Source organism: Arvicola amphibius, chromosome X (genome assembly GCF_903992535.2).
Source record: "Arvicola amphibius chromosome X, mArvAmp1.2, whole genome shotgun sequence".
NCBI classification, from domain to species: domain Eukaryota; kingdom Metazoa; phylum Chordata; class Mammalia; order Rodentia; family Cricetidae; genus Arvicola; species Arvicola amphibius.
The window spans coordinates 20,638,942-20,927,299 of record NC_052065.1 but is presented as its reverse complement, the minus strand read 5'-3'; the positions used below and the strand labels follow the sequence as shown (position 1 = coordinate 20,927,299).

The 288,358-nt window shown below is 41.1% G+C and overlaps 4 protein-coding genes, 1 long non-coding RNA gene, 1 other non-coding gene and 2 pseudogenes across 21 annotated transcripts; 4 read left to right on the top strand and 4 right to left on the bottom strand.

The window, feature by feature from the left end:
- Positions 1 to 29,457: 29,457 nt before the first annotated feature.
- Positions 29,458 to 30,581, bottom strand: LOC119805181 (annotated as a pseudogene).
- A 27,389-nt stretch (positions 30,582 to 57,970) lies between these two features.
- On the top strand, positions 57,971 to 67,318 carry Tro (trophinin). The gene is made up of 11 exons (XM_038316783.2): positions 57,971 to 58,015; positions 58,302 to 59,453; positions 60,066 to 60,170; positions 60,279 to 60,342; positions 60,539 to 60,618; positions 61,078 to 61,169; positions 61,854 to 61,933; positions 62,025 to 62,067; positions 62,471 to 62,533; positions 62,983 to 63,097; positions 63,869 to 67,318. The coding sequence occupies exons 1-11, from the start codon at positions 57,971 to 57,973 to the stop codon at positions 67,316 to 67,318; spliced, it is 5,289 nt and encodes a 1,762-aa protein (XP_038172711.2).
- LOC119805647 lies at positions 62,699 to 62,824 on the top strand. The gene has a single exon (XR_005283961.1). It is a non-coding gene; the product is annotated as a small nucleolar RNA SNORA11 (small nucleolar RNA).
- A 399-nt stretch (positions 67,319 to 67,717) lies between the features above and the next one.
- Positions 67,718 to 132,870, bottom strand: Pfkfb1 (6-phosphofructo-2-kinase/fructose-2,6-biphosphatase 1). Of its 3 annotated transcripts, none has more exons than XM_038316039.2 (14): positions 132,449 to 132,870; positions 106,443 to 106,568; positions 100,660 to 100,753; positions 99,611 to 99,677; positions 98,585 to 98,659; positions 98,086 to 98,142; positions 95,478 to 95,599; positions 92,669 to 92,876; positions 80,659 to 80,805; positions 78,401 to 78,505; positions 73,837 to 73,966; positions 70,805 to 70,867; positions 69,636 to 69,700; positions 67,718 to 68,995 (listed from the first exon to the last, which is right to left on the bottom strand). In XM_038316039.2, exons 1-14 carry the CDS (start codon positions 132,570 to 132,572, stop codon positions 68,978 to 68,980), a joined length of 1,401 nt encoding a protein of 466 aa, XP_038171967.1. In that variant the 5' UTR covers positions 132,573 to 132,870; the 3' UTR covers positions 67,718 to 68,977. The 3 variants fall into 3 exon arrangements, 2 of the variants coding, with proteins under 2 accessions (XP_038171967.1, XP_038171966.1); XM_038316038.1 differs by lacking the exon at positions 67,718 to 68,995 and adding an exon at positions 69,033 to 69,304 and having other exon boundaries at positions 132,449 to 132,868; XR_005283824.1 differs by lacking the exon at positions 67,718 to 68,995 and adding an exon at positions 69,235 to 69,304 and having other exon boundaries at positions 69,636 to 69,693.
- Apex2 (apurinic/apyrimidinic endodeoxyribonuclease 2) lies at positions 130,765 to 155,763 on the top strand. 9 transcript variants are annotated; one of them, XM_038316033.1, is made up of 12 exons: positions 130,765 to 131,040; positions 132,451 to 132,575; positions 134,180 to 134,401; positions 135,546 to 135,647; positions 137,186 to 137,385; positions 138,264 to 138,381; positions 138,967 to 139,327; positions 140,307 to 140,390; positions 141,236 to 141,416; positions 141,924 to 142,070; positions 142,757 to 142,826; positions 154,620 to 155,763. In XM_038316033.1, exons 7-12 carry the CDS (start codon positions 139,174 to 139,176, stop codon positions 155,535 to 155,537), a joined length of 1,554 nt encoding a protein of 517 aa, XP_038171961.1. In that variant the 5' UTR covers positions 130,765 to 131,040; positions 132,451 to 132,575; positions 134,180 to 134,401; positions 135,546 to 135,647; positions 137,186 to 137,385; positions 138,264 to 138,381; positions 138,967 to 139,173; the 3' UTR covers positions 155,538 to 155,763. The 9 variants fall into 9 exon arrangements, with proteins under 9 accessions (XP_038171961.1, XP_038171962.1, XP_038171958.1 ...); XM_038316034.1 differs by having other exon boundaries at positions 138,848 to 139,327; XM_038316030.1 differs by having other exon boundaries at positions 138,580 to 139,327.
- An 838-nt stretch (positions 155,764 to 156,601) lies between these two features.
- Alas2 (5'-aminolevulinate synthase 2) lies at positions 156,602 to 180,573 on the bottom strand. The gene is made up of 11 exons (XM_038315985.1): positions 180,488 to 180,573; positions 175,504 to 175,699; positions 174,200 to 174,322; positions 173,063 to 173,173; positions 169,735 to 169,957; positions 168,769 to 168,953; positions 166,254 to 166,433; positions 162,890 to 163,054; positions 161,635 to 161,903; positions 160,216 to 160,378; positions 156,602 to 156,896 (listed from the first exon to the last, which is right to left on the bottom strand). Exons 2-11 carry the CDS (start codon positions 175,682 to 175,684, stop codon positions 156,733 to 156,735), a joined length of 1,764 nt encoding a protein of 587 aa, XP_038171913.1. The 5' UTR covers positions 175,685 to 175,699; positions 180,488 to 180,573; the 3' UTR covers positions 156,602 to 156,732.
- Positions 175,290 to 240,534, top strand: LOC119804589. Of its 6 annotated transcripts, XR_005283821.1 has the most exons (8): positions 175,290 to 175,749; positions 182,037 to 182,149; positions 183,458 to 183,590; positions 201,810 to 201,907; positions 202,180 to 202,293; positions 206,327 to 206,434; positions 237,516 to 237,651; positions 239,729 to 240,534. It is a non-coding gene; the product is annotated as an uncharacterized LOC119804589 (long non-coding RNA). The 6 variants fall into 6 exon arrangements; XR_005283819.1 differs by having other exon boundaries at positions 201,810 to 202,293; XR_005283822.1 differs by lacking the exons at positions 175,290 to 175,749; positions 182,037 to 182,149; positions 183,458 to 183,590 and adding an exon at positions 203,437 to 203,697 and having other exon boundaries at positions 199,157 to 201,907.
- An 11,930-nt stretch (positions 240,535 to 252,464) lies between these two features.
- LOC119805002 lies at positions 252,465 to 260,272 on the bottom strand (annotated as a pseudogene).
- Between the last annotated feature and the right edge of the window lie 28,086 nt (positions 260,273 to 288,358).

Here is a 288,358-nt window from a genome sequence, read left to right as displayed (position 1 = left end):
ACATGGTGCCAGTTGTGCTCAGGTCTCAGGGCAAGAAGGCAAATTCTGGAAAACAGTTCCTCCTTCTATCATGTGGGTCCTGGGGATCAAACTCATGTCATCAAACTTGGTGCCAGGCTTTACCAACTCAAGACATGTGGTTTCTATTCACACTTGAATCTCAGATCTGTTTGGGATTTATTTTTGTGCCAGTTAGTTTTCCACTTGACACAAACTAGGGTCACCTGAGAAGAAGGAATCTCAATTAAGGAATTGCCTCCATCAGACTGTTCTATGGGCATAACTGAACAGCTCTCTCTCTCACTGGGTGTTGTTTTAACTTTGGCACAGTGGTTGTGCCTTCATCTACTGCTTTCTGTTCCTGCAGGCACTGGTGCTTCTGCTGCTGCTAAAGGTAGCTTTAACTAAATCTCTATTGTTCTATTTACAAATAAAACTCGAGATTCAAAGACTGGGCTGAAAATTTGCTAGCTCAGAGAGTTTGAGTAGAACCTAGCTAATCCTCTCTTCTTACTGGCATCTCCCCAAGAGACCATCTTTCCATTCTACCAAACAAAAAATAATCCTCGTCACTCCAAATCCCTCCCTTGTGATGTGTCTCTCTCTCTGTCCCTTCCAAATGCCCTATGAGGTTCATGGTTACTTTCTGAAACTAGTTGTTAACCTCCTGAGTCAAGGTTAATTTTATTTAATTAATGCAATGCAAATTCAGGGTTCACAGTGTGATCAAATATCATCCAACAATTGGGGGCTGAGGAGGTGATGACCTAAGGTAGTCATCAGTCCACAAGATGGGATGCCACAGTAGTACCAATCTGCTGCCAGGAACCTGGGAAGTTCCTGGAAAGTTGCTGGTCCCTATTTCATGATGAAAGCTTGAAATCAACGATTCTGTTGTCATTGATGGAATCAGCAGTGGCAGCAACCAGACACATCAACTCAGAGGCAAGACAGAGTGCCAAACGAGCAAAAGATGGGCATAAACTTCCATCAGAATAACCTTTTTATCTGGCCTCCTGCCAGAAGGTGCTGCCCTTAATCTGGGTTATCCATATAATCAGGACAGTTCTTCAGGTGCAGTTCCCAACTCAGGTGATGCTAATTTGTGGCAAGCTGACATTAAAACCAACCATAATACTAGGTCAATCCTTCTGCATGGTGTGGAAAATGGATCTAGCTTTGTTTTTCCCCCAACACATTCAGTCTGAATATTATTTACAAAAACAGTTGTTACAAAAACAGTTGAAATGGTTTGTATGTGCACTAAATTTCTATATGTGCTTGCATCTTTCTCTGAACTTGCTAGTCTATGTTTTGCTTTTTGTCTCATGTGTCAGTAGCACACGGTTTTATTTTCTTAAGTAGTATATGACTCAATTTGAAGAGTTTTATACTATTTTAAGATGTCTTGTATGATTCTTTCTCTCTCCCTTCTCTTTTCTGACCAAAAGTATCTTCTGAATGCATATCACTTTTCACCAATTGCAAGCAGAAAAGTCGAATGTTTAGCCACATTAAGTCAGGTATGATCTGTGTTTTTATATACATCTATTAATTTATTTAAATAACTCCTTTCATTTATTTTACATACCAACTGTGGTTTCCCATCCCTCCTCTCCTCCCACTCCCTCCTCTTCTCCTGTCCCATAATCTGTATTTTAATTTGAGTGGAGGTGATTTACATCTTTTTAAACTTTATTCTCAACAACAGGTAATGGGACCAATGGCTTATTCATTATCACAAAGCACCTGGAAATTCTGAGGATCCAGCTCAAAATGAAAACTGGAAGATTCCTTCTTTAAAATCATTGATAATGTCAAGGCCTCCAACGATAATGCTGTAAACCACCATGAGGCATTTGACCTGTGCAAATGTGTGGCTCATACACCCAGGAAACTGCCCTGGTTATCTGTGATTGGAAGAAATCATTCCTTTTCTTTGTCTTCTGACTAATGGATTTACATCTTTACAGTGTTTGGTTGTCCAATATAGGAAAAGAGAGTCATTGATGAGTTCATTGCATTAATATTAAGGATGATGTATGATAAACAACAGAATTTAATTTCTCACACTTTTGGAGTCTCAAAAGTTCAAGATCAAAATTCTGATGAATTTTGTACCAGATGGGAGCTCAGTTTCTGGCTCACTGTGACTTCTTGTGTTGGAAGTGTAAAGGAAAACTTCTAGACTATGTAAAGACAGAATCCCAAACACCCACTACTATGCTCATTGATCAAAGACCTTTCCACAGGCCCCAGCTCCTAAGAACATCACCCTTAAGGGGAAATATTTCTTTTTTTTTCTGGTTGAAAAAGATTTTTTATACACTATATTTTGATCGCGGTTTTCCCTCTTCAATCTCCTCCCAGATCTTTTGCACATCCCTATTCACCAAACTTCACACCCCTTCTTTCTCTTTCTTTAGAAAACAGAGGCAAGTAAAAAAGAAGACGAATAAAATACATAAAGAGAAAGCACAAGAAACACACACACACACACAGAGTCCACAAGAATACAAAATAGGAAACTGTAATATACAAGCAAATGATCAGTAAGATAAAATTGCCCAAACAAAGAAATATGAAACAAAAAGTCTATAAAAATACCTTCGGGTTCGTTTAGTATTGGCCATCTGCTACTAGATATGGAGCCTGCCTTAAGTGTGATTTATGTGCCCAGTGAGACTCCACTGGAGAAAACTAATTTTTCCTTTGCAAGTGATGTCAACTTGAGAAAACTTCCCATCTTAGAGTAGGAGCCCGTGTTCACTTCTTCCTGTCAGTTCTGAGACTTGTGAGAAACTATTTCAACAGATAAATTTTGGAAGGACACAGACACCAAGACAACAGTAGTGTTTCGACTATTCTATTGTGTACCTTGAACAGGAAATATAAGATTTGGGTTCTATCATGAGAAATCAAGATTTATAATACACAATGTGAATAGGGCATTAAAATGCTTAAATTACTCCAGGTAATGAAGATTTACCAATTTTAAAATTTTTAGGTAAAATTTATCCCAGCCTAATATTGGAACCATACATGACATTATGCATTTACTTGGAAGACAATATAAGTGCTTCATAGAAGTTATGCTGGCACAATTTGAGATTCAAGGCTATCTGTATGTTGGCGCCATGGATCATGGCATATTGGAAAGAGACAACACAGAATGGGATGCAGATTTTGCCTTTGTTATTAATTTTTTGTTCTTAGACAGAGCTGATGTAAATTGCATTTCTGTCTACAAAGAAAAGAGATCCGAAAGGATCACTGGGAAAACAAGCAACAATATCTGCAAAGCATTTGGCTGTAGCAAAAGAAAGACAGCAGAACACAATCCCAGCATCTACTTAGCATGTGCTTTCTGTGAACTATGTCCTGGGCAAATGCTTTACACAGATGGTCTCATTAAAACCCTGTAATTGCTTTCCTGTATGAATATGTCTAGTTTCCCCAGATATAAAATTCTGAATCCTTTCTTTGTGTAGTACATGTATTGAATATAATTTGCATGTTCTCTTTATCTGTTTCAGTTTATAAATATTTCTACACTCAACAAAAGGAAAGTAGACCAGTTGAAAAGTGGGTGCGTGTCCCACCTGCCAGCTGGACTGTCACCACCCTCTGGGTTTTGTCCCCCCCAAGACCCAGTCTGCCACCTAGACTCATCATCATCCTCTCTGTGGCCATCTCTTCCTCACAGCTCTGGCAAACTCCAAAGGCCCAGGTAGACTTCATACCATTTGGAAGAACAGGTGAGTGACCTGCCTCCCAGATGAGCTGTGCTACTCCCCAGATTCTGATCTCCAGGGCATTTCCTGAGGTCGTTCCTTTCATCCACAGCCCTGGAAGCTTTCCTAGAGACCAGGCTGTTCCTAGGCACCCCAGGTAAGACACAGCACACTGCCCTCTAACACTCCTTAAAGTCCATCCCCAAACCCCAGACTGTACCTTCTCCCCTGGGCTCCATATTCCTGCCTACAATGTTAGAAGACTGGCCACACTGGATGCCACATCAGATCTAGGGACCCAAGGTAAGACACCACCTACCATCTGCTAACACTCCTTAAAGGCTGCCCAACATCTTAAACAGCACCCCCTCTCCTAGCCTCCATACCCTAGCTTACAACCCAAGCAGCTGTAGAGTCCCAGAGGCCAGGCTAGGGACCTCAGGGACCTAGGGACCTCAGGTAAAACACTGCCCACTACCATTCATTAAAGCCTGCCCAATAACTCAACCCAACACTGTACCCCCTCCCCTGGGCTCCATATTCTCGTCTACAACTTCAGAAAAAGACTTTGGCTTTACCAGAGGCCAGGTTATATCTAGGGACTCAAGGATCCCAAAACCCCAGCAGAGAAATTCTACTGGACCTGAAGACTTGCCAGACACTAGAACCTTTGGCCACTTATGCCAGAAGACCAGAGAGGAAATGGAAAGCAAGAAACAAAATATGCCATGCAGGAAAAGCAAATGTAGGAACCAACACCTAGACCTATAATCATCCCAAATCCAGATGCTAAATGCCATTGTAAGAACACAATAACAGAGAGGGCAATATGGCATCATCAGAAACCAGCTATCAGAGCTCACAGGGGCTCACAGAGACTGTACCAATAACCAGGGACCCTGTATCGTCCTCTGAGCTAAGTCTTCTGCATATATTTCATTATGTGTAACTTGGAGTTCTTGTGAGACTGCTAACAGAGGGAGCAAAGGCTGTCTTTGACTCTTTTGCCTGGTTTTGGGACCCCTTTCCTTCTACTGTGTTGATTCTGTGGGTTTTCTTGTGGTGTCCTTGACCCTTCTGGTGCCTACAATCCTTCCTTCCCCTCTTCCTCTACCCCTGAGCTCCACATAATATTCGGCTGTGAGTCTCTGCATCTGTTCCCATCAGCTGCTGGATGAAGCCTCTCTGATGAAGATTGCGCTAGGTTCCAGTCTATGAGTGTGGCAGAATATCATTAGGAATCCTTTCATTGACGTCATTCTCTTTTTTGCTTTGCCAGTCATGTTTGGTTCTATGTCTCTGGGCTATCCTTCCTCTGGTTTCTAGCCCTCTAGGCAATGCCAGGCATAGGCTCCTTATCATGGCACGGACCTCAATCTGCATCAGTCATTGGATGGCGACTCCCACCATTCTGTGTCACCTTTACCCCATCCCATCTTGCAAGCAGGATGAATTATAGGACAAAGGTTTTGTGGCTGAGTTGGTATGGTAACTTGAATATAATTGACCCCCATAATCTCATAAGGACAGGTACTAGTAAGAGGTGTGGCTTTGTTGGAATGGGTATGGCCATGTTGGAGGAAGAGTGTCACTGTGGGGGCAGACTTTGAGGTTTCCTATGCTCAGGATACCACCCAGCGTCTCAGTCAACTTCCTGTCCCCTGTGAGATGGAGGACTCTCCCTCAAGCCAGACCATTGACTCTCTGCACATAAAGATATATGGACAAAAGAGTTTACTGCATGACTCGCTGTGTCACACTACAGCTTCCATGATGAGATTTTTTTTCTCTTAAATTTTACTTTATTTTATTTTGGGGGAGGTTGCAATAGCAGAGGGCAGATTTGAAGGGACAGAAAATAAATAGGATAGAGATGATAAGCACAAAGAATAAATAAAAAGAAAGTTTATTTTAAAAAAAGAAACCAGCTATCCTACTACAGCAAGACCTGAACAGCTGAGTACAAGAAAATGACCTTTAGAATAACTTTATGAAGAAGATAAAGGTACTTAAAGGAAAAATAAAAAAATTCATTAAAGAAGTTGAGAAAAAGACAAAATAATTGAAGGAAGTCAATAAATCTATTAAAGAATGTCAAGAAAACAAACAAACAGGTGAAGGAAATGGTTCAAAACCTGAAAATGGAAATAGAAGCAATAAAGAAAACACAGACTGGTCGGGCGGTGGTGGCACACGCCTTTAATCCCAGGACTTGGCAGGCAGAGGCAGGCAGATCTCTGTGAGTTCAAGACCAGCCTGGTCTACAAGAGCTAGTTGCAGGACAGGCTCCAAAGCTATAGAGAAACCCCGTCTTGAAAAAACAAAAAAACAAAAAACAAACAAAAAAAACAAAAAAAGAAAGAAAGAAAAGAAAACACGGACTGAGGGTATTCTGGAAATGGAAAATGTAGGTAAGCAAACAGGAACTACAAATGCTAACATCTCATCCAATAGAATACAAGATATGGAAGAGATAATCTTGGGCACTGAAGATACGATAGAGGAAATAGATTCACTGCTAAAAGAAAATGTTAAATCTAAAAATTTTTTTAATGCAAAACATCCAGGAAATCTGGAACACCATGAAAGGACCAAATGTATGAAAAGTAGGAATAGAAGAAGAAGAATCCCAGCTCAAAGACCCAGAAAATATATTCAGCAAAATCATAAAAGAGGTTTTTCCCAACCTAAAGAAGGACATGCTTATAAAGGTACAAGAAGCTTACAGAACACCAAGTAGACTGACCAGAAAACAGTTCCCTCACCACATAATAACTAAAGCACTAAGCAAACAGAATAAATAAAGAATATTAAAAGCTGCAAAGGAAAATGTCCAAGTAACAGAAAGACAGACATATCAGAATTACATTTGACTTTCCAATGGGGACTCTAAAAGTCAGATGGTCCTGGACAGACAACTGGCAGACTCTTAAGAGACCACAGATACCAACCTAGATTACTATGCATGGCAAAACTGTCAATCACCATAAATGGAGAAAACAAGATATTTCATGAGAAAGTCAAATTTAAATGACATCTATCCAGCCCTACAGAAGGTACTAGAAGGAAAACTTCAATCTAAGGAAGTTAGCTATACCCATGAAAACACAGGAAATAAATAATTCCATACCAGCAAAACTCAAAGGAAAATACACAGAAACACACATATAAACACTCTACTACCAAGTAATCACTTGTCATTAGTATCTCTCAATATCAAAAAGATTTCCAATCAAGTACACCTAAGAAGCAAGCTGGTGTCGCTATCCTAATAGCTAACAAAATAGACTTCAAACTAAAATTAAACAAAAGAGATGGAGACAGATATTTGATACTCACAAAGGAAAAAAATCCATCAAGATGATGTCTCAATTCTGAACATTTATGCTCCCCAGACAAGGGTACCCACATTTGCAAAAGAAACATTACTAAAGACTGAATTATACATTAACTTCACACATTAATAGTGTGAGACTTCAACACCACAAAAGACAGGTCAGCAAGACAGAAACTAAACAGAGAAATTAAGGAACTAACAGTTGTTATGACTCAAATGAACTTAACAGATAGCTACAGAACATTCCACCCAAACAAAAAAGAATATATCTTCTTCTCAGCACTTCATGGAACCTTCTTCAAAATTGACCACAGACTTGGTCACAAAACTCAACAGATACAAAAAAAAAGTGGAATAACCGCTTGTATGATGTGGGATGTCCTTCTGTATATGCTTTGCTTTTATTGGTTGATAAATAAAGCTGTTTTGGCCAAAGGCTTAGCAGAGCAAAGTCAGGTGGGAAAGCCAAACAGAGATATATAGAAAGAGTAGGCAGAGATGAGGAGACACCATGTAACTGCTGAAGGAGAAAGATGCCAGACCCTTGCCTGTAAAGCCACAGATTCGTGGCAATATACAGATTAATAGAAATGGGTTGAATTAAGATATAAGTGTGTGTGGGAGGGCAGGGAGAAACTTTTGCTTACAAATGGCACCCAAACGTTTGGCAAGAATTTCCACATAAAGCCTGAGAAAAATTAAAAAACAACAACAAAAAAGATTTTAAATAGACAAGAACAGAGTCAAGTGCAGCTTCTTGGTAACCATCTTTTATTTGTTAGGCTCTGTTTGCTAGTGGTGAGCAGAGGCATATCTTCTTAAGAGAGGCTTCCTGACTCAGCTTTAGTGGTAAAAACCTAACAGCTCTTTTAAGAGGCTTTGCCACCAAACACATACATGATGATTATAAGCAGCTAGCAACATGTTTCTTGGTGTTGGCAAAAAGAAACTAGAAACTCCACAGAGTTGTGGAAATATACGTGGTTCCCACAGTACCTTCACCATGAAGCTTGACTCTCAAAAAGCTAAGGAATAGGGTGGAGGCAGCCACCAAAGCCACAGCCTTAATCCTAGTCATGCTGTTTAGCAGATTTAAGACTCATGTGCTCAGAAAAAGATAGAAATATACAGTAAAGGCCCTGCCCCCACCTTTGCCCCCTTGTCCCTGCGGCATCCCTGGGCTACCAGGAATCCCTGATTCAATGCTGTGGAGTTCCATCTAGACGGGTGAGTGTGTGCTATCCTGGGGCGACCTGCCCTGGAAGAGAGCACAGCCCAGCTCCTCCAGCTCCTGGTGCAGGGGTGTCTTTGGTACTCACATCCCTGCCTCTCCCAAGCCTTCCCTAGTGTATTCTAGTGTCCTGCTCCTGTACCAAGGCCATCCACCCAAAGGGGTGAGAGGCTGCCTTCCAGGCAGGTCTGAGGATTCCAGCAAGGGAGTGTGGGCTCCTTCAGATTGTGCTGCAAGGAATAGCTCCTGCTCCTGCACTGAGGAGATCCAACCAGATTCAGTCACAACAAAGATTGGACTAAGACACCAAGTCTCTCCTGGCTCCAACTGAAGGAAGAGATGGGCAGGCGCCAATGCAGGAGCTCCTCCAACAACATAAAAGGCAACATGACATCACCACAATCCAGACATCCCGAAACAACAAGAATTGAACACCCTACTCCAGAAGAAATAGAAGAAATCGACCTTAAACAGTACTTTATGAAAATAATAGAGGACCTTAAACAGGAGGTAAAAAACTGCCATAAAGAAATGGAGATGACAAACAAAAAGGTAGAAGAAATGAATAAATCTCTCAAAGATACCCAAGAAAAACAAGAAAAGCAAGAAAAAGCAATCAAAAAGATAAGGGAAACAGTACAAGACCTGATAAATGAAATGGAGGTAATGAAGAAAATACAAACCGAGGGAAGACTGGAAATGGAAATTCTGAGTAAACGAACAGAAACTACAGAGACAAGTATTACCAACAGAATACAAGAGATAGAAGAAAGAATCTCGGACTCTGAAGATACTATAGAGGAAATAAACTCACAGATTAAAGAACAAAACAAATCCAACAAATTCTTAGCACAAAACATCCAGGAAATCTGGCACACCATAAAAAGACCAAACCTAAGAATAATTGGGGTAGAAGAAGGAGAAGAAACACAACTCAAAGGCCCAGAAAATATATTCAACAAAATTATAGAAGAAAACTTCCCCAACCTAAAGAAGGATATTCCTATGAAGGTACAAGAAGCCTACAGAACACCAAATAGACTGGATCAAAAGAAAGCTTGACTGGGTATAATAGTCTGGGCTTGCATCCATGATCTCTTAGTTTCTGCAGTACATCTATCCAGGACCTTCTGGCTTTCATGGTTTCCATAGAGAAGTCAGGTGTAATTCTGATAGGTTTACCTTTATAAGTTACTGGCCTTTTTCCTTTGAAACTCTTAATATTCTTTCTTTATTCTGCATGTTTTGTGTTTTGATTATTATATGGCGAGGGGATTTTTTTTTTTTTGATCCAGTCTCCATTCGGTGTTCTGTATGGTTCTTGAACCTTCATAGGAATATCTTCCTTTAGGTTGGGAAAGTTTTCTTCTACAATTTTATTAAATATATTTTCTGGACCGTTGAGCTGGACTTCTTCTCCTTCTTCTACCTCTATTATTCTTAGGTTTGGTCTTTTTATGGTGTGCCAGATTTCCTGAATGTTTTGTGATGAGAATTTGTTGGATTTGCTGTTTTCTTTGATCAGTATGTTTATTTTCTCTATGGTGTCTTCAGAATCTGAGATTCTTTCTTCTATTTCTTGTATTCTGTTGGTTATGCTTGTTACTGTAGTCTCTATTTGTTTACCTAGATTTTTCCATATCCAGCCAGCCCTCGGTTTGTGTTTTCTCCTTGCCTCCATTTCAGTTTTCAAGTCTTGAACTGTTTCCATTATCTGTTTAATTGTTTTTCCCTGGTTTCCTTGGATATCATTTATGGATTTACTCAATTCTTTTAACTTTTTGTTATTCTTCTCATCCATTTCTTTAAGGGAGTTTTTCACCCCCTGTTTAAGGGTCTCTATCACTTTCAAAAAGTCAATGTTTTCTACTTCTTCTTGATTGAGGTGTTCAAATCGTCATGTTGTAAGATTGCTGGGTTCTGGTGATTTCATGTTGTTTTTCAGATTGTTGGAGGAATTCTTGCATTGGCGCCTGCCCATCTCTTCTTCCGAATGCTCCTCTATAGATCTTCTTTTACAGGATCAGGTGTCCTTGCTGGCCAAGGCGCTCACAGACAAAGGGTCTACCTTGCTGCAGGCAGGCTATTGAAACAAAGAAACTCTCGCCAGCCCAGTTGCACTCCCTACCTGGTCCCAGTGCTGAGCTGGAGATGTTATGAACCCGAAGAGGGGAGGAAGAAGGGAGGGTTTTTCTGGCTGCAAGCTGGGTCAGGTAGGAAGAGAGAGGCAGTAGCCAGGGAGAATAGCCCCAGCTGGAAGACCAGGAAGTGTAGGGGGTTGAGGAGTGGCTGTGCTCAGTCTCCAGGGCTGCTGCCGAGGGGTCAGGAACTCACTCACCTCCCGGATGTATCTTCTGGTACACTGTACTTTTTTAAAAATTAATTTCAAACTTTACTTTGGTTATCTGTTCCTATCTACTTTGGGGAGCATTGTTTTCTCTTATTTTTCCAAGGCCTCAGGTGCATTATTTATTTATTTATTTGAGATCCTTGAATCGTTTTGAAGCAGGCACTTAGTCATATAAGAAAAGTTTATACCAGTGTTTTCATTGAGATTTTGGTATGTTGAATTTTTATTCTCTTTCAATTCTTAATAAAATTCTTGATTTGATTATTGACCCAGTTATTATCCAGTAGTGTATTTTTTAGTTTGTATAAGTTTGTCTTCTTTCTGTAGATCTCATTGCTGTTAAAATTCAGCTCTATTCAATTGTGATCAGTTAGAATGTAAGATGTGATTACAATTTTCCTATATTCGTTGCTTTATGTTCTAATAATTGGCCTATTTTGGAGAAAGGTCCATGGGCTAGTAAGAAGCACTTCAATACTTGGGTGAAATTTTCTATATATAACTGTTAAGTCCCCTTGATTTGTGATGCATTTTAATTCTAGGGTGTCTGCATATTTCTGGATTACCTATATAGTTGAGACAGGATTACTGAAATCACTATCACTGTGGTGGGATAAATCTTAGATTGACTTCCTTATTTTATTCATCTCTTTGTCTTTTTTGTTTGATTATGGTTATGTTCACACTTTTGAATTCATTAAGATTAGGGGTCATTACCATGGGATTTGCATTTTTGGAAGATGATATATTTCTTTGGTTGTGTGTGTGTGTGTGTGTTAAACTTATGTATTGGAATTTGTGCTTTCAAGTTAATTTTCTGTTAAACTTTTTATTTCCTTTCCATTAAAGTCATCTTTGTTCTTTCGGCAGAGGTGTTTAGGATAAGACTAATAAATAGTATTGTTGAAAATTGGACTTCTTCTGTCTGGTAATTGGGGATACAGCCGCTATTCTGACCTGTTTCTCTGCTACAGCCTGATGCCATCAGTAATTTGATCAAGAAGTCCCGGAATAAGTTTCTCCTGGCATTGTGGACTGATTCTGGGTCTCAACGCTGGATAGGGAACTAGAGAGTTCCATCTGAGCAACTAGGAGAGCACTAGGACGCTGGGTCACATGTGACGGCTGGAGGGTCCATGGTGGCGATGAGGCTGTGATGAGGTGAGTCCTGAGGGAGGAAGAAAAGCCCAGAGGTGGGTGTCCCTGGATAGCAGTCAAGGGACTTGGCCACCCAAATGAAGGGTTGCAGAGAATGAGAGTACTGGAGCCTACCTAGGTCTACAACATGTGTGGTGATGATAGAACCCCTGATAGCAAGTGAGTCTGGTATAAGGAGAGTTCTAGAAGGAGGGAGACTAGCTGAGATTCTATGTGTGTCTGGCAAATAGCAAAGGACTTGGGTAACCTAAATGGAGGGTGCCATGGAAGGGGAGTGCTGGGAATCAGGATTAAGCTCTCAGTTACTGCCACCTCGGTCTCTGCCACATGTGGTGGCCGCTCTGACTAATTTAACTGAGCACAAATAGTCGTAGTATTTCCCCTACGTTGGTACATATCTCCCTTTAGTTGTTAATACTTTTCTGCTTGCTGTGAAAGTATAGTTGTCCAAAGCAACTTAAGGGATGAAGGGTTTCTTTTGACTTACAGGAGATCGGGGCTATGAAAGGAGCTCTAGATGGCGGCAGGAGTGTGAGGGGCTTGTCACACTGTGTATACAGTGAGGAAATGTTGTAAGGAACTGCTTGTTCATTCCAGCCACTCAGAACAAAAATAATCACACAGAAACTGTATTAATTAAAACACTGCTTGGTCCATTAGCTCTAGCTTCTTATTGGCTAACTAACCAATTAACTTACATCTCAATTTAACCCATTTATATTAATCGGTATATCTGTATATCACCATGAGGTCGTGGCCTACCAGCAAAGTTTTAGCAAGTCTATCCACACTGGCAGCTCCATGACTCTCTCTGACTCAGCCCTTCTTTCTCCCAGGATTCAGTCCAGCCCTCCCTACCTAAATTCTACCCTATCAGGCCAAGACAGTTTCTTTTTTTCCCAAGACAGTTTCTTTATTCATTAACCAATAAAAGCAACATATAGACAGAAGGAATTCCCATACCAAGAAAACAAAGAGGAGAATTCCACACAATTTTGTATCCCCACCAAAAAGGGTACAACTAGGATTCCAGTTTCTGAAGGTCTGCAGCAATTTGGGGTAATGGCTATCCCAACAAATACGAGGCAATATTTCATTGTGGTTTTGATTTGCATTTTTCTGTGGCGATTTTGAGCATCTCTTCACATATTTTGGGGTCATTTCTATGTCTCTCTGACATAGAAATCCCTAGCCCATTAAGATTTACAGTATTACATTGTTTTGCTTCTGAATTATAGGAGGTATACTTGGGTGTTAAATATACTATGTCAGTTCTGGTTCAGTTATCACTGACTGATACTTCTCTTCATTATCTGTCAAGTACTCTTTTTTTTGGATTAGCTGACATTTGGGTGCTGATACCATTTATTCTTGTAAATAGAATTTATCTTTATCCTGGAACAAAGTTAATGAAGAAATAAATGCTTAATTATTTGAACTGTAGAACTTAACTCATTTGTTGCTTATTTTTGAGGATCCTTTTTTTTCTGCTGCCTAATAACCGAGATCTTCAAACCTATTGCTCCATTCATTGTGACCTCTGGGGGCTTCGTTCAAGAGGAAGAATATGTCAAATTATTGCTCTTTCATCTTGTCCAGAAGCAATACCATGAACAAATATTCTTAAGCCCTGAGATATAAATCCAACACCTTGGACCCTTCTTTTTAAAATGTAAAAGCTAAGGGTAGATACTATTCTATAAGGATAAAACAAAAAAAGAGCCCTGGAAGGAAGGAAGCCCAGGAAATGTATGTGAGCAAGCTTCTCAGAGCATGGAGGCTCAGTTTGCCCCTAAGCTTCCTGATGGCTGTAGCAGGAAGGAAGGGGAGCAGAAGTCCCAGGTCTCCATTTTCTGGAGAAAAGGAGACATTTCTAAATGAACACTTGTCTTGAAAGAAAATTCCAGAGGAGTTGATCTTGCAGTTGATTCAGCGAACATCTAGAAGCAAGAGGCATGAGTGGTTTCAGGAGACCCTACAAGGCTCACTCACATGGGGATTCTGGGTGGCAGGGGCAGAGGGAGAAGAAGAGCCAGGCCATTGTGTCCCAGAGGAGATCCCTGCTAGCCTACCCTGTCTCACAGCAGGAAGGACAGGAGAGGAGCCCAGCCCTGCCACTGTGTCTGTCTCTGTCCTCCCCACCCACTACACTGTCCCTCTAGAGGAGGACACTGAGCTCCTGGTGGAGCTGGGAACAAGAGAGTCCTCCAGAGACAGGCCTTGGGTTGGGTGAGAAGTGAGGCAGGGGAGTTATGAGTGAAGGACAGACCCTCCACCTCCGGTGCTGGAGCTGGGGGAGGGCTGGGTCTGACGGGCAGGGTGTGATGAGGGAGAAGGGCAGGAGCTGGCCACAGGGCTTGTGACAGAGTGGCAATGGGGCAGCTGGAAGGGCACGCTAGGGAAGTGGAGCAGCTGCGGGAGCAAGGGATGGCCTCCCCACCCTCCCCAGACATTGTCCCTCTCACTGTCCCCATCCATGGCTTTTCTCTCCACTGAGCCCTCCATGCCACCTCAATGCCCATACAGGTGAGGGTGACTTGCCCCCATCTACCAGGATACAGAGGGCAGAGACCTGTGTCCACATCACCTTCGCCCCAACACTGCAAGACCAGTCTGCCTTCTCCAGCTCAGGCATCATGGCTGACTTCACCGTCCACTATGATGTGATCATGGAGGACATCATTGGAGACGTGCAGGTACCTGGACCCGGGACATGCAGAGTTCTTTCGTAAACAGTCACTCGGGTCAGGGTCATGCTCTGGACTACAGGAAATGTCCCTCTGAGCTTTACAAGGTATCTGTGAGAGCCAGTCATCAGGGACAAGGTGAGTGACTTCATTCCTTGGGAATCCTGTAAGCAGGCCACAGGGACACAGAACTGGAGGACTTGAAGCAGGGCCCGAATGGACGCCCCTAGCTGTGTCCTTCATTAGCCAGCTCTGAAGCAGGCAAGGCATTGCTGAGTGTTGGCTTTACATGCTTTCTGTAGCTCTCAGACTGTCCTGTTGTCCTTGGCTTTCTTGCTGTGGTTGGCTTCTGAACACTTGTTCCCCATCATGAGGCCCTTTCCTGCACAGGAAGTGTGTCAACTCTGAGCCTGAACACCCCTGGAGAGAGGGGAGCTCTGGTGTTACAGCTGAGCAGGGCAGGTCTGACCCAAGACTTCATCCTTTCCCCACCCCAGGCTTGCTGGTAAGGTTGGCCAATGACTGGGAAGTCAGTTCCCGAGGCCTTTCCTGCCTTTCCTCCTTCCAAGCACAACCCCACCCTGCTGAAAGGTTCCAGGGCACCAAGCACCTTTCTCTACCACTACATGAGCTAGTCCTGCAGAGCACAGGACCAATGATTTGTTCAGGCTCACTGCTGCCCTGGGTGGGATTCCTCTACATTCTCCACTGCTCAGCATCTGCTTCTCCACCCTGATTCCCTGGTAAACTCCTTCCTATCTATATCCACTCCAGATCTCAGCATCTCCATCCCCTCCTCATCTCAGCATCTCCATCCCCTCCTCATCTCAGCATCTCCATCCCCTCCTCATCTCAGCATCTCCATCCCCTTCTCATCTCACCTTCTCCCTAACACTGCAAGACCAGTCTGCCTTCTCCAGCTTAGTCATCATGGCTGACTTCACGGTCCACTATGTAGGAGGCAACAAGCAGTGGTCAGGGTTCAACTTCTCACCATCTCACACACTACTCCTTTTGCCATCTCTATCTCTGGCTTTATAAAAACCTAGACATCAAAACAAAATAGCTGTACTTCTTAACAGGATATCACCTATTGTTTCAGTATGCACACATCCTATAATACTTAATATTTATGTCATTCATTTGTCATTTCTTCATGATGAAAATTTCAAAATTGTCTTTCCTTTTTAGAAATGTCTAGTGTATTGTTATTTCTGTCACCCACCATGCTCCCTGCTCTAGTCTACCTATGTGTTAAGACTCCCTGTGCCCCACACTCCCTTTCCGTGTCTTTTTGTTTTGTTTTGTTTTTTATCAAATCAGGGTTTCTCTGTAGCTTTAGAGCCTAACGTGGATCTCACTCTGTAGACCAGGCTGGCCTTGAACCCACGGAGATCTGCCTGCCTCTGCCTCCTGAGTGCTGGGATTAAAGGTGTGCGCCACCACCGTCCAGCTTCCTTTCCTTGTCGTTTGTGCTTATTGAGTCCTCCTTTCTTATTCACTCGAAGTACCGCTGCATAGAGGTGAAGGTGACTGGCTCCCATCTAGGAGGACTTGGGGAGGAGTGACGAAGCCTATATTTATATCACCTACCACTTACCACTTCAAGCCTAGTGGTTTTCACCAAATGAGGCATTTTGGGAAACTTAAGGTCCATCATTGGAGTTGTGCAGTTGAGGAGACCTGGAGAAATAGTGAGGGAATGGGCTATGGAATTGATATTTCTTCTCTGTTCCCTAGTTACTTAAGTGTAGCCAAGTCCCATAGTCTGCTAAGGTCTCTAAATTCACAGGTGATTAGAATATTTAACATGAAAAGCCAAAATATCAAGTCACATTTGTACTAAACAAAATGTAATTTAAGCTTCATGTTACTGAAGGGGATGAAGAATATTGTCAATGATGACAGCATGTTCTACTTTGGGAGAAATTAAAGAAACATAAGGGCGAAATTACTGCCACAAGAAACATTAGAACAGGAAGTAGAAACATGCATTTACTGTAGACATTTACATTCTGTTAAATCAAAACAGAGCACATCTAGCAGGAAAAAATTTAAAAAGTTGAATTAACCTTGATGGATGAAGTATAAATATATAATTACATCTTTATTTAATAAAGACATTGATTTTTCTTTACATAACCCTAAAAACATGTTCTTGAACAATCCCCGCGCTTTCACAATCTGCCTGGCCTCTGCTTTCTAATTTGGAAACCTCAGGATTAGTTGAACTTAGGTTCTTGCTCTTGATGAGCTAACCGTATTTGAGAAGGCAGATATGAAAGAAGTGAAGGAAATATTTGATGTGGCTGACACTAAGACATCAATATTAATGAAATACAAGGGAGAAATTCTACATATGCTAAAGGTGAGATACCATAGACAGGAAAACAAAAAGTGCCTCACTTTCATTTGGTGGACATGATTCTTCAAGGATGGTTCTAGTCAGAGAGGACAGGATATGGAGAAGCACCCACACACAGAGGACCATGAAACAACATGGCAAATGGACAGAAACCTTACACCCCTCAACACTGAACAGAGTATACTGCCACCAGGTGGCTGGAAGAGTCTTAGTTTACTCTTGGGCAAATGTGATTATTCAACTTAGAAATACTTGGGCTTCACCCCTGACACTGCCTGGAATGTCAGGACCCAGAGGCTGGATGGCATGGAGACCTAGGGTAGAACCAAACACAATTGAAAAAATATCAATGCAGTGATGCCTAACAATACTCTCCTATACTCATGGAGTGGTGCGTAGCCCAATTGTCATCAGAGAGGCATCACACAGCAACTGACAGAAACAGATGCAGAGACTCACAGCCAAACATTAGGCTGAATTCAAGAAAACCTGTGGAAGAGGGAGAGGAAGGATTGTATGAGCCAGAGGGGTCAAGGACATTACAAGAAAACCCACAGAAATAACTAACCTGGCTCATAGGAACTTTCAGAGTCTGAGCCAACAACCAGTGGGCAAGCATAGGCCCAATTGAAGCCCTTTACTTATATGTGACAGTTATGTAGCTTGGTGTTTTTGTGGGACTTCTAACATGGGAGCAGGGGCTGTCACTGACCCCTTTTCTGGTTGTTTTTGGGGGGAGACCTATTCCTCATACTGAGTTGCCTTGCCCAGTCTTAATACTAGAGGAGGTGCTTAGTCCTACTCCAACTTTTACATGCCATGTTTTGTTGATACTCATGGGAGGCCTTTTCTGAACAGAAACAGAGGAAAAAGAGTGGATGGGGGACAGAGGGGAAGTGGGGAAGAAGGAGGGAGGAAAAACTGTGATTGAGATCTAAAATAAATATTTTTTTAAAAAAAGAAAATAGAAATGTTTGGGCTTTTCCATTTACAACCATTTCTAAACTTACCTATATCAACACCATTTCTAAACTTACCTGTATTAACAGTACAGAATCAGACCCACCACTTTAAAGGTATATGATGCACTTTGTCTGTTTCTAATGCTGATCCTTTCTTTCACTATCACATTGGGTGGTAGACACTTAATTTTATTTACTTGATAACCCCTACCCCTTTTGACCCTCTGCTGTTCATATTTAAAATCAGGAGCAGAAGTGTGGAGTTGGGGATCTAATATTTCAAGTTCTTTATCTACCAATACTGCGTCATTGAGATATGTTCTTCTTCTGTGGCTTTTGGTCACATTTTATGCTAGTGTCTCCTATATCTTTGTTTTCCAATCACAGACCAGTTTCCTTTCCTAGGAAATATGCCATTGTCTATGTGGTGCTCTCAACTACAGGAAATACGAATAGGTTTATTTGCCTAAATCCTACACAGACAATTCTTTACTCTTGTAAAATATGATGTAACAGGATTTTGGAACCTTGCCAGATACTTAGGGGGGTGGGCAAAGTGGGGAGAGGCTGTATTTTGTTCTATTTTCTGATTTTCAGACCAATATGTGAGCTGGACATCTCAGCCTAGGTTTTACCAAGGTTACCGTTTCTCTCTTCAGAATCCATAGTGACACATAAACATTCTTTGTAGTTAAGACTTCCTGGTCTCTCTCTCTTTCTCTGTCTCTCTCTCTCTTTCTCTGTTTCTCTCTCCATATATATATGTGTGTGTGCAGTTTTGATATGCTGAAAATTAGTAAAGATTAAATTATTTTAGTTTATGTTTCTACTTCCTATCATTTTTCTAAATCTAACTGGTTCTTGGCTTCTTTGCTAAAATATGGTTTAAACGTATATCTCCCTTCTTAAACTGAAGAAAGTTAGTTAATCCAATCTTAGAGGAAAAATGTCTGACTGTATGGGGGAATGGCTCAGTAGTCAAGAATTTGCTTAGCTATTTTCTTCCTTTATCTTCAGCAACCTGGCTGAGATATAGAAAAGGCAGGATACATTCCGAACAGGGATGCATCCGATAGAGCTGTGCATCAGAGTGGGCCAGAAAGAAAGCAAAAGAGAGGTGTGGATGTGGAGTGTGAGGAGCTGCTGAGCACGGAATTACTACTAGATTCCAGGCCATGCACGCGAGGTCTCAGGAGAGGCTGGGACAACGGACGGGCACTGAGTCCTTCCAGGGAAGTGAGTGGTTCCAGACAAAAGATCTGGAGGGGAACTAGCTGAGGGACTAGTTTGTGACTGGGCTGTTTCGGGGGGCATTTCTAAGGTCTATGAAGAATACTGCTAAAGTTACTGTGCTGAAGACAGAACACAATAATATATGTTTATCTTCAGAACAATAAGCCATTTCAGATTCAAGCTGTTTATTATTTATATGGACAATAAATGGCAGCATAATAAAACATGCCAATTCCCCACAGCTCTTGTCTTATACATTACGAAGAATGACGTCACCACAAAGGAGGTCGCATTGTGACAACACAAACTGTGGCATACCCCAGTACTGAGAAGGCAATTTCATCCTTCAGCTGCCCAGTTTTCTTCATTACAGTTCTGACGAAGGTAATGCCAGACACTCCACACCTTATCGGAAGCAGGAGAGAAACAAGTATCTCCTGCACAGCCTCTTGGAACAGTCAGGAAAGCGAGGGGAAATGGTTTTGTTCCGTGCACCTCATAGGCCTCCCACCAGTTCATATTTAGGAAGGATGCTATTCAACCACGACTTGGATTAAGTAAAGTTAGATAGATATGTGGTGTACAGGTCTGAGGCCAGTCTGAGTTTCATAAAGAGCCCCCACTTCAAACACCTACAGTTTAAGACTCTGCTTATATGAAAGGATGTCAGAGTGCCACGGCAGAGACTCCTGCCTACTGTCCTTCCATCTCCGAAGAAGGAAAAAGTAGGATCTAGCACTGGAGTCACAGAGTGACCGAGGGCAGGGAAGAAGATGGAGTACTCTCCCAAGGTAGGATTTCAGGCCTCAGACTCAACACTACCTGGAAGCCTCAGCCCTCAGTCAGCCATGGACTCCCTGGCTGAGTAGGTAGTGGCCCTCAAAGGCAGCAGGGGTGGTAGTGCTGCTGGCCCTTTCCCTTCCCTCCGCTGACCTAACCCTCTGGCTCTGCTCAGGGAGAGATGCAGGGGGACAAGGGACCAGCAACCAGCCACATCAGGACAGCCCAAGGCATCCACACTTGATACAACCAATCCCCTCAGCACAGACAGCTCATCTGCCTTTGCTGCCTCCCCAACCCCTGGGCTGCCCAGGAACTGCAGGAAGTGGAAGAGGGGATCTCTGCAGGCTAAAGAAGGGAGCTGTACTCAAGGCTTATATTTTTCTTTTCGGTAAGTCTTGCTGTGTAATCCAGCCTGTTCTTCAACTCACAATCTTCAGCCTTAGTTTCCTGAGTAGAATTGCAGGCATGTGCCACTATGCATGGCTTCCAAACTCATTGCTTGACAGAAAGAACATAGTTGCATAGTGCTCAGAGCCCAAGATCACTGTGGTTACATATTCATGGAGACACTCATGCGTTCTTAACTCTAATATCTTGTAGGAGGGACTAAAGAGTAGTGGGGAGAGTGAAGTATAAAGGAGCATTTATTCAAGGTCCATTAGCCTCAACTTAGCTGGAGAGACAGGAGTCTAAAATTGGAGAGGACCACATTTTCCATGTATAGTCCCTGCCTTGCCTCAGAGGATGACGATCCCTCTCCCCACCACTGTGGTGACCCTACTCTCATTTCACCATTATAGATCCAGCCTGGGTTTGTAATAGAGAACATGTGGCATCAAAGGACAAGAAAAGCCAGGAGGTGGTGGCGCACGCCTTTAATCTCAGCAATCAAGGGGCAGAGGCAGGAGGATCTCTGAGTTTGAGGCCAGCCTGGGCTACAGAGTGAGTTCCACGACAGCCAGGGCTACACAGAGAAACCCTGTTTTAAAACAACAAACAAGAAGGACAAGACAGCCATACAGGGCCTGATACAATGGGTTTTTTTAGTTGGCACCACCAGACTAGAAGGGATGTGACCTGGAGATGGTCCCTAGAAAAGTACTTAGCTTTGGGGAAACAAACTTTCTAGTCCTAAACTAGGAAAAAGTACCTTGGGATAAGGAAGAAAATGACACTACTTAAAGGTTCTGTGGACTTGGCTACTGTGCAGGAGGGATCCATAGATATAGTGAAATTTTTTATATGATAAAAAGCCTGTCTTGTTGTCAGGCCACAAAAGGGCTAAAATATGGAGAGATTCTGTAGAGGAATCCCTGGCAAGCCTTTGGATACACTGTGTACAAATGGGAGAAGAACTGAGAAGAAGCAGAACCTCTCCCTGAGGTCTGTGATAACAGCACTGAGACTTACTCACTGATTTCAGTGCGGACTGGACCTAGATCCTCCCCTGCAAGAGAAAGCAAGATCGGAACACTCAGAGATTGCTGGGGATTTTATAACCACATTGTCAAAACTACTCATCTCTGGGGCTAGAGGCTCAGCAGTTAAGAAAACTTGTTCTTGTAGAGGACCTGGGTTCAGTTCCCAGCATTCACATACTTCTCACAACTGTCAAAAGCTCCAATTCCAGGGTGCTTGCTCCCCTGACTTCCATGGGCACCAGGCACCCACGTGGTGGTGCACAGACATACATTTGAGCAAAATACTCATACACACAGAACAAATAAATCTAACAGCAACAACAACAGCAACAACAACATCAACAAAACCTTCTCAGCTCTTCTGGAAACTGAGAAACAAGTTAATGTGGTGTTGAGCTAAACCCATGTGCACGTTGGGAAAATGGCTTTAACTAGATTTGGAACTGACTCAGATCATACAAGGGAATGATATCATTTTGGCGTAGGTCATCTGGGGCCAATGAATGTTCGAGTGCTGCTAAATGAATTACAGGAAGAGATGTGTTAAGTACATGTTAACACTTCTCTTGCTTCTCGATGATATTTCATATGGGGGGAATTCACAATTATAATAGCACTAGATGGATAAGTGCACCACAGAGAGCCTGCCTTGCTCCTCCAGCCCAGTCACATGACATCAGTAAAACAGGTTAGGAAAGCCAAGAAATGGAAGATAACAGGGAGGCATATCTCAGTCCACGAGAAAGCGCTAGCAGAGGTAGTAATTTCTAATTCCAACTGTGTTCTGTCTTCCTCACAGAATAATGGACTCAATAACAGAATTGAGAGTCACACTGAAGAGAATGCTATTCTTGTACAGAGAATAAGGAGAAACTAGGAGTATTGGCTCACAGATCAGCTTCTAGTCTGAACAAAGAATGGAAGTCCTTTTAAGAGCTAGGGGTTGGAAGGAAACACCCAGAAATTTACAAGGATGACCCCCGCTAAGACTTCTAGAAATAGTGGATACATAGCCTGAACTGGCCATCTCCTGTGACCAGGCAAGACTTCCAGTGGAGGGACTGGGACACCAAACCAGTCACACAACCTTTGGCCTACACTCTATACTACCAATGGGATGTGCTGGGGTAAAGGTGGTGCAGAGATTGTGGGAGTGGCCAACCAATGACTGGCACAGCTTGAGACCCATGCCACAAAAGTAAGTCCATCCCCTACACTGCCTGAATTACTGGGACCCAGAGACTGGATGGATAGAACCAAACACAATTGGAGAAAAAAATGTCAGTGTAATGATGCCAAACAATAGTCTGCTATACTCATAGATTAGTGACTACCCAGTTGTCATCAGAGAGCCTTCATCCAGCAACTGGTGGAAACAGATGCAGAGACCCATAGCCAAACATTAGGCCGAGCTTAATAGAGGGAGGAAGGATTGTAGAAGCCAGAGGGGGTCAAGTATATCACAAGAAAACGCACAGAAACAACTAATCTGGGGTCCTAGGAGCTCACAGAGTCTGAACTGACAACCAGGGAATCTGCACAGGACTGAGGTAGACCCTCTACTTATATGTGACAGTCGTGTAGCTTGTTCTACTGTAAGACTCCTAACAGTGGAAGCAGGGACTGTCCCTAATGCTTTGGCTGGCTTTTGGGACCCTATTCCTCATACTGGGTCGCCTTGCCTAGCCTTAAATCAAAGAGAGGTACTTAGTCTTATTGCAACTTGATATGCCATGTTTTGTTGATATCCATGGGAGGCCTGCCCTTTTCTGAATAGAAATAGAGGAGGAGTGGATGGAGGGAGATAGGGGAGGAAATGGGAGAAGAGGAAGGTGCGGTTGAGATGTAAAACAAATAAATTTAATAAAAATGAGTTATAAAACAGAGCAAGGGGTTGGTAATAAGGGAGAAGGTTATACATGACTTCTTCATGGAAGAAGTGAATAGATGGTCAATTTGGCATTTTTCATGTCTCAAGTTCATTTTGTCTGGTTCAATCCAGCATCTGGTTTGCAGTAGCAGCAGCAGCAGCAGCAGCAGCAGCGGCAGCAGCAGCAGCAGCAGCAGCAGCAGCAGCCACAGCCCCAAATGTCTGTTTGGCTGGCTAAGCATTGTCAGAAATGAAAGACTGGTTAGTAAAAGGAATTGTCTCTCAGGGTTTGAGAGGATGTTTTTCTAGTGATAACAGAGACAAACAAACTTAAGAAAATGATTCTACAGACTGCATGAACTACCTTTCCAGTTGTATCAGTCATTCTCAATGAGCCATTCAAGCTCCCAGTGTCAGTGACTAACAAGTATACAGATTAAGTGGTGACAATACCATGTGGCCAATAGCCTATAGTGCTTCCTGGGGTACTGGACGCAGAACTTGTTATACATGACCACATTATATACTACATTTAGCATTGCACAAGATACAGTAATTGATCTGCAATTCAAAACCGGGCCCCCAAACCAAGATGCAGTCATTCCAGAACACAAAGCCTGAAAGTCTGACAAATGTTAGACTAACAGAACAACGCCAAGTGAGAAAGGGGGGTGGGGACACATATGCAAAGGTACAAGACCTAGCCATTTATGGAAATGGGGTAGCTATTCACAGCCTACTCTTAGGTTTTGTGGTGCTGGAGATGGAACCCATGGCCTCAAATATGCTCAGCAAATGCTTTATGTTGAGCCACACCCCATCCTCCCTGCCTCTTGAAGATACTATTGGCTTCTACGCCGACTTCTGCAGCTAACATGTAATGATATGTTGCTGCCATCTCTGTGGACTAGGGTTTCTATCTCACCAGGTCCCTCAGTCATTCATTCCCAAAGAAACAAACAGAGGTCTACATTAATTATAAACTGATTGGCCTAGTAACTCAGGCTTCTTATTAACGCTTATAATTTATATTAGCCCATAATTCTTGTCTGTGTTAGCCACGTGGCTTGGTACCTTTTTTGGCGAGGCAGTCACATCTTGCTTCCTCTGTGTCTGGGTGACGGCTGCAGACTGAATCTTTTCTCTTCCTGGAATTCTTCTGTTCTGCTTGCCTCACCTCTACTTTCTGCCTGGTCACCAGGCCTATATTTTCTGCCTGGCTAGGGGACAATCAGCATTTATTAAAAATAATACAAGTAACAGGATAAAAGACCATTGTCCCACAGCAGTTCTTCCCCCCCTTTAAAAAACAAGAAGAACTCTGAATCTAATATCCTTTGTTTAGCTTTTCTCCTGACCATTATCCATAACAACTTGTAACCAACATTCTAAACAAAGGCAAACATCCATAATCCATTTTTTGGGAACATGGGCATAGTTTTCCAGGATACTTCCTGATTATTGGGGGTGCTAATAATCTTATGGAGACCTAAAGAAAATTTTGAATTATGGTCAAGTACTGAATGGAATATTCTGTGAGGCTTGATCATCTCAGTCAGAAGTCTTCAAACTGTTCTGAATGCAGAACTCAGAGGGAACTCCAACAGAGGTCCTCTGAAATCTTGGATCATCTGGACCAACTTCTCCTATTGGAGATTCTTCAGGGGGACTTCCTTGGTTAACCCTGATTTTTCTTAACCCGGAATGAATCCACAGCCTCTCATTTCCTGTGGAAACAAAAGCAAAACCTCTTCTCCAAAGAAACATATCTTTTGACTTAAATTTTGAAGTGAAGGCATTTTCAAAATACATATGTTGGATTAATCCAGAAGCATTTGTAATCAAATGTCTTTTAGCAGCTGTTGCTTCTTCCTCAGCATTCAAACAATTCAAAGACAACACAATAACATACAGTATCCAGACTCTCTCTGTATATTCCATCTTTATGTGACTTTATTTTAAACTCAATTTCTTTTGTTTTTATTTTTAATTTTTGGCTTTTTGAGACAGGGTTTCTCTGTTTATCTTTGGCTTTTCTGGAACTCACTCTGTAGACCAGGCTGTCCTTGAACTCACAGAGATCTGCCTGCCTCTGCCTCCCAAGTGCTGGGATTAAAGGTGTGTGCCACCACACCTTGAACTCACAGAGATCTGCCTGCTTCTGCCTCCCAGCTGTTGGGATTAAGTAGTGTGCCACCACACCCAACTACTCTCTTTCTTTCTTTTTCATTTTAAGGACTTTATCCTTTTTCTTTTCTCTCCCAAGTCCACGTATATTTTTAAACACACTGTAAACCATTTAGAGGTTTTCTTCATCTTTGAATCTATTTTTACTGTATATCTCTCTTTTTCTGACCACATGAGTCTTTAATTTCCTAAGGGCGATATGGCTAGGAATAAAGCCGTGGTTTTGATGGCTGAATTCAACTTATTTCTTAGCTTTCTGAGAGTATAGCCTCATGGCAGAGGTATTGACCAGAGCCATATTTATTGCCACACTCTATGGAGTTTCAAGGTCCCTGCCACCACCAAGAAGCATGCTATCATCTAGTTATAAACACCATTTAAGTGTATGGTGGTAAGGCTTCTTAAAAGAGCTGCAAGGTTTTTGCTTCTAATGCTGAGTCAGGAAGTCTCTCTTAAATGAGATGTACTTGCCTCTAGCAAACAGAGCAAACCTGAGAAATTGCTGCTACCAAGAAGCCATGCTTAACGCTGTTATTTTGTGTCTAGAATTACTTCCCAAGCTCTCTCAAGTTTTCTGTGGATGCATTTGTCCACACATTGGGCACCACTTGTGGACAGAGGTTTCTGTCCTGCCTGATCACGCAGCCATTTAGTCCCAAAGAAACACACAGAGGTCTACATTAATTATAGACTGGTTGGCCTAGTAGCTCAGGCTTCTTATTAACTAATTCTCACATCCTACATCTTAACCCATTATTTGTGTCTATGTTAGCCAGGTGGTTTGATACCTCTCATCAGCGAGTCATAGTCATCTGCATCCTCTGCATCTGGGTGACAACTGCAGACTGACTTTTTCCTCTTCCCAGAATTGTCCTATTCTCATTGTCCTGACTCTGCTTCCTGCCTGGCTGCCCCACCTATACTTCCTGCCTGGCTACTGACCAATCAGCATTTTATTAAGCAAGTACAAGAAACAAATCTTTACATGGTAAAACCACCGTCCTACAGCACATCTCCATCTGATTGACAAATGTATATGATAGTATCTGATGAGTCTTAAATTATGTTACATATTTGAAATGTTCTAAACATAAGACCAGACATTGGCACTGCCTTTATAGCAAAAAACTGTTCAAAAGAAAGAAGGACCATAGATATATTTTTTATTGCTTTTATTGAGCTATATATTTTTCTCCACTCCCCTCCCTTCCTACCCCTCCCCTTCTGCCCTCTCCCATGATCCCCACATTCCCAATTTACTTAGGAGACCTTGTATTTTTCTATTTCCCATGTATAATAGATAAAAAATTATATATATGTATATATGTATATATATATATAGTGTGTGTGTGTGTGTGTGTGTGTGTGTGTGTGTACATGAGTGCAGTGCACTCTGAGGCCAGAAGAGGATAATGGCTTCCCTGGATATGGAGTTAAACACAGTTGCAAGATATCTGACATGGATGCTGGGAACTGCACTATGGTTCTATATAAGGGCAACAAAAGTCTTAACCACTGACCCATTTCTTCTAGATCCAAGGTAAAATCTTAAAGTAGAAAAATCAAATCTTGAGGATGACCATGGCATATCAGTGGAACATACACTCAATACAAGCAGTTTGGTTTGTGACCCAATAGGGTGCATACACTTAAACTGAATGTTTAATCATGAGGTTGGGCAGAGTGAAAAGGTCCTGACTACTTTTAGGTAATGAATTCCTTTTCTAGGTTTTCCCCTGCCATATCTGCCCGTGTGTAAAACAGCCATTGGAATTTGCAAACAGGCACAAGTTATGAACAGGTAGGTGATTTTTCTAATTTCAACACATATTAATATTATATATTAATAGGGGTTCTATGTGATATTTGACACATTCACATAATGCACACTTATCAAATCTGGTGTTTATCAACCATCTGCCTACCTTCCTAATCTCTACTGAGGGCCATTCTACAGTAGGATATTTGTCTTCTTGTTTCTGATTTGTTTAAAAAAACTTAATGTTTTCCAGTTTCATTCTTTTACAGATAATGTATCTATATTATATCTATATGATCATATTTTTCTTTACTCATCCATCCAGACATGATCACATTTCTCTTTATCCATTTGTCCAAACACCTAGATTGATGCCATTATCTTAGTTATTGTGAATAGTGCTGGAATAAACATACAGATATCACCTTATAGGATCATTTGGAGAATACTTATTAGTTCTTATAATGAAAACAAAGTAGATAATACATTGTATATTTATTCCAGTGTATTATTCATTTATAAATAGAAAAAATAAGCTTAACATTTCTAAACAAAAATGGCCATTAACTTTTATACAATACCAACTCCATACAAGAAACTAAGATATTTTTCTAAAGTTGATGGCATAGCTAAATTTTTCCCCAAATAAAACTATATACATATACACAATTTGTATGCATATAAATAAATTTTAATGTTTTTATTTATTCTTCAATAATTTCACATAATATATTTTTATCATAGTCCATTCTCTCCCCAGCTCCTCCCAGATCCTGCACTATGCATTAGTCAAGATTTTCTAGAGGAACAGAATTACTGAGGCACACAGGGTTAGCATCAGAGAATTGGGAAGATTACAAAAAGCAATGAAGTGATTACTATAGGGTCTAGCCATATTGCTCATGTGAATGTAGAAAGATAAAAACATCCATGAATAACAATAAGAGAAAGTTTCTTTAAATTGGGGTGATGGAGGGTCCATTTATAAGTTCATAAATGTTTGTACCATTAGGAAGTATGACCTAGTTAGAGAAGTATTTTTTTTGTCTGACCCTGTGTCATTTACTTTAGGCACACTTTAAGCACAGCACAATTTGGTGAAAAAAATTCCTGGTGATAAACTTAATCCCCTGAGCACAATAAAGCTTAAGACATGACTACATCAAAACTCTTTGTAAAATACATGTGGCATCTTCCCTAAACATGGGCTCTAAAGATTGACAAGCTCATGATAAGGGTCTGGTTGAGGCTCTGGTATGGTCTTTGATACACAGATAGCTCAAAGGTCACCAGGCTGTTAACTACGTTGGTTCCCAGGCTCCTGGGTGGGAAACAGTTCGTGTTGCCCTCTCTTTGAAGGGACAACCCTGTGTGTTTAGCATTTCTGGTTCCTCGGTGCTTATCTGTGAGCATAAGGGCCTCTGTGCCTCCCACAGCTGGGGGAGGGGCTGGACTTGTGTGCACGATGTGCATCCTGGCCTGAGCTGGAGGCTGATGACAGTGTAAGTGGAGCTCACCAGAGTACACCAGGACAATGGTGTGGAGCCCAGGCTAGATCTGAGGAAGAGGGAGGGTATGCAGAGAGTAGGATTAGGAAGACCCTCCAGGCTAGACCTCAACAGAAGATGTGCAGGACAGGACTGGGCCTGGATATGTAATGTTGCATGGAAAGGATGAAGTCATGGGATTCCAGTGGCAAGGACAGAATATTGTTCTGCATTATTTGAGACAGGGCATCACTATTCTGTATCTCTGACTATCCTAGAATTCACTATGTAGACCAGGCTGGCCTCAAACTCACAGAGATCAACCTAGCTCTGCCTTCCAAGTGCTGGGATTAAAGTCGTGTGTCACCGCACCTGGTTGAAGATAGAAAAATATTTCAAAGATATTTTCTGTTATTGTTATTTTGTTTGAATATGTATTTTCCCTCTCTTTTATTGTTACTATTAAAATATTTTAAATTGTTATTTTATGTGTTGAGGTGTTTTGCCTACAGGTATGTATGTGTATCATGGGTGTCCAGTGACCACAGAGGTCAGAGAACATCAGGTTCTTTGGAGCTGGGGTTACAGATAGTCATGAGGTGTCATGTAGATGCTGGGCCCTATCCTGGGTCTTCTGCAAGAGCAACAGTGGGTATTGCCTCTGAGCCAGCTCTCTAGATTTGCTCTCATTATTTTAAATTTTGTCTTCTCTTTTCTTCATTATTTTTTCTTTTTTTAAAATTTGTTTCACTAGCTACCTACTGCCTGTCCACCAAACTTGCAGTCTTTTAAAAAAAATCCCCATTTTTCTTTTCATTTTTTTCCACTTGAAAATTAATTTTACTTTAAAAAAATTGGTTTATTCTACACTGATGTTAGTTACTCCTTTTCTTTAGCTAGTGTTTCTTTTATTTAGTTTTTTCCTTTGTTTTTACAAGTTTTGTTTTTATTTGTAGTGATGATTGTTTGCTGACCTCTTCAAATGTGATGCACACAATCCCAGTGCAGTAATTGATCACATGAGATACACACACCATTTGTTCATCCTTATTATCTCACAACAGCCAGGACCCACACTTGCTTCTCGTTTTTGCAAAACATCAAAGACTGGTATCTATGGCCTCCGCCAATTCAGCTTTACTTAATCTTGAAAGCCTTCTTTGCTTTTTCAATTATTTTCTCATCATAGCGAGGCTTTCTCTGGCTGCCAGGGTGTAGGATCTTCTTCCCACTGGACAGGCTGCTGATTCTGCTCTTCAGGGCCTTCAGCATGGAGAAAGGGGTCAGAAGGTTGGAGTCAAGCTCTACAATATAGAGAAGAAGTTCCAGCAGGTAAATGTCTACCCTGGTCAGCCTGTTGCCAACAAGGTCCGTGGCTCTTCAAGACTTTTTCATAGGCATGCAAGTACCGTGTTTTGGTCCTGTCTTTTGCCAAGGAAATGTTGGCTTCTTTTTCATCTGGTGGACATAGTGCCAGCTGAATGGTCATTTCAGTAAGATCTAAAATACCCTCAACCAGGGCTCTCTCCTTTGCATCCGTCCCATAGAGGTTGTATTTATTTGGTGGCAATGTAGTTAAGAATTGCTCTGCTCTGTACCATTATCATCCCATCAGTCTCCACCATGGGCAGTTGCTAAAACATCAAACACCCATCTTTAATTAACTCTTTCAAATCTTCTGAAGTTTCCAGACACTTCTATTCAAACTCCACCCCTGCGGTAGCCAGGAGTCACCTTACGCACTCCATTCTGCCCCTGGCATTGAAGCAGTAAAGCATGGGCCTCCCAGCCATGGCTGCAACTGTGGTTTCACTAACTGTGATAGTACAGTCTTCCTCTCTACTCAGAGCCCCAACTCCTGCTCCCGAGGAGCATGTTACTAGGTACATCTGGCTCTTTGTTCTCTCCACCTCCAGTCATCCATAAGGACTACATATTCTCATCATCGCCTCAAGTCTAAAAGAAATGGAGCCATCTGACAATGGAATAAAGCCACTGAAAACACAAGTAAAAATAGATGTTTTTGCCATTGAGTTGCTTTTCTCCAGTGTTTTGGCACAAATGAGACAGAAAGATTTTAAAAGCCAGAGGAGGGCAGGACTGGAGTGAAATAGTGTCTTCATTGTGCTCGGGAACTCACAGCGGCTAAGGTGGTCTGCACAAGACCTGTACAAGATCAAGGCAGTCAACATTTTAGCATGGGGAGGGAAGGGAGCCTCCTCTCACAGCTGAAGGGCTATTGATAGTTACTGGCCTCTGGGGAAGGGAGAGTATGTTCTCTTTGAGGGAATGGCCCCTATTAGGTAGACTAAACTCCAGGAGATGGGCCTACACCTGTGAATAGGTGCACAAATTGGACTTAATTTTCTTAAGAAGAGTGTGAGAAATCAGGAGCAGATAGATGAGGAGCTGTGGGGAGGAGAAAGAGGTAAATACGATCAAAATATATTCTGTGAAATTCTCAAAGAATTAATAAAACATTATATTACACAGTCCTTTAACCCCAGCACTCAAGAGGCAAAGGCAGATGGATCTCTGTGAGGTCAAGACTAACCTGATCTATATTTAGAGAGCTTCAGGCCAGCTAGGACAATATAGTGGAACTCTGTTTCAAAAATAAATAGTAACCATCTCATTAATACAGTTAGTTATCCACAGGTTAGCATCTGTCAAAGAAAACAATAACAATACTAACTTACAAAAAGGATTAACCTCTATATAAAACAACAGAACACTGAATTTCAAAACATTGATATAGTATCTTTAGCCTTATGCTGTTGTCAGATACTTTTGTTTGTTTGCATAACATTTATTGTAAAGTCTTTAGAATAATAACAAAAATTATATTGCTAAGGAGGGCTTTGATCAAGATAGGAAGTATGCAATTTATAATACTTCTTGCTGTGCCTAGGTGACATATGCAGCAATCTTGGCTCTGATTTAAGAGCTTACCTCTGCTATTGGCCAAGTAGACCTGTGTGTCCTAAGGAGGGATCTAAGGGATCTAATCTAGTTACCGTGTGTGTGTGTGTGTGTGTGTGTGTGTGTGTGTGTGTGTGTGTGCATAAGAACAATGGAAGAAAAAGAGGCCATGAATTTGAAGGAGAGTAAGGGGGTTGGTACATGATAGGGGTTGGAAGAAGGAAAGGGAAGGGGGAAATGATGTAATCACATTATAATCTCAAAAATATACTTAAAGTTAGGAAAATAACACATAGTGGTGTTTTTTTTTTAAATGTATCCGAATGATTAAGAACACAGGCCTGTGGGGATAGAGAAATGTACCATTTTTGTAGAGGACCTGAGTTTAGTTTCCAGCAGCCATGTCAGGCAGCTCACAACCACCTATAATTCTGAGTGCAAGGGATCTGACACACTCTTCCGGCCTCCAAAGGCACTATATTCATATATGTGTGAATGCATGCAGTCACGCACATGTGTGCACATGTATACACACAATTTCAAATAAAATCTTTAAAAATGTGGTTAGGACTTACTTAAAAGCTGGACCTTCTGATTGTTGAATGTATAATTTTAGGCTAATCAAATTTAAAATCATCTTTAAGTTGCAACAAAAGTATATTTTATAAGATTGAATTTCAAAGTGATAATCTATGTGAAAAGTGAACTTACTTTACCTGAAACAAATTTGTATCAATATTTAGTTCAGTATTATAATTTTTCATGGTACAAATTTGTCAGTTGTGGTGGTTTATGCCTTTAGTTTAGCACTCAGGAGGCAGAGACAGGTAGATTTCTATAAGTTCAAGGCCTACCTGATCTACATGGTAATTTCTAGGACTACACAGTGAAGATTTTGTCTCAAAACAAACAAACAACTCAAAACACAATCTTAAAGTGATTGTGCTAGCAAAGGTTAGTTTGGAGGACCGTGCTAAAATGGTTAAGAGTGAATAAATTTATCATAATATTTGGGTGAACAATATTCCAGTTTCCCAGAAGCTTGCCTGATTTTGAGTACTAAGAACCATATATCCCAGGAGTCTGTCTAGATAGAATGGGATGGAGACGGCAATCATACCTATAATGCACATTTCTAGCTGGAACTGTTGTTTGCTAATATTATTTCCATGTCTATAATTTTTATTTGTGATTTCTTCCTTTTCTTTTATTGAAAAAAATTCATACAATATATCCTGACCACAGTTTTCTCTCCTCTATTTCCAGTTCTACCTCAACTCCCTACCCAAACAACTCCATGCCCTTTCTTTCTTGATGTCTATAATTTTTAATGGAGCAACTCCTGAATCAATTTTCAAAACACATAAAACTCTCAATGTGTTTACTTCAAGAATATAAGTATTTATCTTGTTGGGATGAGATAATGAAGTGTCTCAGGCTGAATATTTTTCTTACCAACCTCATTTAATTCTGAGTATCTTGTATGAGTCACACAAGAAAACACTTTTGCCTATAGCTTAGTCTAGGTTGAATGTCTCTTAGAATACAAGATGAAGCAAGATCTATAAAGACTTTCATAAGGTCATATCACATGCCACAGAAGTCAGGCTTATAAACTGATCAGCTGAACTCTCAAGTTGGTTTCTCAACAATGGTGTGTCTCATAGTTTGTGATAGAATTATCTGCCCTCTTTTTGTTTTGATATTCTTTTTAGTATATAGGACCATGTGTATACTGAGTTGGTACCTTTAGGCCTCCTTCCTACCACTGTCTATGTATTTAATAAATCATAAATCTAAAAGTAGTTAATCCAATATGTTGGTCAAATAAGTCAGGACTTTGCTTTGGCTCTTGTCTTATGTCTGCTTGAGAAGATATCTTTAAGAAGCCTTCTGTTTTCTTTATCATTTTTCTGACAGTATTAAAGGATTAGGGGCAGCTGGCTCTTTATCACATTACATTCTAGCACAAAACTGCAGATGGCTCTTTTATGTTCTGGCCCTGAACTGCTAGGAATGCATGTTTATGTTTTAGTAAAATGTAACACATTTGAAGCCTTTTAGTGCCTCCAGAACTACTGATCTCCTTGTGAGAAAGTCAGGTAACAGAGAAACCCATTCATCTCACAAGGACCCTGTGAGATAATATTCAGTGACTGAAAAAATTTCATAGTAAAATTATAATAAAAATATTTGTATAATTTACAAACTAGGAGCAGTTCTATGCTTAATTCCATGATAGAAATTTGTTTTTATGCATCCAACATAACAAGAACATTATAGCAGTATTATTTTAGAATAGCAGAAAGAAATGCAAACGTCCACTAACAGAATGCACATAAAGTATGTAGTGTCTCCATATAATATGAATTTTAATTCTTATTGCTGATTTCAGTATTTGAATCCCTATGAGTATTAACTCTATTTTCTATGGAGTAACGTAAGTAAAATTGTAATAATATGTATATAAATATTTCGTTTTTAAAATGAAGAACATATATGTGAGGGAAGATTACCCTGAGCTTGAAATTTCTGTAATTTTAGAAATACTTTGTATTTTGGAAGGAGTTCAGATTTACAAGAAAGTTGCAAAGATAGTACAGATAATTCCTGCACACACTTCATTAAGTTGTGACTAATGTTACTACTTTGTATCAGCAGGGCACATTTATGAAAACTAAGACACCAACATGTGTATATATTCTATGATGGTATGAAAGAAAATTATTCCCAAAGGAAGTAACACTAATAGGAGGTGGGCCTTGTTGAAGTAGGTGTGGTCTTGTTGGAGGAAGTGTGTCATTGTGGGAGTGGGCTTTGAGATCTCATATATGCTCAAGCCACATCCAGTGAGACAAACCAGTTCTTGCTGCTTGTGAGTCAAGATGTAAGAACTCTCAGCTCCTTCCCCAGCACTATGTCTGCTTTGTCTCCCACCATAATAATGAACTGTAAGCAAGCCACCACAGTTGAGTGTTTTCCTTTATAGGAGCTACCATGGTCCTGGTGTCTCTTCACAGCAATGGAAACCCTAAGACAAAGCCCTAATTAAATTCTAGCCTTTTGTTTTTGCCTACTAGTGTATTTTTCATGTTTTAGAATCTAAACCAGGAAGCCATATTGTATTTATTAGATGTGTCTCCCAGTTTCCTTATGTCTGTAACTGTCTTTCCTTGTTGCTCATGATACTGACAATTAGGAAGAGTACTAGACTTATAACTAGAGTTATGAGGAGTTTGTTGACTGTCCTTCAACTTGCGTTTATTTGATTTCTTTCTTGGTTAATTAAACTATGGTTAAGAGGCACATCATATTGGAAGTGAATGGATATTAGTGGTGTTCGCCTTGTTCACTAGCTTGTGGTAGCATTTGTTTAGCTTATGCAATGGAAAGCTATTATTTTCCTCTTTGGGTGCATTTTTTTTAGAATGATCTCACTACATGCAACCCAAATTGAAAATGTGGAGGGGGGATTAGCACAATCTCCTGTAAGAGGAAATCTGCATATTTTACTCAAAATTCTTTACCAAGAAGGGCTTCTACATTTAGGCATTCAATTATTCCTATTGGTAAGGACATGTGGCTGTTTAAAACTTTGTGTTTTATATTGTTTTATAATCTAATACTGTATCATTTACTTTCTCACTGAGCAATCTTGTAGATAGACTGTAGTGTTATTTTGAAATAACCCTTTCTGCATTTATAGTTTGGGTGGTAGAGGAAAGCATTTTTAAATAGTTTTATTGAGATTTAAGTCACATTTCATTTGATTCGCAATTTGAGGCATATAAATGAGCCCATGGTTTACAGTATATTCACCAAGTTGTACAAATATCACTACTATCAATTTTAGAACATTTTCATCACCCAAGAAATACACTTTGTAACCATTAGTAGTCATTTCCAATTTTTCTCCCTCTTCTTATCTATTTTTCCCTCCTTACCCCTGACAAAAATAATCACTTATTTACATTTTGTCTATTCAGATGCATTGTTTATATATATTTCCCTGATCTGAATTTTTCATTTTTTTCTATAACTGTAATGTATATTCTTAGATCAACATATCTTTCCCAATCATATAACTCTTTAAAAACCATCATTCTGTACTATCCTAATAGAATTGCTAATTTAGTTTCCACATGAGTGACATTATGTAGTAGTTACCTTTTTATACTTGGCTAATTTCATCTAATATAATAACTTCCATGTTCACCTATGTTGTCTCAAATGACAGAATTTTGTTTTATTTCATGTTAATATATGTATGTATGTATGTATGTATGTATGCATGTGTACACACATATACATATCCCCTTATCTATTCATCTGTTGTTAAATACTTAAATTAATTCTCTGCCTTGGCTATCATGAATTGTACTGTAAAGCACATGGGAGTATGGGTATCTCTTCACCATGCTGACTTCATTTTCTTTGGAAATACAAACAGTAGTAGAAGTAATAGGTTATACAGTAGTTCTATTTTTAATTATGTGAGGAACCTCCATACTTGTTGCTCATGATACTATGCAGAGTTACAATCCTATTAACTGACTATGAGAGTTCTTTTACTCCACATCATTGCTAGAATTTTTTTAAAGTTCCATTGTAATAAGTATGGGGTGAAAACTAATTCTGGTTTAATTTCCCTGACGATGAGTGATATTCAACATTTTATTATATTCCTGTTTGCCATTTGTGTGTTTTCATTTCAGAAATGTCTATTCAGATCTATTGGCCAATTTAAAATAGCTGTTTGGTTTCTTGCTATTGAGTTGTTTGAGTTCATTAGATATTGATGAAATTAACCCCTAATCAGACGTAGAGTTGGGAAATTCTGTCTTCCATTTCTAAGGTTGTGTCTTCACTCTGTTAATCACTTCCTTTGCTGAACAGAACTTTTTCTGTTTCAAGTATTTACACCTGTCTATTTGTCTTGTATATTCTTTAGAGGCAATTTCCCCTCTCCAAAGTCATTATTCAGACAAACAGCATAGGCCATTCTATCATCTTTTCTTCTAGTAATTTCAGCCTTTAACTCATTTTGAGTTGTTTTCTCTATATGATAGTAAATGTGTCTAATTTCACTATTCTCTGTGTAGATGTCCAGCTTTATAATATCATTTATTAATGAGAATATTCTTTCCCTGATGTGTGTTCCTGTCATTATGGTAAAAAAAAAAACAGTTTTCTGAATGTTGTTTATGTATGACATGAAAGCAGAAGGAAGAAAGAAGTAGTCTAAAAGGAGGGGTAAGAAGAGAGTTATAGAGGTAAGAAAGACAAATACTACATTTGTTTTTATGCTGAATCTGACTCTATACTACTATCTATCTATGACATGAAAGTAGAGGAGGGATATTTAATGAAGGAAGGGGTCTAACAGGAGGTGGGAAAACAGAAGAGGAAAATAAGGGGTGAATATCAGCCAAGTACAGTGATACATGTGTATGGAAATGCTGGCACCAAACCCATTATTTTGCATAACAAGCAAAAGTCAAATATAAAACATTTGGTTGTAGAGGTGTGGATTTATTTACAAGCTTTTTATGTTGTTTAAACTTTGTTCTGTTTTATACCAACACCATGCTGTCTTGTTCTTTACAACTTTGCAGTATATTTTAAAATCAGGTAAAATAATGTCTACAATTTTATTAAACTATGTTTAAATATTTAGGGCATTTTATGGTTTCAAACAACTTTGGTTTTCTTTATTCTATTTTTTGAAAACACATTTGGTACTTTAATTGGGGTTATATTGAATATGTAGATTACTTTGATTAGTATGAACAGTTTAGTAATCTTGGCTCTTCCAAATGTTGAACATTATACATTCCATTTATTTATTTTCTACAATTTTGTTAATTCATGTTTGAGAGTTTTCAGTTCTTCTATATAGTGTGATATATAGTTTCTGATCTTACATGTCTTTGGTCAGCTTTATCCCTAATTATTTTATTTTTGTGGTTATTGTGAATGGAATTTTATCTATCTATCTATCTATCTATCTATCTATCTATCTATCTATCTATCTATCTATCTATTTTAGTTTTCTGAGACAGGGTTTCTCTGTGTAGCTTTAGTGTCTGTTCTGGAACTAGCTCTTGTAGACCAGGCTGGCCTCAAACTCACAGATATCTGTCTGCCTCTGACTGCCAAGTCCTGGGATTAAAGGCGTGTGCCACAAACACTCATCTGTGAATAGAATTTTAAATTTTCTTTTTCATTAATTCACTATAGATGCATATAAATACTGTTGACTTTTGCTTGTTGACCTTGTAGCCTACAGCCCTCTCTATCTATTAGGTCTAGCCATTTTGGCAGATTCTTATTTTTTTCAATAAGATCATGCTATCTGCAAGCATGAAAATTTTCATTTTGAAAAGTCTTTTATTTTTCTCTCTTGCTTAATTACTCTGGCGAGCACATCCAGTAGTACTGTGTTGTCTAAAGTCACAAAAATGATCACGGCTGTGTTATTCCTCATAGGAAAGAAAAACATCTCCCCATTCAGCTTCCCCCACTGGTAAATGTGGGCTGGTTTTGTCACACATGGCCTTTATTTGGTTGAAGTATATCTCTTCTGTCATGTTTTGAATATGGTTTGTTCCCCTAAAGTTTGTGCTCTGGAAGTTTAGTTCCAAAGTAATGGTACTGAGAGGTCTTCAGGGGTGTGGTCTAGTGGAAAGTTCTCGTGGGGACATCACTTTTTGAATAAATTAATATAGTCCTTATAATACTGTTACTTTCAACAAGAGCAGGGTGCTATAAAGTGAGATTATTCCTTATGTATGTCCTCTTCTGCTTATCTTCAGGTCCCTTTCGGCTTCCACGCTACATTGTTACATAGTCATTAGAGTCATCATGATGATAGCACCATACTACTTAGGCTCTCCAGCGTTCATAATCATGAGCCAAATAAATCTCTCTACTTTACAAGTTACTCAGATTAGGGTATTTGGCTCAAAGAATGCAAAGCCAACTAAAATGGAAAATTGGTATTGAGGAGTGGAATGATGGTATAAAACCTGAAATTATAAAGACAGCTTGGGAACTGGATAATGAGCAGGGACTGGAAGAATTTAGATGCAAGGGCTTCAAATGGTACCTATTGCTTTATATGGAGAATTATGAACGATTATGATGAAAACTCAGAAAATGAGAAAATTAATAGCTAGAATTTCTTTTTTTTTTTTAGAGACTAGCTAAGTCACTGTTATCAGAGAACAGAATGTGGACAGCAAGAGACATACTGATAACGTCTCGGGTAAAAATGGGGATCATGCTGTCAGAAATTGGAGGTAAAGCTATTTTTAGCACATCTCTGTAAAGAACACAGTGCATGTATTATTCCATGTCCTGGGGCTTCGTGGAAGACTGAATTTTAAAATGATGAAAGGAGTTCTGAGCACCAAAGCACTCAGGCTGTTACTTGGTTACCTTTAGGTATCACTAGTTATACATCTTAATGTCATTTCCTTGGTGCATTTTTGTTATTATTTTGTTCTCTTATTATTTTATTCTTCTTTTTAAAAGGCTTATAAAGCAAGATGGCTCAGCCAGTAAAAGTGCTTGCTGCCAACCCTGATCACCTGAGTTTGAGCCTACATTGTGGGAGGAAAGAACCAAGAACCAACTGTCACAAGTTGTTCTCCAACATCTATATACACGCAAGCTGTGGCACACACACACACACACACACACACACACACACACACACACACCACAAATTAAAAATTCTTACATTAATTATCAAAGTAACAGTTTCCTATGACATTTTTATACATTTGTAGGCTTGTTAATTCCCCTGCTAGTTTCCCACCACTTTGCTGGCCCCTTCCTTTCTCACATGTATCCATCTGGCCCCAATCATCCTCCCTGCACCTTCCTATTTTATGTGCCCTATGATCCGTCCCATCACATCCTCTTACAGTTTCTTTTTCCAGCCACATGATGCCCTTCCTAGATTCCTAGTCTTTACTTATATTTTCCCACCTAGAAACACATATTTAATAATTAGAAACTAGGATCCCCATGTGAGAGATAACATGGAGAAGCTTTACTTCTTTCTGAGCCTGAGTTGCCTCGCATAATAAAATGTTTTTTCAGTTTCGTTGATTTCTTTTGAAAATTTCATTTTTTTCTAGATAAATAAAATTCCATTATGTATATGTAGCACATTTTCATTGTTCACTCTGCGGGAGACCAGCTTCGACAAGCACACCACTTACCAGGGTAGGAGCATGGGGATTAGAAAAATAAATAAAGAGAACCAAGACGTGAGTGCAAAGAATAAAACAGAAGCATAGGATAGTATGGGGAGGGAGTTCCAGTGAACGCTGAATTCCACCCACATCTATTTTCCATACATTTCTATACCCTGATACAAAAGGGGAAGAAGGCAAAAGACTTCTTTGACATGATAGAAAGGACAACCAGAACAGTTACTTGCTTCAATACTTGAGACCTCAAGTCATTAATTCATGAGAAAATCCTGTTGTTTAGGCAGTGAACCCATCCTAGACCACACATCCTGAAGGCAGCTGCTCCCTAGGTCAAACCACCTATTTCAAAAGAAGGAGCAGAAGTATGCTTGAATTCTCTGACCTTTGGTCAGGGTAGAAAGGATACACCTCCATGGGGCATCTTAATGTCCAAAATACCAAGGAACCACACCTAGGTCATGGTATGTAGCCACACTTATTGTTAACAACTTTGAGCAAGCTGAAACTCTGTGACCTTCAGACAAGGTGGAAAAGGCTCACATTTTTGGGCCTCCACACTCATCTGTTTATGGACACCTAAATTTAATTGCATTTCCTTGTAACTAGGAAAACAGTAGCAACAACTATGGATGTGCAAGTATCTCTGTGCTAAGACATAGAGTTCTTTGGGTCGAGAAACTGTTAACTGAATGAACAGCAGCCTACAGAATGGTAGAAAAATTATGCCACCTTCCCCTCAGATAAGGGGTTAATATCTAGACTACATAAAGAACTTTAAAAGTTAAACATATACACACAAACAACCGCCAGTTAATAAAAAGGGGCCGATGTGTTGAACAGTTATCAAAAGAAGAAATACAAATGGCTAGTAGATATTTTTAAGTGTTCAACATCTTTAGCCATTAAAAAATGAAAATTAAAACGACTTTGAGATTTCATCTCACCCTGGTCAGAATGACTATAGTCAAGAAATTGACAACAAATGCTGAAGGGTGTGAGAAAAGGAGAATCCTTATATATTGTTACTGGGAGCATAAGCTGTTATAGTCACTACAAAAATCAGGGTGAAAACACCTTAAAAATGTAAAACTATTGCCTTCCCAATCAATACTTCCTCCCACACCATACCTAACCTCTCCACCAAGCCAGATCCTGCACTTCCTTCTCCAGGGTCTATCCTAGTGATTCTGCCTGACCTATCCATGTACCCTCCAACCTGCCAGATCTAGGCCAGGTCTCATATTTAGTGCCCTGGCGTCATTGGGTCACCCCTGCCTTCACCGTAGCCAATATTTAGGCTTTGGCCATGATTCACCCTACTTATTCCCCCAACTCACAGGCCCCTATCATGCACATACAACTTATCAACCCACATTTATTATCACCAGCCCAGTCCCCTCTGTCCACCCAACTTCATTCTACTTAAGCCATTTCCAACCTAGAGGCCCAACATGCCCACAAATTCTCTCTTCTACAATAACCTGCTCCGTGAATATCAGATAGAGAACTAACAACAGAAGTCCACATGCCCAGATCTCATCACAAAAATACAAGCAACATGAAATGCCAAGCCAGTATCACCTTTCTAAAACCTACCAAACCCTTAGAAATTTTTTGGTCAATGGGAACTATCTAGACTAATATCAGGACAACAGAATTTAAAAGAACAATCATAAAGTTCATCAAATAATTTGGGAGTTTAAAGAAGAGGTAAAGAAACATCACAATAAAATCAAGGAGAAAGAGCTGAAGGAGACCAAACATAAGGCGGAGGGACATGATGAAGATAATCCAGGACTTAAGAAAAGAATTCAATAAAAAGATACAAACATTGACGAGGACTCAAGCTGAAATTGAAAAACCCAATAACATAACTAGAAAATGCAAAGAAAGCCTTAGAAGTAGAATGCATCAAGGACAAAGGCGCTGGGCTCTGATTCTTCTGCATGGATGGGCTCTGTGGGAGCCTTCTCAGCTTGATCGATCACCTTCCTGGACCTGGGGGGAGTTGGGAGGACCTTGGACTTAGCATAGAGTGGGGAACCCTGATGGCTCCTTGGCCTTAAGAGGGAGGGAGGGGAGGTATGGGTGGAGGGGAGGGGAGGGAAGGGGGAGAAGGAGAGAAGGGAAGGGGGAGGAGGAGGGGAAGGAGGGGAGAGGAGGAGGGAAGGAGATGGAAACTTTTAAATATAAAAAAATAAACTATGAAAAAAAAATCTAGACCAAGTAAACAAGCAACATGAAAAACTTTAGGAAACACAGGAAAGTAACATATAGGAAATGTAGGAAACCATAAAAAGACCAAACCATCAAATTAAAGGCATATACGAGGCAGGAGAATCACAAGTCGATGGAATAGACCAAATCTTCAACAAGATCTTAGAAAAAAAACTTTCTAATTTTGGATAAACATATTCATACAGATATGAGGAACATAAAGCACAAAATAGACAAGACTAAAAAAAATTCCCATTGCATATCATAGGTAAAACAGTAAGTATACAAAACAAAGAAACTGTATCGAAGGCTGCAAGAGAAAAATCACAAGTTACATATAAAAGAAACCCATCAGACTAACAGTTGCCTTCTGAAAGGAAACTTTGAAAGCTTCAAGAGCATGGGAAAATAGATTACAAGTCCTAAAAGATCATGACAGTTGGCCTAGACTGATATACCTAACAAAATAATCTACTATAACTGGAGAAAGGAAAACTTTCTATGAAATAAACAGTCCAAGAAATATATATCCAACAAACAAAACCTAAAAAAATACAGGAAGCAATATTTTGTGCTAAAGAGAGGAATGAGCATAACCAAGAGAAAGATATTCAAAGCCATAACTACTAAAACACAAAGTACCACTGAAAATACAACACTACCAAAAATCAACATGATAACCAAAATTAACACAGACATATAAATAATAACTTTAAATATCAACAGCCTCAATTCTCCAATAAAAAGACACAGACTGACTGAATGGATGAAGAAATAAAATCTATCACTCTGTTGTCTACAAAAAAACCAAGGGTAAACTTTAAAGATAGGCACTGCCTTAGAGTGAAAGGAAATAGAAAAAATTACTCTAATCAAATGGGATCAAGAAGGAAGCTCAGACATTGAAATCCTATATCTATTAAAATAGACTTCAAACTAAAACTAATCAGAAGATATAAAGAAGAACACTACATTGTAATCAAGGGAACAGTTAACCAAAAAGATACCACTATTCTAAGCATTTAAGCATTTACACAAACACAAAAGAGCACACATTCTACTCAGCAGCACATGGAGGCATCTCTAAAATAGGCCACATCCTGGGAAACAACAAATCTTTACACATTCAAAAAGATTGAAATAACTGTGTATCTTATCTGACTACGATGCAATCAAACTTAAAACTGACAGCAAAGAAATCCCACGACATCTGCAGCCACCGGAGCCTTGGTTCTAACTGCACCTGGAGAACTGAGTGACTGTTCCTGACTGAAGGGGCCTGCTCTATAGGCTCTAAGCCTCAGAGACACATCTTCAGTTTCCCACTACCAAACAAAGCCCCAGAAACCTGGGAACAGCTTTCCAATGCCCCCGACCATCCCACACTGCATCTTTGACCACCTGAGCCTTGGCCCCACCTACATCTGAGGAGTGACCACAAGAGCATTGGCCCTGCCTGCACCTGGAGGATCCTTAGAAAGACAGCAGCGACAACCAGAAGGCATGGCCCTGCCTGCATGCAGAGGATGAATGACCACCTAACCCACAGGCCTTACCTGAACCAATTTGAAGAAGAGGGACCCCCCTGAAGCACAGACACTACCTTTACTCATTGGAGGAAGAGAAGAGTAGACAGCAGTGTAAGAAGACATTCGACAACATAAAGGGCACTATGGCACCACTAGAAACTAGTGGTTCTACAACAGCAAGGTCTGAATATTCCGATGTAGATGAAGCAGAAGAAAACAACCTTAAAAATAACTTCATGAACATGATAGAGGGCCTCAAAGAGGAAATGAAAAATTCTCTTAAAGAATTGGAGGAAAAGACAAACAAAAATGAAAGAAATCAACACGTCCCTTAAAGAAAGCAAAGAAAGCCAAGAAAAAACAATGAAACAGGTGAAGGAAATGGTTCAGGACTTGAAAACCGAAACAGAGGCAATAAAGAAAACACAGAGAGAATTCTGGAAATGGAAAATCCGGGTAATGATCAGGAACTAGAGATGCAAGCATAACCAACTGAATACAAGAAATGGAAGAAAGAATCTCAGACATTGAAGATATGTTAGAGGAAATAGATTCATCAGTCAAAGAAAATGTCAAATCCAAAAGGTTCTTAATACATAATATTCAGAAAATCTGGGACACCATGAAAAGACCAAACCTAAGAATAATAGGGATAGAGAAAGAGAAGAATTTCAGCTCAAAGGCCCAGAAAATACATTCAACAAAACCATAGAAGGAAACTTCCCCAACCTAAAAGAGGACATGCCTATGAAAGTACAAGAAACTTACAGAAATACCAAATAATTTAGCCCCCCCCCCCAAATTCCCTTGCCACATAATAATCAACACACTAAACATACATATTAAAGAAAGAATATTAAGAGCTGCAAAGGAAAAAAATCCAAGTAATATATAAAGGCAGACCTATCAGGATTACACCTGGCTTCTCAATGGAAACTTCAAAAGTCAGAAAATCCCAGATAGATATTTTGTAGACTCTAAGAGAGGATGGATGCCAGTCCAGACTACTATACCCAGCAAAGTTTTTGATTACCATAGATGGAGAAAATAAGATACTCCATGACAAAACCAGATTTAAACAATACCTATCCACAAATCCAGCCCTACAAAAAGTATTAGAAGGAAAACTCAAACCCAAGAAAGTAAGCAACAACTACAGAAACACAGGCAATAGGCAATCCTACACCAGCAAAACCAGAAGGCAAACACACACACAATACTACCATGACTAACCAAACCAAAAATAACAGCAGGAGCTAAAAATCAATCACTGGACATTAATATCTCTTAATATCAATGGTTTCAATTCACCTGTAAAAAAAAAATCACAGGCTAACAGAATGGATACGAATACAGGATCCATCTTTCTGCTTCACACAAGAAACATACCTCAACTTCAAAGATAGATATTACCTCAGAATAAAAGTTTGGGAACAGATTTTCCAATCAAATGGACCTAAGAAACAAGCTGGGGTAGCTTTCCTAATATCTAACAAAAATAGACTTCAAGGCTGTGGGATTTTGTGGCCCCAAAGACGGGAGGATGAGGCGGGGGGGCTGGAGGGGAGGATTCTGGGTGCAAGCTGGGAAGGGACAGGAAGAGAGAGGCAGTATCCGGGGAGAATAACCCCTGCAGGAAGAGCAGGGGAGGGGAGGGAAGGGGGAGGAGGAGGGGAGGAGATGGCAATTTTTAATAAAAAATAAATAAACTGGAAAAAAATAGACTTCAAACTAAAATTAACCAAAAGAGATGAAGAAGGACATTTCATATTTGTCACAGAGGATCATCAGGTCATATTTTGAAAACCTGTACTCCACAAAATGGGAAAACTTAAAGGAAATGGACAACTTTCTGAGCAAATATTTACCAAAATTAAATCAAGACCAGATAAGCAAATTAAACAGACCTATAGCTGCTGAAGAAATAGAAACAGTCATCAAAAGTCTCCCAACCAAACAAAAAGCTCAGGACCAGATGGTTTCAGCTCAGAATTCTACAAGATTTTCAGAGAAGAACTAATACCAATACTCCTCAAATTATTCCACACAATAGAAACAGAGGGAACATTGCCAAACTCTTTTTATGAGGCTACAATTACCCTGATACCCAAACCACAGAAAGACATTACTAAGAAAGAGAATTACAGACCAATCTTACTCATGAACATTGATGGAAGAACTACAAGCAACTAAGGAACATTAAAAGTGGGAAAATTGTTCTCCCCAGGGAAGAACACAGGGACTGATTATCCAATACTAAATGGTCAGTTCTGAAAACATACATACAAGTAACATTATACAGACTGAGAAGCTTATATTTAATAATGTCTATTCATATATATGCATATAGCAACAATACAAGAATAAAGAGGCCATGCATTTGAAGGAGAACAAAGGATGGCTGGTGGGAGGAAAAGAAAGGGGAAAATGATATAATTATAAAGTAAAAAATAAAAGCAACATTTTAAAATATAAAACTAGAACTAGCATATATCCCAGTTATACCACTCCCTTTGCCTTCTGAGCAGTTCCTTATTTTCTAGTACTCTAAGTTGCTTCAGATTCACACTATGTTTTTCTCGGACGATCCCTAGAATTAGTGATTTCTCCCTAGTTTTGGCTCTTTTATTGGAGTTTTTATTTAGGAAGCAAGATCTAGATATTAGGGTTGTTCATTATTATGGAGTTACCTTGAGAAAAAGATCTAGAAAATGCATTTTATGAACTGACTTGTGTACACACATATCATTGTTTTTATTTGTCCATCTCTGTATGAAGTAAGCTAAACATGATTTCCTATCAAAGTTCCCGAACTCCAATTCAAGTGCACATTTACACCCAGCTTTCTTGATTATCTGTGATTTCCCTTTTTGATGGCTTTCAGAAAGTTTGGCTATCATCCACCACTCATTTACTCATTTGCTTCATCCTAGTATGTTTGTAGAGGGGCTTCAGAACTGCTATCCCATGTTGTGATAATAAAGAAATGTACACTCTCTGTTCCCTCCAGACCCAATACCACAGTTTTCTCTCTAGCACGGCAACAGAACAACAGCTGTAGCCTTCCTTTGTCACTGCCTGCATCTCCTGTGGATCCCACAAATCGTTCCCTCCTAACCTCCTTCCCCCACTCCAGCAGCATCTCTGCTAACCCAAGGGCAGCTCTTCCCAGGGCAACAAGCTGGCAGAAGTGAGACCCAGATCTCTCCTACTGCTCCTGAGATTCCAGCTAGCCAGTCCCATCCTCTGTTCTGTAGCTGGAAACCTGCTGTGGCCTCCCTTTCATCTCTGACCTCATCCTCAATGGATCACAAAGACCTCGTCCTCCAATCTTCCTTCCCCCAACTCATTGTAGTATCCCAGCCTCCAACACCAGCCGGGTATCAGTATGAACACACCAGCTGAACAGGCCAGAAACACAGGTAACACACAGCAATCACACCCTCAGAAAATCCAGAGAGGAAACAGAAACAAAGGAACAAAACACCAACCCAACAAAGACAAACACAGAAATCACCTAGACCTTCAATCATCCCAAGGCCAGACGCTGAGATGCCAGTGTAAAAACAATCAACAATAGCCAGGGCAATACATCTCCATTAGAGCCCAGATAGACTATAAGAGCAGGACTTTAATACAAAAACACAGATGAAGCACAAGAAAAGAACCTTAAAACAAACTATATGAAGATGATAGACACTTAAAGAGGAAATTAATAAACCCCTTAAAGAAATCCAGGAAAATACAAATAATTGGAGGAAACGAATCCCCCTTTTTTAAAAAAAGCCAAGGAAACAGTTGAAGAAAATAAATAAAACTCTGCAAAACATGAAAATGGAAATAGAAGCAATAAAGAAAACTCAAACTGAGATAAAACTGGAAATGAAAAATTTAGAAGCTCAAACACATAAGCAAGCTTCACCTACGAAATACAAGAGATGGAAGAGAGAATCTCAAGCATTGAAGACACATAAGAAGAAATTGATACATTGTTAAAAATGTTAAATCTAAAAATATCCCAACACAAATCTGAGTCATTATTAAAAGACCAGGCTTAAGAATAATACATATAGGAGAGGGAGAAGAAATCCAGCTCAAAGGCCCAGAAAATGTTTTCAACAAAACCACAGAAGAAATTTTTTCTAAGCCAAGGAAGGAGATGCCTATAAAGGTATAAGAAGCATTCAAAACACCATACAGACTGTAAGCAGAAAAGAAATAGGAAAGAAAGTCCATTCATCACATAATAATTAACACTAAAATTACAGAACAAAGAAAGCATATTAAAAGTTGCAAGGGAAAGAGACCAAGTAACATACAAAAGCAGGCCTTTCAGAATTACACCTGACTTCTCAAGGGAGATTCTAAAAGCCAGAAGGTCCTGGACAGATGGGCTGCAGACTCTAAGAGACCACAGATGCCAGTCCAGACTACTATACCCAGCAAAAATTTTAGTAACTATTGATGAAGAAAATGAGATATTCCATAATAAAGTAAAATTTAAACACTACTACAGCTTAAATCACATATTGGCCCTCACACACTGATACTGGGGGACTTCAGTACCCCACTCTCACTGATGGACAGTTCATGGAGAAAAAAACAAAAGAAATACTGGATCTCACAAATGTTATAAAACAAGTGGACTTAACACATATTTACAGGACTTTTCACCCAAACACAAAAGAATATATCTTCTCAGCACCACATGGAACTCTCTCCAAATTGACCACATATTCAGACATAAAACTAGTCTTAACAGATATAAGAAAATTAAAATAACTTTCTGTATTCTGTCTGGCCACCACAGATTAAATCTGGAAATCAACAACAGAAATAACAAAGCTTAAAAACTTGCGGAAACTGAGCAACTCTACTTAATGAAAAATGAGTCAAGACAGAACGAAAGAAATAACTGTTGAGAATTCAATGAAAATGAGTATACAACATACCCAAACTTATGGAACACAATGAAAATGATGCAAAGAAGAAAGTTCATAGCACTAAGTGGGTACATTTTTTTTCATGGTTTATTTTTTTATATTTAAAAATTTCTATCTCCTCTCCTCCTCCTCCCCCTTCCCTCCCCTCCTCCTCCCCCTTCCCTCGCCTCCCCTCCACCCATACCTCCCCTCCCTCCCTCTCCAGGCCAAGGAGCCATCAGGGTTCCCTACTCTATGTTAAGACCAAGGTCCTCCCAACTCCCCCCAGGTCCAGGAAGGTGATCGACCAAGCTGAGAAGGCTCCCACAGAGCCCGTCCATGCAGAAGAATCAGAGCCCAGCGCCATTGTCCTTTGCTTCTCAGTCAGCCCCCACTGTTGGCCACATTCAGAGAGACGGGTTTGGTCGCATGATCCATCAGTCCCATTCCAACTGGAGTTGGTGATCTCCCATTAGTTCTGTCCCACTGTCTCCATGAGTGAACTCACCCCTCACTTTCCTGACTTTCTTTCTCATGTTCTCTCTCCTTCTGCTCCTCATCAGGTCCTTGGGAGCTCAGTCCAGTGCTCCAATGTGGGGCTCAGTCATTTTCTTCATCTATCGCCAGGTGGAGGTTCCCTCACGGTCCTGACTTTCTTTCTCATGTTCTCTCTCCTTCTGCTCCTCATCAGGACCTTGGGAGCTCAGTCCGGTGCTCCAATGTGGGGCTCTGTCATTTTCTTCATCTATCGCCAGGTGGAGGTTCTAGAACAAAAAGAAGAAGTCGCACCCAAGTAGAGTAGATAGGAAGATATGATCAGACTCAAAGCTGAAATCAATGAAATAAAAACAAAGAGAAAAATCAATGAAACAAAGAGTTGATTCTTTGGGAAATCAACAAGATAAATAAACTCTTATCCAAACTAACTAAAAGGCAGAGAGAATATCCAATTTAACAAAACCAGTAATGAAAAGGGGGGCATGTCAACAGATACTGAGGAAATCCAAAGAATCAGAAGGACACACTTGGAAAACCTGTACTCTAATAAGTTGGAAAATCTAAAAATATATATGGATAATTTTCTCAATACATGCCACTTACAAAGTTAAGTCAAGATTAGACAAGCAATTTAAAGAAACTTATAATCCCTAGTGAAATACAAGCAGTCATTAAAAGTCTCCTAACCAAAAGAGCCCTGGGCCAGATGGCTTTATGGCAAAATTCTACCAGAAGTTAACAGAAGACTTAAGGTCAATACTCCACAAATTACTCCACAAAATAGAAACAGAAGGAAATTGCTCAATTTATTTTATGAGGCCACATTCATACTGATACCCAAACCACATAAAGATTTAATAAAGAAAGAAAATTACAGACCAATTTCCCTTATGAATACAGATGCAAAAATACTCAATACAATACTTGCAATCCAAATCCAAGAACTCATCCAATAGATCATCCAACATGATCAAGTAGGCTTCATCCTAGAGATGCAGGGATGGTTCAATATAAAGAAAATCAGTTAATGAAATCCACCATATAATCAGACTGAAGTAAAAAAAAAAACTCATTTGATGCTGAAAAAGTCTTTGACAACATTCAACACCCCTTCATGATAAAAGTCCTGGAGAGAATAGGGATACAAGGGACATACCTCAATTTAGTAAAGGCTATTTACAGCAAACCAATGACCAACATCAAATTAAAATGAGAGAAACACAAAGTATTTCCACTAAAATCAGTGACAAGACAAGGTTGTCTACTCATTCCAAAACAAATTCAATATATTACTTGAAGTTTTAGCTAGAGCAATAAGACAACTGAAGGAGATACAGGGGAAACCAACTGAAAAGAAAAAAATCAAAGTATTGTATTTTGCAGATAATATACATAAGTGACCTTAAAATTCCACCAGGGAATTCCTACAGCTGATAAACACTTTCAGAAAGGAGGTTGGATACAAGATTAACTCAAAATATCAGTAACCCTCGCATATACAAATGAGAAGCAGACTCAGAATGAAATCAGAGAAACAACACCTTTCACAAAAGTCCCCTATAATATAAAGTATCCCAGAGTAATTCTAACCAAGCAAGTGAATGACTTTTATGATCAAAAACTTCAAGTCTTTGAAGAAAGAAATTGAAGAAGATCTCAGGAGATGGAAAGATCTCCGATCCTCATGAATTGGTAGGATTAGCACAGTAAAAATGGCCATCACACCAAAAGCAATCTACAGATTCAATGCAGTCCCTGTCAAAATTACAACACAATTCTTCACAGACCTTGAAAGGACAATTCTCAGTTTTATATGGAAAAACAAACAAAAACAAAAAACAGGATAGCTAAAACAATCCTGAATAATAAAAATAATTTCCAGATTTATCACTACCCCTAATTGGAAGTTGTACTATAGAGCTATAGTAATAAAAACAGGATGATATTGGTATAAAAAACAGACATGCTGATCAATGGAATCGAATTGAAGACCCAGCCAAAAATCCACATATATATGGGCACCAGGTTTTTGGTAAATAATACAGAAATACACACTGGAAAAACACAACAGTCAAACTGGATGTCTGAATATAGAAGAATGCAAATGAATCCATATTTATCACCCTGCACGTAACTCAAGTCCAACTGGGTCAGAGACCTCTACATAAGAACAGATACACTGAACCTGATAGAAGAGAAAGTGGGGAATAGCCTTGTACTCTTTGACACAGAAGAAGACTTTCTGAACAGAACACCGTTAGCACAGGCACTAAGATCAACAATTAATAAATGGGACCTCATGAAACTGAAAAGCTTCTGCATGGCAAAGGTAAATGTTATTTGTGTAGGGTAAAAGAGCCAGCCAAAAAAACCTACCCTGGCCCTGAAACCAGAAGTAGTGAAAGAAATCCACCCTGGCCTCGAAACCAGAACCAGTGAAAAAAACCTACTCTGACCCTGGAATCAGAGTTGGTGAAAGAAACACACTTTAGCCTTGAAACCAGAACCAAAGAAACACTTTGGCTATGGAACCAGAGTCAGTGAAAGTAACATACCCTGACCCTAAAACTAGAGCCAAAAGGCTAAAAAGGGGCAGTGAAGGAAACACCAGAGCCAAAATCTGCCCCTGACCAACTGAACATGAAATCACCGAATCCCTGAGCATGAAATCTAGCCAATCTGAGCTTGTCCAAGATCAAGGTGATTGAAATTCTACCAATTCCCACCCTGAAAACCTCCACTCTGGAAAAACTCTGCCCCTTAAGAAGCCCTATAAAAGCCCTGTGCCTGTTCTGTTTGCTGCTCTGCCTTTTTCCACCCTGGCAGAGGCAGGTCCCCCCTCTTGGATTCTTCCCTCCTAAATCTCTTGAATGAGGTTTGGGTGAAGACCTTCTTTCGCTGGAATGGAGCGGAGCAGAGAAGTAACTTCTCCCTGGAGCAGGAGTGGAGCAGAGCACAGCAGAGCAGGATGTATGTAACAGTTTTCCGAGAGGAAACCTCTGGGGGAACTGAGCAGAATTATAACAACTTTACTGGGGAAACTCTCCGCTGCAGGATAAGCCTTTGTTACATTGAGGAAACCTTTTCCTGGAGCAGAACTGTAAATTGTGGAGCCACTTTGTGGTATTTTTTGGCTCCTGATTGCCAGGATCCCTTTCCATCTGAGCTGTAATGTTTACAATTTGGACAAAACAGCAGTCTATAGAATGGGAAAAGATTTTTAGCAACTCCACTTCCAATAGAAGACTAATATCCAAAAAAACATAAAGAACTCAATAAACTACATATAAAAAACACAAATAATCCAATTTAAAAATGGGGAACAGAGAACCCAAGTAAAAAGTGCTGTATAGATCTAAACAGAGAATTTTAATAGAGGAATCTCAAATGGGTGAAAAGCACTTAAAGAAATGTTCAACGTCCTTAGCCATCAGGGAAATGCAAATCAAAAAGACTCTGAGATTTCATTTGTCAGACTGTCTAAGATCACCATAACACATAACTTATGCTGGTGAGGGTGTGGAGTAAGGGAAACACTTCTCCATTGCCGGTGAGAGTAAAAACTTGTATAGCTACTATGGAAATTAATATAGTGGTTCCTGAGAAAGTTGGAAATTGATCTACCTCAAGACACAGCTATACCATTCCTGGGTATATACTCCAAAGAGACTCCATCTTACCACAAGGACACTTATTCAACCATGTTCATTCTGGCTTTATTCATAATATCCAGAAACTGGAAACAACTTAAGATATCCTTCAACTGAAGAATAAATAAAAAAATGTGGTACATTTACATAATGAAGTATTACTTAGCTATTAAAAATGACATCATGAAGCTGGGTGGTGGTAGCACATGCCTTTAGTCCCAGCACTCGGGAGGCAGAGGTAGGCAGATCTCTGTGAGTTCGAGACCAGCCTGGGCTACAAAGTGAGTACCAGGACAAGATTCCAAAGCTAGCCGGGCGGTGGTGGCGCAGGCCTTTAATCCCAGCACTCGGGAGGCAGAGGCAGGAGGATCTCTGTGAGTTCGAGACCAGCCTGGTCTACAAGAGCTAGTTCCAGGACAGGCTCCAAAGCCACAGAGAAACCCTGTCTCGAAAAACAAAAAAAAAAAAAAAAGATTCCAAAGCTATACAGAGAAACCCTGTCTAGAACCCACCCCCCAAAAAATGACATCATAAAATTTGTAGGCAAATTAAAAACAATCATCTGTAATGAGGTAACCCAGACCCAGAAAGACAAATTTGGTACATACTCACTTGTAAGTAGATATTAGCTGTAAATAAATGATAACCAAGCTACAATCCATAGATTCAGAAAGGTTAGGTAACAAGGAGGGGTCTAGGGGTGATGCAAGGATCTCTCTGGGAGGGAGAAATCGATTTTGTGAGCAAACTGAGGGCAGATGGGGACAGGAACAACAGGTAGGGGGGATGGCATGGAAGCAGAGAGTGCAGGGAGAGCCAGCTGCAACTGAGGAGGCATTTAGTGGGTGTGGAAACCCCGTGCAGTGGAAACTTCCTGAAATTTATGAAGATGATCCTAATAAGGACTGCTAGTAATGGGGGATACAGAGTTGCAACTGGCCGTCTCCTGCTGCCAGGTGAGGCTTCCAGTGGCAGAACTAGGTTGCAGTCAATTGAGTTGTTGGCCAAAGGGGTCCCATGGAAATTCTCAAAACAACCCAGGCTGTCGCTAAAACAAGGGATTGCTCTCTGCAAATAAACAGCGGGGCCTCATTGCTGAGGACAACACACACACAGCTCATTGAACTTGGAGATGATGAGCTGGTCCATACTACATGAAGCCCTCACCACCTTGTTCTAGCCTCCTAGGTTTAGAAAGGTATTCTTCAGGCTACCAAAATAGAGACATGAACACTAACCCAGATACAAAATCAGCCTATGATCTGTCCTGCCTGGAAAATATGCCAGGGCAATGGTAGCACAGAACATGTGGTAGTAGCCACCCAATGTCTGATTTGATCTAAGGTCTACTCTATGAGAAGGAACCCACATCCAACACTTCTTGGGTTCCAAGAACCAGAGACTAGATAATCCAGAAACTTATGGTAAAACCAAACACTACTGATCAAAAAAATTAATGAAATGATCCCTAATGATAATCTACTATACTCAGAGATCAGTGCCTTATCCAGTCATCAACAGAGAGGCTTCCTCTGGCAGCTGATGGGAACAGATGCAGAGACCCACAGCCAGACATTATGCAGAGAGTTTAAGTTGAATGTTTTCTCTGTATCCCTCCCTCCAGAGCTCAGAGAATCCCATGGAAGAGAAGGCTAAAAATTATAAGAGCCACAGGGGATGGAGGACACCAGCAAAACAAGGTTCACTGAATCAACTAAGCAATGTGCATATGAGCTCATAGAGACCAGAGCAGCAAGCCTAGTGCCTGCATGGGTCTGCACCAGGTCCTCTGGGTATATATTATAGCTATTAGCTTAGGAATTTTTATGGGACTCCCGAGTGTGTGAAGGAATGGGACTCTGGTTCTTGTAACTGCAATTGGAGTCTTTTCCTTTTGTTGGCTTGCTGTGTCCAGCTTCAATGTGATGATTTTGGTTTTATCTTGTTATATTTTATTTGTTATGTTTGGTTGCTATCTCTTAAAAGCCCATTCTTTTGTAATGAGAGACAGAAATGGGGTGGATCCAGAGATAAGGAAAAGTCAGGAGGAAGTGGGTGGAGGGAGGAGAAACTATAATCAGAATATATTGTATGGCAAAAAACCCCTATTTTCAACAAAAGAGCAAAACAGGAAAACAATAAAGAAACGTACTACCTAGAGGACAGTATATTTATAGGGCTTCCTTTGCCCTCATTTTTATAGTCTCCAGTCAATCAGTTGTCCAAATACATTAAGGTAAATTGTTCCCTTTTTCACCTTTGCAACATTACTTAGGTGCTTTCAATTTTCTTTTTTCCTTTTTCTTCATAAAAATGTGTAATTGCAGGATACTTTTGTAATAGTTATATTTATCTGTCACAGACTTTTTGGGATCACTGTATGCTGTGACTAATTTCGTTGTATATATTAAAGTTCACATTTTGTGGTGTACAGTTCTATGTGTTTTGACAAATCCTCTCTTAGATTTGTTAAGACTTGTTTTGTGGTCCTACTTAGGATTTGTGCTGGAGAATGCTGCATGTATATTTGAGAAGAATGTGTATTCTGCAGCTGCTGGTTGGAAAGTTCTGTAGGTGTCTGTTAAGTTCATTTTGCCTACAGTGAAATTCAAGCCCATCTTTTCTTTACTAGTTTTCTATCCAGATAATCCCTCCATCACTGGAACATGAGTATTGAAGCTCTGTACTATTTTTTTTTACTGTGCTCTATCCCTCTATTCATTATTAATATTGTTTCATATATCCAGGTTCTTCAATGTTGAATTCATATATATTTGTCATTTTATATGGTCTTTATGAATTTTCTCTTATTATATAGTTTTTTTTAAAAAAAATACAGGTTCTCAATATGTAACCATGGCTAGGCTCTGATCTGCCTGTCTCTGCCTCTGTAATCCAGTCTATAATCTTTTTATAATGTGTCCTTTTAGTTTTTGACTTAATGTCTTTTTTATCTGACATAATTATCTCTACTCACTTTGGCATAATTGAATGAAAAAGTGAATACCACAAAATGTTTCTTGCACTGGGGAGTAGTGCACTAGATCACAAGAAACAGCCTAAATCCTTGCTCAGTGCATCAGTAAAAGAAGAACACGGAAAAAAAGACATTCATGCATATTTGTATGTGTCTCTCTAATACAAATGTACAAGTGTGCATATATGCATTATATATGCATTTTATGTATCTAATTTTTTATTTATAGTCTCACTGTAGAAGGCTATATTTGAGCTCAAGATCCTTCCACATCTCCCTCCCAAATACTTCTGGAATTACATCATTGCTTTGTTAAATACCCATTCCAATATTTTTCAAATAATTTGCTTTTTAAAAGACAACAATGCAATTATTTTGAGATAAATTGAAACATCCAGGGATTTTTATTACATTTTTATTTGTAATAAATAAAGTGTGTACTTGCACGTAAGTGTTTGTGCGCAAGCAGGGCTGTGAGAACAACTTGTGGGAGTAAGGTTTCTCCCTCCACCATGTGGGTTCAGGGACTAGACTTCAAGTCCTCAGGCTTAGTGGCAAGTGCTTTTAACCGCGGAACCATCTGACCGGCACCAATTGATTTTTCTTACATTTACTTTAAATATATATATGTATATATATGAAATATATGTTTAACTTATTATATTTAAATTATTTGGGAGCATCCTGCTAATGTTTAGAGACTCTAGATATCTTAGTCTGGTCTTATTTGAAAATCAGCAATGGATGTGATTTAATCCTCTGTTCTCACAGTGTATCACGCCATGTAATTAGTGTTGTCGGGGCAGGCGTGGGAGCTCTGAAGTCATTCTCTTCAGGAGAAACAGAAAAATCAAATAGAAACAGGGACACAGAATGGGGAACGGAGAAATGAAACGGAGAATAGGTGTGATGCTGAACAAGAGGTAGTAAACAGAAAAGAGGAGCTACACTGAGGAGATCGGGAAGTCGTTAAGCAGAGAGGGGGTGGGGCAGGCCGGTAGGGACGGAGACCCCCTCTGGAGGCGGAAAGAGGCAGGACCACTTCCGGCCAGGCGGGAGGGGGGGTAACAAGCTCAGACCTGAGGAGAGGCTTGGAGAGAGCAGACGTCCTCTGGACTCACGAGGGCGAGGTGAGCTGAGGTGGCTAGCTTTGGTAAAGACCCTGTGGGGCCTTAAAGGCTGCAGCTTCGGGGTGACTGGCTTCACACAACCTTAAGGTTTGAAGAAAACCTGCCGGGGTTTGGGATCCAGCGGCTTCGATGTGGTGGGTTTAGAGGTGCCTGGACCCAATTCTAATGGGAGAAAGGCGGGGGCGGGATCTCTGTGCCAAAGGAAGGTCTGGACTCAGTTTGGGGATGGGAAGAAGGGATGCGGACCTGTTTGGGGCTGTGTAAAGGAATCGTTGAGAAATCGTTCTGGCTGTAGTAAAAAGGAAGGAGGACCGAGTTCAGGAGGGAGGTAAGGGACGGAATTAACGGATTAAGCTGAAGAAAGGGGGCTGAACCCCCTCTGGGCTACGGAAAGGATGGATCTCGGATCGGGACTAAGAAAGGAGCGGCAGAATCCTTTTTAAACGGCCCAAGGACCAGACTTAGGCGAAAGGGCGGGCTAGGATCCGGTTAGTACTGGTTTGAAAGGGAGAATGACCTGGTAGGGTTAGGGAGCTGGGAATCCACGAAGGGTAACCCTGTTGGATTTGGGGGTGGGGTATCCATATTGCAGAAAGGGCGGGGCTGGGCCTTTGCAGACGTGGACCGAGGTGGGGGGGCAGTGTCGGCGGAGGCGACTGCAGCGTGGGGGGAGGGGGCTTGCGGAGGGGTGGGAGGTGCGGAGGACTGCGGAACCACAGCGAGGGTGAGTGGCTGACAAGCAGCGCGGCGGCAGAGGAATGGGGGGGGAGCTTCTGGGGGAGGGGGGAGAGGGGGCGGCGCGAAATGGCCCTGCAGAGCCTGAGCCATTCTGAGGAGGAAAGGGTGGGCTGAGAAATGGTGTAGTTAGGGGGAGGCGGCGGGTGGGACCGAGATGTTCTGTAGCTCAGGGGGAGGGGGGCATAAGTGGAAATGAGATGGTTAGAGATGGTCCTGTCCACCAAAGCGCATGCGTACTGAGGGCCCTGAGGACCAGGCTCATTTGGGAAACCTGTGATCCTGCTTGCGTGCGTTGTGTGTGTGTGTTCCTGTGTTCTGTGCGCATGCGCACTGTCAGGTTGCGGTGTGGTAGAGGGTGTATTCAGGTGTAGGTCGTAGAACTGATTTGCCATCTTGGAAGTGAAAGATACTGGAGCTCGGAAACGAGATGCCCCGGGCTTCTAGATAGGCAAACCCGGAAAGGTTTGGGGTCCAAAATTAGGTAAATTCTTTCCCCCTTCAGATTTAGCAAGACATCGGATGAATCTCCCTGCTCCCTTATTTTCCTCTAACTCAGCTCTATTTCTTTCAGGCTCAGCTATTACAGTCTCTCAGGAAGATGGATAGAAGAAATGACTATGGTTTTCGGGTGCCCACATTCCAGGTGAGACCTCTCTGCATTCTTACCAGGCCATCTACCCTCCCCCAAATTCACTTACCTCTCTGGAGTCCACTACCACGGTGTGGTTCCATAATTCCCTACCTAACCTGTCTCAATCTTCCTTTGCATAGTGCTGGGAAGAGGAAATCCTGTCTGACTCTGTCTCCTGCTCCCTGTTTGTTTCCCCACACCCTTTCAATCAAACTGTTCAGGAACGGGGGGCCACTGTAAAGAGGGGTGGTTGTAGGAAGGCCAGATGTTCCATAGGGTCAAAATCCTAAGTATGTAGGGCCCTCTGCCTCCCCCTGGGAGCCTAGGGCTTCCTTTCTCTACAGATGTACAGACTGAGAGCACAGAGAAGGACAGTGTCCTGCTGATGCATAACCTGTTGTCAGCATCCAAGGACCCACCAAGTGCCAGCCGGCCTAAGAAAAGCAAGACCAAGAAGACTTCTATTAAAACTATCACTAAGACCACACCCACTCCCCCTCAGATTCCATCTGCCAATGACATTGCTAGCAACAAGCCTAAAGTAACTCTGCAGGCTTTAAACCTACCAATGTTCACCCAGATCAGCCAGGTTTCTCCTACAACTGAGGCAGCCAATATCCAGGCTTCAATTACTGCTCAAACCAAGAAAGCCAAGACAAAGAGAGTTACTCCTAAGGTATCCCTAACTGGCACTGAGGATGTCACTACACAGCTCAAGTCACCCTTACAGGCCCTAAACCTGCCAGTTACCTCACCAACTATCCAGTCTCCAGTTGTCAATGAGTCAGCTAATTCCCTGGCATTGGTAGCTGTCAGCAAACCCAAGAAAGCTTCTAAGGCAAAGAAGGCTGCCAATAAGACCATACCTAGTGCCACTGAGATCTCACTGGCTTCGACTGCCACCCACACAGCCACTACCCAAGGCCAAACTGCCAAGGAGACAGCTAGTATCCAGTCCTCAGCAGCCACTATCCGAACCAAGAAAATTTCCAAAGCTAAGAGGACAGCTGCTAAGCCCATGAATGCTGACACTGAGTATGGAGAGCCCTCAAATGCTATTGAGGGAGCTGGCAGACAGATTGAGGCTTCAACTGTTCTAAGGCCCAAAAAGCCCAAGGGGAAGAAGGTTGCCAATAAAGGCCCAAATTCTGCTTCTGAGCTCTCCGAGGCTCCACCTGCCCTTCAAATGGTCCCAAACCATGCCCTATCAGTCACTGTACGGATCAGGAGAGGGTCTAGGGCTCGAAAGGCTGCCACTAAGACTCGGGCAACTGAAAGCCAGGCTCAAATCAATGAACAAGGAGCTCAGGCCAAGATGGCTACCTCTCAGGCCAGCATAAGTGCCCTTGAGACTCAGGTTGCTGCTGCTGTTCAGGCCTTGGCAGATGACTACCTGGCTCAGTTGAGTTTGGAGCCCACAACCAGAACCCGGGGCAAGAGGAACCGGAAGGTAAGATCTGTGATATTATTCTTAATTTTGTGCTGCTTCCTTACTCCTATACTAGGTTGTTCATTTGTCTTATGTTTCTTGAGTCATTTAACTTCAAGAGTGACCATGAGTTTGTTTATACAGGCTATAGGATATGCTGAGAATATGACACACTTTTGTTTGCTCATGGATTGCTAGGGAAATGCATTTGTGAATTTAGTCAAGACCTATTTGTAACTCACATTATATTTACCCAGATTATATGTGGATTTCTTGAGAAGAACTCTTACTATTTGGGACTTAAGTACCAGTTTTACAGATAAGAAAACAAAGTCCTGGAATGAAGTGATCTGTCTAAAGCCTGTAGCTAGCAGAGTATGGTGGTGGCCAAAGAAAAGGGAAAACCCCCAGGCCACGTCGTCCTTGGTTGGCTTGTGCCCTGGGAGGTGAAATAAACAGTTGCCTAGAAGCCAGGAAAAGAAAAGTTTGGGACTCAGCGTAGCCAGGGTTAGGGTCACACCCCTCTGTAGGGGAGAGTCCAGGCTCACCCACTAGATTCTAGGGGGACTTTCTGAAAGAAACAACAATCTCTTTCATTTGGTAACTCCAGACATTTTTTTCCCATTGATAAAGTCTAAGCATCCCAATGGAGAAGAAAGAACTGGGAGCAATTTCAGGCGGATCCCATGGGGCCGGAGGCCTCCACCACCCCGAGATGTGGCCATTTTGCAGGAAAGGGTAAGAATTCAATCTGCGCAGGTCCTGTTTTTCTTTCTCTTCATTCTCTGATATTCTCCCAAGTGTTTTGCCACTGTACTGATACCTCCCCAACTGTTACTCTTTCAGGCAAATAAGTTGGTGAAATATCTGTTGGTTAAGGACCAGACAAAGATCCCCATCAAGCGTTCAGGTAGCCTTCTTGAGCTCTTCGTCACCATTCTTTCCCCATGGCCTGTGGGGAACTATTTACTTATCACCTCCTTTCATACCACATCAGCTGCCATACTCCTATTTCACTATAGCTACCCTGACCACACAGGGCTGGGGAAAGACCACAGTCACCTGACCTGTACAGTTTAGATTCTTCTGTCTCTCCTTTCTTGTAGACATGCTGAAGGATGTCATCCAAGAATATGATGAGTATTTTCCAGAGATCATTGAACGAGCAAGCTACGCTCTGGAGAAGGTGAAGGGGCAGCCCTGGGAGTGGGTGCACTGGGAAAACCTTAAACAGAGGAAAGGTATATGATCACCCTCCTGGGGGGAAGCACAGAGACCTAATACATTGCCATCACCGTGCAAATGAGCACACAGTGGCCTAGGGAGGGGCAGCCACTGATCACAAGTCACTGGTGGATATACAGCTGTACTAAAGCTATGCAGCTGAGCCCTGGCCTCTGTCTGCTGCTGGATACACCATCTCATGTAGTGCGGTTGCTCACCTCTCTGTCTCCCCAAATGCCCACAGATGCTATTGATGACTACTATGTTTATTATATGTTTTATGTGTGCTTTGTAGTGAACTAATAGGCTTTACATGCATTTTCTCTCATACAAAACCCTTACTTTTCTCAGAATGCCCAACATGCTAATTGATACCTAAGATATATTTTGCAATCTCTCAGGCTATTCTTTTACTTGGCAGATGTTTCGAGTCAACCTGAAGGAAATTGATAAGCAAAGTAGTTTGTATATTCTTATCAGCACTCAGGAGTCCTCTGCAGGCATACTGGGAACGTAAGCTGGGAAAAGTGCCAGGGTGGGAAGGGGCTTCTGCTTCCTCTTAGAAGCTCAGGAAAGGTGGTCTAAATGCCCATGTCCCAGCTCCCACACATGGCTGGATCCCCATGAGCAGAAGTGGTGCCAGATTATGACTGGCAGAAGGGTTTCAGAGCCTGGAGTGGCCATTCCTGTCAGGTTTGCTTGCTAACAAGCTCCCAGGAAATCAGCCTATTGTTACTTATTTCTTCTATGGAGTGCCTGGCCTGGCTGTGGAAGGGTGGCTCTCAAAGGAGGGAGGGACTTCTGGTGTGGAACATGATTCTTGAGAGCAGGAGTGTCACTAGGGTTCCATCTAGAATATCTCGGGACCGGGGCTCCTGTTGGCTGAGCTTCCATGTGGTGGACAGGGTTTCTTCCATGTCCTGCTAACCTTGGGTAGGGATAGTATGTGGTTTCCCATTTTACTGGAGACCTTGGCTCAAGAGTGAAAGTACCTTCCCTTGGGTCATTGATAGCTGGGACCGGAGACCTTGGCTCAAGAGTGAAAGCACCTTCCCTTGGGTCATTAATAGCTGGGACCACAGAGTAGGCTGAATTCTCTGTATCTGGGGAATCTAGGAGAGGCTGGCCTAATGAGCTGTTTTGTATAGGTGATGACTTATGGTCATAAACTTTCTCTTTGTCCGGTATTTCTCTTAGGACCAAGGACACACCTAAGTTGGGTCTCCTCATGGTGATTCTGAGTGTCATTTTCATGAATGGCAACAAGGCCAGTGAGGGTGAGTGGCTGGGCATGCAGCTGAATAGGTGGCTGTTGTCTGAATTCCAGGTGCTCATTTTCTGTCCTTGTCTCCTTGCCTCCTCTTGCAGCTGTCATCTGGGAGGTGCTGCGCAAGTTGGGGCTGCGTCCTGGGTATGATTGGGCTCTCTCAGTGCTTGCTGTCCGTGTTGTCTTTTGGCAAAAGAGGACGGTCCTAGGATTGCATCAGCCTGGTGGTCTGGTGGAGCGTGGGGTGGGGGTGGGGGTGGGTGGTTTCTTACCTGGATGAATGACAAAATGGTTCTGAACTCTGCTTCTTTTCTCATTTATGTCTTCTGTCTGTTCTGAGATGAGGTGTAAGGTGGACCTTCAGGCATCCCTGACAAAGTGTCATCTGGTCTCCACTGTTTTCTTCTAGTGGCCATATGCTCACTACTATCTTCACTTCGCTGAGACTGCCTCATTGGCTATAGAATCTGCTCCATGTTGGGAAATCCCTCTACCTTCATCTGGGTAGTTCCGCTCTGTATTCACTGATTATTTTTTCCTTTGCTAGGGTAAGACATTCACTCTTTGGAGAAGTGAGGAAACTCATCACAGATGAATTCGTGAAGCAGAAGTAAGTAGTGTTCAAGGCTTTGTGTAGCTCTGAAGTGCTCTGGGTGTGGTTATCTGGTTCAAAAAACCTTTCTTACACTCTTTGTAAATAGATAGGCATTCTGTGACCTAGACCCAAGTCCTATCTACAATTCTTGTGGCCAAGGCCCATTAGGACCCTTGCAGTTGGGTGTACTCATAGCAAGGGCCCCAAAATGGTCAATCTATTAACAGCACACCCAAATGGAATCTGGGGTTAGTTTTTATAGGAGACAAAACACATCTGTCTTCTGTGGTATCATGTCCTGTATATGTATCACTATGGCTTTGTATGGAAGCCATGTTTGTATGGGAATGAGTCTGGGTCTGGACTCCAGGTGTTTATTAAGAGGAAATTCCTTCATCTGAGGCCTAGTGGTTAAACAGTAGTTTTGCTTGTTTAGAAGCATGTTTCATTTTCTTTTCTCCAAGGTATCTGGAATACAAGAGGGTCCCTAACAGCAGACCACCTGAATATGAATTCTTCTGGGGCCTGCGGTCTTACCACGAGACTAGCAAGATGAAAGTCCTGAAATTTGCATGCAAGGTAATGAACTTCCTGATCTTGGTACATTAAGGGAATAGGATGCTCCACGCTGAGGCAGGCTGTGTGTAGTGATAAACAGGTATCGGACAATATATGGTTTGTATATAAAAATATAAAGCCTCAATAATGTCCCAGATGTATATTGCAAGACATACACCTTTGTCTAGTTAAGTTTTACATTCTATCAGTCAGTTTAGACTGCCATTATAAAATATTATTAATAGCTGGAGGTCTTAAGATACAGAAATCCATATACTCACAGTTCTGGAGATAAAATCCCTAGATCAACATCTAGTACAGTTTCTGGTACAGGGTCTTTCTGACTTATAGAGGCTTTGTCTGAATCTTCACATAGCATAGAGCAAGCTTGAGTTCATTTTCATGTCAGTCTTATTTGATCAAGGCCTTACTCATTTAAGGTATACCCATAAAAGACCCTATCTGAAAATACAGTCATGATGAGGGGTTGGGTATTCAACATAAGAATTCTGGGGAAATATACTCAGCCCATAACATACTTGGTCTCTTATACTTTCCCATATTACAAATGGGGACATTTAGGTTCAGTGATATAAAGTAACTTGTCTAAGGACAGAACTTGTATGCCTCAGTTATCCAGGCTGAAGTTTGATATCAAGACTTACTCATTAAAACTCTAGAAAGATGTCTTTTTTTATTTACCACTATTAGTTTGTGTGGATCCCATAGTGGGTACTTCACACATAAGTATAAGGGCTATTTTTCTTCTGATAATTATAATTTTCATTTTAGGTACAGAAGAAAGATCCTAAAGACTGGGCTGCTCAGTACCGGGAGGCAGTAGAAATGGACGTTCAGGCTGCAGCTGTGGCTGTGGCTGAAGCTGAGGCCAGGGCTGAGGCAAGAGCCCAAATGGGGATTGGAGAGGAAGCTGTGGCTGGGCCCTGGAATTGGGATGACATGGATATTGACTGCTTAACAAGGGAAGAATTGGGTGATGATGCTCAAGCCTGGAGCAGATTTTCCTTTGAAATTGATTCCAGAGCCCAAGAAAATGCAGATCCTACCAACAATGTCAACTTCAACCAAGGAGCTAGTACTAGAAATAGCTTCAGTGATGGTGCTAGTATTAGCTTTGGTGGTATAACCAACCCCAGTGGTGGCTTTGGTGGCATACCCAATTCTAATGGTGGCTTTGGTGGCATACCCAACTCTAATGGTGGCTTTGGTGGCCGAAATGGCATTACCTTTGGTAGTGTACCCAATACCTCTGCCAACTTCAGCAGTGCAGCAAGCATTAGCTTTGGTGACACATCCATCACTAGCACTAGTTTCAGTGGTGGAGCCAGCATTAGCTTCAGTGGTACACCCAGTACTAGTGCCACTTTCTGTAACACAGCAAGCATTAGCTTTGGTAGTGCATCTAGCACCAGCACTAGCTTCAGCAGTGGAGCCAGCATTAGCTTTGGTGGTGCACCCAACACTAGCACTAGCTTCAGCAGCACGGCCAGCATTAGCTTTGGTAGTGCGCCCAGCACTAACACTAGTTTCAGCAGCACGGCCAGCATTAGTTTTGGTGGTGCACCCAGCATTAGCAGTAGTTTCAGTGGTGGATCCAGCATTAGCTTTGGTAGTTCTCCTACCACCAGTACCAGTTTCAGTGGTGGAGCCAGTATTAGTTTTGGTGGTGCACCTTGTACGAGTGCCAGTTTCAACGGTGGAGCCAGCTATGGCTTTGGAGGCACACTTAGTACTACAGCTGGCTTTAGTGGTGCACTCAGCACAAGCAGCAGCTTTGGCAGTGCACCTACCACAAGCACTGTCTTCAGTGGTGCAGTTAGCACCACTACTGGTTTTGGAGGCACACTTAGCACCAGTGTCTGCTTTGGTAGCTCCCCCTGCTCTGGTGTTGGCTTTGGAGGCACACTCAGTACCAGTATCTGCTTTGGTAGTTCTCCTAGCACCAATACTGGTTTTGGTGGTACACTCAGCACCAGTGTTTCCTTTGGTGCTTCTTCTAGCACCAACTCTGACTTTGGTGGCACATTAAGCACTAGCGTCAGCTTTGGTGGCTCTTCTGGCACCAGTACTGGCTTTGGCGGTACACTCAACAGCAGTACCAGCTTTGGTGGTGCCATCAGCACCAGTGCTGGCTTTGGCAATGCACTCAACAGCAGTGCCAGCTTTGGTGGTGCCATAAGTACTGGCTTTGGTGGTGCACTCAATAGCAGTGCCAGCTTTGGCGGTGCCATCAACACCAGCACCGGCTTTGGTAGTGCACTCAACAGCAGTGCCAGCTTTGGTGGTGCTATTAGCACCAGTTCTGGCTTTGGCAGTGCACTCAGCACCAGTGCCAGCTTTGGTAGTGTACTCAGTGGCAGTTCTGGCTTTGGTGGTGCCATCAGCACCAGTGCCAGCTTTGGTAATGCACTTAATAGTAATGCTGATTTTGGCAGTGCCATCAGCACCAGTGCCAGCTTTAGTGGTGCTCTCAGTGGCAGTACTGGCTTTGGCAGTGCCATCAGTACCAGTGCCAGCTTTGATGGTGCACTCAGTAACAGTGCTGGCTTTGGCAGTGCCATCAGTACCAGTGCCAGCTTTGGTGGTGCACTCAATAACAGTGCTGGCTTTGGCGGTGCCATCAGTACCAGTGCCAGCTTTGATAGTGCGCTCAGTACCAGTGCTGGCTTTGGCGGTGCAATCAGTACCAGTGCCAGCTTTGGTGGTGCTCTTAGTAACAGTGCTGGCTTTGGCAGTGCAATCAGTACCAGTGCCAGCTTTGGTGGTGCTCTTAGTAACAGTGCTGGCTTTGGCGGTGCCATCAGTACCAGTGCCAGCTTTGGTGGTGCTCTTAGTAACAGTGCTGGCTTTGGCAGTGCCATCAGTACCAGTACCAGCTTTGGTGGGGCACTCAATAACAGTTCTGGTTTTGGTAGTGCCATCAGCACCAGTGCCAGCTTTGGCGGTGCAATCAGCACCAACCCTGACTTTGGTGGTGCATTCAGTACCAGTGTTGGCTTTGGTGGGGCACTTAGTACCACTGACTTTGGTAGTACCCATAGCAACAGCATTAGCTTTGGTAGTGCTCCCACTACTAGTGTCAGCTTTGGTGGTTCTCAAAGTACTAACCTCTGTTTTGGTGGAGCACCTAGCACCAGTCTCTGTTTTGGCAGTGCATCTAACACCAACCTATGCTTTGGAGGCTCTTCCAGCACCAACTCCTGCTTTAGTGGTGCTACCAGTGCCAATTACAGTGAGGGCCACAGCACCAGTGCCATTTTCAGTTTTGGGAATGGGCTAAGTAACAGTGCTGGCTTTGGAAACGGATTGGGCACCAGTGCTGGCTTTGGCAGCAGCCTAGGTACCAGCACTGGCTTTGGTGGAAGCTTAGACCCCAGTGCTAGCTTCAATGGTGGCCTGGGCACCAGCACTGGGTTTGGTGGTGGACTAGGCACCAGCAATGATTTTGGTGGTGGACTAAGTCCTAATGCTGACTTCAGTGGGGGACTGGGTACCAGTGCTGGCTTCAATGGTGGACTAAACACTAGCACTGATTTTGGCAGTGGACTGGGCACTAGTGCTGGTTTTGGTGATGGACTTGGCAGCAACACTGGCTTTGGTGGTGGACTGGTCACTAATGATGGCTTTGCTGGTGACCTGAGTACCAATAATGGTTTTGGCGGCACACTTGGCACTGGTGCAGGCTTTAGTGTAAGCCTCAGCACTGGCGATGGCTTTGGCAGTGGGCCTAATGCCAGCTTCGACAGAGGACTGAATACCATCATTGGCTTTGGCAGTGATTCCAACACCAGCAGTGGCTTTACTGGTGAAACCAGTACCGGCTCCAGCTTCAGTAATGGACCCAGTTCTATTGTTGGCTTTAGTGGTGGACCAAGCACTGGTGCTGGCTTCTGCAATGCACCAAGCACTGGTGGCTTTGGTGGTGGACCAAGTACAGGAGCTGGCTTTGGTGGACCAAGCACTGGAGGTGGCTTCGGAGGACCAAGCACTGGAGGTGGCTTTGGAGGACCAAGCACTGGAGGTGGCTTCGGAGGACCAAGTACTGCAGCTGGCTTTGGTGGACTGAGCACCAGTACTGGCTTCGGTGGTGGACTGAGCAGCAGTGCTGGCTTCGGTGGTGGACTGAATACCAGTGCTGGATTCAGTGGTGGACCAAGCACCGGTACTGGCTTTGGTGGTGGAGCCACTAACCTCGGTGCCTGTGGCTTCTCTTACGGCTAGTGAAGTTTCAGGTAACTGCAATATTCCCATAGCCAGGATCCATGGGGATAGCTATAATAGTTGGGAGATACTAGAAGAAACCCTAAGCTAGTGGGGGCAAGGGAGAAGAAAGGAAATAAAAGGAAATGGGTTTTGTGCTAACATGTGTTTCTGGGTATTTTGCTTTGTTTGTTTTTCAGGTTTGTTACGTTTGTTACCCATGTTTACAGGTAACACTAACGCAGCAGTATTTCCCATGGAGCCAATGTGCAGCTTTGGAATCTTTGTCCACACAGCAGCTTAAGCACCCATTAGCTGAGTGAAAGACTAAGAAAAATCTGCTGTTCCTGCTTTGTGTTTGCTTCTTGTGTTGTTGTCATATTTTGGTATCAGAGTTACATTAAATTTGCCAAAGCAATCTGAGTTTATTCCATCTTTTAATATGGCTAGATGCAATGTCTGGGGTTTGTAGAACAACTAGAGTTAAGTTTAGCTTTTTGGGGACTGTAGGGATCCAGCTAAAAGGCAGATATTTCTAAGGATCGGAGAGCTCTGGGAAAGTGTGCTTGAGCAGATATGAAAGGGGGAAGCCTAAGATAGAATGCAAACAGAAAGAGCTGTGGATAGTAAATTCACACTAACTTGGGGCAACCATGTAAGAATAGAGGGATAAGAAAGAAAGGAACTAGGAGTTGACATGGGAGCAAGAGGACATTCTCTTGGGACAGGAAAGAAAAATAAGTATGGACTGTAGAACCAAAGTCAAATGAGAGGCAGAGGATTGATATGGAAGAGTCAGGAATTGACTGAAGTAGTATGAGACAGTGGAAAGGGACAGGGTGCCAGAAAATACAGGGTGACCCTGACTTTGAACAGGATTCAAGGGTAGCTGTGGAAGTAGAAAAATAGATCTGTTTCAAGCAGTGATCTCCAACCCTAGTAGATCCAAGAAAAGGTATGGATGATTCAAGGCTTGGATCTAACTGGGTAGTTGTGCTGAAAGGACTAGGAAACAAAGCAGCAAAGTTATGAGTCTCTTTATCTCATGGACACTAGCACCTGGCTCACAATGGTTAGTGTATGCATTGTGGCTGAAGAGGTAGGTCCAAGTTGGTTAGGGATAGAAGAATATTCAGAACTAAAGAACTAGGAGAAAATAGAGGCCTCAAAAGGAACATACTGATGAACAAGGGTGGATATTGTTCATTTAGGAAATACTACATGAATGCCTGTGGTGTGGAAGCATACTGCTCAAGACTCAAGGATGATAAAATTTTACAGACTTGAAACAGTAAGCTTCCAGTCAATTAGTTAGCCCAGAGAGAGGATGCCACAAATGAAAACAGATAATCACAAAGTTGAGGGAGTCATCCCTGGGAGGGAGGGTGTTGACAGCATCATTAAAATCATAGGCAATGAAATTACTCAGGACAGTAGCAAGAGTTGGAGACTGAAGCTTTTAGCCCAGGTACTGGATTCTTCTTAAGTATAACAATGAATACATCCTGTCCTCATGTACCTTGACTACCAAGGAACAAAACTAACAGGAACTCACAGGACCTAAGAGTCCATGTTTGGGAGTGCTACCCCAGGACTCTTTGATCTCAGATGTCCTCACCCATTCTTCAACAGCACCAGAGTTGGGTCAGAACCAAGATCTTGAGAACAATGGGAGAAGCCTTATAGCATCTTCCTGTCCTATAGGCAGGAATACATGTCTTTATTGATCAGGAAATAGTTATTTAAAAAGAGCTTTATCCATGAATAATTAGGTTCCTCAGTTTGAGCTAGGAACTGAGACCTGTTTGGGAGCTGCTATGGACTTCTTCACTGGAGGTAGGGCACTCTCAGGCCAAAGCCAGAGTCTGCTTAGGGAGAACAAGGGCAGCAGTTCCTACAGGAAAAAAATCAATGAGGACAGAGGCAATCTGATCACTTGGAAAGGGCTCAGTAATGGGCAGGGACAGTGTCCAGGGCTTCCTCAGGTTCACGGGTGATGTCCACATTCTAAGGAGAGAGCCCAGGGTTAGTAGGAAGTATAGGATCCCAGTTCTGCCCTGTCTCTTGACCTCACTGCTAGGCATCCCTCTTTGAGCAGGGCATGGGTCCTGGTTGTCTTCTTAGGCATGCCTGGGGAATCAGTCAGAGGGCTGTTTAGCAGGAATTGTCACATCCCTGAGTCTCTATGGGTCTGGACTATGGTTTCTGCCATTTCTGAGTGCTGGCTGATTCGAAACACCTGGGATGTCTGGAGCTGGAGCCAGCCTTTTCATGTGCGAGGGTACTTTCAGAGTATACCACGTTAAAAGCCAGCTTGGATACAGAGCACCCCACCTACCTCAGGCTTGTCCCGGTGTGTGTTCACAGCCTCCACATTCAGGTAGATGGACTCTATTCTGCAGCCTCAGAAAAAAATAACTCATATGTCTACAAGCACTCAGGATAAGCCTAGGTCTTCCCTAAGGCATTATTTCCCCTTTCCCATCATTACTACCCACACCCCAGGTCCATACTCCAGATCAGCAGTTCTCAACCTAGAGGTCACATTCCTTTGGGGGGTTGCATATCAGTATCCTGAATATCAGAGATTTACACTATGATTCACAATAGTAGCAAAATTACAATTAAGAAGTAGCAATGAAAATAAATTTATGGTTGAGTCACTACAACATGAGGAAGGTTGAGAACCACTACTCTAGATTATATCTCTCCTGAAGGCAGGGGAGCTGTAGGATGTGTGGGAAAGATTCCAGGCCCAAAAGCCCTAAAGTCAACAGTCACTTTCCCAGAGTGTCTATTTGCTCAGTTCCAATTGCTTGGTTGTATATGGTGAAAGAAATGAGAGGAGATGATCTCTGTGACCTATAAGACAGTAGTCTAATATGTATGATTGACAGAGGGCTGAGGGTACTCCAAGCCATGCTAAGTGGAAGAGTCCTAGGCTATAGTTCTGGGTACTCAAACCCAGGCAAGGTTTATTCAGAATACTCTAGCAATACTAGAGGTGTGATTACTGGGAAGTTCTAGGGAGCCTGAAGAAGAAGGGCTAACAGAAGCTCCAGTGTTCAATGGTAGCTCAGCACCATTCCTGTAGGCTATCATATCACAGGTTCCAGTTGGTTCTTTTATCCTGTTCACACCCTGGACTACATTTGATTCTATCCTTTCCCTGCTTATGAACCTTTCATAAGTAACTAATGCCCCCATTCTTTAATATGTCCCCAACATATAATTTTCCTAAGGTATCTGTTCGGTACACCTCTGCTCAACACAAATAAAACAATGTTCTGTACTCACTGCCCAGGCAGAGACAGAGCCAGGCTCTAGATTTGGATGCTAGCTTAGTTTTTTCCTCTTAGCCTACTGTTACCAGCTGCACCTCTACCAGGACATCCTGCCAGCCACCTAGGGACCTCACCCAGGAGCCTCCTAGAGCTCCAGGTTGACACTGGAGGCATACCCCTGGCTTCTGGGTGTCTTTCCTTAAATGAAAGTGGATCTACTTACCATAAGCCACAGGTGTGAGTTTGAGCACTGTGTGCAGAGGACACTTGAGATAGGGCAGCTCATCTGGAAAGGAGGAAGCAGCATCCCTGAGAAATGCAGTACTGAGCAGAGGACAACATGCAGGCTTGCTGGGTGCTCCTACTTCTACCTCAGCTTTCCACTTGGGTCCCAGCAGAGACTTACAGCTGGTATTCTATATGGTGGGTAGTCATAAGAGCAAGCTAAGTAGGGCAAAAGAGAGCAACCTAGCTGCCTGGAAACAGGAGCAAGACAGTCTTGGGAAAGTGGACAGAGTGTGAGTCCCATGGGAGGGCTAGGTATCCACCTAGAGGCCTCAACTCTTTACTCAGAATGAGTAGGAAAAAGAAAGCCTTCCTCCTGCCCCAGGCCAACTTTCCACAGACCCTACAGCCACACCCCTAACTTTCCTAAATACTACTTCGGTGGCAGAGGCACATGTGGTATTTGTCTCCTATACTCTTTCTTCCAAAGCAGGCAGCAACCCCCCACCTCCCATCTGTCTGTCTCCGTGTATGTGTGTGTGTGTGTGTGTGTGTGTGTGTGTGTGTGTGTGATTCTTACAACTTCTTTATGGACAAGAACTGATTGATTCACTGGTTTACTGTTATTGATGATTATGCAGGAAGTGATTCTGAACGTTTATGTACAATTTCCTGTCAAGAGCAGTGTTTCTACTTTTCAGACAGATGGAAAGGAAGAACAATCTAGCTCATTTTATAGATAAGGAAATGGGCTTCAAGGGGAAATGTACCATGGCTAGGAAGTGGGAGCCAAGGGCCTCAAACTTAGGGTACTCTGAAGACAAAATGCCTATTCTGCCCTTGCAGTTTGTAGCTATCACCATGGAGGGACTCACAGAGTACTGGGATGCACACCTTTTGGGGCACTTAGTCTTGATATCCACCTCACCACTCTCCAGGCTGCACTACATATCCTTACTTCCCTTATTTAGCTGGAATACCATCACTTGTAATGACTTCTTGTCCCTTAGGTTAATTGTAGGCTTTGAAGGCATGCTACCATCCTCCTAACCTCCTGACATATATCAAGATGGGTCATTTTCCTGGAAATTCATTCTGTTCCTCCCCACTGTCAATCATTATAATTAAGTTCTGGGTCAATGACTTTTTTGTATGTATGACCACACTATACCCTCATTGATGCCCTGGGTCCTGTCCACTGTCACTTTCCATATGAAGAAACAGGGCTGGAGAACAGAAGTAACTTGTCTATAGTCTCTTACCTAGCTCTGCCACTGTTTCTGCTCTCTCTGGCCCTCAGTGTCCCCATTTTACAGAACAAGTTAGATTAGCTACAAACCGCAGGTTCCCTAGCCCTGCAGTTCTGTGGGTATGCATTCTAGCTTATGTAATTTCTCTGGGCATGCTTTCATCACTCTCCTGAATACTAAGGGTAAAACTATCTGCCTAGCCCTGAATAACCTTGCTCCCAGGGGAAGTTGTGAGCAGCTAGAATGGTCTATGTCTGAAAGATGGTAAGAAATGGAGACGTTAGGAAGTAATTACAAGGCCCCTGTGTATATTTGAGAGGGGAAAGCCTCTGACAGACACCTGGGATTAACTCCTATCCCATGAATTTGGGCAAATCATTTCACTGCTCTAAGCCTTGGTTTTCTTATCTGAGCAATGGGAATAGCACCTGCCCCACAATCTCAAAATTCTAAGACTGAAAAGACCTCCATCACATAGTCCATCACCTATTTCAAGTGGGGACATTTTCAAGTGAGGATTTTGAAGATCAGGTAGAGAATATGACTTATGCAATGTCAAGCTCTCAAGTTCCCTGGATTTCAATCTTGAATTATTCCATATTTTATATAGTCTTTTTTTCTTCTTCTGATAAATCTTTTTTGGTATTTTTTATTTTATTTTTATTAAAAATTTCCATCTCCTCCCCTCCTTCTATTTCCCTCCCCTCCACCCACACCCCAACTCCCTTTCTCTCCAGGCTAAAGAGCAGTCAGGGTTCCCTACACTATGGGAAGTCCAAGGTCCTCCCAACTCCCCCCAGGTCCAGGAAGAAAATAGCATCCAAAGTTGAATCAAGAGTTTGGGACACTATAGGCATTAAATAGTATTTAGCATTGCTCCCAAGCAGCTTCAAAATATTCTGGAAATGCCAACATTTCAGCATCCACATTAGAAATGGATTGTCATATAAAGGTAGTGACAGGCCACTTGAGAAGTAGATGTAGCATATATATACTTTGTATACATGCATATGGCAGTATATAAATTCTGTGTATACATATGTATGGCAGCATATGTAGTCTGTATATATATGCATGGTTGTATATGAAATCTCTCTGTATATATGTGTGTATATATAGTTTTAGTATATATATGTATATATATTAAGTAGATATAAATATATATAGATATATGAAGCCTGTGTATATATGAATGGCAGCATAGTATAAGTAGTTTGTTTATATTTATGTATGGCAGTATATAAGTCTGTGCATACATACTTTCATAAATACAGGATGCAGATGATTTTAAAGATAAATTATAACTTGAAAAAAATAAATTATAGACATTGCTATCTTGGAGAAATTATTCTGATAGCAAGAGCACAGGTCTCACATCAACTGAGGTCAGAATGCTTCAGCGATATACTGGCTCAGTATGTGAAGCTGTGGCAGCTTATTTATGATGGCTTTCAATATGCAGATTCTACAGATTAGCTAAGAGAATACTAATAATGGCAACATAATCCATAAATGCGTCATCTGTTCTAGGATTTTTAACATGTTTATTTCAACCTTACCATTAATTCTCTCCATTTTATAGTTGAGAAAACAGGCTGAGGGGGGCTAACAGTACTTACTGAAGGTAGCACAGACACATGAAACAAGTTTGAGCCTAGATATCCTTGTTTTAAATATTGTGCTTTTAACCACTAAGATATAAACTTCTAATTGCTGACATCAGCATCCCAAATCATATCCAGCTCTTTACACCAGGAACAGAGCAGGAGGGGTGTGTTACCTGAACTTTTATCCAGGAAGTATGCCAGGAGGCACCTCATGACAGCCTGGTGACAGATCACCAGTACATTTTCTTGTCGTTCTAGCTCCATTATAACTGGCTCAAGACGCTGAACCAGATCCTCATAGGACTAAACAAAAGACAAATACTTGGTAAGAAGCAGGGATGGGGATGAAGCACATTTACCCAGAGAAGAAAACTTGGTTTGGGAGCCAGTTGAATTGTTGACCCAACAGAATGACTAAGGCAAATCACTTGTTTCTTGGGGTTTTAGTTTCTCATCTGTTAAATGAACCAATCAATAAGTGTGGGATAAAAGACAACACTATAACCCCCACTATAAAGTATATACGTAACTGTACATCTGAAATTTCAAAAAATAAAGAAAATTCTGACCTGTAGTATTTCAAAATGAAAAGTTTTTTAAAAATTGGGTGTAGATGCCACAACTAGACTAGAACATTTGGCAATCTCATTAACCAAGAAGCTGGTATTTCAGAAACCTTACAGAAATAGGAGTTAAGCTGGGAGTTGGGACTCAACATAAATCTGAGATTCTCAGAGAACAAATCCTTACATCCTAAGTCAAAGTTTAAAATAGAAAAAAGATCAATCCACAGGAAAAAGGGGAAACAGTAAAGAAAATATATATTGTGCCTGTCCTGATTCTGAATGGAAAAACATGGAAAAGCTTTCTGTAAGCAATTATTTTAAAAAGGCTGAATGGCATAAAGAACATGTAGAAAAGAAAAAATAAAGAAGGAAAGGGAAGGGAATGGAGAGGAGGGAAGAGGGAGGAAGGGAAGGAAGGGAAGAAAGAAAGAAAAGAAAGAAAGAGAGGGAAAAGTGGAGGAATGCGGGAAAGAGTGAAAGAAAAAGAGGACTAAAAGAAATAGAGAAAAGTGGAGGGAAGAGTGCATGAGGGGAGAGAAAAGGTAAGAAAGGATAGAAGTGGATATGAGACAAGGAGAGGAGGGAAAAAGTATGAAGGGCAGAGAGGGGGAGGAGGGGGTGGGAGGGGAAATCAAGTAATATCTAGACATAGGCAAGTTAAGCTTAAAGGCAACAAAGATATAAAAGCTTCTCACTGAACTAATGACAAAAGAAACAATAATGAAACTGAAAAAAATTCCTTAACCACAGTGAAACAATAAAACAATAAGTGAAATAGCTTTAAAGTGCTAAGAAAATGACAGTCCAACTGAGAGTTTTATATGCAACCAATTATCATCGAGGATTGAGGATGTACCCCCAAGATAGTTTTAGATAAAAGGAAAGGTGAGAGTACTAATGACAAATTTTCATTAGAGAAACTGTACGACAAGATGGAAAAATAAAACTTGAGATAGAAAGAAGAATAATCAAAGGATCAGTAAACATTTAATTAAATGACTAAATGTAACAATAACAACAATAATGCCAGTAATAGTTTGTTTGGGAGTTAAGAGATTAAGGCTATGTGAAAATATAAAACATATAAGTTAGGAGAGGAAGCAACTGCAGTTTGAAAGATCTTATACTATTTAGGGGCATAGCAGAGACATTGATTTTTAGACCTTGTTAGTCATGTATATTAAAGTACTAAATGTTCCTATTCTAGTTTCACCTTTATATCCCCATAACACTATATTTTATTTCTTCTTCCTTGGGAAGGGGTATGGGAGAGCAGGGTAAAGGAGGAAATATGTATGGTAAGGGATAACTAACCCTAAAGGTCTTTTGAAAAACCACATAGAAACCCTTTAACTGTAAAAGCTTCCTAAAATATACACATACATGAAAGGAATTTAAACAGAATCACTATATAATAAGGGAGACAGTGTCCCATTTAAACATCTTATGTTATCAAGTAAAACCTCCAGTCCCATGAATGGGTTACATCTGTTGAATCACTGACTAAAAAGGTCCCACAGAATCCCGCAAAACATTGCAGGCTATTGGTTTTTCTCTGCAATTTGATAGTAATGACCTATTTCTGAAGACACAACTTACTATGTCATCAGAAATAGAGAATTTCAGTTGGTGTTCAATTAAGCTTTACCCCTACTGACTAGCATTAATGGTGTTGGAAAGTACTCTGCACACTACCAGAGGAGAAAGAGTGACCATCAATATCACCCAGCTACAAAACCTGTGACTTGTAACAGTGACCTGCCTGCAAGATATACTAGTGCAATGATGGCACAAACCTTATGGGAATAACAAACCACTTTTTGATTGGATTTAGGGCTAATTCTATGAGATGGAACCTATACCTGACACTGCTAAAAGTGTCCGAGAACCTGCGACTAGATACGTCATTGGCCTATGGGAATATCTACTACTATTATTCTGTTGAAGGAGCATAACTATAAAATGACTCCTAATTACATATTGCTATACCCGCAGACTAGTGCCTCACTCAACTCTCATCAGAGAAATTTCTTCTTGTAGTAGATGGAGGTAAACACAGACCCATAACTAGACATTGTGTGGGGTTGAAAGATTTTGGAACACTTAGTCATCAATGGGATATCTTTATTAAACCCCTCCCTTCAAGGCTAAGGGATCTTATTGAAGATGGGTCGGAGAGATTGTAAGAGTCAGGGGTGATAGATGACTTCCAAAAAACAGTGTCTCCCAGACACGATAAGACTGATACACATATGAATCTATGGTAGCATGCACAAGACCTACATAGATTCAAGTAGTCAGGGTTTCAGCACTGAGAGAGAGAAGTAGACATGGGGTCCCACCCCCAACTAAGAAGCTATCTGCAATTGACACCTGCTGGCAAAGGGAAAATGAATTTTCTCCAATGTATAGTCAAGCACACTTCAAGAACAGACCCTATGCCCAAGAGTAGTTGGCCAATGCAAAATTAACTCCATGTTTTGTTTTGTTTTTGTGAGCATTCTGTTTTGTTTTGGCATTTTCTGTCTTACTGGATTTTTGTTTTAATTTTCATTTTTGTGTAGGTTTTCCTGAAAGAGACAGAGAGAGAGAGAGAGAGAGAGAGAGAGAGAGAGAGAGAGAAAGAGAGAGAGAGAGAGAGTTGGGCAAGTGGAGGATCTAGGAGGGGAAAACATAATCAAAATATATATGAAAAAAAATTAAAAAAAGAAATATAAAAAGTTAAAGTTCAAGTTGATTGTATAACAATACACAACAAATTATTCTGAGTGATTTTAAAGTACAATATTTTGACCTCATACCCTTAGTGGGATATCTTCAAAAACAGAAAGAACCATGATGAATTTTTAAAGTAAAGCGTAACCTCCACAAGAATCTGGAAACAGATTATAACACATATTGATGAAAAACTCAACCCTAAGGAAAGCAAGAGAAAAATAAAGTAAGCATAGAAAGTTAAAGACAATAGAAATAAATGTTAAAAAGTCAGTAATAGCAATAAAATATATATAGCAGGCTTAGCATTCAAAAGACATCTTTCAGTTTGAATTAAAAACAACAAAATCCAACTATAAACTGCTTATAAGAGACATAAATAAAACAGAAGTACTCAAAAGTTGAAAGTGAATAAATAAAGATGAACTAAGAAAAAGGTTAGAAGATACCATGTAGAGCTAGATTTGGGTTAGGAAAATGGCATTATTAAGGAAAAAATTTAAGTCATTCTCACTAAAATGTGCGTAATTCAGTGAGAAGACAACATTGCTTTTAATTTGTATGCATCTAATAACACAGCCTAAAATAAATATAAAGGAAATGAGAGCAAATTAACATTAACTTAATAAAGTCCCTTCTGAGAATGAAGATGAAAATATTGAAGTGATTTGTGACTGAACATAACACTCTACTGTTTTATCTTCCGAGATGTCCATATTTTCAGATAACTGTTCATAGGGTTTTGGATCAAAGATAGAGTGTGACTAATAAATACATTAAAATGCAGAACTGGCTAAGTAGAGGCTGGATTGAAAGCAATAAGCATTCGTCTCACATAGAGACAGGAAAATTATGGCCTGGCTCATATGGTAGCCAAGAAGATGATTAAACAATAGCTTTTGTTCCCTGCCAACCTCTGAGAGAGCCTGTAACTTTAGGCAAGTTGGCAATAAAATATTACAGAATTAGAGTATATTGAGCTATTTTAAATTGTCCGGTGAGGAAATGACAAATACAAGGCATTGGATAAAGAGTGTTCTTCTAAAAGTACGTAGTGCCTATAAGTAGGCAAATATGTAGCTTTTAAAAAAGAGGAGTAGCAGGTCATAGCAACTATCACTCAACCTGATGACCTGAGTTTGATCCCTGGGATCACATGGTAGAGGAGAGAACAGAGTTCCATGGGTTGTTCTCTGACCTCCATAAGCATGTGGGGCTTGGCATGCATGCATGCATGAACACACTGAATGAATGAATAAATAAATAAATATTTTTAAAAGAAGAGGAATGGCTTGCCTAACAGCTAAGTATCAGATAGATAATCAAGTACCTTGACAGGTAGCAGCTATTGAAAACATGTTTTTTCTTGTTTCTAAAGCTACTTAGGAAACTCTGATAGTTGGAATGAAGACACAGGGGAAGAGTCCTAGGAGTTAGGCCACCCCTTCAACTTTACCTCTCCCTTGGGATAGCGGTAACGATATTTATCCTGGTCCCGTAGTGCAAATTCTTCAGGGTAGTGTTCCTGGATTTCTTCATAGGTCATCTCCTCACAGACACCCTATTAGAAATTATTTGTGAACAATATATTTACCACATAGCGTTTTCACACAATTCAGAGACCAATGCCTACAGAATAATATAACATGTGGGTTTCTGTCAAAGTAGCTCTTGAGTTGTTCCTGTTGCCTGTGGCGCATTATGTGTGTGTGTGAGGTGTGTGGCTTGTGTGAGGACAAAAGAATGGGTGTGTTCAGACTCAATATATGATATTTTCCTATGACTGCCTCTTCTAGATGTGTATATCACATATAAGTATATATAAAATAAGGACTTACTACTGTGTTTCTAAGCATGTACAGCATGCTTATTATGTGTGTCAAGTGATCTTGATCACATTCTGACAATAAAGTTAACTTTGAACCAGAGGGTGGAGCTAGCCACTAGCCGACCAAAATTAACCATAGAGGTTTTGGACAGAGAGGAGACAGGAAATAGTAAGGCAGGGCTGAGAGAGAATCTCAAGCCCTCTGGTATGAAGATTGGAAGAGAGAGGAGGTAACTGGTGGCTTCTCTGATTCCCTGATCATTCAGGTTCTTACCCCATATCCGACTCCTGATTTTTTATTGATAAAGAAGAATTAGATAAATGCATCAGTGTGATTGAGATATGTTCAAAGCCTTGTGTTTGTGTGTATATTTTATATCTAATTTTGTATATGTTGTACACTCGTATTCTCTGTGTGGATGTACAGAGTGTATAAGTATCTGAGACTATGCCCATGTGGGTTACTCTGAAGTACCTGTCTTCATGTGTATTGGTGACATATATCTACGAATGTGTACATTCTACATTATGTTTCTGCAATATCATTTGTATATTTATGTCTATGTCTGAAGTCTGTGAATGTGGGTAACATGCCTGAAACTATGTATTAGTACTGTGTACATGTCAAATGGTTTGCTCATCTGTGTCTATATTCAATACATGTATGTATATGATGTACCTATATTTATTTCTAGAACTGTGTGCATATATGTTGCAGATATGATTGACAGGAGAGGGTTGCTGTGACTGTAAAGTGCATTTTTGTGCCGGTAAGCATACTTATGGCTGGTATCTGAAACTCTGTATGCAAGTATATAAGACAGTGGTACTCACCCATTGGATAGCCTTCCTTATCCCTCCTGTCCTGCCCTCTATTTTAATATCTCTTGGAAAAATCTATCCACAGATACTTCCTAAGGTAAAAACTAGGAATTTTTTTAATGGTTTCAGAGTGGGCTTAGGAAGATAAATTCTGAGAGCTTCCAAGTCTACTGAGAAATCCCCATAGGCGAGGCTACTGGTGCTGGTGGTAAAAAGAGATGTTGTTTTTGACATTTCCTTCAAAGTGTGTGAGTTTTAATTAAACCCTGCTTGTTTGGTGCCTGGGGTCATCAGACTCTGGCTCTTGTCTTTTTGACTATCTATCAGGCTTCCTTCAGGGGTATGGAATAGAACATTTACAAATTATAAACAGCTTTGCAGTGTCAGGCTTTCTGAATGAACATTACTCATAGGAAAGAAAGGACACAAAGATCCTTTTAGACTGTTTTAAGCTTCTGTTCTGAGGCTTATTGTGAGGACTTTTGCCTATGGAAATGATCATTGCCTTCTTATTTTGACTTTAGGCAACGTGCTTAACGTCTCTGAGTTTTATTTTCCTCATCTGCAAAATGCAGAAATTAACAACTACCTTATAGAAATTGTCTAGTTTGGTGTTTTTTTTTCCTGCAATAAACCATGACCAAAAACATCTTAGGTAGGATGACAATCTATCATTAAAGTAAGTCAGGACAAGAAGCATGGAGGGAACATGATTACTTGCTTATTTTTAGGTTCACATTAAGACACCTTTCTTATACAGCCCAGATCTACCTGCCGACATATAGTACTGCCTACAGCGAGCTTGCCTCCCTATATAAATTAAAAATTCATGAAAATGCCCCATAGACGTTCTCATAGGTAAATCCAATGCTGAATTTCACAAGATCTTCAAGACACAGAATACTCTCTTATACATGGTTGCTTGACAAAAACAAAACAAAACAAAACAAAACAATATAAGGTTTAATGAACTAATTAGGTTCCCTGTAACAGAGGTAACCCACAAGATAATCTTAGAATTACCATCTCCCTATATGCCAGGATATTAACCCTTTCCATCTTACCGCATCAATCTCATTCAGGGCTTTCCACTGTTCATAGGGGACACCTAGGGCCTCAGCAGTCTGAATGGTCCTCTTCATATGACTGGTCCACACCTTCAGGTTGCTGATGCCTTGAGACTGAATGAAGTTGGCCAGGGCAAAGGCATACTAGGGATACAAAGAAGAGGAAGGAAAAAAGAGGTGATAAGGGAAAGACCAAAGGAGCCATAAGAACAGGTTCAAATCTCTTGAATGGTGAAGTACTAAAGGAGCAAAAAGAAAAAGAGGATTAAATTTATATAAAGATACACCTGGGACTATACCTCAGAGGTAGAACATTTACCTAACAGATATTGAGGTTCTGGGTTCCATTCCTAGCACCACAAAAATTACATAAAGACATACTCTTGAAAAGGTGGGATACAGAGAGGTTTATCAAAGGATATAAAGTTACACTTAAGAGAATAAGTTCTGATGTTCCAGTGCACAGTAGGGTGTCTAACATTAAAAATTGGTGCTGTATATTTTAAAACCCTTAGAAGATTACAAATGTTCTTATCACACACAATGTTAAACACATAAGATGATGGGCTATAACTCATAAGCACCTCCAGTAATGTATCAGGATACAAGATTAACAAAAAAAAATCAGCAGTCTTCCTTTACATGGATGATAAACGGGCTGAGAAAGAAATCAGAAAAACATCACACTTCACATTAGCCACAAATAACATAAAATATTTTGGGGTAACTCTAACCAAAAATGTGAAAGACCTGTATGACAAGAACTTTAAAACTTTGAAGAAAGAAATTGAAGAAGACACCAGAAAATGGAAAGATCTCCCATGCTCTACAGATTCAATGCAATACCCATCAAAAAATCCCAGCAAAATTCTTTACAGACTTTGAAAGAACAATACTCAACTTCATATAGAAAAACAAACAAACAAACAAACAAACAAAAAACAGGATAGCCAAAACAATCCTATGCAACAAAAGAACTTCTGGAGGCATCACAATCCCTGACTTCAAATTCTACTATAGAGCTACAATAATGAAAATAGCTTGGAATTGGCATAAAAACAGAAAGGAGGACCAATGGAACCAAATAGAAGACCCAGATATCAATCCACACCTCTTCGAACACCTGATTTTTGACAAAGAAGCTAAAATTATACAATGGAAGAAGAAAGAAAGCATCTTCAACAAATGGTGCTGGCAGAACTGGTTGTCAACCTGTATAAGAATGAAAGTAGATCCATATCTATCACCATGAACAAAACTCAATTCCAATGGATTAAAGACCTCAATATAAATCTGAACACACTAAACCTGATAGAAGAGAAAGTGGGAAGTAGCCTGCAATACATGGGCACAGGAGACCACTTCCTATGTATAACCCCAGCAGCACAGACAATAAGAGCAACAATAAATAAATGGGACCTCCTGAAACTGAGAAGCTTCTGTAAGGCAAATGACACAGTCAACAAGACAAAATGGCAACCTACAGAATGGGAAAAGATCTTCATCAACACCACATTGGACAGAAGGCTGATCTTCAAAACATACAAAGACCAGTGGTTGTTAACTTCAGTCATTTTTAGTAGTAGAGTTTGTGTGTTTCCCTTCTTCTAGTTGTGCTGGTGAAGGGTCGCTAGATGCCTGAGTTATTGTCGGCGTTGTTGGACTCCTTGGTTTGTGATTTTCCTTCTATTACTTTCTGCAAGGCTGGATTTGTGGCTGCGTATTGTTTAAATCTGTTTTTGTCCTGGAATATCTTGTTTTCTCCATCAATGGTGAATGCAAGCTTTGCTGGGTATAATAGTCTAGGCTTGCATCCATGTTCCCTAAGTGTCTGTAGCACATCTATCCAAGCTCTTCTGGCTTTCATGGTTTCCATTGAGAAATCAGGTGTAATTCTGATAGGTTTCCCTTTATATGTTACTTGACCTTTTTCCTTTGCAGCTCTTAATATCTGTTCTTTATTCTGTATGTTTTGTGTTTTGATTATTATATGGCGTGGGGATGCTTTCTTTTGATCCAGTCTATTTGGTGTTCTGTAGGCTTCTTGTACCTTCATAGGAACATCCTTCTTTAGGTTGGGGAAGTTTTCTTCTATAATTTTGTTGAATATGTTTTCTGGGCCTTTGAGTTGTAATTCTTCTCCTTCTTCTACCCCAATTATTCTTAGGTTTGGTCTTTTCATGGTGTCCCAGATTTCCTGAATGTTTTGTGTTAAGAATTTGTTAGATTTGTTTAGTTCTTTAATCTGTGAGTTTATTTCTTCTATAGTATCTTCAGAGTCCGAGATTCTTTCTTCCATCTCTTGTATTCGGTTGGAAATACTTGTCTCTGAAGTTTCTGTTCGTTTACTCAGAGTTTCCATTTCCAGTCGTCCCTCAGATTGTGTTTTCTTCAATACCTCCATTTCATTTATCAGGTCTTGTACTGTTTCCCTTACCTGTTTGATTGCTTTTTCTTGTTTTTCTTGTTTTTCTTGGGTATCTTTGAGAGATTTATTTATTTCGTCTACCTTTTTGTTTGTCATCTCCATTTCTTTATGGCAGTTTTTTACCTCCTGTTTAAGGTCCTCTATTATTTTTATAAAGTACTGTTTAATGTCGGTTTCTTCTATATCTTCTGGGGTAGGGTGTTCAATTCTTGTTGTTTCGGGATGCCTGGCTTGTGGTGATGTCATGTTGCCTTTCATGTTGTTGGAGGAGCTCCTGCATTGGCGCCTGCCCATCTCTTCCCCAAAGAATGATGGATCCTTCTGCAGACTGTGAGGTCCCCTTGCAGGCCAAGCAGCTCTCAGACAAAGGCCTACCTTGCTCCGGGTAGTCAAATGAAGGAGGGGACCTCCCACCGGCCTGGGAGCACTCAATTCCAGGTCCCCAGAGCCCAAACAGGCTGAGCTGTGGGATTTTGTGGCCCCAAAGACGGGAGGATGAGGCAGGGGGAGGGGGGGAGGATTCTGGGTGCAAGCTGGGAAGGGACAGGGAGAGAGAGGCGGTATCCGGGGAGAATAACCCCTGCAGGAAGAGCAGGAAGTGTGCTGGTGGCAGGGGGGGTTGTGGAGAGTCGGTGGTCCCTCTCCGGGCAGCTGCCGCGGTTCGGGCACTCACTCCTCACTCACCCCAAAGAACGATGGATCCTCCTGCAGATTTTCAGGTCCCCTTGCAGGCCAAGCAGCTCTCGGACAAAGGCCTACCTTGCTCCGGGTAGTCAAATGAAGGAGGGGACCTCCCACCGGCCTGGGTGCACTCAATTCCAGGTCCCCAGAGCCCAAACAGGCTGAGCTGTGGGATTTTGTGGCCCCAAAGACGGGAGGATGAGGCAGGGGGAGGGGGGGAGGATTCTGGGTGCAAGCTGGGAAGGGACAGGGAGAGAGAGGCGGTATCCGGGGAGAATAACCCCTGCAGGAAGAGCAGGAAGTGTGCTGGTGGCAGGGGGGGTTGTGGAGAGTCGGTGGTCCCTCTCCGGGCAGCTGCCGCGGTTCGGGCACTCACTCCTCACTCACCCCAAAGAACGATGGATATCAATGGACTCAATTCACCTATAAAAAGGCACAGGCTAAGGGACTGGATACGAAAACAGAATCCAACATTTTGCTGTTTACAAGAAACACACCTCAACCACAAAGACAGGCACCTACTCAGAGTTAAGGGTTGGGAAAAGGTTTATCAAGCAAATGGCCCTAAGAAACAAGCGGGTGTGGCCATACTAATTTCCAACAAAGTTGACTTCAAACTAAAATCAATCAGAAGAGATGGAAAGGGACACTTTATACTCATAACAGGAAAAATCCTTCAGAATGAAGTCTCAATCCTGAATATCTATGCCCCTAATATAAAAGCTCCCACTTATGTAAAAGAAACACTTCTAGAACTCAAGGCAGCCATCAAACCACACACACTAATAGTTGGAGACTTCAACACTCCTCTCTCACCAATGGACAGGTCAATCAGACAGAAACCTAACAGAGAATTGAAAGACTTAATGGAGGTAATGAACCAAATGGACTTAACAGACATCTATAGAACATTCCACCCAAATAGGAAAGAATATACCTTCTTCTCTGCGGCTCATGGAACCTTTTCGAAAATTGACCATATACTTGGTAACAAAGCAAACTTCCACAGTTACAAAAAAATATTAGTAACCACCTGTGTCTTATCGGATCACCATGGATTAAAATTAGAATTCAACAACAATGCTACCCCCAGAAGGCCCACAAACTCATGGAAACTGAACAGTCAACTACTGACCCACACCTGGGTCAAGGAAGAAATAAAAAAAGAAATTAAAGTCTTTCTTGAATTTAATGAAAACAAAGACACAACATACTCAAACCTATGGGACACAATGAAAGCAGTGCTAAGAGGAAAGTTCATAGCACTAAGTGCCCACTTAAAGAAAACGGAGAAAGCACTCATTGGTGACTTAACAGCACACCTGAAAGCTCTGGAAAAAAAAGAAGCAGACTCACCTAGGAGAAGTAGAAGACTGGAAATAATCAAACTGAGGGCAGAAATCAACAAAATAGAAACACAGAAAACAATCCAAAGAATCAATGAAACAAGAAGCTGGTTCTTGGAGAAAATCAACAAGATTGACAAACCCTTAGCCAATCTAATCAAACGGCAGAGGGAGAACACGCAAATTAACAAGATCAGAAATGAAAAGGGGGACATAACCACAGACACAGAGGAAATTCAGAAAATCATTAGATCTTACTACAAAAGCCTGTATGCCACAAAATTGGAAAATGTAAAAGAAATGGACAGTTTTTTAGATAAATACCATATACCAAAGTTAAACCAGGACCAGGTAAATGCTCTAAATCGTCCTGTTAGTCGCGAAGAATTAGAAACTGTTATCAGAAACCTCCCTACCAAAAAGAGCCCAGGACCAGATGGTTTCAATGCGGAATTCTACCAGAACTTCCAAGAAGACCTAATACCTATACTCCTTAAGGTATTTCATAATATAGAAACACAAGAGTCACTGCCAAATTCCTTCTATGAAGCTACAGTTACCCTGATACCTAAACCACACAAAGACTCAACCAAGAAAGAGAATTACAGGCCAATCTCACTCATGAACATTGACGCAAAAATTCTCAATAAAATACTGGCAAACCGAATCCAAGAACACATTAGAAAAATTATCCATTACGATCAAGTAGGCTTCATCCCAGAGATGCAGGGCTGGTTCAACATACGAAAATCTATTAATGTAATCCATCATATAAACAAACTGAAGGAAAAAAACCATATGGTCATCTCATTAGATGCTGAAAAAGCATTTGACAAAATTCAGCACCCTTTTATGATAAAGGTCTTGGAGAGATTAGGGATACAAGGGTCATTCCTAAATATAATAAAAGCTATTTACAGCAAACCGACAGCTAACATCAAATTAAACGGAGAGAAACTCAAGGCTATCCCACTAAATTCAGGAACACGACAAGGCTGTCCACTCTCTCCTTATCTCTTCAATATAGTGCTTGAAGTTCTAGCAATAGCAATAAGACAACATAAGGGAATCAAGGGGATCCAATTTGGAAAGGAAGAAGTTAAACTTTCATTATTTGCAGATGATATGATAGTATACATAAGCGACCCCAAAAACTCCACCAAAGAACTCCTACAGCTGATAAACTCCTTCAGTAACGTGGCAGGATACAAGATCAACTCCAAAAAATCAGTCGCCCTCCTATACACAAAGGATAAGGAAGCAGAGAGGGAAATCAGAGAAGTATCACCTTTCACAATAGCCACAAATAGCATAAGATATCTGGGAGTATCGCTAACCAAGGAAGTGAAGGATTTATATGACAAGAACTTTAAGTCTTTGAAGAAAGAAATTGAAGAGGATACCAGAAAATGGAAGGATCTCCCCTGCTCGTGGATTGGGAGGATCAACATAGTAAAAATGGCAATTCTACCAAAAGCAATCTATAGATTCAATGCAATCCCAATCAAGGTCCCATTAAAATTCTTCACAGAGATTGAGAAGACAATAATCAACTTTATATGGAAAAACAAGAAACCCAGGATAGCCAAAAAAATCTTATACAATAAAGGTACTTCTGGAGGCATTACCATCCCTGACTTCAAACTCTATTACAGAGCTACAGTATTGAAAACGGCTTGGTATTGGCATAAGAACAGAGAAGTTGACCAATGGAATCGTATAGAAGACCCGGATCTTAAACCACAAACCTATGAACACCTGATTTTTGATAAAGGAGCCAAAAGTACACAATGGAAAAAAGAGGGCATCTTCAACAAATGGTGCTGGCATAACTGGATGTCAACCTGTAGAAGAATGAAAATAGATCCATATCTATCACCATGCACAAAACTCAAGTCCAAATGGATTAAAGACCTCAATATTAATTTGAACACATTGAGATTGATAGAGGAGAAAGTGGGAAGTACTCTACAACAAATGGGCACAGGGAACCGTTTCCTATGCATAACCCCAGCTGCACAGACTTTAAGGGCAACATTGAATAAATGGGACCTCCTGAAGTTGAGCAGCTTCTGTAAAGCAAAGGACATTGTCACTAAGACACAAAGGCAGCCTACTGACTGGGAAAAGATCTTCACCAACCCTGCAACTGACAAAGGTCTGATCTCTAAAATATATAAGGAACTCAAGAGACTAGACGGTAAAATGCCAATTAACCCAATTAAAAAATGGGGCGATGAACTGAACAGAGAATTCTCAACAGAAGAAGTTCGAATGGCCAAAAGACACTTAAGGTCATGCTCAACCTCCCTAGCTATCAGGGAAATGCAAATCAAAACAACTTTGAGATATCATCTCACACCTGTCAGATTGGCTAAAATCCAAAACACCAATAATAACCTTTGCTGGAGAGGTTGTGGGGTAAGGGGCACACTCATCCATTGCTGGTGGGAATGCAAACTTGTGCAACCACTTTGGAAAGCAGTGTGGCGGTTTCTCAGGAAATTCGGGATCAACCTACCCCAGGACCCAGCAATTCCACTATTGGGAATCTACCCAAGAGATGCCCAATCATACAACAAAAGCATATGCTCATCTATGTTCATAGCAGCATTATTTGTAATAGCCAGATCCTGGAGACAGCCTAGATGCCCTTCAGTGGAAGAATGGATGAAGAAACTGTGGAATATATACATGCTAGAATACTACTCAGCGGTAAAAAACAATGACATCTTGAATTTTGCAGGCAAATGGATGGAAATAGAAAACACTATTCTGAGTGAGGTAACCCAGACCCATAAAGATGAACATGGGATGTACTCACTCATATTCGGTTTCTAGCCATGATTATAGGACATCGAGCCTATAAGTTTGGGATCCTTGAGAAGATAATAAGAAGGTGAACTCCCAAAAAAGATATAGTAATCCTCCTGGATATTGGAAGTAGACACGATCGCCAGGCAAAATTGGGAACTTGAGGGTTGGGCAAGACTGGGCCAAGGGAAGATGGGGAGAGAAAAGTGTGAAGGGGAGAGCGGGGGGAGCTCGGAGGAATGGGGTGCTTGGGATATAGGAAGGGTGGATATGAGAGCAGGGAAGCATATATCTGAATTTAAGGAGCTACCTGAGGGTTGTCAAGAGACTTGACCCTAGAGGGGTTCCCAGGTTTCCAGGGAGACGCCCCCAGTTGGTTCCTTGGGCAGCTGAGGAGAGGGAGCCTGAAAAGGCCAGTTCCTATAGCCATACTGATGAATTTCTTGCATATCACCATAGAACCTCCACCTGACGATAGATGAAGAAAATGACAGAGCCCCACCTTGGAGCACCGGACTGAGCTCCCAAGGTCCTGATGAGGAGCAGAAGGAGAGAGAACATGAGAAAGAAAGTCAGGACCGTGAGGGAACCTCCAGCTGGCGACAGAGGGGGAAGGTGACTGAGCCCCACATTGGAGCACTGGACTGAGCTCCCAAGGTCCCGATGAGGAGCAGAAGGAGCGAGAACATGAGGGAGAAAGTCAGGAACGAGAGGGGTGCGTTCACTCATGGAGACGGTGGGACAGAACTAATGGGAGATCACCAACTCCAGTTGGAATGGGACTGATGGATCATGCGACCAAACCCGTCTCTCTGAGTGTGGCCAACAGCGGGGGCTGACTGAGAAGCAAAGGAAAATGGCTCTGGGCTCTGATTCTTCTTCATGGACGGGCTCTGTGGGAGCCTTCTCAGCTTGGTCGATCACCTTCCTGGACCTGGGGGGAGTTGGGAGGACCTTGGTCTTAGCATAGAGTGGGGAACCCTGATGGCTCCTTGGCCTTGAGAGGGAGGGAGGGGAGGTATGGGTGGAGGGGAGGGGAGGGAAGGGGGAGAAGGAGGGGAGAGAAAGGGGAGAAGGAGGGGAGGGAGGGGGGAGGAGGAGGGAAGGAGATGGAAATTTTTAAATATAAAAAAAAAATAAACCATGAGAAAAAAAAAAAAAAAGAAAAAAAAAAAAAAAAAACATACAAAGAACTTAAGAAACTTGACATCAAAAGAACAAATAATTCAATAAAAATGTGGCTACAGATCTAAATAGAGAATTCCCAACAGAAGAATCTCAAATGGCTGAATGACAGACACTTAGGGAAATGCTCAATGTCATTATCCACCAGAGAAATGTAAATCAAAACAACTCTGAAATTCCATCTTACACCTGTCAGAATGGCCAAGATCAAAAGCACTGATGACAGCATATGCTGGAAAGGATGTGGGTAAGGAGAATGCTCCTCCATTGCTGGTGGGAGTGCAAACTTCAACAGCCACTTTGTAAATCAGTATGGTGATTTCTCAGAAAATTAGGAAACAATCTACTTCAAGACCGAACAATACCTTTGTTGGGTATTTACCCAAAGGATGTTCAATCATACTACAAGGACATGTGCTCAACTATGTTCACAACAGCGTTATTTGTATTAGCAGAACATGGAAAGAACACAAATGCCCCTCAATTGAAGAATGGATAAGAAAAATGAGGTACATTTATACAATGGAGTACTATACAGCAGTAAAAAATAATGACATCTTTAAATATGCAGGCAAATGCATGGATCTAGAAAACATCATACTGAGTATGGTAACCCAGAGTCAGAAAGACAAATATCATATGTACTCACTCATATGTGTCTTCTAGACATAAAGCAAAGAAAAAAACCAATCTACAGTTCACAACCCCAGACAACCTAGACAACAAAGAGGACACTATGAGAGACATATATGGATCTAATCTTCATAGGAAGAAGAAGAAGACAAGATCTCCTGAGTAAATTGGGAACATGGGGGTCATGGGAGAGAGAAGAAGGGGAGGGGAAGGAAATAAAGGGAGCAGAGAAAAATGTATAGTTCAATAAAAACAACAAAAACGCAAACAACAAAATAATCATTAAAATAACAAAATTAACATTTATTTCCCTCAAAAAAAGATGATGAACCAATATACAATTAGCATGGAAATAGTAAAATTATATCTAACAAATATGTTCAATTATAAAGTGTCAAAAATAAAAGTCATATCCTATCCTGAACCACTAAGGATGAAAGAAAGAGAAAAAGAGTATCTATGTTGATATTTGCTCACTGAATCCCCTACTAGGTGGATCATTCATTCAAAGAGGCCCACCTCTAACGTACGTTGAGCCTAAGAACAAATGGATCCACCCCCATTCTTTCTCCTTCCATTTCTGATGACATCCAGCACTTCTAGGTATCTTTACTACATGTCTGAGGTTAATCAAATCACATCACCAAGTTCTGGTTATGCTCCATCTCCAGTGGCCCTCTTCTACAGAGTAACCTCAGGGCTACGCTGGGCCTAAAAGTTAATATTCCTGTGACCATGGCCTGTCTTCAGGTGGAAACTATCAGATGGGTGCATACAGGCACTGAATCAGATATCAGGCGATCAGAGAGGGGTTCCAAGGCTAGAAGTGCCCAGTTTGTGGCCTGGAAGTATGGACTGAAGGATCTGGAAGACAGTTCTCTGATGCTTTGAATTCCTATTGCTAGAATGGGGATCCCGGTACCCAGTTAAAGGTCATTTGTACATGCACTGAGTATTTATGGCCCTATTTTGGATGCTGAAATGTTAATGCTATCCAGATCCAGTCACTCAGAGAGAGAACAATGGCAGTGCAAAAGTGAACCACAAAAGGTCATGGGAGCCCTATGTACAGGGTGTTTTAATCAAACATGGCATGCCCTATCTGCACAAATGGGCATAGGCACAAATTTGTATGATAGATGCAAGTCAGCAGTCAGTGTTCATGGGTAGAAGCCCTTGCCTAAGAGATTAACAGAAAGGCAAATCCCAACAGCTTACACAGTGCCCACCTCTGACGTCATATCATACCTATAAAATGCAAACACCACACACTTATCCAGCCTTGTCTCTGAGCTGTGTGGAAAGCAAAGTATTTCCTGGTACATAGTAGGTACTAGTTAAATGAAAGCTATAGAGATTGGGGTTGCTGATTTTTAAAACCAGACCTGGTGCAGTAGGCTGACAAATGTGAAGGTTAGAATCGGATGCATGCTCATATATACATATCTGTGCATGCAGGCAGTACATGTATTCATGGCTACTTTTTCAACGGACTCTTATCTATAGCTATAGAAAGAGTAGTTATAGCCAAGAAGACCTGGAGATGAAAAAAATACCTCAAGTGATCTCAGTCTCTGTTCTGGAGAGCATGAGAGGTAAGAGTCAGGTCAGAGGCAACCTCCAGAGGGAAACTTCCAGTCCACAAGGATCAGAAAGGTTCCCTGAGGACAGGGCTTCAGGGGCAGTCCTCGTATGGGACATCTCCCACCTATCCAGTAGGGGTACTGAGGCAAGGCAGGAAGACCTGGTTTTCGGTCCTGTCTATGTTATCTTTTACTGACCACATGACCTGAAGCTGCTCTCTCTGTTGCTCAGCTTCCTTATCCATAAACAATGAGAGTTATGCTCAGTTCACACTGCTGATGGCATTCAAAAAATAGAAGTAGATGGTACTGTGGCTGTGCATAGGTGTCCAATAAAAGACAGTAAGGGGTTGTAGAGTTGACTCAGTATTTAAGAGCACTTTGTTCCCAGAACCCATATGATGACTCACAACAAGCTATAACTCTAAGGGATCTGATGCTCTCTTCTGGTCCTTGTGGACGCCAGACATGCACACAACACACAGACATACATGCAGGCAACACACACATACACATAAAATAAAAGCAAATAAAACTTAAAAGACATTAAGAACCAGGAATGCCTCTCCTACATTTCATTTTCTATCTATGCTATCCCTAAGTGATTTTCTCCAGCAACATGTGTGCAAACAAGCCTAGGTAAAGAACCAGAAGCTGGGAAGTAAATCCAATACCCAGAATAGAAAGGTTACTATATCAGGCCGAAAACAGGGAAAGTCATGACTTGAAAGAGTCAGTGATAGACCAGAATGAGGAGAGAGATTCCCAAAGGCCAGTGACTCATGGGATAAGGAACGAATAGGGAGGACTTCCTGGATGACTAGATCTTGGAGCAGGAGCAGGGTCTTGGAAGGAATGGAGTGAGCAAGAAAGAGGCAGTAGGGTGAGGACAGTGGGGTTTCTCAAATGAGTTAGGGGGCAGCATCAACAGTGAGTCATGAAGAAGAGGGATTCAGGCTGAGATCCAAAGGCCACTTATCTATGTACTTGACAGTTATCAGCTAACAGAGGGACCAAAGAGGACAGCAAGGTGGGCATGAGCAAAGGGCAGAGTGGTGAGGATGATGAGGGGGGGCATCCTGTAGGGGAAGGGTAATGGAGCTTGAGAAGCAGCTTTATTTGGGAAGCCTTGGAGGATCATGCTACTGATCTTGCAGAAGCAGTATGCATATGGGAACCATTCAATATCTGTGACAGGACTCAGTGACTAATATTGGAAGACTGATAGATCATTATTTGATCCTTTTCCACTGAGGGATACTTCTTAAAATCCAGTCACTGGCTACCCCACCTGGGTTTGCCTAGTCTACCCACATGAGTCTTTGGAGTTCCCTTACCTGTTTGCCCCGAGCTGAGAGGCCAGAGTCACCTCCAATGCGGCCTCTGAGGTTGAGCTCACTCTCACCATGCCGGCATAGGTAGATGGATCGGGGAGTGACATGGATGTTCATGAGGTAGTAGGCTGTGCGGCTCTGAACATGGTCCTGCACTCGATTTACCATGTAGCGTGTGCCCACGTCGAAGATCTTGATGTAGGACAGGTGGCTGGGCCAGACCCAAGGAGAAGCAAACATCTTAGGTGCTGATGGGAGGGAGGGTTGATCCCAAGAGAAATTCCTAACCACACATCCTGCTCCCAATCCTCCTCTGGAGTTCAGCTCCTCTTACCTAACAAGATGTTATACCTAGTTTTGCTCTTGGTATATATTCTAGAGATTTTGTTCCTGACAGCCCCAGGGACCTCATCACTGTGGGCTACCATCTCCTTTCTTCAGCTTGAATCAACCTGTCTTTTTCCCTTTCCCAATCACAATGCAATTGGCTAAGATTCTTCTTTATAGTCTACACCTGCAATTCACAAGTACTTTTATCTGAATTAAGGCACTGTGCTTTGGGTAGAGGATATCTGCCCTTTAGGAACTCTTAAAGCAGTCAGAAACATACACTTGGATACATGAATAATATTCAGCATTCCTGTCACAACAGCACAGTATGCCAAGTATTGGTGTGAAGGGATACAGAAATAGTGCAGAACATCATTAGCAAACTTGTGGTCCTGGCCCCAAGTTCCTGGTAGTTCCCTTAGTTATGTGCTCAGCTCTAGTAACAATAGACTGAGTACTAATCAAATACATCAACCTGGGAGGCAGGGGAGGATACCAATAGCTTGGAAGATTAGAGCCATGAAGTAAGACTTCTACAGCTCCTGGAACAGCCCTAAATCCTCTAGTTGACTGTAAGGAGCTAAGAGAGCTCCATGGGAAGAGATGTGGGAACTGGAGTCATAGGGTGACATAAGCAACCCAGGGCCCTTAAGCTGTTGATGGTTTTGGTTTCAGAGAGCCTCTTCCTTGATCTTCCTAGAAAAGGCCTTTACATTTACAGCCTTATCCTTCACAACTCTGGGATCCATGTGCAGTGGATCCCAAAGGACACTTGAATTTGTTGAATATTGAATATTTTCTGTGTATCTTGCAGAGACTGGGAGATTTTTAAGATGCACAAATCCTCACAGCCATTATTCAGAGTATAGGTCATCATGTAGAAAATTGAAGCACACAGAGAAGCAATTTTCCATAGAATGTGTCTCACTCTAGAGAGCTCTGATGTGATTTTGTTGCCTGGGTATTGCCTGTACCAAATACTAGACTCTCTGTGATTCAAAGGGAACTTTCAAATTCCATAGATTTGTCTGTTATCCTAAATGATTTTATAGGCTGTCTGGAGTTGGCCTCATCACACAGCACCACACCTAACCCATGATATTTTAATTCCTGTATTGCTGGTATACTTGGAATATCCTCTGTACTCCTCTCCTCTTTTCATACTAAGAGCTAATTAGGCCAGCTGTCTCAAAGTACTTTTTGTTTTGCTTGAAATGATGTACCTTGCTGATTTCCAAAGTTGAACTTCTATCTTTCAAAAGCTAGGACATTTACTCTCTCCAAGAAATCTTAGAGTTTAGAGCTATATAAACTCATTTATAATTGCTCAATAACAAATTATTATAAAAGTTTCATGTTCATCTCCCAAATTATGTAGTTTAAAATAAAATACATAAACTATACTAATGAGAAGGTCCTGGTTTTATTTTTCTACCTTTTCATGTTGCTGCTTTTAAATACTAATTGTCAAATGGTTGTAGGATAGTTTTCTTCCTACTTTTGGAAGATCCAACATTGCTGATGCCTCAAACACATGGCTAGCTTGCCTACTGAATAATCCAGTTCTTACAAGCACATTTCTAGTGGAGAAGACAGATAGGATGCATTTAAACTTCTTAGGGTAATAATGACCAGTTATAGCCCTTTTACTCTTCAAACTTGGGTCTCAAAGAGTATGGGGAGCCAAAGTCTGTTTTCATTAGAACCCATTTTGAAAGAGAGCAAGTTTCTTTGAGCATTTTACAACTAAACTCATCTGCTTTACACTGCCAGCCAACACTTCTCTATGTGTAGCTGGTATTATGCAAGAAAATCTTTTTATTTTATAGCTTTATAGGTCTTTTCATATGTTGAGACTCTGTAAAAGTCACCTAAGGACAGAATCCATCTCATTTGACTCTATTTACACCTTCTGCGTGTAAAGTTTCTAAAGACTTGCTGATTGAGGAGATCCATGAGGGTTATTAGAGGAGAAACAGTAGGAGACAATACATGGTTAGACTTCTAGTGCCACATATGACTTATGGTGGAAGCTTGGGAAGTAGTTCATCTTCCTAAGATTCGGTTTCCTCCTTTTGGAAATTTAGGATATCAGCTCTACCACAGCCTCCTTTATGGAAGTACTAAGGGGATGTGATAGAAAAAGAAGACGAATCTGTTTAGATACTAAAGTGACATTCATGTGAATAGTATTTCTGCAATAGCAACACAATAGCCACAGAATGGAGGCATTTGTTCTCAGGGAGCAAAGTCCAAATCTGTGTCTATGCATAAGAAGGCACGACTTTAGTCAACTCATGAATACTTTACATAACAAAGAATCACTGTCTCATGGAAAACTGGACTGGAGGGGGTCATAAAGATATATCAAGTCCTACTTCTGATATTATGGATAGAAAAGTTAAGGCTCCCCAAAGTTGGACATTTCCTTAGGTCCCATAAGACATCAAAACTTGACTTTGGGTTGTTGTTAGGCTCTTACCTGTCCAATTCTTCATCCAAAGGTTGGTAGTTAATCTCATAGCACTCAATTCTCTTAAGAAAGTCTTCCAAAACCTTTTCTTTGTCACAGTCTATGTAATCAGGGCTGCCAAGTTTCACTTGCTGTGAGAAGGTGGGAAGAAGATAAATGTGGGGAAATAGAGACTCTGACATTGTATTTGGAAAGGGGCCTTATAGACAACTGACTACCATACACCCCACTACAAAGGCAAGGGAACTTAGAGTTTGACCAAGGGTTTTTGCCCAAGTCAAAATTAGGCAACCGAAGAGAAGTTGGGCTATATTTTACAATGTGTTTACTCCCAGAGCACATATTGCTTAACACCATCTATAAGAGACCAGGAAAACTGTGATGAGGAAAAAGAATGAGATATTTTGACTTCATATCATAAAGACTTTCATGTATTCTCATTGCTGAGAAAACAGGCATGTTGTCATTGGCTTTTTCAAAGACTGACATCTCCTAATCCTCCAATATCCACTTTTCTTCCTTTTTTCCCCATTCCTCCACTCAATCACTTGAGCCTACATGTAATCTCACTTGCTAGCAGAAACTAAGCCTCTCTAATCTTTTTTCTATCTCTTTTGCCTATGTTCACTACAGCTTTGTGACTGATTGCTGGTAGACAGAAAGATATCTTCTTAAATTTCAGTTCATTATTATTTTATTATTATTATGTGCATGTACATGTATATGATGTTGGGTTGGGAGACATATGCAGGTCACAGTGAGTATGAGGACAACTTTGTGGAGTCGGTTCCCTCTTTCCACATTTATGTAAGTTTTGGCGTTTAAACTCAAGTCATCAAGCTTGTGATTGAATCATCTCACTAGTCCAAGAAGAATATTTCATTTATTTATTTATTATTTCTCCAACAAGGATATTTACAACACACACATTTGACAATGGGACTCTCCTCTTTAAACTCCTTCGCCATTTCCAAGTGTCTTTTAGGACAAAGTATGAGATATTTTAGCAAGTTAGATCATGACAAGTCCAATTGCCTTTTCACTACCATCTCTTACTGCTCTCATATTTGGACACACATTTTGCCTTTTCAGATCCAAAATACTGATAGTTCCCTGGATATATCATATTTAGTGTATTTTATTTCCCATTTAAATTCATTATCTGCAAAAACTCCTATGCATTCAACAGGATATTGCTGTTACCTCCACTTGGAGGTCTTCCATGGCATTCCCCCACATATGCAAGATGGGCCCTTACCACTGTGTTCTTACAACCTTCTCTTTCCCTTTACCTCATCTCTAATCTAATATAATAATATATATGTATACATATATATACATATATATATATATACATATATATATATATATGTCACTGTCCCTAACTAGACTGTGAATTCAAGAAAAGGACTTTCATTGTTTCTATATCTTTAATGCCCACATTAGCTATTCAGGTGTACAGTTTCTCCTGAATCAATAAATGGATGGATAATTGGGTGGATGAAGAGGGAAAAGATTTGAACATGCTATATATCCCAAGAGATAAAAATAAGAGCAATGGGCAGAAGTTACAGGGAGACAAATTTCACTTTGATTAGGCTATACTATTTAAAAAGACAATGACTATTTGTTACTATAGGTATGGACAGAAATATAGACACTTAGCTGAGATTTTAAGTGGTTGGTGAAAGGTTGAAAGAGATGGTCTTTAAGGTCTCTTATGCTCATAAGCACCAGTAATTTAAGAGACAGAGAACAACAAAGGTTTATGAGTCTAATTCTAGACCATACAGTTAATAGACTAAAATCAATGATTATGATGTGAAATGTGGGGCACAATACAGAATATGGACTTTTGAGAAAGACAGCCAATCCAGGTTGCATTCCTACTTCCATCTGTACCAGATCTGTACCAGTCTTTCCCAATTTAACTCTTTGAGCCTAAGTTTCTCTTCTAAACAAACATGCAGGGTTGTTGTGAAAAAAAAAAAGGAGTCAAGCTTAGTGTTCGATGCATTCTAAGGGCTCTATATATGCTGTTTTCATCTAACTTTATAGGAACACTGTGGGCAAGCAAGGGAGTGCTTCTTATACAAAGTAGGAGGAGCATCTCAGAGAGGAAGGCTTTAAGTTTATAGTTGTCTATATAGGAATGATCCAAGCCTAAGACAGAATAAGAAAGATTGAGGGTTGGGGAGATGACTTAGTGGTAATGAGCTTGCCACACAAGTATGAGACCCTAAGTCTGGATCCCCCAAACCCACATAAAGCTGGATGTGGTTGTGTGCATTCGTAATCACAGAGCTCCTGTTGCAAAATGAGAAGTGGAGACAGGGGATGCCTTAAAAGCTTAAGGGCAGGCTAGCTTGGAATATGCAACAGAGAACAAGAAGAGACCCTATCTCAAACAAGGTGGAAGGTGAGGACTAACACCTGAAATTATCTTCTGATGTCCACATACACACCATGGCATATGCATTTCACATTTCACACATTTCATACACAAACACACACACAATGTATGTGTGCATATATACACATACATACATGTGGATTTAAGATGTAAATTAAATTAAGACTTACTTTTAAAAGAATAAGGAAGAGCAGTGTTCCTTACCTTGATGTTTTCTGCAATGACACCAGGGTCATTACAAATAGACTCAATAAAAAAGACCTAGGAGAGAAAAAGAGCTTTCTAGGAGAGGATTATGTTTTTGGGGAGCCACACAAGCACGCCCATTCTTGATATCCCTGAGTCATCCCTAAGGACATTTCTAAAAACAATGCTTTCACACAATGGTGCTTTCAGCATTCTGACTCCTATGAGACAGCCTGGCTCTAATTGAACTGCCCCAGATTTCTGCTGGTTTTGGATCTTACATGTTTCTCAAGACTCCTTCATCATTGCCACCTCATTATCCCCAGTATCAGCCTGTCGGTAACCAGCTTCCATTGCCTAACCAGGCATGTCTCCTGTTTTGTTCGTCTCCGCTGTTTCTCAATTTACCCTGGAAAACTAGATGTTGAGCCTACGGTGTTCAAACTGGCTGCTCTAAGTGCCCTACTTTGTACTTCTTTGTATTTTTCTGTAAGCAAGCATGGCTGTGTCACTCTACCTTGTAACCATGTTCTTTAGCAAACTGCAGAATCAATGATCGTCGTTCTCTGGTAGTGTTGGTAGCATCAAAAACCTAAAGACATTTAATAAGATTGTCTTACTCTTAATCTAGTGTTGATATAATACCATTCTTCATTCACCGTTATTCCAAGTGGAGGGCTTCCAGAAGGGGACAGAACTTAAAGAAAGTTTTCAAGAAAAAGAAGGGTTTGGAATTGGCCTGTGTTACTTTCAAAAGCATTCACTGAGCCCTTACTGTCTGCTCAGAAATATCCTCCACCCTATGAATGTAATAAAGCATGAGAAAGCTTGGAAATTTTTCTTAGAATCATGTTATAGGTCAAGTAAGAGGCCTAGAAGAAAGACTTGCTCTGATAACAGCCATGAATTGCTGATAGAACAATAATAGAGCTGCTACTCCAGATGAGGCCCGTCCTTCCTAAAGCCTTAGAAAAAAAGTTCAGAAACAGGAAAAATTCTCTATCCTTAGCATTCACATATTTGAGAATCTCAAACCCAAGGAATTAAGACATAAAATTGCAAATCACTCTTTAAAAAAAGAAAACACAACAAAAGATATGCTTCACAGCTTATGTTCCACAGTGTATGAAGTTCAAGAAGTTTTATAGACTTTGGGTCTTGTTATTTTTGTATGGTATGTTTGTAATTGTTTGCAAGGACTTTTAATAAGAAAGTTTATAACATTTTGAGAAAAGAAAAGAAAGTAATGTTTGTACTTCAGTCTTAAATATTTATACTGCTAAATCTTAAGAACAAATCAATGAAGCATGGGGCTTAAGAGTATGGATTCTGCAAATACTGCACCACCCTGGAAAATAAGTTAATCTTTTGGAATCTAAAGTAGAGCATAATAATGACGACTATCTCATGGGACAATGTGAATTAAATTATTAATATAAACAAAGTACTTAGAATAATGTATGGCATAAATAAATGCTTAGTACATATTATCTATTTTCCATAATGACAGATAGCCTGAGGGGGGAAATAGAAGATTATTTACCGCAACGTGACCTTCCTCACAGCTAAGATATTTATGGACGTCCTTTAGGGCTGCCAGAGCACACTGCCTGAAAAACAGAAAGAAGCAGACAATCCCTATTCCCAGGATGAGTTCCTCTTACCACTGTTCTCTTATGAACCATCTCTCATATGCTTTTAGTAAATTATTCATCTGTTGAACATCTACACAGCATCCTTTGTTCTAGGCATCATGTTATGTATAGAGAGGTTACAGTTCAAACTGGCTCTGTGTGTACAGCTTAAGGGCATGTAAAAGATGACATGTACAAGAAAAGCTGAGCAATAAAAGCATCCTAGTTTTAGGACTCTAACTGTGTGCTAATGGAGCTCAAGCTGAATTGGTTGATGAACATGGGTAAGAACTAGGGATGTGGTCTTTGAATTAAAATGACTTTCTGGCCTAGGCAACATTATAAACACGGGTATGAAAAAGATAATGTACTTAGGCTTTCAGCAAAATACCATCTCTTTAATAGTTACTGGTTTTTATAATGAGCACACGGATAAAAAGCCGAGAGACGGTTGCACCTAGACGTACTTACAGCCACATAGGTAAAAGAGAATTTATAGTTGAAATGATGACACTGCAGAGACCGAGGAGGGCTGAGCTCCTGAAACACTCAATTTCAATGCTAGGATAAGACATTTTTATGTTCTCGTACCAGAAATAGAAAACTGGAAATGCTTCTTGATAGGGAATGGCTATGATTAGAGCAGACTTCAAGTAGGTTGACAAAAAGGCTGGACAAGGCGGTGTTCAACTCTTGGCCTAGGATAACTATGAAATGTAGCCAAACACAAATTATAAACTTACCTAAAACACTGAGACTTTTTGCATTTTTCCTATTCATAACTTGACTGAGTAATTCTCAAGCATGAACACTATAGATGATCACACTATGTTGAAATGTCAAAAGTTTGACTATCCACAGAAGAGTGGGCTACTCTATCCTACTACCGTAGTGGGATATGAAGAAAGGTCCCTCTCAGTCAAAGCGCACCACAGGTTTTTAAATGTTGGGCACTTACTTTCTGATAAGTTGAGCCTCCATGTTGTCTGGGAGAAAGAATTCATAGTTCCTGTAGCTCACTGCCTCTCGTCGATACTGGCCTAAATTAAACACTGAAAACAGGAAACCCTAGTGAAAAGGGTGAGAAGATTGTAGTGGCCAGAAATATGTTCTTGCTGAAAGGAACCCCAGAGGTGGAAGACATAATTTATAGGAAACTGTACATATAAAAGTAAAGTATACATATAAAGCTTCAAATTATGGGTACCAATTCATTTTCTCCCTCATATTAGTACTGCAAAGTAGGGTTAACTATTTCACCTTTACAAACGAGGAAAGTAAAGCTCAGAGGTACAAAATAGCTTACAAGTTAATAACTGGCAATCTAGAATTCAAACAGAAGTCTGTTTGATTCTAAACTATTTTATTTTATCATAAATCCCAACTCTGTAAATGTCTTCAATAGAGAAGATAAAGAAATAAGATACAGAGAATAAAATCAGTTATCCAGGGTCAAAACAAGAATGAATTGATAACATATACAGACTTGGTCTCCTGACTCCTAGCTACCAAGGTTATTTTATCATTTTATGTCATAAGGGAAAATCTAAATGTAAATCTCTAAAAAGCACTCTCCTACTTGTAATGAGGGAAAAGAAGATTGGAAAAAGAGATAAACAGTCAAAGAAACCATATTTCATTAATTCATTCATCTAAGAAATAACTTTAGTATATAGTGGTGGATTGAATAAAAGTGGCTCCTGTAAGCTCATAAATTTGATTGCTATATTTGATTGCTTAGTCATCAGGGAGTGGCACTATTTGAGACAGATAAAGAGGTATGCATTATAGGAGGAGGTATGGCCTTTCTGGATGAAGCGTGTCACTGGCAGTGGGCTTTGAGGTTTCAGAAGCCTATGCCAAGCTTATAGTCACTCTCTCTTCAACCTGCCTGTGGATCCAAATGTAGAACTCTCAGCTACTTTTTCAGGTCATGTCTGCCTGCATGCCACCATGCTCCCTTACATGATGATAATGGACTAAACCTCTGAAACTGTAAGCCCACCCCAATTAAATGTTTTCCTTTATAAGGCAATAGAACTGTGACAAAGACAGAAGTTGGTATCAGGTAGCATTGCTGTGACCGACCTGACCATGCTGTTTGTTGGAGGAATATGGAAGACTTTGGGACTTTGAACTAGAAAAGTGGGTATGACGTTTTAAGAAAGTCCTAGAAAACCATCCTAGTAGGAACATGGAAGGCAGTGCTGAGGGCGATTTAAACTGTGGGGGCCCAGCTCAAGTTTCAGAGGGGAAGATAATTATTAACAAGGGACCTAGAAACCATTCTTGTGATATTTTGGCAAAGAAATGTGGCTGCTTTTTGCCTTGTACTAAAAATCTGCCTCAAGCTAAAATGAAGAATTTTAGATTAATGGCACCAGCAGAGATTTCAAGTCAGACTAGTATTGACTGTATCATGTAGTTATTAGTAATCAGTCTTATATAGATCTATAATGAAAAGGAGCAAGCTGAGCAAGGAAAATCACAAAATGTAGTTTGAGGAGAAAATGGGGCACCAGGAAGTATAATGGAGCCTGATAGTAAGTGGAGTGAAGGGAGTGGTGACCTCAGGGAAAGGCCCCACCAAGATAAGATTCCAACTTGTGAAGAAGAATTAACGAAAAGCTTAAGTAGTGAAGAAAGCTAATGAAAATGTATTTGAATGAGGGGGTCATCTTCAGGCCCCAGCAAGCAGAAAGACTTGGCAGCTTTGGCCACGTGGTTCTGGCTTTGGAGTCCAGAATACAAGGAAGGGGTTATGGGATTTCCCTCTGTGGCTAAGGAAAGTAGCTGGGGCTAGGAGTGTGGCAGTAGAGTCCCTGCATGGAAGCCCTGAGAGGTCACTGTGTAAAAGCTGTAAAGGTTGTACTGAAGACCCCAAGATGCTGTTGATGCCAGAGTTGTAGGATACCTGCCAAGGAGAACTGAAGGCAAGGTGTGGAAGCAGGTCAACAGAGAGAAGGGTGTTGCAGTCAACAGGAGCTGAAGATCTGAAGAACACTTGGACATTAGACATGTCGGGACAGAACTTGGAGTTTGCTCTGCTGGATTTTAGTCTTACTTTGGTCCAGTATTTCCTCACTGTGCTCCCTTTTCTCTCTTTTGGTAAAGTATATTCTGGTAAAGTATGTTGGAATTATATGATCTGCTTTTTTAAAATTTTGATTTGACATGGAGTTAATGTTAAGAGATTGCCATGAGTCTTAGAAGTCTTTGAATTTTGGGCTTTTAAACAGTGTTGAGATTGTGATACACTAAGGGGACTTTTGAAGTTGGACTGAATGCATTTTTGTATTATTATATGTCTACAAAGCTATGGGAACTAGGGAATGGAATGTGGTGATATGAATAAGAAATAGGTCCCATAAGCTCATATATCTGAATGTTTAGTCATCAGGGAGTGGCATTAGGCACTACTTGAGATGGATTAGGAACTGTGGTTTTGTTGGAGTAGGTATGGCCTTGTTGGAAGAAATGTTATTGAGGTGGGCTTTGAGGGTTTAAAACGTAAGCCAGGCCCAGAGTCTCTCTCTATCTCTGTGCCTGTGGATCAAAATGTAGAACTCTCAGCTACTTCTCCATTGCCATGCCTACCTGTATGCTGACATGCTTCCTGCCATGATGATAATAAACTAAGCCTCTGAAACTATAAGCAAGTCCCCAAATAAATGATTTCTCTTATAAAAGTTGTCATGGGCATTATGTCTCTTCACAGCAATAGAACAGTGACTAAGTCAGATACCTACTCTATAAAGTGAGATATGACTTCTGGGACACATGGACAAACACACACTTTTAGATTTTTGTGATAGGGCTCTCAATAAGTTCATAAACTACAAAGTCAGACAGCAACCAAATCAGGTAACAGTGGAGCTCCTACAGAGTCCTTTAAGAGCTCCAACAGAGACAATATTGAACTAAGCAGAAGAGTGAGGGGGAAAGAAAAAGTTACATTTTGGGTTAGCTTGGAGTATCTTAGAGAAAGCAAAATTTGAACAAGTCCTTTTAGGGTAGGCATCTTTTACTAGTGAGTATGAGGGTGAGGGTGGGGAGCAAGGGCACTGTAGGTAGATATAAGTATGCAGACACTCCTTGAACAAAGGTATAACATCTGCAGAAAGCAAAGTATGTTTTGGGGAAAGGGGTAAACCACTGTGGCTGTGGCTTTAAAAGTTAGAATAAGTCAGCTGTGGATGGGTCTTGAAATAAAGGGGCTTGGGTTCAAAACTTTAGATCAAGAAGACCCTTAGAGACTACAGGTATAAAGTTGAATAAACGGAATAAAAGTGGGATCAAGACAGAGACACATCTGCTACTATGCCATGTGCTTCTTAATCTAGTAGAAGCTCCTCAGGCTTGCAGTTCTGTAGAGAGGGGCTCTTTCCTGCCTTTTTTTTGCCTCGCCAAGTGTTCCCTTCCTCCCACAGGACCCATTTCAGACATATTCTTACCCATAAAGGTTTTGACACCTGGCAGTCAACAATTCCCTCTGTGAGCACCCTCAGAATATTGTCTGAGTCCTAGTCCACCCTAGGACTTGTGATGTACAGCATTTAGAGTTAGAATTCTTCCAGGAGAGGCCTTGAGTCTCATTCATTTTTATTTCTTTCCTAATGCTTGGCATGGGCTTTGGCACTTGGGAAACTTTAGTGAATTAATTAGAGAAAGTGGATGAAGGGCAAGGAAGGATAAATGGGGTTGGGTGAAGAAGAGAAGATTTGGCACCAGGTGTAACTTGGTAGCAGAATACATGCTTTGCTTATTATAAACAAAGCTCTGGGTTCAATCCCTTGCTGTGGGACAATGCTCTTGTACACCGTAAAAATTTGTTACTCATATTGGTTTAATAAAATGCTGAGAGGACAGCAGCCAGGCAGGAAGTATAGGCAAGGCAACCAAACAAGGAGAATTATGGGAAGAGGAAAGCAGAGATTAAGTCACCTGTCAGACACAGAGGAAGCAAACGAGAATGCTGCACTGAGAAAGGTATCAAGACATGTGGCTAAACACAGATAAGAATTATGGGTTAATTTAAGTTGTAAGAACTAGTTAATAATAAGCCTGAGCTAACAGACCAAACAGTTTATAATTAACATAAGCCTCTGTGTGCTTCTTTGGAACTGAATGGCTGTGGGACTGGGAGAGACAGAAACTTCCACTTATAATCCCTTACACACAAAAAAGAGGAGAATTAGAAGATTTGATGAGAATGAGGGAAGGAGGATTGGATGGAATGGAGTAGATGCAATGCTGGGTTGAACAAGACTAAGGATTAGAGAGAAATAATGGATGAGAGAGAGAGAGAGAGAGAGAGAGAGAGAGAGAGAGACAGAGACAGAGAACAGGGTCCCTTTATCTTCTCTTCAATACAGCCATGCATTAGACCTAGCAGAGAATGTCAGATTTGAAATTAATCATACCCTGTTTCTGTGCCCAGAGGTATGAAAAAAAGAGGGCATTTCACCTCTTTGGCCTTATTTTATGACTATGAAATAATGAAAAATTATAATGATAAAAAGTGTTATTGTGGCCTGGAGAAATGGCTCAATGGTTAAGAGCACTAACTGCTCTTCCAGAGGACCCAGGTTTAATTCCTAGCACTGACATGGTAACTCACAACTGTCTCTAACTCCAGCTCCAGAGGACCCAACAACCATGAAAAACACTAAAATGAACATAAAAAATAGTGTTATTGATGGGACAATGTAGTTGTGATAAAAAGTCCTTGCAGCAGGGAAGTATATATCTTAATTAAGGGAGCCATTTTAGGGTTGGCAAGAGACTGGACTCTAGAGGGGTTCCCAGGTGTCCAAGGAGATGTCCCCAGCTTGTTCCTTGAGCAGCTGAGGAGAGGACGCCTGAACTGGCCCTATACTATAGCCACACTGATGAATATCTTGCACATCACCATAGAACCTTCATCTGGCAATGGATGGAGATAGAGAGACCCACATTGGAGCACTGAACTGAGCTCCCAAGGTCCAAATGAGGAACAGAAGGAGAGAGAACATGAGCAAGAAGTCAGGACCGTGAGGGGTGCGCCCACCCACTATGACAGTGGGGCTGATCTAATGGGAACTCACCAAGGCCAGCTGGACTGGGACTGATGGAGCATGTGATCAAACTGGACTCTCTGAACATGGCTGACAAGGAGGGCTGACTGAGAAGCCAAAGACAATGGCACTGGGTTTTGATTCTACTGCATGTACTGGCTTTGTGGGAACCTAGTCTGTTTGGATGCTCACCTTCCTAGACCTGGATGGATGGGGGAGGACCTCGGGCCTCCCACAGGGCAGGGAACCCTGACTGCTCATTGGACTGGAGAGGGAGGGGGAGTGAGAGTGGGGGAGGGGGAGGGAAATGGGAGGAGAGGAGGAGGTGAAAATTTGTAATAATAATAATAATAATAATAATAATAATAATAATAATAATAAAGTCCTTGCAGTACTCAGAGGACTGGTTTGAGTTTGTGAGCCTTCTTAAGAGCCGATTTAGGCTTAATACTAGTTGTTTTATGCCTAAAACCCAGCATGGCATTAGGCACAAAACACAGTCTCATGAAATGATATAATATGTAAGACCATTGTGACAGTAGTAATAGCAGTAGTAGAAGAAGGTCTAATCCTAGAAACAGGGTGTGCAGCATTTTCTGTACTGAAAGGTTTGGCCTTCTACTTTCCTCAGTTTTCAGTTAGTGGCCTGTGGTGGGGATGTATAGTAAATTATTTTGAGACATACCTTTAGTTGGTGTTCCTATCCAGTTGAGATATCGTGTGAGCTTCGTTGAGATGTAGGTCTTGCCTCGAGCTGGTAAACCCACCATGATCATCATTGTGGGGGAATTGGTGAACTGCGGTATGGATGCTGGAAGACAGACAGATCTTCAAAAGCTTATCCCTACACTTAGAGGCTCTTCTTCCATTAGCTTAGAGATATAGGGTTGGAAACCACACTACTTCCAACATTATGAGAGAAAGGGAGGAGGTTAAATGGGCATCCCATCTTTTCTTAGACTCATCAGAAAATTGAGGTTGCAGGGCAGATAGCCAATTTAAACTTGTAAGAACAGGCATCTGCAGAGGGAATAGAACAGGCATTTCTTAATTCATACAGACACTGCTGAACAACATACAAACTCATAAAAACGTCCAGATAAAAATGACTACTGAATCGCTAAAGCTGGTTGTGGGCCAATGTGATGTTCCTAAGGACTGCAGACAGAGAGCTTTCCATATTTTTCAATTTTCCTCCAGCTGCTAGTAGAGAAGATTGAGAAAAATCCTGGGAAAAGTGTTGATAATTTTGGCTTGGGATGGTAAACAGAACAATAACCATTGCTCAAATTCTGCCCAGAAAATTTGCTCCATTTTCCTGTAGCCTTACTATTTCAAGGGAAAGGCAACAGAAACTGTATCTTGAAAGCACTGGTGGTAACTTACTGCACCTGGCAGCCAATTCCGATCAATCTATCCCCTTCTCTCCTGGAACTCAGGCCAAACCAATTTACCTTCTCTTACCTGGGAGGGAAAACATTTCAATCTGCAGGAGCGGAAACAAAGTTAAGGGCACTGATGCAAACTCTCTGAAGTGGGAAGAAATACAGAAAATGTACCTGCCAAGCATGGTGCTAGGTCTACTTATGACATTTGGAGGACAAGAACAATTGTGATGGTCACACTGCCAATAATACACAAGGTCAACCTGCCAAGGACTGAGACTTAATAATGTAGAAATCTTACTTCCCCATTCTTCACTACCAAACTAAATAACTGTCAATTCCAGCCAGACAGGGAAGGAACCAACATAGGACCAAACTAGTCCCTCTGAATGTGGGTGACAGTTATATGGCTGGGGCAGACTGCGGGGCCAATAACAGTGGCACCAGGATTTATCCCTACTGCTTGTACTGACTTTTTGGGAACCTATTCTCTTTGGATGGATACCTTGCTCAGCCTAGATATAGTAGGGAGGGCCTTGCACCTTCCACAAAGCAATGTGCCTTACCTTCTCTGAAGAGTTGGTGGGGGGTGAGGTGGGGGGAAAGGTGGAGGAATTTGGAGGAGGGGAGGAGTGTGAACTGGGATTGGTATGCAAAATGAAAAAGATAGTTTGTTTTCTTTTTAAAAATAAAATAAACAAATGGAAAAAAGAGCACTTGTTGCTCTTGCAGAAGACCCAGGTTCAGTTTCTAGCAACCATGTGTCAGCTGAAAACCATCTGTAATTCCAGTTCCCGGGAATCTGTTGCCTTTTGCTGACCTCCACTGACCTCCACAAGCACGTACACATGCAGCAAAGCATTCACACACATAAAATGCTTAAAGAAATCTAAAAAATCCAAGATAAAATAGTAGTGAAATGTATCTTTATGAGATACAAGAGATGTACTGTCTGTTGGGAGCATCACAAAGGGAGAAGAATCAAGACCAAACAAAAAAGTCTGAAGAGAGAGAAAGCATCAGAAACAGACCTAGTTATGACACGGGTGATGGAATTCTCAGACTAGGGATTTAAACTAGCTATGACTATTGTGTTAAATGCTTTACATGATGAGATAGCTATCTACCACTGATTTACTAAACCAGTATAGTCTCTAAAAATAATTTAAACATTTGTCCTTATACTCACACATAAGTACAGTCCTCTCTCTTCATCAAGGAAACTTCTCTTTGCAACATACTGACACCACTACAGAAAACCACAACCAATCAAAATGCAGAGTTATAGAGCTCAGTCCCAATGAATACTGCTACACCCAAGGCTCAGGAAACAATGAGGAACAGAAACATTGCGAGCAGAAAGAATATAACAGCCAGAGAATCTGTGAGTTTGCAGTGAGATTGTGTCTCCTAGTAATTTCAGGTAGTATACTCATGAAGTCTCACCAACATGACTGAATAAACATGAGCTGAACAATGATAACAATAAACCTGCCAAGGCACAATGAGGAAAGACCACAAGACTTCAAGCCTACCAAAGAATTACACAGAGACAACTAAGGAATGCTGAGAGCAGAAGCAATATAGTCTTACCAAAGGAAGAGTACATCAACTGGTAATTCAATGCCAAATGGTCAGTTCTGAAAACACACGTATGAGTAAAATCATATGGACTGATAAGATTGCACTGAAAAATATATATGTATATACATATACAGATGTACATATAACAGGAATCAGTGAGAAAAGAGGCCATGAATTTGAAGGAGAGTGGGAGGGATATATGAGAGGATTTGGAGAGAGGAAAAGGAAGGGGCAATTATGTATTTATAATATCAAAAATAAAAGAAAAACACAGAAGACCACAAAACTATGGGACCTTAATAAAGAGTGCAATAATGTGCTTAGAAGAGGCAGAAGAAATACTTCGAAGACACAATGGACTAAAGCTTCCGAAATTAGTGACTGACACAAAACCAGAGATCTAAGAAGCATAGAAAACTCTAAGCTCTCTCTCTCTCTCTCTCTCTCTCTCTCTCTCTCTCTCTCTCTCTCTCTGTGTGTGTGTGTGTGTGTGTGTGTGTGTGTGTGTGTGTGTGTGTGCATGAATGTAAAGAACCATATGGAAACATATAAAATTAGAGACAATCAGTACAAAAATAAAATCTTGAAAGCAGTCGGGAAAGAGTGTAAATAGGGACCATATTCCCTACAGAGACACAAGAATTATACTGCTTTTTCCTACTGCCCCCTTTAGTCTTTTAACCCAGTTCCACTCCTCTGTGACACCAGCAGACCTACAAAACTACTCTCTACCAGGGTCCTCAGTGGCTACACTAGTCAGCAACTCAGGTACATTGGGTTTATTATCCTTCTGTCCTCCACTGTGTTCTCTCCAGACTTACTCTTAGTCCTCCTGCAATCTGCTTACAAGAGCCCCTATTCACAGCCCACCTTCATCCCCTGGACACTCTACCATTGGTATAGACCCAGGATGCCCCTAGTTCTTTTTGGCCAACCCTTTTAAACTTTCCTTCTAGCCTATCTTTATTCTTTTGTGATACCTACTGACCCCCATAAACATCTCTACCAGGGACTCCACAGCCACCACACTTGGCTAGGACCCAAAGTAGGCAACAGTAACCAATGAATGAACCACTCACCCAATACTGACAATACTAAATATCTAAGCCAAGAAATTCTTCAAACATCATGACTCTAGCTGCTTAAAACCCAACACAAAACCACAAACATGAACAGCCAAGATAATATGCCTTCTTCATAAGCCAGCAACCCTATTGCAACATGTCCTGAGAAAAGCAACTTAGCTGAAACACAAGACAAAGATTTCAAAATAAGAAGGAAGAGAAGGGGAGGAGATGGAAATTTTTAAATATAAAAAAAACCAAAAAAAAGAAATTAAAAAAAAACAAAACAAAAAAGATTTTCTTTAAAATAAAAGAAAAAAGTAAAATAAATAAAAAAGAATTGTAAATATTTTCAAGGACCTTAAAGGGCATGAATAAACGCCTAACAAAGATCATGAATACTTCAAGATATGAAAGCAGAATTAAACGAAAAAAATATAGAATCACTAAAGAAAACCCAAACTGAAATAAAACTGGAAATAAAAAATTCTGGCTGTCAAACAAAAACCTCTGAGTTAAGCCTCACCAACAGATTAAAATACAAAGAAGAGAATTTCAAATATTGAAGATAAGGTAGAAGAAGTGGATAGATCAGTCAAAGAAAATGTTAAGTCTAAAAAGGTCTAGGCAAAAAATATCTAGAAATATGGGACATCATGAAAAGAACAAACCTACAACTAATAGGGAGAAGAAACTGGGTCAAAGACAAAGAAAATAGTTTTAAAAAACCATGAAAGAAGTTTCCCAATCAAATGAAAGAGATGCCTATTAAGTTACAAGAAGCATATAGATCATCGAATACACAGTACAAGAAAAGAAATTTCTCATGACACATAAAAATCAAAACACTAAATGTATAGGACAAAGAAAGGATATTAAAAGCTGCAAGGAAAAAACACCAAGTAACATATAAAGACAGAACTATTAGACTAGTCCCTAACTTTTCAGTGGAGACTCTGAAAGCCAGAAAAGTCTGGACTCATGTTCTACAAGCTCTGAGAGACCACAGATGTCAGCCTAGAGTACAATATCTAGTAACACTATCAATTACAATAGATGGAGGAAGAAAAACATTAAAAATAAAACCAAATTTAAGCAGTATATATCAACAAGAAGGCACTAGAAGGAGAATTTAAATCTTAATAGGTCAACGATAGTCAAGAAGAAAACAATCAATAAGTAATCCCAAAACAGTAAATCAAAATGGGGGGAATCCACATCACAGCAACAAAATAAGAGAAATCAATAATCACTGAGTTACAATATTAATGGTCCCAATTACCCAATAAAAAGACAAAACTAACCAATTTGATTCCAAAACAACATCAACCATTAGGCTACATCCAAGAAACACATCTCGCCATCAAGGAGGGGCATTACCTTAGAATAAAGAATGGAAAAAAAGTATTTCAAGCAAATTGACCCAAGAAGCAAGCTATTTTAATATCTGACAAAATGACTTCTAAACAAAAGTCATCAGAAGATAGGAAAGGATACTACACACTTATTAAAGAAATATCTACAAAGTGGATAATTCTAAAAATTAATGATCCAAACACAAGGACATTCAAGTTCATAAAAACTAACAAACCAAAAGCCAAACCAAACCAAACAAAAAACACCACCACAACTAAAATCACATATTGACCCCAATACAGTGATAGTGGGTGACTTCTGTTGGGCCTCCCTATGGGGCCCAAGGCGTGAGGCCCAGTGTAACTTCCTGAGCCTAACTTGAGTTTGGTGAGGCCTAGTATCTTCCTGGGCCTGGCTCAAGTTTGGAGACCTATTTCTGGCTACCCGACTTAAACATGCCTCTGCCCAGCCATCCCTAGTGTCGCAGAGTATTATTGGCCCTTATTCCTTACTCTGCCTCAACCCATACCAACCCTATATAAGTTCCTGCCTGATACCATTAAAGGAGATCCTGCTTCAGTGTGTGTGTTTCTCCTTGGTGGCCAAGGGAGAGGGGAGGGCTGGGTCATTCAACACTCACCATCCCGCTCAGCCCCAGGGAGGAGAGTCTGGCTGGTTCGGCTGTGCCCCTGCTCTGTCTGCCAGAGAATCCAGCAACTTCAATACTCCCTTCTCATCAAAAGGTAGATTATCCATACATAAATTAACAGAGAAACAATGAAGTTATATAATGTCATAAATCCAATGGACATAACAGGTATCCATGGAATATTCCACACAAACTCCAAAGAATAAAATTTCTTCTCAGAAGCTCATGGAAATTTCTTAAAACTGAACACATATTTTGTCCGGCAATCTTGTCTACTTCCAGTATCCAGGAGGATAACTATATGTTTTTCTTTGGGTTCACCTTCTTATATAGCTTCTCTAGGATTTTTTACGAATTATAGGCTCGATGTCCTTTATTTATGGCTAGAAACCAATTATGAGTGAGTACATCCCATGTTCATCTTTTTGGGCCTGGGTTACCTCACTCAGGATGGTGTTTTCTATTTCCATCCATTTGCATGCAAAATTCAAGATGTCATTGTTTTTTACTGCCGAGTAGTACTCTAATATGTATATATTCCACACTTTCTTCATCCATTCTTCCACTGAAGGGCATCTAGGTTGTTTCCAGGTTCTGGCTATTACAAATAATGCTGCTATAAACATAGTTGAACAAATGCTTTTGTAATATGATTGGGCATCTCTTGGGTAAATTCCCAAGAGTGGGATTGCTGGGTCCTGGGGTAGGTTGATCCCAAATTTCCTGAGAAACCTCCACACTGCTTTCCAAAGTGGTTGTACAAGTGTGCATTCCCATACTGGAAGTAGACAAGATTGCCGGACAAAAAATGGGAATATGGGGGTGGGGTGGGATGGGGGGATGGGAGGATGGGGAGAGAAAAGTGTGAAGCAGAGGATGGGAAGAGCTTGGGGGAATAGGATGGTTGGGATATAGGAAGGGTGGATATGGGAACAAGGAATTATATATCTTAGTTAAGGGAGCCATTCTAGGGTTGGCAGAGACTTGACTCTAGAGGGGTTCACAGGTGTCCAGGAAGACGCCCCTAGCTAGGTCCTTGGGCAGCTGAGGAGAGGGTGCCAGAAATGTCCAGATCCTATTGCCATACTCATGAATATCTTGCATATCACCATAGAACCTTCACCTGGCATTGGATGGAGAAAATGACAGAGCCCCACATAGGAGCACTGGACTGAGCTCCCAAGGTCCTGATGAGGAGCAAAAGGAGGGAGATCATGAGCAAGGAAGTCAGGACCGTGAGGAGTGCGTTTACCCATTGAGACAGATCTAACGGGAGACCACCAAGTCCAGTTGGAATGGGACTGATGGAACAGGGGACCAAACCGGACTCTCTGAATGTGGAGGAGGACTGAGAAACCAAGGACAACGGCAATGAGCATGAACTCTACAGCATGGATGGGCTCACTGTGAGCCTTGTCAGTTTGGTTGCTCACCTTCCTGGACTTAGGGGGAGCTGGGAGGACCTTGGACTTAACATAGTGAAGGGAACCCTGATGGCTCTTTGTCTTGGAGAGGGGTGGAGTGGGGGTATGGGTGGAAGGGAGGGGAGGAGATGGAAATTTTTAATTAAAAAAATGAGAAAAAAATAAAATAAAAAATAAAAAGTGAAAAAAAAACTGAACACATATAAGGACACAAACCAAATCTCAATAGATGTAAGAAAAATTGAAAGGACACTCTGCATAGTATCTGACCACATTGGTTTAAGTGGTATATCAATATAACAGAAGTATCAGAAAACATACAAATTCATGGAACCTGAATGAAAATTGAATCAAGACGGAAAAATTGCCTGAGAACACAGGCTCTTCCATTCAGGGAAAGAGGTAAGCTAAATGCAGAACTTCATCTCTCCTGCTCCTCTAAACATAATCCACCAGCCTCATCTCCATCTTTGCAGCAGAAAACCTGCTGCAACCTCCCCCAACCCATCCCAATCTACAGAGGATCCCACAAATCTTCCTCTCCTAACCTCCCTCCCTCAATATATTACTTTATTCTAGCCCCCAAATCTAGAAAGCACCCCCCGGGAACCCACAGGTCACTCTGACCATGGAAGCAGGTAGGCTGACGGCAGATCTTCACCTCTCCCACCATTCCTCCAAATCCAATTCCCCAGTCTCATCCCCAGCTCTGGAGCAGACCTTCTGCTACGGCCTCTCTACACTCATTTCCAGAGGACTAACTAAACAAATCCTAGTGGAATACCCTGCTTTCCTCTCTATTTAGAAGACCCTCCATCACCTCAGCCCTTGCTCATTCCTAAGTCATAGGTTCTAATACACAGAAACACATTTTACCTGGAATCCCCAGTGCCAACACCCATCAGGACCCCAGAAGATTTTCCTACAGGCATCACACAGCTGCCAGACTCTCCTACGAACAGGAGAGGAAAACAGCAAACAAGGAACAAAACACCCATCAACAAGGACAAGAACAGATATCAGCATCCAGAATTACAATCTTTCCAATCTCAGATGCCTAGACCCAGCATAAAAACACAATCAAGAACAGCCGAGACTATATGTCTTCTCCATTAAAGCCCAGCAATCCTACCACAGTAGAGTATTCCAACATAGTTGGAGCACAAGTAAAAGACCTTAAAACAGCCTTTAAATACATTATAGAGGCTTTAAAGAGGGAAGGAGTAAATCCCCTAAAGAAACCTATGAAAACACAAGCAGTGGAAGAAAATGAATAAAACTGTCCAAGACCTTAAAGTGGAAATAGAATCAATAAAGAAAACCTAAGCTGGAGGAAATCTGGAAAGGAAAATTTTTTTTTTTTTAATTTATTTTTTTTTTCCTCATGGTTTATTTTTTTTTATATTTAAAAATTTCCATCTCCTTCCCTCCTCCTCCCCCCTCCCTCCCCTCCTTCTCCCCTTTCTCTCCCCTCCTTCTCCCCCTTCCCTCTCCTCCCCTCCACCCATACCTCCCCTCCCTCCCTCTCAAGGCCAAGGAGCCATCAGGGTTCCCCACTCTATGCTAAGACCAAGGTCCTCCCAACTCCCCCCAGGTCCAGGAAGGTGATCGACCAAGCTGAGAAGGCTCCCACAGAGCCCGTCCATGAAGAAGAATCAGAGCCCAGAGCCATTGTCCTTTGCTTCTCAGTCAGCCCCCGCTGTTGGCCACACTCAGAGAGACGGGTTTGGTCGCATGATCCATCAGTCCCATTCCAACTGGAGTTGGTGATCTCCCATTAGTTCTGTCCCACCGTCTCCATGAGTGAACGCACCCCTCTCGTTCCTGACTTTCTCCCTCATGTTCTCGCTCTGGAAAGGAAAATTTTAAGTGCTCAAACAGAAACCATAAAGGCAAGCTTCACCAACAGAATAGAAGACATGGAAGAGAAAATCTGGGGCACTGAAGACATGATAGAAGAAATGGATACCTCGGTCAAAGAAGTTAAATATAAAAAACACTTAGCACAAAACATCCAGAGAATCTGGGACACAGAAAGGAAGGAAGAAAGAAAGAAAGACCAAATCTAAGAATAACAGAATAGAGAAAGGAGAAGAAACTCAGGTCAAAGGCACAGAAAATATTTGCAACAAAATCATGAAAGAAAATTTCCCTAACCTACAGATGGAGTTTTCTATAACAGTAAATATAGTATACAGAACACCAAATAGATTGGGCCAGAAAAGGAAGTTCCCTCAGAACAAAACAATCAAAACATTAAATGCACAGAACAAAAAAAGAATATTAAAAGCTACAAGTGAAAAAGACCAAGTAACATATAAAAGCAGATCTATTAGAATTACACCTGACATTTCAGTGTAGACTTTAAAAGCCAGAAGGGCCTAAAAAGATATTCTGCAGATTCTAAGAGACCACAGGTGAGAGTCTAGACTATTGCACCCAGGAAAACTTTCAGTCACCATAGATGTAGAAAATAAAAAAATTAAGCAGTCTCTATCTACAAATCCTACAGAAGATGCTAGAAGGTAAACTTCAACCTAAGAGGGTAACTTCATCCAAGAAAACAGATGTAATAAATTATCCCAGATCAGCAAATCAAAAGAGGGGAAGCATGTAAACACACACACACCACCAGCACCCCCACCCCCGTCATCCCCACCCCAAATAACAGAAATAAAAAAATTATTGGTCAATGATATCTCTCAGCACCCATGATCTCAATTTCCTAGTAAAATGACACAGATTGCCAGAATGGATGCGAAAATAGGTCCATCCTTCTGCTGCATCAAAGAAACACATCTTAATATCAAGGACAGACATCACTTCATGACAAAAGTTTGGAAAAATATATTCCAAGCAAACAGACCTAATAAAAAGCTGGTGTAGGCATTTTAATATCTGACAAAAGAGACTTCAAAACAATATTAATCTAAAGAGATAGGGAAACACACTATATACTCATTAAAGGAAAAAAATCCACCTAGAAGACACTGCAATTCTTAAGAACTATGCAAACCAAACACAAGGGCACCCAAGTTTGAAAAAGAAACACTTCTCCGCCTTACATCATATATTGATACTCACACACAGACAGTGGGAGACGTCAATATTCCACCCATGGCAATAGATAGGTCATCCAGACCAAACATAAGGCATAGATATGCTGAAACTAACTGACATCATAAATAAAACGGATATAACAGATATGTACATAACATTTTACTGAAACACAAAAGAATATAACTTCTACTAAGTACCTCATGGAACTTTCTCCAAAATTGCCACATATTTGAACACAAACCAAGTCTCAACAGATACAAGAAATTTGAAATAACACCCTGATTTCTGTCTGACTACCATGGATTAAAGCTGGATATCAACCACAACAGATATAACAAAAAGCCTACAAACTCATTGAAACAGAACAACTCTCAACTGAATGAAAAATGGGTCAAAATAAAGAAAAGAAATAAGACTTTCTAGAATTCAATAAAAATGAATATGCAACATACTAAAAATTTATGGACACAATGAAAACAGTGCTAAGAGGAAAGTTCACAGCAGTGCTAAAAGGAAAGTTCATAGCACTTAAGTGCCCATATTAAAAAAATGGAGATCTCATACTAGACACTTAACAGTACACTTGAAAGCTCTAGAACAAAGAGATTCAACCAGACCCAAGAGGAGTAGATAGCAAGATATGATCAAACTCAGGGCTGAAATCAATAAAATAGAAACAAAGAGAATGATACTGAGAATCAATGAAACAAAGAGTTGATTCTTTGGGAAATCAAAAAGATAAATAAACCCTTATCCAAGCTAACTAAAAGGCAAAGAAAGAATGTCCAAATTAACAAAATCACAAGTGAAAATGGTGACATAAGAACAGGCATTGAGAGAATCCAGAGAATCACAAGGAGATGCTTTAAAACATGTACTCCAACAAATTGGAAAATCTAAAAGAAATGGATAATTTTCTCAATACATACTACTTACCAAAGTTAAATCAAGACCAGATAAACAATTTAAATAAATTTATAACCCATACTAAAATAGAAGCTGTTATATGTCTGCCAGCGGGGAGGGGGAAGAAGCTCAGGGCCAGGTTTTAGCACATAATTCTACTAGACTTTCATATTAGACTGTCTTAGTTAGGGTTTCCATTGAAGCAACAAAACACCATGGCCAAAAGGCAAGTTGGGGAGGAAAGGGTTTATTAGGCTTACACTTCAACATTGTTGTTCATCACTGAAGAAGTCAGGACAGGAACTCAAACAGGGTAGGATCCTGGAGGCACTGGCTGATGGAGAGGCCATGGAGGGGTGCTGCTCACTGGCTTGCTCCTCCTGGCTTGTCCAGCCTGCTTTCTTATAGAACCCAGGACCACTAGCCCAAGGATGGTGCCACCCACCATGGCCTGGGTCCTCCCCCATTGGTCACTAATTGAGAAAATGCCTTACAGCTGGATCTCATGGAGGCATTTCCTCAATGGAGGCTCCTTCCTCTGATGACTCTAAGTTGTGTCAAGTTGACACACAAAACCAGCCCGAACATAGAGTTAACACCAATACTCCTCAAATTATCCCAGAAATAAAAACAGAAGGGACATTCCTCAATTCATTTACAAGGCTACAGTTACCTTGAAACCCAAACCACACAATGACCTAACAATCAAAGAGAATTAAAGAACAAATTCCCTTATGACCATAGATGCAAAATTATTCAATAAAATACTTGCAAACCAAATCCTAGAACACATAACAAAGATCATCCACTATGATCAAGTACGCTTCACCTCAGACATGCAGGGATGGTTAAACATATTTAAATCAATAACTGTAATCCACCATACAAACAAACTGAAAGGTGAAAACCACATGATCATCTGATTAAATGCAGGAAAGTCCTTTGACAAAATCCAACACCCCATCATGATAAAGGTCTTGTAGAGATTAGGGATACAAGGGAAATACCTAAACATAATAAGGACAATTTATAGCAACCCTACAGCCAACAACCAAAGCAGAAAGAAACTCAAAGCAATTCCACTAAAATCAGAAACAATACAAGGTTGTCCACTCTCTCTGTATCTATTCACACGATATCTCAACATCTTGGCTAAAGCAATAAGACAATTGAAAGAAATCAAGGGGATACAGACTGAAAAGGAAGAAGTAAAGGTATAATTATTTGCAGATGATAGGATAGTATACATAAGTGACCATAAAAATTCCACCATGGAACTCCTACAGCTGATAAACACTTTCTGCACAGTAGCTGGAGACAAAAGTAACTCACAAAAATCAGTAGTTCTCCAATATACAAGTAAGAAAGAGACTAAGAAAGAAATCGGGAAACAACATCTCTCATAATGGCCTCAAATAATGTAAAATATCTTGGGTAACTCTAATCAAGTAAGCAAAAGACTTCCATGATGAAAACTGCAAGTCAGTGAAGAAAAAAAAATGTAGAAGATATCAGAATATGGAAAGATCTCTCATGATCACATCACAGGATTAACATAGTAAAAACACCTATCCTATCCAAAGCAATATACAAATTTGATGCAACCCCCATCAGAATTCCAACACAATTCTTTACAGATCTGGAGAGGACAATACTTAACTTCATATGGAAAAACAAAAAACTGAGGATAGCTAAAATAATCCTGAATTTAAAATAAAACAACAAAACAAAACAAAACAAAACTGCTGCCATTATCACCATCCCTGATTTCAAGTTGAACTAGAAAGCTATGGTTATAAAAAAAACAGCATTTTACTGGCACAAGAACAGACATGTTAATAAATGGAATCAAATTGAAGACCAAACATATGAACAACTGATTTTTTTTTTTTTTTGGTTTTTCAAGACAAGGTTTCTCTGTAGCATTTGGAGCCTGTCCTGGAACTAGCTCTTGTAGACCAGGCTGGTCTCAAACTCACAGAGATCCACCTGCCTCTGCCTCCCGAGTGCTGGGAATAAAGGCGTGCGCCACCACCGCCCGGCTGAACATCTGATTTTTAATAAAGAAGTCAGAAATACACACTGGAAAAAAGACAGCATCTTCAACATATAGTCCTGATCAGACTGTATGTCAGCATATAGAAGAATGCAAATAGATCCGTATCTACCACCCTCCACAAAACAAACTCCAAACAGGAAAAAAACAAAAAAACAAAAAACCTCATAAAACCAGACACTGAACCTGATAGAAGAGAAAGTAGAGAATAGTCTTGAATTCTTTCCCACAGGAAAAGACTTTCTGGACAGGAAGTTAGCACAGGCAATAAGCCCAACAATTAATAAATGGACTTCATGAAACTAAAATGCTTTTGTGAACCTTTGCCTCATATGGTATTTCCTAGCTCAGCCTATGAATGGAGGTACCCAGTCCTACTGCAACTTGATCTGTCATGCTTGGTTAATATCCTTGGGATGCCTGACCTTTTCTGAAGGGATATGGAGGAAGAATGGATGGAAGAGAGGGGAGGATTAGGAAGGGGAAACTGCAGGTAGGATGTAATATATAAGAGAAGAATAAATTAAAAAATGGGTAACAGATCTAAACAGAGAACTCTTAATAGAGGAAACTCAAATGGCTGAGAAATACTTAAATGTTTAACATCCTTAGCCATCAGATAAATGCAAATCAGAACTACTTTGAGATTTCATCTTATACCTGTCAGAATGGCTAAGATCAATAATGCAAATGATCGCTCATTCTGAAGAGGATCACTCATACATTCCTAGTATGAGTGCAAAGTCATATAACCACTATGGATGTAGCTTGAGCATAGGAGATCTCAAAACCCACACTCACAGTGACATACTTCTTTCAAGGCCATACCTACTCCAACAAAGCCACACATCCTAAAAGGGCCACTCCCTATCAGCTTCTGGGGGCCAGTTACATTCATTCTACCCAAAGGATGCTTCATCCTACCACAAGCATACTTGCTCAGTCTTGTTCATTGCTGCTCTAGTCGTAACAGCCAGAAATTTCAAACAACTTAGATATCCCTCAACAGAACAGATAATGTCAAAGAAGAACATAAAGATGTCAAAAGTTTACACATATATGCATTAGGGTACTGCTCAATTGTAAAAAAAAAAAAATAGCCGGGCAGTGGTGGCCCACGCCTTTAATCCCAGTGCTCAGGAGGCAGAGGCAGGCGGATCTCTGTGAGTTCGAGGCCAGCCTGGTCTACAAGAGCTAGTTCCAGGACAGGCTCTAAAAAAGCTGCAGAGAAACCCTGTCTCGAAAAACCAAAAAAAAAAAAAAAAAAAAAAAGGAAAAACCAAAAAAAAAGAAAAAAGAAAAAAAAAGTTTACACAATGGCATATCACTCACACTTTAAAAAAATGACATAATGAAATTTGCAGGGAAATGAACAGAACTAGAAAACTTCATCCTCAGTGAGATAACCAAGACCCAGAAAGATAAACATGGTATATATTTACTTATACATTGTGGAGGGCGAAGGGCTGTAGGAGGGAATACAGACAGCTAAAATAAAGAGGAATCTGAGGGGTAGTATGGAAACCTAATACAATAGAAGCTTCCTAAAATACATACATATATAAAAGCAACCTAAAGGAAATAGCCAAATAATATGGGAGACAGAGTCCTAACTAGCCATCTCTTGTCATCAAATGAAGCTTCCAGTTCTGGGATTGTGTTACATCTAATTGAGTTGTTGGCCAAAGAGGATCCATGGGAAACCCTAAACAACCCAGGCTGTTGCCAAAACTATATGTTGCACTTCACAGACTGACATCAAGGTCCTATTGCTGAAGACAGGAATGTACTCTGCATGCTATAAAAAGAGAAACATAAACACCAAGTCAGACACAAACCCTTTGACCTACGATGCTGTCCTGCCTGCAAGACAGGCTAGTGCTATTGTGGCACAAAACATGTGGGAGTAACCAACCAATAACTGATTTGACTTAGACCCACTCCCTGAGATGGAACCCATACCTGATGCTGTTTTGGTGACTAAGAACCCGAAACTGAATGCCCCAGAGACTTAGGGTGAAACCAAATAATAATGATCTAAAAAAATATAGTAATAAAATGACTCAATGATATTATGCTCTACTCACGGATCAGTGTCTTATTCGGTCATCATCAGAGAAGCTTCCTCCTGTAGCACATGGGAACAAATAAAAAGACCCACAGCCTGACATTATACACAGCATGAGAGACCTTGGAACACTCACAAGCCCTGCATGGGTCTGTATCAGGTCTTCTGCATGTATGTTATTGCTTCCAAGTTAGTGTTTTTATGAGATTCTTGAGTGGGTGAATGAGTGGGTCCCTGAGTCATCTTCCTTCTGTTGGGTTTTTTCCTTCCTTTTGTTTGTCTTGTCCAACTTCAATGTCATAATTTTTATCATGTTTCATTTTGTTATATATTTTTGAATGAATGAATGAGGGAGTGAAAACCTAACTATTAGGGTAAAGGCTAACCACTGAACTGTCACTTATACCTGCTGGCAGAGGAAAAAAAAAATCAATTTTCTCCAGTGGAGTAACACTGGGTCTATCAAATACTCAGGAAAGGCCCCATTTTCAGGAGTAGCTGACCAATATATAATGAATTCCATAGTTTGTGTGTGTGTGTGTGTGCTTTTATTTTGTTATGGCTTGGTGTTTTCTTTTATTTTTTTGTGTTGTTTTCTTGGTTTGAAGGTTTTGTTGTTGTATTGGATTTTGTTTGTTTTAAGAGAAAGTAAAGTTGTGTGGGTAGGGATGGGGAAAGGATCTGGAAGGACTTGGGGGAGGGAAGGAATATGATCAAAATACATTTAAATTTAAAAATTGTTTTAAGTAATAAAACACAATAATAAAAAAGACTGAAAAATCATGAAGGAAATTTTTTAAATTTTAGAATTTAAAAAAATTAATTTTTAAAAAATTTATAAATTTTAGAATGAGAATGAAAACCATACCAGGCACAAACTTAGGGAATACAATGAAGATAGCTATAAGAGGTGAGATCACAGCACTAAGTGCCTACATCAAAACCTGGGGAGAGATATTATTAACTTAACAATGTACCCAAAAGCTGTAGAACAAGGAAAAACAATATCCGAAAAGAATAAATGGAAGAAGTAATCAAACTCAGGGATGAAATCAATTGTCATAAAGACAAACAAACAAAATTCAAAGAATAAATGAAATGAAGAGGTTTTTTTTTGAAAAAAATCACCAAGTTGATCAACCTTTAGCCAAATTACCCAAAAGACACACAGAGAAAAGATTGAAATAATTCTTAATGACAACAAACGTTGGTGTGGATGTGGGAAAAGTGTTCAAATGTAAACTTGCACAACTGCTATGGAGACTGATGTGGTGGTTCATTAGGAAGCTGCGAATAGATCTACCTCAAGATCCAGCTGTATCATTCTTAGGCAGATATCCAAAGACACTTCATCCTACTACAGAGATAATTTACTCACCCATGTTCATTACTGTTCCAGTCCTAGCAGCCCTAAACTGAAAATGCTAGCTATCCATCAACTGGTGAACAATGTATATTGGTTACAGTTACATAATGGTATATTATTCAGCTGTTAAATGAAATCATGAAATTCTCTTATATGTGGATAAGCTTATTTGAGTGTGTGTGTGTGTGTGTGTGTGTGTGTGTGTGTGTGTTTGGGAAAAGCACAGATATTAGGTACTTGGTAAGGAAACAGGAGGGAGGAAGGCATCTCCCAAAAAGGAGGGAATTAGAATGTAGTGCTATAAAGGGATAAAGGGGAAACTAGAATAGGATTAAATGAGGAGGGGAGCAGGAGAGCAAGGTAAAAATAGACTATGGGGAGGGCCAACTAGCATTAAAGGCCTTTTGAGAAGTCACATGGAAACCTACTACTATAGAAACTTACTAAAATTTATACAGATATGAAAGAAATTTAAATGGAGACACCATATAATATGGGAGACCATGCCCCAACAAGACATCTTATGACACCAAGTAAAACCTCCAGTGACAGAAATGGGTTATATCTTGAGTCATTAACCAAAGGAATACCATAGAAACTCCCAAATACCACAGGCTATTGCCAAAGATATTGGTTACTCTCCATAACAAGATAGTACTTATGTAATTGAACACTGAGAGACTGAGCTGGTGCCCAACTAGAAGCTTCACTACTACCGACTAACTTTCATGGTACCAGAAGATACTTTAAACATGATCAGAGGAGAAAAGTAATCATCAGTTATCACCCAGCCTCAAGTCTATGACCCATAACAGAGACTTGATGGCAAGGTACACTAGTCCAATAGTTGCACAAATGCTATGGAACAACAAACCACTTTTCAATTGGATATTAGGCCCATTCCATTATATGGACTATATGACATTTGTACAGTTTCCAAGAACCTGAGACTAGATAGGTCATAGGTCTAGTGAAAAAACTAATAGTATTACTTTGCTAAAGGAGTATAGCCATAAAATAAGTCCTAATGACATATTGCTATATCCATAGAGCAGATCATCACTCAACCCTAATCAGAGAAGTTTATTCTTGCAGTAGATGGTAATTAACACATAGACCCACAGCTGGACATTTTGCAGAGTGTAAGAGACTTTAGGGCACTCAGTTCATTAAACGTCTACCCTCCAGCCTCAGGGGTCTATGTGGAAGAGGAAGTAGAAAGATTCTAAGAGGCAGAGGTGGTGCGTGTTTTTTTAGACACTACAAGACTGATTCACATAGGAACTTACAGACTGTGACAGTATGGACAAGACCTACACAGGTTCAAACCAGACAAACTTCTGGCACTGGGATGGAGAAGTAGACACAAATTCCCACCCCTAACCAAGAAGCTCTTTGCAGTTGATACCTGAAGGAAAAGGGAAAATCAGTTTTCTCCAACAGAGTGTCACTGGGTTATATCAAGCACACTAGAGGGCAGGTCCAATGCCCAGGAGTAAGTGGGCCAAGAAAAAATGGATTGGGTGGGTTTTTTTGTGTGTGTATGCATGTGCTTTTTGTTTTGTTTTTATCTTATTTGTTTTCTTTTTATTTGTCTGTTTAGATTTTTTCTTTTGTTGCTTTTCCCAGCATTTTTTTTTCTTTTTTGAGAAAGAACCTGAAGTTGGGGTGGGTTGGTGGAGGGATGGAAAGGACCTGGAAAGTTGAGGAGGGGGAAGAATATGATCAGCATATATTGTATAAAAATAATTTTAAAGTTGGGCAGTGGTGACTCACACTTTTAATCCCAGCACTTGGGAGGCAAAGGCAGGCAGATCTCTATGAGTTTGAGGTCAGTCTGGTCTACAGAGCTAGTCCTAGGATAGTCAGGGCTACTATCCTAGGAACTCTATCTCAAAAAACCCAAAACAAATAATTCAAAATAACAATTTTAAAAATTAAAAATGAACAAATGTTAAAAATTGGGGGCTGGAGCAATTGATGGATCAATAGTTAAGAGTACTTGATGCTCTTGTAGAGACCAGGTTCAGGTCTTAGCACCCACACGGCAGTGTACAACCATTTGTAACTCCTGTTCCTGGAATCACAGCACCTTCTGACTTGTGCAGACAGTGCGTGCACACAGATTTTATACATGCATTATATACATGCAGGAAAACACTCATAAGCATAAGTAAAAATAAATTTAAAACATATTTTAAAATAGACTAAATATTTCAAAATCCTTTATTCTAGCTTTTAAAAGATGCAATATATGCTAGGGACATAACTGAGAAGTAAAGCACTTATTTGCCTAGTACCTTCCAAGCCCATTTGATCCTCAGAATTGCAAAAATATATGTTGAAATAAAAATATGTAGTAATTACAGTATATAGTTCCCCTAGTATAACAGTACACTAGAACTCATTCATAACTAAGCATAATTTAATACCCATAAAGCAACCTTAAACCAAATTTTCTAGTCTCTGGCAACTATAATTGTAACTAATTTCACAAAAAGCAAGAAGAGATAATCTTGAATGACATCATAAAGAGAGCAGGGAGAGGTCAATCTATAAAAGAACAATGATGGAGATTTCAGAGGCTTATCAAAAGACAGAAGCCAGTGAAATAGAATTAAAAAAATAAACTGTCACCCTAGAATTCCATGTTAAGCAATATGTTCTTAAAAATCAATTCAGTGTTAACAGGTCTGCTCTATAATCAACGCTGAAAGGTACTTTAGACAACTCTGAAGGCACTTTAGCTCTTTAGATTGATCTAAGAAATCTAGATCTATATAAAAAAGGAAAAGACTTGGAAAATGACAATAAAGGTAAAATATTTTGATTTGTTCATAGTTTTAATGATGGAAAACAGAATTGTATATTTTTAAATTGGGGCTATTCTAAAAGGCATATAGTAATGTATCACTAGTGGTATTATTTGCATTTCCCTGAAGACTACTCCCTTTGAACAGAGGTCTTTTTTGTATGTGTATTAGTATGTGTATGTGTGTGCATGCATATGTGTGTGGATGAGTATGCCTATGACGGTGCATATGGAAGCCAGAGGTCAATGTATTGGGTGATTATAGCAGATGAATAAGTGAAATGATAATGGCAAAATCCCAAAAGTCAAGTCAGAAGAATGAGGAATCCTTGGGTAAAAGCTATCTATGTTATACATGAAGTGATATTTGAAGATAAACAATTTATTTGAAGATAACCTTAAATACTTAAATGTATGCTGTAAAGCCTAGGGCAAATGCTATGCCTTGAAGATGTTGCTTTCAAAACTGAAAGTGCGTGGCTAGTGAGAAATATTTTCATTTCTGAAATACCAAAGTCAGACCAAGATATCAGAAGAAAATTACAGACCAATATGTCACCTCAACAAAGTACTAGTAAAATGGATCCAGTGAAGCATTAAACAATATTATATGTATATAATAATTAAAAATAACAATACAAATGTTCATGAGGATATGGAAAAACTGAAACCCTCATATATTTCTTTGGGAAACAAAATATGATGAAATCATTTTTAAATGCAGTTTGGCAGACTATTCACTCAGATCATTGTAGACAGTTTCTATGATTTAGGAATTCCACACTTAAGTGAAATAAAAACTATGTCCATATGAAAATTTGTACAGGAATGTTTGTGACAGCATTATTCAGAGTAGACAAAAGTGGGAACAATCAAAATGCCAATCACTTTATGAATATATGAAAAAAGTGTTATGTTCATACAGCAAGATAATAGTTGCCTATAAAATGCTATAAACATGCTACAACATACATTAACCTTTAAAACATTATGTGCAACAAACCAGATCAAACACTAAAGGCTACAGTAGATGTGTCCATTTCTATGGAATGCCTCAAATAGACTCGGCCATTGAAATGGAGAGTAGGTTAGTAGTTGCCAGGGGTGGAGGGAAGGCTCGAATGGAAAAGTACACTAAAAAGCATAAAGTTTCTTTTTCCTACAATGAGTTTTAAAATAACTAGTAGGGAGGCTTTTAAATATCTGCAACCCAAATACAAGTCTGAGATGATGACTAGACTAACTTAATCTGATCCTTCACACTGTATATGTATATTGAAATATGCTGTTTCCCACAAATATGTAGTTATAAGTCAATTAAACCTGAAAATATTTTTATTCTTTGAGAATTGCATACATGAATACAATATATTTTTTATCATATTCATTCCCTTGATCTTCAAATCCCCCAAGGTCCCTCCAATTTTTAAATACATATTTTAAGTTTTGTAGAATTAGTGATAGTTGTACAACTATACATTCAAAATCATTTTCTTATACACTTGAATATGGTGAATTTTATGTTATATGAATTGTTTGTCTATCAAAAACCAATTTCAATGTGTGTGATGGAACATGCCTTTAATCCTAGGACTTGGAAAGGAGAAGCAGGTGGATCTCTGAAAGTTCGAGGTCAGCCTGGTCTCCATAATGAATTTCAGGACAGTCAAAATTACTTAATAGAGACTTTGTCTCAAACAAAATAAAACAATTTTTAAGGAAATATACCAGGCAAACATTAAACTTAATACAACTGAGTGCATGTATATTCATATCACAGGAAAATAAGATTGTAGGGCAATATGACAATAACTATTTGATATTCCCAAAGATAGAGCAGTGGAAAAAAGAAATAAAAAGGAAAGGAAAGGACATGACTGCTCCTAGGAATGTGGAGAAGAAAGTTTATTATAGAGATATGTATATGTATACAGAGAGCATAGTCAGAGAGAGGGACATCAGGGAAAGTCCAGAGTGGACATAACCAGACTGAGTTGGGCCTTGTGGGGAGAAGAGGAAAAGCAGGGAGAGAAAAGAAGGGGGAATCAGGTGCAGAAGCCAGGAGGCCAAAGGTACAAAAGGGCAGGTAATCAAAACGCCTGGATCATACGGGGAAGAGCCTCTGGGGGAAGGGCAGTCCAGATCCTGGGACAGAGAGTTCAGGGCAGAGGGTGATGTATGCCAGTCATATTCTGAAACAGGTAGGGACTGAGGGATGCTGGGAAAACCTGGCTGTCAGGTCCAGCTTTGATATGTTAAATAGGCACTTCAGCTCCATGCCCCAGGTTTGAAACTTAACCAGCAGTCTAAATTTATTTGTAACTATCTAAATTTATTTATAACAAGCTGACAAATTGGCAAATTATTAGGAGACTTTGACCAATTATTCACAATGATAGGCAACATCAGTAGAATATTGGCACACTTCAACCATATTAACAAGCAAGACATTAACAAACAAAACCTAAGATAAACACAACACGAAGGTAAAATATACAATCTTTTCAAGTGCTCAGAGAACAGCCACCAAATGCTACATAAAGCATATACCAAGGCCCTGGGATCATACAAAGTTTGTTTTCTGGCAGGAATGAAATTTGCGTGGATATGGCAATGGCAATGACCTATCTAAACAGAAGCTGGCTCGAGGGCTGGCACTAAGTAGAAGAGGTGTCCTGCTGCTCCAAGCATTAACCTCTTAGCTACTACAGGACAGTCAGGAGAGTCCTGGCAGTGCTGGAATAGAGATTAAGGCAAGGGGGGCAACTGGGTAAGTGATAGACTTTGCAAATCTATGGCAGTATTTAATTATCAAATAGTCTAGTAAGACCTTTGCATACATACAACACAAGCCAGGTTTAGTAGACCAATTGTAGATGAGAAAAGAAAAAAAGCCTGAAAATAAATAAGATGACCATCTGACTCTGTTAGTTAAAAAAATATTCAAAGAGAGCAAGACATGAATAGTTACTAGAAAGCAAATTAAACAAAAAGTAAAGGTAAAGGAGGAACAAACAAAAAAATGAAGCTTAAAGAAACAAAGTCCAAAGCTGATTTTTTTTTATTTTAAAAAGAACCATAGGGGGCTGGAGAGATGGCTCAGAGGTTAATAGCACTGGCTGCTCTTCCGGAGGTCCTGAGTTCAATTCCCAGCAACCACATGGTGGCTCACAACCATCTTTACTGAGATCTGGCGCCCTCCTCTGGAGTGCGGGCATACATCGAGGCAGAATGTTGTATACATAATAAATAAATAAATCTTTTAAAAAAAACATACAACTTATAAATTGTTCACAAGATTTGTTAAGAGAGAAAAAAACCAAAGGTACAATAAAACAATGTTGTTAGAGAATCTATTCTGTGAAAGTTTTCAATAAAAAATAAATGAATTTTAGAAAAAGAACATATAACAAAGACAGACATTTTTAAAAGATATACATACAAACTTTAAATAAACTTGAAAACTTGTGAAACAGAAAATTCTAAGAAAACCACAACTTAGTATTAATACAAGTGCAAGCAGGAAACAAAACAAACTCCCTAACTTTCGAAGAAACTATAATAGTTAAAAGGTTTAAAAGACCCACTAGGATTAGACTGTTTGATCTGGAAGTTCTGCCAAATATTTGAGGAACAGACAGTTCTGGGACAAACCCTGTTAGAGATGGAACGAAAGAAAATAGTTCTCATCTCACTGCATGATGTTAGTATAACCTTGACACCAAAACCAGAAAATGACAACATGAGAATAGACTCTCTCCTGAAGAAAATATGAAAGTACTGAACAAAATTTTGGTGAACTGAATTTAGAAGTACTTTTAAGTCCCAGGACTGCAAGATTAGCTCATAATAAGAAAAAACCATGCAGCACAAAAAAGCTAAAATTAAAATAATCATGCTGTATTTCAATAGACACAGAAAATACATCTCATAAATTTCAACATCAACTCACTATGTCATTAGGAATAAAGAGATACCTTAAGAGGTATCTGCCAAAAAAATATACATTCTATTATTCAATGGTCAAACTTTCAAAAACAGTCTCTTTAACAGCAGTATCAAGATATGAATGTTCATTATTAACATACTTACAAAAACTACATTGTATTATGTGTGTGTGTTTATATGTTTTGGAGGTGGGGTCTTAGCAATTTATATAAGAAAATACAAGCATTAACATAAGAAAATAAGATATTTAAGAATAACAAAGATAAGGATTGCTGGGGAAAAACGAAAGCTGTAATTTGTATACAAATTGCCAAAGCTGATAAGCAAGCCTAATAGGTTTGCCAATTTTTTTGTTTTTTGAGACAGGTTTTCTCAGTGTAGCTTTGGAGCCTGTCCTGGAACTAGCTGTTGTAGACCAGGCTGGCCTCAAACTCACAGAGATCAGCCTGCCTCTGCTTCCCGAGTGCTGGGATTAAAGGCAAGTGCCACCACAGCCCAGTTGGTTCGTTAATTTTAAATTCACCATATACTACTATAAAACACAACTTTCTACAAAAGTACTGTTTATAGTAACAATAAAAATAAACAAGAAAACTCTTAAAATGATGTGCAAACCCTTCCTAGAATAAATAATTAAACATCACTCCAAATAACATGAAAAAAGTCAAAATTTTTCAAGAGATATATCATGTTTAAGGAAAATTAAATAACACAAGATGGTTATTCTCCCCACATTTATAGATTGAGTGTGATTCCAATCAAATCCTTCAAATATTGCCTCTCTGTGTGTATAACTTGAAAAGACAATTCCACAATTTATGGGGAAGAACAGTTGGCCAAGAATAGTTAAGATATTCCATAAGAAGGGCAAGATGGAAGTTTACTCTACCAAAATAAATGTTCACTGCAGTACTGTTTAAAGCTAGAATTTAAAAATTACCTAATGCTCATCAGTAGTAAGATAGATAAACCACAAGATAGTCATAAAATGTAATGTTTATTTTTCCACACGGAAAAATAAACAAGCTATGAATACGCACAACAATGTGTGGCTCATATACATATAATATTGAGTAAGAAAGTGCAGCTATCCAAGCACTTTATACATGCTTATACATTTAATAGTCAGAACAAAATGATTGATTCTATACTCCAAAGAGGATGTAATAAGCAAAGAGAGTCAAACCTTTCTCAGGTCAATACCTGCCTACCTAGCCTGGGAAGAAAGGCAGACATTGCCAAAGGCCCTGACCACAAAATTCAGTTAATCATTAAGGAGTGTTGTGAAAACAGTGATGGTAAAAGTAAAAGTAAAAAGCTAAGTGATCATTGACAGAGCAGCTGTCCTGAGCCAGGCTCAGGACTTTACACTGGGTATGACGGTGAAGAAGAGGAGGCGACCATGTTTTTATTTAGTAACATTTCCTGAGTGCATGCTACGTGCCGGGCATTCTTCTAAGTACATTACCCACTTCAGCTTATCTCATCTTTGCAACAGCACTGCAGTCACTATCAGTTTACAGGTAAGGCAACAGAAGCAAAAAGAGCCTTGTCTACATTAACAAAGACAGGAGGTGGGACTCAAAGCTACACAGCCTTGATCTGGTAAGTATTACTCTTACGAACAATTAAGGAATATGGTGCTCAGAGTTAAAATAAACACATTTTTCTGTTTGTGCAGGGTTTGTTCTTGTATTGTTTTTGAGATAGAGTTTTTGAGATATAGCTCTAGCTGGTTGAGAACTTAGAGTATAGCTAAGACTAGCTCTCAAACTTACGGCATTCTTCCTGAATCTGCCTCCTGAGTATTGGTCAGATCTCTCAGGAATATAAGGGGTTTACACTCTAGATGACCTATCTAGCTATGCAGAATGGTTTCACTGCTTGTCAGCTAAACCCAAGAGGATCAAGAGTAGCTGGACAGGTAAGGGTGGAATGAGCTTCTATCTCATAAAAACTCCTATAGTTCCAGATGAGTAATTAGGATTGCTGATGGAGAGAACAATGGAGAAGATGACATTGGGTTTTATCCTCCATTCTGCTTCCTCTATACATATCCTATATCCTATGCACTAATCTAATATTGTATGTCTTCCTGGAACAGCTATGATGAAGTAATACCCACAGTATGCCTTAGGACTACTGTCATCTAACATTGGGTCTGGTAGCTTCCTCCGCAGTTGCTTGAGCTGTCTGAGTCCTGCAGTTCACAGATGTCTTATCTCTAGCCCCCTTCTGCACTCTCAAGCTGGGCTGGAAACAACTGGTTGCATAATTATCACAATTATCTATGAGAAATGGCAAACTTCAGTTTCAAAGCCTATTTCCAAGCTTTGCTTACTTTTCCTCAGCCTATTCCTTAAAATTTCAGGTTGAATAATACACCAGTAGACTTGGCTTGTTGATACTGTCTTTTCCCTCAGCTCCTCAGAAAAGCAAGGCTATCTATAAATGTCAAGGCCAGGAATATAATACAGGAACCCAGTACTTAGTCTTCCCCAGCCCAGGCAGGTACAGACTTATTTTTAAAAGGACGGTGAAAGCAGAAGGGCAATGCTGACATGGTAGAGTTGTGGACTCAGCACCTATCCTCCAAGACACGATGCCAGGAACCATCACCTTATTTCACCCTGGCATAAATTAAACAAAATCCATTTCCAGATCCTTCATAAAAGAAATCAAACTAAAATGTTCTGAATAGTACTATACTAGAACCTTCACATTCCAGAAAGAAGCATTCCAAACAAGCTCCCGATTCAAGGGGGAAAGCCCTTAGTCTGGGGTACCTATAGTTTAGGTGCTCTTTATCTAATCTTCATTCTTTATGTTCTCTGCCTGCCTTTCTTTCTTACTTCCTTACCCTTTCTCATATTAGCCTCTTGTTATGTTCCAGCTATTTTATTCAATTGTTCATCTATTCCAACTTCTATGTGAGGGTAGGAATGGACAGGGAGCACCGTTTATTTTTCTAGACCCCCTACCACCACCACCCACAAATGTAAACCCCACTTACAGCCCCTTCGCCGTTGAAGCCTGCTGCTGCTGTGTGGAATCCAGATCTTCTGTAACCTGGTTTGAGTGAGTTCTCCCATCTCTTGAGACATCTTAGATGTTGCAGCAATGACAACACTGACCATAAGGTATTGGACCTCACTTCCTATGTTCCTAGCTGTCCTTTCTGATGTCGCAGCCACAGAAGCAGGTGGGCAGGGCTGGGCCAAGGGAATCACTGGGTTTCTGAGCCTCTCAAAGACTATCTCCAGCTCCCTCTTTTCCTTCTGCTCCTGTATGTACAAGTGGGGACGTGGGTGCTGAAAGCCAGAGGCTAGGCAGAAGTCAGCAGAGGCCTCTGAACTCTAAGGGCTATGTACATAGAAGATAAGTTGGAGCCCAGCAAGGAGGGCAGCCAGCAAGACAGCCCAGGTCTGACCAGTTACTTCCCGCCAATGAAGACAGGACTAGTAGAGTATGCAAATAAAAAACCCAAAGATCATGTGCTTACATCCTGTGTGGTGTGGCATGGCAAAGGTGATGGAGATAGGTCTCAGCTTTGAAATAAAAAACCAGGCCTAATTACAATGTGAAGCTCCAACACAGAAAGAGATTCACACCAGAATTACATGAACCCTCAAAACAAAAACACAAACATAATGGCCCTAATTCAAAATGCAATGTTTTGAGCTAGCAATTTAAGATCCAAACTGGAAGTAGACTTTCACTACCTCACTGCTCATCCTACTCAACAAGGCATTGCAAAAACTGTCCTTCCCTGGAGTTTGCTGCCTGCTTCTCCACAAGACCTCTCCCTCTTAAAATGAGCTGTCCGGGGCTCCTCAAAGAGATTGGCACTATCTGATCAACTTTATACTCTCTCCAGCCAAGGTTAAATAAATCAAGTAAATCTGACACCTTGGGAATAGGAATGAATGCAGCCATTGCTGGGCAGAGAGCCGATATGTAAGCACAGTTCACATGGCTGCCAATGCTATGAGATGACCCAGCAATAACGGCATCACAATCTAATCCAAACCCCAGCTAAAGCTCATCATGCCACATTGTTGGGATGGGGGCTTAGGAGAGTGGAAACTGCACTGAGCAAAGTATGCATGCAGGACAAGAGACAATGACCTATATCTAAACAGCACAAATTCACATGCCAGAGCCACCTCATCCAGATGCCTCCCCTTCATTTGTCCCCACTCTTCTTGCCATTCCCCTGGTTATTTTGAGACTTTTATCTGTAGAATTCATGCAACTGCACAGCTCGCCTGGAAGATGTCCAAGTGCCCTTTTACTCCATTCTCTGTAATTTTCCCACCCCCAACAAACCTCCAGTGATTGGGTATTAGGAAGCTCAACTTTCTTCCACTGAGCTGGACTACGCAAGGACAGTCTCTCAGGAAAAGAAATCTCCAGGCCCTGCCCTCAAATGCTCCCAGCTCCACTCTGCCTTTTAAGAAGCTTCCTAAAATATCTTCTCAGAACCTTCGTCTATTCAAGGGTTAGATTCCCCCCAGTTGCTGTGTCTACATCATATAAGACTTTCAATACCAAAGTCTACCTATGACAATGCACCTACTGTGGCAGTGGATCACAACCGTTAAGAACAATGGAGTATAAAGCCACACTGCCTGGGTGGAAACTCACTTTGCCCCATTGCTGGATCTAAGAAACTGGGCAGAAGGCTAACTTTTCAGCGACTTAGCTGTTTCTGTTTTGGTTTGCTCTTTCATTTGGTATATAGGGAAAGAAAGTAGTGCCTATTCCTTCATGGCTAGTGAAGAGCCAACATATTGATATACATAAAGAAACCCGGGAAATGTTGAATATATATTATTCAACATTGCTGTTCCATTTGTGAAGTAAATGAGTCTGTTCTTTCAAGGAATCTGTAAACTCTATCACAATGTTATGACGCAGGATTAACATTTGCACCATGAAGAGTTCCTGAGAATCAATTAGAAAGGTAAACTCATTTTCGGTTTCTGTTAACTATGTCTGGCATAGAACGTCAAATCCTACATATTCCCACTTATTTGCAGAACCTAAAAGATGTTGGTAAGAAGCTGAGTATAGACTAGTGGGAAAAGGAGAGGGGAAGAAAGAACAACTGGTATAGGATTCGGGTAAAGAGCAGGACTAACTTCTGATGTTCTAAAGCTGTGCATCAGAAGAATAACAATAGTCGAAAGTAAGTAATTATACTTCTAAGTAGCTAGTAGAGAGGAGAAATGATAAATATTTGAAGTTATACCTATCCCAATTAATCATGGCACATTATATGCACATATTAAAATATACAGTACCAAATATACAGTATAATTAGGTGTCTTAACCCTAATAAAACACATAACTAGTGTAAGTCTATTTTAAAGATCTTACTAGTCTCTGTGGTTTCAAATGTCCACAAAGCATCATTTCATTTACTTGTTCCTTTCAAACACCCACGGTAAAAACACAGGGAAATGGGTCTGAGGAAGGGACAGCTTGTCCAAGGTAATCTAGCCAATCACATGAACATATCTTTTATGTTTATAAATTTGTCCTTATGACACTGCCAAGAATCAAGAAGATAATTTTAGTAGCAAGAAATCTGAGCTAGGTGGCTAGAAGACCTCTGACAAGGTCTGAAAGGGTAAAAGTCAGGGTCTGGGTTTGATAACCTAATTTAAACCTGTCTATGAAACTTTTCACCATTCTCAGCCCAGAAACAGAATAAAACAAGCCTTCTAGAAATGCCCCAGACTAGCATTCAAACGTCTGCTAAATCTGTCCCAACCTATCTATTCAGTCTGCTATCCCTCAGATATGTTTAACTGCACTGGCTGAGTCACAGGGCCCAAAAACAGCATTTTCCTGTCTTTAAGCTTTTTCTTAGCCTGGAGCATCTTCTAGTCTCATTGTGCTCTGTCGTGCTCGTCAAGATCTGTCTTAGTGTTTCCCTTCTCTGAAAGTTAGCTTTGGAGCCTTGAGAGAGGCTTTGCCTTTGATTCTCATACTGCACATGTGTCTCTATGCGAGCAAGGTTTTCTCTTTTCCTAACTAGACTGTGGGCTCTTTGAAGATGGGGCCTGAATCCCTGTGCTCTACTAACTAACTGTTCATCTCAGGCTCTGGCATGGAGGACAGTTGTGCAGTGACTATGTTCACAGCCTACATCTCTCTGCTGCAGATGAGATACATACGGTGATAAGAAATCCCAGTTCACCATGGTAGGTATAACACCTTTCAGGGAATGGGGGGGGCGATTTGTCTGAAGTAAAGAGTGACATCTAAGAAAGTTTTAAAACTTTGGGATGGAATAGAATAAATAAAATTATAAAATTCCCTCTAAGAAGGTTTAATGTATTGATTATAGACAGAGTTTACTCAGCATCAGATTTACACTCAAGGCTAAAGGTTAAACCATAAATTTTAAAGTGGGACTATCTCTAGAGAAGAAAACTATAAAGTGTGACCTTTGAAGACCCGTGGAGAGTGCTCCCACCTCCAAGTACAGAGCGTGGAGAGGAATCTCATTTAAAGCATTAAAATAGTTAGCATGGGCAATAAAATAAATGGGAAGCCAGGTTGTTGTGGCACATGCCTTTATTCCCAGTACTTGGGAGGCAAAGGCAGGCAGATCTCTGTGAGTTTGAGGTCAGCCTGGTCTACAGAGTGAGTACCAGGACAAGCTCCAAAGCTACACAAAGAAACTGTCTCGAAGAACAAAACAACAACAACAACAACACTAATAATAAATGGGGTCTGGTAATAATAATAAATGGGGTCTGGTTCTTGGCAAGTCTTGAAATGTGTGGTTGTGAATGCATTTGCTACATGCTAGAACGCTGACAGATGGTTGAACACATGCTTGTGGGTTAAATTAATGGATGAGCACATATCAGGACTTCTCTGACAACAGCCACCCTGGCCCCCCACTGTTTTCAGATTCATATCTGGTACGCAAAGCTCACTGCATTCTAGTCATAGGAGTGGCTCTTCATTGACCATAGACAGAAAGGAGCACACTAGAGGGTTGTGGGTAGTACTACCTGTGGATGCCACATAAAAGCCAAGAGCACTAATCTTAGACACAGCATGAAAGTCCCGAAGTGTCTCTCCAAAGAGTTCTGGATTCTGCCTCCTCAAACCCCACCTTTTCTTGATCATCATGCCAGACCTCTGTGGGAAGTAGGCTAGGGGCTTTAATTTATATTTCAGTAAGGTGCCTATTGACACCCAGAGAAACTAAAGAACTTATCAAAGTTTCATAGCAAATCAACCCCACTTTATACACAAGAGGACAGGTCAGAGATAAAGTCTCTACTGTATGCTGAATTAAAAAATATACTACATAGTTGGAAGCTAGGCTGGGAGGATCACACAATCACAGCCAGTCTGGGATAGTTTCGGGCCAGCATGGGAAACCTAGTTAAGACAGTTTCCCAAAATGAAAGAAAAGGAAAATTGAAATTTCAAAGATAGTAGGGGTTTGCCCTTTAGGCTAGTGTCCTACAAAGTCAAGTACAATTGGATTTTAAAATAGTGAGAGATAGATTAGAATTACATTTCATCTTTTCCCAACTCTCCCATACCCTTTAATATAGCTCAATCAAACTCCTTTGCAAAGAAAACCTTCCCAAGAGCCTGAAGCAAGGATTTTGACCTGTGAAACACCTGTCTACTTTTCCTTTTTTCTCACCTACCTGTTCTCTTAGAGGCTTTTTCTTCCATCGCTAATTATCCAATGGCTCTCCTGCATTTACAGACCCCAAAAGCAGGTCCAGTGGGTGGCATCAAATAGGAAACCCGGAGACATTCGTTGGTTCCTGGGAAGGCTGAGGAAGCGCCCTTGTTAAGGGGTGTGTGCAGTGTTGAAATATTAGCTGCTGTGGCTGCCAAAGAAGTTCCTGAGCCACCCACAGCCTTTTCTCTTCAGTCCAACCATGTGTTCACCTTGCCCCAAAGGTCAGTACTAATATTAACAAGTCACTGGAGAATAGGGAAATTAAAACCAGCTATTGAGGTGAGCAAGAACTGGATTTCCTTGGGGCTGGGCTTCCTATCTGACTTCAGTGCAGTCTGGGCAAAATCTCTTGCTTGAAAGCAATCTGGCAACACGAATAAAAATGTTCATTTCCCTTGTCCTAGTTAACCCACTCCTGGGATTCAATCCTTAGCCAGCAACTCCCAAAGCATGGAAAAGCTCAAGGCACAGTCTTTGCTTAATTACAGAGCTATTTTCTGATGGCAATAACTAGTAACCTTTAAGTCCTCTGGGGGTGGGAGAGCAGCCCACTGTGGCTCTTTCTGTAGCCAAAGAGGATGATGGCTCTAAGGCTGTGAAATTCTGAGGGTATGTGTGCTCAAGCACAAATAACTGCAGCATTTTCAGTGAAAAATATTCGGGTGGGAAGTAATATTTTCCCCTAGAAATTGGGCTGTGAATTCTGTTTCTGTGCCCTCAAAAAGAAGCCAAGAACCCATTGCTATTGCCCTGTTTATACCCATCTGCTAAATACTTATTCTCTTACCATATATGCTATGTCAGAGGTGGCCACTGCATTCAGGTTGTTGGCAATCTTGCGACTACAGAAATCATTGGGAATTTGCATTGTGGTAAATGCTAGGACAGAATGGACCATAGAGTGTAGGCGTGCCCACAGGAAAATACCTAAATGCAGGGGTGCGTGGACAGAAAATTTTAACTCAAAAAAAAAAAAAAAAACTCGATCATTTACCTGAGTAAGAAGGGTTTAAATCTTGTCTCTACCACTTCTGTGAGACTGGGACGAATTTACTCAACTTCTACTTAGCTTCGGTGCCTTTTTCTGGTTTATCCTAAGAATGAAAGGACAGAATGTAGACGGGAAAACCACAGCTGCATACAGAGACAATACTGTTCTGAAGCTTAAATTTTCGAGGCCTCAATTTTGCTCATCTGAGAAATGGAGCCAAATGCAAGTATGTGTTCTGTGTCATCCTTTACATGCTATGAGAACCAAGACAAATAAGGCTACAAAGGGAGGATTTGAGGTAGTCTCCTGCCTCCAGGCGCAATAAAAACAGAGGTCATTCTCCTAAGCCTTACCGTAGTAGCTAGGTTCTTAATTAACTGCTCCATTTTCCAACTGAAAAAGTTCTCTATGCCTTGGCCCAAAGGACTCCGGGGAGGCCACTCAGCCACCGCCAGGGGCCGCCCACTTAAACTGGAGTTCTGCCTCGATGGGGGGTAGGGTTTTGGCTGAATTTGAATTCCCAGAGGCCCGCCCTTTGACAAAGTGACAGAATCCCATTTGTAAGTAACCTGACGCATCAAGGGGACTTTTGTGTGGAGAACAGCAGTCAGACTCGGGCGTCCAGGCCAGCGTGCGGCCAGAAGAAAAGGAGCCCAACCAGGGACGCGCTTCTCACCAGTCACTCTTCACAGGCTTTGGACTGGGTCTTGTTATGTAGCCCAGGCTGGCCATGAATTCATGACTGACCGTGCCTCAGATTCCTGAGTACAGGGGTTATAAGCTTGTACGACCAAGCCCGGTTTTCCTACAGCTTCCACCTTAGTTCCGTCTCCCGCCTGTGAGAACTGAACTCGAAGCCCCGCCCTGCGTGCGTCCTGCCGTCGCGGAGGGGGCGGAGGGACCAGATGAGAACGCCTGCGCACACGCGCGAGGAAGGCGGGGCTCTAGCTCATTTCCGGAAGGTGGCCATGAGTTTCCGCGCCTAAGCTTGCTTCGTGAAACTGGACAGTTTACCAGAATGTTGCGTGTGGTAAGCTGGAACATCAATGGGATCCGGAGTCCCCTGCAAGGGCTGACATGCCAGGGACCCAGCAACTGTCCCACAGCCTTGCGACGCATTTTGGACAAGTTGGATGCCGATATTGTTTGTCTTCAGGAGACCAAAGTGACCAGTAAGCATTCGAGAATCCAGGATTTTTACCTTTTTTTCCTTCTCCTGCTAACTTTCGCTTCCTGCTCCACCTCATTTCACGTTTCCGTTTATCGATACTTAGAATCCTGCCCTCATACCCACCTGAAAGTACTAATCCCTTTCCCGTTTAAACCCCCACCCCAGCTAGTGCCCTTAATTCCCACTCCTGTTCTGCTTTCCCAGTTGAAACCCTCAAGCACAGATTCCCGCCCATTTTACCGCCCCAACTCTGTGCCTTGATTTTTCTCCTTCCACGTCCCCGAGGCACATTCCTCAGTTCTCCATCCCTGCTCCCATCGCAGTCCTCTACTTCCCACTGCCAGCATCCTTCCAGCAGTCTTAATATCACCTAGACTTAGCTCTTTTTTCATAATGAATAAAATCATTTTTATTGATTTTTATTGAGCTCTACATTGTTTCTGCTCCCTCCCTGCCTCTTCCCGCCCCTTCAACCCTCTCCCAAGCTCCCCATGCTCCCAATTCAGGAAATCTTGTCTTTTTCTACTTTCCATGTAGATTAGATCTATGTATGTCTCTCTTAGGGTCCTCATTGTTGTCTAGTTTCTCTAGGATTGAGATTTGTGGGCTTTTTTTTTTTTTTTGCTTTATGTTTAAAAACCACTTGTGAGTGAGTACACGAGATAATTGTCCCTCTGGGTCTGGGTTACCTCACTAAAAATGATGTTTTCTAGCTCTATCCATTTGCCTGCAAATTTCAAGAGTAGACTTAGCTTTTATGATTTAGCTCTGATTCCCTCTCCTCCGTTTTTCCCATCTAATTTGAATATCATTTCCCTCCCTGACCTTTCCATGTTTTGAGCTCCTGTCATCATAAACACTCCCTCCCCCCAGTTATGGCTGTGATGTGCGCTAGTAATTAGCCTGTAACTGTTATTCTAGTCTTTCATGGGTCCATGGTGCTACTTTTACCTCTGACTTTGTATTACATTTTTTTCCAGGAGATGTACTGACAGAGCCCCTGGCTGTTGTTGAGGGCTATAACTCCTATTTCAGCTTCAGCCGCAGCCGTAGTGGCTATTCTGGTAAATGGGGTCTTCTGAGGGTATTTAAGTTAGTGTTGGTAATGTAGCAGAGAAGTGTTTTGGTATTTAATGAAAAGGTAATATATCCCAACTTTTCATCTCCAGAGCTAAAGCTGCATAAAATCTGAGGTTATATTAATATTTATGTACCAAATTATCTTTTTGGCCCTCAGAAGTACAGTAAAAATTGGGTGAGCTCTGGAGCTGAACTGCTAGGGTTCAAGCCGCGGATCACTTCCTAGCTGTGTGTTCACTGGAAAGTTACTTTACCTTTGTATCTCAGGTTTCTTACCTAGAAAATGAGGTTAATGTTTACTTTCTAGGCTCTTACAAGGGTTTAGACATTTATGCATGTGTTAATACTAATAGCCAATATTTTATCAGCATTTGTCATGTATCTGTGTAATATACAGTGTTGTTGTTCTTGTAAAACATTCTGTGGCTTTTTTTGTTTTTTTGAGAAAGGGTTTCTCTTTGTAGCTTTAGAACGTGTCCTGGCTCTTGTTTTGTAGATCAGACTGGCCTTGAACTCACAGAGATCCTCCTGCCTCTGCCTCCCAAGTGCTGGGATTAAAGGCGTGTGCCACCACTTCCTGGCCATTCTGTGGCTTTTTTTATTTTATGTGAATCTGAGGCCTCAGGGTATGGGTTAGTTGCTTCAGATTTTATAGAGCCATATAGTGGCCCTTGAGTTAGTAGGATTGTTCATACATTGTTAAAAGAACAGTTACATTTAACAAAGATGTCCAAAACTATTCCTTGTATGGGTACATTTGGAGTGGAACAGGCTGTACGGTAGTGCTTTGGTTGCTGATCCCATTCAGAATACTCTTGTCTGTCCCCAGGTGTGGCTACGTTTTGTAAGGACAGTGCTACCCCAGTGGCTGCTGAAGAAGGCCTGAGTGGTGTGTTTGCCACCCAGAATGGGGATGTTGGTTGCTATGGAAACATGGATGAGTTCACCCAAGAGGAACTCCGGGTTCTGGATAGTGAGGGCCGGGCCGTCCTTACCCAGCACAAGATCCGGTAATAGCCCATATTATCCTACTACAGACCATCTCTGGTTCTAGTCAGTGTCCAGAATATAAGGTCCATCTTATAGGTATGCAGTTGCTATAGTTCCCAAACTTTCCTTCCTGGACTCTAGTACTGGGTGGGCTAAGTGATCCTGGAACATCATGCTTCCTTCTGAGCCTTATGTTCCTCTCTCTATAGTGGGAGTACAGCTCTAATTACCACAGGCTACTCAAAAGCTGCTTAGCCAGCACAGGACTCATTGCCCCAAACTGGATTCTTTCTGGGTATCTCATCTTCATGAATGGCAGCATTATCCTCCAGTTTACCTGGACTCTTAAGCCCTTCTTGCTTCACCCAGAGCCCATCCTCTAGACCTGTTCGTGCCTGCTCGCTTGTGTCTCCCTAACCATTTCTCTTCTATCCCATGGACAACCATTAACTGGGAGCTGCATGGTGTAGCTGTGGACAGAGAGTCATAAAACTGACCTCTTTGTGTGGGGGCTCTTTTCTCTCCAGCACACTGGAAGGGAAGGAGAAGACCTTGATTCTCATCAATGTGTACTGTCCTCATGCGGATCCTGGGAGGCCTGAGCGGCTGACCTTTAAGATGCGATTCTATCGCCTGCTGCAGATTCGAGCAGAAGCGCTCTTGGCAGCTGGCAGGTATTGTAAATCTAGGCAGCCAGGCTTGATTGGGTTCATCTTGGTGACTCGCCTTGTGTCGTGCTCCATAAAAGGATATAGCATTTTGTCTTCGAGTTCCTTTACCCTCTAATTTTGAACACTGTCGTGCTGATCTGAACAGGTCTTGCTGTCTTAAGAGCTGTGGGGACAGAGTAAAGTGACATGAACACCGTCTTTGTACTCTGAGCTCTTCGCTTACCATAAACCTCAAGGGCAGCTGTGGTCCGTGTTCTCTTTTCCAAACGCCTACCCCCCAGAGAAGAGTTTCGAGCATAAAATGAGGCGAGAGTGGTAAAGTGCCTAGTTCCAAGGATGGACAGGAAAAAAGTGGGAGTAGGTTAAAGTAATCAAGGGGAACTTCCTCCAGGCAGTGGAGTCTGAGCTCAGCTTTGAAAGATGAGAAGGATGGCATTAGATAGAGATCATTGAAGCATTCATATCATGTGGAATAGTGTCAGCTTTGCCGCTCAGAATTCGGTTCCTCATGCGTCAGAAGTGTCCAGAAGTGTCCAGATGGGAGAATGGAAGAGTCACACTGCTATAAGTATTTGGTAACAAAGGCTCTAGGGGGCAGTTGCTTCTCCAAACTCTCAGGCCTGGGGGGAAAGTACATGGGACTCCTCATTCTTGAATGTCCGGTTGACAACCCCACGTTGTGTTTTCAGCCATGTGATAATCCTGGGGGACCTGAATACAGCTCATCGGCCCATTGACCACTGTGATGCAGGAAGTCTGGTAAGGCTCCTTCGAAACTCTAGGCCCCTCTCTGGTTCTTTTCCTTCAAGTATCCCAGGCAGTACTGGGAGTTTGGCACCAAAGGTACCTTTATGGAAAAACAGTGCTTGGTTTGAATTTTATATGTAATTCTGAAATTACATATAAAATTGTACATGTTTATGGAATATGATATAATATTTTGGCATGAATAATGGTCAAATGGGATAAATTGCCTTATCTGTCACCTCAAACATTTGTCTTTCTGTATGGGCAATGAAAACTTCTTTGAACTACAAGGTTTGAAATATGAAGTAATTTATTGCTAGCTCTTCCTATACTGTGGAACACTGCTAGGTCTTTATCTTCCTATCGAACTGTTCACACTAAGCAGCTACTCTATCCCTTTCTTCCTACCTCTCCTGGACTCTGGTAACAACTGTTCTACTCTGCTCCATGAGATCAACATTTTAGACTTCCATACATGAGTGAGATCACACTACATCCTTTCTGGGCTTCCCTTGTGTTCATGTCTTTCAGTTCCCTTCATTTGCTGCAAATGGCATATATATATATATATATATAAATTGTTTCTGGCAAAATAGTATTGTATTCTGTATGTGTATTCTATTTTCCTTTTGTTCATTAATGAATATGTACGTTGCTCGTGTATTTTGGCTGTTGTAAATGATACTTCAGTGAATGTGGGAATAGAGATGTTTCTTTGACATACTGATTTCATTTTCTTTGTATAGAAACCGACAGTAGGTTTTCTGGATCATATGGTAGTTTCATTTTAAACGTTTTTCAGGAATGTCCATACTTTTTTCTAAATTGGTGGCACGAATTTCCATTCCCTCCATTAGTGTATGAGCGTTCCCCTTTCTGTGTTCCCTTGTCAATATTTCTTTCTTGTCTTTGATAATAGCCATCCTAACAGGACTAATAGGGAGATGCTATCTATTGCACTGGATTTGGTTCACATTTCTCTGATAATTATGTTGAACATTTTGTCATATACATATTCCATACTTTTATATCTATCCTTTTTTGGGAAATGTTTATTCAGATTATTTGCCAGTTTTCCTTTTTGCTTGTTTGTTTCTTTTCTTTCTTTTTTTTGAGACAAGGTTCCTCTTTGTAGCCCTCGCTAGTCTAGAACTCACTCTGAGCGAGCCGGGCGGTGGCTCAGCGTGTAAGGCGTGTGCGAGCGAGTGCGTGAGGTCCCGAGTTCGAATCCTGTGCATGTGTGAGTCTGTCACGGAGCGGTTCCGTGTCCTGCATGTGTCTGTGTCCGTGTGCTGCTTTTTCCCACATCGTCTGTGTCCTGCATGTGTCTGTGTCCGTGTTGTGCTTTTTCCCACATCGTCTTGTGGGAAAAAAAAGTTTAGAACTCACTCTGTAGACCAGGCTGGCCTCAAACTCAGAGATCCCCTGCATCTGCCTCCCAAGAGCTGGGATTAATGGCGTGTGCCACCATGCTTGGCTTTATTTACTGCTTTTTCAATCAGACCTATTTTTTAAAGATTTATTTATTTTATGTATATAAGTACTCTATTTTATGTGTCTACATACCAGAAGAGGGCGCCAAATCCCACAAGAGATGGTTGTGCGCCACCATGTGGTTGCTGGGAATTGAACTCAGGACCTCTGAAAGAACAGTCAGTGCTCTTAACTGCTGAGCTATCTATCTGGCCCCTCAGTCAGACCTGTTTTTGTTATTGTTTGAGCTCCTGGTATGCTCTGGATATTAATCCCCACCAGATAGTTTGAAGATATTTTCTCATGTTCTATAGTTGACTCTTCGCTCTAGTGATTGTTTCTGTTACTGTGTAGAAGCTTTTTAAATTTTATAGTCCCACTGAAATACTAATCTAAAAAGTGTATGAGGTTTTGTCCTTTATTCCATAGGCAGTACTGTCCTCACCTTGGCCTGGCTCTGGCCCATGTGCTGGAAGAGAAGTCCAGTCTAGCTCATAGTCTCTAAGGCTTCATTCAGTATGTGAATATTCCATAGATACATTGCTGTCCAGTTCTAGAGTGGTGTCTTCATGGCTGAGTTGGCTTCCCTAGGAAGCTAGGATAACCCAAAGATGGAATTCCCAGGCAAGCAAAGCCATCAGTGAGATAGCTAAAACTAACTAAATCTTTAAAAGTTAGTAGAACCTTTACAATCTTAAATTCTCATCCTTATTGAGAGTCATGGGAAGGGAGGTGGGGATACAGAGTCCTTTGTGGGCATGGTGAAGATTTTGAGGACAGCTTTTCTGTTTGCAAACCACCTCTTTACCTCTGTGATATAGAGGAAGCATTAAGGCCAGACATTCAAGGTGCTTTCTGGTTAGTGCCCCATCTCTGTTTCCCTCTACGGTATCTCTGCACACTTTCTTCACTCCAGACATTTATCATTCCTCTGGCCACTACAAAAGCTCTTTTCATTCTAGCTTTCTTTCACTCTCATCAAATAAGCAGTCATCCTGTCTTCTTTTTTCTTATATGAGCCTCTCATTCCCTATAGGCCAATGTTTCCTTAACCCTTAACTGCATATTAGAGCAAACCTATCAATGCCTTAATACTACACCAAAACAATGGAATCAGAATCTCTTAGGTGTAGACTCACGGTAATGGTTTGTTTGAAAAGTCCTACAAGAGACACAAGCTCGAGAAGCACTACTTTAGAATGTATACGAAATCTTCATCTTGAGCATCTCATAGAAAACTGCTGTGCTACAAAAGTAAGCTGCCTGTTTTCCTCTGCTCTCATCCTATAATAACCAACAGAAGACTCCTGTGAACTCAAAAGGGGTGGAAATTTCTCCTTACCTCCAAGAAAGCCAACAGCTTTGCATCTGTGCACATCAGCTAGTTGTCCTTTAATACTGTTCAGTTATGACTTGTCTGCCCCAAACATGGTCAGACCCCACAGGTTGAGGACTACTCTCCAAGACTGTCACTTCAGTCCCTCTCACAGTTGGAACTTCTGAGCTATAAATTGAGGTTTGCATGACCTCATCCATGTGTTAATTTGCTAGAGCAAAGCAAGTACTTAGCCACTATAACTTAAGTCTAATCATTAGCCATAAAGAATGTTTGAAATAATATGTTCGAAATAATATAAATAGACAGATGAAGAAATACATGCAGAGGAAAGTCTGGAAGGGTCATATGTGCCAGCTTCCATTCCTGTGAAGTTGAATGAGTCATTCTCCCAACACATGGTTGAGTCTTCATTTGTCTTCTTGCACCTCTACATGTTGATCTGTCCAGTTCTCTGAACCCTGCTTTTTGGTTTTATGGAAACTTCACTGCCTAAGCATGTGCTGAAAGTAGAATAGGAAAGCCCATCAAGGCCTGTGGCAGCTTTTCATCCATCCTCAATGGTGCAGGGATGGATCCTCTGGAATGAGGATCTTTTATTTTATTAAAAATAGATTTTTTTACACAATATATTCTGATTATTGTCCTTCTCCTTCATCTCCCAGCTCTTCCCCTCTTTCCCTATTCATGCAACTGTACACCTTCCTTACACACACACACACACACACACACACACACACACACACAGGGAGAGAGAGAGAAAGCATAAAACCACAAAATTGGAAAGCATAATATGTAAGCAAAAGGCCAGTAAAGTAAAAAAAATGCTCAAAGATCTATAAAAGTACCATCATGTTTGGTGTTGGCCACCTACTGCTTGGCATGGAGCCTTCCCTTCAGTGTTTTTAACATGTCCAGTAATATTATATTGGAGAATGATTTTTCCTTTGTGAGCAATTATCTGTTGTAGATTGCTTTGTGGTTAGCGATGATGTCCATTTCCCACTTTCAGTGCTGGAACCCATGTGGCTTGGACCTGTGCAGGTGCTGTGCAAACTGCCCCAGTCTCTGAGTTCGTGTGTGTGTGTGTGTGTGTGTGTGTGTGTGTGTGTATGATTGTTTCCTTACTGTCTCCTATCCCCTGGCTCTTTCAATTTTTCCTCTTTGTCCTGTGCATATCTCCCTGAGCTCTGAGGGGAAGGGTTTGATGAAGATATCCCATTTAGGACTGAATGTTCCATGATCTGTCACTCTCTACACATTGTCCAGTTGTGGGTCTCTGTATTTGCTCCCTTTTTCTTCAGGTAGAAGCTCCTCCGATGATAGCTGATCAAGGCACTGGTGGGTGTAGCTGAATGTATGAGTCATTATATTGCTATATTCCTTTAGCAGAACAATGGTATTTAGTTTCCCCCAAGCACTTGACTATCTAGTCTCAGGTTCTTGGCCACCAGGGTATTGTCAGACATGGGTAAATCCAATCAGAGAGTGGTTGCTTACTCCCAGGACTTTTGTGCCACTATTACAGAAGAGTGTATTGTGCATGCAGGTCACCATTGTTAATCAGTGGGTTTATATCTGAGTTGATGATTACCTTTGTCCTTTGGTAATGTGCAGAGTACTGGCTTTCATAAGGCACCAGCTTGACTTTTTTGTGTTCAATGAGATATGTTTGTGTTGTCTTGACAATAGGGCTTTACCCTCAATTTGTAAAGAGCAATCAATAGCCTTGGAAATAGCTTGAATTGTTTGAGGGTGTCCATGGGGCTCATTTGGTCAACAATTCAATTATATGTAACCCATTCCTGGTACTAGAGGTTTCAATTCTTAGCAGGAGATGTCTAGTTGGAGCTTGCTTGTCCATTAACTGGTGATTTCATTTATGAGTATATATTAATAAACTTCTACTGTAGTAGGTTTAATATGACAACTTGGATTGCCTTTAGTCTTAGCTGTCACTCAGTGTATTCTTTCTTACCTTCCTTTTCCCTATCTCTATTTAATCCTCTCGCTTCAGGTCACACCCAACCCCACCTCCCACCCATCTCTCCATAACCATAATTGTATTCTATGTATTCTATTTCCCCTTCCTTAGGAAATACTTCCATCCCTCCTAATCCCTTACTCTATAACTAGCATGCCCATTGAAAGCTTAAAGACTAACATACACATAAAAGTGAATATGTGCTGTATTTGTCTTTTTAGGTCTGGGTTACCACACTCTAGATGATTTTTCTAGTTTCATCCATATAATTGTGAATTTTATGATTTTATTTTTAAATAGCTGAGTAATATTCCATTGTGTGAATATATCACATTTTCATTATTTATTTTTCTGTTGATGGGCACCTAGGCTGTTTCCAATTTTTGGATGTTATAAATTGAGCAGGAGTGGACATAGCATGGATGCACAGTGTCTATTGTAGGAGGAGGGTCCGCTTGTTCATCCCAGCTGCCTGGCTAGCTTAGCCCCGAAATAACCACACAGAAACTGTATTAATTGAATCATTGCTTGGCCCATTAGCTCTAGCTTCTTATTGGCTAACTCTTATATTAATTTAACCCATTTCTATTAATCTGTGTATTGCCACGTGGCAGTGGCTTACTGGGTAAAATTCCCAGTGTCTGTTTCTGGCAGCTCCATGGCATTTCTCCAACTCTGCCTTCCTCCCAGAATTTAGTTCCGTCTTCACTGTCTACTTAATTAAGTTCTGCCCTATCAACAGGCCAAGGCAGTTTCTTTATTCATTAATGAAAACAACACATAGACAGAAGGACCTCCTACACCAGTCTCTGTAGGAGGGTATAGAGTACTTTGGGTATATTCCCGAGAGTGATGTAGCTAGAGTTTGAGGTAGATCTATTCCCAACTTCCTGAGAAATTGCCACACTGATTGGGATAGTGATTGGTCAGGTTTGCACTCCCATCAGCAATGGAGGGAGGAGTATTCCCCTTACTTTACATCCTCTGCAGCCTTAGCTATCATTTGTTTGATTCACCTTGACTATCCTGACTAGTGTAAGATAAAATCTCAGAATGGTTTTGACTTGCATTTCCCTGATGACTAAGCATGTTAAAGATTTCTTGTTTTTCAGCCATTTGTGTTTCATCTTTCTATTTAGGTCTTTACCCCATTTTTTAAATGGGTTATATTTTGTCCACTTCTTTAATTCTTTATATGTTAAAGCTATTTGTCCTTTTTGATATGTAGTTGGTGAAGATCTTTTCCCATTTTGTAAGCTGCCACTTTGTTAGAATGATGGTATCCATACAGAAACTTTTCAGTTTGATGAGGTCCTATTTATTGTTGTTTTTAGTACCTGTACTAGCAGTGTTCTGTTCAGAAAGTCTTCTCCTGAGCCATTGAGTTCAAGGCTATTCCCCGCTTTCTCTTCTATCACATTCATGGTTTCTGACCTTATGTTAAGGTCTTTGATCCATTTGGAGTTGAGTTTTATACTGGTTGTTAAGTATGTATTGTATCTATTTGCATTCTTCTACCTGTAACCATCCAGTTTAACCAGCCCTGTTTGTGAAAGATGCTCTTTTTTTCTGGTGTGTATATCTGGCTTCTTTATCAAAGATCAGATGTCCATAGGTGTATGGACTTCCATTAGGTTCTTCCTTTCTATTCCATTGTCAACATGTCTGTTTTTATGCCAGTGCCATACTGTTTTTATTACTATAGATCTGTAGTACAATTTGAGATTAGGAATAAGGCAGTTGTAGTAAGGAGGGGGCAACTCATTGGTTCCTGGCCGCTTAGCCCCGAAGTAACCACACAGATACTATGTTAATTAAATCACTGCTTGGCCCATTAACTCTAGCTTCTTATTGGCTAACTCTAACATGTGAGTTTAACCCATTTCTAGTAATCTGTGTATCACCACGTGGCTGTGGCTTACCGGGTCAAGTTCCGTCCAGCTCCAGCTGGGCTACATGGCTTCTCTCTGACCCTGCCTCCTTTCTCCCAGCATCCACTTTAGTTTTCCCTGCCTAGCTCTGTTTTTTTGCCCTATCACAGGCCAAGACAGTTTCTTTATTCATTAACCAATAAAAGCAACACTATATCCCACACTATATCCCCTTTTCTGTTTAAACAAAAAGGAAGGCTTTAACTTTAACATAGTAAAATTACATATAACAAAACAGGTATCAAGCAAGAATTACAGTTACAATATTTATAACTACTTTCTATTTTTTAACTCCATCAAAGACTCCAAAAGGATATAATATTACCTAAGATAATAAGAAGTGCATTGTAAGCAGCTTCCAAAACTCTAGAAATGACAGAGACATCTCATTACCTGGATACTCACCCAAAGTTCTTCTGTAATATTGCAAGCACCCATCGTTAGCCTACAGGTGCATAGTATCTGGCAGACTTTTCCATGAAGCAGGAAATTTCAAAGACAGTTTCGCCTATTTTGGCAGTTTGTCAGTCACTTTCTTCTGTGTCTAGCAGACTCTTTTTTTTTTTTTTTTTTTTTTTGGTTTTTCTCTTTTTTTTTTTTTTTTGGTTTTTTTTTTTTTTTTGTTTTTTTCTGCAGCTTTTTTAGAGCCTGTCCTGGAACTAGCTCTTGTAGACCAGGCTGGTCTCGAACTCACAGAGATCCGCCTGCCTCTGCCTCCTGAGTGCTGGGATTAAAGGCATGCGCCACCACCGCCCGGCCTTAGCAGACTCTTTTATGAAGCACAAACCCCGAAAAGATCATCTCACCTTTAGGCAAATTCAGCAGTCATTTTTCTGCGGGTCCTGCGTGTCCAGTTCATCAAGCAGTCCAGGCAAGAGCAGTTTCTTGCCCAAATGGCTAACCAACTCCATAAGAAGCCTCTTTGATGTCCATTTTCCTCTTGAAGTAATTGGTGCTGCCAGGAGCAGATGTGTCTCTTTGTCATGAAAAGTCCTAAATTCTTAAACATTTTAAATGCCATATTCTCTAGTCTTTGAAATATTTGAAGAATGCCTATCTTACCAAAAACAATCCACAGATTCAATGCACTCTCGTCAAAATACCAACAATTAATTTCATAGAAATTATAAGGACAGTATTCAGCCCCAAAAGGAAATGCAAAACACCCAGGATAGCTCAAATAATCCTGAATAACAACAACAACAAAATACTGAAGGCATTGCCTGTAGAAGGTTGCTAATATATACTGTTTAATTTTGGTTTTATTATGAAATGTCTTTCTCTGCCTGTTGTGAGTACAAGTTTTGCTGGGTATAGTAGTCTGGGCTGGCATCCATGGTCTCCTAAGGTCTGCATAATGCTTGGCCAGAACCTTCTTTGCTTTCAGAGTTTCCCTGAGAGGTCAGGTGTAATTGTAACAGGTCTGCCTTTATATATTACTTGGTCTTTTTCCCTTACAACTTTTAATATCTTTCTGGTTCTGTATGTTTAGTGTTTTGATTAATCCGTGCCAACTCTTTATTTAGGATAAGGAAATTTTCTTCTGTGATTTTGTTGAAAATACTTTCTGTTCCTTTGACCTGGATTTCTTCTCCTTTCTCTATTCTATTATTCTTAAATTTGATCTTTTCTTAGTGTCCCAAATTTCCTGGATGTTTTGTGTCAGGAGTTTTTTAGATTTAACATTTTTTTGGCAGATGTGTCCATTTCTTCTATTGTGTCTTCAAAGCCTGAGCATCTCTCTTCCATCTCTTATATTCTGTTGGTGAGTCTTGCCTCTGAGGTTCCTGTTCAAGTTCCTAAATTTTTCATTTCCAGTTTTATCTCAGCTTGACTTTTTTTTAGTTATTCTATTTCAACTTTCAGGTCTTGAAGTATATTTATTATTTGATTCCACTGTGTTTTCACAGACTTCATTAAGGGATTTATGCCTTCTTTAAGGTCCTTGGACATAATTTATAATAGCTATTTTGAAGTCTTTGGTTTGTGTTCCAGTTATATTACATTTCTCAGGGGCTGCTATAGTAGAGTTATTGAATTCTGGTGGAGCCACACTGTCCTGGGTATTACTGTGTTTTTAAGTTGGTGTCTAGGCATTGGGGATTAGGAAGATTGTAATTATAGGTGCTAATATCTGGTCTTGTCTTTTTTGGGTGAGTGTCCATTCCTTGGTTTCCATTGCTATTGCTGGATCTTAGGGAAGTGTGATGGCTGTGCATTGCTTGATAGTGTTTGCTCAGGTACTCTGCCACAGTGTGGTGGGCTAGGAGAAAAGACTGAGAGCATCTTCAGGAAAGAACCAAGGGGATACTATTCACACCTAGAGATAGCATTCACAGGGAGTTGGGAGGTGTGGTGGGAAGAGGAGACCCATCAAATAGGTTGCAGTAAGGCAAAGAATTATTTAAAAAGTCAGGCATGAATGGGCTAGGTTGACCCTGATTCTCAACCAAGAGTTAGAGTCTCCGGTAGCTGGATTTGAGGTAGGAGGAGCACTCTCCACAGGTTCTTTCCAGGCTGAGGCTGAGAATGAAAAGATCACAATAGAGGAACTACACTGTGGTTCAACTAATTGAATCCCTGCCATGTGTGGCCACTGCAGTTTCCCAGTAGAAAGTGCTTTTAGGTATTGGGGACTAACACATAGGAAAGGGGGTGAACTGAAAGGGGTGATGAAAGGGTCCCCAGGAAGGAGGCAAACCGGGTCTGCTGCACAGTTTGGTGGAGTCCCTAGGGAACTGAAACAGAGTGGGAGGATCGGCCCTGGCAAGTGGTCTGCTACAGGGCCGAGGATGGAACCAGAAGAATTACAGTGGAGAACAGGAAGGAGGGCAAGATGATCCAGCTGCTTTCCAGGCCAGTGTGGACACTGGTTCACCAAATAGAAAGGGTCTCTAGGTATCAGCAGTTGACACAAAGGAGCAGTAGAGGGTTTGGAAGGGTAGGGGTTGAGGGGTTCACGGAAAGTAGGGATGTTAGGTTTGTCTCAAGGCTTGGTGGTAGAGTCTACGGGGAGTAAAAGTAAGGTGGAAGGACCATCTCCTGCAAGCGTTCTGTCCCAGGGCTGAGGGTGAGTCTGAGGAATTGCAATGTAGGACAGGAAGGAGAGTGAAGATGGCCTACCTGCTTCCCGGGCCAGCATGGCACTGGGTTCCCAGGTGGAAAGTCTGGGGTGGGGGTCTAATGCCCTAACACAGACAAGAGTCAGACCAAGACTTTTCACTGGCTGTCAAAATGTGGGGAAGGGTTAGTTTATACAGTCCTCCCTGGGGAAGAAAAGTGGTAGTTTCTAGGATTTGTTGTGAGGCGGAATTATCATCTAGAAAGTATGGATGAAAACAAAAATTGTAGATGAACATCCAATGCGTGGTCAGTGTTGAGATGGTACAATCATCCCTGGAGGTGCTTCAGAAAGGGGGCATGGGAGGATTACTTGACTGGCGTTGAAGAGAGCCACAGAAACATTGGTGTGGCTCTTAGCAGAACTTGGCTAATGTGGCAGGGTGGCAGTGTGGCAAAGATGATAAACCCTGCCAAGTGCAAGCTTCTTTCCAGAGCTGCTCTTCTCGTCCTTTTTTACCCTGTCCCCACAGCTGGCCAGAGCTGTTCTTGTCCTTCTCTACCCTGTCCCCACAGCCAGCCAGGCGGTAGTGTTTGTTCAAAGTCCACATTATCGCAATTGCATTTTATGTCCTCTTTGGCACCATGCTAGTTTCGGTAGCCATCACCTTTTACTTCATGGACAGTGGCAGTCTTACCCTACTGGAATCTTCAGTCTGGTGTCCCCTCGGGTCATTTAGATATTTTGTGCAAACTCATAACAGACCTGTTATTTCAGTTTGGCACCTTCTCTCCTGAAGTTACTACTACATGGGCTTCACCTCTTGTTTCCAGATCATTTCCCCAAAGTAACAGCCTTTGTTAGCAAGACTAGATCTACTCTGCCCCAGCGTCAGTTCTGTCACTAAACAGCTGTTCTGTGACTATATTGTTGCACCAAATCAGTGGGTGTGTAAGTGGGCGAACTAGATGAATGCATGGGTGGGTGGATCAGGGATCAGACATGGATGCCTGAATCCCCCAAGCTTCAGAGGGAGAGGGATGTCAGTGAGGACATTGACATATGAAATAAATTGATTGTTATGGAGTGGGGAATCTTAAAGGAAAAGTAGCATTCTTCCAACTCCTGATTTTGGCTTACTTCTCTCTAGAGGCACCACTTTTATTTGTTGTGATGAGGTCTTACAATATACCCAGGGTGGCAATGCTCCTGCCTCAGCCTGAGTGCTGGAATTCCAGGTGTAACCACCATGCTTGGTTTTGTTTTTCAGTCTTTTGTAAAGCATTTCTGGAAATTCCTTTGATTAATTAAACAACAGACCTTCAGATAGGGCTTTATGTCAGGGTAAGCATAATGTGGGCTAGAGAAAGACAAACAGGAACTTCTCAAAAGATTTTTTATTTTATTTTAAATTATGTGTCTTATGGGGGTATCTGCACATAAGTACAGGTGTCCACAGAGGCCAAGGGGCATTGGATTCCCTGGAGTGACAGGGGGGTTTGAGATTTCTATGTGGGTGCTGCTACCAAACTCAAGTCCTCTGCAAGAGTAGTACTCATTTCTAACCACGGAGCCTTCTCTCCAACCTTAGGCTTTGATTTCTAACATTCTTTATTTAAAAGCTCATGCTTGTCAGAGATATGGTTCAGCTGTGAAGAGTGCTTGGTCTTCTTGCAGAGGACCTGGATTAGATTCCCAGCACCCACATGGCAGCTCACGACTATCTGTTACACCAGTTCCTGAGAACCTGGCAACCTCTTCTGGCCTCCATGGATACTACATGCATATGGTACACAGATATACAGGGAGGCAAAACACCCATTCATAAAATTAAACAAAAGAAGCGGAAAAGAAAAGAAAATACACCAAAGCCTAGCTCTGCCTGGTCTGGACTGTATGGTGTTGAACCAAGAATCTTTAGGACAAACAAATTTTATTTGTAAAATGAAGCAGTTAAGTCTAAATTTCTTCCTATTTTAAGGATCTAGTTTTGGCTTTTAATTCACTTTTCCTTCCCCAGGAGTGCTTTGAAGAAGACCCAGGACGTAAGTGGATGGATGGCTTGCTCAGTAGCCCAGGGATGGAGGCTGGGTCCCACACAGGGCTTTTTATGGATAGCTACCGCTGGTTCCATCCAAAACAGGAGAGGGCCTTCACCTGCTGGTCAGTGGTCAGTGGTGCACGCCATCTCAACTATGGCTCTCGACTTGACTATGTATTAGGAGACAGGAGCTTGGTCATAGATACCTTCCAGTCCTCCTTCCTGCTCCCTGATGTGATGGGTTCTGACCACTGCCCTGTGGGAGCTGTCTTGACTGTGTCCTGTGTGCCAGCAAAACAGTGCCCAGCTCTGTGTACCCGCTTCCTCCCCGAGTTTGCAGGTACCCAGCTCAAGATTCTTCGCTTCCTAGTTCCTCTTGAACAAGAACCTGTACGAGTTCAGACAGTCCTGCAGCCCAGCCATCAAATCCAGGTACAGAAACACCCAAGCAAAGCTCGCATGCATTCAACCAGGCCTCGGAAAAGTCAAGGTGTCTCCCAAAGGAACCAGAAAAACCTGATGAGTTACTTCCAGCCCTCCTCTAGCCTTCCACAGCCTTCTCCTGGTGTGGAGCTACCTAGCCTGCCTCTGGTGGGCCCTCTTACAATCCCAGAGACTCCAGAAAAGGTGACAGTGGCCACAGTGGTGGAAGACAAAGTCAAGGATTCAGAGGCCAAAAATGAGAAGGAAGTACGGACCTCCTTCTGGAAGTCTATGCTGAGTGGGCCCTCCCCTATGCCCCTTTGTGGAGGCCATAGGGAGCCATGTGTGATGCGTACTGTGAAGAAAGCAGGACCCAACTTGGGCCGCCAGTTCTACATGTGTGCTAGGCCACGAGGTCCTCCCAGTGACCCTGCTGCCCGCTGTAACTTTTTTCTCTGGAGCAGGCCCAGCTGAAACAACTGAGGCCTAGGGATGTCTGGCATGGTTACCCCATGTATAGGGTCTCATGCCAGGTCCCTGCCTCTGAAATTGCCTTCTCCCTGAGGCTTCCTTTCTTTCTCTGCTTCCTCTTCTAATGCCCCCTCCCTCTTCTTACATCTCTACAGGGAACTAATTTAAATCCCTTCTGCTCTTGCTGGACACTGTATTCATTCATAAATAAAGTCTATGTTTCAGTGTACCATGTTGAGTGGATATTTTGATGAAATATAGAAAGTTGAGTCAGAGAGGCTCTCTCAGTACTAGGCTTTCTGGCCTCCATACTGCCAAAGCAACGTAGTGGCGGGAGGAGCTGTGCTCCTGGGGGAGGCTGGTAAACTCTGGGGATTATCTTCAGTTCTGAGGTCGGATCAGTGAGAAGGTGGGTATGGTGTGGATTGTGTATACTTAAACAAGAGCTTCCCAAGTAGTGTGTTCTTCAGCTGTGACAAATTGTCATCAGAGAGAGAGAAGGGGTGTCTCAGCCCTCAGAGTTACAGGGCCTGAGATACCATAAGTCTCAGGGAAGGTGACCACCTCAACCAGTAGGATTATTAGTTCCCTGCTGGGAACCTTGTGTGAAGACATTGTGTACTATGGCCAAGCCTCTTCCTTCACCTTGAGAAAGGCTTGTAAATCCTAATTGGAAGAAAAGAGGATCATGAAAGACACATATTCCTTGTTCTGAAAGATTTCTTGGTTTGGGAAAGCCATTATTCCCAAAGAACAATCCGTCTTTAGTTGAGATCCACTCTGCTTCTGACATCAGAGGCTACCTGGGGCTCAGCTTTCCAGGTGAACCAGTGAAGAGGGGGAGCCCTGTATTTTTGCTGAAACCATTGAGAAAGCCACTTCAAGTCTGCTAAGGGGTTTGACTCTTTGTACAGCTTCCAGTACAGTTTAGGGGCATTTCTTTCCTCTTCCTAAATGTGGCTTTTCCTGGTCCAATCAACAAGTAATCTGTGCTTTCCTTGTGGAGCTGGGGCTTGTCTGAGTGAGTCAGTATAGTACCATTGCCTGTTTTTTGTCGACCAAAGGGCTGTGGATGCTTCAGGTTGCTCTTTATTTTCAGAATCAAATCAGCTAGAAACACACAACAAAGCAGAGAGCAGGAAGAAGCCCAGCCCCAAATGGAGTGCAGGTGGCGTGGGCATTCAAGGCAGCTGGCTTCTTAGGCATAGGTGGTAACATATTGGGGCCCCATGTTCCCAAAGTAGGATCTCTCCCACTCACTCATAAGCTCAAAGTGAACGGGACGATGACAGAAATTGCATGCAGCTGCAGATACATCCTGGAGGGGCAGCCCCACCTCAGTCCAGACTAGCAGCAATTTCTCTGAAAGGAGATAAAAGGGAAAGAACTAGTTAGACTTGGTCTACTAAAACCCTTGTTGCTATGAATGCACCAAGATCTTGACTCCCTCAATCTTTGAGGAAACTTAGGTCGAGAAGTGGATTTATTTGTTTTCTTCAGTGTGACCCGTTAATACTATCATTTGTTGATGCTGAGAAATATGCCTGTGACAGTATTTAAAACCATGCTGTACTAACCTTTACTGCTCCCTACATGTAAGCTTAACAGTGGATCTCTGCTTAGAAAATCCTAACCTGACAAAGGGAACACTAAAAGTAATCCTACTGTGGTTTTGGTTTTGTGAGGTAAGGTGGGGGGTGCGTTCCTGAGCTGCATAGGGACCCAGAGGAGGGAATGTGACCCAACTGTAGGAAGTACTTAAGTTGTAGCCCTGGTGTCTGTTTTAAGCCCCCCACTTTTTTGCCCATACCTTGCTGGTACGGTCTGGTCTTCTGTTCTTAAACACCATCTGTGCTGATGGTTCCAGCTTTCCTAGAACTCTGCATTGGTCCCCAGACTTGTATATCCAGTAGCATTTCTGCATCTCTACTTGGCTGCCTAGTAGCTATCTAACATCTAACAACATGGGCCCAACTGAACTGTTCATATCTCTGTCCTTCACAAGCCCATTCTGCTCACTTTTTCTGCCACTTTATAACATCCGCCCACACCCATCTTGTTCCCCAAATAGAAGAGGGCTATTTGGGTATTGGCCTTAGCCTGTTCTCTGGGATGTCTGCTAGTTATTTACCCAGATAACCTCTTTATCTCCATCAAATCTTTTCTCCAGTACCACCTCAATGTCTTCTTCCCTTGCCCCTTCAAACCTTTCTTTGAGCCAGTGCCTGCCTTCAATACTTCTTGTTACCCTTTTTGGCTTTATTTTTTTCCTTTAACACTTGGAACTAGAATGTTTATTTATTTATTTTAAGTTAATCGTCTCTTTCTATTAGAGTTAAGTTCCAGAAGGGCAGGGTTTTGTGCTTCATCTGTTACTGGGTTCCTAGCATAGTGTCTAGCCCATAGTAAGTAGTAATAAACATCTACTGAAGGACTAAGTTAAGGCTAGATGATGAGGAAAAGTAAGCCGCAGGATAATGGATGACTGAATCAAGAGCACAACGCACAGTAAGAGAATTTGAATTCATTGGACACAGCTAGAGAAATAAAATGCGTGTGGCAGGAGAATAAAGAACAGGGCACAAACAGTACTATGTAGAAACCAGTGAATGCCATACTAAGGAGCTTCGACTTTGTTCTGTAATCCAAGTGTTTCTACAAATTTGGGGCTAAACATCCTTATTGGTATAAATGGTTTAGCAGGTACCCCCAACCTTTACTTATTTGTGTATTATGTATATTTGTTGTGGCTGTCTTGCATGTTAAGATATTTTCTCAGCCTATGGATCATCTTGGGCACCTTAGTGTCACTAATCCAAAGGCTAGATTATAGGGGCTTACAAAATAGAACACCTGGCAATGAAGAGGTTTAGGGAATGGAGTGGTATTGTTGGGTTTTAGAAAAATCCCAAAGAGAAGCAAGTAAAGGGGGGGGGGGATATGTTGATGTATTTTCAAGAAACAACACCATAGGAGGGAAACTAGGCTTGAAAGAAGTTAAAGAGAAGATGTGCAGGATTCAGGATGAGTTGACTATGGGACTGAGTAGTAGAAGATGTCTCTGCTATATCTCTCCTGCAAAAGGGAGCACGTGGAGCCCTAAGCACTGAGAGCTCCAGGACTAAATCCCAGACTAGAGAAGAGAGTGAGCCATAGAAGCTCAGTAGCTATGACCTAGTGCCTATGTGACTGTGGACCGGTAACTTTTTATACTTCAATTTGTACTTAATACAAAATGAAAATTATAAAAGCATCTCTATCTTGTGTATTAAGTAGGTTAATACATTTAAAACAGCACTTGGCACATGGTTAGTAATGGATATTAGGCAGCTTTATTTGATGTTTTTAAATGAACGAATGGATTATCAGCACCTAATTATCTTCTTTAAAAAATGCTGCCTATGCTCTAGACAGAATGACTTTTCAATACATGTCCTCTGCTTTCCTATCTACTTAATTCTTTTATTCTAGAGTCTTGGCATTATGTTCACATGTAGTTCAAGGTGGACCACAAAGGCTTGCTCACCTATAAATCCTTTCTAGTTTTGCTTGCGCTCCATAGCCACTCAGCTCATCACATTAGAATAGCTGTGTCTATCTCCTCTGCCATTGATTGTCTATGGATATTTCATCAAGGAGACTTAGAATGAGCAACTGCTATGTGCCAGGTCCTAGGTCAAAAAATTGACCCTATCAACATACATACAAGTCACATTATATGGAACCAACAGGAATTTATTTATATTTAGGAATGTATGTGTATATATATATATATATATATATATATATATATATATATATTTGAAGGGAAGTGAGGAGGGGAACTTGGGAGGGTGTGCAGGGAGAAAACAGAAGGGAGAAATGTTGTAATTAAATTACAATCTCAAAAATACACCCAAAAGAAATACAATAAACATTGGGTGAATACACCAAATTGTCATCTTTCAGGGTAAAACTCAAACTACTCAGCTTGGCGCTACCAGTCTCTAAACCTAGACCTTGTTTATGTTGTCTTTGTAGCTCTAGATTGACCCACCCCTATCCTGCTTTCCTCCATTCCCACAGTTCCTGTTCTTAGTGGTTGCTTTTGAGACCTGGCCTCCCTAGTCCACAGGCTGGCCTTAAACCAGCTGTGGCCTTGAACCCCTGACCACTCTGCTTCCAACTCCAAAGTGCTGGGGTTTGTGCAGGCAAGCTCAGCTGCGACTGCTCTTCACAGTTGTGCCTCTGCCACTTCCTCCTTGCCTTTCTTTGTGTTCCTTCCTCCTCTGGGAATACCTCTTATCAACCCTCTTCTCTTGGTCCATACCCACTCACCTAGTAAGGTTCAGCTCGAGAGTCCCTTCCCCCTAGGAAGGCTATCTTGAATCCTGAAGGTTAGTTTGGTACCCTCCTCTATGCTCCCACAACTTCCCCAGGTACTGTCTTTCTTAATCTTTGCTCTCACCTGATATCATTGTTTGTATCCACAATTGTTTGTGTTTCTTCACCCCAACCAGACTCGAACCCAGTGACTCCATGTGTTGTTTCCCTTTCATTTTTGACCCTGGTGCAGAGCCTGGTACACAATGAATGCTTCTAGAAACCTTTTCCAAATCAAATGGAATCTAGTCTCTCAAGCTTCTTTGAATCCTGAGACTTAGGGGATAGGAAAGTATAGACACCCATGCTGAGAACTTACCCACAAAGTTTTCCATCATCTGTGGGCTGTGGTGGGGGGAGGGTGCCAAGCGCAGCAGCTCCTCGCCCCGCGGCACAGTTGGGTAGTTGATGGCCTGCACATAGATGCTGTGCTTGGAGAGCAGGAGATCACAGATCTTGCTGTTGAGTGCTGCATCGCCCACCTAGGCTCAAAATAAAGGCTGTTCAGTACCTCTCACCCTGAGCCACCATAGCACACTAGCTCTCTGAGGTGGTGGTGGTGGTGGGGACCCAGATCAAGGAACAACCACTGAATTTGGGGTCAGGTTGTTTTTCATAAAGGACTGAGGCAGTGATGCCTCCGAAGTCTATCAAGGGGAGCCCAGAGCCAGCAATGCGATTGAAGGAGGGATGGAGCTGGTGTCTTGTGCTGATACTATTTGTACAACAAGCACATTGGTGAAATTTGGAGTGGCCGGAAAGCCAGGGTACCTCTGAGCTGCTATTACTAGGTTAATTTAAAAATTGCAGTTAAACAGAGTGACTCCAGTTGGCCCTCTGTATATCCGTGTTCTTCGTTCAAGTATTCACCCAGTATTCAGATTTGGAAAGTCTTTAATTTTAAAGTCTCTCCTTGTTGATGTTCCCCAAATAATACAGTTTAATGGCTAAGTAGTTTTTCTTTGAATTCGGTATTACTGGTGATTTAGCGATTAAATGTTTCGTGGAGCGCTGAATAGATTCTATGGAAATTTAACACTGTTTTGTACAAACTGATGAGAGCATTTCTGGATTTTGATACGGGCTGTGGGTGGTCCTGGGATCAATCCTTCATGGATACTGAGAGGTTGCTGTTCTCTCCTTCTCATCCCCAAAATTGTCACAAAAAGTGTCCTTCTTAGACCCTGATTTAACTGACTTACATAAATAGATGTCATTTAAGAAAGGAACAGTGGTTGATTTTAGAAGTAAGAAACATTTAAACATAGCTGGCAATCCAGAGTACTAGCTAATTCTATGGCTGGTTTTTGGGTTTTGGTTTTTTACCTCAAGCCAGAACAAATTGGTAGCCTTTACTGTGTGTTGTATGCTCCAGCATTTTCTAGTCTGTGTTCCCCTATCTTCGGTGTAAGTATAACCCACTAAACTGATTCCATGGCCCACTAATAGTTTTTAATAAACAATTTGGAAAACACTAAATTATAAGCTTATGATTTTGAGGATCAGAGCAGTTTAGTAATAGCAAGGCAATGATTGATGAAAAAAGACGGGCTAATCTATAATGGCTAACTTTTCAAAACTGAGACCAAAGGTGACGATAAGTCTATGTTTGGTGTGTGTGTGGGGGGGGTCATAAGAAAGCAGAGTGTTGATTGAAGGAGCAAAGTGGTTTACTGGAAAAAGGAAGGCTTCAGGAAACAGGAGGTGGGGAAGGCAGGGGGAATGATGGAATTCTCACCCTGATGGGAATGATGTGACTGGGGCAGGGGATGACGGGAAACCCCCTGTCCATTAGTAGCTGGCGCATATGCTTGACGTTGCGCTGGTGTGCCCGCCTCAGGGCTTGCCCCTCCTCTCCCTTAAGTAGACGCACAGATTCTAGAGCCCCGGCGAGCACCATGGGAGGCAGGGAAGTGGTGAAGATGAAGCCTGCAGCATAGGAGCGCACCATGTCCACCAAGTCCCGAGTGCTGGCGATATAGCCACCAACACAGCCAAAGGCCTTGCCTGCAAACAAGCAACAGAAGTTATGCACAGACCTGATGAGCAGTCCACAGAGGGGCAGAATAATTATTGCCCCAGGTAACACAGGCAGGTACACCAGAAGCTAGGCCTCCAGACTCCCTTCCCAGTGCTCTGCACATCTCTCCTGTGCGTGGCAGAGTTGATAGTTCTGTGGTTCTGAGATAGGACTGCCACATACTACCATATGCAGTGACTAGATAGGAAGAAACAGGGTGGGGACCTCTAGTTGGTTAGAGCCTGAAAAATAACTAAGATGAGACTTGGGGCTGGTGTTGGGAGGGAAAGACTTTTCTTCTTATTCAAGTTGGATCCAGCTGTCTGGTCCAACTCAGGAGCCTTTTAGAAAATGTTTTCTAGACTTTCTCAGTGACTGTGCAGTGGGACGGGGAAGAGATGACTTGGTAGGGCAAAGCCTGAGGTTATAAACTCTTTCCCAGCCACTCCTGTGGCTATACACAGGAAAGAGAAATGGGTCTGGAGGGGGCACTTCTCTGAGTCGCATGTAAGGGAGCCCCGAAGTGTTTGCTCACTGCTGGCTAGTTTTATGTCAACTTGACATAAGCAAGAGTCATCTGAGAAGAGGGACCCTCAACTGGGAAAATGCCTCCGTAAGACTGGGTTTGTAGGCAAGTCTGTAGGGCATTTTCTTAATTAGTGATTGATGGATGGTCCTGTCCATTGTGGGTGAAACCATCCCTGGGCTGGTGGGCCTGGGTTCCATAAGAAAATAGGCTGAGCAAGCCATGAGGAGCAAACCAATAAGCAGCACCCCTCCATGGCCCCTGCATGAGCTCTTGCCTTCAGGTTTTCACCTGGTTTGAGTTCTTGCCTTGGCTTCTCTCTTCCTGCCTTGACTTTTCTCAATGGGATGTGATTCGGAATTTGTAAGCCAAATAAGCCCCTTTCTCTCCCAAGTTGCTTTTGGTCTTGCTATTTCATTGCAGCAATAGTAAACCTAAGACACTCACCAAGAGTTCCAGAGATGATGTCAAGCTTGTACATAATTCCATCACGCTCCCCAATCCCAGCACCCCGGGTTCCGTACAATCCTACAGCATGGACTTCATCCACGAAGGTCAGGGCCCCATACTGGTGGGCCACATCACACAATTCCTCCAGAGGACAGATTGCACCTGAGAAAAGCCCAGGGAAAAGAGTAGGAAATCATAACCCTTCCCTAGCTCCATTTCCTAGTTGGAATTTTCTTCTCATTTAAGTTTACTTTGACTTAGAAAAAACGTGTTGTAGCCGAGGAGGACAGTGTCTGCCCTCATTTGGGAGTATGCCAAGTATCAACCACTTGAACCTCAGCCTACCCCAGTCCTTCGTGTTTGTGTTCTGCCCCACCCCATGTATATATCCATTCTGTCATCATTTTTACTTCATTTGGACAATGTCGTTTCTATCATTTTTAACCTCTGCTGCCCCCACCCCTTCCGGGATTATCCATTTCTATATAGAGATGGCAGTGGCCTGTATTATGCCTGTGTTTAACTTGACAAAAGTCCATGTTTGCTCTAATTGACTGCGGTCCTCGCTGCAGAGCCACTCACCCCCTTGGTCAGCTACAGTTGATAACCCCTCAGCATTTTTCTCCCCTGGCCCTCTTTGTTTCCGTCTTTGCGGGTTTCTGTCACTATCTTCTTTTTTTCTGTCCATGTTGGTTTCTGTTTTTCTGTCTCTGCCTTTCTTCTCTCCTCCCTCTGCTCCTCACTTTCTTGTCTCCTTACTTCCTCATCTTTTCCTCAGTGTGCTCCTTTCTACTTCAGGTTTTCTCTGTACCCTTGTGTTTGATTCCAAGTGTCTTCAGGTTTCTGCTTCACTGAGTTTCTTGTGTCTCTGTGAGGGTAGTTTTTCTCTGAGGAACCTCTCCTTCCAGTCCTGTACCAAATCAGAAGCTATCTCAAGTCTCTTCCATTTTCCCTACATATTTACTGTTTCCGTGCTATTTTAGATGTCATCTAAATGGACTTTGTGGCCATTCTTAATATTCTAAGACCATACAACTTCTGCTTTCCTTCTGCTCCCTGGAAGTTGCTGAGGTTAAGAAAGTTGGAATACAGAAGAAACTTTTTCAGATGGAAACAGGGGCCCTGGACCAGGATTAAAAAGTATAATGGGGGAAAAGGTAGCAAAGCCTAAGGGACAACCAACAGTAGGAGATGGAACTTGAGACAAGGCACTTTGATGATTCTGCTATCATTTCAGAAGCAGAAACCCACATCAAGAATTGACAGGGTTGGCAGGTTCCACCAAAAAACAAGGAGCAGTTCATTTGCAAGCGTTAAGTAGTGAGATTGCCGCCCATCAGAGAAATGCAAATCAAAACAACTCTGAGATTCCATCTTACACCTAAAAGAATGGATCTAATCTACCTGGGAAGTAGAAAGAGACAAGATCTCCTGAGTAAATTGGGGACCATAGGAGAGGGTAGAAAGGGAGGGGAGCAGACAAAAATGTATAGCTCAATTAAAAAAAAAAAACAAAACTTGCACTAGGAACTGGTGAAATGGCTGAGCAAGTGACAGTGCCTGCTGCACAGCCTGGTGACCTGATAGATTTGCAGAGCCAAGATGGAAGGAACGAACCAACTTCACAGAACTGCCCTCTGACCTTCACATGCGTGCTGTGTCATGGGCACCCACATAAACATCATACACAGTGGTAGTAAATGCATATTTTTAAAATTTGCTCGAGCTAATAGTGATGCTAGTATTCAAACATGGACTGTTTGTGATTACGTGATGTTTATAGTGCTGTGGTTATAGAAATCAGGAAATAGTGAGGATTCTCTTGTTTCATTTGGAAAAGTGGCACCTTGACATGAAATGAGGACCTCTACCTTAAATAAGTCCGGCAGCAGATACCTAAAACACATGACTTCTGGTACACAGAACCAGCAATAGACAGCTCTGGGCCTCATTTCAGTTACTGTAAGAGAGGAGGTGGGAAGCCGGGCAGTGGTGGCGCACACCTTTAATCCCAGCACTTGGGAGGCAGAGGCAGGCAGATCTCTGAGTTCGAGACCAGCCTGGTCTACAAGAGCTAGTTCCAGGACAGGCTCCAAAGCTACAGAGAAACCCCGTCTCAATAAAAAAAAAAAAGAAAGAAAGAAAGAAGGAAGGAAGGAAGGAAGGAAGGAAGGAAGGAAGGAAGGAAGGAAAGAAGGGAGAGAAGTCATAAAGTCATTTATTTCTCTTAAAGTATAGTAAATGGAATGGCTGCCATTCCCTATAATTCTACAACCAGACATTTTACCCCAGAGAAAATCGGGCTCAGAGAGTTTGAAAATTTCCCAAGTTCATAAGATAATATGTATCAAAGATTGAATTTAAATCCAAATCTGTCTGACTTGAAAACCTATTTTGACTCCAGTGTTTCCTAGTGGACCATGGCATCCTCAGCAAGAGTTTGTAAAATTTGCCACTGCAGAGGACAGACACTACCATGACTGACTTGCATATCATTCCTATGGGAAGAGTGTCGTGTAGGAAATAAGGGTTATGTAGCCTAGTAAGAAAATAATCATTTTACCATCAAATTGATGAAGCACTAAGACAAACTTCAATGTTCTGTGTGGACTTTAGTTTCTTTGTATATTAGAATGTAATAGCTTGTACTATCCTTCCTCCCACAAGAAAACCCACAGAATCAACTTATCTGGCTCATAGGAACTCACAGAGACTGAACCAACAACCAGGAAGCCTGCATGGGACTGAGCTAGGGACTCTGCATATATGTGACAGCTGTATAGTTTGGTAACAGTTGGAGAAGGGGCTGTCCCTAATGCTTTGGCCGGCTCTTGGAAACCTGCTTCTCATACTGGGTTGCCTTGCCCAGCCTTAATACAAGGTGTGTGTGGGGTGTTTAGTCCTACAGCAACTTGATATGACATGCTTTATTTCTTTCCATGGGAGGCCTGCCGCTTTCTGAACAGAAATAGAGGAGTGGATTGGGGGCTGCAGAGAGGGTAAGAGGAAGGAATAGGAGGAGTGGAAGGGAGGAAGCTGTAGTTGGGATGTAAAGCAAATAAATATGTTTAATTAATAAAAAAGAATGTAATAGCTGCCTCTCCTTTTGCATTTACTACCTGTATGACCTGTGACTCCTCTTGTTCATGTCTCAGTTTCCTCATGTAATAGTAGTGATGATAATAATAATAATAGAACCTACTTTATAAAATCATCATGAGGATTTAGTGAATTAATACATGTAAACTATGAATAACTGAATAGCATACTGAACACCATATAAATGTTAGTTGTTATTATCATCATGTCTTTGTGAGATAGTAGTACTAGTAAACATGTACCCATATACATACATACATACCATCCATGGAATGAACAGTCTCAAAGGCCACAATTTTGGGTGTCTTGGGATTGGACTTCTCAAGAAGTTTCTTCAGATGGTCTGGGTCATTGTGCCTGAAGACAAACTTGGCTACACCACTGTTGCGAATACCTTGGATCATGGAAGCATGATTGCCTGCATCTGAATAGATCTCACACCCTGAGGAAGCAGATGTGTAATTGTTAAGCTTCTGTCTCATTCCCCCACTTTTACATTCCAGGTATGGCCTGGCAGGAGAAGAAAGACACGGACGCCTAGCCATGGCCTCTGACTGTCTTGAGGGGAAAGAAAAATCAGTTTCCCAGTAACTTTGAGTTTCACAATGACAGAGTTTAGTTCATTCTTCTTGACACTTGGAAAATCAAAGTTTGGAAAAGGATTAACAGAGAATGCTTATAGTCTCAGACCATGATACTAGACTCTCCCCGGTCTACTTGACACTTCCCCTTTTCCAGGTAGCTCCATCTGTTCATAATTACAGGGACAGATGCGTATCAGGTTTCACTGTGGGAATCATATAATCATGAACAGTTCACAGCAAAAAGAGCAGACAGTGACCACTTTACTGTACAGGGCACACGCTAAGCACCACAAAAGGGTTTTCTCTACGACATGAATGCAGAGATTCTTACTGGGCTATACTGGGAGGGTAGGGAGGGGTGAAATGTGGGAAAGGGATCTGTCTGTCTCATAGTACCCTCAGTTTTCACAGACATCAAAGAACTCTGGTCTTTAATAAAATAAGGGACAACTTCTATTTGAGAAAAATAAATCATGGTTTCTTCCAGGGCTTGATCTGCTTAGCTGGAAGTTCCTTGAGAGAAAAGTCCAAAGCTTTTTATCCTTCTATTCCTTGTTCCCAGTATAAGGTACATATAAAGCTATGGAAATATTTTTAATGAGTGAATGCATAAACAAATGACTATAAGTTGAAATATATCAAGTGGGAGAGTATGAGAGGCATATCAAAAGATGACATCTTAGGATTTGGTTTAGTTAGAAGCTATGATGTGGAGTTTACATTTGATCCTAGGGGCAAGCGGGATCCATTAAAGAATTTTAAACAGGGAAAGGAGAAAGATAGATTTACATAAGTAAACATTGTTCTGAATGTAGGAAGAATAGACTGTAGGAGGGGAAAAGAACAAACCAAGAAAATAATGTTGGTTAGACGAGAATGGTGGTAGAGAAATGCAAAGGTGCCGAATTGTATTGGTTGAGGAGGAGTAAAGAATTGATCCCCCCTAAGATGGTGACTTTATTTAGAGGTTCGGGATGATTTTGGAAGAAGTGTTCACAAAGTAGTGGTGACTTTTGAAGTGTGCAGTGAAGTAGCAGACAGCAAGTCCAAACACTTCTCATGCGTTGTGCCTCTTATGGGCAGGAGAGAGACCGACCTGTAGCTAGAGAGTGATGCAGAGCTTGAGGTGAGAGCCTTAAACATATTGAAAGAGAGTGAGAGGCTGAAGATGTGGAGGGATCGAGGGACAGATGGATGGAGGCGGCGTGGGAAAGGGGACACATGCACTCGCATGTGCACATAGATGGTCAGCAGTTGGGTGGAGGGAGAAGTTACTGGATAAATAGTGGGCAATGACCAGCGCACCAGTGGAAAAGACTAGTCAACAAGAAAGGGGGGCATGTCCTTTACTGCTATAGGAGGTGAGGAATGAGAGGAAAAGTGGAGGTGCATGTAAGTTGGCAGGTGCTTGTGGCTAGGAGTTGAGGATAATGCTGTTTGGTGTTTTCTACTTTCAGTGTAGCAGGAGGTAAAGATGTCTGCTGAAAGGAGAGAAGGGGATTTGGCACAATTGTCACAGACACTTGAAAAGCTCTGAGGAGAGGTTAAGAATGTGACATTTTAGTGGCGCCTCTCTAAGGACTCATATGAGCCCAGGATTGGCATGGATGTGGAACATTGTGTCCATCTGAGATTCAGACTGATAGAAGGCATGTGAGGGGAGAGCGTGGACTAGAGAGTGGAACCGGAGAAGATGGCTTCTAGCACATAGTTGAAGGAATGCCTTTAGGCAAAAGAGAAGAAATATATTTCACAATAAAAGGAAACAATGAAGAAATGTTGGTGAACAGATAGGATTATAGTTGCATGTCAATAAGTAAGGAAAGCTATCTGGTGGTTTCTGCATTATTTTTGTAAGACCTGGGTTATATATTAAGAGTGAAGGGTGGAGGTACAGGTTTTGCAGAAACGTTTTTAAAGCTCTGTGGAGACAAAAGACTATGTGTATTAGAGATGGTAAATTTATGGTGTTACTGTTATGTGAGGTCAGGCACTATTCCCTGACGCTGGCCCTCAATCTAGGTGTGGAAGGAGTGAAAGCAGAGGGATGTAACCATCCACTCCTAAGACTATGCATGGCAGGTGAAAGGGAAGAGCAGAAGAAGCGAGCCCAAAATAGAGGGGGCAGCAAATAAGGCCGGATGCTCTAGTGCAGGACACCAGTCTCGAACAAATCTCAGGCCTTGTGCTCACCTGGCAGAAGCTTGGCCAGTGTAAAGAGAGTAGAATCATTGGCCACAAAACAGGAGGAGAAGAGCAGGGCTGAGTCCTTCCGGTGCAGTTCAGCCAGCTCCTGTTCAAGTTCTACGTGGAACTTGCTGGTACCTGAGATATTGCGAGTACCACCAGCTCCAGCTCCATGATTCTTCAGGGTCTCCCTGACCCCGAGGAAACAGAAGACAGGGAAAAACAAAAACAAAAACAAACTTTGTTAGGCACCGAGCAAATACGAAACCCTTCTTTAATGTGGTCAGTGTTAACTTAAGAAGTCCTGTATAAATGATGTCCTTTGTGAGCAAGTAGACCAGTGGTTCTCAACCTTCCTAATGCTGAGACCCTTTAATACAGTTCCTCATGTTGTGGTGATCCCCAACCATAAAATTATTTTTGTTGCTACATCATAACTGTAATTTTGCTACTCTTATAAATTGCAATGTAAATATCTGGTATGTAGGATGGTCATAGGCAAACCCTGTGGAAGGGTTGTTCAGGCCAAAAACGAGTCACAACCCTCAGGTTGAGAACTGCTGAAGTGGGGGAAAGAATGGGAAAGGTAGAAATGGAGGTAGAACTAGATACAGCTTGAGTAGTGTGGAAAAGCTAAAGGAAGTTCTCTCTATCCCCTTTTTCCCCTCCCTCCCTCCCCCCCTCCCCTCCCTCCCTCCCCTTCTCCCACATACACCCCATTCTATACTTTGGTTCCTAGATCATAGACTCAGGGAGCCTTTCTTGGTTTCCATTATCATTCTGCACACCAGACAAACAGTAGTTTAGAAAGTGATGTGTTGACTGACTGAGTTTGTATCTGAGGCGTAGATAGATATACTGGGAAGACCTTGTACAAAAGAGATGCTGCTAGAACCAAGGTGCCCACTGCTCGCGTGGCTCCAGATCTTTAGATGTGCCCCCACAGCTCATAGTGCACACTCTGCTACTCACTGTATGGCCTGCAAGACACGAGGGTGCCTGCTGATGCCCAAATAGTCGTTACTACACCAGACAGAAACATCCTGTGAGGCCATAGATGCCTCAGAGAAGTGTTGGGCAAAGGGGTAGGCATCAGCCCAGCGATTCACAGTCTTAAACACACGGTAGGTGTGGTCCTGTTTCTTCTCCATGATCTTGTCTCTGAAAAATTGGTCATAACCAAAGACCTGGCTTCCTGCAGGAGTAGAAATAGAGATAGGAATGATTCAACTCAAATCTCTTCCTGACTAGTCTTTATTTTACTCATGTTGATTTTGAGCTTTCTAATTCTCTTCCCATGTATTCATTTATTTCTTCAACAAATGTCTTACTGGTTCTTTAACACTTTTTTTCTTCTGTTGTTTAATATGATATGTATTAATGCCTGTGTATATGCATATTTTCAGGTGTGTTCATGTCATGGTGCATTGTGAAATTCAGAGAACAGCCACAGGCATCAGTCTCTCTTCCCCCTTTGTTTGAGAGAGGGTCTCTTGTTCACTGTGGCATGCAGCAGACTAGCTGGCCCTTCCATTTCTGAGGATTTTCCTGTCTCTGCCTTCCAGCTCTCAGTAGGAGCATGCTGAGATTATCAGCACTTGTGCTGCATTTGCTTGCACGTGGTCTCTGGGTGCTCAAACACAGGGTGTTGTTGTACTTGCACAGCCAGCATTTTACCCACAGAGCTACTTCCCCAGCCCTGGCTCACGCCAGCTCTCTATTTCACTCAGCCATCCCTTTGCTAACTCACAGATTTAGCCAGGCTTTCCACTCAGCATGGCCTCACCTTTCTTTCCAGAGTTAGTGTGGAAGATGCCTTACAGGAGTTACTGCTTCAGTCTCAGAGAAAGGAATATTGCTAGGTCTGGTTTCTACTCATGTCTCTTCTCACCTGATAGCTATGTGACTCTGAGCCAGCAAAGAATCCTCTTTACTGCAAAAATTAAATACTAGAAAACTCCCACTAATCTTCCAATTGGTAAATGGGCTAATGAACTGAATGAAAAATGAACTGAATGAAAAGTTCAAATGAACACTAAATACTTCACATCCTTAGCCACCAGGGAAATGCAGATTTAAGCTGAGCTTCAATTCCATCTCACTTCAGTCATAATGGCTATTGCCATGAAAACAAATGATAACAAATTTTGGCAAATAGGTGAGCAAAGAGGAGCTCTTATACACCAAGGGTCGGAATCTAAGCTGGTACCGCAACTATGGAAATCTGTATGGAAGTTCCTCAGAAAAATAACAGGGATTAGAATGATGACTCAGCCGCTCATGCTGTGTCAAGTGTTCAGCAACCACTTCAAGTGGCTCACAACTTCCTTTAACTTCAGCTCCATGGGATCCGGCATATCTGGCTTCCAAGGGCATTATCACACATATGCATGCAGAAGCAAATGCACGCATGCATGATTTTCAGATGATAAAAATAAAACTTCAGAAGAATCAATTAAAAAATAGGACTACTGCATGACGTATCACTCCTAAGCATATACCCAAATGACTCTAAGTCAGCATACTACAAAGATACTTGTACACCCATGTTAATAACTACACTATGCACAGTTGCTAGAAAACAGAGCCAGCCATCAGCAAATGACTAAATAATGAAGATATAAAACAATGTAATTTTCCAGCTGTAAAAAATGAAGTCATGTTGGAAAATGAATATAGCTGAAAATCATTATGTTAATAAAGCCAGACAGAATGACAAGTGTTCCATATGTGCTTTCATATATATGTGGGACCTGAATTTAAAATTGTGTATATAGTGTATATGTTTGTACATGTGTATTTGTAGGTCAAAAATTAGAAAGGGGACCATAGGTGGTGGAAGAGATCTTAAGGGAAGTGGGAAGTAGAGAAGGCAATAGAATACATGTAACAGGAAAGCAAAAAGAAAGGCTGACTAGTAAAGAAGGAAAATCAGGTGAGGGAGAAACACATGAGAATAAAATATAATAACGTGTGTATGATAATGCCACGTGAAACTCATTACTTGGTATGCCAGCCAAAACAACTCAACTTTAAAAAATCTTTTTAAAAAGTCATCTTTTTTGTTTTAATGTCCTCATATGTAGAATGGAGTTTAGAATTCTTTCCTTGCTTAGTTGTGAGAATCCAATAACAACACTAATATTTGGTATGTGGTAATAATACCATCCTCAGAGGTCTACTAATAATAGTGGTTGTAATTAAAAATAGCTAGTGTTTTATTATATTATCATAGCCAGCATTAATGCATGCCCAATACATGTAAAACCTACTACCAGGAACCGTAAAGATGCTAACTCATTGATTTCTCACATCAACACTATATAGAAAGTTCTATTAGTATCTGTATTTTTGTTTGAAGGAACTTAGGCATAAAAAGATCAGCTAACTTGACCAAGGTCATATAGCAATTAAATGCCCAGCAAGTAAGTGACACATTGGTTCAAATAATGAAAGAGTTAAAACCATGAATTTTCTTTGGGTGTATTCATATGGATGTAAAACTAGTATGCAGTCTTTAAGTGGAGGAATGCAGAAGCATTAGCAACAACCTGAATTATAGGTTCTTGTTTAAATGAATAATATCGTGTCCACACTATGGAACACAATTCAGCCATTAATAATCATTATGCAGCTCTGTGTTGATGGCCATGACGTAAGTAATAAGTGATATGAGGTCGTATTCTTACGTGAACAAAGCAGCACAGTAAACTCTGGAGGTAATAGGGTCACAGTTCTGAAAAACCATGAGTATGATTAAGAGAGTGGATGGGAAATTGTCTCTGTCTCTCTATCTTGTGTATGTGTAGCCATAGAAAGGTGTGTCTGGGAGAAAACACAACAAAAAGTTAAGGGTAGATGGTAATTTACTCTTTATTTTTCTGTATCTCTTAAAAATAATTCCTTATTCAAATACTAGAAAAACAAATCAATTCCACTATGAAAAATGGATATAAGAGGCAGAAAGGGAATCTGTGCAGGGTGAGAAACTTTGAAGGAAATATGGAAAAAATAATGGAGGTAAGCTTAATTTTTTAATGAGACCTCATAACAAGCTAGGAATACTACATTGCTATAAGTGTAATTTATTTTTCCTTATAAACTATTGAGGTAAGTGTTTGAATGACGTGACTTAGTTACAAAAGCCACAGATCCAGGAAGACCAGCACTAATGCATAATTTTAAAATCTCTTTCGTTTAAAAAAGTCTTCCCATTTTTCTATTTTATCCTGTGTCATGCACCTTTTCAGTAGCTACTTCGCTCTTCCCATGCCTGTTCTTTCCATCTTGACAAACTCACCAGTCATATTGTTGTGAATCAAGTGTGTAATCGCCCCTTCAATCTGCTCGGGGTCCTGGAAACTAGGGAATGGTTGGCTTGGGATGCTTGAATCCAAGGAGCTCAGGAGGTCTGTGAGGGAATATGGAATTCTTGGCATGAAGAGAGGAAAAGAGATAGTATGTGTTGTCCTCTTAAGGTTCAGTGTAATGCATAGCAATTCAAGTTTAGAAAGTATAGACATCTCCCGGGGAATGCATCTGCAAAGTAAGCTTCCACTCATCTCCCCAAGTAGCAGCTCCTAGAATGTCGGGAAGCCTTCCTTAAGGGGATTCACTTAGCACTGAGAGTTGCCCTTGCATAAGGTAACCAGGAAATGCACCCTAGGCCCTGTACTTGAGAGATGGGTGTGTTTTAGTCTTTTTTTTTTTGAACATCATTAAATTTCAGTCTCTTACTTTTTTGTTCTTAGTGATAACTCAAAGTGACCTGTGAAAGATGTCAATAGGATGGCCATCCTTTAAGTGTGAATTGTCTTTATTGCTCTGTCTAGGTTGTCCTTGAACTCTCTACCCTTATAAAGAATAATTTGTTGAAAACAAAACTTTATTTGAATTTTTTTTTTTTTGGTTTTTTTTTGAGACAGGGTTTCCCTGTACTTTCTAGAGCCTGTCCTGGAACTAGCTCTTGTAGACCAGGCTGGCCTCGAACTCATTGAATTTGTCTTAATAAAATTGAAAATTCAAACTACTTTTCAGGGAATAAAGGCTAATTAATTCACACTATGTCTAGTGAAAACTAAAGGATGTATCTATTCTCTACCCCTTTTCCTTCATACAAACCCAGACTCTCATAATATGGTCTTGCTAAACTTGGGATCCCAGTTCTTCAAATTTCATTTAGCAGCCTAGGAGGGAGGAGGGCCCATTTTAGACTGAGAGCTAAAAGTTACGGGAGTTTGTACCTGTGCATGTGTTGGGAAAATGCACTTCAGTGCACTGTCTAATCAACTGCCTCGTATGACTCCCTGCAAAATACTCAGACTGTCCATCATGGAAGGTATACAGTCTTCCCTTGGATTTGCTTAGCCCAAGAGTATGATAAAGTGGGATCAATCATTAGGAATAGAGGTTGGATAGGGTGGAAGTTGACTCCAACCTGTCTTGAAAGTCTTGACATCCTCTTGGACTTCTGGGGCTGCCTTCTGCACAATCTTGCTCTTCCCATCTTGGAGCTCTGACATCATGAAAGGACAATGGCTCTTGGCCCAAGACGGAGAGTCTACACAAAGGTAAGAGAGTAATTGGAAGTTCATTCCTTAGCCATACATTCTACTCAGCTTACTGTATTCCAGAGCCGTGGTTCAGGCTATGATATAGATGAGAAGTTAAATGAATCTGGTCTTATTGCTGGCAGAGTTTCTAAGCAGGGAGAAGTAGCACACTCTGACAATACTTTGGGAACGGTGGGATGGGAGAAAGGACAGGACAAATGAAATCTAGAAGATCTAAGGGATGGGACTAAGAGTTGGTATTGGCTAGGCTAGCAGTCTAGGAAGGCTTTGCAGGAGCAATAATGCCCAAATTCAGTGTTGAATGAGAAGGAGGAGAGGAGATAATAGTATAGGGGAAGGTCATATGTCACAAGCGAAGGCAAGGAATCATAGGACAAGAAAATCAATTTGATCAATTTTAACCTTTTAGCATGGGTGAAGTATAGTTTGTATGCAAAGAACATGAAAATAAGACTCAATAGCAGCAGTTCTCAGCCTGTAGATCAGAACCCCTTTGGGTAACGAACGATCTTTTTACAGGAATGGCATAGCAGGTATCCTGCACATTGGATATTTACATTACAATTCATTGGCCCTCTTGTGGAACTCCTAACAGTGGGAGCAGGATCTGTCTCTGACTCTTTTACTGGTTTGGGGGAAACTTCTCCCATACTGGGTCGCCTTGCCCAGCCTTAATACATAGAGAGGTTCTTAGTCTTACTGCAACGTGATATGCCATGTTTTTGTTGATAGTCATGGAAGGCCTGTCCTTTCCTGAACAGAAACAGAGGAAGAGTGGCTTGGGGGCTGAGAACAGAGGGTTATGTGGTTGACTGGGAAGAGAGGAAGGAAGGGAAACTGTGGCCCCGATGTAAAATAAATAAATAATAAAAGTATTAATAAAAACAATTTGTAATAGTAACAAAATTATAGTTACAAACTAGCAATAAAAATAATTTTATGATTGGGGGTTACCACAGCATGAGGAGCTATAAAAAAGGGTCACAGCATGAGGAAATTTGAGAACCCTTGCTCTAGAAAGACCCTGGCAGAAGACACAGCCAGGGTCTATTGTTTTAGGTCAATTCATTCTGTCTTGAACTCTCCAAGCTATTAAGTCATGATAATCAGACATGGAACCTTGTCTTTATGACCCAGACATTCCCTTTTGCCAATAACCTCTTCTTACCTCCTCCAGCTTTGGTTGCCTTAAGGTGGATTTGAGAGCAAGTTGGTCCATGAGTGGCCAGAATGGGGCAGCGTCCAGTACCAAATAGGAACTGGTAAGTCTTAGCCACTTTACCTAGGAGGCCTCGGTGTCCCCGAGAGAGCACTGGACAGGACTGTAGCAACACAGCTGCTGCCACCATCTTGAGCCCAGAGTCCTGTAGAAATTGTGGAAGAGAGGAGATTTCATCATGAGGCCAAAAACCAGGTAAGTCATGCCTGTGTTTAATTCTTTGCCTTTAGTTTCCCATTCAAAGTTTGATGCCTTCCTCAGAGGTCCTCTATTATCCTTCTCAGAAAAGAATCATATTGTTAAATATGAGGGAGAAATGAGAGACACCAGTAGAAAAAGGGACAAGGGAGAGTTCTAAATAGAGATTGGAAAACCTGGACTCTAACTTAGTCTGACACCAGCTGCTTAGTGATTGTGAGGATCACTGACGTGTCTTTGTGAATGACATCTGACAGTCAACCTTTGATCAACACTTGAGGTCACTGTCTTTCTAAGACTATTTTCCTCATCAGGGTGTGATGGTGCGTACCTTTAATCCCAGAACTTGGGAGGCAGAGGCAGGTGGATCTCCATGAGCTTGAGGCCAGCCTGCTACAAAGTGAGTTCCAGTACAACCCAGGCTACACAGAGAAACCCTGTTTCAAAAAAAAAAAGACTATTATCCTCCACCAAATGAAAATTTGGCCTGTTACTGCAAACAGATACTATTCACCAGAGCTCCGTGTCCTGCTTTGTCCTGAGAATGCTCTACCAGTGACAGAGGAAGAGCTTAAAGCCAGCTATCAACTTCAGGAGATGCAAGAAACAGGAAAGGGCAGGCATGCACCCTATAGGCTTGATATTTTGATATGTTTGAATTTTTGCTCCTGACTTCTGGTTAGACAGATAAAGGAGGAGGTGAAAATAAGAACTAAGAAGGCTGGAAGACATAATCTGTGTGGATCAGTGAAGAAGACAGAGGCCAGGGTAGAGAAAGATAGGCGGAATCAATAGAAAAGACAGAACAAATGACACATAACTGTCGGTGAGTATTAGCTGAATTTTGGAGTAAGTTAATAACTATGATCTTAAATAGAGAGAGAAGGGAAGAAGGGGATGAATCAAGACAACCTCAGAAAGATAAAGATAAAGATAAAAGAAGAAAGAAAACCAAAGTGTGATGGTGGAGGAGGAAGATCAGAAACTGAGAAAGACTTCAACGCGGGAAGGAAGGGAACAAGGTAGAGATAAAACAGCCATGGAGAGGAAGACTGATACTGAAAGACAAGACAAGAGGATAATGAAAAACACAGAAGATAGGGAGAGATAAGAAGACAAGAGAAAGAGAAACAGGGAATATACTGGTAGGGACAAACAGACACACATAAAGGAAATTGTGTAGCCTACAGTAATATATAAAGACTGAAAATTAAGCAGGACAGCAAAGAATCCATCAAGGGTAGAGTGGGACACCAAGATGAAAGGGGAGGGTTAGACAATAAAGACTTAGGGGACCATGACCCTACTGGGGGTGGTGGAAGAGAAACTGATTGAAAAAGAAAAGTGGATTTCAAAAAAAAAGATCAAGAGAGAGTGATAGGAACAGAAGAGATGGCTCCCTGGTTCAGAGTAAGTACTGTTCTTCCAAGTTTGATCCGCAATACTCATGTAGTATGGCTCACAGTTGCCTGTCACTCCAGCTCCAGGAGATCTGATGTCTCTGGCTTCCATAGGCCTGGTACTCACACATACATCCCAATCCACAGAACCACACACATACACATAATTTAAAATAGTAAATCTGTATTTAAAAAGGAAACAGGTTGGCATAGGGGAGGAGGAAACCTATAAAGAGGTAAGATTGAGAGAATGAAAGACAGAGAGAACAAGTGAGAAACAGATTGAAAGAAAAGAGCCAACTGTAGAGCCAGAATCAAAGGGTGGACAAGATAAAGAATGATACAAAAGGAGAGATGTGAGGGAAAGTGGACGACTGAGCCCCCAGCTCTGCCAAGAAAACTACTGAGCACAATCTACAAGCACCCTCAGTGTATAAATCCTTATTATGGGAGGGACAAAGGAGTAGGAGGAATTCCTGGGCCTATCCTGTTCGTAACTTCTTTCATCTCCCTAATGTCCCAGAGCAACCACACACCTCTTACTTTACAAAGCAACCCAGTCATCTTATTCCATCTTAGAACATCCTCCCTCCCCGTCCCAGGGTGTCACAGCAGCCTAAGTTAGTTTGTGGGCCTGGGCAAATGGACCCTCTAACAGCAAGAAGCAGACAGCTGATGGGAAGGATTAAATGGAAAAACAAAACCAACAAAAACCATGTGACCCCTTCAGCACAAAAAGTTTGATTTTCTTATTTAAATTCTGGTTTCCTAGCTTCTTTGTTCAATGTTTTAGGGCAAGGCACTTCTCCTTTCTGGTTTTGGCTTTGATGAGTTGTCAAAGGTGAGGTAATTATGTCTATATCAGTCCATTGATTGGATCCAGTGCGTACCTCATATCTAGAAATATGAGTCTCCCTTCTGACTGCCTGCCCATGAAGGGTAAAGTACTCAAGGCTGAGCCTGCAGACCAAAGATAAAGCCCCCAGAGTTTATCACCTCAGGAGTCTGACCACTCCCTAAGATGAGCCCAGGGTGTGGGAGAGAAGAAGAACCCCTTCCTGGAATCACATATGAGCATCTGGCCAAGGCTGCCTCTGCCAATCTGTAGTGAGTCAAGATGGATAGCCAGCCCAGGTCCTTGCAAGTTTCTATGAACTCTGACATCAACACTGACAACAACAGCAACAACATTGAGACTAGAGGCAAAATACAGGCCTGCCCTGAAATGATGGGGGATTAAAACCTGTTTCCCATATACAGAAATTGAAAAGGTCAAATATACTCATCATCTCTATGGAGCTATTGTAGCGAGGGTCCTGGGGAAAATACAGAGTACTTCTTGACATGAATTGAATTCTTGAGTTACTATTGAGCTTCAGTTACACCTTCTCTTGTCCCACCCTGATCTTTCTGGGCATCATTATGACCCATAACTTTGTAGAGCAGTTATTTTGGGCTCTTTGTCCACTTCCGAGCACTACTTAATGGGAGAAGGGAATGGCTGAAACTGAATGCAGGCAGCATTTCAAGCAGTTGCAGGTATTAAGAACATAGACTCTTGGCTGGACATTTTGACACGCAGGAAGCTGGGACAGCAAAATCCTGAAGCCCATGGCAGCCTGAGCTGCCTATTTCCAAGGCAGTCAAGACTCAGTAGCAGATCTTTTCTCAGTAACAAACATAAACTCTGGAGCCAAGGAGTCGCACCCTGACTGTGTCAAGCCAAGTATGAAAAGCTGGAGATGAGATTTTTTTTCTCTTATTACAATTTACTGTGTGTAAACTTGGCTTCCCCTTGGCCCTCCTCACCCCTCACACACCTTCTAAACCTTCATTTCTCTACAGACATTGGGATAGATAGGAAATTTCATAATTTCCCTTCTGGTTCCCATATTCAAACATTAACCGAGCTCTTACTGTTGTAAATGCTCCCAATACAGTGTGACTTATTTGTTTCTCAGGACAATGTTGTGAACCTGAGGCCCCCAAAGATCGAATGACTCACCCAGATCAAAGACCTGTTGAATCAAAGCAGGGTTTCAACTCAGCCAGTCTGGCTCAAGAGACCCCTAGCTTAGACACTGTAGATCCATGATCCAAACATTACATATTTTCTTAGCTGGGGGCTTGACGGGCTTAACTCTATACAGCAAGCCACTCTGCTACACTAATACAAGCCCCTTTACTATGCATTATTTTACTATGCATTCATTTATTTTATGGCAAATACGTTCCTCAAATGTTCTAAAGTAGGACTTGAGGTACTAGTGAACATTTATTAATTCATTCCACCATTTAATGATTTTCACACCCCACTGCATAGAAGAGATTGTCTAAAACAAAATCAAAGAGATCGTGGTGAATTTTCAGGCCAGGTGGCATCATTCCTTAAAGGTTTGTCCTGCATCTCTACAATTCTACAATTTTACGTCCCTTTACATTCCCATAGGCTGGAGAGGCCGGCCATGACTCCATCCCCATGGAGAAGCCAGAAGCCACCCTTGCAGAGTTTCTTTCCTCTGGCTCCCATTACTTGTGGCCTGCTTTTAAGAATCATTTAAGTCTGGAAGAGAGCCTGTTACTTCTTCCAGGAGCTGGAAGCATCAGGCCTTACCTCCTCTCCTAGTACCGTTTCCTACCGCTGGAAATCAGAAGAGAACAGAAATAGAAGAATTTAGATCCCCAAGCCAAAACTAAGATTTGTGGAAACTGGACAGGTGCTCTTGCCATGGGATAAATGGCCTGCCTGGGGTCTCAGGGTGAATTAAGATGAGACAACACAAGTCTCTTGCCTTTCTGCACAATGACAGCGTTCCTTTTCCACCCTCTTCCCTTTATTTCTGCTAATTATTCAGCCTCTTGATCCCTCCTATCTTGCCTTAGCATTCTTAACCAGCCCCCACCAAACCCTCCAGTTCTCCTTCCCTATATCTGACCCCCCCCCCAAGGCTTTTGCACTCTGCTCTAGGCCAAGCGGACAGAAAAGGGTTAAATGGGGGGGGGGGAGAAATTTGGAAGAAATGTTAAGATGCCTTCTAGAGAAACAGAGAAGAGACAAGAGAAACAGAAGGAGACTAAGATACAGAGTTGAGGAAGGAGACGGGGAGGGGGAGGGGGTACAGACAAAAGTCCGTTGAGGGAGAAGAGAGCATGAATGTCCGGCGAGTGAGATGAGTGATACTAAAAACTAATAAAGGAGAGAGAGGGCAGAGAGAGGAAAGCCCAAAACAGAAGCGACAGTTTCTGTCAAATTCCAAAGTCAGGTCTAGTCAGCCAAAGTCAACATGCAGCAGTGTGGGTGGGAGCCCAGAAAGAGGGCTGGAAGCAGCTCTTACCTGTTGCCCTGCACTGAGGACGAACCAAAGACGGTGAGTGCTGTGGGCCAGAAGGCAGAGTCTACCCCTGCCTCTGGCTCAGCCCCGCCCACCCCGCCTTCTGCCTTGGCCTTAAGGTTTTCTTGGCCTCTGCTAAAGATAAAAAACAGAGTAGCCTCCTTTCACTTCCGCACTCCCCCTGTTCTGTCTTTTCCCTTTCTGTTTTCTTCTTCTCCCTCTGGGGTGGTCAAATTTAGTTATTTGATTTTGAGATCCGACCATCCATATAGAGGCAGGGCACCTTCAGCAGAATCAACCTCTGATCCTCGGTTCCGGTTCCCTCAACCGTGAAGCCCAGAAAGGCTAGTACAAGTGCAGAGGGCCCTGAAGTCAGACCTAGAAAACACTTGCTATTAAAGTTCTAAGCTGTCAGCATCCATGGGAAGCTGTGTCAATTCAACAGATGTATCCCTCCAATAAATGTGTGAACATTTGGCACAGTGCCTAGTTGGAGAAATAACAGCTAGTGTTGATTGACTGCCATTACTTTGTACATCATGCTGTTAATTGCTTTACATTGATTACTTAGCCTCATAAGAACCTTAAGACAGAGGCACTGTTATCTCTGTTTTACAGATAAAGATACTAAGGCTTGGGAGGGGAAGAAAACCTACTGATAATTAGCTGACTAGAGAGTACGTGGCCCAGCTACAAACTCAGAATGTACAGTTAAAATTTTGGACTTTTCTGTTTTCTAGTACCTGCTCCTTATCTCTCTTTCTCTCATTTCTTATTCTCCATTCCTTTCTCAAGCCTAGAGTAATGGGACTATGTCATAACCAGGTAATTTCATCTCTATGGCAAGTTGTTATCATTACACCTACTGTATCTACATAAATAAGATGAGGGTCCAAAATTGCCATTTCCTTTATCCACGTGGCCATATGTCAGTAAACAATGGAGGTCTTTCCATGTGAATCCACTCTTTAGAGGAGCTGCAATATTAAGGAATCCAAAGGGATTATAATTCATTAAAACATTCCCTCACTGATAGAAATCTAGGAACAGTCCTAGGGATTCCCTCTCTACATTAGGAATAATGTTAGAGTAAATTACTCTGACCATTTATGGAACCGTTCCTACTAAAAGAAAATTCCTGGGCCTATGAGATGGCTCAGCAGGGTGAAAGGGCTTGCTATGCAAGCCTGGGGACCTGAGTTCAATTCCTGGAAGCCATATGCAGTTGGAAGGAGAGAACAACTCCACAAAGTTTCCTATGACTTTTACATGTGTTCTGTAGTTTCCTGCCCCCCCCTCCGAGACATAAAATAAGTAAATAAAATTTTAAGTAATTTCTGGGTATAAAGGCATAAAGAGATTTCAGTTTTGATGTTGTCAGTTTGCCTTATCCATACAGTATGTTTCCCCACCAAGTGGTGGGAGAAGAGGGAGAGGGATACACACATATGCGCGGGATAATTCACCAATTCTATTGTCAAATGCATAAATCACTGTTAAAATTATAGGCACTGAGAGTACCTATAATCTCTGTGTTGTTTTTGTTTCTTAGATTATTAATGAGATTGGACATCTTTTCACACATCTATTGATCATTCGCCTGTACCTCATCTGAACCACTCAATTTGGTTTTTGCCCATTTGGGGATGAGTTGGCAGTATGAAGGTATGTGTTCTGGAGTCAGACTCACCCACATTATTTTATGTTAGTGTGGTTCAGTAACTCCTTATTCCTTTTCTGTAAAATGGGACTACTGTAGCACATATATTACATGATTGTTATAAAGGTATGCCATTCATATTATTAGTTTTTTATAGGTTGTTAGCTATAGAAGTCCTTTAAGCAGTATGCATGTTGTCTTAATTAGGGTTTCTATTGTGATAAAACGCGGACGCAACTTGGGGAGGAAAGAATTTATTTCATCTTACTGTCCATCACTGAGGGCAGCTAGGGAAGTAACTCAAGGCAGAAACTGATGCACAGACCATGAAGGAGTGTTGATTACTGACTTGTATGTCATGGTTTGTTCAGCCTGCCTTCTTATGGCACCAAAACCACCAGCTTAGGAGTGGCACTGTCTACCCTGAGCTTCACCCCCCATCAGTCATCAATCAGAAAATGTACCACGGGTTTTTCCACAGGCCAGTCTGGAAGAAGCATTTTCTCAATTGAGGTTCCCTCTTTCAGAATTACTCTAGCTTGTGTCAAATTGGCATAAAGCCAGCCAATACATCGATTAAACCTTTTTCTATGCTATTTGTTGTCCCATCTTGATTCATTCATTAATTCATTAAATATTTATTGATTGCCAACCAATGTGACATTTGTGGTATTGGTGTGCTAAGTGCTAAAAAATCCTGCCGCACAGAATTGGAAACTGTGGGTATACTGTGATATATTTAACCATCTTTTAACAATTGAAGATGGTTTCCAATTCTTCTGGAAGGTATTTAAAATAGAGATACAGTAGACAGGTAAGATGGCTCAGTGGGTAAAGGTGCTGGACACCAAGTCTGACAACCTGAGTCCATTCCCTGATAACCGTATGGTAGAAAGAGCAAACCAGCTCCTGCAAATTACCCTCTCTCCTCCACACACGTGCTGTGGCACAATGCTCTTCCCCCACAGAAAATCGATCAGTTAGTCAATGTAATAAATAGAACTATAATAACTCCAACCTCCAGTGCTTTATCTAGCTAACCTTTTGATGCATTGGCTGTTGAGTTCAGATTATCACCCTTGAGAAACCCCCCCTAAACCATACAGGATATAGTTCCCATTTTGGGAACTGTCTTCCCTTCCAGAATTTATCACATCGTGTCCTAGTTGAATTGCTTTATGTATTTTTCCCCCACCAGATACTAAGCAACTTGAGAGGGCTCATAATCACTAGCAAAAAGGTCTCAGAGAAGGGTTTGTTGTATTCATTTGCATCTTTTTCTAATCTTCTCACCCTATTCTGCCCATGCTCAGTGAAGAACTGGGAAGATAAAACCCACCCAGATTGGCATAGCTCCAGTAGTGAAGAGGAAGAATGCTAAGTGACCCAATGGGAGAAACTGGAGCTTCCCCGACTATTGGGAAGAATGCTTAAGTTGAAACTAAGGTATTCTGTGGCAGGCTAAGAATATATTCTGTTGTAAGTAATGTATATACCTAATGAAATATCTTAACAAGCCCAGTGTGGTAATGCAGTGTAGTAATCCCAGAACTCGGGAGACAGAGGCAGGAAGATCTCTCAGGATATCTAGTCCTGCATAGTAAAACCCTGTCTCATATAAAGATATCTGGGGCTAGAGAGATGGTTCTGTAAGATATCTGGGGCTAGAGAGATGGTTCTGTGGGTAAGAGCACTTAATGCTCTCACAGAGGACCCAGATTAAATTCCCAGTACCCACATGGTAGCTCAAGACCTCCTTCATCCTCTTCCTGGTTCACATGGATACTAGAGAATGGGTGGCTTCTCCCTTCCTCTCCCTTCCCTTCTCCTCTCACTCCCCTCTTCTCCTTGTTGTCCTCCTTTGGTGGTTACATGATTCTCCGCTCCCCAAGAGATCAAGCTGTGTGTAGAACAGACCATGTTCCAGCCCCAGATCTCTATGTGCTAGGTGCTCAGGGACCGCTTCCCTAACTCCTTTCCACTGTTCCGGCTCTACTTGGATTAACTTGTTCTGTGCTTTTGTTGATGTCTTTCTCCCTCAGAATTCCTCTAGAGTTACGGTGCCATTCACATCTGCATTTCTGGTATCAACCTGACAAAGAAGTAGCTATTCAGGTGATGAGAAGTCAAAGAGACTTTAGTGAGGTGGCTCTTTCAACTATTTATAGTGCACTTAGTTGCATGGCAGCGACTGTCATAGTATCGTCTGCATTTTATGTTATTTTATTTTTAGTATGACTTTTCCAGCAGCTTGTTGAAGCACAGTTTATAAATCATAAAGTAAACTTATGGTAGAGAAAGGGAGGCTTCAAAGGATGGGTTGTAGAAGACAATAGAACACATGAGATAATAGAATGGAAGTAAAATATTGGGAGTAAATGAACACAGTGGGGAAATAGAAGGTCAGAGAGATGGGGAGAAGGAGTAAAGAATCAAGCAAAACAATGTATGAAAACGCCACGAGGAAACAGTTAATTTATATACCAATTAAAAAACATAACTCATCTTAAATACACAATTCAATGATTATTTGTATATTTACATAATTGCACGATAATTACCTCCAATGTACAAAGATTACTGTTGGTTTGTAAGAATGGTATTATTTGATTAAAGCATATGGACACTTTAGAAATTAAATTTGTTCTTTAACAACTTCATACATAAATGCCATGCATTCTGTTCTGCTCTCAGCCCCTGTACTCTTATCTCCTTCCCTCCCCTGTCCACCCCTGCTTCAAAACTAATCTCTTTCTCACATTCATGGCTTTTTGCTTTGTTTGTGTCCCTCTGGATATGAACTTCTTGAAGATTCTTATATATGTTATCAAGTATGTCTTTTAAAAGCTGTAGCAGTTAATGATAGTATCAATAGTATATGACAAATCAGAGTTGAGAAAGATACATGGAGCTTTGTCGAGCATTCTGGTGGGTCAGGCTCACTGTTATCTTTCTGTTTTATTGGCTGCAATGCCTACCCAGATTCTGGAGTGCATATGAGCAAGTAGTTGCTATCCACATGATTCCTTATAATCCTGTTTCAAATGTACTATTGTTCCTTATTCTTGCGAACTTGATTTCTGGGTTAATTTAAATAATACGCTTATTCTCCATCTATATTGTAAGATTTGATACCCAGGCCATTTGGTAGTGGCAGTTAGGTCACTCTTTAGCAACTGTTTCTATGATATTCTTGACTGTTTGTATCTTTAATTCTTTCCTTATCAATTTTTTTAGCAATTAATGTTCTTTAAGTGGTATAGAGTAATAATATTGGGAGTTCACTTTTGATATGTGGTTAGGTATATATGAAATTTCAGAGTACAAAACTCCCACTCAAGGTGCTGTAAATATTTTTCATGAGTATATAAACTTGGTATTGGAGTTAAGGTGATTCATGACAGGCTAAGAAAGATACTTACTTTTATAAGTAACTTATATACCTAATAAAAGTATCAACCAGGCTTGGTAGCACATACCTTTAATCATAGCACTCAGGAGGCAGAGGCAGGATCTCTGTGAGTTTGAGGTCAGCCTGGTCTACAAAATGGCATCCAGGACAGCTAGGATTATTACACAGAGAAATCCTGTCTAGAAAAAAAGCCTCAAAATCAAAAGCAATTGACATAGCCCAGTATAGTGGCACATGCCTTTAATCCCAGAACTTGTGAAGCAGAAGCAGGAAGATCTCTCTGAGTCCAAGGCTGGCCTGGTCTACATATTAAGTTTCAGGATAGATGGTGCTACATTATGAGATCATATCTCATAAAAAATATTGGAGGCTAGAGAGATGGTTCAGTGGTTAAGGGCACTAGTTGCTCTTGTAGAGGACCCAGATTCAGTTCCTACCACCCACATGATAGCTCAAGACCATCTGTAACTACAGTTCCAGGAGATCCAATGCCTTCTGACCTCCACAGATATTGTGCACACATGTAATATGCAGACATACTTGTAGGCAAAACACCCATGTACATGAAATAAAAAATAAATCTAAAAGTAACTTTTAAAACTGTTACTATCAAGCCAGGGAGATAGCTTAGTGGGCAAAGGCATTAGCTGTATAACCCTAATGACTGGAGTTTGATTCTTGGAGCCTGAAGCACAATGAATAGAAACCCAGAGACAGAAATTGGAGTTCAACCTGAAGGTCAGAAAAGCAAAACAGCTAGCCATTAGCTCTTAGTCCAAAATGGTGATCCTGCCTCCAGGAACCTCAGAATGAGACTGTGACTGAGAGCTGTCTCCTTCCATTTTATAATCCTCTCTAGTTCTGGGATTAATGGCGTGCATAACTACCACCTTGTTTCTATGGCAAATTAGTGTGGCTACTGGGATTAAAGTTATGTATCATTGTGAATACTGGGATTAAAGGGGTGTGTCATTGCTGCTTTGTCTATAAGACTGGCCAATGTGGCTGTTTTACTTTTCTGATCCTCAGGTAAGCCTTATTTATTAAAATACAAATGAACTGTCGCTACAGGAGCCCTCATAAAAGGCTGGATGCAGTGGTAGGCATCTGTAAATACAGCATCCCTTCAGTGAAATGGGAGGTGGAGACTCAGAGGCCAGGTAGCCTAGAGTATGCAGAATAGGACTGGATCTACTAATTTAGTCCCTTGATTTCTGTGTCTGCTTTGTGCCAGCACCATGATGTTTTTATTATGCTAGGTCTATAATAGAACTTGAGTGCTGGTATGGTAATCCCTCAAATGCAGCTATTGATATTTCACCAAAATGCCAAAAAAATACAAACTGAAGGAAAGACTTTATTTCAACAAATGGTATGGCAAAGTCATGTCTTTCACTCTGTGCAAAAATCAACTCCAGCACCAGGTGTGGTGACATATACTTTTAATCTCAGTACTTGGGAGGCAGAGGCAGGCAGATCTCTATGAGTTTGAGATCTGCCCTATCTCCATAGTGTAGTGAGTTCCAGGACTGCATAGAGAGACCCTGTCTCAGAAACAAAACAATCAAACAACTCCAAATGGATCAAAGACCTCAATGTGAAACCTGAAAGACTGTAATTTCTAGAAGAAAACATAGGGAGTACCTATATAATATAGGTATAGGAGATGACTTTGCTCAGGAACTAAGGCCAACTGTTGATAAATGAGACCTCCTAAAACTGCAAAGCTTCTGTACTGCTAAGGAAACATTAGGTGAAGAGGAAGCCCACAGAATGGAAGTGAATATGTGCCAGCTCTACATCTGATAGAGGATTAGTATATACAGGGAACTAAAAACAAAACAAAATAAAACAAAACTCTAAACAACAAAACAAACAAACCAGCAAACAAACAACCCAATTAGAAAGTAGGCTATGGGACAAAACAAAGAGTTCTTAAAAGGGGAAATAAAGATGGTTGGGAAATGTCTGAATATATTCAGCATCCTTGGCCATCAGAGATATGCAAATTAAAACTACATTGAGATTCCATCTTACCCTAATCAGAGTGGCTAAGATCAAGAAAACAACTAACAAATGCATGCAGGAATGTGTGTGTGTATTGGGGGGGTGAACCCTCATTTACTGTTGGTGGAATTGCAAACTGTTGTAACCCCTCTGGAAATCAATATGGAAAACTCTCACAACACTAAAAATAAATCTATATGACCCAGTTATACCACTTCTTGGCATATGCCCAAAGGACTTGACGTCCTACTCCACAGATCCTTGCTTAGCCATGTCATTGTCACTTTATTCCCAATAACTGTGAAATAGAAGCAGCCTAGATGTCCATTGACTAATTAATAAATAATCAAAATATTCATATACAGACTAGAATTCTATTTAGCTATAAAGAAAAAATTAAATCATGAAATTTGCAGGTAAACAGATCTAGCTGGCAAGTATAGTGAGTGAGGCGGCTCAGACAAACACTGCATGTTCTCTCTTATTGTGGATCCTAGCTCCAAATCTTTAGATCTGAGTATATGACTTTGAATAACTACAGAAGCCAGAGAAGTAGAAAGGAACCATCGGGGAGAGGGCGAGAGAGAACATTCAAGAAGGGGAGAGGAGGACATAAGTTCTATGAATCGAGTTAGAACATGCAAGATAATAATGTTCTTCACAAGAGCATGGACTATCTAACAAAATCCCCAGTGCCTAGCTGGGTAGTGGTGATACACACCTTTAATCCCAGCACTAGGGAAGCAGAGATAGGCAGATCTCTGAGTTTCAGACCATGCTGGTCTACAGAGCAAGTTCCAGGCCAGCCAAGGCTTCAGAGTGAGACCCTGTCTTGAAAACAAAGAAAAAACCCAGTGCCAAACAAGGGAAACCTCCCTTCAAGGTTGGTCATGGGGGTCCATGAGACCCGCAAAACAATATAGGTTATTGCCTTTGCCCTTGGCTGTCTCCCATAACTTAGAGGTAATATTGCTAAAGAAACCACACACTTGAATTATAGGACTTGGATGAAATTGCTGCTGACCTAGACAAACTCACAGAATCAGAAGATGCTATTACAAGTGCCAAGGAAGAAAGTAATTAAAAGTCTAACTAGGTATAAAGCCTACAAACAACAATGACTGGTATGGCAAGACATCCCCAGTGGTCCAAATGGCTGGCATGGAAAGACATCCCCAATGGTCCAAATGGCTGGCATGGCAAGACATCCCCAATGGTGCAGTGATGGCACTTTTATCTGGGGCATAACCAACCGCTGTCTAATTTGACTTAAGACCTGCTCAGTAGGAGGCAACTCTGCCTGGTACTATAAACCTAGCCAACTACCTGCAGCTGGAGAGGCCATAGACTCTAGAGGAGAACCGACTGCTACTACTTTCCTAAGCCTGTGTAATTTCTTTTTTTTTTTTTTTTTGGTTTTTCGAGACAGGGTTTCTCTGCAGCTTTTTTAGAGCCTGGCCTGGAACTAGCTCTTGTAGACCAGGCTGGCCTCGAACTCACAGAGATCCGCCTGCCTCTGCCTCCCGAGTGCTGGGATTAAAGGCGTGCGCCACCACCGCCCGGCAGCCCGTGTAATTTCTAACTGCAATCTAAATACTTATTCTCATGCCTACAGATAAATGTAGCTGTCACATGTTATCAAAAAAGCTTCTTTTGCATCAAATGGAGACCACTGCAGAAAGCCATCACTTGTCAAAATGTAAAGAACAACTGGTCTCAGAGTGCCCATCCTCAATTGGCACATTTATAACACAATCTCTATACCCAAGGTTCAAGAAACAACAGAGGGTGGAAAGATTGTAAGAGCCAGAGGATCAGGATGCCTTCTCTGAAATAAGTGCCTTCTATATATGACAGGGAAGCTGCACCCATGAAATCTCAATAATATGGTCCCCTAAATAAGACCTGTATAGTGACCACTTCAGTCTGCATGCCAGCACAAATGGGGGGATTGGAATTTCACAAGCTCCTACCCCTAGGGGAAGAGCTACAGGCTGTCACTGGCTGCTAAGAAAGGGAGAATCAGTTTGCTCTAGAAGCAATCCCTCTGATGTTATCCAATCCCAAGTGGTCAGCCCTATACATATGACCAACATTAAAGGTCTCAGGTTTTATATTTATGTGGGCTTGGGAGGTGTGCATATGTGCATGTGTGTGTATTATTATAACAAAAATAATTAAAGAAGAAAAGGTCTTGAACTTGAGAGTTAGTTGGGGCACATAGGAGAGGGTAGCATAAAGAGGTTGCAGTGAAAATGATGAACATGCAGTGTGCTTGTGTATGAGATTCTCAAAAATGTTATAAAAAGTAAATGAAGTTTTTAGAAAATCTTTATTGAAAATATTTTTTTTTATAAAATATATTCTGAACATGGTGTATTCTCCCCCCCCACCTCCCTAATTACACAACTTCATGCCTGGTGTGGGAGAATTGTCTGTATTTGGCCAATCAGTGTTTATTTAAAACATGATTGACAGAATACAGACAATTCTCCCACACCACTTCCGCCTCTTTTTTTTGAAAAAAAAAAAAAAAAAAACAAAACAAAGGAAAATATCCATAGTCCATTTGTTGGGAATATGAGCGTAGTGTTTCAGGCTACTTCCAGCTCGTTGGGGGCACTGATAATCTTCTGGGAACCTAAAGAAAATTTAGAGTTATGAGACATTGATCTTAAAATTTAACCATTATTTTACTTTCACAGGATCCCCCAGAAAGAACGTCACCCCCATGACAGCTGAAAGTAATTCTAGAGGACTACGTCCCCTCTCCCAGCAAAGTTTGTCCTCGGGTTTAGGGACATTATTTAGGGGTTGATTATAATTAGTATATGGTTGAGGGTTGGGGGAGGAATTTTATAAGCTCGGGGAAATAGATTGGTATTTGTGAGTTACTGTTTATAGATAATTACATTGGCATAGATTTTTGTATATGGATACAAAGTTAAATTATATTGAATATTGCATGCATACTTCTACCTCTGTTTAAAACATTTTTTATGTATTGATATATATATTGTATTGATATATATATATACATACCATATTGCAGTGTACATTTATAACGCCGATTAAGATACTTATATATTGTTTATATATTGATATACATTGTTTACATTTGGAGGTCATTGTCCTCATGTATTGCACAGTTGTTTATTCTCAGTCTTTAAATTAGATAGGTATTAAGAATTGTAGATCAATAGTCATCTATGTCTGTCATATTTATAGTTAGACTAATCAGGTTCTTTAGATACATAGAGATTATATTCTGTATGAATAATCTTCAACCTCTTCAAAGAGCTGTAGAAAATGGCATTTAATTTAATCTTAGAGTTCTGTGGTAGTGAGACACAATTGCTCCTGGCAACACCGATCTATTCCCGATAGATTGTTGAGCACCAAAGACACTCCACTTGGAGCTTGTCTTCTTGGCAAAACCAGCCTCTGGGCAAGGAACTGCCCATACCTCAACTACTAAAAAAATACATAGTATCAGGAAATGGATAAGCAGAACTGTCAAATTTTGCCAAGACAGGGTAAAACAGTTTTGAAAAGTCTGTTGCCTTTAAAAATAATCTGTCAGTTATTCTAGGCCTTAGTCAAAGTTGGTTGCTTCAATGCTACAAACGTGACTTTGGGTTATTGCCCAGGTAGGCAGTTGTCTCTGTGATTTGTTGCATGTTTTGGAAGTTGTTTGATTGCACTTCCTAATTACTCAGGTAACATTATTTCCCTTCTCGGATCTTCGATGGGGTTAAAGACTAGATAATTTATAGCTATTTTCCTCTCATGACTTGGCCAAGTTATTTAATATGCAAGACTTAAGCTAGTTAGGATAGGATATTTGTTATTATTGTATATAATTTTGTAGTAGATTTAGAACTCACTTACTTAAACAAAAGGGGGAGGTGCTGCGGGAGCACCTTCCGCTCCTTCAGCCTATAGCCGCAGAAGTACGAACCCACTGGGGCATGGTCTATTTCTCTTTAAAAAAAAGAGCAGCGAGCCTCGGCTCGTTCTCTTGGTGATTCCAGCTCTTGGTTCTGGCTCTTGCTCCAGTGACTAGACTCCTTTCCTGACTGTTGGTGTTTTGTAAGTTTTACCCCTAGAATAAATACCCCTTTAAATCCAAACTGGTGTGGGATTGTTTCACGCATTACATGCTTGCATTCTCCCTCTCTGTAGGAAATAAACAGGCAAAGAAAATAAACAAACCATAATAAAAAAATAAAAACCAGAAAACACACACTCCATAAAAACACAAATGTAGAAACCATAATATACAAGCAAAAGGCCAGTAAGGTTAAAAAAAATGCCAAATCAAAGTGACATGAGACAAAAAAATATCTGCAAAAATATTGAGTTTGTTTTGTGTTGGCCATCTACTGCTGGGCTACTCTTAATTCTGGGTTCAGTGAGACTCCATTGGAGAAAACAATTTTTCCTTTACAAGTAGTTGTCAATTGGAGATAATTTCTTGCTTAGGGAGGGAAACTCACATCCACCTCCTCTTCTTAGTGCTGGGACCCCAACTGGTTTGAAATTGTGCAGGCCCTGTGCATGCCGCCTTAGTTTCTGTGAGTTCATATGTATATCAGTTGTGTTGTGTCTAGAGGGCATTGTTTCCTTGGCATCTTCCATCCCTTCTGACTCTTACCGTAGTTCTGCCTCCTCTTCAACTGAACTCTCTGAGCCCTAAGGGGAAGGGTTTATTAAAGACATCTCCTTAGTGGAAACACTAAGTCCTATTCTTTGCCCTTTGTCCAGTTGTGGATCTCTGTGTTATTTTCCATCTACTACAAGAGGAAGGAAGCTTCTCTGATAATGGCTCAGTGAGACACTGATCTGTGAGTATAGAGAGCAGAATTTTACTAGGAGTCATTTTATTGCTTTTTTCCTTTAGCAGAGCAATAGTATTTGGTTTTCTTCTAGGCGCATGGCCTATCTAGTACTAAGTTCTTGGCCACCCAAGTACTACCAGGTATAGGTTCCATCTTGGGGAGTGGGCCTTAAAACCCAATCAGAGAGTGATTACTTCTCCCACATCTGTACCACTACTGCACCAGTACATCCTGCAGGCAGGTCACCATTGTAGATCACTGGATTTCTAGCCAGATTGGTGACTACCTTTCTCCTCTGGTAACATGCAGAGTACTTTCTAATACTACAAACACTCATTAGTAGGGATAAAGACTCTGGTTAGGCACCAGCTGGACTACTCTAGGTTTACTGAGGTAGGAAGTATTGTCTTCAGCAGTAGGACCTTACCATCATTTTCTGGAGACCTGGTTAGTTGCCTGGGCAATAGCCTGCATTGTTTGGAAGTTTCTGTGGGGCCATTTGACTAACAACTCTAACAACATCTAATAGATGTATTCTAATCTCAGAACTAGAAGCTTTACCTGAACCTTTTGCTCCCCATTTTTGGTGATTCCATTTATATTTCTTTCACTTATGTATAAATATTAAGAAGCTTCAGGGCTGGAGAGATAGCTCAGCAGTTAAGGACACTAGCTGCTCTTCCAGAGGACCCAGGTTCAATTCCGAGCAATAGTAACTCATAACTATAACTCTAGTTTCAGGAAACTTTTTTTTTTTTGGTTTTTCAAGACAGGGTTTCTCTGCAGCTTTAGAGCCTGTCCTGGAGCTAGCTCTTGTAGATTAGTCTGGTCTCGAACTCACAGAGATCCACCTGCCTCTGCCTCCCGAGTGCTGGGATTAAAGGCGTGTACCACCACCGCCCGGCTTAGTTTCAGGAGATTTGACGCCTTAACAAAGAAATAAATGCAGGCAAAACACCAATGCACATAAAATAAAAAATAAATAAACGATTAAAAAAAAGAGACTTCTATTGTAGTAGGTTTCCATGTGAAACATTGTGTTGTTGGAATTTGGGTGGATATTGCATTGAATCTATGAATTGCTTTTAATAACCTGGTCATTTTACTATATTAATACTGCCAATCCGTGAGCATGGAAAGGTTTTCCGTCTTTTGAAATCTTTTTCAATTTCTTTTTTTTTCTTTTTTTATTATTATGGCACTGGGTTATAATAAAAATAATAATAATAAATACAAATTAAAATAATTAAAAATTAAAAAAAAATTAAATCAGAGAAAAAACTTTGCGCCTTCTTCCCGCCTCCCATTTCCCTCTCCCTCTGCCCACTTCCCCACCCCCTCCCTCTCCAGTCCAAAGAGCAGTTAGGGTTCCCTACCCTGTGGGAAGTCCAAGGTCCTCCCCACTCCATCCAGGTCTAGGAAGGTTAGCATCCAAACAGGCTAAGCACCCCCCCCCCCACGCATCTCTGGGATGAAGCCTACTTGATCAATAGTGGATAATTTTTTAATGTGTTCTTGGATTCGGTTTGCCAGTATTTTATTGAGAATTTTTGCATCAATGTTCATGAGTGAGATTGGCCTATAATTCTCTTTCTTGGTTGAGTCTTTGTATGGTTTTGGTGTCAGGGTAACTGTAGCTTCATAAAAGGAATTTGGCAATGACTGTTCTGTTTCTATATTGTGAAATACATTAAGGAGTATAGATATTAGGTCTTCTTGGAAGTTCTGGTAGAATTCTGCATTGAAACCATCTGGTCCTGGGCTTTTTTTGGTAGGGAGGTTTTTGATAACAGTTTCTAGTTCTTCGCAACTAACAGGACTATTTAGATTGTTCACCTGGTCCTGGTTTAACTTTGGTATGTGGTATTTATCTAAACATGTGTCCATTTCTTTTACATTTTCCGATTTTGTGGCATACAGGCTTTTGTAGTAAGATCTAATGATTCTCTGAATTTCCTCTGTATCTGTGGTTATGTCCCCGTTTTCATTTCTGAACTTATTGATTTATTAATTTATTAATTTTTTATTAATTAATTTATTTATTTATTATTTAATTATCTAATTTAATTCTATTTAATTATTTAATTAATTTAATTATTTTATTTAATTATTTAATTAATTATTTATTTATTAGATTTATTTATTTATCAATTATTAATTATTAATTTATTAATTTGCATGTCCTCTCTCTGCCATTTGATTAATTTGGCTAGGGGTTTGTCAATCTTGTTGATTTTCTCCAAGAACCAGCTTTTTGTTTCATTGATTCTTTGGATTGTTTTCTGTGTTTCTATTTTGTTGACTTCTGCCCTCAGTTTGATTATTTCCAGTCTTCTATTCCTCCTAGGTGAGTCTGCTTCTTTTTTTTCTAGAGCTTTCAGGTGTGCTGTTAAGTCTCCAATGAGTGCTTTCTCCGTTTTCTTTAAGTGGGCACTTAGTGCTATGAACTTCCTCTTAGCACTGCTTTCATTGTGTCCCATAAGTTTGAGTATGTTGTGTCTTTATTTTCATTAAATTCAAGGAAGACTTTAATATCTTTATTTCTTCCTTGACCCAGGTGTGGTTCAGTAGTTGACTGTTCAGTTTCCATGAGTTTGTAGGCTTTCTGGGGGTAGCATTGTCGTTAAATTCTAACTTTAATCCATGGTGATCCGATAAGATGCACATGGTTACTAATATTTTTTTGTAACTGTGGAAGTTTGCTTTGTTGCCAAATATATGGTCAATTTTCGAGAAGGTTCCATGAGCCGCAGAGAGGAATGTATATTCTTTTCTATTTGGGTGGAATGTTCTATAAATGTCTGTTAAGTCCATTTGGTTCATTACCTCCATTAAGTCTTTTAATTCTGTTAGGTTTCTGTCTGATTGACCTGTCCATTGGTGAGAGAGGAGTGTTGATGTCTCCTACTATTAGTGTGTGTGGTTTGATGGCTGCCCTGAGTTCTAGTAATGTTTCTTTTACATAAGTGGGAGCTTTTATATTAGGGGCATAGATATTCAGGATTGAGACTTCATTCTGATGGATTTTTCCTGTTATGAGTATAAAATGTCCCTTTCCATCTCTTCTGATTGATTTTAGTTTGAAGTCAACTTTGTTAGAAATTAGTATGGCCACACCCGCTTGTTTCTTAGGTCCATTTGCTTGATAAACCTTTTCCCAACCCTTTACTCTGAGTAGATGTCTTTCTTTGTGGTTGAGGTGTGTTTCTTGTAAACAGCAGAATGTTGCATCCTGTTTTCGTATCCAATCTCTTAGCCTGTGCCTTTTTATAGGTGAGTTGAGTCCGTTGATATTAAGTGATATTAATGACCAGTGGTTTTTAACTCCGGTCATTTTTTGTAGTAGAGTTTGTGTGTTTCCCTTCTTCTAGTTGTGCTGGCAAAGGGTCACTAGATGTTTGAGTTATTGTGGGCATTGTTGGACTCCTTGGTTTGTGAGTTTTCTTCCATTACTTTCTGCAAGGCTGGATTTGTGGCTACGTATTGTTTAAATCTGTTTTTGTCCTGGAATATCTTGTTTTCTCCATCGATGGTGAATGCAAGCTTTGCTGGGTATAGTAGTCTGGGCTTGCATCCATGTTCCCTTAATGTCTGTAGCACATCTATCCAAGACCTTCTGGCTTTCATGGTTTCCATTGAGAAATCAGGTGTAATTCTGATAGTTTTTCCTTTATATGTTACTTGACCTTTTTCCTTTGCAGCTCTTAATATCTGTTCTTTATTCTATATGTTTTGTGTTTTGATTATTATATGGCGTGGGGATGCTTTCTTTTGATCCAGTCTATTTGGTGTTCTGTAGGCTTCTTGTACCTTCATAGGAATATCCTTCTTTAGGTTGGGGAAGTTTTCTTCTATAATTTTGTTTAGTATATTCTCTGGGCCTTTGAGTTGTAATTCTTCTCCTTCTTCTACCCCAATTATTTTTAGGTTTGGTCTTTTCATGGTGTCCCAGATTTCCTGGATGTTTTGTGTTAAGAATTTGTTGGATTTGTTTTGTTACTTAATCTGTGAGTTTATTTCCTCTATAGTATCTTTAGAGTCTGAGATTCTTTCTTCCATCTGTTGTATACTGTTGGTAATACTTGTCTCTGTAGTTTCTGTTCGTTTACTCAGAATTTCCATTTCCAGTCTTCCCTCTGATTGTGTTTTCTTCCTTTCCTCCATTTCATTTTTCAGGTCTTGTACTGTTTCCCTTACCTGTTTGATTGCTTTTTCTTGTTTTTCTTGTTTTTCTTGGGTATCTTTGAGAGATTTATTTATTTCGTCTACCTTTTTTGTTTGTCGTCTCCATTTCTTTATGGCAATTTTTTACCTCCTGTTTAAGGTCCTCTATTGCTTTCATAAAGTACTGTTTAAGGTCAATTTCTTCTATTTCTTCTGTGGTAGGGTGATCCATTCTTGTTGTTTCGGGATGCCTGGATGCTGGTGATGTCATGTTGCCTTTCAGGTTGTTGGAGGAGTTCTTGCATTGGAGCCTGCCCATCTCTTCCTTCAAATGGAGCTAGGAGAGACTTGGTGACTTGGCCCAATCTTTGCTGTGACTGACTCTTGGTGGAGTTCCTCAGTGCCGGAGCAGGAGCTATTTCTTATAGCACAATCTGAAGGAGCCCACACTCCCTTGCCGGTATCCTCAGACCTGCCTGGAGGGCAGCCTCTCCCCCCTCTGGGTAGGTGGCCTTGGTACAGGGTCAGGACACTTGAATATGCTAGGGAAGGCCGTCCAGATGGGACTCCACAGCACTGAATCAGGGATTCCTGGTAGCCGAGGGACGCCTCCCAGATGTGTCTTCTGGTATTGAGATCCGGTGTCTTTGCTCCCAGATGTGTCTTCTGGTACTAATATCCGGTGTCTTTGCTCCCAGATGTGTCTTCTGGTCCTCCCAGATGTGTCTTCTGGTCCTAATATCCGGTTTCTTTGCTGGCCAGGTAGTTCGGAGAGGGCCTACCTTGGTGCAGGCAGGCCATTGAAACAAAGAAACTCCTGCCCGCTGGTTGCACTCCCTATGCAGTCCCAGTGCCCTAATCGAGCTGAGCTGGAGATGTTATGGACCCAAAGAAGGGAGGAAGAAGGGCGAGTACAGGTTTTTCAAATATGTACTTATGATTCTGTTGCTTCCCTAGGTGTCTGTTGTTATGTTCATATTTTTATTTCTCATATTGTTAGGTTGGATATTTTCTCTCCACTTTTTAGTTAATGTGGATAAGGGTTAGTCAGTCTTTCTGATTTTCTCTAAGAAGAAACTCTTCATTTCATTATTTGTATTTTTTGGCTCTTTGTTTTTATTTTATTGATTTCAGCCCTCAGTTCACTTCTTGTCCTCTACTCCTCTTGGGTGTGACTTCTTTTTGCTCTAGAGCTTTTAATTGTGCTGTTAAGCTACTAGTATGAGTTGGCTCCATTTTTTATGTAGGTACTTAGTGCTATGAACTTGTCTTACCATTGCCTTCTTTGTGTCCTATAAGTGTGGGTATGTTGTATATTCATTTTCATTCAATTGTAGAAAGTCTTTAATTTCTTTTGGAACTTCTGTCTTGACCAATTCATCAGTAAGTAGTGAGTTGTTCAGTTTGCAAGAGTTTGTAATGTTTCTGTTGTTGTTAATATCCAACTTTAATCCATGGTGGTCTGATAGGATACAGGGTGTTATTTCAATTTTCTTGTATCTCTTAAGACTTGCTTTGTGTCCAAGTATGTAGTCAAGTTGGAGAAAATTGCCTAAGGTTCTGAGTAGAAGTGCTTTTGTATTCGGGTGAAATCTTCTGTACATATCTGTTAGGTCATTTGGTTTATAATGGCAGTTATTCCCAGTTTATTTCGCTGTTTAGTTTTTTCCTGGATGACCTGTCTACTTGTGAGAGTCAGGTATTATAGTCTCCCACTATTAAAGGGTGATGGTAAATACATGGTTTAAACTGTAGTAGTGTTTCTTTTACAAACTTGGGTGCCCTTGTGTTTTTGGCAGATATATTTAAAATTACAATGCCTCTTGGTGGATTTTTCTTTTTATGAATATATAGTATCTTTCCCTATATCTTCTGATCAGTTTTGATTTCAAGTCTGTCTTGTCTGACACCAAAATGGCTACACCATTTTGTTTCTCAGATCAATTTGCTTAAAATATTTTTCCCAACCCTTTACCCTGAGGTAATGTCTGTCCTTGAAGTTAAGTTGTGTTTTGTGGATGCAGAAGAAGGATGAATCCTGTTTTTATATCCATTCTGGTAGTCTGTGTCTTTTTATCAGGGAATCGAGACCATTTGTGCTGAGAGATATCAATGACCAATGCCTTTTGATTCTTGTTATTTTGTTGTTTTTTCTGTGTGTGTCTTTCTCTTCTTTTGACTTTGCTGGTTTGGGATTATTTAGTTCCTGTGTTTTCTTGGATGTAGTTCACCTTTTTAGGTTAGAGTTTTCTTTCTGTATGACTGGGTATATAGATAGAAATTGCTTAAATTTGACTTTATCATAGAATGTCTTATTTTCTTTATCTATGATGATTGAAAGGTTTGCTGGATATATTAGTCTGGGCTGGCATCTGTGGTCTCTTAGAGTCTACAAAACATCTGTCCAGGCCCTTCTGGCTTTTAGAATCTCCATGGAGAAATCAGGTGTAATTCTAATAGATCTGTCTTTTTATATTACTTGATCTTTTTCCCTTACAACTTTTAATATTCTTTCTTTGTTCTGTATGTTTAGTTTTTTATTATTATTTGCTGAGGGGACGTTTTTCTTGTTCATTCTGTTTTTTTTTTCTGTATAATTCTTGCACTTTGATAGACATCTACTTCTTTTTAAGGTTAAGGAAATTTTCTGCTATGATTTTATTGAAAATATTTTCTGTGACTTTTACCTGGGTTTCTTCGTCATCCTCTTAGATATTGTCTTTATAGTGTGTCTCAGATTTCCTTGATATTTTGTGAGAGGAGTTTTTTGATTTAACATTTTCTTTGACCAGTGTATCAATTTCTTCTAATGTGTTTTAAACACCTGAGATTCTCTCTTCTATCTCTTGTATTCTGTTGGTGAAGTGTAGTAACATGTAATTATGTCTAACTGTAAGTAAAATGTAAAGCCTTTGTGTCTGGCTTTGAGAGAAATGTTTCAGTAAAGTCTTTGTTATGTCTGGGTTAATCAGTACAGGCTGAGAAATTGTTTTGAGACTTTAAATCTTGAAGAAATGTCTTTTTGGAAAATCTGCACTTGGTGTTACTGCTACATGAGAGCTTGCAGGTGCACCGACCCTTGTCCTAAGACACTCCTGGCAAACCTGAAGTTCTTACATTTGATTATGGCCATAATCAAAACGTACTGAGATCTGTGTGGGTTGTCTGCTCTCGTGGGCAGCAAGAACAAGATGACTTTGGTAGTTGGAACCTTTCCCAGCCCCTATTAGCCTTACACATATTTGAATAAAGTAACTGGAGTGAACTAGCTGGGTGTTAGTCTTTTCCAAGAAGGCTAAGCCCCTCTGCTCTTTTGGCAAATGAAGACTTAACATCTTGGTGAGCTTTTCTCTGACCTGGAGCACCTGGGACAGACATCAAACAAGAGTAAAGGTGGCCTGCGTGGTTCCTGTTTGAGCTCCTAAAGTTTTCACTTCCAGTTTCATCTTAGTTTGAGTTTTCTTTATTAATTCTAGTTCTACTTCAAATTTTGAAAAGTTTTCTTCATTTCCTCCCACTGTGTTTTCCTGGATTTCTTTAAGGGATTTATTTTTCTCTTTAAGGCACTTTATTATATTCATAAAGGCTGGTTTTTTTGTGTAATGATGTGACCTGTTTATTTAAAATGATTTCCCAGTTTGCTCAGTGATTTAGCAGGCTTTCTTTTACTTTCACCTCAAACAATCAACATATTTTTGTATTTTATTTTAACCATGTATGCTATTTTGACATTTTATTAATACCAGATTTCAATACATTGACCAATGAGTAGTACAGATTTCAATTAGACCCTTGGTAGCTATGGTCTCATTCCCAGATTCTTGGGATTTTGGTGATGATGGCTGTTCCTTCAGGCCCTGTTTCCAACCTACTGTAAGACTTAAGCAGCACACTCCTCCATTCAAGGCCTCTTTATTGTCTTCAAAATATAAATGTAAATTTTTATCTGTAGGTAAGTCCATGAGACTGGCCCATCACTTTCATATACTCTCTTTTGTTTCTGTTCTTTGAAGAACAGAGCCTTGTCTTGCTATGTAACCCCGGATGGTCTCAAGCCTCAGGTATTCCTCTTGCCTCGGCCTCCAGTGCTGTTCCAGGTGTGATCCATCACAAATGCTTTACTATCTATCTCTTGCATTTTTCTTTCTTTTCAGTTTGTTTTCTCTCATTTGCTTTCATTTCATCTGTATTTGCTACTTTTTTACCTATAAAGCATTACTTTCCACACTCAAACAAACATGACTTTATTAAAATAAGCATGAGCCCAAATATTCTTTTTTTTATTGAGCTCTACATTTTTCTCTGCTCCCCTCCCTAGCTCTCCCCTTCCCTCCTTCAACCCTCCCCCAGGGTCACCTTATGCTCCCAATTTACTCAGGAGATCTTGTCTTTTTCTATTTTCTGCTTCCCGTGTAGATTAGATCTATGTATGTCTCTTTTAGTATCCTCACTGTTTTCTAAGTTCTCTGGGATTATGAACCCAAATATTCTTAATCTGATGCACTTAGATCAGTAGATAAGACTGCTTTCCTTAAATTTTCATTGATTCCTACCTTTAAAAGCCAACCATAAAGTCATGCCTGAAAAATAAAGAATCTGCAAGGACAAAATAGGCATTTCAAAGACAAAAAATGTAATGATCCAATTTACTGTACAATGTATCAAAGTCAACAGAAGACAGTATAAGAACAGCCAACTTCAAATATATCACTTACAACATTCTCCTAAATAATATCATTGAAGAACATGGATTTTCAGATATCTGCTCATTAGCTCCAAGAAAAATATAGAGAGATATGGGGGACAGAATGATAAGATAAGTTTTCTCTTCCCAAATAAAACTATATGGGTATCAAGAATTGAAGATTAAAGTTCTAAAGCAGAATTTTAGACATAACACTTTGTTGGCTCTGGGGATAAATCACGGTCACAGATAGCATGGGGTTTAATCCCCAGTACCACTTCAGGAAAGGGGGGATGACTTTTTCTTTTTTTGGACAGAAACAGGATAGGGCATTTCTCAATAATAGTTTGCTAATTATGTTAAGAAAAATTGGACATACCCATTCCACCCAGAGACAAAGGAGCTCTTTCCATAACACTGTCTCTCACATTACTAAAGCAGTATGAATTATTTGGGTCAATTTCACATTTAAACTATTTTAAATGATCAGTGTATGCAGAATTATTGGGGCTGAGTTATTTAAAGCTATTTGAATTATCATGATTGTATTTCCTTAGGCAAATCTGAGTGTCTGTTCTGACAGTGATGTGGTGAGAATACGTGAGACCCTTGAAATCTTCCCATTAAAAACATATGATCTGTGTGATGCAAAGAAGTAAGTAGCTCACATCTTACATCTTAACAAAGAACTGTGTGCAAGCCTTACGAGGGAAAAACTAGTAACAACATGTACTGCCTGCTTTAGCACTGACATCCTACATAGCTTAAGAATGTAACATTAAGCAAAAATTGAAAACTATTGTCATTTTACCAAAGTAATAAAACAGAGAACAGAAGAAATGAGTCTGGTGTGGATCCCAGAGATCCATTCATTCTGAACCAAATTTTAATACAAAGGCATCTACATACAACTTTCGTTTCTTCTAGAAAGATTCAAAACAGATGAGCGAGTGTGGCCTACCTCGTCAAAGACAAATATCCATGTAACTAAAAGTCCCATAAAGTGCCTCAGCAGACTACATTATCGCCCTGCTACTTGAGGTATGTAATAAGTGAGGGTAACTGAAAATGACTTATTTGGCTTTTTGGGATCCTATTCTCTTTGGATGTATACCTTGCTCAACCTAGATATAGTGTGTAGGCATCTGGGATTTCAAAGACTGTAATTCTAGATGTGGAATGATCTTTGTTGAATGTTCTTGTCTTTGTTGTGTGGATGTTTCATTCCTTGGTTTCTGTCTCCTTTCTGGTTCTTAGAAGAGTGGTGTAGCCGTATGTTGCCTGTAAGAAAATTTCCTGGGTACTAATAGGTGTGGACACTTGGGGTTCCAGGCAAAGTGTGTTTCTGGGTATTGCACCCTGAGACTTAGCGATGGGCTTGGACTTAGGTCAGTGGAGGAGCTTCACAAGAAGTAGGTGTTCCACCAGGTTTTGCTTAGTTTGTCCCCTGGTAATGAGGGCAGAGTGCTCCAAAGCTGGGGATGAGACTGGGGGATTGGCCTTGGAGGAATGGAGGAAGAGGTGATGGTCTGCATTAGCCTATCTGCTTCCCTGGTTAGCATGGCCTGTGTGTTCCTAGGGGGTGCCTGTTGGAGTTTGGGGCCAGAACAAAGCAATGTTGTGTGGAAGGAAGTTTGAAGATGGAGACGGGAGCTGGGGGAAGGAAGCCTGCAGTAGTGTTCTTCTGCAGAGCTGGGGCGAGACAGGGGCATTAGACGTGGGGGAGCAGAAGGAGAGGTGAAGATCTGCAGTCAGCCTTCCTGTTTTCCTGCCGGGTGTGTGGCCTGTGACTTCATAGGTAGTGCCTTCTGGAGTTGGGGGGTTGGACCAAGGAAAGAGTTGAGAGAGGGAAGTTAGGAATGGAAGATCTAAGAGAATCCACTGGAGATGGAGGAAGGGAGGAGAGAGCCTGCAGCAGTGTTCTTGTGGGGAACTGTGAGTAAGACTAGGGGCTTGGATTTGGAGGAGCTGAGGAACAGGTGGACACCTGAGGTTAGACCTGAGGTTTGCCTGTTTCCCTGGCCAGTGTTGCCTGTGCCTTTACAGGCAGTGCCTGCTGTATTTGGAGACTGGAACAGAGCAATGAGTTGGAGGAGGGAGGTTTGAAGTAGTTCTGTGAAATTCACCAGAAATGAGATGACGGAAGACTGCCACAGTTTTGTTTTGTTTTTTTTTCCTGTGGAGGTGAGGATGAGGCTGGGGGATTGAACTTGCAGAAATGGAAGGAGAGATGAAGATCTTCAGTTAGCGTCCCTGCTTACTTGGCAGAAGCATGTTTTCTTTCTCCATCCCATATTGAACAAGCAGGGAAAACCATATGGATACAAGAAAATGTTTCAAAGCACTTACCGTATTTCCGGAAGCAGAGCAGAGGACCCATGATATTTCAAATGGTGTTTAAAGCATGAATGTACCAGATAGCGAAGAAGGAAGTAGGCAATCCAGGTAGAGTATGTTACAGCAATACAATCAAAGTGATATGATTCGGGAGCCATGAGTTCCCTAGGCGTTGAAGGGGAAAAAAGAGTTTGTGATTGCCTGCTAATACACTTTCTGGTGGGTGATTTGGTGGGTGATCTGGGCCCTTAGTTCTTCTGCATGTCATTACAGGCGAACAGTTGCTAAGAACTTAGTACCTGCTCTCCAACTGCCTGGATGAGGCATACAGGACTGAATCATTGCAGAACTTACATTGTCCTTGCCATAGTTTAGTCTTCATCATCTCTTCCCTCCCTACCAACTGTTGGTACCTTTCTAGCTCAGAAATCTGAACATACAATCTGCTATAGATTTCTTCTCTAGTGATCAGAAAACAACCTTCGTGAATTTTCTGGAATTTCTTTAATCTTACCTGTTGTCCTGAGTCCACCTATACTTCTTTTTCTACTATATGTTTTTACAGTTTCTTCCTTTTTTAAACAGTCATTGTCATTTGGTTTAGCTTATGAAATACTCTTTAATACTCAGTTCCATTGCCGTCAAAGAGACTATTCTTGTTTCCATGTCATACAGGCTGTGTCTCCTCTGTGCCTCCTGGGTTCCGTCTATGTACCTGCTGCTGCTGTTATTTTATTGTCCTTTTATTATTTCTTCTTTATATTAGTTCTTTCAGGATTTCACAAATATATTTTGTTTGCATTCACTGCCTTCTCCCAACGCCTCTCAGATTATCCCCTCCTACCCACCCATCTTTGTGTATTCTTTTTAAAAATGTCAAGTCTAAACTTCGCTACTCGCTACTCGTGCACTCTCAGATATGTTGCCTTACAGTGAAACCCAGTTAACCTGCCATGGGAGGCCTGCCCTTTACTGAATGGAGACAAAGAGGGGGCTGGGGAGGGGTTAGATGGGAGACTGGGAGGGAGGGCAGGAGGAGAAGAGGGAGGAAGAAACTGTGGTCAGTTTGTAAAATAAATGAAAAAATTAACTAAATCAATAAAAAGGAAATAGACAGTTTAATTGTCCCCTCAGCTAGGGGTGGGACTTTGTGCCATCCCCCTCTCTATGCTGGGACTGTCTCTATGCTGTCTGTCTTGAGCTCGTGCAAGCCTTCTGCATGCTGTCACAGCTGCTTTGAGTTCGTATGTGAACTCAGTTATGTGAGTTCAGTTACCCTGCTATGTCTGGAAAACACTCTTTCCTCGCATTCATCCATCACCTCTGGCCATTACAGTCTTTGTCCCATCAAACCTGTGCCTGCCCTCTGAAAAGACTTTGAGCTCTTTGAGAACCGGACTCTTGGGTTATTTGTCCTTTTTGGTATCCTTAGCCATCTAAATCATAGTAAGCATTCAACACATGTCTGTTAAAAGAATGTCTGTGAAAAGAGAATATAAAATGTTTGTGACAATGGTTACCTGAAACTTAGCAGCGCCCACAGGGTTTTCTTAATGGGACACTGCCTTAAAAGTGCCAGGCTTAGAATTCTAGCTTCAGTCTCTAATACATGTGTTCCTAACCCTATTCTCTATGACTCTTGAGTCATATGAACTTTCTAAGTTCTTAAATGCTCTCTAATCCATTGCTATGTTTGTCTTTATATAACTATATATCCCATATAGACAGGACTGAATTTTTACAATATTTTTTGAAATTATAATTGCATCATTCCTCCTTCCTCCAGTCCCTCCCATGAACCCCTTGATTCCTCTCTCTTTATAATTGTTCACACATGCACACACACATTTATATATGCCTAAATATATAAATACAACCTGATTGTTCCATATAATGTTACTTGAAGCTATGTTTTCATGGATGACTAATTGTACTGGATGACCAATTGCTGTGCTCTTCCCTGGGGAAGACTATTTCTCCTGTTCTCAGCATTCATTAGTTGCCTGTAGTTCTTTGCATAGAGCTGGGGATGCATGATTTTCTTCCCACTCCACTTTGGCATGTCTGTTGTTGTCATGATTCTGCTCATGTTTAGACAGCCAGGTCACCTATCTCAATAAATGAGCCCATCATCCAAGCCTGGGTAAGAAACTTCCTGACTGTTTTACCAACTTTCACGTTTATTCTTGTCGAACATGCCACAGAAATGTCTATGATGATCTCTGTGCCCTTGAAATTAATGGCTTCGTAGAGAAAAAAAAGCAGTGCATAAAAATTATATACGTATGTATGATAATTGCTAAGAAGAAAACCTTAGGATACAGTCAGCACAAGGCTAAAAAGTGCCTAGCAAAGGCTGCATCCAGCGAAACTGGGAGTGATTTACAGAGTGCTGGATTCTGCACTAGCTTTACTCAGCAAACAGTAGAAACTTACTGCTCGCCACAAAGGAATGGACACCCTGGCTTAAAGCCTGACCTATTCATAGCTTATTTATCGTGCTTACATTATACCCACTGTTATTTTCAAAGAGAGCATTCTAATAATAACAAAAAGTAGAAAGTACAAGTTAAGACGCTAGAGAAGAGTTTGCCCCCAAGAAACACATGAGGCTTGAACTAGTATGACCCAGTACTCATAGTATCTCTTCAATAGCTTACTTCATGGATTTTCTGGCTATTCATAAGCTTCCCCTTCTGATTAAGGCTCACCACAGTTCCCAGTTTTTCTATTACAGATTGCTGGTGCTTAATCAAGGCCTGAGGCCTTCCAGTGCACAGATGCTGCTCAGAAAGGCTTCTGCATACCTAGGAAGTTTCTGAGGTTTATGAAGTTTGACCCTCAGGTAAGAGCCCCCCGAATACTGTGTTTGTAAGATATGACTCCAGTGTTGGTTCCTTTTTTTCTTTTAGCAACATGAAATGCTCTTGCTCATTTATAGAACTTTTCACAATTACGATTTTTTTTGGTAGAGAATAAGAATTGAGTCCTAGCAGTTTCTATGACTTGCTGGGTAAAGCTAGTGCAGAATTCAGTACTCTAAGTCACTCCTAATTTTGCTGGACTTAGCCACTGTTAGATGTTCTTTGTCCTTGTGCAGGATTTAGGTGCACAAATTGTGCTGTAGATGTGTATCAGATGGGACTGGCTGCCACACAATCTCTGTTCTCTGCCTTTCAATCAGTTTCGGTTGTCAGTAATGGACTCTAAATATGTTACATATATGTATGTGGTAACAATTAATGAAAAAAGAAGCCATGGATTTGAAAGAGCAAGGAGAGGGGTATTTGGTTGGGTTTGGAGGGAGGGAAAGGAAGGGAGAAATGATGTAATTATCATCTCGAAAATAAAAGGAAAATGGAGCTTCTTCCATTGGAACACAGAATTCATTAGTTTGTGTACTTGAAAACCTTGGGTATTTTATTGTTTTTGCATGTTTGGTGTGTATGTATGTTCATATGTGTGTGCATGTGAAGTATAATAAGTTAGAAAAGAACAATTATTAGATACTGATTTATTGGTTTATTTCATGATTTACTTAAAGCACTGCTTGTGCTGTCTATTTAAGAAACCAGACTCCAGTTGCTATCTGGAACAGAATGAACTGGAGAAACAGCTGAAACAATGGGCTGTTGCCATTAACAACATATGCCTCTGTAAACTCCTGCTGCTGCCCCACCTGGTGATTTTCGAGTAGAAAATGAGAATAGAAATTGGACCCCAGTATCAAAGCCTTTCAGAAGGTATCCTGGCTTTGGTCCACTGATGATACCTCCTCTCGTCCACTCTCATTGGTATTGGAGTGCTTATTCCAGAAAGATTCGTGCAACATATGCACACGTGTACAAGTGCACATGCACGTGCATACCCCCGTTTGCTCATGAACGCAGAGGCCTGAAGTTCACATTGGCTGTCTTCCTCAATTGCTCTTGCTCTCTGTTTACTGAGGCAGAACCTGAGGATTGACACTATAGTTCAGCAAGTTAGCTGCTCTGACTTGCCCTGGGAATCCCATCTATGCCTCCCAAGTGCTGACAACACAGGCAGCCACCAGCACTGTTCAGCTTTTACGTGAGTCCTTGGGATCCTTGGGCAAAGCACTTTATCTAGTCAACTATCTCCCAAGCCCTGAAGCCTTAACTTGTCTCTTCTCTTTTCTTTTTTGTTGTTGCTTTTTGAGACAAGTTCTCCTTATGTAGTCTTTTTTTGTTCATTTTTTTAGATCCCAACCCAACTTCCCCTCCCTCCCCCTTCTTAGTCAACCACACCCTCACCCCTCTCCCCATTATGCCCACTCCCACACTATCCACTCCTTCTCCACTGTTTCTCTTTAGGTACAGGTGGGCCTCCCATGAATATCAGCTGGCCACGATATATCAAGTTGCAGTGAGACTAGGCACCTCTTCTTCTCTTAAGGCTGGATGAGACAATCAAGTAAGAGGAATGGGTCCCCAAAGCAGGCAACACAGTCACAGACAGCTCCCTGCTTTCACTGTTAGGAGTCCCACATGAACAACAAATTTCATAACCGTAACATATGTCCAGAGAGCCTAGGTCAATCACATACAGGCTTCCTGGTTGTTGGTTCAGCCTCTATAAGCCCAGGTTAGTTGATTCTCTGGGTTTTCTTGTGATGCCCTTGAAACCACTGGATCCTACAATCCTTCTTCCATATCTTCCACAGGATTCCCAGATCTGCCTAATGTTTGGCTGTGGATCTCTGCATCTGGTCCCATCAGTTGCTGGCTGAAGCCTCTCTGATAACAATTGGGCTAGGTACCAGTCTATGAATATAGCAGAATAGCATTAGGAATCTTTTGAATGTTTTAGCATTCATGTTTGGTTCTATCCTAGGTCTCTGAGTATCCTACCTCTGGGTCCTGGTCCTTGGGGATGGGCTCCTTCTCAGGGTATGGGTCTCCAGCTGTGCCAGTCATTAGTTGGTCACTTCAATTTCTGTGCTATCTTTACTCCAGCACATCTTGTGGACAGGACAAATTGTAGGACGAAAGGGTTTGTGACTGGGTTGGTGTTCCAGTCCCTCCACTAGAAGTCTTGGCTGGTTACAGGAGATGGCCAGTTCAGACTCCATATCCCCCATCGCTAGGAGTCTAAGCTAGGGTCACCCTCATAGATTCCTGGGAGTCTCCATTGCTCTAGGTTTCTAGCTCATCCCAGAGATGCCCCCAGATTTAAGTTTTTACCAGTACACTATCTCTCCATCTTCCCCACACTTGATCGTTGTTTCCATCCCCATTACCTCCTTACAGGCCCCTCACCTCTTCCACTGTCAATGTCCATTCAATTTCTCCTTCACAGTGAGATTTATGCATCCCCCTGCTGAGCCTTCCTTGTTATGTAGCTTCTCTGGGTGTGTGGGTTGTAACATGGTTATCTTTTGCTTTAAATCTAATATCTAGTTATGAGTGAGTACATACCATGCTTACCTTTCTGGCTCTGGGTTACCTCACTCAGAATTATCTTTCTTAGTTCCATCCATTTGCCTGTAAAATTTCTGATATCACACTGAGTAATACTCCATTGTATAAATGTACCACATTTTCTTTATCTATTCCTTGATTGAGGGACATCTAGGTTGTTTCCATGTTCTGGTTATTACAAATAAAGCTGCTGTGAACATAGTCAAGCAAGTGTCCTTCTGATATGATGGAGTGTTCTTTGGAGTGGTATAGTTGGATTTTGAGGTAGATGAATTCCAAATTTTCTGAGAAACCACCATATTGATTTCCAAAGTGGCTGTGCAAGTTGGCACTCTCACCAGCAGTGGGGGAGTGTTCCCCTTGCTCCACATTCTCTCCAGCATAAACTGTTGTTGTGGCTTCTTTTATTGCTTTATTAAAAAAGAAAACTAGGGTGTTAAATATTATGCAAATAAACTTGAGAAATCCATGGAAAACAGAGAAAGGATCTTCTGCTTTCTTCTCCACCTTCCCCACTCAAAAAGGCCCTCATATCTCCACTGTCCCCTCCTTCCTCCTCTGTGTGTCCTTCTAGATTCCTCTCAGCTGGCCAGAAAACTCTATGGTTCATTCCAGCCAGCTTAGTGTGGACTCCACCCTTTGAACCAAGGCATAACTCCATTGACTCAGAGCAGCAACACAAACAAATCAGCAACATTTTCCCCTTTTGTCTAAATAAAAAGTAATGTCTTTAACTTTAAAATAGTAAAACTATATACAATAAGAACAATTACCAAGTAAGAAATACCTAGTTATTCTGACAGATGTAAGATAAAATCTCAGTGTCGTTTTATTTGCATTTACCAGATGACTAAGGATGTTGAGCATTTCTTTTTTTTTTTTTTTTTTTTTTTTTGGTTTTTTCGAGACAGGGTTTCCCTGTAGTTTCTAGAGCCTGTCCTGGAACTAGCTCTTGTAGACCAGGCTGGCCTCGAACTCAGAGATCCACCTGCCTCTGCCTCCCGAGTGCTGGGATTAAAGGCCGTGCGCCACCACCGCCCGGCTGAGCATTTCTTTTAGTGCTTCTTGGCCTTAGATATTTTTCTGTTGAGAATTCTCTGTTTAGATCTGTACCTCATTTTAAATTGTCTTTTTTTTGGGTTGGGGGGCTTTCAATGACTGCTTCTATTTCCTTCATATTAAATATGAACCTATTTAAATTGTTTATCTAATCGTGATTTAATTTTGCTAAGTGGATTCTATTGAGGAAATTGTGCATAGTGATAGATATGGACCTATTTACATTTTCTACATGTTGACATCCAGTTATGCCAGCATCATTTGTTGCCGATGCTTTCTTTTTTCTATTGTATAATTTTAGCTTCTTTGTCAAAAATCAGGTGTTCATAGGTGTGTGGATTAATATCTGGGCCTTCAATTCGATTGCATTGGTCAACTTCTCTGGGTTTTGTTTTGGTTTGGTTTTGCTTTTGCTAATACCAGGCTATTTTCATTACTGCAGCTCTGTAATAGAGTCAGGGATCGTGATGCCTCTGGAAGTTCCTTTATTCTTTCTTTTTTAAATTTTTTTTTATTATTAAAAATTTCCACCTCTTCCCCACCTCCTATTTCCCCTCCCACTCCCTTGCAGGGTTCCCTGCCCTGCAGGAAGTCCAAGGTCCAACCCACTCCATCTGGGTCCAGGAAGGTGCTCATCCAAACAGACTAGGCTCCCCAAAAGCCAGTACATGCAGTAGGATCAAAACCCAGTGCCATTGTCCTTGGCTTTTCAGTCAGCCTTCATTGTCCTTTATTATACAGGATTGTTTTGGCTATCCTGGGTGTTTTGCTTTTCCATATGAAGTTGATTATTGTTCCTTCAAGGTCTGTGAAGAATTGTGTTGGGATTTAGATGGGGATTGCATTGAATCTATAGGTTGCTTTTGGTAGGATTGTCATTTTTAATTTGCTAATCCTACATATCTAACAGCATGGGAGATCTTTCCATTTTCTGGTATCTTCAGTTTCTTTCTTCAAAGACTTAAAGTTCTTATCACTTTGGTTAGTGTCACCACAAGATATTTTATGTTATTTTTGGATATTGTGAAGAATAATATTTCTCTGATTTCTTTCTCAGCTTCTTTATCATTTGCATATTGTAGGACTCCTTTTTTTTGAGTTGATCTTGTATCCTGCCACATTATTAAAGATATTTATCAGCTGTAGGAATTCCCTGGTAGACTTTTTGGGCTCACTTATGTATACTATCATATCATCTGCAAGTAGTGATAAATTAACTTCTTCCTTTCCAATTTGTATCCCCTTCATCTCCTTTTGTTGTCTTACTTCTCGAGCTCGAATTTCAAGAACTATGTCAAAGAGATATGGAGAGAGTGGACAGCCTTGTCTTGTTCCTGATTTTAGTGAAATCACTTTGAGTTTTTCTCCACTTAATTTGATGTTGGCTGTCAGCTTGCCATATATTGCTTTTATTATGTTTAGATATGTTCACTGTATCCCTGATTTCGCCAAGACCTTTATCATGAAGGGGTGTTGGATTTTGTTGAATACTTTTTCAGCATCTAATGAGATGATCATATGTTTTTGTTCTGTCAGTTTATTTATATGGTATATCACATTGATAGAGTTTGTGTGTGTGTGTTGAACCATCCCTGCATCTCTGGGATAAAGCCAACTTGATCATGGTGGATAATTTTTTAAGTGCTCTTAGATTCAGTTTCCCAGTATTTTATTGAGTATTTTTGTTCATGAGTGAGTATCTATGTTCATGAATAAGATTGTTTTGCAATTCTCTTTCTTGGTTAAGTCTTTGTGTCATTTTGGTATCAGGGTAACTGTAGCATCATAAAAAGAGTTTTGCAATGTTTCTTCTGTTTCTATTATGTGGAACAATTTGAGGAGTATACATATTAGCTCTTCTTATAAGTTTTGGTAGAATTCTGCACTAAACCCATCTGGCGCTGGGCTTTTTTTGGTTGGGAGGCTTTTGATGACTGCTTCTAATTCCTTGCAGGTAATAATAGGTCTATTTCAATTGTTCACCTGGTCTTGATTTAATTTTTTGTATGTTCTACCTATCCAGAAAATTATCCATTTCTTTTACATTTTCCAATTTTGCAGAGTACCCAAAATTTTTGTAATATGCCTTAATGATTCTGTGGATTTCCTCTGTGTCTTTTGTTATGTCCCCCTTTTTATTTCTGATTTTGTTAATTTGGAAATTCTCTCTCTCCCTTTTGATTAGTTTGAATAAGGGTTTGTTTATCTTGTTGATTTTTCTCAAAGAACCAGCTCTTTGTTTCATTGATTCTTTGTTTTGTTTTCTTTGTTTATATTTTATTAATTTCAGCCATCAATTTGATTATTTCCTGTCATCTCCTCCTGGGTGAGTCTGCTTCTTTTTGTTCTAGAGCTTTCAGATGTGCTATTAAGTCACTAGTTTGAGATTTCTTCACTTTCTTTTTTTGAATTGTTTTTATTGAGCTGTACATTTTTCTCCACTACCCTCCCTTTCTATCCCTTCTCTTACCCTCCCCCAAGGTCCCCATGCTCCTAATTTACTCAGGAGATCTTGTCTTTTTCTATTTCCCATGTACATTAGAACAATGTATGTCTCTCTTAAGGTCCTCATTGTTGTCTAGGTTCTCTGGGATTGTGGTTTGTAGGTTGGTTTCTTTTGTGTTATGTCTAAAAGCCACTTATGAGTGAGTACATATGATACTTACCTTTCTGGGTCTCGGTTATCTCACTCAATATGATGTTTTCTAGATCCATCCATTTACCCACAAATTTCAAGATGTCATTTTTTTCTGCTGTGTAATACTCCATTGTGTAAATGTACCACATTTTCCTTATCCATTCTTCAGTTGAGAGGCATTTAGGTTGTTTCCAGGTTCTGGCTATGACAAAACTGCTTTGAAAATAGTTGAGCAGAGCATCCTTTGGATATATACCCCAAAGTGTTATTACTGAGTCTTGAGGAAGGTTGTTTTCTAATTTTCTAAGAAATTGCCACGCTGAGATCCAAAGGGGTTGTACCAGATTGCATTCCCACCAGCAATACAGAAGTGTTCCCTTTTCCCCAACAACTTCTCCAGCATAAGTTGTCATCAGTGTTTTTGATCTTGGCCATTCTTACACGTATAAGATGGAATCTCAGAGTTGTTTTGATTTGCATTTCTCTGATGGCTAAGGATGTTGAACATTTCCTTAAGTGTCTTTCAGCTGTTTTAGATTCCTCTGTTGGGAATTATCTGTTTAGGTCTGTACCCCATTTTTATTGGATTATGTGTTCTTTTGATGACCAATTTCTTGAGTTCTTTATATATTTTGGAGATCAGCCCTCTGTCTGATGTGGGGTTGGTGAAAATCTTTTCCCATTCTGTAGGCTGTCGTTTTGTCTTGTTGACCATGTCCTTTGCTTTACAGAAGTTTTTCTGTTTCAGGAGGTCCCATTTATTAACTGTTTCTCTCAATGTGTGTGTGTTACTGGGTTAATATTTAGGAAGTGATTCCTTGTGCCAATGTGTTCAAGTGTACTTCCCACTTTCTCTTTTATGAGGTTCAGTGTGGCTGGCTTTATGTTGAGGTCTTTGATCCATTTGAACTTGAGTTTTGTGCATGGTGATAGATATGAATCTATTTTCATTCTTCTACATGTTGATATCCAGTTATGCCAGCACCATTCTCCACTTTCTTTATCTATGCATTTAGTGCTATGAGCATTCCTCTTCGCACTGCTTTCAAGGTTTGGGGACTCTGTGCCTTCAGTTTCGTTAATTTAAATTTAGAAGTCTTTAATTTATTTATTTCTTACCTTGCCTGTCTAAGGAACCTGATAGGTCTAATAAAAAAGCTGAATGGCCAATACCAATAGAGGAGGAGGTATTGACAGGCAAATTTCTAGACAGGAGGAGGATTTCTAGGCAAAGAGAGTAAGTAGGAGAAAGAATTTTAGGCTCAGGGGAAGAAGAAGAAGAAGAAAAAAGACACCAGGGAGATTCCAAGGTCCAGCCAGCCAGACAAGAATGAAGCAGGAAAGTAGGACATACAGAATGAAAGAAAGGTAAAAAGTCCCAAGACAAAACATAGATGAAGAGAAATAGGTTAAATGAAGTTAAAAGAGCTAGTGTGGCATGCCTTAGCTAAGGCCAACCAAGCTTAATTAATAATAAGTGTCTATGTCTTTATTTGGGAGTTGACTGGCAGCCCAAAGAAAATTCCAACTACCGACTTTGTCATGAAATATCTTTTTTTCCTCCATCTATGATGATTGACAGTTTTGCTGGGTATAGTAGCCTGGGCTGGTATCTGTGGTTTCTTGGAGTCTGCAAGAGATCAGTCCAGGACTTTCTGGCTTTCAGAGTCTCTGTTGAGAAGTCAGGTGTAATTCTAATATGTCTGCTTTTATATGTTACTAAGCCTTCTTTCCTTGCAGCTTTTAATATTCTTTCTTTGTTTTGCATCTTTAGTGTTTTGATTAAGTTACTCTGGAATTTTCTTTTCTGATCCAATGTGACTTCGTCAAGGAACAAGACCTGAGAATAACATGAACAAGCTCTCCTTATGGCAAGAGACTGGAGACACCCTGACCCATTTGGCAAAGCCTATGGACAGTTCACTGCATAATTCTGTTAATGCCCCCAGGAGCGTATTGCTATGTGCTCTCCTTTTGCTATCAAAGTCATATTGCTGGCTGCCTCTAATTTCAGTTTCTCAGAGTTACAGATGAAATAGCTATTACGAAAGGAAAACTACCCCCTGAAGATTCTCCTCTGGGCGCGCCACAGGGAAGGCTGTTAAAAAATAAAGAGTGGGCCTGATTCAGCCCCTAAAGCCTTTGATGTGTCAGGTGTGACCATGAAATCAGGCTTCTCAAGAACAGAGTGTTGCCTTTCCAACATACCCTGTGACTAACTGAAAGAGTCACAAAAGTTCATTGCATATTTGCATAACTGTTTTGGATAAAAAGATTTTAACCACAAGAGTCTTGGAAAAATGCTAATAAATAGATGATATCAGGAGTTAATGGGAACAGTCTAGAGACAGGGAATGAAGCAGAGTCATAGAAACACACAGTTCTCTCATAGCTGTGCCAGTACCCCCTAGAACTTAAGAGAGATGAACATGAGAACAAGGGATAAACAGTGCCAACTTTTAAGAGCAAATTGCCAAGTTATGTTGCTTTGGATAAATGGAAAAACCTGGTATGTCTCCATTAGAGTTATGGATCAAATAGGTAATGGTTACAGCTGGGAAAGTTGTGAGACAGGATGAGAAAAAACCAGAGATACAAACTGGAAATTATTGTAGCCATTTTCAGAAACTTAAAGGACCAAATCTGATTGTAAAGCTCTTCCTGCAAACCATTGAAATTGTACAAATAAATATGAGCCAAGCTATCCAGGGCCACTTGTTTATAACAGATAGTCACAGTTTCTTTGTTGCACTAACTTCATCCATCTATCCCAGATCAATGGACCTGTCTGGATATAGGCCTCCAGCACAAACAATCTATCTGGTGTTCTGTATGCTTTTTGTACCTTTATAGTCATGCTGTCCTTTAAGGTTAGGAAAATTTTCTTCTGTGATTTTGTTGAGTATATTTTCAGCGTTTTTGTGCTGAGATCCTTCTCTTTCCGTTCCTATTATTCTTAGGTTTGGTCTTTTCATGGTGTTCCAGATTTTCTGGATGTTTTGTGTTTGGAATTTTTCTGATTTAATATTTTCTTTGATGAATCTGTTTCTTCTATTGTATCTTCAACACCTAAGATTCTCTCTTCCATCCCTTTGTAGTGTGGAGCAGCGGGCAGGCCTGCTTTTCATCCTGCCTGGCTCCCACATGGTTAGCTTTACACCCAAAATAACAACACACAAACTGTATTCTTTTAAACACTGCCTGGCCTATTACTCACATCTTGACTAACCCATATCTAATAATCTGTGTAACACCACGAGTGGTGTCTTACCAGGAAAGATTCAGCCTACGTCCATCTTGGGTCGGAGCTTCATTGCATCTTTCTCCCTGAGAAGAAGCACAGCAGTCTGGCTCAGAGAGCAGAGGCATGGTGATTTATTAACTTCCCTTCCCAGCATTCTGTTCTGTCTACTCCTCCCACCTAAGGGCTGGCCAATCAAATGGGCCAGGCAGTTTCTTTATTAGCCCATGAGAGTCCTCCATCATCCCTTCCCATTCACTTACAGATTTTTCATTTCCTGAATTCCTTCAGTTTTTGTCTTTTCCTTGATTTCTTTAAGGGAGTCTTTCATTTCCTCTTTAAGAAACGTCATGAAGTTGGTTTTAAGGTCATTTTCTTGTGTTTCAGCTGCATTGGAATGTTCAGGTTTTGCTGTTGTAGGATAGCTGGACTCTGGTGATGCCATTTTGCCTTGGCTGTTGTTGATTAGTTTTACACTGATTTCTAAGTTTGTCTTTTTTGGGTGGGTGTTTTTTCCTTGGATTCTGTTTCCTCTTTGGTTTTCTCATCTTTGTGGACTGGGTTTCTGGTGTCCGGCCTGATTCTGGTCTAGTTGGGAGTCTCTGTCCAAGTTGTCTGTTGTCCCTCTTGTGCTTCGTTAATCCTTTGGTACAGGGAGTCTCTGTTCTCCTGATTAGTGTAGCCTACACCTAACAGCTGTGGCCTGATCAAGTTGGTGTGGTTTATACCTGTTCTGACTGGTACACCTTGTACTTGAGTAGCAGAAGTTCCCTGGGGTTGAGGGCAGAGACCAGCTGGGAGGGGGGAGGGAGGGACAACAGCGTTGAGAGGGGATGAAGTGGACCGTGGGAAAGGCCTTGGGATACAGGATCTAGGGAATGGGGTAGTTTTGCCAGTTCACTCACCAGTTCTGTTCTGACTGGTGTGGCCTACCCCTGAGTAGCAGAAGACCACTGGGTTAGGGTCAGGGCCCAGCAGTGGAGCCAGTGACAAACTGGGATGGGATGGGCCTTGGGAAGTAGTCTTGGGGGACAGAATCCAGGGAATGTATGTAGTCTTGCTTTGCCTGAAACTTGCTGTGTAAACAGGGCTAACTTCGAAGTCATAGAGAGCCATTTGCCTCCGCTTCTGCCTCCCAAATGCTGAATTAAAGGTGTATGTCACCATACCCAGCTTAATTTGTCTATTTTCACGGCAATTAGAAATTATAAAAACAGTCTATAATGCAATAAAAGTTAATGAACACTTAATAAGGCTAAGGCTCCAAGGGCAACACAATGTACAGAGACCCTGATATTCTGATTGGATAAATAACATTAAATACTACTGCACAGTGTAGGAGCTAAATGCAATTAAATAGAAATTTCCAAAGAACATGGAATATCACAATACCCACATTAGATTTAGATTTTTGGAAAAATCCCTTGCCAATCTTATGGAATTTTATGCAGATATTGCTACTTCTTTTTATTACTATGATAAAACATAGTAAGTAAAATCTTTGCCTTTTAGCCACTTTGATATGTACATTGCGACTGTTGCAGCCATCCAGTCTGTCTCCCAATTGAAAATGTATGCCCCTAAGTTGATAGTTTCCCAGTCTCTGGCAGCCACCTTTGTGCTTTCTGACTGTGTGCAGATGACCACTGCACACACCTCCCTCCTGTCTATGGAAGCAGATGATATTTCCCCTCAACACAATGCCTTCAAGGCTCAGCCACTTAACATGTTCAGAATTGCTTTTCTTATTGTCCCCTTTTACCTATACAAATTTTGAATTTTAACACATTGATTTTCTTGTTTAGTTTTTCTTTATCTTTATTTTTTAGACAAGGTGGCTGTCCTCGTTCCTGAACCTCCTAAGTACTAATATTCCAATAGCATGACATATACACGGAGTGACTTCTCGAATTAGGGAAGGTCTCTCTGCTACTGCTTCTCTGATGATCAGTACTGGAAACCAGGATGCCACTGCTCAATGTTATGCCTGCTGGCACTCCTCGGGATAAATGGGCAAGTCTGAGTTGAAAGGCATACAAAACTTTCTCTCTGTTTGAAGACTCCTTTTTCTTCATCGCTCCATTGCTGCATAACATACATACATTGTTTTCCAGAGATCCCACAGAATTGCTTTAAACAGTTTTTCTGGTGAACAAAAACTTAGAGGTCTGCTGTTTTGCTGTCACTCCTTCCTCCTCTTTTTTCACATTGATTTATTTTATATGTATGGGTTTTGACCTGCGTGTCTGTATGTGTGCGCCATGTACATGCCTCATGTGGTGGATGTCAGAAGAAGGGGGATCCCTTAGAACTGGAATTATACATATCATGTGAGTACTGGAGACCAAACTCGATCCGCTATAAGAACAACAAATGCTCTTAACTACTAAACCATTCTTCACCCCCCCCCCCATGGTGTGTGTGTGTGTGTGTGTGTGTGTGTGTGTGTTTACATTCCTCTGTAGAGTCAGGGAGAGGATTTGTTTTATATATCTCCTTTGAGGGATGATGGCTTTTATCACATTTCCTCACAGAAGATGTGTCACTTAGCTGGTATGACTCACTTTGTCCCCTCTGTGCTCGAGGTAGGCTTATAGAAAACAATTTATAAAACAGAATATATAAATCTATACACAGATGCAGCTTTCTTGAGTCATTGCCTATGTTGGGGTGGGATTTTCAGTGATGTAGCTGCCTTTGAGTCATCCCTTCTATGGTTAGTGTGGTGGTTTGAATGTAATTGGTCCCCATAAACTCATAGGGAGTAGCAGTATTAGGAGGTGTGACCTTGTTGGAGTGGGTGTGGCCTTTTGGAGGAAGTGTGTCACTGTGGAAGCAGTCTTTGAGGTCTCCTTTGTTTAAGTTGCACTCAGTGTGACACTCAGTTTATTTCCTGTTTTCCTTTGGATCAAGATGTAGAACGCTTGGCTCCTTTGCCAGCACCATGCCTGCCTGCATGCCACCATGTTTCCCTCCATGAGGGTGATGGACCAAACCTCTGAAACTGTAAGCCACCGCATTAAATATTTTCCTTTATGAGAGTTTCCATGGTCATGGTATCGCTTTCCAGCAATTGTAGGCCTAACTAGGACAGTTAGTATCCCAATAAAAATTCTTTGGTTCACCAAACTGGACTTCGGTATAATCATTACTTTGGTCTGTCATAGGCTCCCTTTCTGAGGGGAATAAACTTGTATGTGTGTCATCTTCCCAAGAAAAGTCTACACAGCATGTAGCATCAAACTTGTGTATCATAATTTATTATAGACTGAATAGTCAGGTGGATCCCTATGAGTTTGAGGCCAACATGGTCCACATATCCAGTCCCATGACTGTCAGAACTTCATAGTGAGACACTTCCTGTCATCCTAACAAAGAGGTAGCATGCAGCATGGGAAAAATGTTTACCAATTATTTGTCTGACAGAAAGTTAGTGTCTAGAATATACAAAGGACTCAAACAACAACCCAGTTTCAAAATGGGGCATGAACTAAACAGAGTTCTCAAAAGATGAAATACAAGTAGGTGTATTTCAAAAATGTTCAATGCCCTTAACCATTAGGGAAATGTACATAAAACCACTTTGAGATTTCATCTTACTCAAATTAGCATTGTTAATTTTTATTAATTATGTATACAATATTCTGTCTGCATGTATGCCTGCAGGCCAGAAGAGGGCACCAGACCTCATTACAGATGGTTGTGAGCCACCATGTGGTTGCCGGGAATTGAACTCAGGACCTTTGGAAGAACAGGCAATGCTCTTAACCACTGAGCCATCTCTCCAACCCCCATTGTTAATTTTTTATTTACAGTAAATGTTGGTATGGGTATGAGAAAGGGAGAAATACTTATTCGTTGCTGGTGGGAATGCAAATTTGTACAGTCACTATGGAAATCAGTGTGGAGCCTCCCCCTAAAGATAGAAATAGATCGGCCACATGATCCAGCTGTGCCACTCTTGGTCACATATCCAGAGGACTCTATTCTGCCACAGAGACACGTCCTCATTCATGTTCATTGCTGCTCTAGTCACAAGAGTTAGGATATGGAAACAGCCTTGGTAGTTATCAATCAGTGAGCGGATGATGAAAATGGAGTACTTTTACATAATGGACTTTAGTCAACTGTTTAAAGAAATCATGAAATCTGCAGGTGAATGGATGGAGCTGGAAACAGTCATTCTTTTTTATGTGTTTTTTCTTTATTTTATTATTATTATTATTAAAAATTTCCGCCTCCTCCCCACCTCCCATTTCCCTCCCCACCTCCCATTTCCTTCCCCACCTCCCATTTCCCTCCCCACCTCCCATTTCCTTCCCCACCTCCCATTTCCCTCCGCCTCCCCCCTCCCCTCCCCCTTCCTCTCCAGTCCAAGGAGCAGTCAGGGTTCTCTGCCCTGTGGGAAGTCCAAGGTCCTCCCTTCTCCATCCAGGTCCAGGAAGGTGCACATCTAAACAGACTAGGCTCCCCCAAAGCCAGTACATGCAGTAGGATCAAAACTCAGTGCCATTATCCTTGGCTTCTCAGTCAGCCCTCCTAAGGAAGCTAACTAAGAAGGTGAACCCAAAGAAAACCATATAGTTATCCTCCTGGATATTGGAAGTAGACTAGATTGCCAGGCAAAAACTGGGATCTTGGGGGTGGGGGTGGGGGTGGGGTGGCGATAAGGGGTGTTGGGGAAACAATCATTCTTAGTTAGGTAGCCCAGCCCCAGAAAGACAAATACTGCATTTTCTCTCCTTTGTAGATGTTAGTATTGAGTCTTTAGATATGTCTACCTCATTTGCAATACCCATAAAGATTAGAAAATTAGTAAGGGGACATAAGTTGGGAGCAGTGGCTTTCAAGGGAGATGAGCTCAATGATTAAGTGGTTAAATGGGAATAAACAAACAGGGATGTTTAAAGTGGGGTCAGGGAAGACAGGGTAGAGGAAGAAATATGGATAGAGATAATGTAAAGAGCCTTGGAAAAGGTCATATGAAAAACCACTGCTGTAGAAGGTATCACATATATATGTGTGTGTGTATGCATACACACACACACACACACACACACATATGCTTAAAACAGAGTTACCTTGTAATGGGGTGACAACCCCCTATCTAAACACTACAGGCTAGCAAATAAAAATGCCAGTTACTTATTTTAGAGTTTCTGTCTAATGAGGTCCCATAGACTCCCAAACATGTTAGGATATTGCCAATTCTCTTGGTTACCTTCCAGGACTGGATGGTAAGTCCCTATTGATGAAGACGCCATAGACTTGAGTCAAAGAACATGGAGAAATCAATTTGCTAGTCTTCTCTTGGAAGCTTTAACTATACTGCCTAGCTTTCATAGTGCTGGAAGATGCCATGCTTCCTATTGGAAGAGAAAAACAATCACCAAACTTCACAAAGATGTGAACCCTGCAAGTTATTGTATAATTCCTTGCCTAGCAAGACATCTCACTTGCTCGAGAGAGGCACAAGTATTGAAGTAATAATCAACTACTTCCTGATTGGATTTGAGGTCTGCTCCACAAATTGAAGCCCATATCTAGCACCATTATCAAGGCTGAGAACCTGTGACTATGCAGGTCTCAGGCCCAGGGGCGAAGCTACTAGTGTTATTCCACTAATGAGAAATAGTATTAAGCAGATTCCTAATGATTTATTGGTATGCCCATACATTAGTTTATCTCTCAACCCTCATCCCAGAAATTTACTTGTAGAAGATGCACAACTGGTCACAGTGCAGAAAATAGACTGCAGAATGTTCAGCTCTAAATGAAACCTAAGTACCACCAGCCTCCACCCAAGGCTAGGGGATCACTGCAGAAGAAAGATCAAAAATACTGTAAGACCAGAGGTGGTGAATAACTACAAGGAAATTGTGATTTATGGACAGAGTGAGACAGTTCTACACAAGAATTCTGCAAGCGCAATTCAGCCCTGCTGGCTGAGAAGCTATTGGCAATTGATAGCACCTGAGAGAGAGGGGGCGGAGGGAGGGAGGGAGGGAGGGAGGGAGGGGGAGAGAGAGAGAGAGAGAGAGAGATAGTTTTCTTTACCGGTATGACCTCTAGTAGGTCAACCAGGCTCCAACGGAAGGCCACACATCTAAGAATATATGGGCAGGATAAATTGGATTTGATGGCTGTGTGGTTTGAAAGAAAATGGTCCCTACTATTAGGATGCAGGGCTTTGTTAGAGTAGGTGTGGCCTTATAGGAGAAAGTGTGTCGCTGTGTGATGGATGGGCCTTGAGGTCTCCTTTGCTCAAGCTATGCCCAGTGTGTGGTAGACAGTTCATTTCCTGTTGCCTGCAGATCGAGATGTAGCCCTCTCAGCACCATGCCTGACCGCATGCCACCATGTTTGCCATCTCATGATGATACTGTAAGCTAGCCTAATTAAATGTTTTCCTTCATAAGAAGTTGCTGTGGTCATGGTGTCTCTTCACAGCACTAGAAACCCTAACTAAGACAATGGGTTTTAAAGCAGGAGGACATACAGTTGGATGGGTAGCTAAAGGGAGAGGATCTGGGAGGAGGTGGGGGAATAGAAGTGGTTATTATCAAAATACGTGATACAGAATTCTCAAAGAACTTACAAAAAGAATAAAATTTAAAAAGTAAGACTTGTTTGTTGTATAGTTTTTATACATGTATTTGTGTGTGTACATGCACACTTATGTACATGTATGTTATGATACATGTGTGTGGATGCCCAAGGACAACTTTTGGGAGTTGGTTTTCTCTTAGCTACATGGGTACCAGTTATCAAATTCAGGTTTCCAGGCCTGGAGTCAAGTGCATTCAGCCGTCCCCCTCGCCCTCGTATTGCTATACAATACTGAAAATGCAGTTTATTTATTTTTACTTTATTTTTTTAAAAAATTACTGAAGATGTAAATTAAGCTGAGTATAGACTCAAATGCTTTATTGAATTCTGGATGTTGTTGTTTGGGTTTCTTCATTGACAGTGATTCAAATTAGTATAATTTTAAAATTTCATGTTTGGGAATGGCAAGGTGGCTGAGTGGATAAAGGCACTTGCTACCAAGTCTGAGGACCTGAATGTGGTCCCTAGGACATGCATGGAGAGTGATTCCTGCAATTTGTCTCACACACACACACACACACACACACACACACACACACACAGCAAGTTCCTGCATATATGCACACACTGAATAAATTTAAATGTAATATTAAAAAGCTTGTCATGTTTGTCCCAAGATACTATAGGGAATGTTGGTTGTTATTGTCTGTGAGTATGGATAGAGGTTGCTGATGTGGATGGAGTACACTCTAGGGTATCAGCATCAGAATAGGAACATGGAAATTGGGTCCTCTGAAAAGCAAAGCAGGGATACATTTAAATTAGTATAGGTGCCTGGGTCATTTGGAATTCTGGAGTGGAGAGGAAATTAGGGACGCATTGTCAAGCTTTACCCTCACCCAAGCTTTCTTCTTTAAATCCTTGTCTACAGGGTGGATATCAGTAGTGTTATCTTTATCCTGCCTCTCTTCTGAGTCCTTATGGATTCTGGAACTAGGAGAACTTGGGGAGGGAAAGTACATAAGAGAGAGGTGACAGATGTGGAAATTCTGAAATCTAGGTCCCTCCAGGAATGAGACAGGAGAGACAGGTTTTCTTTACAGGTATGGTCTCAGGCCACACAGGAAAGAAAGAACATTTTCATAGTAGTAATTTATACCAATAGAGGACCTGAGTGCTTCCTATGGCAGCTAAGGATTAGATCCAGAGACATGGAGCCATGAGAACAACATAGTTGGGGCTTGCTAGCATTGAGGCATAGCCTAACAAGTTGGATTTGTTTTGTGTGTTTTGCTGAGACAAAATCTTGCTGTGTATCATGAGTAGACCTGAAGTCTTAATCCCCCCTTCTCCTTCCCAATTTCTACCTCCAAACATTTCCTGAGATGATAGTTGTGTACCATCATACCAAGATTTTAATTTTGTGTGTGGAGGTGGTGAGGGTGGTGGCAAGGTCCCACTATGTAGTCCAGGCTGGTCTTGAACTTGCACTCCTCATGCTTCCATCTCTCCAGTGTTGGGATTACAGTGATACACCATTATACCCAGCTAGAAAGTTAGATTTCTATGAAACCCAGTATGGATGTCATAAACACTGTACAGAGGTCAATTGTGGAAGGGTTGGTGATGGACTTACAGGAAAGGAAGGGTTGGTCATGGACCTAAAGGATTGGAAGGATAGGGTGGGATGTTTTCAAGTGAGGTCGCATGCAAGGCTAGAGAAGATGGGGGCAGGGCTCCAGCACGAAGCTTCACTTCAGCGAATAAGGTTGTTTGATACAGTCTCAAATCATAAGATTTTATAATTACCTAAAATGCACAAGAATATATGTAAGTGTGTGTGTGTGTATTACAGAAAGTTAAACTATTTTGCTCTCCACAAGAACCACAGACTAACAAATACCCCAGTGCCAAGCATAAGAAACCTTTCAAATGGTTGACCAGAGTAGTCCAAGGGACTCCCAAAATAATGTAGATTATCAATGTAGCCCTTGGTTGCCTCTCAGAGTTTTAGAGTAGGCCCCTATTGCTAAAGACACTTAGGATACATGACTCAGATGACTTGAGTTGATTGTGACCTGAAAGCCTTTATCCTGAGGTCTGGCTTTCCACTGTTCTAGAAATTACTATGCAAGCTGCTAAGGGAGGGAAACAATTAAAGACACCCCTCACCCAGCTGCAACACCTAAGAACCAGGGCAGTTACTGGCATGGAAGGAGATGCATGAAGGTGTAATAAGTGCAACTCACACATCATTGGCAACCAACAGCTCTCTCACTGACTTAAGGGTCAGTCAACAGGAGAGAAACCATGCCTAGTACTGGAAACCTAGCCAACTTCCTAGGGTTAGTGAGGACATAGATCTTAAAGAGAATCTACTACCACCACTTTGCTAGACCAGCATGATTCTTACTACATCCCAAATCTTATCCTGAACCCACAGATAAGTGTAGCCACCACCTCTCATCAAAGAAGTCTCTCTCTACAGCAAATGGAGACCATCACACAAAACCAGAACTAGAGATAATGTGATGAGCCCAGCCCCAATGGATACATCTCCAGCATAGCTCCTGCATTTATGGATCGGGGAATATTAAGGAAGAGGGGTTAGAAAGATTCTAAGAGCCAGAATATTAGGAAGTCTGCTGTCAACCTCCTCTAGAAATGGCCACAGAACTGGAACAATGGCATTATCAGTTGCCATGTTATCATTCAAGGGGAAATTCGCAGGCTCCCACCCCTAGACAAAGAACTGCAGACAGCTGACTGCTTAGTGAAGGAGAATTAGCCTCGTAGGTGTGAGCCCTCTTATTTATTAGTTGTCCCAGTGCAGCATGGTCAGCTTTGAAACCAGAAGCAACAACAAAAACAGACTCAGAAGGGTGTGTGTGTGTGTGTGTGTGTGTGTGTGTAACAAATATAATCAACAGAAAAGAGGCTATCAGCGTGAGACTAGGAGTATGGAAAGGACTGGAGTGAGGAATGGGAGGGGGAAGTGATGTAATTCTATTTCAATTAAAACATTTTTTAAAAAGAAATTAAGTTAAAAATTTTTAATCTTTGTATTTTTTAAAGTATCTAAGCATTTCAATTATTTCTACTAGCTGACGAAATTCAAATACCCATTAATTAGACATTAGAAAGATCAATAATTTGGTTATATTTTCTCGTTTTAAGAGGATTTCTTGGGGAAGGTTTTGCTACCAGGGTTCATATTATTGTTCTTTTTAAAGCTAAAAGAAATTATGGTTCCACCCTTAACTTTTCTCCTCTGACTGACTCCATGATGTGACCATCCTAGTAGGATTTTATCAGACATATGGCGTGTATATGTGTGTGTGTGTGTGTGTATTTGTGTGTGAGTGTGCGTGTGTACCCTTCAGAGTTCAATGAAGATGCAGTAGTGGGATTCCCCAAAGCATGGTTTTAGAAAGCCACCACCCAGGGATTCCATGAGTACTAGCTGCCTCTGTCTCTTCTGTGGGTCATTCTCGCCCACGGTTATTTCAGTAAGATAGAAAGAGAAGAGGCAGGAGAGCAAATTCAGGTGGTGGATCATGCTGATGACTAATCATAAGAAAAATATATTCCAGAAATAAAGGTGTGGTGGCGTACAAGGGAAGACATCTGTTTTGCTGGGGATTTTACTAGTTAGGACCAAACTGATGCAGAGATGAAGGCAAAGATACATACAGGTGGAAATCATCTCACTGGACCTCACCAGCCTTTGCTGATGGTGGGGGTTGGGGATGACAGCGACAGAGAAATAGACTGCAGTAAGAAGTGGGGGAGGGAGCACAGAAGAGATGACATTTTCTAGCCTGCTTTTTCTAGTCATGTATTTTTTTCTTTTCTTTCATATGGCCAGAAGTCTAGACAGAAAGCAGAGGTTGGTTACCAAGGAAACTGAAGCTCAGTGTGTTTGATTGGTTAACTTTGAGATAACAACAAAATTGCTATTCAGAATGTAAGCCCTTATGGGGGATGGGCATTAAGCATGTAGGCATCTGTTAATCCTTACAATTATTTTTCATGTGTATGCGTGCACACACATACACACACATGCAGTCACACACACAGTCACAAATGCATAAACAATAAAACCAGATTTTCCTACAGGGTTAGTTGGGACTCTTCAGAAAGACCTTGAATTCTACCCCTGGTGCCTTCTATTCTTTCTGCTGGCCCCACACTGTTACCCGCCCATTGTGCTGCACACCTGATCCTGATGAAATCCTACTAGGATTGTCTCATCATGGAGTCAGCTAGAGGAGAGGAAGCATAATTTCTTTTAGCTTTAAAAACAAAGATATGAACCCCGACACTAAAACCTTCCCCAAGAAATCCTCTTAAAATGAGAAAATGTAACCAAAATATTGATCTTTCAGACGTCTAATTAATAGGTACTGGTATTTGGTCAGCTAGCAGAATTCTATGCAAATACAGTGAAATGCTTAAATACTTTGCCATTCCTTATACACTGCTCCTCCTAGTGTAACAAATAGTGACTGTACCCTTTGGGCTGCTGGAGGCTATTAAAGCTGATTTTTTTCCCTTTTGAATGTTTTATACAGAGCTTTAGACTTGTGTCTATATTTCTCAACACGGTTGAATATCTCTGTTAATAGTTTTTATTATGAAAACCCAAAAAGGTAGTCAGCCATGGCCTTATGATTCTGATGGGAAAATAATATATGTCAATTACTTTCTGGTGTAAACACTGTCTGTATAAGAAACGATGTTCAATTTTGACAAACCCATCCTTTGTATACTCTGAGATGACTTCATAAAATTCTTACTGATGTCAAATGTGTTCTAATAATGTCATTTTTCAGGGAATTTGGAGGTTAATGTGAAGCCTGCTTTAAAGTTTTGGGCAAACAAGGTGTGTTCATATCTGACTACAGTGCCTTCTAAGATTTGGAGCCTTGCCCTAGTACACAAAAAGCTTAGATTAGGTGTGTGTGTGTGTGTGTGTGTGTGTGTGTGTGTATCGGTGTGTATCGGTGTGTATGTGTATATGTATGTGTGTCAAGAGGATAAGCTTACAGTGATGAGAATGTATTGTGCACCACCACTAGCTTTGCTAGAATTTGCATTATTTTATGTGAATATTATAATTGTAAGAAGTTGTGTATCTTAACTAAGTTGGCTCTTGCAAAGGAAATTACTTGTTTCTCTGAAGCTAACTTCTTGTGAATCGCAAGGTGAACAGAATTGGTATTGATGCTAAGACCTCTCTGGTACTTGTGGTTATCATAGCCCTTCGTACTTCTGAGGAAACACTGGTAGGGAAATTAATTTTTATGTATCAGGGTCAATTACCATGCAGTAATTTCCCCGCCAATCATCTGACATAGGCATTTGTCTTCCTCAGTTTACAAAGGAGATATTACTTGAAAATAAGAAAGTCTTCCCATTCTGAAGTGTGTGCTTTGAAACCACACCTTCCCATGTCTGCCTGTCCAGTTCCTCCACTTTCCTCTTGTAGTAGGATCTAGAGTGTTAGTTTTTCGAGACAGGGTTTCTCTATATAAAGAGTCCTGGCTGTCCTGCAACTAGCTCTTGTAGACTGGGCTGGCCTGGTCACGGAGATCCGCCTGCCTCTGCTTCCCGAGTGCTGGGATTAAAGGTGTGCGCCACCACCACCAGGCATCATATCTTAGTCTTTTATCAAAAAGACCATTATATAGTGATGTGCTATTTAACAATAGGAAAAATTTTTGAAAACTGTTGTGCTGTTTGATGATTTCATGACTATTTAAACATCCTAAAGTGTACTATGACATCACCAGATGTTATACTCTTATGGAACTACCATCACATATGTGGTCTGCTATTGAACGAGATGTCCTTATGCAGTGCATGAAATACATATGTAAATTAATTAACTGACCTGGACCCAGCGGTTGCTTGCTCACTTTTTCATTCAATTCTTTCATCACTGGGGGGGCGGGAGTAGGTACTGAATGCCTAGAGGATTTATAAGTTAATTCAGATGAAAATCTAGGATACTGGTGTAGTGTCTTAGCCTGCTGAGGATGCTGTAACAAAATATCACACAACAGATGTGGGTTAGACTATTCATCACTGACAAGTAGCAGAGAGCAACAGTTCGAAGCAAGATTTAGTTTGGCTCCCAGTTTAAGTCCGTGACTTGTTCTGCACTGCTGTGAGGCTGTGATAATCGAAAGTACCATAGCAGAGGAGCATGGTAGAGCAGAGCACCTCCTCGCATGGCAAGACAAAGCCCTCAGAGGCATTCCCCTTAGAGCATGATTCTGGGTGGATTCATCCATAGCTATGCGTTGAACTTAAGGCCTCACATGGTAGCCAAGTGTTCAACCCAGAGCTATGTCCTCAGACCATTTTGTTGTTGTTTTTGAGACGGTATCCAGGATGGCCTTGAACTTGTGGTCTTTCTGCCTTAACCTCCTAGTATTTAGGATAACAGGCCTGAACTATGGAGTCCAGCTACTTCAAAACGTTTGCGGAAACCCCATACTGTTTCCCCTAATGACTATCCTAATTGACATTCCCAGAATTTTTGTGCAAGAGTTCACTTCTTTCGAATCCTCCTCAGCACTTGTTCTATCTTCTGTCTTTGACATGGCCTTTCTAACAAATAGGAATCTGTATCTCATGGCTTTAATTTGCTCGCCCTGATGATTAGTGGGGCTCAGCACATTTTGATCCACATTAACAATCTGTAGGTCTTTGGTTTACTTTTCTCCTCACTGTCAGTAAATCCCTGAGAAGATGTGAGTTGTGGGAAGAAGCATCTCCTTAGCCTCAGGTTATGACTAGTCTGTTACGTGAGTGCAGGATTGGTTTTGTGGCTGTCCTGGCAAGGGTGCCAGACTGTGTGCTTACAGACCAGTGCACCAGGAAGGGAGGGGAGGAGGGGAGAGGATTTGAGAGAGAGGGGAGGCAGGCAGGCAGGCAGACAGACAGAGAGATGCTTAGGACTGGGCTTATAACACTGAAGACCTGATCTCCAGTGAACCACTTCCTCCAGCAAGGCTCTGCCTTCTAATGGCTCTACAGCACAAATATCACCACCAACTGGGGATTAAGTGTGCAGACATATGAGTCTGTAAGGTATATTTCAAATTCATACCCTAACAGTCTTCTCTGAAAAAATAATGATTCAAATCCTTTGCCTTCATTTTTTTTTCTGCACTGGGAATTGAACCTAGGCTTCACACATGCTAAGTAAGTGATCTATCTCCGAGCAATTAATGTGCCCTCAGGCCCCTTGGCTCACTTTTACTGGGTTCTTTTTTGTCACTATTGGATTGCCTAAATCTTTTAGATCTTTAGGATATTGATGCTGTATATGGTATGGTATATGACAAATGTTCTCTATGAACATTGCTAATGGCAGTGATTGGGTTCTGAATGCTCTAACCTAGTCAATAAATAATTGATTGGGTTTAAACTATTATGATATTAAGAGATGGGCATATTTGGAGGAGGTAGGATTCTGAGGGCATACCTTTCTTTACTGCCCCTGTCCTGCCTTTGCCCTGCCCTGCCAGCCACCCCTACTACTTGACTGCTGTGAGATAAGCAACTTTGCTCTGCCACACGCTCCCTGGTAGTGTAGCCTGTTTTCCCACCGTGTTGAATGTTCATTTTTCAGAAACTCTTTGGTTTGGTGCAATTTCATTTGTATATTTTTTGCTTCTCTTGCCAGTGACTTGGGGAACACATCAAGAAATCTGCCAAACCAATGTCCAGAAGATTTTCTATGTTTTCTTTTATTAGTTCAAGGTCCTAAGTGTATTTAATTGATTTTGAGTTGGTTTTTATAAATAGGGTGAGAAGGTACTTTAATTTCATTTTTCTTTATGCTTTCCCAATTTATGGTAGAGACTCTCCCTTTCTCATCTGTTCTGAGATATGCAGATTTATTTCTGTATATGACACATACATATGGGGGTATTGGGATTGAACCCAGTACCTTGTGTAACACTCTCCCACTAAATATTCAGCCCTCTTTTTACTTTTTTTTTTTACTGTGTGTGTGTGTGTAGATGGTAGCTGCCATTTTGGCTTTTCAAACACAGAATTTTAAGCTGGCACTGGCTTCATCCCATACAGGAGGTGCCATTTTGCCATGGAATAAAGGCAGAAAAGCATCCTAGATTCCCAGGGCTCAGGTATGTCCCCATGGGAATTATTAATAAACAAAAAGAAAAGAAGCTGGATTTTCTTTCAGGCAAGGCTCGCTTGATAATTCTATATAAATGTAGGTTAAAGTAGAACATGGATATCAAAATGAGTCTTAAAATGATACATCATTTTTTAAAATTATGTTTCTCCCATTTACTGTCTGGGTTCTCTGCTTTCCTGTGCCACTTTCTCTGACCCTTCATTATGTCCTCGTAATTATTTGTGCAGGAAGAATCATTTGTGTGTACACAACAAAACCCTTCTAATGAACACATAAGAGTCTCAATGCATGATTGTGGGTGGATGAAAATGGATCTGCCATTCAGTTTGTATTATACTTGACATTTTCTCCCTCATGGCTTTGATAGATTCAGCTTCGGTTTCCCTGGCAACAATCATTATCTTTTTATTTCAGCCTCTTAGCACTGAACAACAGAAAGGAAGGTAGACCGTTACCTGTTCCTGTTTGCCAAGCACAGTGTCCCTGCCTGGGCTGAATCACTCACTAGAAATGAGAAGCAGAGCTGTTGCTAAGACAACAGAATCATGGATCCATCCCCTTTGTGAGGCACCCTTTCTTCCTCTTCTTTCTCTCATATCAAGTAAGAAAGGGATAACTCTGGGATAAAAATACTGGTAAGGAACAATGAAACCATGAAATGATGCTCTTCTACATTTCAGTAATGGAGCAATTACTTTAGAATAACATTTAAATAGCAAAAAATAATTTTCAAATGAAAAGTTCTTTATAAAACATATGGTGACTAATGTATACTTGAATGATAACAAAATATAATATAAATCAGACTGTGTTACAGATAATGACAATAGAAATAGAGAGACTGCTTTGACTTATCAAAATCTCCAATGGGGCATCATGGAGAGGTGACGCCTGAGCCCCATCCTCCGAGATACTGTTTAAGTACATGTGGGATGCGGCCGTGGAATAAGCGGCAGCTGAAAATTCTGTGTGTGAAAGCCAAAATGACAGCTACTATCCAGAAGAAAAACCAGCCTTTAAGAATGCTTTGGGGTAGACAGGCTTTGGTGGCACATACCTTTAATCCCAGCACTCGGGAGGCAGAGGCAGTCGGATCTCTGAGTTTGAGGCCAGCCTGGTTTACAAGAGCTAGTTACAGGACATGCACAAAAAATAAAAATAAATTAAAAACCAACAACTAAGAATGCTGTGTGTGGGGGGGAGGGTATCCACCAGAGAAGACTGCTTAGACATGGGGTTAAGCCAATAGAAAATCTATTAGCTGGCCTGTGATTTCACTGAGTGTTTAGGATCCTAGTGTAGCCCTGACCCTGAGAATTTACAAATAAGATCACATCCTGGGTTGACATACTTCAGTTAACAAGAACAGTTAGCCAGAAGCAGAACCACAGAAGCCAAAAAGCAAGTTTGTACATTCAGAGACTTTCCCAGAACTATGGACTGTGATGGATTAGGTCTTTGTTTTAGGTTTGGCAGGTGATGCTGTCTAAGTTCTGAGTATTACAGCTGAATGGTACTTCCATCATGGAGTCAGTTGTGTTAAGGTCTCTGGGACTTCTAAATCTGGGGCCCTGTAACATTTCCCACTGGTCTTAGTGAATGAGTCAAATCATGACTCATCCTGCTTGAAAGTGGTGGAGTTGGTCCTGAGGTCAATTAACTTTATTGAATATATAATTGACCATATAGTTTAAGATGCAGCCCCTGCTGTTAATCCAATCAAAATGAGAATTAAAGGCCCAGCTATTGCTGAAAGTAGAGTAGTTTGGCAGGGAACTAAGAGAACAGACTGGTACCAATTGTATGATTTAATGTCTGTGGTGGTTTGAAGGATGCTCCCCAAAGGGAGTGGCACTATCAGGAGATGTGGCCTTGTTGGAGGAAGTGTGTCACGGTGGGGATGGTCTTATCGTCGCCTGTGCTTAAGCTCTGCACAGTCTTACAATTCACTTCATGTTGCATGCCAGTCAAGGTGTAGACCTTCAGCTCCATCTCTAGTCCAAGTTTTCCACCTACTCAGATGATAATGGACTAAACCCCTGAAGCTGTAAGCTGGCCTCAGTGAAATGTTTCCTATAAAAAAGTTGCTGTGGTCATGGTGTCTCTTCACCATGAAGAAATTGAAACCCTAACTAAGGCAATGTCTTTTTTAAGTTTTTTCCAACCATTGTAATATATTTTCTGATTACTCCTGATTGATTGGCATAAAAACAACAGGTTTTCCCCAAAGCCATATATAGTTCCCTTCTTTCATGAGAAGTACATCTAAACCTCTCTAATTTTATAGGACCATTTCTGTAAGGGAATCTAACTGTTATTTTAACTCAGGAATGAAACTTTTATTATTTCTATGTCTGGTCAATCTGTCTACTTAGTTTGGAAAACATCTCAGGGGCTTGGTAATATTGCTGTTATCCAGGTAAATTAACCCATAAGTCAGAATAGCATACATCAGAATAAGGGGAAGTGCCTAGGTTAAAGGTTTTAGATATTAGACACGTTTTAGCCCCTTGTAAGTCCTCTAACATTGATTCGGGCTGTCCCTATTATAGCAAATTGTCAGTCTGATAGTCTGGTTAGTGCCTATCCCTTTGTAGTACAGGGACTGAGTATCTGATTTCTGGATAGGAATAATCTCTATCCCCCGAGACCTTTCCTGTGACATAGAGTCTGATTTCCCAGGTTTTTCCTGTTTCCCAAAGGTCAGAATGTTTCCTAAGGAATTTTTCTGGTAGCCTAAGTTATACAAACCCATTTTTTTGCAATGGAAACCACTTTGTTTCTAGCAACTAGGGCTCCCAGCTGCAGGGCATGAATAGAACTGTAAACTCTGTATTTCTATCTCAGATGATGAATTCCCACATTGTTCCTTTTTCCATATAACCAAAGTGGGCATCATTGAGCAAAGATCAAGAAGGAATATGCGTTGCTGGTCTGTAGTCACACTAGCTAAAACCTTTCCTGTATCTGTTTCCTTAGTTCACAGTTCAGACCTGGGGGCTCTGAGGGTTGAACCATGACCCTATATTCATACCTGTAGTGCAAAACACAAGACTCAGGAGAAAGTAGAGCGACAGGGAGTGGAAGGGTCTGCCCCCTATGAAACCTTTATTCTTCTGCTTTCTTGACCTGGGTGTGGTGGATCTGTGGTGCGATGCCAGCTTCCTTCACTGCAGTGGAATGGAGGGAGTCACTGTGTAGAGTCCTTTTCAGGATAGTTTCCCTGCTCCTTTGGCTACTCGCTTGACCCAGATGGTATCACTGGACTCCAACAAGGGGAAAGTGGTGGTGCTACTATTTAAGCAGTTTCAGTCTGGGTGAGGAACACTTCTGTCTACCTGGAAAAAGTATAAAAAGATATACAAAAGATAAAAAACTAGCAAGTATTTTATCCTCCCCCAGAAGGCCGGATCTTAGTGAAGTCAGATTCCCAGAGTTCTCTGGGGTGTTGCTCTTTCAGTTAGACCCTTCCTGGGTAAGGGCTCTCTGTTTTGGATTCACTTGAGCACAAAGCTGACATCTGGCTGAGACATCCACACTAGGCTGTCCATAATAACATACTAACACACCTTGGTCTGAGCAACTCAGAAAGTTTTGTGGGTCCCAGATGAGTATCCTAGTGAAGGTCAGTTACCAGAGTCCTGCCAGTTGTTTCTGGGAGAATGATCTTTCCCTTTGGCTTCCTCCATCAACCTGTGGGTTTGAACTGTCCACTTTTTTCTTAACCACAGTCTCAGGCAGCACTGAGTCAGGTGTTTGCTATCAGAATATCAATAATTTGTTGGACAGATAGGCCTGGCAGTGGAGGACAGCAATTCACAGGGCAAACCAAATAGCTTGTAGAAAGGCCAAGGTTTTCTAGTGTTCTTTTTTCCAGCAGTGAGAAGCCCTCATTCTCCATAGATCATAAAAGCATAGTAATAGTCTTTTCCCCAATGAGAGCCTGGGTCAAATCAGTCAGTTCTCTCTGCACTGTGGTACCTGGCTTGGGCCCAAATCAATTCAATTAAAGTAACTACTGTATCTCCCACGTTCCTGGTTTTATCTTTCATCTCCTAGCAGTCATGGATGAGCACTTGGATCATCAAGAAGAGGATAACCCATTTAGACTTGAGGGTGGTTCTGGAGTACGGCCTGGTACTGAGTCACACGGTCATTAGACAGGCAGTGTTCTGGTGCTCCTCGGAGGAGGGCCTCAGCTGTGTCATGGGAAACTGCAGCAGAGGCACTCTGCGAGGCTGGATAATCCGGACCACCCATTTTCATTTGTGTCTGGCCTCCTTGTTCTTTCAAAGGTAGCATACATATTCTGCATTAACACAAGTATATACTGTGCATTGCACACAGGCAGCCAAAGATGATTTTTTTGTTTTATATTTGAGCAAGTAAAATATATGCCACATGTCTTGTAGTTTGGGGGGTTATTTCTCTATGTAGCCAGGATTTTCAAGGGGTCTTCCCCAATCAAATCTGATCTCTAGCAACCTTGAATGAATCCACAGCCTTTTGTTTTCTGTGGAAACAAAACCATAACCTTTTCCTCAATGCAACATAGGTTTTTACTTCGATTTTGAAGTCAAGACATTTTAAAAATATATAGGTTGGTTTAACTTAGTCATTTTTCTAATCCAGTGTCTCTCGGCAGCTATTGTCCTCTCATCAGCATGCAAAAAATTTAAAGTCAATACAATACCATACAGGATTCTGACTCCCTGTGCATTTCCCATCTCTACATGGCTTCTTTATTATTTATAAATGATTTACATTTTCTATGACTGTCTTTACTCATCTTCTTTTCTTCCTTACACCTATGCACATTTTTAGACCTGTTTAGTGGTTTTTTCCTGTTTGGATCTGTCTTTACTGAGCACTTGCAGCATCCTAGGATCACATGAGACATACTCTAAACTGCTATGTCAACCATCTGTGCAGCTCAACTTAGCGCACAGCACTGGCACATGGTGCTGATGCCAGGCTCCAACCCACAGGGAGCAGCTGCTAGACACACCTCTGTATGCTGCCAAGCACAAGCCCACCTGAGAGTCTGCAGGAGTAGGAAGCTACATTCAGCTCTGTGTCCAGAACTTATCTTAACTTTCTCAGGTCCTATGTGGAGATACATGACCAGACATTGGGCATCATTTGTAGTCAGTCTTTCTTTGTTCCAGCTGCCAGCTCCCAAAGCATGACGTTGAAACTCATTATGAAAGCTCAATCTTAGCTTAGGCTTCTTTCTAACTAGCTCTTATAACTTAAATTATCCCATTTTTATTTGTTTTCTACCTCATGACTTTATTACCTTACTCTGTAGTGCCCATCCTGTTTGCTCTGCACCTCCCTAGTATTCCCACCTTCTTCCTAGTCTCCTCTCTTCCCCCGAAAATCTTGCCTAGCTATTGGCTGTTCTGCGTTTTATTAAACCAACCAATCCAAGTGACACATCTTGACAATGTATAAAAAGATTATTCTACAACAGATATTCTTCTGACAGAAGGTAAGACACCAAAATTTTGCTGGCTATCTGTAAGTCTAACTACATCTCATAATCAGAAGGTGAGGGTGACTCTCAATTTGTACAAAAGGCCTCATCCCAATCTGTTGTTAAACATCTTTTGAGCTACCTCAAGTAACTGGGATCTTCTTATATCTTTAAAGTTTTCATCTTTTATAACGTTTTTAATATCTGGGGTCCAACTGGCTGACAAAGGACATTTTTAACAGCTGTCTTTAATCCTTCTAAAAAGGACCCTATCTGTATTGGACAGAAGAGAAAACCTGCTCTATCCAAACTGCATTGTTTGGCAGTGATCCCCTTGCCCGGCCTAGGGGTGATTTCCGCCCCCCTCATTTTTTTAGAGAATGGTGGGTTTTGAGTTTTTCAATGATCCAGATTACTGGCTCAAATGGAGACATCAAACATGAAAGAGGAAGGAGTGAAACTTTTTTTTGTCCTTTGGGCTCAGCCCAGGGGAACTGTTCCCCTTCCTTGGGACTTCTTAGGAGGGAATGTGTGCCTTGGTGGATCTATTTCCCTCTCCTTGTGTACATTCTGCTTAGATGGCAGGGTACCCTCAGGATGACAGGCCTGGCCCTTCATCACTTCCACCTGGGGACCAGAACCAACCCTGACCCTGAGCAAGAGAGTCAAGTGATGAAACTCAAGTGAGCATTCTGTAAGCAGAGCAAGCAGAGCTTTGTTTTATTTTGTTCTCTCTGGGCAACCTAGCAGAGCCAAAAGGATTTGGCTTCCCAACAGGAGGGAGCACAGGTCTGACACTGGGGGGGGAAGGGAGTGTCTCACAGTAGAGAAAGCCACTGGATACAGGGAAGCAGAACTGACAGAAACACACACACACACACACACACACATATATATATATATATATATATATATATATAGAGAGAGAGAGAGAGAGAGAGAGAGAGAAATGACAAGCAAAGGTAGCCATAGTACATTCATACACCTGAACAGACAGAGGGATACAATGATGTGTTGTGGTATATTCCTTTACACTCTGTGAAGATACATCACTATGATTGGTTTAATAAAGAGGTAAATAGCCAATAGCTAGACAGGAAGAGGTTAGACGAGTTGTCTGAGGACAAATAGGTCTCAGAGAAGAAAAAAGGAGAATCACCAACTAGATGCAGAGGGAGCAAGACATGTAGGAGGAGAGGAAAAAGCCACAGGTAATGTGGCAACACATAGATGAATAGAGAAGGATTAATTTAAGTTATAAGAGTTAGTGGGACAAACCTAAGGTATAGGCAATACATTCATACATAATAATAAGTCTCTGTGTCATTATTTGTTGACAGTCCCAATGAGAAAGTTCATCTACAGTGACATCTCACGTGGATCCCAGACACTGGATCAGTAGCTGTGTTGGACCTCTCTTATGTGTCCCAACAGAAGACACCTTAGTCAGATTGAGCTCCAGAGGTGACAGACCAGGTAACTTTCTAATTTATTTGGGGGGGGGAGGTGTTAGACTCCTCTAAAACATTAGACAGCAGTTGATCAAAGGGAATATTGGGGATGTGGAACTTAGGTTGTCTACCACCTAGGAGTCCCTAGACCAAAGCACTTTTCCCTGCTCTAAGGGGCTCTGAGATACCTTCCCAGTGTCTCAAGATTTGGACTCTAAAGATCTCAGTTGAATCTCCAGAAAATTTTTATAGGATATCTACATACTGTGGAGTAATCCTTTTGTAGACTGAATATTTGTCACTGTGATTGGTTTAATAAAGAAGGAGACTGACCAATAACTGAACAGGAGAAAGTTAGGCAGGAGAGCCAGACTAGGAGAATGCTGGGAGGAAGAAGGGTATAGTCAGAGGAGTTGCCAGCTAGGCACGGAAGGAACAGGAGATGAACATGCCATGCTAATAAAGGTACTGCCATAAGGCAGAGCATAAATAAGGAATATGGGCTAACTAAAAATGTAAGAGCTAATTAGTAGTAAGTCTGAGCTATTGGCCAAGCATTTATAATTCATATTCAGCCTCTGAGTAATTATTTGGGAACAGGTGGTCAGGACAAGAAAACTCAACCAGAGAAGACTGCTTGGACATGGATTTAAGCTAACAGAAAGTTTTTAGTAGCTGTCCAGTGACTACATTGAGTGTTCAGGATCACAGTGTAGCTCTGAGCCTTTCTCAGGGTGAACTTTTAAGCACAAAAACCATGTTTCAAGTTGATATACTTTAGCGAACAAGAAGAGTTAGCTAGAAGCAGAGCTACAGAGCCAAAAAGCAAGGATAGTACATTTAGAGACTTTCCCAGAACTATGAACTTTGATGGACTAGACCTTAGTTTTAGTTTTGGCAGGTGGTACTGTCTATGTGCTGAGTTTTAAAGCCTCAATGACATTTCCATAATGGAGTCAGTTGTGCTAAGGTCTGGGGCCTACTAAGGTCTGGGGACCAGTTACAGCCCTTAGTATATGTCAGAATCCCAAAGAAGTAGGCTCTAATGCCAGTGGAGAAATGAACTTGCCAGTGAGAGTGAGGGCAAGCTGGCAAAGAGTAAATGCTTCCTTCTTCTACATCCTTTATATAAGCTACTAGCCGAAGGTGTGGCCCAGATTTAAGATGGGTTTCCATATCACCAATGATCCAATCAAGAAAAATTCCTTACAGGTTTACTCATCAGCTTAGGGTTTTAGTTTATTCTAAATATAGTCAAGAACAGCTATCACAAATTCTCCCCTTGTCAACTTGACACACAATCATATCTTCTTATGCTGTGCTTAATTTCAAAATGAAAATAATAACCAGATCATAAGTATACCTGGTATGCTGTAACTGTTCCATGTACAACTCTAAACACATTTTATATTTTAGAATAGTATCTCAAAGCCTAAATATGTGTATGAACCACTGATATTCTCTTAAGTGATGTTACATTAAATGATAAAGAAATCAAGGAAAGAAAACACAAATATCTGTACCACACATTCTTAGCAAAATATGACAGAAACGCTTGTGACAGTTATAATCCTAGTTCCTGGCCCTAGCTGGTATTGATAGATACCTTCTTCTACTATGCATTCTGTATTTTCTCCACCCTCAGCAAGAACCTCAGAAGCTCTTGGCTCTTTTCCTGGAGGACTGACCCATACCTTCATTCCTGACATGTCTGTACCCTTTGTCACCCTGCCTGGATTAACCAATAGATGCCCTAAAGGATCTCCTGCACTGCTGACATCATCTTCCTTACCTCCATTGTAGAGAAACAATCTAATTTCCTCTGGGTAATCTGGATTAATCACCTCTCTCAACATTGTTATTCTTTTCTTAACTGGTTGGTTTAAGGGCATCAGAACTCCAAAGTGGCCAGGGGGACATCTGAACATCCACTTCAATGGAATGTTTGTTGTGGCTCCTAGCAAGGACACGCCCCCTCAACAAAAAATTCTAGGCTAACAGAATTGAAGGTCATGAGAGTAGGGAGCAAAAATTTTCCTAGTGGGTCACTAAGGGTAATAATGAGTAGAACCATTCTTTTTTTTCCATCCCTTGATTTCTAGATCCTGGCTATGGGAGAAAGCCTATCATGTATTGGATGCTGATTTAAAGCATATACTGCCTTCTGAAGAATGCTGCCTTGGCCCTCCAGGCTGCTGCTACTTAATTGGCGTGGTAACTGTGTCTTCAAAAGACCATTCCATCTTTCTATTAGGCCAGTTGCTTCAGGACTACATAGTAAAGTCCAGGTTAGCCAGGGTTGCATAGTGAGATCCTATCTCAAATAAATAAATACATGAATATTTATCATGTTAGACATTTTTGGGAAACATTCTCAGGTGGATACATTCCCCCCCCCCCCCAATTATATTGAGTTTAATGTCTGCTAAGTCCCTAAAACCCAAGGTCTGAAAAATAAAAATTCCTAACTTTAGGAGGGAAAGTGACCATTTTCCTTTTTTATGTAGGCTCCTAGTATGTGGGTAGCTGTCAAGGTTTAGCACACATTGAATATACAGTTGCATTTGACCTAAAACATAAATTAGCCTATAAGTAAAAGATGAATCATATGGTAAAGATAAGTTAGTATTTATGCTAATTATTACTAATTCTCTTCTGTTTTGTTTTGAGATTGAAGTCTGGTTTTACAACCCAAGTGGCCCAAGTTCTTTGAGTAACTAAAATTCTAGGTATGTGCCACTATACTGGGATTGATTCTTATTGACATTAAGTTAAGTTGTGTATTATTGATTAAAGATGTATTACTTTTGTTTATACTCTGGAACATGTGCTTAATGATGCAAAAATGTGTTGCATTCTTTTATGTTGCATTTGTTTAACTCTGTGAAGCTGTGTTACCTTGCTTATCTAAAACACCTGATTGGTTTAATAAATAGCTGAACAGCCAATACCAAGGCAGGAGAAAGGATAGGTGGGGCTGACAGGCAGAGAGAACAAATAGGATGAGAAATCTGGGAGGAACAAGGAATGAGAAAAGGAGGAAAGGAGGATGCAAGGGGTCAGCCACCCAGCTACACAGTCAGAAGGAAACTTCTACAGAGTAAAAAGGAAAGAAAGGCATATAAAATAGAGAAAGATAAAAGTCCAGAGGCAAAAGGTAGATGGAATAACTTAAGAAAAGCTGTCTAGATACAAGCCAAGCTAAGGCCAGGCATTCATAAGAAAGAAGAAGTCTATATGTATTTTTTTGCGGGGGGGGGGACTGGGTGGCAGCCCCTCAAAGAGCCAAGAACCAAAACTGTAAAAAAAGAAAAAAAAACCTTCATTTTAGCATATAAATGTGAGACTTGAATATTCCTAGGGTTTGGGAAAGCTAAAAAAAAAATAAGGAAGACAAAAGATATATATCCTTTAAGAAGTTCTGCCATGAACCTAAAAGTGGGCAGAGCCAGCCAGCTAATAGAGCCTTTCATGAGACTCACTGTAGCTTAGTAGTTCAAAATTTGCTCATATGGTCAAAAAGACTAAAAGATACATAGTAAAAAGAGGTCCAGATGGAAAAAAAACCCTCTAAGCAGGTTCCAGTGTCTTTCACAATGTGGGTAGGCTTAAGAAAGAAAATAAAAGGGCATAGACAGCCTCAGAAAGAGATAGTTTAAAAATAATAAAGTCTATAAAGGAAGTAAAAGTAACATATAAAGGAAAAAAGCCACGTAACAATGGGAATTATACAGGGAGTCTGGATCCTATATAGTATTGTGTTGATTTTGAATTTTTTGATTGTTGATAAGCAAACAACAACTGCTAAAAGACATGGGATTGAAAAGACTGCTGAAATAAACCAGCCTAGATATTTTAAGAATGCCCCAACTGATGGAGAACCTCCTTCAGCCAATAACCTTTAAGAGGCTGGACCAGGTTAGGGCATGAACTTTTGGGTATCCAGAGAAAATCTGCCAGCTCACCCAGGGCTCTCTCTCTCTCTCTCCCTGGTTCCTGCATTAAACACATGAGGTTGGACTTCTTGTTCCTGTTTTGTGAGTTTGTCCCTTATACTAAAGAAATATAATTGGAATCTTTTGTATTTAGCTTGGGATTCTTTGACTCGCGTCCTTATCCCCCATTTTCAGTAACATCTGACACCCAAATCGTGGGTCGTGAAGACCAGTACACCCCCTTTTCAGGACCCCCGCGACAGAACTGCAGCCACGTGGGTGCATTTGGGCACTGACCCTCCCTGCCTGCAGCTCCAGCCTGCAGCTTGTGATTCACAGCCACATTGTGGCCCTCCATAGGCCACTTCCTCTCCATCCAGGCTACAACTGTGACACCTGCTGGCTGCTAACGGTTATTGCGCCTACTCCAACTCACTATAATCACCTTACAACAGGTGAGATTTATAAGGTTAAAATGACCGATTATTTAATGATCCAAGAATTCAGTAGCTTTTTAAACTTATACTATGGATAGTATTCTCCAAGGCTTCTGTGATTTTCTTCCTACATCCCTTTATTTGATTCTAGGGATTAGCTTTGCTTTTCATATGGTCTCATTAAAAATGATTTAATAATAGAGACAAGAATGAGGCACTTTTAGATATGATACAGTCTTTATATACTGATATCAATCAGATAAAAGGGGAAATCATCACTCTGGAGAAGAATACAACCAATTTGATGAACAAAACTCAGTCAATTATGGACGATACTGAGACATTGTCTGAGAGAATTATTGCTGTTGAATATAATAATCAGAATCTGTAGAAGGAGCTGCGGGCAGGCCTGCTTTTCATCCTGCCTGGCTCCTAGCCACCTGGCTAGCTTATGCCCCGAAATAACAACACACAAACTATTCATTTAAACACTGCCTGGCCCATTAGCTCTAGCATCTTACTGGCTAACGTTCACATCTTGCTTAACCCATATTTAACAATCTGTGTTGCATCACAAGGTGGTGTCTTAACCAGGAAAGATTCAGCTTGTCTGACCTGGTGGCTGGCTTCATGGCAACTGTCTCAGAGAGGAGAGGCATGGCGATTGCCTAACTTCCCTTCTTCCCAGCATTCTGTTCTGTCTACTCCACCTATCTAAATCCTTCCCTATCAAAAAGCCAAGGCAGTTTCTTTATTAACCAGTGAGAGTCCTCCATCAAGAATCTGTTGAACAGTTATGATAGATTGGCAGATAGGGTGTCTCTCCAGGAAGGTAATATGTGCACCATCAAAATTATGTCCAAGGATGAGACGTTAACTTTACTGAACAAACTTTGTACCTTGGAATCCTCAGTGAGAGCATTGGAACAGAATACCAGACAGGAGATCAGACATTATAGAAGGCAATGATAAAAAGATTTGAAAAATTGAGGAATTTATCAAAATTGATGAGCAGGGACAGAAGGTACAAGGATAGGATTTAGCCTCATCAGTGCATGCCAAACTCCGGGATGACTTATCCAGAGTTCTAACTGCCTATCGAGTTAGAACTCAGAAAGATCATCTGGCACAAAGGTACCCTAAGATAGTCAAAGAATATACATGCAAACCTGTATGTGTGAGTGATCTAAAAGAAATTAAACAGCAATAATGGCTTGTGTATTGCATTCATCATTTGTTAGGGAAATGGTGAAAATGTGGGCCCCAGGCAATAAAGCTACCCCACACAATTGGCTTCAATTAATCTCAGCAGTCCTAAAAGACAGACATCATCTGTTTTGGAAATGTTACTGGAGAGAAGAGGCAAAAATTATTGGAGAGAAGAAGCAAAACTTTCAAGCAACAGGGAGAATCAAAAGGACTTGAGGTTTCCCAAGATCAAATTCTTGGCAAGGGATATTACTCTGATCCTCAGGACCAGAATCTACATCGAATGCACCTTGTCCCTATGTAGCACAGCAACTTAAAATGCTTGAGATAGGATTCAGGAATATTTGGGTTAAACAGAGAGAACCCTTCAGTGACTTTTTACAAAGATAAACTAAGGCTATATAAATAGGAGTAACAGATCCAGAGCTAGACATGCACATATTGAATCTTTGACTTTTGAAAATGCCAACTTAAAATACAAAAAGTTCTTGGGTCTTTAAAGGTTATATCAGCACCAATAGATGAATGGGTCTTGCATACAATGAATGTTGAGACATTTGACAATAGTACTGAAGCTTGGGTAGGAGAAGTGATTTCCAATGGTATGAGGAGACACCAAAATGCCAAATGCTTTAATTGTGGTAAAATAGGACATCTGAGAAGGGATTGTAGACAATGGATTCCTAGGAATAATGTCTCCTCAGGAATGGCAAGAATAGGAGGACTCAGGCTTCAGGTGTATGTAGAAGGTGTGGCAAAGACTGACATGGGACCAATGAATATAGGTTGACAAAAGACAGACAAGGCAACCCGATACAGTCAGGAAACTCGTTGGGGGGTCTCTAGCATGCCCCCAAGTCAAACGTGGTCCAATCATTCTCAGTCACTGTGGAGAACATGTCTCATCAGAAAAATTTAAAAGTCCACTGCCTACTGTAAAAGCCATACTGGTCTGGGTGATGGAGTAGACATGGAGGATGAATCAAAAACTCCAGTAGGAAATAGGAAACACATATTTGACAGACTTTTATAAATTATCAAAGACCAAAACTAAGGTTACATATAAATGGCATTGTAATTGTGGGATTGATAGATACAGGTGTGGACATGAGTATCATTACTCCAGAATCTTGGAATCCGAATTGGCCTCTTCAAGAGGCAGATGTTCATTTGCTAGTAATTGGAACCCTATCTCAAGTGAAACAAAGCATGAGGTGGGTTTAATGCATAGGGGCAGAAGGACAGAAAGGAAAGCTAAGGCCTTATGTAGCAAATATTGCAGCAGATTTATGGGGTCGTTGTAATGCCTGTGCTTGAGTTACTCTTGGTACAGTTCATGTGTCCCTCTACCATATGTGAGCCCGGCAAGGACCTGGAGATTAAAAGAACACACAAGAGACCTGGGTCATTCAAAAGATCAGCCGAATGCTGTTTATTCAAGCTTAGGAAAATCCTTATATACCTAGATGCTGCACAAGGAATTCCCTCCAGGCAGGTGGAAAAATGCCACACCCAAGATGGACTAAACAGTGCCCTATAGCTAATCACCAGGTGGGGCAGAGGGAGCACAGGAGCAAACAGGATGTTTTATCTGGCTGGCCAAAAACTGTCCTCAAGATGAACCCCAGGAGCAGGGGTAGATGGGCCCTACAGGTCCCCCTTTTATATAAATTATATGACTAGGCCTGTCTTAGGTAGCAGTACCCCTTACCCATCATGGCAAAGCATCCAAGTCAAAACACATTTTCTGTCTTATGTTGGGGCAGCCCCCCAAATACCTTACCTGTCATTGGCTCACTAGTCACCTATCACCACCAAGTTCAGCCAGATTTGTGCTGAGAGGTCCTCCAGGGCAATAGCTAAGAGGACTCGCCAAGTGGCGACATTGACCTGAGCTTGCCTTTGGCTCTGGCACCATGAAAACATGAAGATGATGCTCCAGCACATATAAATATTCCATAAGGAGGCTATGCCTCCTCCATCCTTAATGAGTCTGTCTGCAAATTGTAGCCCTTTAAGTAAGGTCTCAGTGCTGGTGGGAGGAGCCCTGGTATAGTTAACTAGAATAATATTAAGAGCCAATTTGTAAATTGTATACTCCAGGGTCCGTGAATAACAGCAATAAGCCTATAACTGTACAACGTAGCAGTGGTCTTTAACCAAAATTAAATACAAAATTAACTGCAATATTCATTTGTAAATATAGCTCAATTTGAATGGCCACAGGCATTTGCAACCTGCCCTGGTAAGGTATATCCATTGTGCTAGCAGAAGCAACTGTCTGACTAATGGAAAATCTAACAGCCATAGCCACTCTGGCAGCCACAGCAATGACTTCCATTATCATGGGATGGGTTGATAGGTAGAGGAACAATCCTTGGCACTCAGACCACCACAGCCAGTTCCTCAGGATACCAGCAACTCTTCAGTTGACAAGCCAGTGTCTATTGATCTCTTGGCTCTGTCCTGTCTTTAGGCTTTTAGACAGGAAAATCCATAACACACACCAGGCGCTTAGGTATCCATATTGGACTGTCAGCATCCTGTGGGAAAACACAAACAGCCCCTCTTCCCCACACCAGTACAGGATCTAGACCACACCAAGTGCCATCTGCTAGATACTTCCATTTGGCATGAGGCATCCCAGAAGAAACTGGCTGCCAATGCTGGTCAGCAGCAGTACGAGATTGAGCATCAACAGACAAAAAGTTTAAAATGTATAAAATAAAGGACAAATGGACTCTGGGGTGGAACCATATTCCCATTTTTTGCTTTATGCAAATAAACTTTGAGCATAAGATGTGCTTGATCCACTATAGCTTGTCCTTGAGGATTATATTTTTGTTTTATGAGAAATAGAGAACTTAGAGCAAAATTTAGCAAAGCCAGTGCAGATGTAGGCTGGCCCATTGTCAGTGTTTTTTTTTTTTTTGATGCAAAGTAATGGTGAAAAAACAATCTTTCAGGTCAATAACTAAAAGATGGCATCCTGCAGGAATACCCACAGGCTGGGTCAGCCCAGGTTGAGTTGCCCCCATTATTTCCATACAAACAATGAATGCTCTAAGATCTTGCAGCAGCCTCCATTTACCAGACTTTTTTTTTAATAACAAAGATAGGAGTATTCCAGGGAGAAGTGGATGGCACCATGCTCCCTGCCTCTAACTATTTCTGGAACTTATTTTGTAGATCAGGCTGGCCTTGAACTCACAGAGATTTGCCAGTTTCTGTCTCCTCAAGTGCTGGGATTAAAGGCGTGCACCACCACACCTGACTTTTTTCCTGGGCTAGTTAACCATCCTTTTACCCACAGGGCAATTCCTTTTTATGTGTCCCTATCTTCCACATTGAAAACAATTCCTTAACCTAGCTCCACCTTGACTCTCCCTAAGGGCAGAAACAATTACTTGCCCCATCCCGTGAGTGCCATCAATATCCCTGTATAACTAGATAAAGTTATTTAAGCTCTTATTTCTATGGGGGCATAGAGCCTTTTGACAGTATTTGTTAGCATTTTCATAGGACAATTGCTTTATGACAGGCATAGCTGAGTCCACTTCCCCAAAAATGCGACTTCCCAGCTGTAATAGACAGTGAACAAACTCAGAATAAGGTTCTGGAAGTCTTTGAAGGACCTTCGAGAGTTCTTCCCCTGCTCCTTTATTAGGTAAAGCTTTCCATGCTTTAACGTCCATGGCAACTATATGAACATAAACAGCAGGGTCATAAGCAATCTGTGCTGCTAAGCCAGCATACTGTTCTGCACCAGTTAACTTGTCAAGGATGTACTGGGGAAAACCAGCAGTGGCGTTACTCAGTGCGGTACTTTTGCAATTTTTCTCCATTTTGCCTCTCCATAACAAATAATCTCCCCCAGAAAGACAAGCCCTGCAAAGCTGCATCCAGTCACTGGGTGTAAGGTTGAGTTCTGCAAAGGATTCCATTAAAGCCACAGTGAAGGGGGCACGAGTTTCATAGGCCATAACTGCTTCTTTTAGTTGTTTAATATCCTTAATGGCCAGAGGATTATGCTGCCTGATCCTGTCCTTGATGATCAATAACTTTCACAACAGGATAAATTTGCCTTTCTCTACTTAGATTATGTAGTCTATTTTGGATCTCTCAGATTTCCACCTCTAAGTCTATAGGGGTGGAAGCAGCAGCAGAAGGATTTGAAGTGGCAAGGAATTGATTTTGTAGCAGAGGTCTCGTGGAGATATCTTTGTTTGCTCCTTTCTTTCTTCTTTTCCTAACTTCTTTTATCAGTGCAATCTCCTTTTCTAAAATTTCTTCTTCCTCTTCTATATCCCTTTTAGTACTCTTAACTTTCTACTCCTCAAAACTTTTAATAGAACTCACAGATTCTACATCCTGAATCTCCTCAAAGGTTTTGGTCAAATACTCTAATTGCTCTTTTACTTTTACTTGCTCCCAATCAGAAATATTAAAGCCTCATGCTTGTAGAAACCAGGGACTAAACTCTCTCAAAAAATTAGGCAATAAACTACCTTACACAAAAGAAAACTGTCTTAAAGATCTCTTATACTGTCTAGTTTTAATACTGGTGCCTTCCTTGCCTTGCTTCTCTAAAAGAACTATCAATTGGCCCGTCAATCAATTGGCCCATCATTATTGAATTATTAGCACCCATTTTCAATTCACCCTCACCAATCAGTTTCTTACCTGTTGGCCAGCATCTGAGGGTGATCTCTCAGGGGTGCCCTACTCCCCAAACTCCCTGATGGGCCTCCAACTGTAACTCCTGATCTCGCTGGTGGTTCTCCAACTGTAATGCCTGCATTACTCTCTCAGTACAGTTCGCACATTATTGTACCACGAGCCGGGCAAGGGCCTGGAGATTGAAAGAACGCACAAGAGACCTGGGTCATTCCAAAGGACATCAGCCTAATGCCATTTATTCAAGCTTAGGAAAATCCTTATATACCTAGATGTTGCACAAGGAATTCCCCCCAGGCAGGTGAAAAATTGCTGCACCCAAGATGGACTAAACAGTGCCCTATAGCTAATCACCAGGTGGGGCAGAGGGAGCACAGGAGCAAACAGGATGTTTTATCTGGCCGGCCAAAAACTGTCCTCAAGATGAAATCCAGGAGCAGGGGTAGACCTATGGGCCCTAAAGGTCATGACTTATTACAGCAATGGAAAAATTAGGTTAACATTCCTGCAGTCCCAAACACTTATGTTTCTGGAAAAGATATTATAAGGTATTACAGACAAAGGTCATCAGCCATTCAGGCTGTACAAGAACACAAAGAAACTAGCAAACTTTCAGAGGTACTAACAGCCCTGCCTTTATAATGGTTAACTGAGAAACCAATATCGTTTAAACAATGGCCTTTAACAGAAGAGAAACAGCAGGCTTTAGAACAGCTGGTACAGGAGCAACTAGATGCTCAACATATTGAAGCACTTGGGATTCTCCTGTATTTGTTGTTATATAGAAATCTGGAAAATAGAGAATGGTGACAGATCTAAGAGTTGTCAACAAGGTAATTCAGCCTATGGGCCCTCTACAATCGGGAATTCCTCTGCCTTCTCTATTACCAAAAGGATGGTCTCTCATAGTTATTGATTTGAAGGATTGTTTCTTCACTGTACCTTAACAAGAAAAGGACAGAGAAAATCTTGCTTTCACAGTACCTACTTACAATAATTCTCAGCCAACTAGGAGATACCAGTGAACCGTCCTCCCACAGGGAATGCTCAGTTGACACACTCTGTGCCAATACTTTGTCAGTCGGCCATTGGAAATAACACATAAGCAATTTCCTAAGCCTATAATTTACCATTACATGGATGACATTTTGTTATATGACTCAAATGTAGATACTTTAGAAAGAATGTTTGAAGAAATAAAGTTTTGCCTAAATGGGGATTACAAATTGCTCCTGAAAAAAAAATCAAAGAAGAGTTTCTGTCAATTATCTAGGTAACAAACTGTGTTTACAGAAAATTAGAACACAAAAGGCACAAATTAGGAAAGACCAATTATGGACACTTAATGACTTTCAAAGATTATTAGGAGACATTTCCAGTCTATGCCCAGCTGTTGGGATAATACCTGATCTAATAATTCATATATATATGTGCATATATATATGATAATAAACAAAACCTTAGATGGTGAAAAAGACTTAAATAGTCCCAGAGAATTAACAGTTGATGCAGAAAATAATTGAAGATTATTGAGGAGAAATTATAGTAGTCACGTGGATAGAATGAATCCAAGTCTTAATTATATTCTAGTCATATTGCCTTCCAGAATTTCCCCTACAGGAATTTTAATGCAAAGGAAAGATATTGTTTTAGAATTATATATGACACACCAATAACAGGAGCCTATACATTCTATACTGATGCAAATATATCAGGAAAGGCAGGATACAAATCAAAAGAATTAAGTAAGGTAGAACAAAGCCCTTATAATTCTGTCCAGAAGGTAGAGTTATATGCTATTTTCATGGTACTAAGGGATTTTAAAGAACCTCTCAATATAGTTACTGATTCACAATGTAAGGGATTTTAAAGAACCTCTCAATATAGTTGCTGATTCACAATGTGCAGAAATTGTTGTCTCGCATATTGAAACCACTGAATTTATACCAGAAGATGTGTTATATTGGGAAGGGATTTAGCTCTTGTTTTCACAGAAGAAAAACTATGAATACCATCAAAATTAATAAAGATTTGCTTTGAAAAAGAGAAACATCTTGAGAAAGAAATAAGAGCTCATCCACAGAGGTGACAACCATACAGGTGGTAAGGAAACCTCATATAGGGTTGGGGCAGGGTTCTGTTCTTTTCTTTATAGGAAAATACACATCTTCAAAATGTCAAGAGATCTTGGACATTTGGATGCTCTATATATTTGTAAATATATATTTACTTATAAATATATACAGCTGGCTTTGGCGTTGGACAATGGCTATCCTTCCGTCTCTAAATCCAAGCATGTTGTTTAAAGAAAATTCAGGGTTTCTGCCTCATGTCAGGAACCATCTGGTATGGGATAGAAATAATAAAGAATTTAGGAAAAATTTTACTTTCTCCATGCCGATTTTGTCTCTATAATATTTTTCATTGAATATATGTCTATATGAATAGTGTTTTAAGTTTTTCACAATGAACAGTAGATGTTCCTACAGATCTTTTTTCCTGCAGTAATCTTTGAAGTTTCCAGGAAGGACCCCACAACAACAACTCCACCTCGTTGAGACGACATAATGATGCCAGTTTTTGGTTACCAGCTGCACCTTCTCACAATGTTCTGGCAAGAACTCCAAATAATAACTTTAGAATAACCCTATCGACTACTCAGAAATCATTTGCAATTATACTAGACAGTAATCTTGAAACTTAACCATCACTTTGCTTTTATAGGATCCCATAGAAAGAACATCGCCCCCATGACAGCTAGAAGCAATTCTAGAAGATGATGTCCCCTCTCCCAACAAAGTTTGTCCTCAGGGTTGGGGGACACCATTTAGAGGTTGATTATTACTTGTATAGGGTAGAGGGTTGGGGGGGAGAAATTATGTAGGTCCAGAGATCACCTTGAAAAAAAGATGGAAAAATTGAATGGGATAATAGGTTATTTAGTGTGAACTTACTCATACTAATCATAGTAATAGTGAGTAATGGAGTGAATACTTGTGAGCTATTATTTATGGACAATTTACATTGGTATAAATTCTCATGTATTAATACAAGTTCCAATTATATTTGCTATTTTTGTTTACAGTATCTGTACAACTATGCAAAGTAATTTTGTCAGATTGTATGCATGCATGCATGTGTCTACTTCTGTTTAAGACATTTTGTACATTAATACAGTTTTTAGGATATATTTTTTGTATAAACATTAAACTTTTATTTATAATTTTACTGTCTTATCTAAAACACTTTATAGTGGCTTACTGCCTAAAAATTCCAGTTTAGATTATAATCCACAGAAATCTGATTCTACAAATAGGATATAATCGTAACTTTGATGTTCAGTTTTCTATCATGAGGAAAAAGATCAGGAAAACAGAGGTAAAGCAACAGTGTACACTGTACCATGCTATCAGAAAGCATAGGAAATGTTATCTCTCCAAAGTGTCCCATTAGCAAGTCATCAACTGCTGTTAGTGGTCCTGTAACCTCCAGAGTTGATCAAAGCGAGGTGTGAGGTGCTAATGAAACACGAATACAGACACATGACAAAGACAGGCTGTCCCAGAGAGTCAAGTGGAGACTTAAGGCAATTGTCCAGTATTTCAAGACTGCAGTGACTTCACTGAATGAAAGATTTCATTTGCTTCAAGTAACTGAATAACTGACTTGAATCTTGACTAGAACTGAGTTAAACAACTGTCTGCTGCCAGCTACACTGTGAATATGTATTACTTAGAACCTTTGCAAAATTCTACATGGTTCTTCATTTGCATGTGGTACAATTACTTAAAATTATATCAAAACCTTATTAGTTCAGGTAATTTCTCAAAATGTAATTTATGCTGAAAAGTCATGCCATAATACTACTAATCATAAATGTAAACATTTTCAAAAATACATTTTTAAATCAAAGAGTTAATTAGGAAATGTCATAATAAAATATGCAATCTTTATATAAGTATGTCCTTTTAAAAATAAAACAAGAACAGGATTAAAAATAAACCATGATGGAGGTAAACAAATGCATTGTGATGTAACTATTGTTCTTTATTTCTTGGAAGAGTTTAAGAATTAGAGGGCAGCTATCTCTTCAGGGTAGCAGCTCTCAAAGGCAGAACACTGTTCAGATCTCTCTTGTTTTTTAATCTGTGCCATGACTTTAAAAACTGATCCTTGATCAAATCAAACTTTTGCTTTTCATGCACAGCTCTGGCGGTATTAGTTCCATCAAAGGGTTCTTCAACACAGATATATTTATTTCTCCATTCAATGTCATCAGGCCTTGGGATGGCTTTGGCTTCACGAACTGAAATCATCTGAGTGTTCTAGTCAAATTCTGTAGCATAATATTTAAGAAAGCCCAGTAAGAGGTCTCCAAGACTTGATTCATTCTTTGAGAGGTAAGGAGGAACACTGCATGGAGTATGATGCACAAGGTGCAGCTGTACAGAAGTACTAAGAGATTCTGGGTAAATTTTTTGGAGGGATGGAAGGGTGGGTTCAGGTAAGGTTTGTAAGTAGTGCAAAACCATCAATACAAGACTGTAGCTGCTTAAAGTACCATGACTGGCGTCATTTATATTGTGGTGACTTGCCCACTTCTTAATCACCAGCACTAATGGACGACCTCAATTTTCAAGGTAGGCATAAGTTCTGAGAAGGAATGTGTTTCTAATTCCAACAGTATTGTTTACATTTAAGTCAGATTCCACACAACTGACTTTATCCCTGAACTTCACAATTGGCACTTTTGCACGAATCAGCTGAGGTCTCTCAATGTAGCCAGACAGTCGAGTACAGAAGTGTTTATGGACTAAGGTGAGTATATGGCGGGCTTCAGTCTTCTGATTCACTGGTTCTTCTTTAACAACTAAGCATAAATCACCATCACTGCTCTGGGCACCAAATCCACTTAAAGACGATGCAACCAAAAAAAGTCTGCTTTGAGGGAAGAGCAGCTGGATCTCTCTCTGTAGCTGTGCTCTACAGAGTTCTTTCTTCTTTAAGTCACTTGTTTGCTGTTGACAAGTTTGAAACAACTCTAATATCTGCTGACTCAGCTTATCTTTGGCCTCAGGCAGTATGATTTCTCTAGGTTCTAACAGTGGAATTTCTCGAGGAGGTGGAACACATCTTACTATATCTGGTACATAGTGTGTGTGAAACAATGGTAGCATGGAATATCTTTGGTCACCTGATAAAGGCACTATCTGGTTAATTATAGTTGGCTCTTGGTGGGGTGAATGGAAACACTGTCGTTTACCATCAAGAGGAAAGGCTTTTTCATGGCTGATTCTCTTCCTTCCTCAAAACAATGGGGATGTGGAGTTCTGTATTGGACTGACAGTTCCATATGTCAGGGGCTATAAGGTCACAGCTCTAGACAAGTCTACATTTTGGAAGTTGTATTGTGCATCAATAAGTTGCTGGTATGAATAAAGAGTTGGTGAGAGAGCAAAGAAGTTATTATACTGTTGGTGGTTTGGAGTGAAGGGTGGACGACCCAAAATTGAGTTTGGGAACTTGCTCTTGCTCACTGAAGGTGAACATGTAATCTACCGGTGTCCATGCTGAAGGGCCGAGCAGGGCCCAGCAGCACCGCCCGCAGCACTGCGAGGCCCAGTTCAGGCTGGTGACCCAGGAACTGGCAGGGCGGCAGTGAGGTGACAGCCGACATGGCCAGGCCCATGCGGGCGTGGAGGTTGGGAGCGGCGACAACAAAAAGAAAGCTTTAGGATATATTTATCAGGTTATATTGTATATTCCTACCTCTGATCAAGATACTTATGCATTGTTTACATTTTGAGGTCATTGTCCTTATTTACTGTACAGTTATTTACAGAGTATTCAATATTCTGATATGGTCTTAGTCTTTAAGTTATATAGTTATATATTAAGTATTATGGGTCAATAGTTATTTATGTTTAGTATACATAGAGTCAGATTAATTAGGTTCTTTAGATACATAGAGATTGTATTCTGCATAGATAGGTAATCTTCAACCACTTCAAAGATCTGTAGAACATGGCATTTAAATAATTTAAGGTTCTATTGATGTGAAACATTGCTCCTAACAGCACCAATCTATTCCCAAGAGAATGTTGAGCACTGAAGACATTCCACTTGGAGTTTGCTTTCTTGGCACAACTGGACTTTGGTCAAGGAACTGCTCATATCTCTACCACTGACAAAGTGCATGGTGTCTAGACTGGATAGGCAGGACACAAGGAAAAAGACTCAAACCTTGCAAAGAGAGCGTTGGATGGTTCTGAAAATTTTTCCTGCCTCTGAAAATGGTCTGTCAATTACTCTAGGCTTTAGCCACCGTTGGTTGCTTCAACATTGCAGATGAAATTTTTTATAAATTTTTATTGATATTTATTGAGCTCTACATTTTCTCTGCTCCCTTCCCTGCCTCTTTCCTTCCCCCCCCCCCCCCCCCGAGCCCTCCCCCAAGGTCCCTATGCTCAAAATTTGCTCAGGAGATCTTGTCTTTTTCTACTTTCTACTTCCCATGTAGATTATATCTATGTAAGTCTGTCTTAGTGTCCACATTGTTGTCTAAATTCTCTGGGATTTAAAAACCACTTATGAGTAAGTACATGTGATAATTGTCTTTCTGTGTCTAGGTTACCTCACTCAAAATGATGTTTTCTAGCTCCATCCATTTGCCTGCAAAATTTAAGCTGTTGTTATTTTTTTCTGCTGTGTAGTATTTCATTGTGTAAATGTACTACATTTTCCTTATCCATTATTCAGCTGAGGGGCATTTAGGTTGTTTCTAGGTTCTGGCTATGACAAAACTGCTTTAAAAATGTTGAGCAGAGCATCCTTTGGATATATACTCCAAAGTAGTATTACTGGGTCTTGAAGAAGGTTTCCTAATTTTCTGAGAAATTACCACACTGACATCCAAAGGGGCTGTACCAGCTTTCACTCCCACCAGCAATGCAGAAGTGTTCCCTTTACCCCACAACCTCTCCAGCATAAATAGTCATCGGTATTTTTGATCTTGGCCATTCTTACAGGTGTAAGATGAAATATCAGAGTTGTTTTGATTTGCATTTCTCTGATGACTAAGGATGTTGAACATTTCCTTAAGTGTCTTTCAGCTGTTTTAGATTTGTCTGTTGAGAGTTCTCTGTTTAGGTCTGTATTCCAATTTTTTATTGGATTATGTGTTCTTTTGATGACCAATTTCTTGATTCTTTATATATTTTGGAGATCAGCCCTTTGTCTGATGTGGGGTTGGTGAAGATCTTTTCCCATTCTGTAGGCTGTCATTTTGTCTTGTTGACCATGTCCTTTGCTTTACAGAAGCTTTTCAGTTTCGGGAGGTCCCATTTAGTAATTGTTTCTCTCAGTGTCTGCTGCCTGGGATATATTTAGGAAGTGGTTCCCTGTGCCAATGTGTTCAAGTGTACTTCCCACTTTCTCTTCTATAAGGTTCAATGTGGCTGGCTTTATGTTGAGGTCTTTGATCCATTTGGACTTGAGTTTTGTGCATGGTGATAGATATGGGTCTATTTTCTTCTTCTACATGTTGATATCCAGTAATGCCATCATCATTTGTTACATATGCTTTCTTTTTTCCATTTGATATATTTTGCTTCTTTGTCAAAAATTTGGTGTTCAAATATGTGTGGATTAATACCCATGTCTTCTATTCAGTTCCATAGGAAATCCTATTCATTAATAGTTTATCTTAGCGCCTACACTAATGGTTTTCTGCTCAGAAAGTCTTTTCCTGTGTGAATAAGTTCAAGGCTATTTCCCACTTTCTCTTCTATCAAGTTCAGTATATGTAGTTTTATGTTGAAGTCTTTGCAAACATTTGGACTTGAGTTTTATGCAAGGTGGTTAAGTGTGGATCTACTTGGATTCTTCTACATTCAGTGATCCCTTTTGGCTAGCACCTTTTGTTGAAGATTCTGTCTTTTTTCAAGTATATATTTCTGGTTTCTTTATCAAAAATCTAATGTCTGTAGGTGTGTAAATTTATGTCTGGCTCTTCAGTTCCTTTGACCAGCATGTCTATTTCTGTGCCAATATCATGCTGTTTTTATTACTACAGCTCTGAAGTACAACCAGAAATCGGGGATGGTGAGACATTCAGCAGTTCTTTTATTGTTCAAGATTATTTTAGCTATCCTGTGTTTTTGTGTTTCCATTTAAAACTAAATATTTTCCCTCAGGATCTGTGAATAATTATGTAGTAATTTTGATGGAAATTTTGATAGTATCACCAATTTTATCATTAATCCTACCAATCCACGAGCATTGCAGATCTTTCTATCTTATGTTCAATTATTTCAATGTCTGGAAGTATTTATTATATAACTATTTTACTTGCTAGGTATCCCAAGATATTTTGATATTATTTGAAGCTAATGTGAAAGGTGTTATTCTCCCGTTATCATCCTCAGTTTGTGTCATTTGTGTATTTTGGAGGGCTAATCATTTTCTTTATTGATTTAGTATACGGCTACTTTGCTGAAAGTGTTTATCAGCTGTAGGAGTTTCTTAGTGAAATTGTTTAGGTCATTTGTGTCACACCATCTGCAACGAAAGATACTTCTTCCTTTCCTATTTGTGTACCCTTCCTCTCCTTAAGTTGTCATATTACTCTTCTAAGACTTCAACTGCTATACTGAATAGGTATGGAGACAGTGGAAAACCTTGTCTTGTTCCTGATTTCAGTGGGATCACTGAGTTTTTCTTCATTCAATTTGATGTTGGCTGTAGGCTTGCTGTAAATAGCCTTTTTTATATTTATGTATGTCTCTTGTATCCCTAATCTTTTATCCCATGACTTTTATTATGAAAGAGTGTTGGATTTTGTCAAAGGCTCTTTCTGCATCTAATGAGATGATCATGTGGTTTTTGTATTTTTGTTTGTTTATATGATGAATTACATTTATGAGCTTACATATGTGGAACCGTGCCTGCATCTCTGGGATGCAGCCTCCATGGTGATGCTGTGCGATCCTTCTTGATGTGTTCTTGGATTCTATTCACAAGTATTGTTTTTAGTATTTTTGCATCTATGGTCATAAGTGAAAATGTTCTGCAATTCTCTTTCTATTGGGGGTCTTTATGTGGTTTAGGTATCTGACTAACCAAGGCCTCATAAAATTAATTAGGAAATTTCCCTTCTGTTTATATCTTGTGGAATAATCTGATGAGTATTAGCATCAAGTCTTCTTTGACAGTCTAGTAGCATTCTAATCTAAAACCATCTGGCCCAGGGCTTTTTTTGGTTGGGAGATTTCATGAGTGCATCTATTTTATTAGGGGTTATAGGTCTGCTTAAATTGATCATCTGATTATGATTTAACTTTGGTAGTGGCATGTATCAAAAAATATCCATTTCTTTTAGAGTTCCCAATTTTGTGAGTACAGGTTTTGAAAGTAGGTCTTTATGATTCTCTTGGTTTCCTCGGAATCTCTTTTTCTTTCCCCCTTTTTATTTCTTTTTTTAAGCAAAAACGTGTTTTATTGCATAAAAAGGAAGAACTATTAATGTTTCCACTAGGTAATTCTGTATTATCTTTTTTGTATTTCTTTTTTAATTACTTTATAAATAATAACAATCAAGATTTCCATTTCCTCCCCTCCTCCCACTTCCCTCCAACTTCCCCACTCACTCTCTCCTCTCCCCCTCCAGTCCTAAGAGAGGGCAGGGTACCCATCCCTGTGGGAAGTCCAAGGCCCTCCCCCCTCCATCCAGGCTTAGAAACGTATGTATCCAAATAGAATAGGATCCCAAAAAGCCAGTACATGCAGTAGAGACAAATCACAGTGCCATTATCATTGGCTTCTCAGTCTGCCCTAATTGTCAGCCACATTCAGAGGGTCCAGTTTGATCCCATGCTTGTTCAGTCCCAGTCCAGCTGGATTTAGTGAGCTCCCATTAGCTCAGGCACACTGTCTCAGTGGGTGGACCAACCCCTCATAGTTCTGACTTTCTTGGTCATATTCTCCCTCCTTCTGCTCTTCAGCTGGACCTTGTTGGGAGCATGGGGGTGGGGAGTGGCGGTAAGGGGAATGGGAGAGGGGGAAAGAGAAGGGAGAAGGGGAGGGTTGGGGAGATTTGGGGAAGTGGGATGGGTAAAATGGAGGAAGGACGATATGGGAGCAGGGAAGAAGATATCTTAATTGAGGGAGCCATTTGGGATTGGCAAGAGGCTTGGCTCTGGAGGGTTTCCCAGGAGTCCACAGGGATGACCCCAATTAGGAGCCTGGGCAGTGGAGGAGAGGGTGATTGAACTGGCCCTTTCCCGTAGTCAGACTGAGGACTATCTTGAATTTCACCATAGAACCCTCATTCGGTGGCTGATGGAGATAGAGATAGAGACCCACATCAGAGGACTGGACTCAACTCTCTCTTTTATTTCTAATTTTGTTAAGTTAGATATTTTCTCTTCACTTGTTAAGTTGGATAAGAGTTCATCAATTTTATTTTCTCAAAGAACCAACTCTTCACTGATTCTTTGTATTTTTTTGTGTTTCTATGCTATTGATTTCAACCCCATGTTTGATTAATTCTTGCCATCTATTTATTCCTCCCGTGTGCGCTTCTCTTTGTTCTAGAGCTGTGTATGCTGCAAAGTTGCTAGTATGAGATCACTCCGGGTTTTTGTTTTATTTTTTTTTTATGTAGACACATAGTGCTATGAACTTGCCTCTTAGAACTGCCCTCATTGTGTTCCCTAAATTTGGGTATGCTGTATATTTATTTTCATTGGATTCTAGAAAGTCTTCAGTTTCTTTCTTAATCTGTCTTGATACATTTTTTTTTCATTCAGAGAGGGTTGTTCAGTTTGCATGAGTTTGTAAGCTTTTTGTTGTTTCTGCTTTTGATATCCCACTTTAATTGATGGTAGTCTGTCTTAGTTAGGGTTTCTATTTCTGTGAAGAGGAACCATGGTCGTGGTAACGCTTATAAAGGAAAACATTTAATTGGGGTGGCTTACAGTTTCAGAAGTTTAATCTATTATCATCATGGTGGGACATGGCAGTGTGCAAGTAGACATGATGCTGGAGAAGTAGCTGGCGTCCTACATTTTGTAGGCAACAGGAAGTGGTCTATATATTATACTGAGTGAAGCTTGAACAAAGGAGACCTCAAAGCCTGTCCCACAGTGACACGTTTCCTCCAACAAGACCACACCAACTCCAACAAAACCACCCCTCCTACTAGTGCTGTTCCCATTTGTAGTTGAATTTCTTTGTACCATCAGTTCCCAAATGATGACATAGAGACTTATGAAAGCTTATCCTTAGCTTAGGCTTGTTCCCATCTAGATCTCATAACTTAAATTAACCTGTTTCTATTAATCTCCGTTCTGCCACATGGCTCTTTACCTCTCCTCCATTCTGTACATTCGACTCCCTCCATGTCTGGCTGGTGAAATCCATGCACCTCAGATTATCCCCCCAAATTCCTGTCTCTGTCTGGGAATCCTGCCTATTCCCTCCTGCCTAGGTACTGGCCATTTAGCTCTTTATTAAACCAATCAGAAGGTGCCTTGGCAGAGGCCCATCTTCACAATATACAAAAGGATTATTCTACAACACCCTTTAGGGGCCATTTCCTTTCAAAATACCACATAGTCTGATGTGATGCAGAGTCTTAGTTTGATTTTCTGGTATCTCTTGAGACTTGCTTTGTGTTGGAATATGTGGTCAATTTGGAGAGAGTTCTATGAGGTCCTAAGAAGAAGGTATGTTCTTTTGTGTTTGGGTAAAATGTTTTGCAAGTATCTGCTAGGTCTATTTTGTGTATAGGTCTGTTAGCTTCAGTATTTCTCTGTTTAGTTTTTGTCTGGATGGTCTGTCTATTGGTGAGAGTTGGGTGTTTAAGCCCCCCACTATCCATGTGTGTGGGTCAATGTGTCCTTTAAGCTATAGCAGTGTTCCTTTTACAAACTTGAGTGCCCATATGTCTGTGACATAGACGATATGAATTCCATTGTCCTCTGGTAGATTCTTCCTTTGAGGAGTATGTGGTGTCCTTCCCTATCTCTTCAGATTAATTTTGGTTTGAAGTCTATTTTGTCAGATACTAAAATGACTACACGAGTTTATTCTTAAGGTCCATTTCCTTGGCATATTTGTAACCCTTTACTCTATGGTGATATCGACCATTGATGTTAAGGTGTGTTTCTTGGATGCAGCAGAAGGATGGAACAGTTCTGTTTTAAATTCCATTTGTTAGTGTCATGGTATTACGGAATTGAGACGACTGATTCTGACAGATATCAATGGCCATTGATTTTTTAATTTCTGTTAATTTGGTGGTAGTGGTGGTGGGACAGATGTGTGAGTGAGTGTGTGTGTGTGTGTGTGTGTGTCCATGCTTACCTGATTTTGACTTTGCTGGCATGGGTTTATTTACTACCTGTGTTTTCTTGGATGTAGTTAACCCCTTTAGGCTGGAGTTTTCCTTCAAGCAAATTTTGTAGGGCTGGATTTCTAGACAGAAATTCCTTGAATTTGGTTTTATCATGCGCGGAACATCTTATTTTCTCTATCTATGGTGGTTGAAAGTTTTTCTAAGTATAGTAGTCTGTGGTCTCTTAGAGTCTGCAAGAAATCTGTCCAGGACCTTCTGGCTTTCAGAGTCTCTGTTGAGAATTCAGGTGAAATTCTAATAGGTGTAATTCTAATAGGCCTGCCAAATATGTTATTTGGCATTTTCTCTTGCAGCTTTTAATATTCTTTCTTTTGTTCTGTAAGTTTAGTGTTTTGAGTTTTATGTGTTGGGGGAACTTTCTTTTCTGGTCCAGTATATTTGGTGTTCTGCAAGCTTCTTGTGCTTTGATCAGCATCTCCTTCTTTACGTTGGGGAAATTTTCTTCTATGATTTTGTTGAAAAATATTTCCATTAAAGAACAATGATCAACTTCTCATGGAAAAGCAAAACACCCCAGATAGCCAAAACTAATCCTGTACAAGAAAGGAATTTCCAGAGGCATCACCATCCCTGACTTCAAACTCTACTATACAGCTATAATAATGATAACAGCTTGGTATTGGCATAAGAACAGACAGGTGAACCAATGGAATCAAATCTAAGACCCTGATATTAGTCCACACACCTATGAACACCTGATTTTTGATAAAGAAGCCAAAATTATACAATGGAACAAAGAAAGCATCTTCAACAAATGGTGCTGGCATAACTGGGTGCCAGCATGTAGAAGAATGCGAATAGATCCATATATATATATATATATATATATATATATATATATATATATATATTATTGATTCTATTTCCACTTTCGATCCTGAATGGTTTAATTCATTTCCTTCCACTGTTTGTTTTCCTAAATTTCCTTAAGGAATTTCTTCATTTCCTCTAAGTTTCTCTACCACATATATAAATACTCTCTTTAGGTCTTTTTCTTGAGCTTCAGCTATGTTGGAATATTCAGGGCCTGCTGTCGTGAGGTTGCTCAGCTCGGGTGGATGTGTATTATCCTGGATGTTATTGATTGTATTTTTATGATTATGTCTTGGCATCTAGGTTTGGGAAGGTTGTAATTCTAGATGCTGATATCTGGTCTTTCTTGGCTGGTGTTTTGTTCCTGAGTTTCTGTTTCTCTCTGGTTTTTAGTTGAGTGTTGCTTGTAGGAAAGTCTTCCTGGGGTCCTGATAGCTGTGGCCACTGGGGGTTCCAGGTGAAACATGTTTCTGGGCATTGTTACCCAAGACTTAGGAATGGGCATGTGCTAAGGTGATGGAGGGTCTTCTAAATAGAGAGGAAAGCAGGGTGCCCCACTAAGATTTGCTTAGTTAGTCCCCTGGCAATGAGTGTAGAGAGGCCATAGCAGAAGGTCTGCTCCAGAGCTGGGGATGAGACTGGGGGATTGGATTTGGAGGAATGGAGGGAGAGGTGAAGGTCTGCCCTCGGCCTACCTGCTTCCATGGTCAGAGTGACCTGTGGGTTCCCAGGGGGTGCCTGCTGGATTTGGGGACTGGGGTCAAGCAATGAGTGGTGGGAGGGAAATTATGAGGGAAGATCTGTGTCCCCCAGTGGAGATGGGGGGCAGCAGAGGTTTTGCTGCAGAACTGGAGGATTACAGAAGAAGAGGGGAAGCTTTGCAGTTGACCTGTCTCCCTTATGGGAGTTAAGTTGTTTTAAAATAGCTTGTTGATTTTACTAAGTATACATTTGTATATAATTTAAAAATAAAATATTCCTGCATCTTTGCCTAGCAGGGAAGACAACATCATCAAGAAAGTGGGGAGAATTTTCATCTCCCTCTGCTGACCCTGCAATTTCTCTAAGTACAGGAAACCCAACTACATATTCACATTCTTCCTCCAGATCCGAAATAGCAGATGAATACTATTACAAAGATCTATAGCTAGTCAAAATGCAGAGAAGAAATGCCATTGGGGTGCCCAGCCCCAACTGATGCATCTACAACACAACCCCTACGCCTAAGACTAAGGGGACATCTCGAAAGAGGGGGCAAATAGAGTGTAAGAGCCGGAACAGGAAGTCTGCTGGGAGATAGTCCCTTCTATATATGACAGGAAGGCTGCACCCACAAAATCTCAATGCTATGAACACCCAAGCAAGGCCGGAACAAGGACAGTCCCAGTTGGCATGGCAATGTGGAAGGGGGAAAAGTCTCACAAGGTCGCAAATTCAGATGGAGAGCTACAAGCAATTTAATGACTGCTGAGAGAGAAACCAGTCTTTCCCACTGATATGTTCCGCAACCAGTTCTCTACCCAATACCAAATGGTCATTCTTAAAAACATACATTTGAGCAACACTGAACTCAGCAGGTTGTATTAATATGTTTATTAATAAGCGTTTGTTTGTTTTCGTGTGTGTGTGTGTTGTGTGTGTGTAACACTAATAAAGAAAAAGGTCATGAATTTAAGGGGGCACAGGCAGGGTTGGAGGGAGAAGGCATATCGGTGTAAATACAAAATCCTCAAAGAAGAAAAATATGTAAGGTAAAAGAAAAAATTAAATTCCTTCGTTCACTGGTATCCTTTGCTTCTCCCACTGCCCTGCCCCATCCTAACACCCTTCTTGCTTATTAGCTTTCTCCAAATGTGTTCTTTCTGCTTTCCTGTGTGTGTGTGTGTGTGTGTGTGTGTGTATTCATTAACCACTCCTTCACCCTCCCCTCACCCCTTTCCACCTACCTATTCTTCCACTTTCAAAAACCCCCATGTCATGCACACATGTATGTAAGTATGTATATATATGTATATTTAAATCTAATCTCCACACAGGAGAAAAAATGTATAGCTGGGGTGCCTAGGTCGGTCCATAGAAAAACTGCCAAATTAAGCAAAGAAGTTTGTACAGACTGAACAGAACTTAGTTTATACAGTTCTCAGTTTCAGGCTGGCTCAGATTAAACAAACCGACAGTTTTTGGAAACACAAAGGGCGGGGGAAGAGGAGTATGTAGCCTTACTTTGTCCAACACTGCCATCTAATGGTCGGAGAAACGTAAAATCGTTTACAGGCCAAAAAACTGCCTATATGGCTTTTAGGAAGCCCAACAACTAAGCTGAGTGAAAGACACATGGAGCCTGGTAAAGGGTATCTAGCTCTGAAAGAAAAACGAGAATCGCGCCACACTCCCAGCACTCATTAAGTGTTTCATGTAGTGATTTTCCCACGTGCTCGTTATGTCCATAAAGTGTCCAAACAAAACATACCTCCCACCTCAAAGCAAATAAGAGCTTGTTTTTAAGCAAACCGTATGCAACCACGACACGGTCATATGGTATTTAGGGCATCCTGAATCCAAAGGAGAAACAATTCATGGGGCTGGGACGGGGGAGGGGCAGGGGCTTCGGGGGACTCAGTGATTTTGAGCCTTCAGAACATTTGGAGAACGGATCGAAAGTGGGGCAACGCGGACAGTTATTTAGCATGTCACCTCCACTGCCCGCTGACTACATGTAAAACCTCATCAGAGAGGACAAAAGCGCAAGCAAAAGGCAGGAAAATGCCCACGATCTCAGTGCTTAAGTGTACGCCAACTGTTAGCTGTGCCAGTCCTTTGTGTCCTGCTTCTGGCTGAAAAGAGGGGAGCGGGGGAAAGAGACGATGAGGGAAGGACTAAGGAAGGCGGCTTTCCCAGGGCAGTTTCCCTGGTCACGCTTCGTGTCTATATGCGTGTATTTTATGGTCGCTCTTTTTGCACCTTCTGGCTAAGGCTGAGTGTGTGCTTCGAAGCATCAAAGCTGAGGAGCTTCCGAAGTGAAAGAAACAGCGGGACGCATGGACAAGAGGAGGCCTCACCTTTCTGCCTCTTGGTGCTTTCCAAAAGGGGATCCATCTGCTCAGCATGTTCTTGAAATCTTAGAGTTGACAGTTTCTTGAGACCTATCCAAGACAAGGCACCACCGTGCCAAAGGCAAAGCAACGCTTACATCTGTGAGATGGTCTTCCTCCTGTTGGTTTTGGGTTGGGGAGAGACTATTTTGTGCCACGTGACCTGACATGCTTACCATAAATTATGACAATAAGCAAGGAACCTGATAAGTAGGGCATTAATTCAAGGCCACTTTGAGCCTGGGTATTATTGGGGAAATGGACACAAGGAAAGAATCCACAGAGGCCTTGCTTTTCTGCTTAGTTTGCAGCTGTCTGGGGGAGGGAAATTGTCCCATCTGAGGTGCAAGGTCACAGCCACTCTCTGTAGCTGTGCTGGGAGAAAGGCTAGAGCGAGTGTGGCTTGGGTTGGAGAGAGCAGCTAGAGGGTCCGCAGCCTAACGTCTCTAGATAAGGCAGGGTATCCAAAGTATGGGAATGGTCTGCTGGAAGTGTTATAGAGTACTGGGCATGGTGACTAGCTTTTAATCTCAGCACTCAAGAGACAGAGGCCAGCCTGGTGTGCATGGTGAGCTCCAGGATAGGCGGGACTACATACAGAAATGTTGTCTAAAAAGAAGGAAAAAAGAAAACAGAGTTGCAGAATTGCTTCTTTACATTTTAGAAATGCAAGAATACTTAAACATGATGTAGAAGATATGTGGCATAGTCGTTATATTGCTGTGAAGAAACACAATGGACAAAGGCAACTCTAATAAAAGCAAGCATTTAATTGAGGTTGGCTTACAGTTTCAGAGGCTCAGTCCATTGTCATCATAGCAGGAAGCCTGGCTGCATGCATGGAGCGGCAGCGCTAGCTGCATCCTGATCCACAGGCAAAGAAACAGAAAGACACTGGGCCTAGCATGGCCCACCCTAGTGACACTTCCTTCAACAAGGCCACACCTCCTGATCCTTCTCACGTAGTGCCACCTCCCATGATGAAGCATTTAAATATATGAGCCTATGGGGGCCATTCTTAGTTAAACCACCACAATATATATTCTGGACGACTGGAAATTTGAATTTCCAAAAAAATGTTAAATACCTAATGTCACACAACATAATTTCAGAATTCATTGTTGGACAATACACTATCTCAAATATGAAAAATAATGATAGTCATTTTACTTTTAAATGGATGTGTATTAATGCTTGTGTTCTAACTGTTGTGGGATATTTGAGTAACTATGTAAAGGTAAGTCACTGTTTTACCTTGCCTGCCTAAGACTCCTGATTGGTTTCCTAAAGAGCTGAGATTGCAAATTCGGGAAGAGCTTAGATTACAGGAGACCCTGGATCAAGCACACACAAAACATACAAAAAGGAAAGAAAAAGAAAAAGTCAGTTTATTTGTGTACAATAATGTTCAAAATATACCTTCTTTTGGTAAATGATGTGACTTTTCCCCCCAGTGTTTTGAGGGTACAGGTAAAAGCAACCCAAAAGACTTCATGATGAGAGGGGTAAGGGCTTTGAGGAAGACAGTTATTCAAGGCTGGACTGAGTAGGAGGAGCCTGGAGACTTGGCTCTAGGCTTGAACATTGGGCGACCCGGACTATCTGGCGGCTCCAGCACTATGCCTTGACCTATAGGTAAACGATGGGGAAGCAACATCCAGGAAACCATCAGGGAGACTGGCAGCGACCTCATTGCCATCACTGCTCAGCGGAGAATCAGCCAATCCTAGGCCACGCCCGGCAGCTTCCTTCCGGTGGGGAAGGGACCACTGATGTATCGCTAGGGTAAAGGAATGGTGAAAAAAAAAATCTTTCAGGTCATTAACTAAAAGATGGTATCCTGCAGGAATACTCACAGGCTGAGGCAACCCAGGTTGAGTTGCCCCCATTATTTCCATACAAACAATGAATGCTCTAAGATCTTGCAGCAGCCTTCATTTACCATACTTTTTTAATAACAAAGATAGGAGTATTCCAGGGAGAAGTGGATGGCACCATGCTCCCTGCCTCTAGCTATTTCTGGAACTTATTTTGTAGATCAGGCTGGCCTTGAGCTCACAGAGATCTGCCAATCTCTGTCTTCCCAAGTACTGGGATTAAAGGCTTCTGCCACCACACCTGGCTTTTTTTTTTTTTTCTGGGCTAATTAACCATACCTTAACCACAGGACAATTCCTTTTTATGTGTCCCCATCTTCCACATTGAAAACAATTCCTTGACCTAGCTCCATCTTGACTCTCCCTAAGGGCAGAAACAATTACTTCACCCATCCCATGAGTGCCATCAATATCCCTATATAACCAGATAAAGTCATTTATTTAAGCTCTTATTTCTATGGGGACATAGAGCCTCTTGACAGTATTTGTGAGCATTTCATAGGCCAATTGCCAAAATGCAACTTCCCAGCTGTAACAGGTGGTCCACAAACTCAGAATAAGTTTCCAGAAGTCCTTGAAGGACCTTAGACAGTTCTTCCCCTGCTCCTTTATTAGGTAAAGCTTTCCATGCTTTAACGTCCATGGCAGCTATATGAGCATAAACAGCAGGGTCATAAGCAATCTGTGCTGCTAAGCCAGCATACTGTCCTGCACCAGTTAACTTGTCAAGGGTATGCTGGGGTGATAGAGGAGGGTCATCTGTCTCTGTGTTACTTTCATTGGTTAATAAAGAAAGTGCCTTGGCCCTTTGATAGGACAGAAAATTAGGTAGGCGAAGCAGACAGAACAGAATTCTGGGAGGAAGAAGGCTGTAAGGCAGTCGCCATGCTTCTCCTACCCAAGATGGACGCTACCACTTTGTGGTGGTACATAGATTACTAAATATGGGTTAAAGCAAGATGTGAGAATTAACCAATGGGAGACTGAAACGGATGGGCCAGACAGTGTTTAAAAGAATACAGTTTCCATGTAATTATTTTGGGGCATAAGCTAGCCAGGCGGCCGGAATACGGGTGGCAGGAACACACCTACACCACTCCTACACTGGGGGAACCCGCAGTGGCGTTACTCATTGTGGTATTTTTGCAATTTTTCGGCATTTCGCATCTCCATAACAAATAATCTCCCCCAGAAAAACAAGCCCTGCAAAGCTGCATCCAGTCGCTGGGTGTAAGGCTGAGTTCTGCAAAGGATTCCATTAAAACCACAGTGAAGGGGGTAGGCATGAGTTTCATAGGCCATAACTGCTTCTTTTAGTTGCTTAATATCCTTAAAGGCCAGAGGGTTATGCTGCCTGATCCTCTGTCCTTGCAGATCAAGAACTTCCACAGCAGGATAAATTTGCCTTTTTCTAATTAGATTATTTAGTTTGTGTTGAATCTCTCGAATTTCTACCTCTAAGTCTATAGGGGTGGAAGCAGCAGCAGAAGGATTTGAAGTGGCAAGGAATTGATTTTGTGGCAGAGGTCTCGTGGAGATATCTTTGTTTGCCCTCTTCCTTTCTTTTTTTCCTAACTTCTTTTTACCAGTGCAATCTCCTTTTCTAAAACTTCTTTTCTTCTATATCCCTTTTAGTACTCTGAACTTTCTGCTCCTCAAAACTTTTAATAGAACTCACCGATTCTACATCCTGAATCTCCTCAAAGGTTTTGGTCAAATACTCTAATTGCTCTTTTACTTTTACTTGCTCCCAATCAGAAATATTAAAGCCTCATGCTTTTAGAAACCATGGACTAAACTCTCTCAAAAAATTAGGCAATACTGTTCTTCCAAAGGTCCTGAGTTCAAAACCACCCCTCCTACTAGTGCTGTTCCCATTTGTAGTTGAATTTCTTTGTACCATCAGTTCCCAAATGATGACATAGAGACTTATTATTAATTATGAAAGCTTATCCTTAGCTTAGGCTTGTTCCCATCTAGGTCTCATAAATTAACCTGTTTCTATTGATATCTGTTCTGCCACATGGCTCTTTACCTCTCCTCCATTCTATACATCCGACTCCCTCCATGTCTGGCTGGTGAAATCCATGCACCTCAGATTATCCCCCCAAATTCCTGTCTCTGCCTGGAAATCCTGCCTATTCCCTCCTGCCTAGGTACTGGCCATTTAGCTCTTTATTAAACCAATCAGAAGGTGCCTTGGCAGAGGCCCATCTTCACAATATACAAAAGGATTATTCTACAACACCCTTTAGGGGCCATTTCCTTTCAAAATACCACATAGTCTGACGTGATGCAGAGTCTTAGTTTGATTTTCTGGTATCTCTTGAGACTTGCTTTGTGTTGGAATATGTGGTCAATTTGGAGAGAGTTCTATGAGGTCCTAAGAAGAAGGTATGTTCTTTTGTGTTTGGGTAAAATGTTCTGCAAGTATCTGCTAGGTCTATTTTGTGTATAGGTCTGTTAGCTTCAGTATTTCTCTGTTTAGTTTTTGTCTGGATGGTCTGTCTATTGGTGAGAGTTGGGTGTTTAAGCCCCCCACTATCCATGTGTGTGGGTCAATGTGTCCTTTAAGCTATAGCAGTGTTCCTTTTACAAACTTGAGTGCCCATATGTCTGTGACATAGACGATATGAATTCCATTGTCCTCTGGTAGATTCTTCCTTTGAGGAGTATGTGGTGTCCTTCCCTATCTCTTCAGATTAATTTTGGTTTGAAGTCTATTTTGTCAGATACTAAAATGACTACACGAGTTTATTCTTAAGGTCCATTTCCTTGGCATATTTGTAACCCTTTACTCTATGGTGATATCGACCATTGATGTTAAGGTGTGTTTCTTGGATGCAGCAGAAGGATGGAACAGTTCTGTTTTAAATTCCATTTGTTAGTGTCATGGTATTACGGAATTGAGACGACTGATTCTGACAGATATCAAAGGCCATTGATTTTTTAATTTCTGTTATTTTGGTGGTGGTGGTGGTGGTGGTGGTGGTGGTGGTGGTGGTGGTGGTGGTGGTGGTGGCAGTGGTGGTGGGATATATATGTGAGTGTGTGTGTGTGTGACCATGCTTACGTGATTTTGACTTTGCTGGCATGGGTTTATTTACTACCTGTGTTTTCTTGGATGTAGTTAACCCCTTTAGGCTGGAGTTTTCCTTCAAGCAAATTTTGTAGGGCTGGATTTCTAGACAGAAATTCCTTGAATTTGGTTTTATCATGCGTGGAACATCTTATTTTCTCTATCTATGGTGGTTGAAAGTTTTTCTAAGTATAGTAGTCTGTGGTCTCTTAGAGTCTGCAAGAAATCTGTCCAGGACCTTCTGGCTTTCAGAGTCTCTGTTGAGAATTCAGGTGAAATTCTAATAGGTGTAATTCTAATAGGCCTGCCAAATATGTTATTTGGCATTTTCTCTTGCAGCTTTTAATATTCTTTCTTTTGTTCTGTAAGTTTAGTGTTTTGAGTTTTATGTGTTGGGGGAACTTTCTTTTCTGGTCCAGTATATTTGGTGTTCTGCAAGCTTCTTGTGCTTTGATCAGCATCTCCTTCTTTACGTTGGGGAAATTTTCTTCTATGATTTTGTTGAAAAATATTTCCATTAAAGAACAATGATCAACTTCTCATGGAAAAGCAAAAAACCCCAGATAGCCAAAACCAATTTTGTACAAGAAAGGAATTTCCAGAGGCATCACCATCCCTGACTTCAAACTCTACTATACAGCTATAATAATGATAACAGCTTGGTATTGGCATAAGAACAGACAGGTGAACCAATGGAATCAAATCTAAGACCCTGATATTAGTCCACACACCTATGAACACCTGATTTTTGATAAAGAAGCCAAAATTATACAATGGAACAAAGAAAGCATCTTCAACAAATGGTGCTGGCATACCTGGGTGCCAGCATGTAGAAGAATGCGAATAGATCCATATATATATATATATATATTATTAATTCTATTTCCACTTTCGATCCTGAATGGTTTAATTCATTTCCTTCCACTGTTTGTTTTCCTAAATTTCCTTAAGGAATTTCTTCATTTCCTCTAAGTTTCTCTACCACATATATAAATACTCTCTTTAGGTCTTTTTCTTGAGCTTCACCTTGTTGGAATATTCAGGGCCTGCTGTCGTGAGGTTGCTCAGCTCTGGTGGATGTGTATTATCCTGGATGTTATTGATTGTATTTTTATGATTATGTCTTGGCATCTAGGTTTGGGAAGGTTGTAATTCTAGATGCTGATATCTGGTCTTTCTTGGCTGGTGTTTTGTTCCTGAGTTTCTGTTTCTCTCTGGTTTTTAGTTGAGTGTTGCTTGTAGGAAAGTCTTCCTGGGGTCCTGATAGCTGTGGCCACTGGGGGTTCCAGGTGAAACATGTTTCTGGGCATTGTTACCCAAGACTTAGGAATGGGCATGTGCTAAGGTGATGGAGGGTCTTCTAAATAGAGAGGAAAGCAGGGTGCTCCACTAAGATTTGCTTAGTTAGTCCCCTGGCAATGAGTGTAGAGAGGCCATAGCAGAAGGTCTGCTCCAGAGCTGGGGATGAGACTGGGGGATTGGATTTGGAGGAATGGAGGGAGAGGTGAAGGTCTGCCCTCGGCCTACCTGCTTCCATGGTCAGAGTGACCTGTGGGTTCCCAGGGGGTGCCTGCTGGATTTGGGGACTGGGGTCAAGCAATGAGTGGTGGGAGGGAAATTATGAGTGAAGATCTGTGTCCCCCAGTGGAGATGGGGGGCAGCAGAGGTTTTGCTGCAGAACTGGAGGATTACAGAAGAAGAGGGGAAGCTTTGCAGTTGACCTAACTGTCTCCCTTATGGGAGTTAAGTTGTTTTAAAATAGCTTGTTGATTTCACTAAGTATACATTTGTATATAATTTAAAAATAAAATATTCCTGCATCTTTGCCTAGCAGGGAAGACAACATCATCAAGAAAGTGGGGAGACTTTTCATCTCCCTCTGCTGACCCTGCAATTTCTCTAATTACAGGAAACCCAACTACACATTCACATTCTTCCTCCAGATCCGAAATAGCAGATGAAAACTATTACAAAGATCTATAGCTAGTCAAAATGCAGAGAAGAAATGCCATTGGGGTGCCCAGCCCCAACTGATGCATCTACAACACAACCCCTACGCCTAAGACTAAGGGGACATCTCGAAAGAGGGGGCAAATAGAGTGTAAGAGCCGGAACAGGAAGTCTGCTGGGAGATAGTCCCTTCTATATATGACAGGAAGGCTGCACCCACAAAATCTCAATGCTATGAACACCCAAGCAAGGCCGGAACAAGGACAGCCCCAGTTGGCATGGCAATGTGGAAGGGGGAAAAGTCTCACAAGGTCGCAAATTCAGATGGAGAGCTACAAGCAATTTAATGACTGCTGAGAGAGAAACCAGTCTTTCCCACTGATATGTTCCGCAACCAGTTCTCTACCCAATACCAAATGGTCATTCTTAAAAACATACATTTGAGCAACACTGAACTCAGCAGGTTGTATTAATATGTTTATTAATAAGCGTTTGTTTGTTTTTGTGTGTGTGTGTGTGTTGTATGTGTGTAACACTAATAAAGAAAAAGGTCATGAATTTAAGGGGGCACAGGCAGGGTTGGAGGGAGAAGGCATATCGGTGTAAATACAAAATCCTCAAAGAAGAAAAATATGTAAGGTAAAAGAAAAAATTAAATTCCTTCGTTCACTGGTATCCTTTGCTTCTCCCACTGCCCTGCCCCATCCTAACAACCTTCTTGCTTATTAGCTTTCTCCAAATGTGTTCTTTCTGCTTTCCTGTGTGTGTGTGTGGGTGTGTATTTCATTAACCACTCCTTCACCCTCCCCTCACCCCTTTCCACCTACCTATTCTTCCACTTTCAAAAACCCCCATGTCATGCACACATGTATGTAAGTATGTATATATATGTATATTTAAATCTAATCTCCACACAGGAGAAAAAATGTATAGCTGGGGTGCCTAGGTCGGTCCATAGAAAAACTGCCAAATTAAATAAGCAAAGAAGTTTGTACAGACTGAAAAGAACTTAGTTTATACAGTTCTCAGTTTCAGGCTGGCTCAGATTAAACAAACCGGCAGTTTTTGGAAACACAAAGGGCGGGGGAAGAGCAGTATGTAGCCTTACTTTGTCCAACACTGCCATCTAATGGTCGGAGAAACGTAAAATCGTTTACAGGTCAAAAAAACTGCCTATATGGCTTTTAGGAAGCCCAGCAACTAAGCTGAGTGAAAGACACATGGAGCCTGGTAAAGGGTATCTAGCTCTGAGAGAAAAACGAGAATCGCGCCACACTCCCAACACTCATTAAGTGTTTCGTGTAGTGATTTTCCCACGTGCTCGTTATGTCCATAAAGTGTCCAAACAAAACATACCTCCCACCTCAAAGCAAATAAGAGCTTGTTTTTAAGCAAACCGTATGCAACCACGACACGGTCATATGGTATTTAGGGCATCCTGAATCCAAAGGAGAAACAATTTATGGGGCTGGGACGGGGGAGGGGCAGGGGCTTCGGGGGACTCAGTGATTCTGAGCCTTCAGAACATTTGGAGAACGGATCGAAAGTGGTGCAACGCGGACAGTTATTTAGCATGTCACCTCCACTGCCCGCTGACTACATGTAAAACCTCATCAGAGAGGACAAAAGCGCAAGCAAAAGGCAGGAAAATGCCCACGATCTCAGTGCTTAAGTGTACGCCAACTGTTAGCTGTGCCAGTCCTTTGTGTCCTGCTTCTGGCTGAAAAGAGGGGAGCGGGGGAAAGAGACGAAGAGGGAAGGACTAAGGAAGGCGGCTTTCCCAGGGCAGTTTCCCTGGTCACGCTTGGTGTCTATATGCGTGTATTTTATGGTCGCTCTTTTTGCACCTTCTGGCTCCCCGAGTTCTCCTTTTTCTGGCAGTTACTGGAAGAACTGGAAAAAAATGTCGGTGTTTTTGTTCGGTTGTTGGTAAATCTAGGTTTCTCTGGCCACTAGATGGCATTGCGGCACCGTTCATTTCGCTTGTTCTCTTTTCTTCCCCCACCTTTCGTATTTAAAAAAAATGGTATGATATTTGTTTTTCCTTTTTATTATTGAACGCTTTTTTTCCCCTCTTTTCTGTTCGGGCCTACCAACCCCAATCATTTGGGTTTTATCATTTTGGACTGTTTCCCGCCTGAAGTTTCCTGCCTGCTCTTTATCAGTGTTTCTTTTCACAAACTGAGTGAACTGAAGAGAATGTCGGGTTTTTTGGTGGGCTGTTAGTAAATCTAGGTTTCTCTGACCACTAGATGGCAGTGCAGCCCCGAACCTGTTGCTTGCTCGCGGTTCTGCCCCGCCCTTCGTATTTAAAAAAAATGAAATGATTCTTGTTTTTCCTTTCTTTTATTGAAGCTTTTTTTTTTTTTTTTTTTTTTTTTTTTTTTTTTTTTTTTTTTTTTTTTTTTCCCTGTTTGGGAACAGAGAGCCATGTGCGCTTTTCTTCTGGACCTGACAGCGAGGATCTCTAGCTCCGTGCTGGATGAGTGGAGGCAAAAGGGTCCTTGTGGGGCAACGCGGCCAGTAGGTTAGCGTGTCTCCTGCTCTCCCCCCCCCCACCCCACTGGCTACAGGTAAAAACTCATCAGAGAGGACAAAAGCACAAGCAAAAGGCAGGAAAATGCCCACGATCTCACTAGGGACCTGTATGCCAACCCTCCCCTCTACCTGTCAATCCAAGGACTTGTTAGCTGTACCTGTCCTTTGTGTTCTGCTTCTGGTTGTGGAGAGAGGAGGGGGTGGGCGAGGCGGGGGGGGGGGGACAATGGGGGAAGGACTAAGCAAGGTAGCCTTGCCAGGGCAGTTTCCCTGTTCATGCTTGGTGTCTATAAGCGTGTATTTTGTGGTCGCTCTTTTTATACCGTCTGGCTCCCCGAGTTCTCGTTTTTCTGGCTGTGACTGAAAGAACTGAAGAAAATGTCAGATATTTTAGGGGAGTGTTGGCAAATCAAGGTTTCTGTGGCCCCCAGATGTCACTGAGTCCCCGTTCAGTTTCTTGCTCTCCATTCTTCCCCTGCCTTTCATACTTAAAAAAAAAAATGGCATGATTCTTATTTTTTCTTTTTTCTTTTTTCTTTTCTTTTTTTTCTAAATGAAATTTATTTATACTAGAAGTTAGGACTTAAAATTACTTCCTGTAATAAGCAAATATTCTAACTTCACCAACTCTTTATTGTTGTTTTGTTTTTTCCATTCAATAATTTACATTATTGAATGTAATTATGACTTTCTCCCTTCCTGGCTTTCTCCTCTGGCTCCCCCACTCACCCTCCCCCCAACCTCCTTAAGAGATGCCAGGGTAGCCTGCCCTGTGGGAAGTCCAAGGCCCTCCCCCCTCCATCCAGGCCTAGGAAGATGTGCATCCAAATCGACTAGGGTTCCAAAAAGCCAGCACATGCAGTAGAAACAGGTCCCAGTGCTATTATTGATGGCTTCTCAGTCCGTCCCCATTGGCAGCCACATTCAGAGAGTCTGGTTTGATCACAGGCTTGTTCAGTCCCAGTCCAGCTGGATTTGGTGAGCTCCCATTAGAACAGGCACACTATATCAGCTGGTGGACCAAACCCTCGTGGTTCTGACTTCCTTGCTCATCTTCCCCCTCCTTCTGCTCTTCAACTGGACCTTGGGAGCTAAGTCCATTGCTCTGATGAGGGTCTCTGTTTCTATCTCCATCCATAGCCGGATGAAGATTCTATGGTGATATTTGAGATAATCATCAGTGTGATAGTTGGGCAAGGACAGTTCAGGAACCCTCTCCTCTGCTGCCCAAGGACCTAGCTGGGGACATTCCCGTGGACACCTGGGATCCCCTCTAGAGCCAAGTCTCTTGCCAACCCTAAAATGGCTCCCTTAATGTAGATATCTTCTTTTCTGCTCCTATATCTGCCCTTCCTCCATCTCCACCTTCCCACTCCCCCAAGCTCTCCCCAGTCTTTCCCTTTTCCTTTCTCTCTCCCCCTCCCCAACCTCATGTCTTTGAGCAATTTATCATAGTTTGATGGTTGATCTCCCTAGAAGTGGCACAATACCTTTTCTAGAAGGAAGACAGAAAGAGGAAGTTCAAGAGGGCATCTCTGTTGTGACTCTGTGTTAAATGTATTTTAGTTTTACTTTTCTGTGTGAGGGCTTTGTCTGCATATAGGTCTGTGCACCCTTCAGGAGCTCCAGCAGGTCCTAGATGGGGTAGATGTCATGGTGGACAAACCTAAGACCTGGCCATTGGCCTGGGTAGTAACTTAACTGGTCAGTCTGGTTCACTGGAGCTGTCCCCCTCAGGCAAGGGGTGGAGCCAGCTCTACTAGGCCTTTGCTATTACTGTTCCCTTGCAAGGCCTGCTGTGAGAGGTGGGATAGACAGAAGTTTCTGTCCTGCCCTGTCCCATAGCCATTCAGTCCCAAATAAACACACAAAGGCTAATATTAATTATAAACTGGTTGGCCTATTGCTCATGTCTTACAACTTAAATTAACCCATAATTCTTGTTTGTGTTTAGCCACATGGCTTGGTACCATTGCTCAGTGAGGCATTCTCATCTTGCTTCCTCTGCATCTGGCTGATGACTGTGTCTTTGTCTGTCCTATTCCCAGAATTCTCTTAGCCTGGTCGCCTCACCTATACTTCCTGCCTGGCTACTGGTCAATCAGCGCTTTATGAGTAATAGGAGTGACCGATCTTTAAAGTGTACAAGAACGTTATCCCACAGCAGGGTGGGACCATCTTTCCCCAGTGAGGGGCCGGGCAAGGGGGCAGCTCTCCTGTGGCAGTGTCCAGTGAAGGGCAGAGTCAGCAAAGGGTGGGGCGAGCTCAGCATGGCCCTCTGATTTCATCCACACGTGGCTCCTATGGCCTCCTGAGGTGGCACAGGCCAGAGACATCAATAAAGCTGCAGTTGGCCTATGGACTCAGACATGGCCCTCAGCAGCAGCTTAGACCCTGATGACATTCTGGCTCTGGGCAGAAGTACTGGCCACTCAGATTGGGATGGCTCTGATGGTGGCATGGTCCCCTGGATACCAAGAAGGCCACAGGTCAGGTTGTAGCCCTGACCCCAGGCTTCCATGTGACATTTGGAGGCAACTTGGGCTGTGGTAGGACCATGGCCACTCAGATCTGCAGAGCCTCTGCATGGCCCTGACCTCAGGCGTCCCTACGGCCCTTGATGGTAACAGAACATCAAGACAGATGCTTGGCTGCAGCAGGGTCACAAAGTCAGGCACAACCAGACATCATCAGGTGACTGACTTGAGCCCAGGTATCCACATGGCCCTCAGGGGCAACGGTAGCCACGGGTGTCAACCCAGACCCTGGCTGCTATAGTGTCATGGACCCTTGTCAGCAACCCAGATGACACCATGGCCCTGGGTGACAGCACAGGCCACTCATATCTGTATGGTCCCAGCTGCAACATGGGCCCCAGACTCCAACAAGGCCATAGGTTGTGACCTAAACTCCGGGTCTCTGTGTGGTCCCTTGTGGCAACTTGGGCCACAAACTTCAAAAGAGACCCTGACTGTAGTAGGACCGTAGACTCAGACACGGTCCTTGGCAACGGCCAGGGTCTGGATGGCACCATGGCCCCAGGTGCTGGCACAGGTCACCCAGAACGTCATGGCCCCAGCAGCATTGAGGTCTTGGGACACCAACACAGCCCCAGGTGGCAGCCCAGACACCGGAAATCCACATGGCCCTCAATGGCAATGGACATCAACAGAGACCTTGGCTGCAGTAGGGTCGCGGGACCCAGATATTTTTCTAAAGAGTTCTAGTGTGATAGTTATTGCTCACAGTGAGTAGTAAATGGATCTGTGATGAAGGAGGGTCATCTGTCTATGTGTTACTTTCATTGGTTAATAAAGAAACTGCCTTGGCCCTTTAATAGGACAGAAAATTAGGTAGGCGGAGTAGACAGAACAGAATTGTGGGAGAAAGAAAGCAGAGTCAGTCAGACGCTTCAGGCAGTTGCCATGCCTCTCCTCTCTGAGTCAGATGCAGGTTAAGATCTCTCCTGGTAAGCCACCACCTCGTGGTGCTACACAGATTACTAAATATGGGTTAGTCAAGATGTAAAAATTAGCCAATAAGAGGCTAAAACTAATGGGCCAAGCAGTGTTTAAATGAATACAATTTCTGTGTAATTATTTCGGATGTAAAGCTAGCTGGGTGGCGGGACACAGTCCCACCGCTCCATCAACAGATCTGCCTGGGCTTTCTTGCCCTTTCTTGGATGATGGACTTAGGAACCATCATCTTAAACACACCCTTTCTTTCCCGCACTGCCTTTGCTCATGGTGTGTATTATAGCAATAGAAACCCTAACTAAGGCAATCTTTAATCAACGTTGAATACTTCATTATCACAAAATTCATAATCAGAAACAATAGTATAAAAATGAAAAGCATGGCAAAGTGTTTAGTATTTGCGACGTCCACTATGACACATCAGAGGACCAGTTCATGTGGAAGTGAAGAATGGACATGTCTTGTTAGGGTTTGCTGTGCTGAGGCGACACCATGGCCATGGCCACTGTTTTAAGAAAGCATTTTATTGAAATGCCTCACTTACAGTTCAGGGGTTCGGAAGGCCATCAGAGTGCAGGGCAGCATGCAGACAGGCATGGTGCTGGAGAAACAGCCAAGCGTCCTACATCTTGCAGGCAACAGGAATTAGACTGGCAATCTCTCCAAGGAAAGCTACAGAAAAGAAACCTTCAAAGCCTGCCCCCACAGTGACACCCTTCCTCCAATAAGACCACGCCTACTCCAACAGGGCCACACCTCCTAACAGTGCCACACCCTTTGAGGGTCATTTTCTTTCAAACCACTTCAGTACACACCTTTTTAACAGTTCTTCGCACCTGAACCAGCATTAGAGATGTTGTATTGGTGAGCATCCCCACAGGTGTAAAAAGGGGGCAAGGACATCAGTAGAAACTTGGTCCTCATTTACCAGCGGCACTTTCCTACTGGATGGGAACTTTGTACACAGGATAATTCTAGAAGGACCTATACCTGTGCAAAGTTTCAGCTCTCCCTCAAAGGGAGAAAGAGATAGTTTATTTTGTAACCGAAGATGAGCCCTATAGCCTGGGATTTATGTTAATCCAGATATCATGTTACAGTTTTGTTCTAGTTTTGTGACAATTTTATATATACTAAGAAAATGAAATCAGCCACAAATCAAGACACTTTTCAAAGACATTGGTGGCAGGGGACCCGGAAGCAGAGAAAACTCCGCTATCGGCCTCGGATGCTGTCTCCTGACTTTCTTAGACATTTGGTTGGTGGAAGCCAGGGGTCTATGTATATATTTATATTGATATATGTAACTGGGTAGTCACCAGGTTGTGTCAAATTCAGGTGGGCAACACATTGCTATGGGAGTGTTAAAGATCGCTCCAGCTGGTTTGGCTCTGCACCTCTACCATTCCAGCATTGAGTGACCACAGGTCTTCTCATTAAGCAGTTACCATGTGAAATTTTTTTAACACGGGGAAAATTTTGCTCCTGGGAACTTTACACACCTTACAAGAAAGACATGGGCTGGAAAGCAGTGTAGATGTGAAGACAATCACAAACCGTCTGTTCATGCCTCAGCTCTTAATGGACAAAGGGAATCAGTGTAGTAGAAGAAAACAATAAACATCTGGAATTTGTTAAAACCTTGAACTATTATCTATCCTAATTTACTGGACATCATTTCTTAAAGTAATAGAATTAAATCACCACAGACTTTAGGATCATACTGATAACTCATCTCTGAAAGAATATCAGTTCTTTGTAAACAAATTTGTATCGGCCAACAGTGGCTGGCACACACCTGCAGGCTCAACACTTAGGAGGATCCAGGGTTCAAGGCCATTCTTACCTCATAGTGAGTTGGAAGCCAGCCTGGGCTACTTTGAGACTTTATCTCAAAATTTCAAAAAGTAAGCTCCTTTTCTAACTCCCCATCCCCTTGAAAACCAAAAAGAACTCCTACGTGATTGTGGGCTAAGAACAAGACTAGGACTTAAACTTTTTTCTAGAAACCATAGAGTAGTTTGAAATGCTCTCGTGAGAGTATGTGTGAGCTGTAATGGTTTATGTAGTGTGAAGCGGGGGCTGCGTCCCGCCACCCAGCCAACGGCTAACTTTACACCCGAAATAATTACACGGAAACTGTATTCTTTTAAAACACTGCCTGGCCCATAGTCTCAGCCTCTTATTGGCTAATTCTCACATCTTCCTTTAACCCATATTTAGTAATCTGGGTAGCACCACGAGGTGTGGCTTACTAGGAGAGATCTTAACCTGCGTCCATCTCGGAGAGGAGCAGCATGGAGACTCACTATGGCGAATGCCTGAAGCGTTTCTCTCACTCTACTTCCTTGTTCCCACAATTCTGTTCTGTCTACTCCACCTACCTAATTTTCTCTTAAAGGGCCAAGGCAGTTTTCTTTATTAATAATGAAAGTAACACATAAACACTCCTCCATCATTTCCCCTTTTTCTGTTTAAACAAAAAAGAAAGGCTTTAACTTTAACATAGTAAAATTACATGTAACAAAACAGTTATCAAGCAAGAATTACAGTTACAATATTTAAATCTATTTTATCTTTTATCATAACTAAGGAAAACTATAACTATTGAACCATTCTTCAACTCCATCAAAGACTCCAGAAGGATATAAGAATACCTAAGTAAACAAGAAATATGCAGCTTTCAAACTCTAGAAATGAGAGACAACTTGCTGCCTGGACAGTCACCCAAAGTTCCTCTGTACCGTTGGGGCATCCATCTTCAGCCTTCAGGCCCATGGTGTCCAGCAGACATTTCCATGATGCAGGAAATTCCAAAGACAGTTCAGTCACTTTCAGCTGTGTCCTGCAGAATGTCTCGCAGACTCTTTCATGAATCAGGAACCCCAAAAGGCCATCTCACCTTTAGGCAAGTTCAGCAGTCCTCTTTCTGTGGGTTCCTGTGTCCAGTTTATGCAACAGTCCAGGCAAGAGCAGTTCCTTGCCCAAATGGCTAACAAACTCCATAAGTAGCCTCTTCGATGCCCATCTTCCTCTTGAAGTAGATTGGTGCTGCCAGGAGCAGACGTGTCTCATTGTCATGAAAAACCCTAAGTTATTAAAACATTAAATGCCATATTCTGCAGTCTTTGAAAGATATGAAGAATGTTTATCTAACTGAAATATATCTCTACATATCTAGAAAATCTAATAACATGACTACAAGCTTAACTATTATCAATGATTATCCATTAACAACCTATATTTCCTAATTATACATTACATTTTTAAAATGAACTACAATCACAATAGCTTAATCAAGATCAGAAATACATATACATATAACAAAATTGACCTTAAAATCCATACCATTGCAAATTATTCATCTCTATATCATATCCCCCTTTAAATGTAAAAGAACATTTATAAACAATATTTGGGAATGTGGGCGCAGTTATTTCTCTCCAAACTGCTTCCTGCTGAGTGGGGGCGTTGTTATTTAGGTCTTTCATGGTATAACCTGTGTGCTAGGTTCCTTTCAGTTGGCAGTTGAGTGAAGTAATTTTTTGAAGATGTTCACAGCAACCTTTCAGGAGGGCGTGGTCTATCATACCATATTGGGATAGAAGCAATCCACAGAGTCTCGTCCTCTGTGAAAACAAAAGAAGAAACTCTTTTCCAAAGCATCATGTTCTTAGATCCAAATCCTGAAGTCATACCGTTAAGATGTCCATTCTGGTCTAGCCTGGCAGCCCATATAATGAAATGTCTCTCTGTACTTAGCTCCTTTACAGTCAAAAAAATCAAAGAAAGCACAACAAAATACATAATCCAGACTCTCTGTGAATTTTCCATTTTTACGTGGCTTATTTTTACTCTATCACTTTACTTCTTTTAATCTATAACTATCTGTACTCTGTCTCTTTAAAGACTTTAACTTTTTTTTTTAAGGCATTAACTTTATTTTTTATTTTTTCTTCTCTCAAGCCTACGTACATTTATATGTCTGAATCTGTCCTATTGTGAATCTGTAATTTTTTAATATCCAGGAGCACTTCTTAAAAGGTTAACCACTTTTTAAAAACTTAAGTTGCGCCATGTACAGGTAATATGGTACTGCCTGTTTTCAGCCAAGTCTAAACCTTAACTGCGCTGTTATCATGGTAATTACGATAGTTCCTGCCTGAGGTCAGCACAATTCAGCATGGTGGAGCAGAGCCAGAGCTGCTACTGCCTCAGTCATTTGGTGTCCCTGAGCTGCACACAGTTACAGGTACACAGCAGTCCACATTGGAGCTGCACTCAGCAGTTTAATTTTGATACTGAGCGTGCAGCACAGAAACTCTTTATCCAAGTTACAGTCAAATCTGACACGCAGAGCACCGCGCAGTCTGAAAACATCTCTCTCTCTCTATGGCGGCAGGAATCTGCAAATGCTGTCCTGCTCGCCTAAGCCTGATTCCGCCATCTGCCCAGGTGCAGGCAGGGAGCAGTGAGCCATTGGCATGGTCTCAAAGTACTTTCTTTCCGATCCCAAGCGGGCAAGGTTTTTAAGTGGATTTAGCACCACGTTGGAGCGCCAATCTGTAGTGTGAAGCGGGGGCTGCGTCCCGCCACCCAGCCAACGGCTAACTTTACACCCGAAATAATTACACGGAAACTGTATTCTTTTAAAACACTGCCTGGCCCATAGTTTCAGCCTCTTATTGGCTATTTCTCATATCTTGCTTTAACCCATATTTAGTAATCTGGGTAGCACCACGAGGTGTGGCTTACCAGGAGAGATCTTAACCTGCGTCCATCTCGGAGAGGAGCAGCATGGAGACTCACTATGGCGAATGCCTGAAGCGTTTCTCTCACTCTACTTCCTTGTTCCCACAATTCTGTTCTGTCTACTCCACCTACCTAATTTTCTCTTAAAGGGCCAAGGCAGTTTTCTTTATTAATAATGAAAGTAACACATAAACACTCCTCCATCAGGTTTAGACAATAACGACTCAGGTTTTATTGTTGTTATGACTGCCTTCTTTGGGGGACGGTGTTTAGTATGTGTGGAAGGCAGATGTCAATGCCTGGTGTTTCTCCACCTTATTTTTTGAGACAGAGTCTCTAACTGAACTTGGGTCTGACTGGCCACAAGGACCCTTTTGCCTCCACTCATCCAGCACGGCTCTAGAGATTCACGCTGTCAGGTCCAGAAGAAAAGCGCACATGGCTCTCTGTGGTCCTAGCAGCATACCAGAGCCTGCTGGCCCGACTCAGCATCACTTGGTACCTTGGCACTTCTCAGCTCTTCTCACCCCACCCCTGCCCTAAACTTCTCCAGCTCATGGGCGTTCCTTCCCACCTTCTCATTCCTATGTAGCCCTGCCATTTGGCATCACTCTCTTGGCCTCTCTCTGTCCCCTTTTGTGTGTGTGTGATCTCTTTCGGTCCTCCCCTCTTGCTCCCCCAACCCCTCACGGCCCTGTCCATTCTGCTGGCCATGTTCAGACTTGGACTTTCTCTCCTTGCTCTAGACTCCTCTCTGACTGTGGCCTCCCTCCTGCGATGCAAGCCTCCCTCAGCCATAAGCTGGTCATGTCCCCACTTGACCACATGCCACAATGGTCCTCGTGCCAGAGCAAAGAATTTTACCCCTGAGCCATCTCCGCACCAATGCTTCTTAATGAGAGAGACAATAACGGGGAGACAGAATTGTTAGCACTCTTCTGTTGGTATGATCTAAAAAACTTTTTAGAAAAGATTAGCAAGAAAGCAAAGCAACACTTTAAGACACCTGTCATTGGGTCTATTTCGGTTCTTCATATCAGTTCTTAAACGATCTTGTCACATTAGGAGAAACAAATTGTCCACTCTTTCAAAGTGGTAAAATCCAAGTATTTTCAATGTACCGGTACAAATGAAAGAAAGCGAAGCAATCGTAATAAAATCTAATCAGTGGCGGCCGTGCAGTAATGGCAGTGTAGGGATTTTCATCCATATGCTTCTGTAGAAATGTGAAGAGGCCAAGTGAGGTCCACACTGAAATAACTTGGTAATAGCTGTCCCTAGAACAAAGGACAAGTTGAGGAAAGATTGTCAAAGGTATTTCAGAGGAGCCCAAATCTGAGGAGGTGGGGTGCCTAGATCATTCAGTTTCTGGAACAAACACTGAAAAGCACAGGCAGCTGATTTTAGGCAGAAAAAAAAGTTCACAAAGATAAAGCACAAAGGACTGGGCCTGGTAGGCCCAAACAGGAAAAAAAAAAAAAAAAAAAAAAAACTTCAATAAAAGAAAGGAAAAACAAGAATCATTTCATTTTTTTTAAATACGAAGGGCGGGACAGAACCGCGAGCAAGCAACAGGCTCGGGGCTGCACTGCCATCTAGTGGTCGGAGAAACCTAGATTTACTAACAGCCCACCAAAAAATCCGACATTCTCTTCAGTTCACTCAGTTTGTGAAAAGAAACACTGATAAAGAGCAGGCAGGAAACTTCAGGCGGGAAACAGTCCAAAATGATAAAACCCAAATGATTGGGGTTGGTAGGCCCGAACAGAAAAGAGGGGAAAAAAAGCGTTCAATAATAAAAAGGAAAAACAAATATCATACCATTTTTTTTAAATATGAAAGGTGGGGGAAGAAAAGAGAACAAGCGAAATGAACGGTGCCGCAATGCCATCTAGTGGCCAGAGAAACCTAGATTTACCAACAACCGAACAAAAACACCGACATTTTTTTCCAGTTCTTCCAGTAACTGCCAGAAAAAGGAGAACTCGGGGAGCCAGAAGGTGCAAAAAGAGCGACCATAAAATACACGCATATAGACACCAAGCGTGACCAGGGAAACTGCCCTGGGAAAGCCGCCTTCCTTAGTCCTTCCCTCATCGTCTCTTTCCCCCGCTCCCCTCTTTTCAGCCAGAAGCAGGACACAAAGGACTGGCACAGCTAACAGTTGGCGTACACTTAAGCACTGAGATCGTGGGCATTTTCCTGCCTTTTGCTTGCGCTTTTGTCCTCTCTGATGAGGTTTTACATGTAGTCAGCGGGCAGTGGAGGTGACATGCTAAATAACTGTCCGCGTTGCACCACTTTCGATCCGTTCTCCAAATGTTCTGAAGGCTCAGAATCACTGAGTCCCCCAAAGCCCCTGCCCCTCCCCCGTCCCAGCCCCGTAAATTGTTTCTCCTTTGGATTCAGGATGCCCTAAATACCATATGACCGTGTCGTGGTTACATACGGTTTGCTTAAAAACAAGCTCTTATTTGCTTTGAGGTGGGAGGTATGTTTTGTTTGGACACTTTATGGACATAACGAGCACGTGGGAAAATCACTACATGAAACACTTAATGAGTGTTGGGAGTGTGGCGCGATTCTCGTTTTTCTCTCAGAGCTAGATACCCTTTACCAGGCTCCATGTGTCTTTCACTCAGCTTAGTTGCTGGGCTTCCTAAAAGCCATATAGGCAGTTTTTTTGACCTGTAAATGATTTTTCGTTTCTCCGACCATTAGATGGCAGTGTTGGACAAAGTAAGGCTACATACTGCTCTTCCCCCGCCCTTTGTGTTTCCAAAAACTGCCGGTTTGTTTAATCTGAGCCAGCCTGAAACTGAGAACTGTATAAACTAAGTTCTTTTCAGTCTGTACAAACTTCTTTGCTTATTTAATTTGGCAGTTTTTCTATGGACCGACCTAGGCACCCCAGCTATACATTTTCTCTCCTGTGTGGAGATTAGATTTAAATATACATATATATACATACTTACATACATGTGTGCATGACATGGGGGTTTTTGAAAGTGGAAGAATAGGTAGGTGGAAAGGGGTGAGGGGAGGGTGAAGGAGTGGTTAATGAATACACACACACACACACACACACACAGGAAAGCAGAAAGAACACATTTGGAGAAAGCTAATAAGCAAGAAGGGTATTAGGATGGGGCAGGGCAGTGGGAGAAGCAAAGGATACCAGTGAACGAAGGAATTTAATTTTTTCTTTTACCTTACATATTTTTCTTCTTTGAGGATTTTGTATTTACACCGATATGCCTTCTCCCTCCAACCCTGCCTGTGCCCCCTTAAATTCATGACCTTTTTCTTTATTATTGTTACACAAACACACACACACACACACAAACAAACAAACGCTTATTAATAAACATTAATACAACCTGCTGAGTTCAGTGTTGCTCAAATGTATGTTTTTAAGAATGACCATTTGGTATTGGGTAGAGAACTGGTTGCGGAACATATCAGTGGGAAAGACTGGTTTCTCTCTCAGCAGTCATTAAATTGCTTGTAGCTCTCCATCTGAATTTGCGACCTTGTGAGACTTTTCCCCCTTCCACATTGCCATGCCAACTGGGGCTGTCCTTGTTCCGGCCTTGCTTGGGTGTTCATAGCATTGAGATTTTGTGGGTGCAGCCTTCCTGTCATATATAGAAGGGACTATCTCCCAGCAGACTTCCTGTTCCGGCTCTTACACTCTATTTGCCCCCTCTTTCGAGATGTCCCCTTAGTCTTAGGCGTAGGGGTTGTGTTGTAGATGCATCAGTTGGGGCTGGGCACCCCAATGGCATTTCTTCTCTGCATTTTGACTAGCTATAGATCTTTGTAATAGTTTTCATCTGCTATTTCGGATCTGGAGGAAGAATGTGAATGTGTAGTTGGGTTTCCTGTAATTAGAGAAATTGCAGGGTCAGCAGAGGGAGATGAAAAGTCTCCCCACTTTCTTGATGATGTTGTCTTCCCTGCTAGGCAAAGATGCAGGAATATTTTATTTTTAAATTATATACAAATGTATACTTAGTGAAATCAACAAGCTATTTTAAAACAACTTAACTCCCATAAGGGAGACAGTTAGGTCAACTGCAAAGCTTCCCCTCTTCTTCTGTAATCCTCCAGTTCTGCAGCAAAACCTCTGCTGCCCCCCATCTCCACTGGGGGACACAGATCTTCCCTCATAATTTCCCTCCCACCACTCATTGCTTGACCCCAGTCCCCAAATCCAGCAGGCACCCCCTGGGAACCCACAGGTCACTCTGACCATGGAAGCAGTTAGGCCGAGGGCAGACCTTCACCTCTCCCTCCATTCCTCCAAATCCAATCCCCCAGTCTCATCCCCAGCTCTGGAGCAGACCTTCTGCTATGGCCTCTCTACACTCATTGCCAGGGGACTAACTAAGCAAATCTTAGTGGAGCACCCTGCTTTCCTCTCTATTTAGAAGACCCTCCATCACCTTAGCACATGCCCATTCCTAAGTCTTGGGTAACAATGCCCAGAAACATGTTTCACCTGGAACCCCCAGTGGCCACAGCTATCAGGACCCCAGGAAGACTTTCCTACAAGCAACACTCAACTAAAAACCAGAGAGAAACAGAAACTCAGGAACAAAACACCAGCCAAGAAAGACCAGATATCAGCATCTAGAATTACAACCTTCCCAAACCTAGATGCCAAGACATAATCATAAAAATACAATCAATAACATCCAGGATAATACACATCCACCAGAGCTGAGCAACCTCACGACAGCAGGCCCTGAATATTCCAACAAGGTGAAGCTCAAGAAAAAGACCTAAAGAGAGTATTTATATATGTGGTAGAGAAACTTAGAGGAAATGAAGAAATTCCTTAAGGAAATTTAGGAAAACAAACAGTGGAAGGAAATGAATTAAACCATTCAGGATCGAAAGTGGAAATAGAATCAATAATATATATATATATATATATATATATATATATATATATATATATGGATCTATTCGCATTCTTCTACATGCTGGCACCCAGGTATGCCAGCACCATTTGTTGAAGATGCTTTCTTTGTTCCATTGTATAATTTTGGCTTCTTTATCAAAAATCAGGTGTTCATAGGTGTGTGGACTAATATCAGGGTCTTAGATTTGATTCCATTGGTTCACCTGTCTGTTCTTATGCCAATACCAAGCTGTTATCATTATTATAGCTGTATAGTAGAGTTTGAAGTCAGGGATGGTGATGCCTCTGGAAATTCCTTTCTTGTACAAAATTGGTTTTGGCTATCTGGGGTTTTTTGCTTTTCCATGAGAAGTTGATCATTGTTCTTTAATGGAAATATTTTTCAACAAAATCATAGAAGAAAATTTCCCCAACGTAAAGAAGGAGATGCTGATCAAAGCACAAGAAGCTTGCAGAACACCAAATATACTGGACCAGAAAAGAAAGTTCCCCCAACACATAAAACTCAAAACACTAAACTTACAGAACAAAAGAAAGAATATTAAAAGCTGCAAGAGAAAATGCCAAATAACATATTTGGCAGGCCTATTAGAATTACACCTATTAGAATTTCACCTGAATTCTCAACAGAGACTCTGAAAGCCAGAAGGTCCTGGACAGATTTCTTGCAGACTCTAAGAGACCACAGACTACTATACTTAGAAAAACTTTCAACCACCATAGATAGAGAAAATAAGATGTTCCACGCATGATAAAACCAAATTCAAGGAATTTCTGTCTAGAAATCCAGCCCTACAAAATTTGCTTGAAGGAAAACTCCAGCCTAAAGGGGTTAACTACATCCAAGAAAACACAGGTAGTAAATAAACCCATGCCAGCAAAGTCAAAATCACGTAAGCATGGTCACACACACACACACACTCACATATATATCCCACCACCACTGCCACCACCACCACCACCACCAAAATAACAGAAATTAAAAAATCAATGGCCTTTGATATCTGTCAGAATCAGTCGTCTCAATTCCGTAATACCATGACACTAACAAATGGAATTTAAAACAGAACTGTTCCATCCTTCTGCTGCATCCAAGAAACACACCTTAACATCAATGGTCGATATCACCATAGAGTAAAGGGTTACAAATATGCCAAGGAAATGGACCTTAAGAATAAACTCGTGTAGTCATTTTAGTATCTGACAAAATAGACTTCAAACCAAAATTAATCTGAAGAGATAGGGAAGGACACCACATACTCCTCAAAGGAAGAATCTACCAGAGGACAATGGAATTCATATCGTCTATGTCACAGACATATGGGCACTCAAGTTTGTAAAAGGAACACTGCTATAGCTTAAAGGACACATTGACCCACACACATGGATAGTGGGGGGCTTAACACCCAACTCTCACCAATAGACAGACCATCCAGACAAAAACTAAACAGAGAAATACTGAAGCTAACAGACCTATACACAAAATAGACCTAGCAGATACTTGCAGAACATTTTACCCAAACACAAAAGAACATACCTTCTTCTT

Bases quoted from the DNA above. Each gene is read 5' to 3' on its own strand.
- Tro (XM_038316783.2), top strand. From the start codon at position 57,971: ATGGATAGAAGAAATGACTATGGTTTTCGGGTGCCCACATTCCAG. The intron at 60,171-60,278 runs GTAAGAATTCAA...TTACTCTTTCAG, and splicing joins TGGCCATTTTGCAGGAAAGG to GCAAATAAGTTGGTGAAATA. The intron at 60,619-61,077 runs GTGAAGGGGCAG...TTTACTTGGCAG, and splicing joins CAAGCTACGCTCTGGAGAAG to ATGTTTCGAGTCAACCTGAA.
- Pfkfb1 (XM_038316038.1), bottom strand. From the start codon at position 132,572: ATGGTCAGTGTTGTCATTGCTGCAACATCTAAGATGTCTCAAGAGATG. The intron at 92,877-95,477 runs GTAAGAGCCTAA...GGTCTGGCCCAG, and splicing joins TTGGATGAAGAATTGGACAG to CCACCTGTCCTACATCAAGA. The intron at 69,701-70,804 runs GTAAGTAGATCC...TTTTTTTCTGAG, and splicing joins ACTCACACCTGTGGCTTATG to GCTGCAGAATAGAGTCCATC.
- Apex2 (XM_038316036.1), top strand. From the start codon at position 139,174: ATGTTGCGTGTGGTAAGCTGGAACATCAATGGGATCCGGAGTCCCCTG. The intron at 140,391-141,235 runs GTAAATGGGGTC...GTCTGTCCCCAG, and splicing joins CAGCCGTAGTGGCTATTCTG to GTGTGGCTACGTTTTGTAAG. The intron at 142,827-154,619 runs GTAAGGCTCCTT...TTCCTTCCCCAG, and splicing joins ACTGTGATGCAGGAAGTCTG to GAGTGCTTTGAAGAAGACCC.
- Alas2 (XM_038315985.1), bottom strand. From the start codon at position 175,684: ATGGTGGCAGCAGCTGTGTTGCTACAGTCCTGTCCAGTGCTCTCTCGG. The intron at 174,323-175,503 runs GTAAGAAGAGGT...ACCTTTGTGTAG, and splicing joins GGCAACCAAAGCTGGAGGAG to ACTCTCCGTCTTGGGCCAAG. The intron at 166,434-168,768 runs GTGAGCACAAGG...CTGCTTCCTCAG, and splicing joins ACTGGCCAAGCTTCTGCCAG to GGTGTGAGATCTATTCAGAT.